Source organism: Rhinatrema bivittatum, chromosome 7 (genome assembly GCF_901001135.1).
Source record: "Rhinatrema bivittatum chromosome 7, aRhiBiv1.1, whole genome shotgun sequence".
Taxonomy (NCBI): domain Eukaryota; kingdom Metazoa; phylum Chordata; class Amphibia; order Gymnophiona; family Rhinatrematidae; genus Rhinatrema; species Rhinatrema bivittatum.
This window is the reverse complement of record NC_042621.1, coordinates 105,050,861-105,254,726: the sequence shown is the minus strand read 5'-3', so window position 1 is coordinate 105,254,726 and position 203,866 is coordinate 105,050,861. Positions and strand designations below refer to the sequence as shown.

At 45.8% G+C, this 203,866-nt stretch overlaps 2 protein-coding genes across 4 annotated transcripts; one reads left to right on the top strand and one right to left on the bottom strand.

Annotated features, from left to right (window-relative positions):
* Positions 1-545: 545 nt before the first annotated feature.
* On the top strand, positions 546-90,973 carry LOC115095338 (SNF-related serine/threonine-protein kinase-like). Of its 2 annotated transcripts, none has more exons than XM_029608868.1 (6): positions 546-927; positions 22,826-23,456; positions 78,701-78,842; positions 82,926-83,138; positions 85,693-85,830; positions 88,871-90,973. In XM_029608868.1, the coding sequence occupies exons 2-6, from the start codon at positions 22,868-22,870 to the stop codon at positions 90,108-90,110; spliced, it is 2,322 nt and encodes a 773-aa protein (XP_029464728.1). In that variant the 5' UTR covers positions 546-927; positions 22,826-22,867; the 3' UTR covers positions 90,111-90,973. The 2 variants fall into 2 exon arrangements, with proteins under 2 accessions (XP_029464728.1, XP_029464730.1); XM_029608870.1 differs by lacking the exon at positions 546-927 and adding an exon at positions 21,361-21,520.
* Positions 90,974-97,101: 6,128 nt separating this feature from the next.
* Positions 97,102-176,688, bottom strand: LOC115095337 (anoctamin-10-like). Of its 2 annotated transcripts, none has more exons than XM_029608866.1 (13): positions 176,548-176,688; positions 159,048-159,222; positions 150,653-150,826; positions 139,666-139,800; positions 134,494-134,613; positions 131,237-131,812; positions 129,648-129,703; positions 128,868-128,942; positions 124,630-124,803; positions 118,927-119,118; positions 112,247-112,384; positions 107,826-107,942; positions 97,102-98,831 (listed from the first exon to the last, which is right to left on the bottom strand). In XM_029608866.1, exons 2-13 carry the CDS (start codon positions 159,190-159,192, stop codon positions 98,586-98,588), a joined length of 2,148 nt encoding a protein of 715 aa, XP_029464726.1. In that variant the 5' UTR covers positions 159,193-159,222; positions 176,548-176,688; the 3' UTR covers positions 97,102-98,585. The 2 variants fall into 2 exon arrangements, with proteins under 2 accessions (XP_029464726.1, XP_029464727.1); XM_029608867.1 differs by lacking the exon at positions 97,102-98,831 and adding an exon at positions 105,612-107,013.
* Positions 176,689-203,866: the final 27,178 nt, after the last annotated feature.

Sequence of the window (203,866 nt, the reverse complement as noted above, 5' to 3'; positions counted from 1 at the left end):
AAACCCTTAAGGAAAGAGGACAAGGGCTATGATAAAGACATTTTTAACTACCTCCAAGGTTTCCATGCAGAGGACAGGGGCCTCTTTCAATGGAAAGGAGGCTCTGGAACAAAAGGTCATGGGATGTGGGTGAATGGAGGTAAACGCATGAATAATCTAAGGAAATATTTTGTTAGAGAGTGGATGCAGAGAAGGTGGAGAGAAGGACAGTATGCACATTTAAGAAGCATGGGATAAACACAGATGTGAATGGGCAAACCAGATAAGCAGTATAATCTATTTCTGCCATCATAGTTCTAAGACAGAAAGGACAGCTGGGAGTCTTTAAAAAGCCCTAAGAATGGGAAAAACAAGGAATTAAGAGAACTTGCTGCCAGATGCTGAGGAATATAGAAAACACACTGGAAAGAGAAAAGGAACGGGGGGGGGGGGCGGCTGGGTAAAAAGTGAAAACAGAGAAAAGAAAACGAAACAAGAAAATAATTTGAAAAAAAAAAAAAAAAGAACAGTAAATTCCGGGAGCCAGCAGAGCAAATCGTGCGCTGTGAACTTGCGCGCTCGTGCCTGTCTCTCCCCTGGCAGCTGTTCGGGGCAGAGCCGTCGTGCCCTTTAAGCAGCTGCAGCCCGAGAGTCTCTCCTGACGTCACTGGGAGAGAGAGAGAGACGGTGCAGAAGCAGGAGGCTCCTTCCAGCGCTGCAGCGCTCGAGTCTGCCAGTTCCGCGGGAGCCGCAGGCTCGTTCGCTCCCCCCCCCCCCCCCCAATCCGGATTACCGCGACCCGGCGCCCTCCAGCCCGGGGGGAGGGGACCGCTGGGCAGGCCGCCGGGAGCAGCGAGAAGCTGAGATCCTGCCGGGAAATCCGGCCGGCGCACAAGTTGAGCGGCAGAGGAGGGGAGACCAGGGCTGGAGAGTGCTGCAGTGCCCGGGGTAAGTTGGAGGCTTCCCTCCCCACCCCGCAGATGTGTCAACACGAGCTGAATTTCCGTCTGCGCCTTTCCTTAACCTCCCCCCCCCCCAAAAAAAATGGAAAAGGACAGTTAGGGTGGCACCCTACCGACTGTATCTGAGTGGTGGCAATGGGGAGAGGGTTGCTGGGGGATGAGGGGCGCGACACTTTATTTTGGGCTGTATATGTAGTTTGTCATCTGTTCTTGCAGAAGGTGCAGATCAGATCGTGAAGCGGTGGCTGGGGCTGTACGCCGAGTACAGGAAATGCGGTTTGGAAGGCTGGGCTCTGAATGAACTGGGAAATGGAGCCGAGAGCCAGGATGCCAGGCAGCGGGGGCTCCTGGCCCGAGTGCTGCCAGAGAAGGGTGTGCAGGCCCCTTTACATGCCTGTGATTGCTACAAATAATTTAAGTGACCGCGAATCCAAGGCGGGAAGAAGTCCCGTATGTGCTGCGCGGTATAAACACTGCTGTGTGCGGTGACTGGGGATACCCGGGTATAATACAGTTTCCTTTCCCTCCTTACTGTGAGCGTGTCCTGGGAGGGGGCAGGCACACACTCAGCGCTGCACAGAGGAAAGCGATCAGTGCTATATATGGGGGAGGACTGCTCTATAATGCTGTTTCTTCCATACTCTCTGATTATATAAGGTGGAGTTTATGATATAACACATTCTGTGCTGAAAGGCTTTCAGTCAGTACTTTCCCTGCTACAAATTGTTTCCCACAAAAAAAAGCTCTCATATAGCACTATCTGACAGAGGCTGTTTTCAGATATAAAGTCATCTCTGATACATATCTTTTTTTGTTAGAAAGTCATTTTGCTATAGTACTTTCTTTGATATCAGGCCCTCAACCTGATATAAGGCTGTCTGTGATATCCAGGATATCTCCTTTATGTGCACAGGTGAGCTCTTCTGTAATGCTGTCTATCAAGATTTGTTAATCACCTTTAAACAAAATAAAACAACCATAAATAAATATGATATAAGGATTCTCTTTTGTGTCCAGTCCAGCTCAGTATAACCCCCTGTAAAACAGCATCTCAGAGGCTCATCCTTTGGCATCCTAGAGCTACCTGTACAGAGGGGGCGCTGGGATATTTCAGTTGTGACTGACAGTGCAGTTCGTCAGGTCCTTCCAGAATACCAGGATTTGCTTCAGGGATTGCTGTGGGAAACTGAAATGCTAACTTTTGTCTGCTTTAATTTTTTTTGTTCAGAGTTTCTCTTAAATGATTTCATCTTCTTTGAAAATGCAAACAATGTGGCTTTAAACCTTTGAAGTATGGTTGTTTGCCCTCTGATTTTGTGCACTTCCACCTATAGGACATTGTGTTAATGCATATCTTTCCCATATGACTCTTATCAGGGAACCATCATGTACAGTCTCTCCATCAGGGAGCCATAAAATACAGCCTCTGTCCTTAGTCTACTCCAAAAAGTTTGCATCAGGGAGCTATCATACATGGCCTCTCTTCCCAACCATGTCTTATCAGGGAGCCATCATCTATAGCCTTCACCTTGCTCCTTCCAGTCTGACTTGGTTCTCATCAGGGAGTTATTATAGACCACCTTTCTCTTTATGCCTTTCAGCTGTAGGGATCATGCTATATTCTCAATGTTGTTTTCCAGATGTAGGGCAAGTATTGTAGTGATGTCCTGTGATCTGAAAAGAGCAACATATGGTACTCTCCATCATTCCTGCGGCAGTAGTAGGGATTTGTGCATGCAGTGCAGGGATTTCTTTGATTGTAGCTGATCCTGGCAGATACCACAGAAGCATCGTTCATTAATGCAATGGAACTCATTTGATCAGAATGCTGATCAGTTTCACTATTTAGTCCAAAACCTGCCAATGACGACTTCTGCTGGCTCACGAACCTTGACAGCGTCTTAGAAGATGCTGGGAATAGGAAAGCTAAAAATTGATGCAGGAAAGCAATCAGCAAATTCTGGGGTCTGACGACACTCTGCTAATACTGATTAAGTAGCAAGGCACTGAGTGTGTGTGTGTGTGTGTGTGTGTGGGTGCGTGTGTGTGTGGTGGGGGTGGGGCTGAGCTATCCTGGTTCAGACAAAATTATCCTATCAGAGGACAAGACAAGGTGCACAGAGAGAGAAACACTGTACAAATGTAGACATATAGGCAGATACACACTCATGAACAGACAGTAGAAATGCACACAGACAGGCAGAGCCAGATGTACTGTTAGACCAATAGTCACGTAGTCTCTCACACAGGCATACACAGGACACATACATAAAGGAAAAAAGACACTGCTGAAAAGAAATAGGTAAACAAACCTAGATATATATCTATAAAATGTTAGAGGGTTTTGCAAGGCTGCCTGTCTGGGTTCCTGGTTGAAGGCTCTGTGATACCATAAACTCTGCTGACCAATCAGCACGTATACTGGATGGCCGCTCCTGCTGATTGGTTGGTGAGACACCAGCAGTGCAGGCGTAGGAGCCAACTGTTCAGAACGACTGGGGGTGCTAAACCTAACCCAAATTACCACTCTCTGGACACAGTGAAGGAGTTTACTCAGTATTGGGGGGTGCTCAAGCTCCCATTGCACCCACAGAGCTGGCACCTAAGCAGGTAAGGTTCCTAACTATTAACACCAGTCAGGATCAGCACACGTTCCCCACAGACCCTGCTTTTCCAGCTTCTGGCAGATACAAACGCAAGCAAACATGCATACTTATGTACAAAACCTCATGCACATACAAACATACGCACATACCAACGTTCATGCAGGCAATATGCAACTTTTCAGAAGTCCAGATTTTCTGTACATACTCTCATCAAGTGGAAGAAAAGGCTAATGTATATTGGGAAGTTTTATTGCATTAAATCTTTTAAGAAATTATATAATTCCTTTTCTGAAGAAAAATCTTAATCACCTATGCAAAGAACTTGAGCACCCCCAGTATTGGGTAAACTCCTTCACTGTGTCCAGAGAGTGGTGATTTGGGTTAAGTTTAGCACTCCCAGTCGTCAGACCCCAGAATTTGCTGATTGCTTTCCTGCTCTTTTCAGTCACAGGACTAATATATATATATTTATTATTATTTTAGACACTTAATATTCTGTCTTATCTCAGGAATGACCTTCAAAGCAGATTATGACATAATTAAATAAATAATAGCATTTGAAACAACTTTACAATTAGAATCAAATTTATAGTTAGGACAGCATTGGGAACCCAGTGGTGTATAACTTATAGACCTTACTCGAAAGTTCAGGTAGTTAGGCCAGGAAATTGAGGGTCTCTGGCTGAAAAGCAGATTTTTTTTGCAGAGCTACCATGGCTCTCATTGCCATGGTAGGTAGATTTTGTAGAGACAATTACAGTAGTCTGCTTTTGCTAAATAGAAACTAATACACACAGATGCTCAATTTGCTGTTATTTGTGACTCCTGTCCCATTGTGTTCTAGTGAGAGTGGTAAGTGTTATTAATATTAAAAGCAGGACTGTCAGGATGAGAATGCATTGAGATGTTAGGTAGACTCCAGGAAATGTGTGCCATGTGTACTGCCTGGGAGCTGCTCTGTGTGCAGTATGCGTCGTGCTCTGTGCAGCCTGTGTGCCTCGCATATGAAGCACAGTATCACTTAGGGTGCAGAACGTATGGGTAGGTTGTGCCATGTGTGCAGCTTGTTTGTAGATCTTGGGGCAGACTGCATGCTTCCTTGTGTGCAGCCTGGGCTTCTGCAGGAGAGCGCAGAACACAGGGATGCACTGCAGCATATAAATAGCCCTGTACTTTTGTGAGCTGCAATAGGCACAGGAGGGGTGTACAGTAGATCTGAATTTTTTTTTAATGAGAACAAATTGTGTTACACAGTTCTCTTTCTGCTCTTTCCCTGATTGGTGCTGCCTTTCTCAGAATATTAAATTATTCATGAGTGAAATCATGCTGCCTCTTGACTGTGTCACTCTCTACAAAGGCCTAGTAAAATACACTAATTTGGGCTTCTACTCAACCCAGATACTGACCTGACAATAATCAGGGTAACTGGCACAACTTTACCCAGTCCTGTTTTGTCATCTTTTTTAACTCGAAGTACTCTGGATTTTGGAGTCCTGAATTTTTTATTTGAAAAAAAAATCTGACTGCAAATCCTAGAATGCTTTTGGTAAAATACAGAAATGCTCTGTATGGGATTCTCACAGATTTTTGGCTAAGATAAAAACATAGAACTGTGACAGCAGAAAAAGACTGGATGGCCTATCTAGGCTTCCATTCACACCAACTAATTCAGCTTACAATTCCTATCACTTCCTCAAAGCTCTCCTGGGTTTGCCCCCTGCTTTCTTAAAATCATATACCAGGGGTGGAAAATTCCTGTCCTCAAGTGCCACAAACAGGCCAGGTTTTCAGGATATCCACAATGAATATGCATGAGATACGTTTGCATTCAGTTGAGGCAATGCATGCAAATCTCCTTCATGCATATTCATTGTGAATGTCCTGAAAGGCTGGCCTGTTTGTGGCTCTCGAGGTCCAGCGTTGGCCACCCCTGTCATACACTGTCTCTTGTCTCCACCACCTCCACGGGGAGGCTGTTCCATGCATCCCCCACACTCTCTGTAAAGAAATATTTCCATAGGTTATTCCTGGGCCTGCCCCTTTCACCCTTATCCCATGACTCCACATTCTAGAGTATCCTTTACTTTTTGAAAGAGGTTCACTTCTCTTTTGGAGTGTGAAATGGACTTTGCAAAATGTGTCTTTGTTTTGTACATCATGTCCTTATTTGTGGCAAGGACAGGAGAAGAATGCACAAGATTCTCTCGCACAGGATGCTGGAAGGGATTGGCATAGGAATACAGGAATCCTCACCTCTTGGACCAGACAGCTCCTGGGGTATTTGCACAGGATACAAAGACTGTCACCCATGGGACTGAGTGGTTTAGGAGCATGAAGGCATAAGCCCAAAAAAAGGAGGGCCAAAGAAGCAGGAACCCGTCCAAGCATTAATTCCAGTGCTTTACAGGAGACCTGCCGTGATTTCAGACCATATTTAGATAGGTTGTGGAACTCCAATCAAACTAGCAATAAATTCTATTTTCAATACTTTCATATAGCCATCTAGCATGGAGGGAGGCATTTCGTGACCTCACTAGTGACATATGTTATAATGTAACCAGATACCAAGCCCATTGAAATAATACCAGTGGCTTTATTTTCATCGTTATTTCATATTGCTTCCTGTAACTATGCATGAACCATACATAACGGTAGAAAAGAAAAAGGCTGCTGTTTGGAGTACGTATGTAGAAGGACAAGTATCACTCCATTTAAAGAAGAGAGAGTTCATTTGGAACTAGCAGAAGTGAAAGTGGACAAGGTGATGGAGCTGGATGGGATGCATCCTGTAACTCTTGGTTAGTAAGCATGTGGTACATTCAAGTCACCCCCATGCAGAGAGTGATCATGAACTGGTTAGGGTTGTGGGGTACTGAGCATGTTCAATTCTTTGAGAGTGGTGTTGTGAGGGAGCTGCATGATGTGAAAACAAGTGCAGAGACTGGATAGTATCAGAAAATACCCAGCTCTCTGGTGGAACACCTCTGTGGCTCCTGGAGAGGACGATGCACCAAACCTTGTGGAGACTTCAGCTGGGAGAAGTCTCTATTGAAGAGCAGAGCTCTGCGAGTCCAAGTTCACTCCGGATGTGCAGGTTCTGAGGGGCCATGCCAATGGAAAGAATGATTCAAGTGATCTGAACATGAGACCTAAGAAAATGTTGATTGTACAACCGCAGTCTGTGGAACTCATGCTCTGCTGTGTAAATACAGTAAGTTGGTTTCGAAGGAAACTGACTGGTTTGGCCATTGCTTTATTAGGTCACACCAACTAGAAAGGACAGCAGCCTAGGAGCCTTCATGTGACCCTGGTGGCATGTTTACTGCTGAAAGGCAAGAGGAGAATGTTAGGCCATGATTGAAGGTGGATTACAGTTGTGGCACCCTGGCTACACTAGGGATATTAAGAGAGTTTAAAGAGGTTTTGGTAGCTCCACTAATGGTTTCGAGCAATCATTCTTTGCAAACAGGAAAGGTTCTAGATTGGAGAAGGGCAGATGTTGCATTTCAAAAAAGTGTAAATAGGGAGGAGAGTGCTAAATACAGGACCTTAGTAATGGGTGCATTGATGGAGTCAATGCTATGAAGATCTGCAACAAGAGTGGGCACTTGAGGGAGTTGAGAGAAGGATGCATGATCTAAGAAAGCTTGAGGAACAGTCAAATGCTTAGCAGCTAAACTTCAGGGCAAAGAAGTGTAGAGCCATGCGTCTGAGGTGCAGGAATGCAGGTGAGCAGTATGTGCTGGGGGTGATTTCCTGATATATGTCAAGCAGGAGAGCGACAACATGAACATCATATCTGATGTCTTATTCTAAATAGCATTCCACCTTGCGATGCTCCTTTTGACTTTGTATTTTAGGGGTGTAAGCTTTCAGTAGTGCAAAAAGTGCTCTTTCAATGCATCCTCATATTAAATCTTTTGTGGCTATTGCCTTTGCCAAGCTATGCCTACTGTGTCACCTAAAGCCTCTTTTAGACCCCAGTGATTTTCATAACAGTGCTGCAGACCCTTGTTATTTTCAGCTTTAGACTACTGTAACTCTTTGTACTCTGGTCTTCCTGCAAATTCTTTTAAGGACACTTCAGATTATTCAAAATTCCGCTGCCCATATATTAACAGGTTCAAACATTAGGAATCATATCGCTCCGGTTCTCTGTTCCCTTCACTGGCTTTCCATTCAGTAGTGGATCAGGTACAAATTTATTTAACACATTTCTAGCCCGCACAATCCCATGTACTTGATGGGTTACAACAAACATACACAATCATACATAGAGTGGAGACAGTTCCAAAGCAAATACATTTAAAAAGTAGTTTAGTTCAATCCTGTAGATTTACACTCCATCTTGGGCCCTAACTGGGTTCTCCGCATTCTCCACATCTCACTGACCACGTGAGTAGATGCTCTCAATAGCTGCTGCACTGTTATGGAATTCATTGCCTGTGTCTTTGCAAACTATGACCGATGCTTGAAAAGGCACTAAAACTCCATTATTTAGAGAGGCTTTTGAGTTGGTGGATTGAATTGGTTGGTCTTCTCTGGCCTATTGCATTGATATTATTGATGTTGACACTCTAAAGGTTTTCTTATGTTCTGCTGGTTGGGTTAATCACAGTAACACGATTGGCTCTGATTTTGGGCTCTGTTAGAAATATGTGCGCTAGTGTAACATCTGGTTTTTTTTTATATGTTTTGTATTGGCCAGGAATTTGTATGTATGTATGGTTTACAGCCCACTCCAAGTTTTGGAGGCTGTGGGTTATAACTCTTTTATAAAAATAAATAAACGTGTGAAAAATGAGTGGCCAGAGCCATGGGAATGCTGGGGTCCTATAAGGAGAGACAGGACCAGATGATAATACATTTGTACAGGTTGTGAGTGAGATCTCATTTGGAATATTGTATCCAGTTCTGTTGGCCGTATCTCTGAAAAGACAGGACCGAGGCAGTCCAAATGGTGCAAGTTCTGCATTCTTAAGCCCTATGAGATGAGACTTAAGAACCTAAATAAGGACCACTTAGAGGAGAGGAGAGAAAGAAGGGATATGGTGGAAATATTCAGATACGTCTAAGGCATGAATAATGCACAGAGGAGAAGAAATTCTAGTGCAAGATATCATGACAGGAGACTGAAAGGAGTTAAACTCAGAAGTAATATTAGAAACTATTTCTTCGCAGATAGGACAGTGGATGCAACAACAGCAGTCTCGAAGAAGACATGGGATAAACCTAGAAGATCCTTATTTGCAGAGACGTAAAGGGAAAACTGGACATCAAGTGAGGTCTATGATATTGCAACAGATAAGAAATTGGGCAAACTAGATGGGCTCATAGTCAGTGTCACTAAACATAATTGAAGCATAATGTGTGTCATTTATGACACCGATGGTAAAAAACCCAACCCTCTATATATCTGGTTTGTATGCTAAGGAGTAAGATCTGATGAAAATGTTGTCTTTGACTGCACAGTCTAGTTAATTTTCGTTTCCTTGCAATCTAAGGTGACGGTAGTTCTCAAGAAGAAAATCTGCATGGCGACTAGTGAGGCTCAGCTGGTATCAATGAAAGCAGTTAGCCAAGTTTCCAAGAGGGTTAATGGATGGCTGAAGGCCCGTGGGGACAGGCCAACACTGGTCTGGTTTGACCCTACTGCATCTATGAACTTGTAGACTTGGCCTTTCTTGGAGAAACCAGACTTGCAAATGCACTGGAGCCCCCCCCGGTGACCTTGTAAGAAGCTGCCCCCTTTTTGGTGGTCACTATTTCCAGCATTTGGTAGTGAGCCTTAAGCCAGGGGCATGGGCTGAGTTGCTGAACATCTGCTCACTCCTCTTTCCCTGCAGGAAGGCCTGCATCCCCAGCCCAGCCTCGCAGCCATGGCCCACCAGCCGCTGCTGCGCTTTTCATCTCCGGCTTGCAGTTTCATTAGGGAGAGTGCAGTGCGGTATTTCCATCCTGACAGTCTCTCGCTCTGTCTTTTTTTCTGCATTCACCTCTGTGATGGCTCGGCACTAATCTGTTTCTTTGCTCTCAGTCCAGCCTCTTTCAGATGGGGAGTTTAAGGGCAGGGGATGGCTTTAGCTCACATTACTGAGAAATACTGGACATGGCTTAAATATCCATCGATATTCTAATACGCGCTGAAGGACAAAAGGGAAGCCGGATAGATTTCAAGTAGGCTACGGGGGGACAGCGGCTGGGGACTGGTTTGCAGCTGACACTTTCAACCAGAGCTATCCAGATGGGCGGATAATAAATCAAAGATATAGATAACTTAAAGAAGTAACCATAGTCTTTCATCTAAATTAGGCAGGTTATTATTACTCTTTGTCTCTATATACAGAACCTTCAGGGATGACCACGAGTGATGTACATGTATAGGAAAATGTAAAAGGATAGGATAGGATTGGATAGGACTCAAAATAAATGCAGACGGGATCAACAGGCTGTAGGTCCCTGCCTGAAAGGGCTTCAGAGTGGCGAGTGTCTCCGGGGAGCATAGGAGGACCCAAGACCTTAGGGATTGTTTTTTCAAGCTATCTGCAGTGGGACAAAGACGGCATATGCCTACCCCCCCCCCCCACCCCCGTGGGCTCTGCACCAGTTCTCAAAGTGACAGGACGCCTGTACTTTCGCTTTGAAGCTTGCAGTGGGGTGCGAAGTGCGTGCGGCCGCGTGCGCCTGCTTTTCCTGCGGGTAGATTTCTGCTGGAAAAGCCTGCGTGGAGTTTTGGAAATGCCCATCATGCACGTGCATCCCCTCCCTCGCCTCCCCCAGCCTAAACATGCCCCCGGGAACGCCGTCTCTCGGCGCGGCCAAAAGTCTGCGCCCTGTGGCACAGTGCCAGACTTTTAGGTGCATTGAGGGTCTGCAGTATTCAGACAACTGATTAATATGGGTAAAACATTTTTTTTTTTACCCTCCATAAATCGCTTTTAAAATTGCTCTTGTAAAGTGTTTGGCAGGAAGAAAACACAAAAATCAGATTTGGGTTTTTGGTTTTTTTTAAGTTTTCTGGCTGAGCCCTGCAGCTTGCTATAAATGTAATTTACAAATTGTAAATAAAATGAGATGATGTTCTGGTACAGAGAGCTAGAGTTAAGATGACCTGTCCAAGGACACAGAACTGGGATTAGAATTGAGACAGACAGATAAAATGACCTGTCCAAGAGGGTATTTGAGCACATAAGAAAAACAGGATTACATCTCCATGCATGCAGTGGGGTAGAACCAGAACTGGGTCAGTCTGACATTTTTCACAAGTAGATATTTGACACTGCACTGAGAGGCATTTGGCGAGGGAACCCTGTATGGCATTGGGCAGGGGGTTGGTTAATGTCCGAGGTGGGAGTGGATACATTGGGTTGAGTTGTGGTCCGTTAAGGAATCGTCAGGGTCAAGGGAGAACCACAGGTGGGTAGCTGGCTAAAGTGAACTCAGAAGCACCATATTGAAGGGTCAGACAAAGTAGTCACTTCCTTATCTTCCTGCTAGAACAGTCCTTACTCATGGGATTTCCCCCTCTACAGCTGTTGGAGACAGAGGGCACACCTTTTTCCGTTGTGACATTATGACCAGCTGCAAGGGAGGGGTGGGGGTGGCCTTAGTAGTTGCCAGTAGTCTCTGTCTCCAGCAATTGCAGATTGGTGAGAACATGTCTCTAGCCAGCTCCCAGGGCCCTAGTTAGTCATTAGCCTGGGTGAGCCTACTGGCTCCTGGGGCAATGGTCTCTAGGGACTGCTCTACCCAGTAATAGCCTGCTCCTAGAAAGAAAGAAAAGAAATTATTTTTTCTTTAATTTTCTGGTAGAGCTTTTCTTGGGCTTACTCCCTAAGGGTCTGATTGAGCAGCCCTGGAAGGGGGTTCCCATTTCTTGGAATCAGGGAACCGGGGTCAGTAGCAGGGGATCAGGAGCTGGACTTCTTTGCCCTCCCCCTCCACCTTTTTCTCTTGCCTTGCTCTCTCCTTTGTGCTTTGCCAGCAGCATTAAATTAAAAAGAAAATAACTAACGAGGAGGAACCTCAGAGCAGAATGAAAGCAGGAGCCTTACTGCAGCATTCGAACTCCAAGGCAAGGCGCTGGGACCTGGAGATGATGAATAACGTTTTTCCCTGCAGTGAGTGGTGAACTAGGCCTGAGACTGCAGGAAGTGTAGTATGCATGTTCACTTCAGAGGTCCCATTGCAGCTTCCTTTTTGCAGCTGGCCCCTCCCATGGCATGTAATTTTGCCGCTTAGCAAGAAAATGAGGAAATGACATGAACAGAAGCCTCAGGTACACGACCTGTGGCACTAGGCAGCTCCCCATGGTAGCTGGCTCCCTCTGCTCCATGTGATAGGAACATGGAGCAGGCATTGCAGGAGGTTATAGCCATTAATTCCCCTGTCCCAGGAGGAACAGGAAGAATTAGCAGGGTACAGGTGCAGCCTCTGCAGCAATTTCAGGGTTGAGCACTTCAGATTTGGAAAACCACATCCCGCATGCATTCAGGCTCTCGGATCCCCTTCAGACATCATTGGTAGGGAAGCAGGACATGAAGTCTTGGCAGACCCAGACTCACAGGATCTGCAAGGGGGACCCCTCTCAGGCCAATAGGGGCATTTTCCTCTGAATTTGTACTCCTTATGGCCTTTTGCGCAAGCCAGGAATGGCACCACTACTGCCCTAGTTGGTTCTTCTCATGCTTCTGAAGATATGGATCCACCCTTAAGTGGCACAGGGAAGCCATGAAGATCCTAGGCGTCTCTGTCCTCACTGTTGCACAGGAGTCCTTGGAGGGCTCAATATCTGGGGAAGACTCTGAGCACTCTATCCATTAGACTATCCAGAGGAAGAGGAATGTACCTAGGGGAATGTACCTGCGAATAAGAGGAGTCCTCAATATTGAGGCTATTTCGTAGAGAAGAACGCTCTTCATTGATTACTAATGTGATTTCCTCTCTCAAGATTTCTGGCTCTAAGGGAGAAGGGGATCTGATTCTACAGGGAATCTGGAAGCCCCCCAAAGCCTTCCCTTTACACCCAGCTCTGAGACTTATAAAATCTACCTCCTGCCTCTAAAGGATAGAAATGCTCTACTCAGGATCCCTAGGGTAGACACTTTGGTTTCAGCAATTACCCACAAAATGACTATTTGAGTTGAAGACAGGATAGCCTTAAAGGATCCCCAGGATAGAAAAACCGAGGCAAGCCTTTTCTAATAATGCCATGTCCCTGCAAGCCTCTATTTGTGGCGGCTATGTAGCATGGGCAGTAGTGCGTTGGGTGCAACATCTCCCAGAATCTGAGGATAGAGCTGGGTACGGCTTTTGTAATGGATACCATGTATGACTTTATTAAAATGTAAACCCGAGCGGTGGCATCAGGCATGGCAGCCAGGAGGCTGGTGTAGCTCTGAAATTGGGAAGCAGATGCTGTGTCTTGAAAACTGCCCTTTGAAGAAGGCCTGCTTTTTGTGAAGGAGCTAGAAAAGCTAGTTAAGAACGTAGGAGAATCCAAGCCGCAAAGGCTCCCCAAATATAAGCCTCTGTTAGGCATGGAAGGCCCAAGACGCCAACGCTTCAGAGAATACTGAAAATTAAAAACAAGCAAATATACACCTCAGCAAGCCACTAAGGCCAAATCCCATTCCTTTCAAGGGGCAAGAAAAGCCAAGGGTGACTCCTCCACAGCTATAGGCTCAGGCTACCTGCCCCAATGATATTCAGAGGGTCCCTTCCTTGATAGTTCTGGTAGGTAGACACCTACAGCAATTCTATACGGAATGGACCCACATTACATCAGACCAGTGGTTTCTAGACATAATTCAAAGAGGGTACTCTCTAGAATTAGCAAACCCAGTCCCCCAAGCCTTTATTGCCTTTCCTTGTTTTTCTTCAGCCAAGAGAGAAGCAGCAATGGCCACATTGACAAAACTGCAAGATCTCCAAGCTGTGGTTCCACTTCCAGCAGTGGGTCAGGGGCGGAGTACAGACTCAATCTACTTTATGGTTCTCAAAAAGGATGACTCCTTGTGTCCTGTTTTAGACCTCAAAGGGTCAACAAGTGTCTCAGGATCAGGCCGGTGGAAGCACTAGGTGGCTGTCTAGGGTGCCACCGTCTGGAGCGATGACTGCATGACTTCTCCTTCTTCCCACCCATGTGGCCCGGAAGAGAAAGCGGTGGGTCCACACAGCTGGAAGAAGAAGAGGCCATACAGGAAAAAGAACAGTGCATTCCCTGGGTTTTTGCAAAAAGAAGCAGCATCGGTCCCAGGTTTGCGTGGCGTTCGAGCACAGGAGGAACAGATACAGTGACCCTTCTCCTCAATAGAAAACAGAGCAACATCAGCGCCCGTGACCTCAAGTAAGAGGGTGCTAAAAGAGGAGGCTGCCGCTGGACTTGTACTTCTACTGGGGAGGGGGGAGAAAGTGAATGAGTGAGAGCATGTGTGTGCCTATGCTTGCGACAGCATGTCTGTGTGAGAGCATGTCTGTGTGTATCTGTGAGAGCATGACTGTCAGTGACAGCATGTCTGTGTATCTGTGAGAGCATGTTTGTGTGTCTGAGTGCATGTCTGTGTGAAAGAGCATATCTGTGTGTGTGTATATGTGAGTGCGTGTGTGTGTGAGAGAATATGTCTGTGTGTATATGTGAGAGTATGTCTGTATGTGTGAAAGAGCATGTCTGTATGTGTGTTGCTGTGTCTGAGAGAACATATCTGTGTCCGTGTGTGTGAGACCATGTTCTATGATTGAGCATGTGTGTATATATGAGAGAGCGAGAGTGTGAGGATCAGCCTCTCACCTCTCCCCTGCTAATCCACGACAATCTCAGGGCAACTGGAAATGAAATATCTCAGATATGAACAGCCGGGGATTTTTTTATCCTTTTGAAGTTTTAAGTATTGGATGGTGTTTGAAATATTTTATTGGTCTTTGGAAAATGTATATGAGTTTAAAATTATTAGATGTTATTCTGTTTGTCAGCTGATGATTTATATTTCCTGATTTTATTGTTTGATGTTTTCTGAGGAATTGTAATATTTCTGTTTTTCCATCATTGCACTGCATAATAGTCTGGCCTATTGTGGTTAACTGTTCAGTTTTTGTCTGCATGTTTTTATTAATACTTTATGGTTACTTTATTCTGCATTTTTGTAAGGATCTGTTTGTATTTTGCATATGTGACTGAGTTGCCGTATTCTGCTAGTGTGGAGGTTCTGTGTAGGGACTTATAACAGTTTGGCTTTTTCTGTTTTCCTAATAGTCGGTGTATTGGCTTTTTAGGGCCTGGTGTAATAATTGCAGTTTTGCCTTTTCATAAGTAGGGTTGTTAGTGTTTGAGTGCTGGCAGTTATTATCTCTGATATGGGAGATGTACTATATTGAAATTGTAACTCAGTGTACTTGTGGCTTTCTGAGAGCTAAGTCCATACCCAGCACACATTACAATTGACCTAATACCAATTCCAAGGGTCTTTTTTTCATTTTTGCAGGGTTTTATAGCACTGCATGTAAATATAATATAAATAAATATATATAAGTGATATTTGTACCTTAGAAGACTGTAGTTAAATGTTCTTGTTCATGTAAAATTTATTATTATAAATGCATCATTTTTAATTGTGTGTGGCAAGGGTGTGACGTGGAGGGGGGGGGGGGGGGTGCAGGCTGTAGCGACCCTGCTCAGGATACCCCACTGTCGCATGGAGACACTTCACTCAGTCATTATGGTGGTAAAATGGGAGGATTCCTAGCACCCTTCAGTTTAGTGAAGGATAATTTTTCATATCCCAATACAAGATTCCAATCAAAATCTGCTGCGCTTCGGTGTACTGGATAAACATTTTCCATTTTAGGCCCCGCGTTTTAGTCTGGCGACTGCCCCAAGAACCTTCAACAAGGTGATGGTTGTGGTGGCTGGGGCACTAAGTAAATGGGGCATATTGGCCCACCCTTACCTAGACAACTGGCTTATCAGAGCCACGTCCTACCAGGAAAGCCAACTAGCCTCAAGTACGGTGCTATGGACCATGGAGCAACTATGCAAAAAGCAGTTTACATCCTACTTAATCCCTGGAATTCTTGGGAGCCATTTTTAATACAGTAGGGGGACAAAAGAGGATGGCCAAATTAATACCCCATGTAGAAACTTTCTGGTCTCAAAAAGCACCTTAATCCCATGGGCTAGTGCTCATATGCATCCATTGTGGCATTCCCTCCTGTCGCGGTGGTCTTCAGCGTTCCTAGACTACAAGTCTCACCTTCTCTTACCCCTGTCAATGAGGAAGACCTTAAGATGGTGGATGGAACCCTTTGATCTGTTGAAAGGCATGGACCTAGAACCTTCTCTCTTGATCACTATAACCACAGATGCCAGCACGAGTGGCTGGGGAGCCCATTGCCAGGGCCAACTGGCACAAGGGCAATGGTCAAGGAAATAATCGACATAGTCAGTAGACAGGTTAGAAACAAGAGCTGTCAGCTGAGCCCTGTGCTCTTTCCTGCCTCTGATAAAAGGGAGGCCAGACAGAATTTTATCAGACAATGCCACTGCAGTAGCATTTGTGAACAAGCAAGTGGGCTCATGCAGCCAGATGCTAGCGGCCGATGCAAGCATGTTATGCAGGTGGGCCAAAGGAAATCTGCACCTTCTATCTGCTTCCCACATTGTGGGAATTGAGAATGTGCAGATTGACTTCCTCAACAGAAATAGACTAGATCCTGGAGAGTGGGCATTTCATATAATAGGAAAACAACTGGCATTGGACTTGATGGCAATCCAAGCAATTACCAAGACAGCTTCTTCAGCCAGTGCAAGGAATCAGGCTGTAGTGGAATAGATGCCCTGATAAGACCTTGGTCAACATACATCCTCCTGTTTGTATTTCCACCCTGGCCTCTGAGAGGAAGAACTCTGGACAGAATAGAAGACCATCTGTCCTTGTAAATTCTGATAGTTCTGGATTGACTCAGGAGGCCCTGGTATGCGGACTTGTTGAGACATCTGGCTGGAACCCAGGTTTGTCTTCCCAGGGAGTACAGAGCCCAATCCTGATGGAAGACCATTCTCCATTTTGTCTTAAGGCTTGGCCTTTAAAAGGGCACACCTGCATAGGAAAGGCTGTTCCCCCCCCCCCCCCCATGTCATTGAAACTATGCTGAAAGCACAAAAACGTCTACTTCCCTAGCTTATATCAACATCTGGCACCTGTTTGAGGATTTCCATCAAATCTGTATGATCTTCCCCTGGAAAGCAGACATTGCCTGCATCTGGGATTTTATCCAGAAAGGACTAGACAAAGGGTTATCTCTTAGTTCTTTGAAGATACAGGTAGGAGCCATATTCTGCTACAGAGGGCCAATCAATGGGGTTGCAGGGATTAAGCATATTAGGCCCCCTTTTAGACCAGTGGTCCTATAATGGGAGCTTTATTTGGTCCTGAGGGCCCTAGCAGGACCCCCTTTCAAATCAATAAGACGAACATCTCTAAAGGATCTCTCTTCAGCCTTTTTGGTGGCTGTCTGCATAGACATATCTCAGAAAAACAGGGGACCCTTACTTTGTTTTTACACCAGACTCCGTCACCTTCCAGCTGAGCCCTATATATATATAGTTCAAAGATACACACGGAGAGTGAATTAGGGGATATCTCTGTCTCTCCAGTGCATTCTTAATTTTTGTTTTTAATTACCTCAGATATGTGTAAAGTAGTTGTCTCCTTGCTCTGACAGAAGATTACTGGCAGCTGCCTAAAGCCACACCTTCCTTATAGCTGGATATAATGTCACAAGGGAAGAAGGTGTGCCCTCTATCTCTGGCAGCTGTGGAGGGGAAATCCCACAATTAAGGACTGGTCTAGCAGGACTCAAGGAAAGGAAATTACCAGGGAAGATCAAATTTCAACTTAATGCAAACCAACAACGAAAGTTTGAAAGTCTAAATTTCAGTTGCTCAAAAAGCTAAAATGGAGTGCTCTCACCTATCATCGTCTCCATAATATTTCTTGAGGCGTAAAGTGAATACAGTAGAAATGAAGATCTTATTGGGGTGTGTGGGGCATGATGCGAGGTGAGTGACCCTCCAACTTCCCAACTCAGCCCAGCCATTGCAGTGATAGCCCTCACCTGGGGAGCCATAAAATATGATTCTTGCCAGCTACGATGTACCCTAAATTCAGACACTGGGTGCCAGCCCTGTGCAGAGACTCCCTCTCCTTAAGGCTTACAGCTGCTGCTTCTGCAGCATCCCCAGCTGGCCCATGGAGCAGAAGACCTGATTTGGGAATTGAGCCCAGATTCTCATCATGATAGGCACCAGACTGACCCCCCCCCCCTCCCACCCGTCTCCTTTCTAATGCCCGGAGCTGTATAGAAATGCTTGGACAAACCCTAAAACTCCTGGAAAGTAATCAGGTGTTTTGCAGTGATAATATCCAGGTCGCTGTGCAAGGGAGACACAACTAAAGCAGCACCTTGACTTGAATGAGTAACACAAGTCCTGCAAATGCAACAGGCAAGGGAGGTCCCTCTCCCTGATTTACAGTCTAATTTTGGGAATGGAGAGATGGAGGACATGCAGAAGATTGGATTCTTGCAGGAGCAGTAGGAGGGAAGACCGCGGTCAGCAGGAAAGATAGGGAGAAGAGTGTCTCAGTGAGGGGTGGAGAGGGGAGGGGGGGAGGGCGTTGATTGAGCCAATGGAGAAGGGGAGATCTGATGTATTGTTCATTGAAAAACTTCTGCTCCCCCCCCCTTTTTCCCTCCCCTCCTTAATGTAAATAGAGCATTAGGTTCTTAAGTGAGAATTATTTCAGGCTGAAGCTGTGTGCGCAGTTTGGTCATTTTATAATTTATGGCTTTGGGAAAGGGGGAGAAGGAAGATGGGGGGAGAGAGAGAAGGAGGTGGGCTTCTGCCTGCGTTCTGCTCTCGGCTCCTCTTTCTCCGCATCTCAGCTGCGCTGATCTTTGAAACCAAGGCCTAAAACATAAACATGGATTAAGCCACTCCCAGGCCATCTGCTTTTAGTGGATCCTGGCCTGACTCTCAGCTGCCAAAATACCAGGAAACAGAGGAATGTAAATAGAAGAGACGGATTCAGCGATCTGCCTTCCTTTAACTCTTAGTAAGGACTGGGAATGTAGCAACAGCTTTGAAAGCCTGTGCTGAGCCCTGGCCTCACCTGAGATTCTTTAGGAATCTCACACACACTTCCACTTTCCTGAAAACATCCCTTCTTTTCCTGTACACTTTAACTTCTTAAGCTGTGTAAATTGAGTGGCAAGAGGACAGCGTGGTCACTGTTCCCACACACAGTAGCACTGCTGTACAAAGGATTAGAGGCTAGAGGTAGGTCAGGCTGTTCACCTTTCTGCCTGGCTGCTGGCGTTTCACCAGTGGTTTATAAGTAGAGTTCTAGGTTTTCTGTTGTGTTTGGTTTTAAAGTTCCAGGATTTCTAGTATTTGTTGTTGGGGCTTCAGTAGAACATATTTTGCTCTTATATGCCTAGTGGTTAGAGCAGTGGGCTACGAACCAGGAGACCAGGGTTCAAGTCCCACTGTCGCTCCTTGTGACCTTGGGCAAGTCACTTTACCCTCCATTGCCTCAGGTCCAAACTTAGATTGTAAGCCTTCTGGGGATAGAGAAATACCTACAGTACCTGAATGTAAACCGGTGTGATGTCTCAGATCTAATGTCGGTATATAAAAATAATAAATAAATAAATAATGCAGCAACAGCCAAGGGCAGATCTCTCTCTAATGCTGCCACGTCCTCATGAATCAACCGGGACCCCTTCAGCTCTCTAGCTCGCTCCCTTTCTGCAGCTTCCTCCTCAAAGCTCCCCTCTTCTCTTATACCTGGGAATGTTAATCCTAGCTTGATCTGTCAGGTGAAGCAATGCATCGTGTATCACTGGGTCTTTTGTGTATCCTGTAAGTCAGTACTTCTCAACCTTTTTCTCAGTGTGACACATCTGACGGACAGCACTCACACGTGGGACACGCTGCTCATTACAATCCACGGTGGAAGTACAAAGTAAAGGCCAGATATTATTTTTATTGTTAAGAATGACACAAGGGAAAAATAAATACTCTGAATAGAAATTGCATAAATAGTAAATCTCCCTTACCAAAACAGCACCAATTTCCAGCACTCAAACAGTAACCACCTTACCTAAGAAAAGGCAACACTGAAAATATTACACCAGGCCTTAAAACTCCAGTACTACTCCTATTAGGAAAACAGAACAAACCAGGCTGCTATAGAGCCCTACACAGAAACTACACGCCAGCACCTCACCTGAATCACATGTTCTGACCCTCACCTAACCAAGAATAAAGAGACTATAAAGCATAAATAGAAACATGCAGACAAAAACTGAACTGGAAACCACCACAAGCCAGAGAGACTGTATGCAGTGCAACAAAGGAAAAAGATAAATATCACCAGTCCTCATAAAACAAATCAAGAAATATAAAATCAACTGCAGTACATCTAGGATTACCCAGAGTCTGCTTGTATCTTTTGCCCATAAGGGGGAACCTAGAGTTTTTGCCTGGCTCTCATTACACTGGCCTGCGAGGATGGGGGCAGAAAGGCATTACGCATCTGGGTCATCTGCTGGATGCTGAGGGCAACACGTTGAAAGAAATATATGGGCTGATGGGTGTACACTTATTTGGCTTTTTGCAAATTCGGCACTATATTCATTCCCTGGCACCCACCACCAAGCAACCTTCTCATTTTCTAGCCCTGGATACTTTCTTTCAACTTGAAGGTTGGCGACACCCCTCCTTATCGGCATACACACACACACACTCATTCACTTCTCTCCCTCTTCCATTCACACATGCACTGTCATTGTCTCTTCTCACCTCGATTCTCATAGCCTCAGGAGCCTCCTCTTTCCCCAGGCCTGCGGGACATGTGCTCCACTTCCTCCTCCAGTATTGTCGGCCCGCTCTGCCCTTGTTTTATTTTCCGGCACAAGGCCCGACACTGTTGCTCCTCCTCCTGCGTCTTCAGTTTCCCGCGGAGGAGGGCGACGCTCCTGCTCGTCTTTCTTGCCACACGGCATCGGGCTTCAAGTTTTCTTTCTGGGGGCACGGGTGCTGATGCTCCTCTTTCTTTGAGTGCGCGCTGCTTCAGGCCCTTTCTCTTCCGGCCTTCTGCAGCAGGGCATCCAGAGTTTTCAGGTATTGGCCCAGAGACCCTGCAATTTGTTCAGAATTCCGGAGTCTCCAGGTCAAATCTGGAGAGTTCCCAGGTATGAGCGCGAGGCAGACACCACAGTGGCGTTCTGAGAGGGGCATTTTCTTTTTTGCCGCCTCAAAATTCTGCCACCTGAAGCGACTGCCTCATTCTGCCTCATTCTAGAACCACCCCTGCTCTCTCTCTTACTTATACACACAGGCTCTTAATCATACATACACATGATCTCTCACACATACACATACAGGCTCTCAATCACTCACTTACATACACGCTATCTCTCTCTCTCTCTCTCACACACACACACACACACACACACACACACACACACGATCTCAAACACATACGCTTGCTCACTCACTCTCTCTCTCTCTCTCCCCAGCGAACTAGCGGCAGCAGCAGCCTCCTCCACTTCCATCCCTCATGGCCTCGAGAAAGGAGTCCCATCGGCTACGGGGGCTGATGTTGCTCCTCTTTTGCTCTGGGCCACGCTGCTCTTCTTCGGGCCGATGCTGCCTGCGCTAGCATGGTCTCTTCTTCCCGCGCACATGGGGGTCCGGGAAGAAGAGACCATGCTGGTGCCGTCGACTCCCGCTCTCCTGCCCTGTGCCGCCTGGACCTTCAGCATTTTAAGCCCGGGTGGAGGAAGAGTTCTTATTTTGCTGGGGCAGGGGGAGCAGCTGGGCCAGCGGGGGACCTGGAAGTGTGGCCACACAGCTGCATGTGCTTGGCGACGCACTGGTGAGCTGCGACACACCGATTGAGAACCGCTGCTGTAAGTGACTGTGTTGTAATCTGCGATACATTTGGATAAGATGTTTACTGTCTGTAAAACTGCATTTCATGTGTCAAATTTAAGAGAAGCTTAGTCACATAATCAGAATGGTGCATGTGAGATAAAAGAAATCCTTGAAAGAAGTTATTGGGGCTATGGTAGGATTATATATCAGTTTAGGAGGTCCATATATATGTTTATAGAAAGGACTATTGAAAAGAGATTAGAGCCAGTAGGTAGAGGTTAAATGGATCAAGGAGTAAAGAAACATATTTTTACAAACATGTATTAAGACTCTGGAACAGTCTTCGATCAGATCTAACTAGACCACAGAGATATTTAAAAATCAATTTGACATTCTTAGCTACTAATGTTATCAGTAGATACGGTGACCTACATAGGCTGAAATGGACAGCGTATTTGGATAAGATGGTGGGAGGAAGGCTGAATGTGATGGACAAACTCCTTTCTTCAATTTAAACACAATGGGACCCAAAACACTTCCTGCATGAAATACCCCATGGGATTTTTGAGGGCTATTGCAATGATGCGCTCTGTCTGCATGGAGCTCAATGTGGGATGCCAAGTGAAAGCACGACAAGCCAAGGGATGCACCTTTCAAAAGGCTGGCACTCTATTTTGTAGATTTTCAGTAGTGTAGAGATGACAAATTGGCTGTTGCCAACAGGCAGTACTGCCTGCTGTGCTATTTATGTATAACATTTATAAATCACTTTCCAGGTTTTACAGTAAAATCTTCCAAAGCGATGTACAACAGAGTTTAAAATAAAACACAAAATAAAAACAAAATAACAATGCATAAAATACCATTACAGAAAAACCCTCTAGAGACAAAGCATACATTCCTACTGCTGGCTCTAGATTAGAACAATCATAACTTATAACATGGAAATCATCAGCCGGGTCTTCAATTTATGGTGAAACTGCACTAAATTATTCTCTTCCCTGATGGACAAAGGAAGTTTGGGCATAGTCATAAAGAATGATCTGTTTTGCATTAACATGCCAAAAAACTCTTATTGGTGCAAGTTGAAGCTGATGGCATAATTTCAAAATTGAAACTCTTCCTGTTTAAATTGTTTTTTCTGGTTTGTTTTACATGGATCTTTGCAATTGATTATGCAACACACCTGTTGGATTATGCTATCATAGTCATACCTGTAGTTGCCGACCAGCTTTTGAGCCTCCAGCAATGGATGCTAACAATGGGGGAAAAAAGACATCATAAACATTTAACAACTAATGCTGACCCTTGATTTTCTTTTCTCTGTTTGCTCTTTCCAGCCTCCCAAATGAACACATACCTGTGACGGGCTCTCACGAGACATGGCGGGCACCAGAAGTTCTTATGAAGGGAAAATTGCTGGCCTGTATGACCTGGAGCGTACACTGGGCAAGGGCCACTTTGCTGTGGTCAAGCTGGCACGCCACGTTTTCACCGGGGAAAAGGTTGCTGTCAAGGTCATTGACAAAACCAAGCTGGACCAGGCAGCGGCAGGTCACCTGCTGCAGGAGGTGCGCTGCATGAAGCTGGTGCAGCACCCCAATGTGGTTCGTCTGTATGAAGTCATCGACACGCAGACCAAGCTGTACCTCATCTTGGAGCTGGGTGATGGGGGAGACATGTTTGACCACATCATGAAGCATGATGGCGGCCTGTCTGAGGCCCAGGCCAAGCATTACTTTGCCCAGATTGTCCATGCCATCTCCTATTGCCATAAGTTGCATGTGGTTCACCGGGACCTGAAGCCTGAGAATGTGGTCTTCTTTCGGGAACAGGGTGTGGTCAAACTGACAGACTTTGGCTTCAGTAATCGCTTTCAGCCGGGCACTATGCTGACTACAAGCTGCGGCTCTCTGGCGTACTCTGCACCTGAGATTCTCCTAGGGGACGAGTACGATGCCCCTGCTGTTGGTAAGGCAACACTATTTCTGCTCCCCCCCCCCCCCCCCCCAGTCCTTCCCCATCCATGGTGGGCAAGAAGGCAACTGCTTTTGTTCATTCCATCTTTCCCACTTCCCTTCATGTTCTTTGTAAGGGTAATCCAACAGTAATATCCTTCATAAATCTACAGTACATGTGCACACATGCATTTCTATAAGGGATGTGTGTTGGTATATTGATTAAAGGATTTTGAGGATATAATTTGTTTTAAAGATAACATTTGGAGGTTCATTTTGCTCTAGGTATAGTCCTGATTCGTTGTTTTCTGTGTTAAGATTGCTTACACACTTTGAAAATAATATTATATGGCCATCAACTGAGGAAAACTGGTAACCTAATTATGTTCTGTTGTCACCACTGGTCAATGGATTTCTGTGTCTCTGATGTTTGCTCATCATATGGCTACCTATTGGAAAAAAACTGATTGTCAAATAAAGTTTGTCAACAAGCCCCATACCATAAAGGACAGGCTGAGCCATTCCTGGTTTTACCTCATTTCCTTTATGGGCTTGCAGTCTTGCCTTTTGAAAAGAAATTAGAGCTAGAAATCTATAGATGTCGTGAGGCCCAGCCTGTTTTATGACACTGAGTTTGTTGCAACCCTGTTGTTCATCCCCTACTGACACTTTTCTGCCAAACTGCCAGGAACAGATCAATCAATCAGTTCCTCAGAATGACATCATCTGTCTCATCCTGATGACATCACTGGCTTTTTTATGCATCGATTTTCATACATCGTATTGTGATGTCATCAGTCAGTTTAGAGTCTGAGGGCATAATACAGTAATTTTATTTTCAGCACAGTCTGTTTCCTCTAAGGATCATAGCTCACTTCTGACTTATTTCTTTCCGGCCTGGAAGTTTCATCCTGCTCCTGTGGCTGTCCAGCTCAATCAGAACCAGTCTTGGTTGGGCTATAGCACCATGAGCTTTCATTTCTAACTACGTGTATTTCCCTCCCCCGCCCTTATTTTTTATCTCCCTCCCAACTCACATCAGCCAGTGCATCGACACTCCTTGGTCAGGGCCATAAGCTGCAGTTCCCTTAGGAGCTACTGAAAGATGACCAAGAGTTTTCCCCCTTCCCTGGGGCTATGAATGCTGCCTTTGCAGCATCCCCGTCTGGCTCAGGATTGAAACGTAGGTCTTTCATGTGTCAGAATGCATCCCTTTTCATTGGGCCAGCTGACTTCTGACTCATTTTAATTTGGTGATGTCACAGCAGAATATTCTGTTGTCTATACTATTACAGTCAATTGTTGAGTAACACCTGTGGTTACCATGCTACCTGCTTGTCAGATAGGGCTGTGCAGATACAGATACTCTCAGACTTACACTGCCGCACTTGCATTTAGTGTGCTGTTGCTGGAATGCATGGGGAGAGGCAGAAGGCGTGATAATACAGGTTTAGTCATGTATTTGAGGCCTGCACGTGTTATTGGCACAGACACTCAGAATCAGAGCACAGAGAGCTGCTGCATCACAGGAGACCAAGACAGATACAGTGTCTGTGTCCACCAGCAATGTGCACTTTACATGATAGCTGAGTACATAATGCACACGCATGCACACATATCCCATTTATAGACAACCTCCTACAAAAAATGGAGCTGCCTTTCTTTTAATTTTAAATACTGTTGTACCTGTGGATGCTCTGTAACATACTTACATTAGAATAGATATCTGGCTGTTGTTTGTTATCTAACTAGATAAGCAAATGAGTCTGATGTAACTGTCAATCAGTAAATTATACAATAACTCATACCTATCACTGGTCCTCTTGCTCCGTATGCCTAGCTGCTGTGTTGTTCATGCTCAAGAGCAGTAACCATCATAGTGCAGCTTTGGCCTGGAGTTGCTGACAAGGTAGTGGCAAAAGACAGCAGTAGGTATAGAAGAAGGGGATAACTCAACTATCACAGTATAAGGGGGATGGTAGTGCTTCTTTGTAGCTCAGTGGTATTATCACTGCCTTAGTTTGAATCCTATTATGATTTCTGATTAAAGGCAGGTTGTTTTATTGTGTTGACAAGTTTGTTTATTTTTTCATTTTACTGTTCTGTTTTTATTGTTTTATGTTCTTAATTTATGAATATTTCATTTGTAAATCCCCTGGTATTTAGGCAATTAAGAAATCCACAATAAAGATAAAATAGTTGCCTCTCCCAAAGGGGTTTCCTTTTCCTCCTGCTAGACCAGTCTCTGCACTTGGGATTTCCTTACTCCTCAGCTGCTGGAAATAGAGGGCCGGATTTTAAATGCCCTGCGCGCGTAAATCCAGCCGGATTTATGCGCGCAGGGCCCTCGCGCACCGGCGTGCCTATTTTGCATAGGCCGCCGGCGCGCGCAAGTCCCGGGGCTTCGTAAAAGGGGCGGGAGGGGGCATGTCCGGGGGCATGTCCGGGGCGTGTCCAGGGGTTTGGGGCGGGACTGGGGGCGTGGTGCTGGCCCGGGGGCATGGTCGAGGCCTCCGGACCAGGTCCCAGGTCGGGTGATGGCGCGCGCAGATTTACATCTGCTTTCAGCAGGCGTAAATCTGCCAACAAAAGGTAGGGGGGGTTTAGATAGGGCCAGCGGGGTGGGTTAGATAGGGGAAGGGAGGTGAAGGTGCGGGGGGGTGGAAAGAAAGTTCCCTCCGAGGCCGCTCCGATTTCGGAGCGGCCTTGGAGGGAACAGGCAGCGCGCGCCGGGCTCGGCGCGCGCAGGTTGCACAAATGTGCACCCCTTTGCATGCGCCGACCCCGGATTTTATAAGATACGCGCAGCTAAGCGTCTGGTGCGCGAACAAAAGTACGCGCTTGCGCAAATTTATAAAATTTGCCTCAGAGGGCACACCACTTTCATGACCTTATTGACAGCTATAAGATGGGAGTGGCCATAGGCCCTTGCCAGTAGTCTCTTTCTTCTGCAGCTGCAACAAGCTTAGATGGACTTTACAAACCTCCCAGAGGCAGGGTACGGCCCCAGAGCTATCCTAGCACCTGGAGCACCAGTCTCTCGGGGCTGATTTCTCCACTGGAGCTGCCTCCCAGGAAGAGCCCTGGTAGTAAGCAACCTAGAAATGGATCCCATCCTCCCAAGGAAGCTATGAATCCCTCCTAGTGGGGACCCCACTCTTTTGGGAATAGGGGATTCTAAAACACCTGGCCTTTAAAATAAAAGAAAAAAAAAGGGAACTTGAGGTTTCTGTCTTTCTCTCTCTAGTCGGAGGACAATTAAGGTAAAATTGTTCTTCCCTGATAATTTTCGTTCCTTGAGTCCTGCTGGACCAGTCCCTGGGAATACAGGGACCACAAGCAGAGCCGCCCAAGGTAATTTGGATCTCTTTCTCTTCCTCTTTTCTATATTTTCATTGTTCTCCCCTGAGAGGGGTCCTTGTCTAGTTGCTTTGACAGCAGGCTACTGGCAAGAGCCTATGGCCAGTCTCCTCTCATAGCCGAGAATGAGGTCATGAAAGGGGTGTGCCCTCTGTCTCCGGCATCTGAGGAGCAGGGAATTCCCAGGTGTAAGGCCTGGTCTGGCAGGACTCAAGGGACGAAAATGATCAGATAAGAACAATTTTGCCATAAATGGGGTAGAAGCAGTCTAGAGAAGAGCTTCTAAAAATGGTACGGAGTCTGCATTATAAGCTCAGTAGGGTAAGATTAAGGACCTAAATATAGGGCTTAACTTGTGGGAGAACCACCAGGAATGTAATTCCAGGACTTCTTTTCAGGCTTAAGAGGCAGCGCAGCAGGGGGTGTTCTGCTCCAGCCCCTCCCCTCCAGGCAGCTTGCAGGGAAGAGAAGGGGAGGGAGTGAACTTGGAGCACCCAGGAAATAGAACAGCCACTCTATTCCCCAGTGCCAGGATGAGACGTTTTTCTGTGATGGAGCCTAAGCTCTGGAACTCTTTGCTGGAGAATCTGTGCACAATTGATGATTTTGTGGGGTTTTTTTTTTTTTTACATAACATTTAAAAACTTACTCCAGGTTAAAAACCTGTTTAAATAAGTGCATTCTCATTGATGGCTGGCATGATACAAGGATCATTGAAGATGTTTATGTTTTTATCGTTTGTTTTTAATTATCTGTTGCATGTTATGATTGATTTGATATTTTTATGATGTTGTAACTTGCCTAGCATGATTGTTTCGCAGTAAGTGGGCTATAAGTAGTATTAAATAAATAAATAAGGGGAAGAGGTGATACTGAAGCAGACACTGCAGAGAAAAGAGGGAGGCAAAAGGGTTTGAATTAGCACAAGTTTGAAACTTGTTAGCAGTTGTGCCAATTGCCAAGGCTTCAGCCTTGGCTTTCATGAACGGCACTGCCGCTCACAATGTTCAGATTTTGTGCTAATTCAGCCCCCTTTTTTTTTTTGTGTCCATTAACGAGGGCTTAATTTCTGCCACGTTTTTCCTGCGACTTAAGATATTGGAGCAGAACCGGCAGTGTAAAGAAGTTCTAGCTCCCTTGAGAAAACAGAGCAGAGCCAGTAGGGCATGAATTATTCCCCCCGCCCTTGGAGGAAGCAGAGAGTGTTGGAGCTACTTACCCTAAGGCAAGTGTGGCCACACAACTTTGATTCAGGTGTGTACATGTGTGTGTGTGAGAGTGTGCTCACACCTGGTCCCTTGCACAGGTCATACCTTGCCCTGGCCTCGCCCATCTCACCCCCCCTCCCCACCCCTCCGGTCCACTTCGTTTTTTGTCTACAAGTTAAGCCCTGCCTAAATATGCATATCCTAGAGGGACATGTCAGAGACATTCAGATACCTCAAAGTGATGAATAACAAGATAGCAAGATGTTTTGGTGGAGCACAAGACGTAGATAAGGGGCCATGATATGAAACTGGAGTGCGGAATAGTCACAGAAGTCACCTAAGGGAATATTTGTTCGCAGAAAAGGTGGAGCAGGCATGGAACAGCCTCCCCAGTGGAGGTAATAAAAAAAAAAAAAAAAAAAAAAAAGTATTGCAATTCAATAAACCATGGGATAAGCCCAGAGGGTTCTTATCGGTGGGGAAGCAAGAATAAAGCTAGGGGTGAGGTAGAGTGTGGGGTATTGCAGACTAAAAGGTGCAATTATTATCTGCTGTCACATTGTATATTTCTGTCTTTTTTTTTTTTTTTTATGACCAGCTGGTATTCTGATATTCAGTTTATTTTGGGCATAACTCCTGATCCCAAGGTGAGGCTCTCTTCCATGCAGGCGTTATTAATATCATCTCATTAAGGCTTTATAAGTATTTACATAAAACATTAAAGTGTCTGGTGCTGGGCCTCAGGACCATTGCATGTCCCTAATGTCGGATAGAAAGCTCCTTCTCCAGCGATCAAGCACAGTGTGTGGCCTGGCTTCCTGCGCAAGGATAATCCCTAGTCCTAAAGCCCCCTTCACGCTTGGATTTTTAGATTTAATTACTTTCCAGATCCAAGCCCAAAGCCAGCCACGGCTGCATACAGCGGGATTTCCTGTGCTCCCTTGATGCTTCCCCTCCCCGCGGATCTCCATTAATGATAGTGCCAGAAGGGTGCGGTGCCGCCCAGCCCTGCTGCTGCTCTCCAGAGCTTATTACGTCACCGAGGAACGCGGCCGGGATAGAGCATGTGCGGCTGCTGACGCTGTAATTATGATGAGATGCAGGCTGACTCGGAGACGTGAACATTTTTTGTCCTGATTTTGTTTTGATTCCAAATAACTTGGGAGCGTTAATAGGAGAAAGTGGTGGGTGGAGCAAACACGCAAAACTGCCTGGCTCAGGGCTTTGCAAATAGGTCTGCCTCCCTTCTGCCTTGCAGCACACCCCCCCCCCCCCCCCGCTATGCCAATATGGGGCGCCATATGCAGCTTCTCCTAATGCCCCTTCCTGCTGTTTCCACTGACAAAATGCACCTTTCCTCCCTGCAGCCCTGGTGGGTCCCAGTGGTGTTTTCTACTTAGGAGTGAGCCAGCAGCAAGGCCATTCTTCGGCGGGGCAACTCGAGGCACCCACCTTGAGCCCCGCGCTCCACTGCAAGTAGAGCCGACAGCGAGGTTCCCTGTAAGATGGCGCAGGCATAGCCGTGCAGCAGATCCCCCCCAGGCGCAGGGTTGCTGTCGTACCCTTCTGCTTCTTCCAAAACGTGGGGAACTGTGAACAGAAGTCTTGCCACCCGCCCCAGATCGGCCGGAGGTCCTGACCCAGAAGGAGAGGGATGAGCCGTGCTGGAGACCTGGAGCTAGTGCTGGTAGGAGGGAGGCTTTAGGTGCATTTGCAGGGAGGAGGCAGGGTGAGAGAAAGAGGAGGGAGGGTTGACGTCGCTAGGTGTGGGAGTGGGGTTGGCAAGGGAGAGAAGGGTGGGAGGCAGATGCTGGGCACTGAGTGGAAAGCTGCCGGGTGGGGAGAGGAGAAGAGGATGGTAGAGGGCAGGAGAGAGAGAGAAGGGGACGCTGGGCAGGGATGGCGAGAGAAAAGGGTGATCATGGGCCGGGGGAGACAAAAAAAAAAAAAAGGGGATGGTCTGCTGGAGGAAGTAGTGTGGCGATTCCCCCACACCGCACGACTTGCAAGCTGCTCTGCACGGCTAAGATGTACATCTACACCCCCAAAAAAACCCCCCCAAGAATCACAGGGAGCATTGGACAGCAACCCTTCTATCTGGGCATGAAGGTCCCCCAACCCCAGCCCCAGCCCTGATGTGATCCCCCTTCTGCCCAGCAGCCGGAGTTGGAGAGCAGCACGTCTTGCCTGTGGCCGCTGTCCCCCTCTGCTGGCTCTGATCTGGACCATGCGGTGTCCCAGAGCCTCGCGGGTCTCATCTATGCTCTGTGCGGTTACAACTTCAGATGAAAGCCAGCGGAGCAGGAGGCAGCACCGGGCAGGAAGTCTTGCTCTCCTGCCAGCGGGGGGGTGGTCTCTCTTGCTGCTGTTGCCACCCGGTGTGTTGGTCACAGAGCTGCAAACATCCTTCCTGCTGCTCCTCCTTGTATGCAGGCCACCTGCAGTACTCAACACTTGCACGGCTTGCACTTTCTGTATGCGCTTCTCCTGCATCGCAAGATCACCATACAGGAAGTGCTAGCACCGCCAGTATTGAGCATGGTGAGGCCGGCAGCACACAAGGAGCAATCGGAGAACAAGCTTCTGTTTCTGCTGCTGATCGCACGGGCCACTGCATTTTTCCTTTGCCAGTGGGATGGGATCCACCACCGGCCACACGAGCCCCTGTATTCTTCCACCGCCAGTGGATGAGGTCCATTGGGGGCTACATAGGCTCTCGCTGCTCCCTTTGCTGGGCCTCCTTCCAGATTCTCAGCCTCCGCCCTCCCGGGAGTACCACCCAGTGCAATTGCACGGTTTGCAAACCCAGTAGTGCCAGGCTTGGCCCAGGGATAAGCATTGGCTTTTCCCAACTCTACCCGGTTAATAACGGTTTATGGCCTTTTTTTCCAGGAACTTGTCCAAACCTTTTTAAACTCAGCTACACTACCTGCCTTTACCTCATCCTTGGGCAATGAATTCCAGAACTTAATTGTGCATTGAGTGAAAAAGTATTATTTCTGATTCCTTTTAAATGTGCTACTTGGTAACTTCTTGGAGTGTTCCCTAGTCTTTATGAAACCATTAACAACTGATTCACATTTATCCATTCCACTCAACTCATTATTTTGTAGACCTCCATCATATCCCCCCTCAGCCGTCTCTTTTCCAAGTTGAACAGCCCTAACCTCTTTAGCCTTTCCTCATTAAAGAACCATTCCATTCCCTTTATCATAGTTTTCCAAGGATTTATTTTAATAACTCTTTATTTATAGACACAAAATATGAATAAAAACCACAGAAAAGATATGGTACATATACAAGTAGATAGATGATACATTTTCAAAAATAGTCATCCAAAATTACAAGATGATAGTAGAAGAAAATATTCAAATGTAATGAAATAATAAACATTTCAGTGAATCATATGTGTAAGCTTCTCCAATAAGAAAACCAAACAGAGGCAGGTGAACCACACCAATAATTATGAAAACAACAAGAGTGGTTCACAAAAAGCAAATTGTTAATAAAATAAAATAATATTAAAAAATGTGTGAAAAATATTACAAATGTAATATCAGTAATAGCATACTTGCAATAATAAACATAAAATTAGCACAATGATGGATCCAATATCCCTGACATGGCCGTGTTTCAACAAAATGTCTGCTTCAGGGGTGATTCTATATTTGTTCTTCCATATTCCCTCCTAGCTATGAGGAGAAGAGGCTGACCCACTGGACCATAAACAAGCTTAAAATTCACAAACCAGCTGTAAAAATTCCAAGGGACCCTAAGAGGCCCCAGAAATAGTAAAACTGAATATTCTGCCTTATTTATTTGCAAACAGAATTCACAGCTCACAGTGGACAGGTCTGCAGCACTGCACCATAGAATGAATCAGTATTGAATCAGGTTTTCAGGATATCCCCAATGAATATGCATGAGATAGATTTGCATGAACTGCCCCATTGTATGCAGATGTTTGGCCTGTTTGTGGCTTTAGAGAACCAGTGTTGGTCATTTCTGCCGTATGGCATCATATGCTTGTGATTTCTTATGAAGGGAAAAAAGACATCTTTTCCATAATGGCGCTATCAGCTACCACCACTTCTCAGTGAGCAAGCAGCGGAACAGATTTCCAATAATAGGCTATAGTGAGAAATGCAGTGCGTAACAGGTGAGTGAGGAGAATTTTAGAAGACGTAGGTTATATTGAAGCATCCCACTTAGGCCTGGATTCATCATTTCTCTATAAATATAGTGGAATGATGAGCCGCGACCAAAAAAAAACAAAGGGGGGGGGGGTGCGATCATGAGCAGGCAGCCGCATCGCGGCGGTGCGTTTTCGCCCGCTGTGGTTGCAGCAGCGCTGCACACTGTCGCCTCCGTAGCACCAAATGAAATAGCTGTAGCTATTTCCGGCACTAATGCGGGCGATAATGAGCGATACATTCTCGCCCGCAGCGCTGCAGGCCCCTAGTTTCCCTAAACTCCGCCCAAACACCTCCCCTTTCCCTAACGTAAATGTTCACATCGCGATGTGGTGGTTATCGTGGGCGTTATCGCGTGCAATAACGACCCCAACGCTCGCGATAACGGCCCATCGCAGTTTGATGAATGAACCCTGTTACTAAGCAAGCAGAGGGAAGCTGTTAATTCAGTTGGAGTTGCCAATAATTAACTGCACCTCATCTTGTATCTTCCCCCCCCAAATTCTGAAACTGTCCCACAGTCCCAGCACTCATGAAAATAAGAGGCAGATACAGCCCCTCCAACATAATGGACTCGATTCACTAAATCTGGCAAAGGTTAGGGGATATCTATGTGTTCTGTGTAACAGACAAAAAAGATAGTTCTCTGGATTTGTTACAGCGACACAATTTAAGGGTATTACTCCATATTTTTGTCCAATCATCCTCATCAAGAGTTGAGGATAAATCAGTGTTCCATTTCTCTATTAATGCAGGACTCATCTCTAAGACTTGTTTTTTTTACCACCCTACAGATTTAAATATAAACGAGAAATCATCTTATCACGATATCCAAAGGTGTTTGGTTTTTTTTTTTGTTCATTTGTCTTCGTGAATCAATTTTCTGGCAGTGCTCCAGCAGCAAGAGGCAGCCCTGGCTAATACGCAGCTACAGGATGCCATGCATGATGTGTGTGACAAAGGCAGATGGCTGGTCTTCCCGCCCTGCCAATTCCTTTCTCCTGCCACCTTTGTCTGCCCCAGATCCCACCTGTCCCTCTCACTAACCCTAACCTTCCTTCCTCTCGTCTTTCTCTTCTCTTTTCCCTTATTCCTGCTTTCCCCATTTTTCCAACTGGTCTGAGCCGGGATTGACTTCAGTGTTAAGATACTGTGTTTGTACTGATTTCCTGAATGGCATAGAAGTGAATGCAAATAAACAGAACAGTGTAGGATTAGCCTAAAGTCCCACAGGTGATGTGGTTGCATCTCAGACCTAAGGTGTGAATGAGGGAAAATTGTATAGGTATGCCAGAGTGTAAGATGTGACACTAAAATGGACTCCCTGACATTGTGGCTGGAGGGTAAGGTGATTGTGGCTGTGCCTGTAGTGGAATAAATAAATAAAAAAATTGATTTGATTTGTAACCCGCCTTTCAACTTCATAGCGGATTATCCGAGAAAGAAAGAGAAGACATGTCTGTGACTGCTTGAAGAATGAAGCTGAGGGAAATGTAGGATCTTGTTATGCAAAGACTGTAATAATTAGGAGTGTATCCTTGGTTATATGGAAGAGGGAGTGTATGTAGTGACAGGAAATGCCTTGGATTTTGTTATCATCTTGAAGTATAATATTTGAAAAGCCAGTGCTTTTGTATTTTTGGACTATGCCCAATCATGATTCTGTGCATTGGATGGTTATGTGTAATGGTAAGTTGAGTGATTTTGATTGTCATAGGTAAGATGGTGTGTATGTTATGTTTTTATGGTATTTTATTGTATGTATTTGTTTTTTGTTTTATTGTTATTGTTTTTATTTGTAACTCACCTACAGTGTCATAGCATGAAGCAGGAGAAAGGTTTGATAAACAAACTCCCCAAACAGTGTCCGTGAGCTGGGACTTTGCATACTGCTTCATGTGAATAGGACACCCGTGAGCCTGGGCTCTGTGTCCGTGCTCATTGTTGGAAGGCAGTGCTGCCCGCTGGTCTTGTTTCCTTTGATAGTTCTCAAAATTGCTTATCTACTGCTGCCTACATATCCCAGGGCTCGCTTCAGGATGAGCCTCACGCCTAGGAAACTATGATCAGAAGGGACAGTTACAGAGCACAGGGAACTGTGACTGTTGCATTTATTCAGTGCATTCGTGTTCGTAACCTTATTACTAAATCATCCCTCCTCCCCTCCCGATCCTTAAATCAGCAGCCTCACTAATCCATATGCACACAGGATTCTTTATTCAGTGGATAAAAAAAACAGATCTCTCTATCCCCTGCAACCCCCTTTCTGCTGTCTCTGGGATTGGTCCATTTTTGCCACTCTGGACCCTCTCCTGCCTGTTATTTGGATACAACCCACCCCCTCCTACTCTCCCACCCTCCCCCCTTCTATGTACACTCTTGTTATGTGGTCTGTGCCCTCTCTGGCGGTTGGGTCATTTAGACCGAGCTGTTCTCTTGTATTGTCTGATATAAAAGTATAATTTATAGATAATGGGGCCGATGCATTATTTGTGCGCAGAAAACGAACGCTCAGTGTTGCGCGCCCGTTTTCCTAACACGCACCCAGCCACCTCTCCTGGGCACGCGATGCCGAGGAGGCGCTAGGGATGCACACATTTTCCCCAGCGCTTTCTTTTTTGCCTGACCCCCAACTTAAAAATTGTCTCGCGTGCCCAGGAGAGGTAGCTGGGCGTGTGTTAGGAAAACGGGCTCTCAACACTGAGCACCCCGTTTTCTGCACGCAAATATTACATCGGCCCCAATGTTGCTAGTGGCATTTCTTACTGTAAAGCTGCTAAAGGATCTAACCATGAGAAGCATGAGAAGTGAAATAAGATCATTGACCTCTCTGTGCTCACGCGTGTACAGTGCTGTGAATGTGAATGATGTTATACTAACAATAAATGTAATGGTTTTTCATTTGGGTCTCATCAGGGAACCTTATAAGCAGCCTCTGGATTTTTTTTCCTGTTTCCTGAAGAGCTACTTGTGGTACTGCTCTGCCTGGAAAACAAGTGTCTTAGGGAAGAACAGTTACTGGATCCCACCCCTCCTTCTCAGTGAGGGCTCATTCAGCCTCGACCAGCCTGAGCATGGGGAACTGAACCCATTTTAGTAGTACAATGTACCTGTTGGGCTGCCCCCCTCCCCCCTTGCCTCTCTGTCCCTCCAGCTGTGACATGAGGAATGTAATTCTGCATGTCTTGGCACAATAAGAACATAAGAACATAAGAACTTGCCATGCTGGTTCAGACCAAAGGTCCATCAAGCCCAGCATCCTGTTTCCAACAGTGGCCAATCCAGGCCACAAGAACCTGGCAATTACCCAAACACTAAGAAGATCCCATGCTACTGATGCAATTAATAGCAGTAGATATTCCCAAAAGGGTAGATTTTAAATACTTGCGCGATCGCGTACTTTTGTTCGCGCACCAGGCGCGAACAAAAGTACGCTGGATTTTATAAGATACGCGCATCTTATAAAATCCAGGGTCGGCACGCACAAGGGGGTGCACATTTGTGCAACCTGCGCGCGCTGCCTGTTCCCTCCGAGGCCGCTCCAATTTCGGAGCGGCCTCGGAGGGAACTTTCCTTCTCCCTTCCCCTACCTAACTCACCCCCCCAGCCCTATCTAACCCCCCCCTACCTTTGTTGGCAAAGTTGCGCCTGCTTTCAGAAGGCGTAACTTTGCGCGCGTCGCCGGCAGCCCCGCTCCGTCCTCCGGTCCTGGGGGCTGGTCTGAAGGCCGGCGCCACGCCCCCGGGCCCGCCCCCAAAACGCCACGGCACGCCCCTGAAATGCCGCGTTGTTTCGGGAACGCCCCGGACACGCCCCCTCCCACCCCTTTTCGAAAGCCCCAGGACTTACGCGCGTCCCGGGGCTTTACGCGCGCCGGCGGCCTATGCAAAATAGGTGCGCCGGCGCGCGCAGGCCTTTTAAAATCCGCCCCTAAGTAAACTTGATTAATAGCCGTTAATGGACTTCTCCTTCAAGAACTTATCCAAACCTTTTTTGAACCCAGCTACACTAACTGCACTAACCACATCCTCTGGCAACAAATTCCAGAGCTTTATTGTGCGTTGAGTGAAAAAGAATTTTCTCCGATTAGTCTTAAATGTGCTACTTGCTAACTTTATGGAATGCCCCCTAGTCTTTCTATTATTCAAAAGTGTAAATAACCGATTCACGTTTACTCGTTCAAGACCTCTCATGATCTTAAAGACCTCTATCATATCCCTCCTCAGCCGTCTCTTCTCCAAGCTGAATAGCCCTAACCTCTTTAGTCTTTCCTCATAGGGGAGCTGTTCCATCCCCTTTATCATTTTGGTAGCCCTTCTCTGTACCTTTTCCATCGCAATTATATCTTTTTTGAGATGTGGCGACCAGAATTGTACACAGTATTCAAGGTGCGGTCTCACCATGGAGTGATTATAGAGGCATTAATGAAGGAGTCTGAACGCTTCAACCTGACAAAGGACTTCATGTACCAGAATTCCTTATGACATTTTCCATTCTATTAACCATTTCCTTCCTAATAATTCCTAACATTCTGTTTGCTTTTTTGACTGCCACAGCACACTGAGCCGATGATTTTAAAGTATTATCCATTATGATGCCTAGATCTTTTTCCTGGGTGGTAGCTCCTAATATGGAACCTAACATCGTGTAACTACAGCAAGGGTTATTTTTCCCTTATTTATATGCAACACCTTGCACTTGTCCACATTAAATTTCATCTGCCATTTGGGTGCCCAATCTTCCAGTCTCGCAAGGTCCTCCTGTAATGTATCACAGTCTGCTTGTGATTTAACTACTCTGAATAATTTTGTATCATCCGTAAATTTGATAACCTCACTCGTCGTATTCCTTTCCAGATCATTTATATATATATATTGAAAAGAACCTGTCCAAGTACAGATCCCTGAGGCACTCCACTGTTTACCCTTTTCCACTGAGAAAATTGACCATTTAATCCTACTCTGGACAACAAATCCCAGAATGCACTGAGACAAAAGTTAACAAGGCTGAGTTGATGACTTTCAGGATGGCCCTGCTGTGACATCACACAGTATTACTTGATGACAATGGCTGGGGATTCTCAAAGCTTGCATTGGCTTCAGGCTGTAAAGTAGAAATATAGCTCCAATATTTTTTAAAGTAAGTTATAAGAAAGAAAACAATTCTTTTTTTTTTTTAAATACTTACTTATGTTACAATTTGTAGTGTTTCCCCAGGATCTTAGTACTTCCACTTTTAAGCATGACCCTGGAGTCGCATTTAAAAGGACTGAGTTGGAGCGGGGGCAGTCTGTGTCCTTGAAGGTTCTTGGTAAAGTGTTTTCAGCACCTGGGGTTTAATTATTAATGCTCAAATATGGTGATGAATTGCTAATTTCTTTTCAAGTAGCTCTGACCAGCGCTTCTCCACTTGGTGAGATGCACTCTGTTTACATAAAGTAATTTAACATGGAGCCAGCATAGCCCTGTCCAGATGTTGTTGGGATCCCCAGAAGAGAGTCTGCAGTTTCCGTCAAGCGCTGGCTTGCAAGCTGGACTGATAGCTTAGGTGGCAAGTGCTATGCACTGCCATGCAGAAGGTCCCGGGTTAGATCCCTAACAGGCCGATACAGTACAGCACACTCTGAAGGAGTGCACTGTTAACCCGCATTTGGATGTGCGTTTTGGACGCGCTAGCTTTACCCCTTATTCAGTAAGGGGTAATAGCGCGTCCAAAACGCGCGTCCAACCCCCTGAACCTAATAGCGCCTGCAACATGCAAATGCATGTTGATGGCGCTATTAGGTATTCCTGCATGATACAGAAAGTAAAATGTGCAGCCAAGCCGCACATTTTACTTTCAGAAATTAGCGCCGACCCAAAGGTAGGCGCTAATTTCTCCGGGCACTGGGAAAGTGCACAGAAAAGCAGTAAAAACAGCTTTTCTGTGCACCCTCCAACTTAATATCATGACTTCTTTGTGGCATCCACCTTTTTGTTGTTTCCTCACAGGATCAGAAAGGAGCATGGCCCCCAGCTGAGGGACTGTGACTGGACTAGATAAGAAGGAAGGGGAGGAACAAGGGGGAGTTATAAAATAGAGGGAAAATTTGGGGTAGTTGCAAATGGTCATGGCACCAGGATCCCAGCTCTGGTTCTGACTGAGCTAGAAGTACAAAGGAGCAGGAGAAAACTGCCAGACTGGAAAAAAAAATGCCTTGTGGAGTTCCTGAACCTATGGTATTTCTTTTTTTTTTTTTTTTCTTTCTAATTTTATGGCTACAGTTGTTTTCCTTTATGAAGGTTAAAGGGACACCGTTCTCCCTCAGCAAGCATGTTGAACTGTCCACGTTATGAAGCAATTAAAGAGCTTTAAAAATGCATCGATATTTCTGGAGTCTCCTATTAAGGCAAGAAATCCAATGTTCAGGCCGGGCTGAGAGCAAGGAGGACAGGAGCTGTGCCAGCTCCCTAAGAATCGGTTTTGACCCCGATCAGTCATGCGTTACTGCAGCTTCCTTCCTACCTGACCGCCCAGAGCTGTGTGTGTGTGTGTGTGTGTGCTGTGCTCTGTCGCTTAGGCCTGCGAGCATTGCTGCCCTGTGCACGCTGCTAAAACGCCAGCTCTTTCTGTGGGCAGCGCCATGTACAGCGATGTTGTTTCCGTTGGGCGTTTTTTTTTTTTTTTCCTGTATATGGGGGCCATCATGAGCCGGGTGAACACATCGCTGCACGTGCGGCATCGTAAGACCTGCGCGGTACCGTATCTGGGGCTGTGCTAAGGCATGTGGGGCGTTATGTGCAGGGAGGCGCTGAGGTGCGGGCATATTATTGCGCTTGAGGTTGTGATAAGGTGGGCTTGCGTGGCTGGGCTTTGGCACGTGCCCACCATTACCGTGTCTGAGGCCGTGCTAAGGTGTTTACCCATTCCTGCATGCGGGGCGGGGCTGTTGTAATTCTAGCAGCGCTACTGATTGCGTGTGAGACCTTGGCTAAGTTACTTAATCGCCCTGTGCAGCGCAGAGTAACCCCAGCTCTGCCCATGGAGGGTGTGACCTTGAGCCAGGCACTTTACCTCCCTGGGCCTGAGTTTACCCTGCTGTCTCTGGGCAGCCCGGTTTCTGCAAGCCGTCATGCACAGGGTGGTTGGACATTTCACGAAGGCTTCCTTCTGGAGAGTGTGCAGAGATGCCAAATGACCTTTAGTGGCATTTTTTTTTTTTTTAAAGTAAAAATGATTTCATTTTATTGGCATGTTAAAATACCTTGCAACAGCAGTTTCCACTACTGCAAGCAAAATCACAGGGATAAGCAAATAATGAACTTTTGCCTGGCCAACAGCTCATATAACAAGCGATGATTCAATCTTCCTTTTAATGTTTTATTTGCATGGTGTCATAAAGAAAATATGGACTACCAACGTGCTCGCTAATGGGAAAATATTGGCTCCTCTTGAGGCAGCATTGCCTTTAGCAATACGAACTCGAGAAGCTGAAGATGTGGTGATGCTCAGCCTCGTAAGGTTGATGGACTAGGGCCTAGCTAAACTATCTGAGAGGTGGCAAAGGGACGACAGATTATCCTGTTCTTTAATGGTCTGCGCTTAGTTGTTTTTTGTTTTGTTATTATCATACTTACAGTTTGTGATTTTAGGTTATACACCGCTTTGAGTGTCTTTTTTTATTTGAACGCCAGGGAGGCGGTCAACCAACGTCGCAAATAAATACATAAATGCAGTCCTTGGTTGGTCACTGTTTTTGTGGCCCCTGTGCCAGGCCATGCTTCCCACTCGCCTGACCCTGCTTGCACCACTAGGTAATCCTGTTGCAAACTGAAGATGTCATAAATATTCGTAGCAGCATAAATCGGGCCAGTCTTCGAGCCGTCCGCAGTTTGTCAAGGACGGCGTGTATTCCCCCCTCCCGTGGGCTCTGCACCAGTTCTCAGAGCGTCAGGACGCGTTTTGCGTATTATGTAGCGTAAGGTCTGGCCAGGCTTTACTGCATATGCTGACTGTAATCCGCAGAGATTGGTGGATCAGCGGAATAGAAACTGTGGAAATAAATAAATGAATAAACACTTTCACTTTGAAGCTTGCAATGGGGTGGGAAGTGCGTGCGGTCGCGTGTGCGGGTGGATTTGTGCTGGGAAGGCCTGCGCGGAGTTTTGGAAATGGCCTTCCCGCGTGTGCATCCCCTCCCTCCCTCCCTCCAGCCTAAACTTGCCCCCGGCAACGCCGCCTCTGGGCGCTGCTGGACGTCTGCGCTCAGTGGAAGAGCGCTCAGGCTTTCGGCCGCCTTGCGGGTGGGGTGGTTTTTCAGATGGCCGATTCACTTGGGAAAAACGCTTTTTATCCGCATAAATCACTTTGGGAATGATCCTTCTGCTTTCTGTGTGACGGGGTGGGGGATAAGGAAATGCTACGCCAGCATCTACTGCCGAAGCACCAACCTTGTGACCTAAAAGATGGAAAGGTCTTTCTTTGGCTAGGTCACCCTGCACTGAGCAAAGAACTTCATTTTTACTTGCAATGTTAGCACCCCCCTCCCCCATTTAAACTCCACCTGCTCCCCCTCACTAACTTTATTCTCTCTTACCCGCTAATTTTTCTCTCTGTTATATAAACGCAGTAGGACTCGGCGGGAAATGCCTAACATGGAGGGAGATTGCATAATTAGTATGGCAGCAGGCGGAAAAGTGCATGGTCCCTGCTGGATATTGTTCCCAGATGAGACCAGAGCTGCCAGTTTAAGCTGTTTTCTGCGTGATCGTGTGGTAGCAGTGTCAGTTAGTGCCAATTCATCAGTGAGGAGCTGAGTCAGCCCTGGTCGTGCTGTGTGACATCCTCAGACTTGTAGCGTCGCTAAGCAGAACTACAAGTCCCTGGGTACCAGGAGTGGCTTAGCGTGTCCCTAATGACCTGGAGCCATTCGGACACCCTGTTTGCATGATCATGCAGTGAGCTGTTCAGTTTTTGCAGCCTGTGTTGAAGGTAGAGTAAAAAAAAAACTGAGTCCGGTTGCAGGTTTCGGATGTGCAGTGTCAGCAGAAGCTGTGCAAGGTGGTGAATGCTCTGTGTGAAATGTCATTGCACTGCACTGGCTGTGATGACAGCTTGTGTGACATTTCAACATGTTATAGCCAATATAACTTAACGCTCACTTCACTTCTCACGCCCCGGATCAGATTCTTTCTTGCTGGGAAGTGTATTCACCTAAACATGCACTGCATCCATGCGTCTCTGCTAGTCCCTCTTCCTTCCAAATAGGAATTCACATTCTGGATATTGTAATGAGGCACAATGTATGTTTTCTTCTCTTTTTCTCGATAGCTATATATAGTAATCCCTCATTATAACAGAGGCTTTACATCGGATCTTGATTCTAAACTGGTTTCTTACCTATCTGCCCTCCTCCTTCCCCTCCGCAAACTAAGTCACGTGTATCAGTGCTGGAACGAGAGTAGGGCAAATGGTGCATGTGTCACAGGCAGAGCACCCAAGAGAGCATTGCCACAGTCATCTATCTCGCTGGCTGCCCTGCAGGGTTCAGAGGAAGCACTGCGTGCAGCAGCATTTTGCCGCTGATTTATGGCTCCATGCAGCTGTCAGAAAGTTCAGGCCGTACAGTACCCGTGCTCCCATGCTTTTCTTGCCAGGAAATGCAGAAATAAACAGGCATCGCATGCCTGAAAGTGAATGAGAGCTGCTTGGAACCAGGAATGTGCAGGAGCATTGGAGAGAATGAGCAGTGGGGACCTGGGGGGGGGGGTGGGGGGGGGGGGGGGTGTGACGATCCAGGAAATTACAGACCGGTGAACCTGATGTTGGTACTAGGTAAAGTGATGGAAGTTATTGTTAAGAACAGAAGTACTGCACATATTGTTAAATGTGGCTTTAACAAAGGGAAGTCATGCCTTACTATTAGAATAATTTGAAGGTGTCAACAAGCATGTGGATAAGGTTGAGCCGGTTGATATAGTATATTTGGATTTAGTGCATATAGTGTGTCTGTGTGCTTGACTATATGTGTTTGTATGTCTGACTGACAGACAGGGCTTTGCAGACAGAGCAGATTGACTTTGCACCTTTCACTGTTCCAGGTACTACCTGGTGGCCAAACACAGACACAATGATGTGATTGACTGACACGATACAAGTCTTTTATACATATGCATATATATATTTAATTTAGCTCATGCCTTTTCATTCATAGCTCAAGGTGAGTTACACTCAGGTACAGTAAATAGGCTTACATTCTACTTTATGGGATTTGCTGGGTACTTGTGACCTGGATTGGCCACTGTTGGAGACAGGGTGCTGGGCTTGATGGATCTAGATCTGATCCAGCATAGCACTTCTTATTTAAGAGACATCACTCGCAGCATCTACTAAATTACATTTTGAAATGAAAGTTGGAAACTAATGTCTCTTGTGAGCAGAGCTGTTATAGGCAAGTAGTAATTAAAACAGAGAGAGAGAGAGAGAGAGGGAGGGTTAGAGAGAATTGTACAGCTGAAACAGCACCGGGCTGAGAGAGAGAGAACGAGCTGCTTCCTGAGTTATTGGGCATCGGTAAGAGATCTCCTCTTGATAAACCTCTTCAGCATCTTTGGGAAGATCAAAGTTATTCTTCCATACCACCTCCCAGACCGGCAGAGGAGATGCTTTCAGAATATCTGCCTTTATGAAACCCTGGCTCCTCCCCATCCTTCTGAAGTGGAAGTTGGAGGTTTCCAAACAGGGCTGAGCTCCCAAAGGGCAGGCGTTCATCCACTACAAAGCCTCTCGCATCCAGCTTCCTCCCTCTCTAACCCACACCATTCTTTATTATCTCATCTAAGCACTTTTTTTTTTCTTGTTCAGCCTTCCTTCTTCTCTTCCTCCATTCTAAAGTGTTTCTCTGTTCTTTTCAGAGCTGCCAGGCAACTCAGCCCTGCCCTGAGATTTTCCGATCTAAAGTCTGTGGTGCATTGTGGTACTTCTGCCAGCACTACAGGTACCACAATGCAGCAGGAGAGGCGTTGCACAGCTAGGACTGATCTGAGGTCTCCTCCTCCACCAACTATGCAGGAGGCACCTCCGTTTTATTTGCCTTCCTTGATCTTTCCTGGAGGGTTTAGGGATCTTTATGCCCACCTCAAATTATTTCTAAACTTGTAGTCCTGGTCTTTTTTTCCTATTGATGAAAAAAAAACAAAAAGCGGGCCTAAGTATGTATTAAAACCAAGAAACAACAAATGCGCAAATGGATCTAATTTCAGAAAAAAAAACCCAAACTTCTGGTTTTAGCTTGCAATTCCAACAAATAAATATTGTGGGACCCCTTCTGAAAAGGACACCTCAGCCCAGTTTTCTCGGAGCGAGGAGGCTCATGGTATAATCCCATCCCATAACTCAAGACTAGTCCAGACTTTATTTCATTTACAGAGAAACTTAAAAAATGGCCGGTGGCGTACGAAACAAAGTGCTAACCGGTGTATAGATGCAAAGATGAAAAGAAATAAAAATAACAAAACTTCCAATGGGCCATCTCAAGTGCCGCTGTTGTACACTCCCACCAGCAGGCTGGAGGCATCAGGTATGTCTGCTGTGGGAACACTGCTGCACACCGATTGACCTCTGGCACTATCACATCTCACATACCCGAGACTCGTATCACCACCACCTGGGATCTTGAGAGACGGGTCCCATGTATTGTATTTCAGAGCTTAAGCTCCTCTCTACATTAAGTAAAGTCGTTTGGATGATGCCGTAATATTTATTTATTGTAATTGCAAAATAAAACTTTGACTTTTTTTTTTTTAATTACAGATTCATTCAATGCAATTGCATTTTTGTTGTTTCTTTAATAGATACCTAGGTCTGCGGCTTGCTTTTTACATATTGTGATGTGGATTCGAGTATGCTTCTATTTCTTTCTTTCTTTATTTTTGCTATTGATAAAAAAAAAAAAATCCAAAACTTTCCATACCGCTTTGAGACCAGAGGCGTTTAAAAGAAACCGCATTGGCCCAGAGTCTAACAAGTCACCCGAGTTACTTGTAAGGGGTATTATGTAAGAAATATCATTTTGTTAAAATGTTATTTTTAGCTCTAAAGGATGTATTATTATTACTGCAAACTGCTGACAAAGCCTCTCAGCCCAGAGCAGGGATCAGCTTTAAACTGCTGCTGAGATTCCTCCCTCCTGCTCCTCCCTGCCCAACAGATAAAACAAGATGAGGTTTACTCAGTGGCAGGCCCAGCTCTGCCATTCCTGGAAATTCAAATGAGCCGCTGGATTCCAGGGCTTTGCTTCCTCCCGCTGGGAGTTCCATCGGCACAGACCATCTGTCTTGCCGGAAGATAAATGAAAATACCAAGAAAAGCAGAGCCAGGCACTGATTAATAAGGACTGAGCTGGGAGGAGCCAACCTCCGTGTTTGTTAGGCTGAGAGTCTGTTAGAGCAGACTTAAGGAGGATAAATTGTTAAAAAGCCATATGTAGGGATAAATACCAATTTAGCCGGCTCAGAGAACTGTCTCAAACTTGCCCTTCCTCTTTGCAGCTAAAAGAACATGTATCCTTTGGCAAGGCACAGACCTATAACTGCATCGAGAGGAGGTGCTCCCAGGGGCTTGTTTTAGGTCTGGCAGAGGAATATTCCGCATGCAGATTGCATTTTCAGATCTACTTATGCTGTTTTGTGTGGAGCAAGAACCCACAGAAAAAGCAGGGGGCTCGTGTCTTGCAGGTAACCACGGCAGGTGTCAAAAGGGAAAGCATGAAGGTGGCCAGTTTAACAATGATCCCCTATGAGTCATACAGCAGTATACGTAAGAAGTGGTCCGTCAAACCCCCAGCATCCTGTCTCTGACAAAGGTCTGTCCGGGTCAATAGCCAGTGCCTGGCAGATGCTAATGAGGAAGTCCATTTCCAAGTTTGCCTAGCTAATAATTGTTAATGGATCTCTTCTCCAGAAACGTGGCCAAACCCCTTTTAAAGCCAACCACACTATTAACCTTGACCACATCCTCCAGCAACAAATTCCACAGCTTAACCATGTGTTGACTGGAGAGAAGCAATTTTATAAGAGATTCTTATAGCTCTGAGATAAGAGAGTCTCCTACCTTTTTGTTTTGTACAGCACAGAGAGAGCCAGATTTCATTTCTGTTAGAAAAGGAGTGAGAGTGTCATGTAGTAGCCGTGGATAGGGTTGCCAGCTGGTTCAGGGTTTTTAAATCCATTACTTGGATAGAGAAGAGGGATCAATTGGGCAACCGTTTGGGGGAAGAGGGGGAGTCTTTTCAGAAGGGACGGGCTCCACTTTAAACAGGGTGGAACCAGGCTGCCGGCGCTAACCTTTTAAAAAGGAGATGGAGCAGCTTTTAAACTAGAACCAGGGGGAAAGCCCACAGTCACTCAGCAGTGCATGGTTTGGAGGAATGGATCTTTGAAGGCTACTTATGAAGCAATAGAGTTAGGGCATCCCAACAGAGAGGTTCCAGTAAACGCAAACGTAGTCCAGGTGCCTATATGTAAAAAGATTTCCAAATTATCCCTGTCAACTGAAAAGCAGGTTGTTAATACAAACAAAAAACACATTTCGAAATGTCTGTATGCCAATGCCAGAAGTCTTAAGTAAGATGGGAGAGTTAGAGTGTATAGAAGTGAATGAAGAGGTAGACATAACTTAGAGGCCTGGTGGGACAGTGCTATACCAGGGTACAAATTATATCACAATAACAGGGAGGGCCAATTTATGTCCAGGATGGCATAAAGTCCAACAGGATAAAGATACTGCACAGTAGAATCTTTACTGGTAGAAATCCCATGTGTGTTGGGGAAGATTATTGCGATAGGAGTATAAGTACCATCCACGTTGCCAAAATGATAAGCGGGTGATGAAATGCAAAGAGAAATCAGGGAAGCAAACCAATTTGGCAGTGCAGTAATAACGGGAGATTTCAATTACTCCAGTATTGACTGGGTAAATGTAACATCAGGATATGCTGGAAAGGTAAAGTTCTTGGATGGAATAAAAAGACTGCTTCATGGAGCAATTGGTTCAGGAACCGTTAAGAGAAAGTTAATTTAGATTTAATTCTTAGTGGAACACAGGATTTGATGAGAGAGGTAACAGTGGTGGGGCCACTTGGTAATAGTGATCATAACATGATCAAATTTGAATTAATAATTGTAAGGGGGACTAAACTTTCAAAAGGGAGACTTTGATAAAATGAGAAAGAAATAACAAAACTGAAAGGAATAGCTACAAAGGTTGAGTGTATATCAGGCATGGGTACTGTTTAAAAATAGCATCTTAGAACTGCAGTCCAGATGTATTCCACGCATTAAGAAAGGTGGCAGGAAGGCAAAATGATTACTGGTGTGGTTAAAAGGGGAGGTGAAAGAGGCTATTTTAGCCAAAACAACTTCCTTCAAAAATTGGAAGAAGGATCCATCTGAAGAAAATAGGAAAAAGCAGAAGCATTAGAAGTTAAATGTAAAACATTAATAAGACAGGCGAAGAGAGCATTTGAAAAGAAGTTGGACGTAGAGGAAAAAACTCATAATAACTAAAAACTTTAAAAAAATATATATCCGAAGCAGGAAGCCTGTGAGAGAGTGGCTTGGACCGTTAGATGACGGAGGGGTTAAAGAGGCATTTAGGATAGATAAGATCATTGCAGAAAGACTAGATGAATTCTTTACTTTCAGGCCGATACAGCACACTGTTAGCCTGCATTTGGCCGCACGTTTTCAACGTGCTATTTTTACCCCTTATGCATGTTGATGGCCCTATTAGTTATTCCCGCGCGATTCAGAAAGGCAGGCGTTAATTTCAGCTGGCACTGGGGAAGTGTACAGAAAAGCAGAAAAAACTGCTTTTCTGTACACCCTCCGACTTAATATCATAGCGATAAGTCAGAGGCCCCAAACTTAAAAAATAAATCAAAAATTAAAAAAAAAAAATTAAAAATCTGCCTGCGGGTCGGAAGACGGACGCTCAATTTAGCCGGCGTCCGTTTTCCGAATCCGTGGCTGTCAGCATGTAGAACAGACGCCGGTAAAATTGAGCGTCGGCTGTCAAACCCGCTGACAGCCGCCGCTTCTGTCAAAAAAGAGGCGCTTTTTCCACGAGCCCTAATTTACATATCTGGGCTTTCTGTATCGCGCGCCCAGAAGAGTGGCCTGTGCGTGCGTCGGGAGAGTGGGCACTCGCCGGCTTTCCCGCGCATTTTTCTGTATCGGTCTGTTTGGTATTTAGCAATGAGGATGTTGGGGAGATACATATTCTGGAAACAGTTTTCAAGGGTGATGATTCAGATGAACTGAACCAAATCACTGTGAACTCGGAAGATTGGTAGGCCTGATTGACAAACTAAAGAGTAGTAAATCACCTGGAACAGATGGTATACACCCCAAGGTTCTGAAGGAACTAAAAAATGAAATGTCACACCTATTACTAGTAAGTTGTAACCTATCATTAAAATCATCCATTGTACCTGAAGACTGGAGGGTGGCCAATGTAACTCCAATATTTAAAAAGGGCTCCAGTGTGATCCGGAAAACTACAGACCGGTGAACCTGACTTCAGTGCCAGGAAAAATCATGGAAACTATTTTAAAAAACAAAATCGTAGAGCATATGGAAAGACATGGTTTAATGGGACACAGCCAGCACAGATTTTCCCAAGGGAAGTCTTGCCTCACAAATCTGCTTCATTTTTTTGAAGGAGTTAATAAACATGTGGATAAAGGTGAGCTGGTAGATGTAGTGTATTTGGATTTTCAGAAGGCGTTTGACATTTCTAAGAAAATTCAAAAGTTATGGGATAGAAGGCAATGTCATTTTGTGTATTGCAAATTGGTTAAAAAAAAACAGGAAATAAAGAGGAGATTAAATGGTTTGTTTTCTCAGTGGAAAAAGGTAAACAGTGGAGTGCCTCAGGGATCTGAACTTGGACCAGTGCTTTTCAATATATATCTAAATGATCTGGAAAGGAATACTACGAGTGAGGTAATCAAATGTGCAGATACAAAATTATTCAGGGTAGTTAAATCAAAAGCGGATTGTGATAAATTGCAGGAGGAACTTGCAAGACTGGAAGACTGGGCATCCAAATGGCAGATGAAATTTAATGTGGACAAGTGCAAGGTGTTGCATATAGGGAAAAATAACCCTTGCTGTAGTTACGCAATGTTAGGTTCTATCTTAGGAGGTATCACCCAGGAAAAAGATCTAGGCATCATAGTGCATAATACTTTGAAATTGTCGGCTCAGTGTGCTGCAGCAGTCAAAAAAGCAAACAGAATGTTAGGAATTATTAGGTGAATAAAACGGAAAATGTGTGTAATTCTGGTCACCGCATCTCAAAAAAGATAAAGTTTCACTGGAGAATGTACAGAGGAGCGGATGATAAAGGGGATGGAAAGGCTCCCTATGAGGAAAGGTTAAAGAGGTTAGGGCTGTTCAGCTTGGAACAGAGACGGCTGAGGGGGGATATGATAGAGCAATGGTTCCCAAACTTGTCATGGAGGACTTCCAGCCAGTTGGGTTTTCAGGAAATTCACAATGAATATGTATGAAATAAATGTGCATGCATTGTCTCCATAGCGTGCAAATTTTATCTCATGCATATTCATTGTAGATATCCTGAAACCCCGACTAGTTGGGGATCCCCCAGGACAGTTTTGGGAACTTCTGTGATAGAGGTCTATAAAATTATGAAAGGATTTGAACAGGTAAATGTGAATTGGTTGTTTACTCTTTCAGATAATACAAGTACTAGGGGACATGCCATGAAGTTAGCAAGTAGCACATTTAAAACAAAGGTGTGCAAGTGTTGGATTGGGGAGGTGACATTGAATAGGGGACTCTGAGGAATTTCAAAAGGTTTCAGCTAGTTTAAACTTAAATCTACTCTGATTTAGTAATCTGTTTCTTCTCGTTCTTTATATTACTTTGGCAGTGCATGTAAAATTGTCATGCCAATAAAGTTATCTGAACCTAAATCTGAAATTTAAACTACAAGTCCATGGATGCCTGGAGGCAAAACCAGAAATGGCTCTGTCTAGCAGAGATGACCTTGGTCAGATGGCAGAACCTAACTCTACATCAGCCCTCTAGCACTTTATAATTATCATCAAAGAAAGTACTAGAGAGAGTCCAGCTAGCAAAATTGAAGAAAAATAACTAGGAAGCAGTTTCATTTCCTGGTTTCTGTGGTTTCTGCTTTGGCCATTAATTTTTATCTCCCTTTTTCTTAAAAGGTGATTGTTGGGGAGTGGAGGTAGTAGTGGGGGAGAGGAGGAAGAGAGAATCAGGAGTGTTTGTAAGGCATGAGCTTCAATTGAAAGTCTTGATCAGGGTGAGAGGTATTCAGTAATATCATTTGTGACCGGAGCTGCCCCTCCTCAGACAGTGCACGGACATTTCCTTCCCATACAATGCAGGGAAATCGGAACCCTTCAGGGGCAACCACAAGAATTAAGGATGGACTCAGACATTAAAATAGCTAAAAAAAAAGGCATAAAAACATGGCTATTCAAACAAGCCTTCCAAGAGTTTTAACTAATGATTGTATACCCCCTGTAATATAAATATTTAGTTGATTGTATTATCTCTGCTCTTACTGTTCTGCTTCTTTCCCTGTTTAAATTTTATGATTAGTTTACTATTTTATCTGTTATTAGTTTATTATGAAACTTTGTATTTTCTTATTTTCATTTTGGAAATGCAAATATTTTTAAATGAATATTTGTTAACTTATGTAAACCGATTTGATATGTTCTCATGAAGCATCGGTATATAAAAATAAATAAATAAAATAAAATAACTCCTCTCTATCCACTGCATGGGAATTATAACAATGCGGGAGCATTTCCTCCCCATCCAGTGCAGAGGAATTGAGGCACTGCAGGGGCATCTCCTCCTCATCCAGTGCAGGGGGGAATAGTGGCACTGCAGGGGCATCTCCTCCCCATCCAGTGCAGGGGAATAGTGGCACTGCAGGGGCATCTCCTCCCCATCCAGTGCAGGGGAATAGTGGCACTGCAGGGGCATCTCCTCCCCATCCAGTGCAGGGGAATAGTGGAACTGCAGGGGCATCTCCTCCCCATCCAGTGCAGGGGAATAGTGGCACTGCAGGGGCATCTCCTCCACATCCAGTGCAGGGGAATTGTGGCACTGCAGGAGCATCTCCTCCACATCCAGTGCAGGTAATTTGAAGAACTGCAGATTGCTCCTTTGCTTCTTCAGCCTTATATTCCCGCATTGACGTTAATGCTGGTTGGCAGCTTGACGTCAGTGCTTCTGGCCTTTCCAATGTTCATTTTTCTCTTTGCATGTTTCTTCTGCTCCTCTGCCTCTTCCTTGTGCATGCGCACTCTCCCTCTTTCTTCTTATTTATACTTATGCTTTTTTTTTTTTTTATATAATATCCTCCTTACTGCCTCATGGTGTCACATTTCTCCCCTCTCTCTCCATTCTTGCATTCTCTCTTCTCCTCATCCTATATACGGTGAGTTTTACTGTTTTCCCAGTCAGTGTAGACCGTCAGACCTGACTAGAACATCCCATTCTTGTAAGGTTTTCCACTCTAGCCAAGGCACCTGTGAAGTAATGTGCATTTTGATCAGTTACAATGGCAGTGTTTTCCATCTTGCCAGGCTATAAAATCACTTTGAAAAGGAGAGCATGGCACCAAACTTTGTCAGTGCCCCTTTCTTTTGTTAAAGGTACTCCACACAATTAAAGCTTTCCTTAGCACTGAGTTTGCCAGGACTCACATGGAAGAGGGGCTATATGAAAATCCAAGTGGCTAGAATCCAGATGTGCTTGCCCAAGGAGCATTTGAAGAGTCAGTATCACTTTCTCAATAACAATGAAAACGTGGATTGATTTGAAGCAGAGTTACCGAATGTGTTCTGGTCAATTTGGAATAGGCTGAGCCAGTCCTGGGTTTGCAACATTTTACCACCCTCCTATTACTAAATCCTTGTGGCAGCAAGTGTGCTAAAAATTAGTTTAAGTCAACAATACAATTAATCATGTCCTTGCTGTGAAAATTCAGACACTCGGGTCATCAGCATAGAGTCAGACCTGGTCTAAACTACCTGCAGAGCTACCAGTTCCGCCACTTTCTTGAAGATGACTTCATGTCATTCCTGTTTTGTTTTTTTTTTTAACATTTGCAGCCCACTGCATGATGGTATTTGTAGTCTTGCCTTTTCCATTTGAATTCAGTGCTGCCAATAACAGAATCCACCAGGAGGGGAATGTTGAAACAGAACAGAACAAATCTAAAGCTGTTTGTCCAAAAAGCAGGTCATGTAGCAGCGCTGCATCTAGCCCATTGCATATGAGAGCCAGGCCTGGGACAGCTGGAAGGATTCTCCAGTGGGAGCAGTGGGAAATCGGTCCTCATTTTGGCTGCTGTTCCCAAATGTGGCCTTTTGGGACCCATTGGTCAGCTGTAACTAAGTCACAGGGCCACCACATCATAAAATGGCTTAAAATCCCAGTAAACCACGCAATGATGGTGAATGCATCCTGCTGCTGGGGGGGTCTCTGTTCAGTGGGACAAGGAGCCAGAGGGTGGGGAAAGGGATTAAAGGGAGAATACTGGGAGAACATTTTGCATGAAAAAAGGGAAGATATTTTTCCCATCTTCCATACCTTCCATTTTTTTACTTCCCTCCCCAGATGGCATTCCTGGGGCGGGGGCTCTGGAGTCCTGTGCTTGAACGAGGACTGGAGGGTTGCCCCTTGTAAGTTAGCCGGGGCCGCTGCAGTAGTATCGGCTGCATTTCCCTCCAACCTGGGCTGGAATGCATCACCTTTGTGGCCATCACACTGGATCCACTGCACCCCAGTCTGTGGCCTGACAAAGATGGCAAGTTTTATTGTAGCATTTATATGGCGTTCTAAACCCAAGGTGCTTGTATAGTAACTACAGACAGGTACGGTGAAACCCTACTGGCAAGAGCTTGCAGCCTGAAACAGCAGGGTCTGAAGTGACTCGCTCAAGGTCAAAGCAAGTGGCCAAGGCAGCTGCAGGACCTGCATTCAGACTTCCTGGACTTTGTCCTGTATCAGCTTAACTGACAAGTTAAAAATGGAAACCAAAGTGAGCCAGCAGAGTAATAAAAGGAGCAGGTTTGCTTAATAAAAGTCAGATAATGTTTAGCTTTCAGGAGCTGGTACATCATCTCCTTTAAATGCACGGCCCAGTGTACCCCATGTGCAAAGTAATGCCCATATCTCCATATAGCGAAGGCCAAACGCATCGCTCTCAAAAACCAGTTTCATGAGCCACGCCCTGTCCTAGTGTATCCTCCAGCTGCCAGTCCAGCAGGGCTTGCCGAGTGGCTCCAAGTCATTTGGACAGGCTGAGTCAGTCCTGGTTTTACTCCATTACATTCCAGTTCTTCTTAGCAGGATGTAGATGCAGTGAGACAGAACTAGGGCTCACGATCAGACAGAAACAGTCAGCAGCCCTAGTGTGAAGACCTATCTGTGCCCTAATGAGAGGGAGGCCTAATTGGGTCCCATAGTGGCACCCCTTGCTGGCATCATACAAGCACTAAAGGGATTGTCGTCAAAGGAGGCGTCTTCTGTGGCTCTGTGTTTGCAAAGGACCCTAAACCAGCTGGTGGCACAATATTCCAGATGAAAGGGAAAGGGGGTAGAATGAAAACCAAATGCAAATGTGTCCGGTGAGCTCTGCACATCAAAGTCTCCTCATTACAATTCATTCTAAATGAGCCCTTTGCATTCCCATTTTCTCTTCGCAGAGTGCTCCGGGCTAGCTCACAGGTCGCATTCCTCTGTGGGTTTTGGAAGGCTGCACGGGAGGCCTGCTCTCTGGAACTAGTTTGGGCGGCTGTTTCCATAAACTCCAGTTACATAATGCCTGGAGCTGGGAGCAGACCTCAGCGTGGGATGGAATTTCTTCCCTGTGACCTGGGAGCGGGAGGGGCTGGCGGGAGTGCCTAGGCCTTGCTTGTGTTCCGGCCTCTCGCCCAGACTTCTGACGCTAGAGGAACAAGTTATGCAAGATGTCCTTTTCTTCCTGGACCTGATTCCTGCTACTCAAGTTGGCCCGCTTGGGAGTGCTCTGGAGGATGCACTGTACACGATAATAACTAGAGTAGGCTGTGCTAGTCGACAGGAAAGCTTACCGTAGCTATTGTCTGCTCTCCTATGATAGAGGTCTGACTGTACCTGACATCTGCTTCCCTGTGACTCGCTTTTAGTCCAGCCATGTGCTCTTGGATCTCTCTGAAGAGGACTGCAGCCAAATTCCTATTAACTTGACAGAACCTTAAAGTAGCAAAATATATAGTCTGAGCAAACTCAGACAAAAGGTTAGCGACCAGCAGTAAAAATGACAAAGAGGCTGATGTAGGGTGGCCAACTTTTCCATGGACCATGACTAGACACCCCACTAAACTTCATGCTTTGGGGGAGGGAATACAGACTACTGTCAGTTGTTCATCCACTCATTACTTGGCTTTCAAGCAACCCCTGAAAATATTTTGTTTCATAAAATGATGGATAATGTAACCCCAATATTTAAAAAGGGATCCAGGAGTGATGTGGGAAACTATAGACCAGTGAGCCTGACTTCAGTGCCAGGAAAAATTGTGGAAACTGTTATAAAGAATAAAATCACAAAACATTTAGACATGGTTTGATGGAACACAGCCAGCATGGATTTACCCAAGGGAAGTCTTGCCTCACAAATCTCCTACATTTTATTGAAGGGGTGAATAAACATGTGGACAAAGGTGAACTGGTAGATGTGGTGTTTTTGGATTTTTAGAAGGCGTTTGACAAAATCCCGCATGACAGCTTCTAGGAAAACTAAAAAGTCATGGGATAGGAGGTGATGTCCTTTTGTGGAGTGCCTCAGGGATCTGTACTTGAACTGGTACTTTTTAATCTAACTAGATAAACGACGCTTGACCGACGTGCCGCAAATGCGCAGTAGAGAGCAGCTCTACTGCACATGTGCGGGCGAGCAAGTCGGTCTTAGGCAGCGTAAAAAAAAAAACATGGCGGCGGTAGCGGCAGCGGGTGGCGGCGGCAGCGGCCAGTAGCGAGGGAGGGAGGCGAGAGAGGGAGGGAGGGACGGACTGAGTGGGAGGGAGGGAGTGGGAGGGACGGAGAGAGAGAGTGGGAGGGAGTGACTGAGTGAGAGGGAGGGACTGAGTGGGAGGGAGGGACTGAGTGGGAGGGAGGGATGAGTGGGTGAGTGTGTGGGAGAGAGGTAGGGGGTGGGGAAGAGTGAGGGGAGAGTGAGAATGAGGGAGAGGTGAGAGTCAGGGATGTGAGTAAGTGGAAGGGGGAGAGGGAGAATGAGGGAGAGGTGAGAGACAGGGCCGCAGCAGCGGCGGTGAAGACGGGCGGCAGCAGTGAGGGAGGAGAGAGAGAGGGAGGGACTGACTGAGAGAGGGAGGGACTGAGTGAGAGGGGAGGAGAGAGAGGGAGTGGGACTGAGTGAGAGGGAGTGGGACTGAGTGAGAGGGAGGGAGGGAGTGAGACTGAGTGAGAGGGGGAGGGAGGGAGTGGGACTGAGTGAGAGGGAGAGGGGGGACTGAGTGGGACTGAGGGAGGGAGTGGGACAGAGAGAGGGAGGGAGGGAGTGGGACTGAGGGAGAGGAGGGAGGGAGTGGGACTGAGTGAGAGTGAGTGGGAGGGAGGGACTGAGTGAGAGGAGAGGGAGGGTGGGGAGGAGTGGGTGAGTGTGAGGGAGGGAGATAGGGGGTGGTGAAGAGTGAGGGGAGAGAGAATGAGGGGGAGGTGAGAGACAGAGGGATGTAGCCCGTTTTAACGGGCTTAACGGCTTGTATATTTATAAATGATCTGGAAAGGGGTACGACGAGTGAGGTGATCAGATTTGTGAATGACACAAAATTATGCAGAGTAGTTAAATCTCAAGCAGGACCTTGTGAGACTGAAAGATTGGACTTCCGAATGGCAGATGAATTTTAATGTCGACAAGTGGAAAGTGATGCATATAGGGAAAAATAACCCTTGCTGTAGTTACACAATGTTTGGTTCTATCTTAGGAGTTATGACCCAGGAAAGAGATCTAGGCGTCATAGTGGATAATACATTGAAATCGTCGTCCTAGTGTGTTGTGGCGATCAAAAAAGCAAACAGAATGTTAGGAATTATTAGGAAGAGAATGGAAAATAAAATGGTGGATGTCATAATGCCTCTGTGTCGCTCCATGGTGAGATTGCAACTAGAATACTGTGTGCAATTCTGGACACCGCATCTCAAAAAGGATATAGTTGCACTGGAGAAAGTGCAGAGAAGGGCAACCAAAATGATAAGGGGCATAGAACAGCTGCCCTATGAGGAAAGGCTAAAGAAGTTAGGGTTGTTTAGTTTGGAGAAGAGACAACTGAGGGGGGATATGATAGAAGTCTACATAATCATGAAAGGACTTGAACAAGTTAATGTAAATCGGTTATTTACTCTCTCAGATAATGGAAGAACCAGGGGGCACTCCATGAAGTTAGCAAGTAGCTCATTTAAAACAAATTCAAGAAAATTCTTTTTCACTAAGCACATAGTTAAGCTCCGGAATTCATTGCCAGTTAGTGTAACTGAAAGCAGTTAGTGTCACTGGGTTTAAAAAAGGTTTGGATAAGTTCCTAGACCTAGAGGATAAATCCTTAAACTGCTTTGATGGTAATTAATAAGCAATAGTAGCTTGTGATCTATCTAATGTTTGGGTACTTGACAGCTACTTGAGGCCTGGATTGGCCACTGTTGGAAACAGGATGCTGGGCTTGATGGACCCTTGGTCTCACCGAGTATGGCATAACTTATGTTTTTATGTTCTTAGGCAACTCCAGTCCCGGAGTGCCTCAAACCGGTCAGGTTTTCAGGATATCCACGATGAATATGCATGAGATTCATTTGCACACACAATAGAGGCAGTGCAGTTAGCCTCACAAAAAGAAAACAGATGTCAGTGACAGGTAAGATCCAGCACGCTCCCACCCTGTAACCCCACTAGCAGGGAATGATCTCACAAGAGCTGTCAGGATCATGCACATTTCAATGTGGATATCCTGAAAACCAGATCTGTTAGTAGCACTTCTGGACTGGAGTTGCCCATCCTTCTTAAAGACTGACTGACTGATTTACTGACGAGGAGCTTTCGAAGACGAGAGTCCCCTTTGTCAGATGCACTTTGTGCTCAAAAGCTCATGCAAGGGTGGCTCCAGAAGGGTGAGCAAGGGTTTCCTAGCTGTTTTCAACCCCGCCCCCATCCCCCCCCCCAGTCTGGACAGACCACTTTGGTTGGAGGGAAAGAGACTTTGGGCCTCATTTTCTAAAGTATTGCAGGCCTGCGGTACTTTAGAAAAATGCGGTAATGAGGGGTGGGGGGCCGAAACGGGGGGGGGGGGGGCGGTCCTGCGCTAGCCGGCAACGATCGCACCTCCGCAGTGCGATCGCTGCCAACATCGCGCCCAATAGGCAGCGAAAAGGCCCTTAGCTTTTCGCTGTCCGCACCGTCCTCGCAGAGTCTGCCCCGCTGATGCCCCGACTCCTCCTCTTCCGAGACCGACTCTGCCCCGATGTAGGTAGAGCAGGCGTGCGCCACCTTCGCTGTTAGCGCCAGCCTGCAATATCCTTAGAAAATAAGGCCCCTTAATGTTCGCCCATCCTGCAATTCTCTCTGCCCTCTCTATGCCCCCACATACAAATCCCATGCCTCAATAATATGCTGCCAGCCTCTTTGCTATTTTTCCAGAAAGAAGGACGAATCTGTCTGGTGCTTTATCAGTTAGAGGGAAGTACTCTTTTGGATAAAGTGTTTTCATTGATTTTGCACTGTGTTTTTTTTGAAAGTATGGGAAAGATTTTGTGCTATGAAGATTTAATACAAGGGATTTTTGGTGCCTAATGATTATAATGGACACATTTAAAAAGCTTTTTCTCTTGTTTTTGGTTATTTAATTTAGAATTTGATTTTTTAACAAAAAATATATATCAGGGATCATTGCTTTTCTTCCCTTTTTTCTGATTTGATTTTTTCCTTGATCCAATTGATTACATCCTTTTATAATTTTTGTATTTTTCCAGACGGAACGGGAGTTGAGTGCATGTGAATGTTGGGGTTAGGGGAAGTGTAGTCCCAGCGTAGTGTTATCCGCTTTTTGGAAAGAGCTTTGGGGCCGATGCAATACTGTGCACTGCGGCTAGCGCACGGCTTAGCACGCGACTGGATGCGCATTTTGACATGTGTCCATAACCCCCGATGCAACACGGGGATTAGTGCGTCCAAGCCACCGTAAGAGCCAATAGTGCTCGTCACATGTAAATTACATGTAGATGAGGCTATTAGCTAATACCCACAATGCAAAACAAATTCTCGTGTGGCCAATGCACCCATTGCAGTGCAACAAATTTTACACCAGCCCGGGCTCGTTGATAAAATCAAAAATTCTGCTTTCTGTGATTCCTCCTATTAGTATCGTCGCTTTACTAAGTAGGAGGAACCACAGAAAGCAGATTCCAGTTAAAAAAATAAATAAATAAATCTCGTTTAAAAAAAAAAATAAATTCCTGGTGTTACAATATAAACGCACAAGATACACACGGTCCAGGCCGTGTATCTCGTGTGCATATATCGTACTGGCAGTGGGAGAAAACGGACGCTCGTATTTAGTGTCCGTTTTCCCAGCCCACGCTTGTCAGCCACCTCTCCTGTGCGCTCGATGCCAAGGATGCGCTAGGGACGCACAGTGTTCCTGAGCACCTCCTTTTTTTTAGGCGTGACCCCCTTATCTAAATATTGCATCGCACCCCTTATTTCTTCTCAGCAACTGCATTTTGCACCTAAGAGTTTGATGTACAGGGCGGTAGGTTCTTAAGTCACAAACAGAATTTTTCTCACCCAGAACTTCAGCCAGTGACTAGGTCTTGCAAAATATTTGAGAAAAAAGAGAGAATGCGTCCATAACCCCCGATGCAAAACGGGGGGGGGTTAGCGCGGCCAATCAAGCACAAAGCTAAATGCGTCCATCACATGTAAATTCATGTTGATGAGGCTATTAGCTATTCCCCCCCATGCAAAAAAAAAAAAAATGCGCATGATGTGCACATTTTTACTCTAAAAAATTAACGCCTGCTTTTCTGTAGCTCCTCCGACTTAATATTGTGGCGATATTAAGTCGGAGGAACCAAAAAAAAAAAAAAGTGTGCCGGCAGTCAGGTTAGGGAAACGGATGCTCGTAAAATTGAGCGTCCGTTTTCCTAAACCGCTGACAGCCACTTCTCCTGGGTGCCCGAGGAGGCGCTAAGGGCACAAACGTTTCCCTAGCGCCTTTTTACCGTGTCAGCCCATTTAAATATTAAATCGGGCGTCCGGGAGAGGTAGATGGGCATGCGTTAAGAGGGCAGGTGCTCATGATTGCCCGTTCAATGTGGGTTGATATTGCATCGGACTGTAAGAGCATAACCCTTTCCTCTCCCTCACTGCAAAGGCAACATCCTGCTGGGATGACGGTCACTCTCCCGAATCCCAACCCAGTAATCCTCCTCAGACACTTCAGGAGCATTATCCTTTTAAACTCCTCTTTCATGCATCATTCACCTTCATTGATTTCAGTGACCGTCTACTGCTGGGGGAATTCTGTGCAAAAACATTTAAAACTTCTGTGCAGACAAATGCAAAGTTCTGTGCACGTTATCAAAATACAATCTAATTGCTGTTTCCGAATGACACTTAATTTATAATATAATACAGAACATAGTTATTCAAAACAGCAAAAGTGTTTCAATTATTTGTACAGAATTTCCCCGGTCCAGGCCCCCCTCCACCTTTCTCTCCTTCCCTCCCAGATTGCTCTCCCTCACAGAATTCCACCCCCCCCCCCCCCCCCCCAGCATCAACCCCTAAATGCTCTCACCCTATCCAGGCTTGACCTCACATCTTTTTCTCCTTAACCTCCATTATCCCTCCTTCTCCAGCTCTTTCCCCAACCCAAACCTCATTCCTCCCCCAAGTCTTGAACCCGCCTCAGGTTTACTCACGCCCTCTCCTCAGTTCTCTCTCTCCAGCTCTTTCGTCGCAGTCTCAACCTTCTCCTAGTTCTCTCTCCCTAACATCAACCCCCCTATCCAGTTCTCTCTCCAACCCTTACCCCATTGCCCTCTCTCCTAGCCTTGACCCCCACCATTTATAGGTGCTGTCTTCCTTCGAAGCTCCACCCCACGTACTCACACACTCTCTCTCTCCCCACCCTATCGGTTCTCTCTCTCCAGGTTGAACCTCCCCCCCGGATCTCTCTTCCTCCAAGCCTGACGCCACCATTGGCTCACTTTCTCTCCCTTTTCCTATCCCTCCTCTTTCCCAGGTTCCACGCCACACTCTCTCACCAGTCTTCAACCCACTGCTCCTTCTCCTTCATCCTTCCTAGTCTACGTGTCCCGGAATGCTGCCATATTTTTGGGGGCCACACAGACCGACAGATGCAGCAGCCTCTTCCTTTCAGGGCTGCATGGATCGCTCCAGAGATTCCTTTTTTTGGAGCCTGCATAGTCTTCACACAGATTTTAAAATTCTGTGCAAACTGTGTGCTGCGCAGTTGCACAGAATCTCCCCAGGAGTCATTTAAACTGGCATCACCCTTTAAAATCTCTCTTTCCTACCTCATTCTCCTACATATACTTTGATATCTCTTCTATATATCAGAGAAATTTCCTTCATTATTGATGGAGGGGGTTGGAAGGCCTGTAAGAAGATGGGAGGTAGGAAGGAAGTGGAATGCTTTGTCCTCAAGATAGTTATATCCACACCAGCAGTTAGACTGCTTACCTTAAGCATTATGCTTCTCCTCATGCTAGAGATCTGGGGAATCTTTCTAGGGACTTGAATACTGATTGTGTTGAAAATGCCAGCAAAATAGAAGATGCAAGTAGTTAGAGATTCCCCAGGCTTGAAGGATATGCAGTATTAAAAATTGCACTCTTTACCTTGCCAATGGTATTTCTCTTTTAGTCTCCCCAGAAGTTAGAAATGTCTGACGTTTTTTAGTTATTTCTGTCCTCGTTTAGTCTGCATGATCCTGAGCTCCATGAGGTCATTCCCTGCTAGAAAGGTTGCAGGGTGTGAGAATGATGAATCTTACCTGTTACTGATATTAATTTTTCTGTGCTGCATGGATTGATAACAGCGTTTTCAGGCTGTAATAATGTGGGACGTGCTGCAAAGCAGGATTGAGGTGAACTGGTAGAGTTGTAGTTTCCGTGCTGGCATAGTAGGGGGTGCTGCATATTAGAATTGAGGTGTATTACCAGAGTCTTTTGTTTGGAGGGATAGAGATCATAGAATAGAGTAGAGGCTCTGGTGGTCACATTTATATCAATGGTTCTCAATCCAGTCCTCAGGACACACCTAACCAATCCTCAGGACACACCTAACCAATTAGGTTTTCAGGATATACACAATGAATATGAAAGATATGCATGCACTGCTTCTATTGAATGCAAAGCTACCTCATGCATATTCATTGTAGATATCCTGAAAACCTGACTGGCTAGGTGTATCCTGATGATTGAGATGAGAATCCCTGCTATATAACAGCATCATTTAGCCAGACCCAGTTATGAAACCTGTGCCTTGTTTTGGGCACCATACTATGACCTGATGCCAGTTTTGTTGCAAAGAGCAATTACCAATTCTCTGTATTTTTGAAGACAGCTTTTTTTTTTTTTTTACCACCAACCCTACCCCCAAAAAATTGATCCATTTTTTCCCAACCTCCTCCGTAAATTTTACGTTCCTGTAGTAATTGCATGTGGGGTATTGACAGTATTTATTTTGTTCTCTCTTGGCTTCCCACCATTGGGCTGTACGAAGCAGGTGGGGGTGGGGGGGCCGCAGCTTTCCTGTGTATAAAGCTCATGTTCTCTTTTAAACGCACTGAACATTTACTTCTGCCGTGGTGCAGAGTTACACAGGCATTCCTTTCCCACTCCCAACAGCTGCAGGAAAGGAGGGGTGGGGCGGAGATAGAGGACCCACTGCTAATTTTAGCCGCACACATCCGCTCTGGAATGAAAACTGAAACGCCTACAGCCAGGCCCGTGCGGCTGAGGAGCCTGCGAACCCACCGCTGCTTTCTCACAGCAGAAGCAGCACGCGAGGGCAGAGGGAGGGAGGGGGCCATCCTCCTGTTTACAGCTTTAGATAACTTTATTGGCAGGACAAAACCGGCAGCTAACATTCTATCGCCTTCCCTGGTCCTGTTACTTCTGTGATGGCTTTTATTGACCTTGTAGATACATATCATACTTTTTTATTCTGTATGTTATGTTTGTAAACCGCTACCATTTATGGAGAGGCGGCATAAAAATCTTTGTTTTTTTAATAATTTTTACACGGGTTGGTAAAGTTTAGCCAGAGCCTGAGACGTCTGATCGGTGCCAGGCGCTGCCTCCCAGCAGTGGAGGGAAAGCTCGTGGGGGCGGGGACGCCGTGCGATGCTCGGCTCGGGCACTTTCAGGAGCAGGATCTGCGTGTCCCCATTCCCCAGCGCAGCTCTGCCTGCTGTTACCTGGCTCTCTCTGTGTGGCAGGGGTTGAGGAATGCGAGGAGCAGAGTGAAAGTTAACCGCAGGAATAATGGGACTCTTGAGCAGCGGTTTCCAGCCACAGGACTGGGTGTACCTTGCAGGCGCTGGTGTAAGATTACTTTCGGGATGGGAAAAGGCTCGGCTCCCACGCCAGAAAGCATCAAAGGGCCAATGGGTCAAGTTAAAAGGAAACCCGAAAAAAAAAACAAACCAACAACTCGTCTGTTACATCAGAAGCGCTATTTATGGAAGACCAGCCAAATTGCACGTTTCAATCAAATGCAGCAGAGTCATCTGCGAAAGGAAATCCTGCTTATCATTAAACTAAGGAGGGGAGAAGAAGTTTAGGAGCCTGTGATGAAAAACATTTTAGCATGCAGCTCATAATCTTGGCAGGTCACAGCATTCATCTCCACCCCCCCCCCCCCCCCAACACACACACAATTTTCATCCTACACCTTTTGTTGCTTCATATCCAAACTTTATTAATCCACACATAACCAACAGCAATAAAATAAAATGTGAAGCATAAATCCTTAACCCCAACACTAACCTTCCTGTTAATGGAGAAACTAGGCCACAGCTTTATTATTATAAAGCAGCACTCACCGCCAAGGACACTTTAATGTATAATCACATAGTTCTTACTCTTATCGCCAGCATTCGCCTTGTAACCTCCCAGTATCAAGTTGGCAAGATATCTGGCACACTGGACATCCGGGCTGTGCCGTGCTGTCCATGCAATTTTATTACTGTATTCTCACGCTGGCCACAGTCCTGGCCTGGGTCTTTTTACTTATTTTGCCCCTTCCCCAGCCACCCGCTATTTGTGGTTTGGGTACTCAAGGCTATTATGACCAATCTAAAACTAATGCCCGCTCGTAGCCCAGGTGCCCCCGCCCCATTCTATGTCTTCCTTTTTGACTGGGTGAGTTGTCGCCCTTCCTGCTGGGATGACAAACCCTAAATCTTCCTTGCTCCTCTAGACTATTCAGCAAAGGTGAGGCAGGAGGGTCATTCAGAACTCTTGTTTCCTTCGCTCTCCCCTGCTCATGCCGCATTCAAAATGGTCGCCCCCTCCCTGTCCCTCACTGCATATTCCTTTTTCTTACTTATCCGCCCCTTTACCTGCTCTGACCAACTACGGTAGTACCTCTCAAGCTAATTCCCCGTCCCCCTTTGTACCTGCTTACTTCAGCCCTGTCCCCACCCTCTATTGTGCTGCTCTCCAGGGGTCCCATCGGGTGGATGAAATTGTGTGGGTGGGAAGTCTGAACTCGACGGGCCTGGTTATGCGCGCCTAACTACCCAGGGTGGCCATGGCATCTTTAAAAATGTAAGGTGCATGGTAAAATGGCACACCAAAGGCCACATTAAAAAAAAGTTGCAGACACAGCATGTCCCTGGTAGAAAAATGCATTTTATCCACAAAAAGCATATTGTCTATGTTCCTTCCTCAGGAAATCTTCCAAGATAAGTGGCCCTGGAAGTAAAAGGGCCATTAAGAGGGGAGTTTCCTTCACCCCACCCCAGAGTGAAGGCACCCAAGTGGCAACGCAATTCTGCCCCTCTCCGAGTGACCACCCTGCCCCCTGCCCTGAGGGGCAGCAGCTGTGCCCAGTGACTGATTCAGAATTTTGCCACCCCTAGGCACCGATGGCCTGAGATGTTTGTAACCCTAATGACAAATCCAGCACTGTCAACCCCTCTTACCTCCTTCCCCATCACCCCTCTGGAATACAGGGTTGCTTTCATACTGTACCTGGGCAGGAGGGGGGTGTCAGAGCCCTCCTGCCTGTATCACTGCTGAATGGCGCTCTGGTCAGGGCGCTTCACCACTCTTAGCGGCAGTGGTGCAGACAGGAAGCCCCGGATGACTTTCCTGCTCCTGGATAGTGGGGCCCTCTGGAATAGTAAGCCTTCATTTTAGAGGGGTAGCAGGGACATTGGCAGGGGACTCGGGGCTCTCCTCTTGGGGAAGTTTAGAGGGAGTTTGGGGGGGTGGTGTTAATTGGTGTGACGGGTTGTACTCTCACTGTGGAGAGGGTTCAGGGAGGAGGGTGCTGTCACTAGGAGTGTCAGAGGGATCTCACGGGGGATAGGTAATGCTGTCAGTGGCAGTGGAGGGAGGGGGTTATGCTGTCACTCAGGGGTAGGGGAAGAGGTGTCCCGTCCCCCCCGGCTAACCTGCCCTCAGGGTCAGCTCGAAGTTAACTAATGCCCTCCTTGATGGCAGCTTTGGCAGAGCACTCTCTCCTTCAGCAGTGCCAATGGCTCCTGCATTTATAGCCATCTTTTCTCCACCATCTGACCAGCACCAGGGCCTCCTCTGCCTTGCTCTCCCTTCCCCCTTCCCCCTGCCTACATTGCCCATTATTCCTCCCCTCCCACACACACTCCCCCTTTCCTGCCTAGCCGCAACACCAATTCTTTCTGCCCTTCCCTCCTCCACCCAGCAGGCTGTTTCTTCACCTAACACCTCTTTTCTGCACAACAAGTCTCTTGCCTGCAGGCATGATGTGGCTGGGTGGGGGAAGGAAGAGGCAGTGGTGCCCGCTTCCGCATGACGCTCCCTGCAGCTGCACAGGTCGCACACCCCAGAAGCCGGCCCTGCCTGCCCTTTCACTTCTGGCAGATTAGCCCTAGGGATTTCCTAAGGCAGCCGACCAAGGCAGGCATTAGCTTTTCCAGCATTATCGAGCCCTTGGAAAACAGCAGGTGTGGGGAACATCCCACACTATTTCCTTTGGGCATGGTAAAGCCTCATTTACATACAAGTAAGCACAGATTTTAGTACACATTAATATATGCTGGGAAAGCCATCTTAATTTGCATGGTGCACTATTTTTAGCATGCCCAGAAAATACCTTTTGTGTGCATGCTAAACTTTATTGCATAGGCCACTTATTTAATGCCTTGTTTCTGCATTTTCCCTCTGGAATTTTTTTTATTTTTTGTTGTGCTGTTGCTCTGTTGGCTTAATTGCCCTGACCCAATGCAGGCATTATGAAACGGCATCATTTGGCTGAATGCTATTTGGGGACAAGGATAATTCTTAACGGTACCCAAATGTCACTGGCTGTGCGCTACCCAGTGAAAAAGGCGTGAGCTACATACACAATCAATAACAAAAAAATAAATAAATAAAGCTGATCCTGGCATTCACAGAATTATAAGGACCCAGTCCCAAAGAGCTGACGTTCTGAGGGAGGCGGCCTGAGGCGCTGAGGTGCAAACAGTGAGTGCCGGAGAGGGGGAATGGCACCAGGCAGTAGGGGCTGGTCACTTGGCTGCTCCAGAAATTTGTGGGCAGAGCAAAGATCTACTGATCAGGGGCACTTGCAGACCGAGAGAGCTTTGGGATGCCGTCTGTATGAAAAGCACCAGGACTGGGCCTTAAAATGCTTCTGGGAAGCTGTGCCTGAAAGTGCTATAACAATAGAGTTTGTATGAAAGGCTCGCTGTACAGCAGTTTGGGAAAAACTGCACCGACCCAATGAGAAGGGGATAACGCTCATCCCGTTCCCAAGCCCATGCTTACTGCCCAGAGCAGCCTGACCTAGAGAAGATAAAAAAACAAACCATAAAATAAAATGCAAAGGACGTTCTCTATCCTTCCTGTGCCAGTTTGCTCAAATGACTCAAAGCTCCTTGTGGTTGAACTTTTCTTTTCTTGGCCTGCCCCTGTGCCTTGCAGGGAGCTCTCTCACACTGGGCAGGCTCACCGTGTGCTTTTTGGCTTTTATGCACAGCAGGAAGCAGTCCCGGTGCATGCTGGAACTTAACAGAGGGAAGAGAAACCACCCCCTCATCCCCCAATTCCCACCCCATGTACCAAAATACACAGGGATAGGCGTTAAGAGGCCTGACCCATGGCAGCAATTTTAAAAGTAACCAGCAGCCAAAAGCATCAACATAATTAAAATATCCAGCTTGAGTTTGATTATTTCATTTATCATCATTTTTTTGATGGGGGGGAGGAAGGAGTGAGGAGGATCAGGGCCTGGTTTGCCTTCCTCCACACCTGAGCTTTTAGCTTAGGTGGAATCTCACTAACATTGTGATGGGGATAGGGACAGGAAGGATGTGAGGTTGAGATGGCATGGGGCTTCATCCATGGCCACAAAGGGTTCTCCTCCCCCAGATTAGTGCCTGCCCACCCTTTGCCCTGTATAAAACAGCCATTGAGTGATGGCACACTGTGGGGAACCACAGATCGCAGCTCTGTTTGAGACACAGGGCACTGCGGTGCTGGTAGTCATCAGAAAACTCTGATGGCATCAGCGGTGAGCATGCAAAATGCAAATACATCATAATCAGCTAAGGGATAATCTCCAGGAAGGCATTTTTGGCAAAGATACTATTTAGTATTTCTTATAGCATTGTATAAGAGAATTCACACACTTACAGTTTCAGTTTCAGCACAGTGAGATTAGTTGAAGGTTACAGACCGGGCGGAGGTGAGGGGTCTGAAAACAATGCCAGGCAGCTCCTGCAATCTGTCGCCTCTGCTGGTCCATCAGGAAGCAGTTTTAGTCTTTTGCATATCTGTAACAGAAAGCAAGAGCTGAATAAGGGAGAACTGGCTATTTCCTGACCCAACATTGTTCTGAATAGAATTCATTCTTGGGCATTTCAAGTGGTGGAACAAATGACCAGAAAGGCACCAGTGCGGCCCTTCTCATGTCGGCAGCTTGCTATTTCTTCCATCTCCAGGCTCCCTCGTGGCACTGGGTGACTGGGCTAGTGCCGCAATGGTGGGAGTCACTCCTAGGGGTTTCCTTTCAGAGAGCATGAGCAGCACGGCAAGATAACGCAAGTCTCGGTTGGTGCCTCTGGCCGTCACCAAACATCCCACATTGTACCTTTATGTCTTGGCTTTTCTCAAGCTGGTTTCTTCTTTTCCAGTGTTTTTATATGGAGGGTTTATTGTGGACAAAGGCTGGATGTTTATCAGCTCAGGGAAAAAAAATGAGTGTGGAACTTATCTAGTCCTGCCCTGCACCCTGTTAAGGATACAATCAGCACTCCTGGAAATCTGCCTGTATCCTGGTGTGTTTTCTGAACTTTGTATCAGGGGTACCAGGGTAACGTACCTCAGGTCAAACTTTGGGAACAGAAGCCAGAATTCCTAAAGGAAACCACGCGGAGCAGCCAGAACAGTGGCAGGATAGACACTCAGGTCTATGCAGAGTACGCCATTAAGCAGGGAAGCTACCCGGATGATGGTATTCAGTGGTACATACATAGCTGGATAAAGCGTGCTGCTGGATATACCCGGATATCTTTAGGATAGGTTTGTTTTTTGAGCAGACTTATCCAGCTAACTTTGTCCAGACAAAGTCAAACCGTGTCCCAGAATTGCCCCCCCACCAGTGCTGTCGCTTTGCTGCCCTGGTCACGTTTTGCCCTGACAGAATGTAGCCAGGGAGCAGGGGAAAATACTCCGAGCTCAGATTTTGTCCGGGTGACTCTGAAAGTTACCCAGACAAGCCTTTTGAATGATGACCCCTCTGCGTCCAAGGAACACGAGACGAGGTGTAGGGCTTGTGTTCCATGACACAAATCTGTGTAGACAGATGTTTTAAATCCAAAATTTCCAGAGGGGGTGGTATAAAGTTTAGAAAATTTAGCTCTGATGCTCATATAAGATGAAAAGACCCAAATACTACCCAACACTTCCCCTTCCTTCTCCACCACCATCACCTGTCATGTGTGTGCACATGAATGCACAATCATATACACTTGTGCACAGCTTACATATACCTATGATCTGCACCCTCGCAATTATTCTGAGTGCACGGAGTCCCAAGAAGGCCCTACACAGACAGTGCAGGCACAGTTTACTCTATATACATTAATGCCCAGCTGAATATGCACACCAGGTGCAATGTACACACACACGGCATCGACGGGTGCATTTTGTACATTCACGTCTTGCCTACCCATGCATACATATAGCATGTGGACTGGCGCACACACACACACACACACACACACAGGTATACACGCACATTGGTGACATAAATGCGAACACAGGAATAATATCCAGAAAACGTTTGTTAGCAGACAAGTCTCTGAGTCTTGTTGAAACCAGCATTAATTAAATGAGGGTGGTGGCATCTCAGATCCCTCTGGGAACACAGGCCCCCTGCCCTGAGGCTCGGAGGTTGAGCCCTAGTTCAGAGACGGCAGGACACAGCCTTTTAGAATGGAAGGGGCTTACAGGAAGGCCGCGCGGTGAGATAAGGGAGCACAAGGCCTTTTTTTATTTTTTTTTCCTCCCCTCGCTTCATGATTTTGTACAGTCTATCAGCAACACGATGCCATCTCTCACAAAGCATTCTTTGCAGACAAATTCCTTCCTCTCCCGCCAGCTCCTTCCTCTGCCCCTGGCTTGGATACAGTTCCTGTCCTGGTTTGCGAATGACGTCTGCTGGAGTTCTTCTGCTTCCCCTCGGGCCCTGCATTTTGTTTCTGTTCGCACGCTAACCTCCATAGCCTGGTGAGGACCCTCTGGGATGTTGCACTGCCAGCTGGCTCCGTTTCTGCTCCTCAGTTGGATTTAGTCTCAGTTTTCCCCAGTTGCACGTACGGACTTATGGATCTGGTTTCCCTATGAAAAATAATAACGGCAGGGTCCATGAATGCAAAGGAGGACTGGATCAACCTGACCAGCACAGACGGAGCCAGCTAGCAAGCTAACTGAGACATCGGAAGAACCCCAAGCTGTGCGTAATGGTTCTAAAGTCCCTCACCAGCAGCCTCTCTCTCTCTCTCTCTGAGTGCCACCATGCCATGCAGGAAGTTCTGGCGAGCAATATCCAAAGCCCTATCTGTGGCTAACAACATGATTTTGTACCCAGGCGAGAGGGGGGCCTTCAATACTGCCCGGCCTCTCCTTGGATTCTGGAGGCATTCCTGGAGCAGAGAGAGGATCCGTTTGATTATTCCAACCCATCCGCAGGCTTTCAGATGGAAGGATTACACTGCAGAGAAAGCAAACGCAAGACTCTGCGGGGCAGTTTTTCTGGGAGCAATAATCAAAGCGAAAGCTCGTGTGGAGTTCTGCCTTGATTATTGCTGGAAATCCCATGGGTAAAAGTGCCCTCAGAATTTGCACCAATGTGAGCAGTTTTGATTATTGTCCCCTCCCGCCCTGGTGTGCACCCTGTTAAATATGAATGCATGCCTACGCACCCATGCACATGCAAATATACATGCATGACATCAAACATGCTCATATATGGATACATACAAAATCGTAAACATAGGTATGGCTGTATGTATTCATTCATAGCACACCGTCACACAGATGCACACCCAGCCACGTATTCAGAACACTGTTATACATTTCACGCTCGGGCAGGGCTACCCCCTCACAAGCGCAGGGGTAAGCAGGCAAGCAGATAGCGTGGGCAATGCACCTCGGTCCTGATCCGCAGCCCACATTGACTTCGCTTGCGCCGAACTGAATTATATAGCACAAGGACCAGGCACGGTTATTTATTTATTTAAAATCATTTCTTAATCGCCTAACTGGTAAAAAAAAAAAAAAAAAAAAACCTTCCAGCCCCAGCCAGAGAAGTTTGGGTTTTTTTCCCCTTCATATACCATATTAAAACTGTTTCTGTTTTGGTTTGTCTTTAGGCGCTGCTTACCTACCTTTTTCTAGGAACTGCTTGGGTGAAATAAAAGCTTGTTCTAGCAGGGTGTCTGAGCGGTGCCGCAGGTTTTCACAGCTTTTGCTGGAGAACTGTAGGTTTTGCTGAAGACTTGCTTGCGCTTCCTGGATAATGGAAACAGCAGGGGCTGAAGGTGGCAGAGTTTCCAGCAGAATGCTTTAGTTCGGGCATGGAGGAGAGAGAATGTAATGAACTAAGGTGACCCAACCATCTTGGGGGGAACATTTTGGGCCATGAGTTGTGAGGCAAAAGGGACATGTCTTACGACAAAGCTCGACAGATTCCAGGCAGCAGGTCACCATGGCAGCTGGAAATTATGCCGGGATTGTCCTGCTGTGGTGCGACCTTCAGCAGCTGTTCTCTGAGGCCGGGCACCACATGGATCTCGGAGAGTTTGGGTTGTGCGGTTCCTGAGCTCTCCCGCATTCTTGGAAAACTCGAGACCGAGAGAGCAGCAGGTGAATTCAGGCACCTGCATGGCTTCATTTCCCTGAGAGCCACGTGGTGCCTGACCGAAGAAGCTTTTTTGGGGCGCACCATATCAGCCAGTGGGCAGGTGTGGTTGAATCAAGCAGGCCTAGAGGCGACTGGGGTTGGCATGGGGAGCTGACTGGGGGAGGGAGTGGTTGGTTTATTTGCTGGGTATCTGGCTGGTGACTGATTGGGGGGAAAGGGGGGTGGCTGCTAGGGCTGATGGGAAGGAGAGGGGTGGCTGGCTGAGGTGGTGGGGGTTGAAACTATTGAGCACAAGGTTGAGGGGATTGAGAGAGAGTAGGAGACTGCTGGGCTTGAGGGTCGGGGAGAGTTGAGAGCAAAGGGGAAACGTGGGGACAAGAGTGAAGGGAGTTGGGGGGGGGGGGGGAGACCTGTGGGGATGAGGATGGGGAGGTATTTAAGAGATAAGGGGAGAGGGAAACTGCTGTGGATCATGGCAATAGGTGAAGCAATAGTGCAGTAATGGCCTGATTTGCTAAGCCTTTTACCCATAGACAGTAAACCAGGCCCTAAAGGAGCTGCAGCAGAGATCCAGTGGTGGAGGGGAGGACCCCCCACCAGTTCTTCAGTTTCGAGGGGGAGAGGGGCTCCTGATGGCTCTTAAGTTTTTGGATTGGTTCCTAGATCCAAGTAAAGGTATTAAATTGGATCCACTGCTTTTTAAGTCAGGAAAAAATATCTGGGCAGTACATACAAGGGCGAATCAGTAAATAAGGTGAATTTAAACTTTTGATGCTGTACTGAAATTCACCTTATTTATTGATTCCTCCTCTTTTATATAGGGAGGGCAAGTTTCAAAGCCATTTATGCGGATAAAGAGCGATTTATGTGCATAAATTGGCTGTCGGTAGATCTCACCGCCTCAGTATGGCTAAAAGTAGATGGGTCGTTCCAGAACTTGTGCATTTCTGCTTACAGGTGGAGGAGGTACTCCCAGGGCTGCGTTTCAGGTTGAGGGAGGAAATTAAGATGCGTAGAGAGTTTTGAAAATACAACGTGCATTAGTTCCAGGGGAGGAGGGGAAGGGTCGTATTCCAAATTTTGCTGAGCACTGATCCACTCGTTGCAGGGGTGGAGGACACAGGTTCTGGGGGGCGGGCTTAACCTATAGGGTCCTAAAGAGGATCATTCTTCAAAAGTAACAGTCCACACCAAGTGCTTTGATCCAAACAAAATAAACGTAATTTTAAAAGGAGTTACACATGTAAATGTAACATACTATCGTGGCGATTTTAAAAATCCATTTACACGCGTAATGTGCACCTCCACGTGAATATCCTATGGACAATTCAATGACATATATTGTAGCAATTTTCAAAAGCCCACTTACTCAGGTAAAGTACATTTGCATGTGTAAAACCCAATATTAAGTGTGTAAATGCTTTTTAAAATCAGGCCCATAGAATTTACCAAAAAAAAAAAAAAAGAAAAGTCCAGCAGTGCAAAAATAGGAAAGAGTCTGTATCTGCAAATAGTTTCCACGCTGTCCCAAGAACCAAAGCTAAGTCCCCGAATCACTCGGGCACTCAGGCAGGACTTTGGAGATCCTTCCTAGTTCTCCCAAAAGGTTTCTTCTCTCTTTGAAATCCTTTGGGCTTCAGGGAAATCCACCTCAAAGAAGGGCAGCAGCTTCGCCTGAGGGTGGTCCAAGCTCCTTAGCAGAACCGGAGCCCTGCTGAAACGCTGAACACCACTGGATCATCTCCACAGAATCCTCTTCGACCCTGGAGGTGGAAAAAAGAGGGAAACCAACCCTTTCCCATTCCCTGGTCCAGTGAGAGCTACAGCTCCTGGCGGCCCCCTCACCAGCCCTTTCATGTTGATGACTCAGAGCTCTCCCCTCATTGGGTCCCCTTTCATGTTGATGACTCAGAGCTCACCCCTCATTGGGTCCCCTTTCATGTTGATGACTCAGAGCTCTCCCCTCATTGGGTCCCCTTTCATGTTGATGACTCAGAGCTCTCCCCTCATTGGGTCCCCTTTCATGTTAATGACTCAGAGCTCTCCCCTCATTGGGTCCCCTTTCATGTTGATGACTCAGAGCTCACCCCTCATTGGGTCCCCTTTCATGTTGATGACTCAGAGCTCTCCCCTCATTGGGTCCCCTTTCATGTTGATGACTCAGAGCTCTCCCCTCATTGGGTCCCCTTTCATGTTGATGACTCAGAGCTCTCCCCTCATTGGGTCCCCTTTCATGTTGATGACTCAGAGCTCACCCCTCATTGGGTCCCCTTTCATGTTGATGACTCAGAGCTCACCCCTCATTGGGTCCCCTTTCATGTTGATGACTCAGAGCTCTCCCCTCATTGGGTCCCCTTTCATGTTGATGACTCAGAGCTCACCCCTCATTGGGTCCCCTTTCATGTTGATGACTCAGAGCTCACCCCTCATTGGGTCCCCTTTCATGTTGATTACTCAGAGCTCTCTCTCACTGGGTCCCCTTTCATGTTGATTACTCAGAGCTCTCCCCTCATTGGGTCCCCTTTCATAGACCTCTTCACTGATCCAGCTTTTATGGGAGGGACCTGCCTGCATCCATAAGAAACGTCCCTTACCAGCAGGTTCTTCTGTTGTAACATATAGCGCGAGGCCTAGTCAGTCCTGCATGTTTGTGTATTTGTGTTAGTTTGTATCCTGCCGTTTTAATTTGATAGGGATCGTGCACATTAGAGCCTGCTTCGGGTGGTCCAGTTGCCCAGGGAAACGGTATATACATTCTGGTGAGTAAAGTAAATAAGCAGCTTCCTCTCATCAGCCCAAGAGCTGGAGAAGGAGTGTTCTTAGTTCTCCTTATTGACCAGCAGGGTCCACCACGGCCGTCTTCTCTCCTTTCCCCTTCCCGTCCCGAGCCTGAGCTCAGCACTTCTATGATGATTCAGGCCGAGCCGGCCCCAATAGATAGGGGGATCATCCCTTGCGCTGCCTGAGGCACAGGGCCATGACAGCGAGGCCATATTTTAACCAAAATTTGGGACAATCCCTTCCAATCCAGAGCTCTCGAATACTGCTCAGCTCCACTCACCCTGTGTCCTGCGTGCCCCAACTTCCTCAGGACTCCCCTGATGGAACAGCAGCTTTTCAGGGACGGAGACACGTAAGAGGTAGCAGAATAAATACGCCCTGCTCAGCAGCAGGCCACAGCAGGGTCTCACTCGCTCAATAATGCAGATGGATGGAAGCATCCTGGGCTCTTTGTGTTGTGATACTCTAGTTTCCAAGTACAGTAACAGAGATACTTGGAATGGCTGAATTATACAAATATTTATTAAATAATACAGAATATTATGAGAATACACAGTATAAGAATGTCAGTGCAATAAAAAGACTTTAGCATGTTAATGATATGACCGGTAAAAGTAAAGAGCCCAGCTTTCAGTAGTCTGCGGAAATCACCAAACGTGCACATAAATAGATCTATAGAAATTTATGCTACTGTTTTATAAACTATATGGTGGGAGCTGCACAGTATATAAAATACCATGTGGTTTTGCCCCCAAAGTACAAACATACAGGGTAATTTTCAAAGGAAAATGTACATGTAGACAGGGCCAATGCAAGAGTGTTGGATGTCTTTGGCGAACCTTCAGTCATGTACTCCCCACCTTCAGCTTACTGATTGGTGGGAACTCAGTAGCACAAATTGTTACAACATTTGCTTTTGAATTGTCAAGTTTTACCCATGTTAAGTGCACTTAATGGGCTTTTGAAAATTGATGCAATAGTCTATTACATTTACATTTTCTTTTGAAAATTACCCTGATATGTTTCAGTACATGCATATATTTGTAATGCAGGAAGGCGTGCACTTTCTCTACCTATTTTATAGAATTATGCATTTATATTTTACATATCTTCTCTGCCACATATGCACATATTTAGGCTTATGCGCATGCATGCACGCATATCAATGAACTGAGCATGCGTACTTTAGTCCTGGGGGAATTCTGTGCTACTGCGGTGCGCAGAATTTGAGCAGAACTCCCCCCCTGCGCAGAAAATGGCAGAGGAGACCCCAGCATGCCGCGAACGGAGACAGAGCACACGAAGATGAAGGCCTCCCGTGTGCTGCGCTCTGCTTGCAGCAAAGATGATGGCCCCGGCACGTTGTTCACAGTGAAGATGAAGGCTCCCGTGTGCTGCAAACAGAGTGTGCTCCGCTCGTGGCGAAGATGAAAAGTGAATGTATGGGTGTGAGAAAGGAGAGGGGGAAGTGGAGGGGGTATGGGGTGAGAGAAGAGAGGGGAGGGGTGAGAGAGCAGGAGGGTGTGAGGAGAGGGGGGAGTGGAGGGGGTGTGGGGGAGGGGGGGGAGAGAAGAGAGGGGAGGGGTGAGAGCAGGAGGGTGTGAGAGAGAGCATGGGAGAAGAGAAAGTGGGGGGGGGGATGCTTGAGTGTGGGTGACAGAGCGAGGGAGCCTATATGAGGAGATTGTGAAAGAGTGTGTATGTGTGTGAGAGATTGGGAGCTCGTGTGTATAAAAAAGGGATCGTGTGTATGTGAGAGTGCTAGCCTGTGTGAAGGGATTGTGTGTGTGTGAGAGACAGAGCCTGTGTGAAGGGGTGCATGAGAGAGAGACATAGGTAGCCTGTGTGAGGATGTATGTGTGAGAGAGAAAGGGAGCTTGTGCGGGGGGTGTATGCAAGAGAGAGGGCCCTGTATGAGGGGATGTGTGTGTGCAAGAGAGAGTGAGGGAGCCTGTATATGAGTGTGTGTACTAGAGAGAGGGGAGCCTGTGTGAGGGGAAGTACTGAGAATGGGGTCAAACTCTGGGACTGGCAATAGAGTGGAAGAGGCTGAGCCTAGAGGTGGAGGGGAGAGATACTGGCAGGTAGAGGAGATGGGGCCTGAGAGGGCAAAGTGGCCAGGGGAGTAGGGAGAACGAGTGGAAGGGACATTCTTACAGTGAATTTCTAGGGAAATTCTGCTCAAAATATTTAAAATTCTGCATCTCTAAGTAATAACTTTTTTCTGTATTAATTTAAAGTGTAATTACTTAAAGACTGTCATGTAAATTGTGTTATTTTGACCAATATAAAATTTGCAGAATTTTAAGTTTTTGTGCGCAGAATTTTTAATTTTTCTGCGCAGAATTCCCCCAGGAGTAGTACTTTCTCCACCTATTTTAAAAATATAACTGTGTATTTTTCTGTGTGCAAATAAAATAGGGCTTACGTATGTTGGCTTTTACGCGTGTAAGTTGGTGCATTTTAAAACATGTGCATGAGTGAAATTACCAGCTTTACCAGTTAGACCACCAGTTCAAAGCTCATTGAGACCCTCCTTGTTCTTCAGAATGAACTCCCTTCAGTTCACCCAGACCTCCCACCCAACCACTAGTGCACAAGAAACACGTTTGTTATTACTTTTGCCAGATAATTAGCAGATGTAAGCTTACGTGAGTGCACAAATGTATGCATGTAAGTGTCTTTTAAAATATACAATTTTTCACGTAAGTGTTGGCACCGCCCTGGAACACCCCTATCCTGCCCCTTTTTTACACACATAATTGGCAAAAGCTGTGCATATGTTTGAAGTTTATAAACTATGGAATATGTATGTAGAGGTTACTTACATGCGTTATGTGCTAATTTTACGCATCTAACATTTTAAAAATTCTCCTTTCAGTGAGAAATATTCAATGTTTTTTGTTTATTTATTTATTTAAAGTCTCTTATATACCGATAGCCGTTTGCACATCGCATCGGTTCACAAAGAACAAAAAACTTTTGGGCTGCGCCCTTACATATAACCGATAACAATACAAATAACCGGGGGAGTAGGCAATGCAAATTAATAGATCAAATAAATAGAGAGAACTATAAATATAACGTACAATAACAACTATATACAAAGCATCAGTAGTCATAAAAGCAAAAGGCATAAATCGTTGGTCATAAGGCATTCCTTAGTCGTAGAGCATACTTAATCATAAACATCTGTTTACTCATGTAAAAATTTGTTTTGAATATTGCCCCATCATATATGAGTAAAAGTACGCAAGCTCTAGAGCAGAGGGTGTGCTATTTTCCTACAGAACAAAAGGGATGGAGTTAGGTTGGGGGAGTGAAATTACCACAGAGATTTCATTTTCTCTGCATGTAATGACAATGGCAATTTTATTTAATACACTGATTTTCTACAAAAATCAAAATGGTGTACATTAAAATAATAAACATCAAATTACAACTACAACTAAAAGCAAAATTAGATAAAATAAAAACAATAAAAACAAAATGCAATAAGACAATATACAATCAGATATGGTTCCCATAAAAGAGCATTAACATCAAACACCTGACCACATAACCAGGTCTTTTACCAGTATTTTGCACCTGAACATAAGAAATTACCATGCTGGGACAGACCAAGGGTCCATGAAGCCCAACATCCTGTTTTCAACAGAGGCCGAACCAGGCTACAAGAGCCTGGCCAGTACCCAAACACTAAGAAGATCCCATGCTACTGATGCCAGTAATAGCAGAGGCCATTCCCTAAGTCAACTTGATTAATAGCAGTTAATGGACTTCTCCTCCAAGAACTTATCCAAACCTTTTTTAAACACAGCTACACTAACTGCACTAACCACATCCTCTGGCAATAAATTCCAGAGCTTAATTGTGCATTGAGTGAAAAAGAATTTTCTCCGATTTGTCTTAAATGTGCTACTTGCTAACTTCATGGAATGCCCCCTAGTCCTTCTATTATCCAAAAGTGTGAATAATTGATTCACATTTACTCATTCAAGACCTCTCATGATTTTAAAGACCTCTATCATATCCCCCCTCAGCCGTCTCTTCTCCAAGCTGAACAGTCCTATTCTCTTTAGCCTTTCCTCATAGGGGAGATGTTCCATCCCCTTTATCATTTTGCTGGGCATTTTTGCAAAGGGAAACTCCGTGAGGGGTTTCCCTTTGAAAATGAGCTTTCAGTCAGACTGCAAGATACCCACAAAGTCTCATTCTTGCCTTCCCATTATCAAGAGCAAACAATTTATTTAAAAAATATTTTTTGTTATGGATATAAAAAAAATTCTGTGGAATCAGCTGTCATTGGCCACCAAAAACCACAGACAGGACTTGTTGTTTGCAATTCTCCATTAGTATAAGTCACATCAGCTGCTGAGGTTCTTCTCTGAGCAGTCAAAGAGGAGTCTGAGAGAGAGAGACAGACTCTTTATATGGCTTGCATAGCAGACAACTATTTACAATGTTCTCTTTCCCTAGCTTGATAGTATCCAGGTAGAGAGTGCATCAAGCTAGGGAGAGAGAACACTGTAGAAATCTCATCTTTGTGTGGCTTTCCTCACTCAAAAATCACGTCAAATCTTCACTGATGTGTACTGTGCTGTTCGTACGTCTCACTATGCATGTAGAACTGGCCCCAGAACCCTAGACCACCACCGAAACCTCACCTCGAGTTACTAGCTGGCCCCTCTATAGTGATATAAATAGTTGACTACTATATGTGCCACCCAGAGGATTTCTCTCTCTCTCTACTCCACTCCTCTCCCCTCTCTAAATATTATCGCAGGCATTAGAGCTCTAATGCCCGCCATAACAGCCTAACACATTTTGATGAATGACCCTGTTAGTAAGGCATGAGCTCATCACATTAGAGCCACCCAAACACCTTTTGCCGGTACTCTCTGGTCTATCTGTCTTGGTGCCTTACCGTATTTTGCCAATCAATGGAAGGATCTTTATTGGCTCCAGTGGTCAGGCCACACATTTGTTCAGATATTAGATTCCTCAGAGCTCTCCTACCGCTTTCCTCTGATTTTGTCATGTAAGCTGCTCTCACGTTTCCTTTTTTTTTTCCACTACCCCACCACCCCATCTAATTTCTTGCATATGTTTGCATTTCATTCCCTACCCAATGTGCAGAGGCCGTTAAGGAATGGGAATGAGGCTGACGATGAGGGGAGTTTCAAGCCGCAGTGATTTGTGCAAACTGCTCCCACCTGGCAGTGATGAGGAATTTTGTACTATGGTTTGACAGCAGGAATGTGCCGGAAGTGTCTGTTATCTGTTGATCATCTTCTGTCCGTCCCCCGTCCCCCCCCTGACTGTTTCAAAGAGAGAAATGTGCGGTCATTCTGTGAACAGCCCCTGCTCCTGTTACACGTCACAGGAGCGCCCTCTGGAATAAAATAAGGAGATTGTGTTTCTGAGGTGCACTGGTGTTCATTTCTGTATAGATTTGCCAACAAGCCCCATGTCATAAAGGACATGATGAACCAGTTCTCGTTATACCTCCGTTGCATCTATGCACCTATAGCCTTATCCTGCTGGGCATCTTTGGAACTGCAAGTTCATAGATGCAATGAGAGCCAAAGCAAAGCTGGCTCAGCCTGTGCAGATGGATCTGCTGGCAACCCTGTTAGGACAGGTTTGCACTTAGCCAGCGCCTTTGCTCTCAGTTGCATTCATGTGGAACCTTTTTGTATCCTGTCACGGGAACTGAGCGGGGGAACACGGAGAGAAAGCCAGAGCCCTGCTCGCTGCTTCTGTGCCAGGAGAAAGAGACGAGAAGCTTCACAATTTCTTCTTCATACTACTTTCCCGCTAATTTGAGTTAGGTGTTAAGGATTCATGGGGTTTGGAGGTCCTGTGGTCTGGATTATAATTAAGGTACCTTGGGGCAGCGTGAGCCGGGCGAGTGTGGATTGGGGCACCCAGCGGTGAGCCCCCGTTTTGGCTTCCCTTCCTGACTGCCCATTGTTTTCTTTTCTTCTGTCTCCCTGCAGATATCTGGAGCCTGGGGGTGATCCTCTACATGCTGATGTGTGGCCATCCTCCCTTCCAGGAAGCCAACGACAGTGAGACCCTCACCATGATACTGGACTGCCGCTATACTGTCCCCCCGCGCATGGCTCCAGAGTGCGCAGAGTACGTACGCGGCCCTTTCCTGCTCTTTCACTGGTTGATGGGGATGAAGTAAAGAGAAATGGAGCAATCTAATTGGTTGCTGGGGGGGGCTTCAGGGATTCTGGGGGTTCATGCAGGGAGTGGGGACAGAGCTGATGTTGGGGAGAAGTGAAGGAGACTGAACGCCTTGGCCTTTGGTGGAAAGAGGAAAGGAGAAGCATTGAAGAGATGGGGAGAGGGGGACAGAGGAGAAAGATTTTTCAGAAAGAAAGAGAGGATTTCATAGTTATGTAGTCATCCAGATTGTGCTCTTGTAATGGACTTGATTCCTGCTGTTAATGAATAAGGTGTTGATCCGAGGAGATGTTCTTTTTTTTTTTTTTTTTGATTGATGAGGACAATTTTTTCACTGGTAGACAAAAAAATGGCATCGTTTCATTTTTGTCTATTCTTGGATGACCTCTTAACAGTAGGTTGTCTGAGGTTAATTTGTGTTCATTTAGTTGTGCTGTTGGCTTTAATTTTTAATTCTTATCGCACACCACTTTGGGCACCCATGACTGGTCGGGTGGACAGGCGGTCTGTAAGCGACCTAAATAATATGCAGAGCTGTGAGAGTCAGAGGGGGAGACAGACAGACACACTTAGTCTTCATTAAGCCTCTCACACTGCCTTGTACAGGGAGAAGGATGAGGGAATACAAATAGGAGGAAAGCCACAGGCAACTGTTACTGAAGGCTCCTGGCATCATAGTCCTGGGGGGGGGGGGGGGGGGGGGGAAGGCAGGTTGGATTTGAATTGGGAGGCCAAAGGAAGCCACTGGGGCAACCAACTTTATAAGTTTTGTTAGAGTTTGTCCTTCCATAGGTTTATTACATTATTTTGCTACAGTTTGTATTTCACATAGTAGCCTATAGTCTTTGTGAGCAAAATATAACAGGTTTAAAGTACATAATACCACAGCAATAGTGAGTAGTAGTGGATCTAGTTTTTAGACATTCATGAGAAATCCTAATACATGAGCTCAAGGTGAGAGATGTGTGGAGAATTCATGGCCAGGCTCAAGCCCAGGGGGATCTTGGTTGGGTTAAATTTTGATGGAATTTTCAGATATTCATCAGGTTTGCTGGAGGAACTTGTTAAAATGTTTTCTAATGAGGAAATCCAGTTGAATCGGAAAAAGGGTCATTCCCTTGAAATTCCAGTGCTGATTTGAGGAATCTGCATCAGACTTTTCTAAACATTATTTTAAAGTTCTGACAGACAAATACATTTTCATGCAGCTTTGTCAAATTCATTTTGCATGCTTTTCAAAACATTTGTATACCCCTGCAGACTCCACTTTTTCACTGGCTGGGTGATCTTGGACAAGTCTCTTTCTCAGTTCCTTGAGCAAGTCACTTTATCTCCCTGTAACTTGGTCAGTAACTCTGTGTGATCTTGGGAGAGTCACTAGTTGGCTAGGTGCAAGTTAAATGGGGCAGAGAGGGGTAATATTAATCTATAGCATTCATAAGCTGCCTATACATTGAACCGGATTGTGAGGGTCCGGTTATGCGATCAGATAACTGGTCCCTTTATCTTTTGTCAAAATTGAATTACCCTTCTTTTGCTTGCCGACTCAGTGGCTACTCTCTCTCTCTAGAAAACCTATTTGTTCTAGGCGATTTTTAACATTCATGCGCACAGGTGTCCCTGGCAGTACAAGAATGAATTCCTAGCTGTAAATTCCTCATCGGGAATCAAACAGATGATTGACTTTTCTACCTATATAGGTGGGCACACGCATTATTTATCTATTATTTGTACCCGATTCCTGGCTATCCTGTGATCATATAAAGATTTATGTGCAAAGGAATTACACTGGATTGATCACTGTTTGATACAGTTCAGTTTAATTGTTATTCCTGTGGACCAAGTCTCTTATCAATGTATCAGAATTTGAGTCATGCTGTTTGCAGATCGAGTCACCATCAGAGGAGAGTGATGTGGAAGGGTTTGTTGACTCATTTAACTTCACATTATCCCAGGTTTATTAATCCTCAAAAGTTTGCTTTGTGGGTTCCCTGGTTTACAAAATAATATTTGGCTTTCAACAGGAAGATGCGTTGTGCCAAATGCTGCTGACATAGGTACTGTGTAAAGAGGACTGTCTTGAAGCAGAATAAAAGATTTCTTACTATGGCTAAAAAAAAATCTTTTATTACAGCCATACTCCAAGATTCCTTTAACCACCCATGAGAGCTTTTTCAAGTGGCTAAGCAATTAACCCGAAAAATCTGCCACGGGGAGACCCTTCTTGCTTGATAAACTGAGGAGTCTTGGCTGATTATTTCACCACCAAGATACTTTGGACTTGCTTTAACTCCCTTTTCATCTGACTACTACATCCTCACAAATTCCTTGTGAGAATTATTCTGAATCTCATTGATGCTCTTTTCATAAGCGAGTCTTTTCAGTGGCACTTCCGCTACAGACCAGATGAGAGCTCGATTTGAAAACCTATCTGCTGAGACAGGCTTTTCCTTCACCAGTCCAAGCTTAGCTTTGCTTATGCAGTTTGATTCCATGATCGCTTCTGCAGTAATTTTTTTTTACTTATGTTGCTTATTTGTTGTTGCAGTGTGATGGCCTGTGTGTCAAGACTACTGTTTTATGCGTATTTTAAATGTATATTTGATGATTTATGTTTTAGTTGTGATCCGCCTGAAGCATCAGTTGGTTGCATGAGGTGGAATCAAAAGTTTTTAAATAAGTAAACAAATATTTTTTTACCCATGTAATTTGTTTAATACTTAGGTGGAGACAGAGTGCCCATGTAACTTTGCACCTGCTGTTTGTATGTGTGAGGAAACAGGAGCAAACCTATGCCTGTACAATTGTATGCACTCAGTTTACTCCCAGGAATACCCCTTTTTAATGCAGCTATAAGTCAGTGCATGTTTTCAGTTGTCCTCAGGGGTTCAGTTTTCACCCCAGGGGATTTAGCCGACTTACAGGCTGATTCTGTAAGAAGCGTGGGAGAACGGGCGCCACATGTTGAGCGCCCGCTCTCCCAACGCACGCCCAGCCACCTCTCCTGGGTGCGTGATCCCGTATTTATTTGAGGGGTCATGCTAAAAGGAAGTGCTAGGGATGATTACGAAGTCCCTAGTGCCTCCTTGGCCCAGGAGAGGTGACTCTATCAGAGGATTCAGGAAACCGACGCTCAATTTTACGAGCGTCGATTTTTCGAAGCCGCTGACAGCCATCAGTTAGGAAAATGGACACCGTTAAAATTGAACATCCGTTCTCCTAACCGGACCGTCCGGCACATTTTTTTAAAATATATTTCTTGTATTACATTTTTAGTTCCTCTGATTTAATATCGCTAGGATATTAAGTCAGAGGTTGTACAGAAAAGCAGTATTTTCTGCTTTTCTGTACACTTTTTTTGGGCTGCTCAGAAATTAACGCAGGCGCATGACTGAGCGCGCTGTACAGAATCGGCACGTAACCTGGCGGTCACCGGGTTCGATCCCTTTGAAAACGGAACTCTTTGTTCCCATGTGCCTCACTTTTCTCTTCCTTTGCTTCCTTGAACCAGCTGAAAATCAGGCTTTTCTCTTTGTTTGATGTTCCCAGTTTAGAAGTGAAAAACACATTTCTCTCTTCCTGAGCTAGCCATGGTGGTGGCTGGCTCATATACTGTGCTGTGATGTCATTTGCGACATCATAGTAGGCAGGCTGATCCTGCTGCAGGTGATGTCATTTGTGCTCCTGCTGCTTATGACTCAGCCCTAAATAGCCTTGGTGGGGAAACAATGGCTGAGTCATGCATTGCACCATTTAAAAATGATGCAGGATGAGGAGCCCTTCTTCTCGTGTGTTCTTTTGCTATATTGCACAGTACACAGAGGCCAAAGTTTTCTTCTTGCACAAATGAACTGTGGAAAAAGAACTGCCTTCAAATGAGGGTTTAACTGTAGACAGAGTGGTGTGTTGGCAAGTCATTTATTGTGGATTTCTGGCCGTGTGTATGTGATGCCTGGAGGGCAAGTTCATGCCTGTTGTTTTTTTTCCCTTGTTGTAATGCCTGTCTTTCCTTCCCCATTCTCTCATCAGTTTGATCGCCCGGATGCTGCAGCGAGACCCCCTGCAACGTGCCTCCCTGGAGGAGATTGAGAGTCACCCCTGGCTCCAGGGTGTGGACCCCTCCCCGGCCAGCCGCTCCCTGCTTCCTCTGACGTCCTACAAGAGAGTCTCTGAGGAGGAGCATGAGACCATCATCCAGGCCATGACATGTGGGGGGATCGCAGACAGGGAAAGCATCCAGGAGTAAGTATTTTCCATTTACTAAAACCGTAGCACTCTATTTCCTACCCAATCTCTGCTAAACAAGGGAGACCCTGTGTGTACTAAAACTCAAGCTGTGCAGACGCCACTGTACATCCTGGAGAATACAGGATGTACAATACTGTATTGGTTAGACCAGTGGTAGAATGGAGTGTGGGGAAAAAACCCCAAAGAATTGCCCTATTAGAAAAATTGGATACTGTATTTTTGGTTTTAAAAGACAGGAAATAGAGAGTAGATTAAATGGTCAGTTTTCACAGTGGAAAAAGGTGAACAGTGCAGAGCCTCAGGGATCTGTACTTGGACCGGTGCTTTTCAATATATTTATTTATTTATAACTTTTCTATACCGAAGTTCAAATAACAGAGTTAATTATCACTCCGGTTTACATTGCAACCATAAAACAGTGACAAAGTTGTCTTACATAGAACAGGGGGAGAGAAAAACTTGGATACAGCTTAAGCATGGGGAGTAACGTGTCAAAACTGGTAAGAACTGATAAGAGTTGGCTTTTTGGGGTAACAAGGTATTCCGGGGGAGGGGGTAGGAATGAGGGATTGGAAGGGGGTTGGAAGGTGGGGGGGGGGGAGGGTAGCGGAGGGTTACCATAGATTTAATGAAACTAATATACATATATTAAATAGCTTAGGCAGCGGAAGAAAAAGTGCTTAGGCATCTGAGCTTAGGAAGAGCAGGTCCGTGGAGGATGAGGCAAGGACGAGTGTTATGGGAAGGCTTGTCTGAATAGTAGCGTCTTAAGTCTCTTCTTGAATGTAATTGGGCATTGTTCCAGCCTAAGGTCCGGTGGGAGCAGGTTCCGCTGTTTGGGGCCTGCGGTGGATCTGGAAAGGAATACGACGAGTGAGGTGATCAGATTTGTGGATGACACAAAATTATGCAGAGCAGTTAAATCACAAGCCGATTATGATGAATTGCAGGAGGACCTTCCAAGACTGGAAGACTGGGCTTCCAAATGGCAGATGACATTTAACATGGACAAATGCAAAGTGAAGCACATAGGGAAAAATAACCCTTGCTGTAGTTACACAATGTTAGGTTCTATCTTAGGAGTTACCACTCAGGAAAGAGATCTAGGCATCTTAGTGGATAACACATTGAAATCGTCAGCCTAGTGTGCTGTGGCAGTCAAAAAAACAAACAGAATGTTAGGAATTATTAGGAAGGGAATGGAAAATAATACAGAAAATGTCATAATGCCTCTGTATCGCTCCTTGGTGAGACCACACCTTGAATGCTGTGTACAATTCTGGTCGCCGCATCTCAAAAAAGATATAATTGTGATGGAGAAGGTACAAAGAAGGGCAACCAAAATGATAAGGGGAATGGAACAGCTCCCCTATGAGGAAAGGCTGAAGAAGTTAGGGCTGTTCAGTTTGGAGAGGGGGGATATGATAGAGGTCTATAGAAGTCTATAAAATCATGAAAGGACTTGAACAAGTTAATGTAAATCAGTTATTTACTCTCTCAGATAATAGAAGGACTAGGGGGCACTCCATGAAGTTAGCAAGTAGCTCATTTAAAACAAATCAAAGAAATTCTTTTTCACTCAGTGCATAATTAAGCTCTGAAATTCATTGTCAGAGGATGTGGTTACTGCAGTTAGTGTAACTGGGTTTAAAAAAGGATTGGATAAGTTCCTAGAGGAAAAAATCCATAAACTGCTTGAGATTTATTTAATGTTTGGGTACTTGCCAGGTACTTGTGGCTTGGATTGGCCACTGTTGGACACAGGATACTGGGCTTGATGGACCCTCGGTCTTACCCAGGATGGCATATTCTTATGTTCTTATGTACAGAGTTCTGCCTTGCAGAGAGTTCTGTTCTTTGTGTTTCTTGCCTGGCAGAATGGTGATTAGTCCTGGAGGTTATGCTGACTTGGGGGCCACCCGACTCATCCTGCAGCCGCACGGCACGTATCCTGTGAAGCCTGCAGGTTTTCAGGCTTTCTGTGGACCTAAACTACTTCTCCTGTTCTGGATAACATTCATTTATTGTAGCTTATTTACTCTCTCATTTTGCTGCAGTTTTTTTCATATGGAAACTTGCTGTTTCTAAGGGGGGGGGGTGTTTCCCCTTAAGGTTTTATTTTATTTTTCCCTTCAGTTTTCCACTAAAGTTAACAATCAGTCAGTACCTATAGTTTATGTCAGTGGTTCTGTAGCATATTGACTGTGTGCCTAATTCTCTTATATCTGAGTGTCTGTCCATTGATCTGTCTGTCCATCTCTCCATATTTCATGTTTTGGCTCCTCTCTTTTGATGCCCTTCTTCTGTCCGCTCTCATCATTGATCTGCTGTAGCAACCTATCAAATGAACACAAAGCATCTATGTAATCAAACTATAGAATCGATGCCTCTAGTCTGACAATCCATTTCTATTATCTGTCTTCATTGTTTCTGTAGGCAGCTTTCTGTCTCTATTATATGTCTGTCAATTGCTCTCCTGCTGGGATATATTTAAGCTATCCCATGATGTTGGAGAGAGAGAGACATTTCCCTTCCTTTTATTTTGCAGAGCACTGGAGGCCGACCAGTACAATCACATCACAGCCACCTACTTCCTGCTGGCCGAGAGGATCTTGAGAGAAAAGCAAGAGAAACAAAACCAGACCATCAATCTCGTCTACAGCTGGGCCGATCCCCTTGAAAGCAGGTACTGAAGGGCCTCCGTGTTTCATCAGGAAGTAGGGATGCACAGGGGAAAAATACAATTCTATTTTTTTTTTAATTCAGTTTCATTTTATTTGATGTTTATTTAAGTTTTTTTGTTTTTTTCTTTGTTTTTGTTTTTTTTTTTTGCAAACAAAATAAATATCAAAGGAAAATAAAAGCCCCTAGGAAACAGAATGAAAGGGGTCTGGGGTTACTCCTTGCCCTGGAATTATCTAAGACAGTTTGGGGGGATAAGAAGTCACAATGTCTCTGAGGTTCCTTGGCATCCGGCCAGCAATAATGAGACCGGGATTGAGTGTTTTTGAGAGAGCTCAAGGAGCAGTAGTAAAGGGGATGGAGCTGGGTCTCTGAGGGAGCTTAGTGAGCAGCAGAAGAGATCTCAGTCTGAGTAGCACTTGGGGACAAGAGATAAGAGATCTAGATTTGAGTGTTGGTGAGAAGTTGCTCAGGGTCTAGCAGTACAGGAGTTGGGCTTGGGTGTCTATGAATTTATGGACCAGCAATGAAGTATTGGGGATTTAGGTATCTCTGAGATCATTTGGGGACCAGAGGAACATGTTCTGGGTGGTCTGAGTGCTAGTGAGAGAGCTCAGGGTTCAGTCATAAAAGAGGCTGGGTACTTCAGCTAGCTCAGGGGCCAGAAGTAAAGGAGCTGGGGCTGAGTGTCAGTGAGAGAGCCCAGGGCTAAGAAATCTGGATTTAAAATGCTAGTGAGAGAGACAGTGATCAACGGTAAAGAGGGGTGGGAGGTGTGAAAGGTCTCTGAGATAGCTCAAGGACTAGCAGCAAAGGGGTTGGGACTCTCATCTCTGAGGTAACTCAGAGATCATCAGAAAAGGGGATAAATATTAATCCTGGGGGAATGCTGGGCTACTGGGGAGCTCAGAATTTGTGCAGAATTCCCCTCCTGGGCAGAATTTCCATTTTTTCACAGAATTTGGAGGGAGGCACAGCAGGCCTTAAGTGGAGCCTATCCCACTCATGGTGAAGATCTGGCAGGCCCGGAGTGCTGTGAGCAGAGCCCATCCCGTTCACAGTGAAGATTTGCCAGGCCTGACGAGAGAGAGCCTGTATGCAGAGGTGCATGTGTGACAGAGAGAGGGAGGCAATGTGCACGGGTGTGTGTGTGTTTGTGTGTATGTGTGAGAGAGAGGGAGTCTGTGTGAGGATGCATGGGTGTGTGTGAATGTGAGGAGACCTTGTGAAGGAATGTGTATATGAGTGAGAGAATGGGAGCTGATGTGTGTGTATGAGTGAGTGAGTGCATGTTTGTGAGAGAGGGAGCCTGTATGAAGGTAGGTGTGTCTGTGTGTGTGAGAGAGTCTGTGTGCAGGGGTGTGTGAGAGAGAGAAAAAGGTAGCTTGGGTGAGGATATGTGTGTGAAAAAGAAAGGGAGCCTGTGTGGGTGTGTTTGCAAAAGAGAGGGAGCCTATGTGGGGGTAAGTATGTGTGTAAGAGAGTGAGCCTATGTGGGGGTATGTGTGTTCGAAAGAGAGAGCCTGTGTGAGGGGACAGGTCTGTGCAAGAGAGAGATGGAGTCTGTGAGAAAGGGTGTTTATGTGTGAGAGAGGGAGCCTGTGTCAGAGGTCGGGTGAGAGTGTGAGCGGGAGTCTGTGTGAAGGGGTGTGTATGCAAGAGAGTTGGAGTCTGTATGAGAGGGAGTATGCGTGAGAGGGACAGAGGGAGCCAGTATGAGAGAGGAGAGGGCTGGGGAGTGAAGATAGAGTGGAAGGGGTGGAGGAGTTGGGGCCTGAGAAGGCAAAGTGAAAGGAGACTGGCCAGGGGAGTAGGGAAAGAGGTGAAAGAGACACTCCTACAGTGAACTTCTGGGGACATTCTGCTCAAAATATTTAAAACTCTGCATCTTTGAGTAATAACTTTTCTGTATTACATTTTACATTAATTACTCAAAGACTGTGATTTACACATTGTGTTATTTTGACCAATATACAGTATGCTGAATTTTGCAGAATTTTCAGTGTTTGTGCCTAGAATTCCCTCAGGAGTAGAGTATGGCTGTCCTTGGGATAGCTTGGGGCTAGTGGTAAGAGGCTTGGGTTTGAGTGTCCTTGGAAAAAGTGTTCAGGGATCAGCAGTAAAGATACTGCATATGGGGTTTTTCTGAGATAACTTGGGGACCAGTGTAAGAAGGCTGGGTTTAAGTGTTGGTGAGCTTTGAGAGCTTAGGTACTAACAGAAAAGGGTCTGAGGTTGGGGGTTTCTGAGAGTTATTTTTTAATTCCAGCGAGCAAACAAGCTTTTAACCGATTAAGTCCTGTGGTGTTAGTATTTTATCATTCATCCGTTTGATTTTTATTTTGATGATTGATTATTTTTATACCTTTCTTTAAATTCCAAATGATCTGTTGTTTGATGGGGTAGTCATTAAATAATGAACCTATATGGTTAGGTTCTCTGTTCTTTGTCATTTTATTCCTTTATGTTTTTAATTGTTTTATTTTATTAGATTACTTTTTTTTTTTAATTTTACTTTTTGTCATAATATTGTAAAGTAATTTTAGCCTGTATGGCCACCTTGAGCTTTTGGAAAAGGCAGAATATAAGTTATTTACAAATAAATAAATGAATGCATGTTCATTTGCTGCTTAAGGTGGAATTACTCCAATTGGTAGTCCCACTGTGCTGAATGATAACTTTATTGGGCGGGCAGGCCTGGCAGTCAGTCAACTGGTCTGATAATGCATATATGAGTATTAAACACTGCTGCACCCGAGAAAGGAAGGATGTCATCTTTGCATTAGGATTGCCAGCAAGCTCCATATCATAAGGAACGGACAAAACCACTCCCGGTTTTACCGTCTTGCATCTGTGCATTTCTAATTCCAATATCTCTAGGAAAAGCAGCCCGGCAGGTCTGCAGATTTAATGGGGGGAAAGCTGGGACTGGGGCAGCTTGTCCCTTATGACACGGGCTTGTTGGCAACCTTTACTCCAGTTATGCAAAAATCGTCCTTTGATCTGTAATTGCTATTGAAAGTCTCTTCTCTTCTCCTACTCAGATCCCCAGTGCCTGAAAGCCTTGCCGCGGGCACAAATACTGAAGTTCGTTCCACTCTTCTGGTGATGCCAGGTGAACTAGCAGCTTTCTCTGTCCTGCAGTGTGCTTCCAGGGCAGCCGCAGAAGATTCTGCAAAGAGCTCGCCGGAGGGCAGGAAGTTTGTTTCCCTGCCTCTGGTGGGCGAGGAGGATGCCCTGCCCGGTTCCCATGGCCCTGGCCAACCAACCAGAGTGCTCCTCAGGCCTTCTGTGGCGGAGGCTCCTGTTGCCAAAAGTGCCCCTGCCTTGCAGCGGATTTGTGAAGAGGAAGAGGAAGAGAATGAACAGGAAAAGGGCAAGGCCGACACAACAGGGGACTTAATTATCTCACAAAATCAAGGGCCGAGCAGAGACTTGCAGAGCGCCCGGGCTTCCCGTGACAGTGTCGTTAAGGTTCAGGATGGAGGCGCGAGGCAAGGAGCTTCTGAACACGTTGCTGAGGCAAAGTGTAATCTGGAGGCTGCAGGAGGTCAGGCCAATCAAAACAAAGTAGGGCCCAGTCACAAAGAAGCAACCAGCAAAACCTCAGACGCAGAAAGAACAAGTATCCGAAAGCCGAGTGACATCAGGGTGAGGGACACCAAAATGAGCATCGGCAAGGATGCTCTCGGCAAGCAGGTGTCCTGCGGGACTGTGGAGAAAGGAGGAGGCGGCAAGAAGTTCAGACGTTGCTGTGCAGAGGCGGAGAACGTGGTGGCGGTCCTGGAAGAATGTGAATTGGAGAACGGCTCGGGAAGAGAAGACAACAACAATACAACCAAGCTGGTAGAGAATGCTGTAGAGAAGCTTTCGAAATCGGGGAGCCACCTCCAGCACACTAAAAGCAAAGCTAGCGTCATTGACTGTGTGATGGGCCACGGTGTCCAGGGCAGGGAGGATATCCAAGGAAACTCAGCGGACGCATCAGCGCTAGAAGAGAGATCTAGAACGTCAAGAGGAACCTCAGAAACAGGAGCCTCCAAGAGGCCAAAGTACCCTGCGGACAAAATCGACAAAGGTTTTCATGAAGGTGGCATGACGGGAATTGAGAGCACTGTGGACCCTGTCATTAAGTTGGACCCTGCTAAAAATAAGAGCGGCAACCTGAAGGACAGGATCTTGCAGTTTCCTCTATGTGAGAAGGCATTAGCATTTCGGATCAAACCAAGTTCCAAGGAGAACCTTCTGTCCCTTGGGCAGTTTAACTGCTGCCATGTCATATAAATGTACAGAATAGCTATAATGCAAATGGCAAATTGTTCATGAGGGAATCCCCCCCATGTACAGTGGGCTTTGGTATAAGCTGAAGGACCTTCGGAAAAATCATACTTCTCAAACACTGTATGACGCAGTGTCCGTGGGCACACAGACCGAAACAGGGCTTGCCTGTCTTAAGCTATAATTTAATACTTCTTAACTGACTTGTTACCTCGTGCAAGTCCAGATAAGGAGATTGTAAGACGAGTGAAGTGACACAAGTAGCTCTACTAGCCCCAGAGTTGTGCCGGGTAATGCTCAGATACCATACCTGGTACCTCTGCAGAACGCATTTGGTTATTATAAAGCACCTACAAGTTTCTTATTCAATGTTTATAATATTCTAGGTGGGGCAGGAAAGGTGAAGCCGGGGTTGCCTCCCCCTCTGTGCACCGTGGAAGCACCAGATTGCCATTTCCCTGTGCTAAGCCTTCTCATGCATGTAACCATGTCAAGCATGTGCCCAGCAGCTGATCGGTTATCCATCACCCGATGTGTTCCAAGGACAGTGCCAGAATGCACTTTGTTACGGATTAAAGGAACCATGGCTTTGCTCTTGAAGTTTAATACGTCCTGTATGCCGTGCTCAGGACATCTAAATTCTGCTTCTCTTGCTTCTGCCACTGAGAATGTTCCGCAGTCATCATATCTAGGGCTTAGATTTTGGTGGTTCCTCTGACTAATCTACAAACATGATTCCTGAATGTGCACTTTGGGGTAGATTTTCAAACCCCGGGGCGCGCGTAAAATTCCGGGGTTTACGCGCGTGGCCGGGCCATACGCGCGCCGGGCCGATTTTCAAACAGCCCAGCCAAGGGCGTAAACCCCGGGACGCGTGTAAGTGCTGGGGCTTGAAAAAGGGGTGGTCCGGGGGCGGGGCTAGAGGCGCCCAGCAGCCATTTGCCGCTGTGCCAGCACGCGCAACGTGCTCCTGCTCCGAGGCAGGAGCAAAAGGTAAAATAAGAAAATTTGGGGTAGTTGGGATAGGGGGAAAGCAGGATAAGGGGAAGGGAGGTTATGCTAGGGGATTTGGAAGTTCCCTCCCAGTCCGCTCCTTAATTGGAGCGGACTGGGAGGGAACTGGGGAAGGCCCTGATGCGTCACCACGTGTATTTGCTAAAGTTGCCCTCCCCCTTGTGTGCGCCGACCCGGAATTTTATAACATGCGCACGCTGCATGTTATAAAATCGTGCACTCATGTGTGCGCACCAGGTAGCGTGCGCACATGGACGCGTGCGCATAAGTTTTGAAAATCTGCCCCAATAAGCACATGTATCACTGGGGCATGTAACAATGAGAACATTTTATTTATAAACACCCAGTGTCATGGGGTTATAACTCTGCAATAACAAGTTTCCTCTCGGCCAGTGGTTCCCAGTTCTGCTCACTATGGCCTCCAAACAGGACAGGTGTTGAGGGTAATTAATGTACATTAACCTGGTTCTTTTACACCAAGTGTGTGACACTATATCTCATGCATATTCGGGCCAGATCTCCCGAAAACCAGACCATGAAGACTGGCATTGAGAATCAATGCTCAGGGCTGAAGCAGAAAAGTGCTGGGAAGCTATCTCCATCCACTGGTTAGATTTCTCTCTTCCCCTTTCTTTTTTCTATATGCATATTTATTGCAGTGTGTATATCCGGAATACCAAGCTTAGAAGGAGCACTTCCCCAGTTGATGCCATGGGCATCAGTTCCTCTGGGGCAGGGCCCAATAGCTGCCATGTGGGGATTGGAGTTTGATTGCCAGACACAGTTTCTGCTTCATGGGCCAGAGATTTTGCAATGGCAGAGTTCATGGGGAAGGCGCCTCCTGGCACAACGGTGACACCTAACATCCAGGCCCGGGGTGCACGTGTGATGGGCTCTGTAGGAGGCCGAGGTGTGTGATTCCTGGCTGAGGATTGTAATTGCAGTGGTGGGGCTGGCTAGGAATGGGGCTGGGTTGAAAAATGGAAAAATAGTCTGGATGTGAATCGAAGGAGTGGCATGTTGGTTAGAACAATGGGCTGAGTACCGGGGGAGCCAGGATTCGTATTCCACTTCTCCCAACAGTCAGTCTTTGTGATCTTGGGCAAGTCACTTTATTTCCTGTTGCCTCAGGTAAGCTCTTTGGGCAGGGACTTATCATACCCACATACTTATCATTATTGTACAGTGCTGCACATAGCCAGAAGCTCTATAATAACAAGTATTATTAATGAAGGCTCTTGGTGCCATAGTCTAGCAGAGGCCAGTTACAATTACACTAGAAGGCCAAAGGAGGAGGAAATTTTGTGCCAGAAAGCTTAAAAAAAAATTTAATTCCTTATGTTACCCACATATAGTACAGGTGCAGAATGTATTATTCACATGTTCAGTATTTCTTTAGTACATAATGCAATTTGCATTTCATTTTCACCTCATGCTAAGAGGATTTTAATCAGAAAAGTAAGCAGATAATGCCTGGAAACCTCATAGAAGCTAAACACAGGTCTTCTTTACAAAGCATTTATTATCACAGAAAATTTGCTGTAAGACCGGTGATTTGTCTTGTAGCCCCTTTTTATGTACAGGACCCTTGAGTGCTGTGATGACCCAGGGCTTGATCTAAAGCTTTTGGGATGTTTTATGTAGTGAGGGATAGGGGGCGGGCATGTGCGGTCACCTCCAGAGATGATCCTGACTAGATGGGGCAAGGCCTGCATGGGATTCTATCTCCTGAGGCTCTGTATAAAGAGTGCACGGAGGGAGGTTCATAGAAGTCATATAGGGGCTAATTATCTTAGATGCAACTGGATTGAATCATGTCTATCAGCAAGAGTCATTACTGCATACTTTCCTGATCCATAATCAGCATTATGGATCTATATAAGAGAGGCTCAAATCCAGGCCTTCATGTTTAAGTTTGAGATGAAAGATCCATTTGAAATGGAACCCTTTCCCATTTGGATGATAAAACCCATTCTTCTTTTATTCCATCTTCTCATCAAAATGAGTTTTCTTGGGGACGGCTGGTGGCTTGGTGGCAAGTGCTGTACATTGTCATGCTGAGGAGCTGGGGCTCTATCTTCTGTTCCTCAAACCGGCCAGGGTTGGGGAAGCTGCAGAGGCAGTGTTCATAGGCAATGAAGGTGAGGAGTGGATGTAGAGGGAGTCCCAACCAACACTTAAGGGTGACACCTTGTGGCCAGACTTAAGGTCCACATTGGCTGAGTTCCAAAGGACACTTCAGTTGTTGTGGCCCCTGGCCAAGGACTGTTGCAAAAGCTGAGAAGAGGATATAAAAATAATGCTGAGCTGGCAAACCAAAGGCGCAGGATGAAATTGCTGGGACATAAAGAGGGATTCTTCCAGCAGAATGACTATATATGTCATATAGGGTGGCTAGGCAGTGAATATATATGCATAGTTCTCAAGAGTTGTTATAGAGCATCATTCTTGCTCTTTATATACCACAGGTTAATAGACTTTGTGCACAGTATCTGTTATTGTGTAATAATTTTACTATATGCAAGCTTGGTCAAGAAAATCTTAAGACAGTGTACTGAGGCATGTGGTTCTTTCAGCCCCTTCTGTATGATAATGCATGGTGGCACCTGTTAACCTATGATTTCACATTTGTAGGTGCTTTATAAACTTTTAAAAAAAAGTTGTCTGACCATGAGGAAAGAGTTTCCATTATTTCTCACGATGGAATGGTCCAATTGTCATTCCATTCCACGTAGCTGCACTAAGTTACACACCTAGTGAAAGGGGTGTGTCACATAACTTGAGTGACCTGACTGAATGAATGACTCCCGGTGTCATGGCAACTAAATTAGAAACATGCAATCCACTTGGCTAAATGTTGGTCCATGTTCTAATAATCGCTCAAACCAAAAATATGACTCTTCCTTCGTTGGCTTGTAATAGCAATAAAATTATATCAGGTGTTAGCATAGGTTGTAAATTGCTTTGATATGAGAGGTTGTTTGCATGGCCTTAGGTCTGTGATGTGCCAAGTCCATTCTGAGATACTGTATAAGTCATGGAAATGTTCCCATTGCTGAGATGTCAGTCATACTGTAAATGTGAGCTCAGGGAGATATGATATGCTTTTGTATATTACTGCAGTGTCCCTTTGAAGGAATGACAGCTTTATTATACTGATATATGATTGCTTATCTGGATAGATAGTATCGTCCTATGCATCTGGTCTTCTGAAAGTTATCAGGGACAGGAGCCTCCATTTTAGGTTTTATAACTTCAAGTGACTTATATAGAGTAGGATGAGAGACCAGAGAGACCAACCTTATATTCAACCTTATTCAGCTGTCCCTCTAGTTGTCTAGCAGTCCTGCAATGGTGATCCAGAGCAAGGTGAAAGAAACACTGTTGCAACTAAATTGTCTCTAGTCCAACACCTAAAATGATCTCTCTCTGAATCGGCACCTTCCTATTCCAGCTCAATGAGAATGCGACCCAAGAAGGCTATAGTGCCCTGTGTTTCCATCTACAGCTACTTAAGAACCTAAGATGTGCCAGGTTGTGTCAGACCAAAGGTCCATCAGACCCTGTCTCTGACAGTTGCCAGTCCAGATCCCTAGGAAGTACCCGACAGATCCCAATGAGTAGTTCCATTCCATTTTGCTCACTCGCAGGGATAAGTAGTGGCTTTCCCAAGTTTTTGTCCTCCTCTGTACTTTCTCTAGTCTTTCAAAATCTTTCAAATGCAGGGTCTGAAATTTTGTTCTGTGGGCTATGGAACTGTACTTCACACTCCAGTTGTTATAGTTCCTCTTCTATAATACAAAGTTCTTGTAGTCCTAGTGGCTGTATTGTGGATTATTTGTAGACTGTGATATATTTTTATTAGGTCAATATAAGAATAATCATTGAGCTTATAGGCTTATAAGAACATAAGAAATGCCATACTAGGTGAGACCAAACCCAACATACAGTCTCTGACAGTGGCCAATGCAAGTCACAAGCAGGCAGCAGGATCCCAAAGAATAGATCCAATCCTCCTTGCTCATAACCAGGGTTAAGCAGTGGCTTTCCCAGGTCTGGATGGCTAATAAAAGTTTATTGACTTTTCCTCCAGGAACTTGTCTAAACCCTTTTTGAACCCAGCTACGCAGCTTTCACCACATCCTCTGGCAACAAATTCCATAGTTTAGCTGTGCGCTGAGTAAAAATAATTTCTGTGATTTGTTTTAAATGTGCTATTAGCTTCCTGGAATGTCCCCTAGTCCCAGCCCTATTTGAAAAGGTAAATAGCCATGCCCTGTATACCCATTCCACCCCGCTCATGATTTTGCAAACTTCTTTCACATCTTCTCTCAACTGTCTCTTCCTTAGACTGAAGAGCCCTAACCTGTTTAGCCTCACCTCATGGGGGATCCTTTCCATCCCTCTCGTCATCTTGGTCACCCTTCTCTGTACTTTTTTCTAGTTCCATTATATCTTTTTTGAGATGAGCGACCAGAGTTGCACCATAATACTCAAGGTGCAGTTGCACCATGGATTGATACGGAGGCATTATGATACTCTCTGTTTTATTTTCTCTTCCTTTCCTTATAATAGCTAACATTCCATTTGCTTTTGTGACTGCCACCACACACTGTGCTGAGGATTTCAAAGTATTGTTCACAATGATTCCGAGATCCTTTTCCTGGGTAATGATGCCAAATATGGAGCCCAGCATCATGTGCCTATAGTTTACATTTTTCTTCCCTATGTGCATCACCTTGCACTTGTCCACATTAAATTTCATCTGCATTTGGATACCCAATCCCCCAGTCTCATGAGGCCCTCTTGCAGTTCCTTGTAATTGGCTAGTGATCGGACAACTTTGAACGATTTTGTGTCATCTGCAGATTTGAGCACCGTGCTCATAACTCTCTTTTCTAGATCATTTAGAAATATCTAAAAGGCACCGGTCCCAGTACAGGCTCCTTCTGCAGATGTGGCTGCATGGCTGAAAAGGAAGCACATGCATAATTAGGGAATGTTATGGGGCAAGAATTCCCACAGTTGAAGTGTTCAAGAGGTGTCAAGCGAAGCCCAGATGAGCATCAATTAGTATCAGTTAGCAGACATGTTGGCACAGGAGGTGTCAGAAATACTGCAAGCAAGCTGTTAGAGTAACACCTCATCAGAACGTTGAGCAGAAAATGTAAAATCAAGTATAATGAGCTATGAATCCCGTGGCCTGATTTTGTATTTCCATGTTCTTTGTTGTATGCTTTTTAAATTTGCTTTTAAGGGTCAATGTAAATATCTCCTATTTGGGAGAAACATTGCCCCATAGGAGTTGGATATTTTATTGATAAGGATTCATCCTGGGTGGCGTGCATATATGTTTGTAAGTCTTCCATTTCTTCTTATTGCAGGACCAGAGCTGCAGACATATATGCACATAAACTACTGTCCCCACAGCATACCAAAATGTACTGAAGTACACAGATCATTCACCTGCACTTACAGTACTATAAGAAATGTCCCAACAAATAGTATGTGGGTCGCACCAAACAAGCCCTCCGGACTAGGATGAAGCACCCATGATGCACTCTATCTGACCCAAACACGTCTCTGGGACAGTATTTCTCTCAGCTAGGATCCTCAGTCTCTCATTTTCCTGTATTTGTTCCTTAAAGGTAACATTAAAACCATGCACGTAAATATATTGATCTGCAAGATAAAAAAAGATCCGAATCAAGACATTGGATTCTTGGCTCATTATAGTCGCTTTTAACAACCACTTGCATTCCTGCTAAGCTGCTACATAGGAATGTTAATGCTACTTGATGTTAATCCAGTTTCTATTTTAAGCCTCCTGAATACACTTACTGGGGGGAAGTCTCCTACCAAAACAGTTTTGAGAAATAAATGCTTTCTAGGAAAGAAAAAAAAATACTTTTAGCCTTGCTTTCACATCTGAAGAAGGGACCTACATAGTTTCAAAAGCTCATCTGCTAAATCATCTGTTGACTTTTTTTTAATGTTGGTCCAATAAAAAGTATTGCAGTCTACAAAGAACCCAGTCCTACTTCTGCTAAAGAAAGCAGCACTCTCACCCATCCAGCTACCTGTGGCTCTGCGTGACTGACCAGCAGGAAAGTCATGCATGACCATTCTCCTTGCTCCCCAGCCTTGCACTCCCCTTGGTGTCTCTTTTATGACAGCCACTGAACCTTGACCACCATTCTGACTTCTGCACCGTACACCATGCCGGTCCTTCTCCATTCTGTTGCTTCCTAATGATTCCCCTGATCCACTATTGCTAACAATTTCTGATATGTGCCAATCATGCCTCCATCTTCCAGGTGGTAGATAATGCCCACCAGTGCAGCACAGGCTGACAGTGCAATGTAAATGCACAGAGCATTGCATTTTGTTGTCTATGGACCAAGGTGAGCATTTGGCTTGCTAACTGGAATCTTTTTTTTGTTGTTGTTGCATTGAACTACATAATATTTTGAGATCAAGGGAAACCTAACAGATTTTTAAAAGAATATTAACATGAATGAACACTGTAGTTACTTGCTGGGTAGACTGGATGGACCATTTGGGTCTTTAATCTGCCGTCATTTACTATGTTACTTGTCATATGAGACTGTAATATTGGAAATATCTGTTTAAAAAAAAGATAGTAGTATTAGTGGGAGCTTAGCTTTTGATATTGCTGCAGGTATGAAATTCATTTGGTGACATTACTGCTGTCACATATGCAGAGCGGCATGCCTGCAGTGGCAGCCTACGTCCAGTTCCAACTGTTACTGTATCATCAGAATCCATTACAAGCACCACTTTAAAAAGTACAAAGGACTGATGTTATTTTTTAACACATTACCAAATCTACAGCTTCCCATGATAAGTAATTACAAGATTTACAGAATAATTATTTACCAAAAATATAGGTACTGCCGTGCTCCCCTTACCCATTAGTGTTCAGATTCTAACCTCCAGCACTTTCCAGATCTTTGCTTTGGAGTCTCCACAAAGTTGCATTTTTTTTTTTGATTAATACAAAATCTTGACCTATAAAGAGTCTATTGGAATAGTACATTTGCCATACTAACAGTTCACTTTGTATAACTTGATGACTCAGCCTTGGGATACAGGTCATTTTTGCAACAAAACTAGATGAAGAAGGGGATCGGCACAGGAATACAGGGCCTTTCACCTCTAGGACTAGATGGCTCAGGGAATCGGCGCTTGTACATTTGTTTGGATACTTTCCTGCATGTGTGACCAATTATAGCTAATCGGATTGCTCAGTTCATGTCTTGCATTCTACACCTCGATGGATGACCCAAAATTAAAAAATCATTGCCTGCTTTGAGTTCCATTCCTCCAGGGCTAGAGAGCCTGGGATACCAAACCTATCGGTTAAATGTAAGCTGCAATCCAATAGTATGTACTGTACATAATATACCTTATGCTATTCCCAGATATACCCCATTAGCAATATGCCTATTTATTTATTACTGTAGCTCTTTTTCTTGCTGGCAAGAAATGAACAGTGACACGAGTTGTACCTTGATTCTGGGTGCTGTACACTGACGGATTGAGGAGAACCCAAATAAAGAATGATCTTGGTTTCATCCTTTTTGTACATTGTTTATTTTCTTCCATCACTAGGCAGGACAGTGGCTGGTTCAGCTTTGAGAGGCATGGAAGCACAACAGCCTTGCAGTCACGTACTTTGGCAAAAATGGCCTGAAAAAAAATAAATCATGATTTGCTACTGTAAACCCCACCCACAACCCATGAAGTCACCATTGGGTGGGGTTTATTAGATTGCAGTCTGACATCAGATTGAAGACAGGTGACCACCTCATAAGGGGCACGCTGAGCCGGTCCTGCTTTTCCCACATGCCATTATGGATTTTATAGTTTCAATTTATCTAACAAAAGCCCTAGGTGCAACGGCATAAAATCAAGATGGAGCCGACCTGTCCTTTACCTATCTGATCATCTTAATTTAAAAAAAGGTACGATGGCAGACTGTGCTATATTCCCTCAGCTTTGTCAGGATTTTTAAAATTCAGTCTTGGATTGTGATCTAAAGAGTAATTGGATAATGGATAGGATATACATTAATGACTCTTTGTCCCCTTTCTGCTCGTTACATTTTTTTGTTATGTTACAAAGTATTCTGGGAGTTTCTCCATGTGCCACTCTTTCAACTAGGAGCTGGAAAATCGGAACTGGATCACATGTTCTTGATGACTTAGAGCAAGGTGGTTTCGCTACCCAGAGTGATTGTCTTGCTGGTGTGCCAGTAGGAGCTGTCTGCCTCCCGCCAAGGGCCTACACATCACCTTTATGGTGTCAAAAAGCTTAAATTTCTGCTAAAACAATCCTGTCTGTATATAACCATGCTTCAGCAGGAGGTAGGTCCACGCAGTAAAGTTTGGGCACTTAAATGATGATGGTAGGGCTAGCCCTGATCCCTTCTGCTTCCTTTTCTAGCCTTCAGCAGCTGGAGGCCTGATGTACTTGTGAGTTCCTCCAGAAAGTATACACCATATAGGTACAGATCACTGTTAAACAAGATTACCGCATGTCTGCAGGGAGTGGCTGTTTTTTTTTTACATTTTCTGCTTGCAGGGCTTTGCAGATCCAATTTCTTAAGAAACAAAGAACTATAAGTCCATGCATGCAACAGATGGAAACGTGGACTAACTCAGTCTTTCCTTCTAGCTATGGTGCTGAATGCCAGCCCTAGCATTAAAGGAGCTTCTAGTTAGCAACACACTGATGGACAGTTTAAGTTCCAAAGCAAGATTCATAATTTGTTGTGCTACGAAGAATTAAGTCGAACTCAAAATTTTATCTGAGATTGGTGGACCCTTGGCTGACTTGGTTTTTCCATCACTGTCCTACATTTTCCCATTGGCCAAGACAGCTCTATAGCAGTTGCTCCTAAACCTGTCCTCATCACTCCGTAGCTAGGTTTTCTGGACATCCACAACGAATATGCATTCATTGGAAACTTAATATATGCAAATTTATCTTGTGCATATTTATTATTGATATCTTGGAAATGCAATTGGTGTGGAGTCAAGAAGTCAGATTTGGGAACCACCGCTATACTTGACTGACACAGAATGGGGAGGGAAGCTTCAGCTATGGCAGGTAAATGCACACACATGCACACACAAGCACACACACACACACCAAAACTGGACATATCTTGAGACTGGCACCTTCTGAGAGATGCCATCAGGTTGTAGAGAAAGCATGCATGCACTTTTATTCCTGTTTTCCAAGCATGTAACAGGGTGAAAGCAGAACTGGATCAGCCCATTGACATGGAACCATGTGGCAATTTTAAACTGTAATTGTGAAGAAACTCCCACAACTTTCCTGTTGACAGTATTCAAGAGGGGAATCATTTCCTGAGAGCATCGTACAGTCCTTATATATGATTACACCATTATAACTGTGGGGAATCCCTTCTGTAACTGCTTAGAGTTTGTATTAGATGCGCAGCACTAGCAGACATAAAACCTAGAGCTACCGAATGGCTTTTGGCCAGTCTTTTTTTTTTTTTTTTTTAATTTTTTTAAATTTTACATTCCAGAGCATTGTGGTATCTGCAGTCCTTGCTTCCATCATTTAAAATCAGTGCCATAATAATGTATCTGGATAGAGTTGTCAGAAATCTAGGACTGCCCAAAAATGTCCTGTAATCTCATCCTATAACATCTGAAATATGGCAAGGGCAGTACTTGAATAGCAAGAGGTCTATTACTCAGATGGCTTGTCAGGCTACGTTCAGGATGTAGCCAGATAAACTGTGCTTGTAGCCATTTCCGCTGCAATCATCAGCTTGACTTACGGTGTTAAGATATCCAGATAAGAACTTTCTGGGGCAGGCCAGGCTTAGCCAGATAACTCCAATATTCAGAGTAATTGGGTAAGTTAACTGAATAAGTCTGCTCATGTCCTGAGGCTGCCCTAAAGTTATCCAGGTAACTTTGAATCTAACTGGGAATATTCAGCTGCACCACTGAACAATATCCTGTCTAAATTACCTGGATAACTTATCCACACTGCCCATGGCTGAATCTGGACCTCTGAATCTCTAAGGAACCCGGAATCGAAATTCATTCTGAATGAGTTCTGTAGCAGGCTCTCTTCCCTCTGATCCCATGTCCAAGATTAGTGTTAGGGAGCAATCTTCCCTGTGACTCAGGATCCCATCATGATGTGAGGTGGGGGCACCCTTCTCTGTAACGGCCGATACAGTAAAACCCGTGGGAGAGCGGGCGAGCGCACAGGTCACTCTCCTGTGCACGCGATTCACTAAATTAATTTCTTTAAATTAGGCCTGGCGGTAAAAAGAGGCGCTAGGGACACTAGCGCATCCCTAGCGCCTCTTATTTGACAGGAGCGGCGGCTGTCAGCGGGTTTGACAGCCGACGCTTAATTTTGCCGGCGTCGGTTCTCAAACCCGCTGACAGCCACGGGCTCGGAAACCGGACGCCGGCAAAATTGAGCGTCCGGTTTTCAAGCCGCGGGCCGATTTCAATTTTTTTTTTTTAACTTTTCGTAACTTTCGGGACCTCCGACTTAATATCGCTATGATATTAAGTCGGAGGGTGTACAGAAAAGCAGTTTTTACTGCTTTTCTGTGCACTTCCCCGGTGCCGGCAGAAATTAACGCCGACCTTTGGGTAGGCGCAAATTTCTAAAAGTAAAATGTGTGGCTTGGCTGCACATTTTACTTACTGAATCGTGTGGGAATACCTAATAGGGCCATCAACATGCATTTGCATGTTGCGGGCGCTATTACGTTCGGGGGGGTTGGACGTGCGTTTTGGGCGCGCTATTACCCCTTACTGAATAAGGGGTAAAGCTAGCGCATCGAAAATGCACGTCCAAATGCCGGCTAACAGAGTGCTCCGTTGGAGGGCACTGTACTGTATCGGCCTGTAAGTTAGTACTGAGGCAAAGTTCCTGCACAGTGCTAGGGCAGAAGTAGATCCTTAGAAGCTGGTTTTCAGTGTGTATGGAATATGCACCGGACATACTGGCACATATTTGATCTTAGAACCAATTACTTTATGTATTCTAACTAAGCCCGAGATCCACATGTTTACAACTGTTGAGAACCACAGCTGCCAAACCTCTATTAAGGAATGTTATGCCCTCTAAGTCAGTACTGAGCCAGCGTTGTGTTAGCAAGCACCAAGCTGATTCTGGCTGGGCCGGTGCAAGGGGATTAGGTGCACTAGGTGGACTTTCAATCTTGCACCCTTCCCAATGATGGCAGCTCTGGTATAACATCCTCCTCTCCTCACTCAGCATCCACCTTTTACTGCCTTCTCACCAGGTCCTGCATCCCGCTCCCTTTCTCCTAGCATCCCTTCTTTTTCTGTCCAGTATTTCTACTTTCCTTACCTAGTTTCTTCCTCTTTCTCTCCTTCACTTCCTACCCAGCAACTCAACATTACCCCACACTCCTTTTTTTTTTTTGCAATCCCCAGCATCCTCTCTCTCTCTCTCCATCTTCTACCTACCCAGAATCCTCTCTTTTTCTGCACCCTAGCTTCACCTGAACACCCTCGCTCCACAACTCTCCTACCATCCAGCTTCCTCTCTGTCTCCACCTCCTTTATCTTCCCTTCTCTTCCCTTTATAAGTGGGTAGGCAGCACCTGGAGGTATTTGCTCCCCTCCCCGTCCCAAATTCTGGTGCCTTAAGTGACCATCTTGTTCACCTAGGGGTAGATTTTCAGAGCCCTGCTCGCCTAAATCCGCCCAAAACCGGGCGGATTTAGGCGAGCAGGGCCCTGCGCGCCGGGAAGCCTATTTTACATAGGCCTCCCGGCGCGCGCAGAGCCCCGGGACTCGCGTAAGTCCCGGGGTTCTCGGAGGGGGGGCGTGTCGGGGGCGTGTCGGGGGGCGGGCCCGGTCGTCGCGGCGTTCCGGGGGCGTGTCGGCAGCGTTTTGGGGGCGGGTACGGGGCGTGGCTACGGCCCGGGGGCGTGGCCGCGCCCTCCGTACCCGCCCCCAGGTCGCGGCCCGGCGCGCAGGAGGCCCGCTGGCGCGCGGGGATTTACGCCTCCCTCCGGGAGGCGTAAATCCCCCGACAAAGGTAGGATGGGGGTTTAGACAGGGCCGGGCGGGTGGGTTAGGTAGGGGAAGGGAGGGGAAGGTGAGGGGAGGGCAAAGGAAAGTTCCCTTCTAGGCCGCTCCGATTTCGGAGCGGCCTAGGAGGGAACGGGGGTAGGCTGCGCGGCTCGGCGCGCGCAGGCTATACGAAATCGATAGCCTTGCGCGCGCCGATCCAGGATTTTAGCCGATACGCGCGACTACGCGCGTATCTACTAAAATCCAGCGTACTTTTGTTTGCGCCTGGAGCGCAAACAAAAGTAGGCTGTTCGCGCTCGTCTGAAAATCTACCCCCTAATGGAAGAACTGGCCCTATTTGTTACGCTTGGGCTCCGGTCAGGAGTCGTGAACACCACCCAGCAGGGTGGCTCCAGGTGGAGAGAGACAGGAATGGCTAGAAACAGTGTCTGGTTCCAGGCTGGGTCAGGGCAGGCAGCAAGTAGCAGTGTCTCGGTTCAGGCTGGGTCAGGGCAGGCGGCAAGTAGCAGTGTCTGGGTTCAGGCTGGGTCAGGGCAGGCGGCAAGTAGCAGTGTCTGGGTCTAGGCTGGGTCAGGGCAGGCGGCAAGTAGCAGTGTCTGGGTTCAGGCTGGGTCAGGGCAAGGCAGGTCAGAAGGCCCGTAGGCCACACACAGTAAGCAAGGCAAGGCAGAGAAGGCCCATAGGCCACACACCGTAAGCAGGGCAAGGCAGGTCAGAAGGCCCGTAGGCCACACACACACACACAGAAGGCCCGTAGGCCACACACCGTAGTCAGGGCAAGGCAGGTCAGAAGGCCCGTAGGCCACACACACACACACACACAGAAGGCCCGTAGGCCACACACCGTAAGCAGAGCAGGCAGGTCAGAAGGCCCGTAGGCCACACATACACAGAAGGCCCGTAGGCCACACACCGTAAGCAGAGCAGGCAGGTCAGAAGGCCCGTAGGCCACACATACACAGAAGGCCCGTAGGCCACACACCGTAAGCAGAGCAGGCAGGTCAGAAGGCCCGTAGGCCACGCAAGGCAAGGCAAGAAAAAGGCCCGAAGGCCGCGCAGGGCAAGGCAAGGAAAGGCCCGAAGGCCGCGCAGGGCAAAGCAAGGAAAGGCCCGAAGGCCGCGCAAGGCTAGAGCAGGGAGCCCAGGAGAGCTCGATGCCGAAGCACCGAGGGAACTGTCAGGCAGGGTTATAAGGGCCAACCCAGAACATAGAGTGGACAGGGGAGATGGCCTGGGCCTGTCAGGAGAGCCAGCACTAGAGGGACCCCTGGTGGTGAGGCGGTTGCACTGCAGCCAAAACTGTAACACTATTTTCTTGGGTTGTCTTATAGATAAGCCTGAGTAGCTCAAATGGTAACGCATGAGACCTTTAATCTGTGGGTCATGGGATCAAACCCATGTTGGGAGAGAATGATATATCCCTGGAGGAAAGGAGGAGCAGGGTGATATGATACAGACTTTCAGATACTTGAAAGGTTTTAATAATCCAAAGACAACAACAAACCTTTTCCCATTGGAAAAAAATCAGCAGAACCAGGGGTCATGATTTAAAACTCCAGGGAGGAAGACTCAGAACCAATGTCAGGAAGTATTTCTTCACAGAAAGGGTGGTGCATGCCTGGAATGCCCTTCCGGAGGAAGTGGTGAAGACCAAAACTGAAGGAATTTAAAGGGGCGTGGGATAAACACTGTGGATCCATAAAGTCTAGAGGATGTGAATGAAGAGAATTGGATGGGGGTAGCTTGCGCGAATGACGACTACTACCTGGTGATTAATACCCTTATTCAATAAACATACTCACTGTTAATGTGACTCCAACATTGCTCTATGCTTCAACGGCAAGAGGAAATGTGGGACAAAGGATTTGCATGCACGAATAAGCTTGGGAGTAGCTTGCTTGTTGCAGCTGTTACTACCCCAAACCAAATAAGGCTGATACTTCACTTTCAATGCATATCCAGCATAGCTCTCTGCTTCAATGGCAGGGGGAATGAAGAAAAGAGGATTTATATTCAGACAACAACCAACAATGACTAAATTGCATAGTCTGGGTAAACAAATAAGCGTGGGAGTGGCTTGCTTGTTGTGGTGGTTACTACCCCGAACCAATTAAGCCTGATTCTTCACTTTGAATACATATACAGCGCAGCTCACTGCTTCAACTGCAGGGGGAATGAAGAAAAGAGGATTTATATTCAGACAACAACCAACAAGGACTAAATTGCACAGGCTGGGGAAACAAGCATGGGAGTAGCTTGCTTATTACGGTGGTTACTACCCCTAACCAATTAGGCTTGATACTTCACTTTAATGCAGCTCCAGCACTGCTCTCTACATCAATGGCAGGGGAGGAAGGAAATTAGAACCAAAAAGTTACCAATAAGGGCCCTGAACTCAGCAGTCAGAGTAACAGATAAGTATGAGAAAAATAAGTGTGAAAGCTTGCTGGGCAGACTGGAATGGCCGTTTGGTCTTCTTCTGTCGTCATTTCTATGTTTCTATATGGAATCAAACTTCAAGGTGTCATTATTAAAAGTCCCAGAGAACCTTTCATCATGGGTGACGTTACATTGCAAGACACGTATAAGAAGAATCTAGCACCGATTGAAATGTTCATATCCCTTCTTAAAGAACTGATTCTGTTTCTGAAAGAACTATACACATGAGTTACTGAACAAATGAAGGTTGGAGTCATTAAGCCTCTGCTCATCTTGCTGCAGACTGGAGTCAGTGTTGTTCTTGCTCTAGCTCACTACAGTAAATAAGTCAAGTTTATTCATTAGCACACTCAGTGAATTTACTGCCCGAAATCATCTAATTGTTTATCAATGTATTGATCACAGAGCAAAAAGGCCTTTACCATAACTAAACTCTTTCCAGGATCAGATTCCTTATAAAGACCCAACAAACATAATGCTGAAATACAAGAGTTTTGGAGATCTGACATACCCCTTCTTCACGTGTGAAGAAACACACGTGTGCCCCATCACAGCTGTATGCCTTGCACATATGCAGTGTGTGCTGTGCATATGCTGAGCAGAGACAGAATAAATAATGGCAGATAAAGACCAAAATGATCTAATCCAGTCTGCCCAGTTGAGATTCATCCTCTATGGGGAGATGCACATGCAAATTCCCATATGAAACCCAGCACCAAGTGCCCACTCCCCCACCCCCACCCTATCTCTTGCCTGACTTCTGCTAGCAGTGCTCTCCATATCCCTGGCACACATGCCTGAAATCCATTAGCGCGATGGCCTCCACCATGTCTGCTGGTAGGGCATTCTAGGCCTTGCTCTTCTTAACATTCATTCTTACAAGTTCAATAACCCAAGCCCTCGGTTCTGGATTATTACCAAGTTTTGTAATAATCCCTTCAGCTGCCAAAGATAGTGAGGCTGTTGTGAAAAATCCAACCTCCCCATGCTCACTGACATTTGGGTTATAACCATGGTTCCTCCATGCTGATTCCCTCAGCCTTCTTGGAAGCCCGATGCTGTTGTATCACTGCTGTTTAGAGTTGTAACCTCTGCTCCATTCAGAAGCGCGCACACACACACTCATACACTGTACACAAACAGTGCACTCATTAAACAAACACACTGTACACCAATTACACATAAGTTCTTTTGAGGAGGATTGTGGGATATCATTTAAAACCTCCTCAATCCTCAGATACGGAGACTCGGAACATCTTGAGGGGAAAGGAACTCCTGCTCCAGCCACTCCCAGACAATCTCTTCCCAGCAGACTTTGCTTCTCTTCCTCAGGATATCGAAAGGGCTTTTTTAATTTCCTAATATCAAATAATAAACCCAGGGTTAATCAGATCAAATCAGGAATACATGAACTATTGCTGAATTAATATATTCTGACTCCATTTTATATATATATATACATACACATACACACACACACACACACACACACACACACACTCTCTCTCTCTGCATGGGACTCAACCATGATCTCAGAGCTGGGAGGATGAGCATTCGGTGGCAATCTCTGAGCTGGGAAAATGGACTCAGCCGTGGTCTCTTAGGTAAGGGAGCACAGGCTCAGTTATGATCTCTGACATGGGGGCGAGCATTCAGGCACAAGCTAGGATCTGACTGGATTATCTGAGCAGGCCATGGACACTCAGGCATGTGCTGGAAGTGCAAGTACTTGGCATGGCCTCTGAGCTGGCAGCGGGTGCTTGGCCAAGATCTCCGAGCTGGATGTGAGTGCTCAGCAGCAATCAATAAGGATACTTACCCTGAACGGTGTCAGGAATTTTAACTCCCAGGTAGAGGAGATACAGTATTATTGAAATATGCACAAATTATCACATTTTGGTGATGCAGAGTAGTTATAGGTGGGCTTTGCCAAGCAATCAAGGGGCAACAATTAGTGTCATGGGCAGGGTTATATAACCAAGTGAGCTCTCTGGGGCAGTCAGATTTCACTAATATTAGAACTTCTGGTGTGATATTTCACAAAATCCCCCATTATTAGAGATTAAGTAGGACTTAGTTGTGTGTATGGAGGTAGTAAAGTGAGTGCCTGGGCAGGGGGAAAGAGACCGCCTCTCTTATATTAGTGATGTGATTAGATTCTTTTTCTCACCGCCTGCTTCAGAGCCTCCCATGAGCGATGCTCCAGCTGCAGGACCTTCAACCTCAGCCACTGGGGCTGGTCTGGAATAGCAAAGGCCATGATAATTTTCAGTGTGATAAGGATGTGCTGAGGGAAAAGCAAAAATAACCTCATTAATTAATGACAAGAATAGGAAGCAGAGCCAGGAAAGATTTGGGGGCCAGGCCTGTAGTCATGTGGTCACAGACTTGAGTTCCATTCTTGGGTCACACTCTCAGATTTAGAGGGCTGGATCCTGCTGAAGTAGAATTCACAGCCCATGGGGTAGCCCAGGTGAACCAATAACCTCTCTTAAAGTACCATTTGATGGCCAAAAATCCAACCCCACTGAACATAGTTCTTGGGCACAGAGGTTAGGGGTGCTGCACTGCTTGAACCTATGCAAAGCAAGGGATGGAGGAGATACCACATGCTCTGGTGCCATCCCGAGGAAGATCAGCCCTCTTAGTCCATTAAGCTTTTTTCCATTGCTGTAGCTTTTCTCAACCTCGCTAGATCTCTGCAATTCTCTCACTCACTGTTGGTGAAGCCTCTTCTCCAGCTTCAGATCCACACTTCTCCCTTTACGCTGTTTACTAGAACTTCAATCTGCAGCCTCCAGATGTAGCTATTGGTGCATGCTCTTCTGGACAGAAAGAATGTACAATCATGGACCTCAACTGAGAGAGTATGAGGGAGGAAGCAAGATAATAGAATTCCTCCACTTCTGCTGTGGATCAGGCCTTCAAAATTGTGACAACATGGGAAAGACAACTAAACCCTTTTGGAGACACTGCCCAGAGCCTTCATTAAAGCAGAAGCTAAACCAGAACATGCTTCTTTATAAATCAAATGTTGCAAATCCACAGCATCCTCTACTAGCTGCAGGAGATGAGGGGCACTCCTGCTGCCAGCAGTTGGAGAGCAGAAAAGAAGGCATTCAGCAGCCAGGCAGGGTAATAATGGCAGGATGGCAGCACAGTGTCACTCCCGTCACGCACCAGGCTCAGGCAGGTTGGATTTATGCACCCAGACCCTAGGAAATTTCAGCCCACGCTCAGTCGCTGAAGACTGCCTGCCCTCTGTGATCAATGTTAACAGAGCCTGGACAGAGGACTCAGAGAGTTGTGTTGTGCCCCTGCAGTGCCACCTCCCGTCCTGTAACAAGAAACTGAAGGGAGAAGGCATTCAGGCAATTTAGAGCAGGACACAAAGCCAAGAGGACTCACTGCTGCTCTCCTTCTTCACCTCTGGTTTCTAATCATGGCCCTTCACTTGACCCCTCCACCTCACCTAGGTACTCCTCCATTTAAAATCCATGTTAATGAAGGCATTAGCTAGCTAGGACTCTGTAATGTAGAGAGGCGTAACCGGTGTTTTCTTAATGTTGGAAATTTAACTCCTGCTCGGAGCTGGTGGAGTAAAGTTTCTGGGGCTAGTGGTACTTCTACAGCAGCGATTCTTAACCCCGTCCTTGGGGATACTCCTGCTCAGTCAGGGTTTCAGGATATCCACCACAAATATGCATTAGACAGATTTGCATGCATTGACTGGCTAAGTTGTGGCCCAAGGACAGGGCTGAGAACCTCTGATCTACAGGGCTGAACCTGCAGTTCGTAAGGCCCAAATGGGGTCCTATGGCCAGGATTTATATGCAAAAAACATGTTTTCTGCACCTGTGCAAACCAAACAGCAGGTGTTATTGTGTGCAGGTAGATTTAGTGCAATCATTTTTAAAGCAGAATTATGCATGTACATCCACTTTAACAACTCATTGTGCATAAACCAAGCCTGCCTTGGGGAACTCACAGCCAGTTGGGTGTTCAAGGTATCTGCAATGAATATGCATAAGACAAATTTGCATATATTGAGTCTCCATGGAAAACAAATTTATCTAATGCATATTCATTGCGGATATCCTGAAAATCCGACTGGCTGTGGGGTCCTCAGGACAGTTTTAGGAAGTCCTGGCATAAACCATGCTCTATGTACATTTGTGAATGCACATTTTTAGGTTAACATGCTTTTTAAAAGTCCCAATGCATTAGCACAGTGTTTCCCAACCCTCTCCTGAAGGTACACCAAACCAGTTGGTTTTACAGGCTTGCCACAATCAATCTACACAAGATAGATTTGCATATCCAGGGTCTCCAATGGATGCAAATCTATCTCATGCATATTCATTATGGCTACCCTGGAAACCCAACTGGTTAAGTGTGCTTCCAGGAGAGTGCACTCTTTTTAACATGCAAATAAAGAAAATGTGCACTGAAGTTCAGTACATATCTTTTACTCAAGTCTTATTACACCAAGGCTATTCTGTGCTGTGCAGGCAGCGATTTAGTTTTCTGTCACTCCTAGGAGAGGAGGCTCGATGACAGAGAACAGAATGCTCTGCTTTATGTGCATTTACGGCTGCAGTACCCAAAGGAATGTTAACTGTTAGACTGTAAATTTAAAAGAAAATCAGTTTCCAGATATGTTTCTATGCAATTTAGTTTAATGCTTATTGGTGGTGTCCAATTTTCAGAGTTTTGCTTCCCTCTGAAGTTTACTCTTGGCCAATTTTTCTAGCCCAACTGACTTCATCTCTCCTATGTCTGACTGGTCTGGTCTGTTCTCTAGAGGTTAAAACTTAGAGAGAGGGAAGCATGGTACTAGCAATCTATTCCTCACAAAGAAGAAACATGTTTTCAAAAGTCAATTATATATTAATTATGAGAGACCCCCTACTGTCAAACTTAGCAAGCTTTGAACTTGTCAATGTCCTCCGACACGGTCCCGTGTTTCACCTGAAGGCTGTGGTGGGAGGGACGGAGCATACAGTGAATCAAAAACCAAAACAAAATGATACAAATCAATCAAAGAGGACATATACATGGGATACAACAGGCGGTAAAAAATGCTACAGAAGCAAATGGAAAAACAAATGCAATTGCTTGGCGTATCCACTTTCCCCTTTCTATCAGAAATTTTACATATCCCCTGACGGGTCATGGATATCCTTTTGCCATTCGACGTCATGCCTTTCTGTCGGGGTGATATATGTCATCATGTGCCTCTGACCCAAACTGTACGTAGACAAAACCTCATGGACTTTGAAAACCCGCATTTTTGAACACAGATCGTGCATTTGCTCAGTCCATGAGGAGGCACCACTGGTATAGCCCTGGATTGATGTATCTCACTCCCCCTCAAAGCATTTTGCGACTGACCTGCTGATCCTCTTACCGATTTTGATGTAGAACATTTACGGCGCGAGCAAAAGTGGATTTTTAACCTTCAATGACTGTTTCCTAAGGGGCTAAGCATGGAAACCGAGCGGCCTCATTTCTTGGGATCATATTCCCTCCTGCCGCCCCTCTCCCCTGATTGCTCCAGTGTGGTTCAGCATGTCTTGCTACACAACCTGATGTTTCGACAGCCTTGCTATACTTTGCTTGTTCTTTGGTTGGATATGTCTAGTCACATGACTTGTCTTTGATTGGTTGGTCGGTCTTCTCCGGCACGAAAAACTGTCTATGACTGATTTAAAAGTCTCTGTATTGTCATCCTCTGTAAGAGCTCCTACACCTGACTGATTGGTGCATTTATGGTTTGTATTTACTGTGACTATCTGGTTTTTTGAATTGTTGATAGCCCTCGCCTTTACAATTGCATTTGCTTTCACATTTGCTTACGTTGCATTATTTTTTTTTACCACTTGTTGTATCCCATACATATGACCTCTTTGATTGATTTGTATCATTTTGTATTTATTTTTGAATCTCTGTATACTCCGACTCTCCTGATGCAGCCTTCAGGCGAAATATGGGACCAGGTCAGGGGGCATCGACACTTTCAAAGCTTACTAAGTTTGACAGTAGGAGTCTCTCATAATAAATATACAATTGACTTTTGAAAATGTTTTTCTTCTTTGTGAGAACAAGAATGCTTCCTTCTCTTTAATTTGTGATATTTCAAGCGTGGCTTCTCCGCCCTAATAATACTGGATGCCTGTACTCTAGAGATGACATATCTGCATTTTTATGATGGGGATGTTAAGCAGAAAGGAAGGGTGATACTCAACAATATACAGACAGAGCAGGTACAATCCTTCCAGTGATACTTTGATGACACACAGCAGTGCCACTATTTTTTGGTAACACTGACATTACAGACAGAGCACTAGCAAAGGGTTGTCAGTGATACTATGATGTCTTAGGCACTGCTATAGTGACATAGTATTCAGTGATACACTGACATCACCAGCATCAGAGCAGTGACAGCTGTGTATCTTGTGATGCTCTAATGTAAAAGAAGATCCTTCTTTAGAAAAAAAGCAAAAGGGTTAACTAGGGCTGGAGCTGGAAAGAGCGTACTGCAGTAACACATGGAGGGAAACATCACACAGATATTGTTACCCTACTGACCTCCAAGCCAACAGCACACAGGAGGGACTGGTCTGGAGTCAACCCAAGGTCTCGACATAGCTCTTTTACCTCCGGGGAAATGCTAATGATGAAGCAATTGGTACCAATTGCAAAGAAACCTAGCATCTCAAAGGCAACCTGCGGGAAGAAAGCAGACAAGGCTCAGACTGGGTTCCAGGCTGCAGCCCCACCCCCTTTGTGATGTCATTCAGTGGGGATGACATCTTAGAACCCACTGCTGGAGGAGAAAAGGAGCCATCCATTTGCAGGAGGCACAGACTGGGTGAGATGTTCCATTTGACCTCCATCTACAGCTGAGAGACCATTGCTTCCTGGCTGTTTGCGCTGGACCCACTTCCTTTCTGGAGACATGCCCCTCTCATGTTGTCATCCAATGGGGACTACAGCTTAGGGCCTTCTGCCAGAGTTGGGATGCTGTGGGTGAGATGATTCTTCAGGACCAACCAAGTGGGAATGGGAGGGTCTGGGTGTATTTTTTTGGGTAGTGGGTTTTGGTGGGATTGTTTTTAAAACATATAATAAATCAAGCCCAGAAAAAGTTTTCTGTTTCTTGGGTCAGCCGGGACTAGGGATGCTGCAGAGGTAGTGTTCATAGCACTTGGAGTGGAGGGAGTCATACTCATTGTGCAATGGTGACACCTAGTGGCTGAATTTAGGGCCCATGACTGCCCTGTGGTGTGGGACCTAGGCTCAGTCCTATTGCTATAATGACTGGATTACAGGATGTTGGGAGGAGATACACCATTAGGGAAAAAAAATCCCCAAGTAGTTATGAATGAAGGATCACGGCACCAGATCCCAGAGGGAGCAGGAGGAAACTTTCAGGTTTAAAAAAAAACAACTCTCCGTGTGTTTTGTGCATTTAGGGTTTTAAAGGTGGAAATGTTTTTCCTTCTCCCCGATGCCCCTCCTCCTCCCGGACTCCACCCTGATAGTGACACGCTCACTCCCAACCTCCAACGCTGTTTCTCATCACCCCCTCTTCCCAGCTCCATTCTACAGCGCCAAACGGCAACATTTCTTCCGCTTCACTGCCAGCGACGTTCCTCTAATGCCAGTGTAACCCTCATTCTCTTCGTCTGTCTCCCACCCTTCCCTGTCATGCTCCTTTGCTCACTCGAGCAACCCCCCCAGGACATTTATCCTCACTTTCCCAACAACGACGCTCTTCCCCACTCCCACCTACGAGACCCAAAAATGTGGCACACTGATGCCATGGTCGAGGATTATTGGCATCAGGGAATAGGGGTGGGGGGTGGGGAGAAGGGGATTCACTGGCACCAGAATAAATGGTAGGGAAGGGGAAGGATTTTGTCATCAGGAGGGACGGCAAGGATGGAGAAAGAGGAGCACTGGCACCAGAATGCCAGTGAGAGAGGAGAAGGAGCATCACTACTCAGAGGATCTTCCAAGGAGGAGGTGGTGGCAGGTGAGGAGGAACAGCAGAGGTGGTACAGTAGGTGTGGAATAAAAGCAGTACAGAATGGGTGTGGGGCAAAGATGACCCAGGTGAGGGGGTAAGCTGAAGGTGTCACAGTGAGAAGGATGAGGCATGGATCGTCACCAGAGGAGGTGTCGGGGGCACGGAGGTAGAGGCATCACCAAAGGAGGAGAGGTAGTGCAGGGTAAGGAAGTCGTGGGCATCTTGGGGGAGGAACAGGACGAGGAATTGGAAGTAACATGGGGAGAAGGGTGAGCCCGAAGATGTGGAAGTGTAACGAGGGGCAGAATTTAGGGGAACACTGGGCAAGGCAGATGGAGAAAGTGGGGCACAGGACATGAGTGGGAGGGGTAGAGGAGTGGGGCTTTCGGGAGTGGCAGGACGGTGGGAAGGATGGAGAGAGATTATGCTGCTTGCCAACGGCTTGGGAGAGAGAAATGGCAGAGATCAGGCAGCAGCGGATGCGAGAGAAGGCGCTTGGTAGCAGTAGGTGTGGGAGGGAAGAGATGGGCCTCTCGGTGACAGTGGTGATGAAGGAGGAAGGGATACGGGGGGGTAGATTGGGAGGGACAGCAGCAAGGTTTTCTGTAGTGGCAGGAGAGCAGAAGTGCTGAGAGGAAGGGGAGTAGCACTTGCAGGTAACACAGAGATAGATTCAGGAGTAATCTAAAAAAATATTTCTTTATACAGAGGGTAGTGGATGCATGTGTTAGGGAGCGCTAGGAGAGCGGTCCCATTTCTGAGGAGATTGTGTGCCCTTGGACCTCGGCACAGCCCCAGAGGACTCCAAGGCAGAACCGAGGCTGGTGAGACATGTCGAGCCTGGGCTGAGACCAGGAAGCCAAGCCCCTGCTGACCTGCACAGCCTCAGTGACTACTCCAAGCCCTTTCGGATCTGCTGCTGGGAACAGAAAAGGCAGCAGGCCGGACAGAAGATGAGGGCAGACGAAGGCTCTGGAACATGAAGACAGTAACAGGAAGCTTGAGACATGAAGACACAGATGAGAAGCTTGAGCATGAAGACTCAGGATCAAGGTTCAGGAACAAAGTCTAGTACTGGGTTGAGGCTGCGATGCAGCGCGCCCTACCCAGCCCACCACAGGGTGGACCCACGGGACTGGTCGCGGACCACGCTTGAGTGCTGTTAGAGATCTGCTAGGGAGTTAGCAATCTCTTATGCTTCGACTCCTAAGAGGGGAGGAGTTAGCAATCTTGCTAGGAAAGCTCTGAGTTAGAGCTAGGAGTAGCAATCTGTTGTATAGTAGCTCCTGAAGGAGATGGAGTTAGCAGGCTGTTATGAATCTGTTGTTGAAGACTCCTGGTAGGAAAGGAGTAGCCATCTGCTACCAGCGGAGTGCTTGGAGAGGACCCTCAGCTGTAGAGGAATGTAAATAGGTGAATCCTTGGGCCGATGGCAGATGACAGTGCCCCCAGGAGGATATCATGAGAGGGACTACCGGCTAGACTTCAGTATGGAGACAGACACAGAATTCTTTTATTAGACAGGTTAGTAGAACCACCAGAGGTGGCAGTAGTGAGCTGATGTGCCCAGCAGGGCTGAAGTCCCTCAGGTACTTGAACAGCGATCCCAGGGTTGCTGAGCTGTAGAGAAACTGTAGATTAGTGAGTAGACAGGGAATGCTGTGTTCATAGCCAGAACTAGATGACAAAACTCACATAAGGTCTTAAGGAAGCTCAGTAGCTGGAAAGGGCTAGGCCCTCGAGGAACAAGTACCTGGTTCCAGGGAAAGCTCTGAGAGAGCGCTGGTAACTCACAATGTCCGTATCTGCGATCGCTTCCAGGCAGTAGAGAATCTTCAGAGTGTTCAGGAACATGGGCCCTCGAGGTGCGAGTACCGGTTCCTATCGGCAATCTGAAATAGAGAAAAGAGAGCGAGGCCCCCGAGGAGCGGGTACCCCTGGTAAGTCCGAGGAGGCAGAGTAACTTAGGTAGCGAAACCCTTTGCTAACTTGATCTGTTAGCAATTTCTGAGACCTTTTATATTGGAAGCGGATGATGTCAGTTCAGGGGGACGCCCCCGAGGTTCGCGCCCTTGCTGGTACATCATTCGGAGCGTGCACGTCCTACGTCATCAGGAACATGGCGGATCCACAGCGCCGTGCCATTCCAGGGATGCTGGAGGAAGACAGCAAGAAGATGCTGCGGCAGCAAACCGTCCATCAGACCCGGAGGGAGTCGCCACAGTGGTAAGGAGGGCGGAGTGAGGGTGTCGAGCAGCGATGGATGCAACAAGGGTGAAGCAGACTCCAGACGAATACATGAAAGATGAAGCCGGAACATGGCGAAGATTCAGTAGAAGCCTGCACCGAGAAGCGCCCTACACAGCCACCCATGGCTGGTCACAGACCACGTTGGAATGGAGCAGGTTCAGTCAGAGTCTTAGGCATGGACAGAGCAGCCACAAGAACATCCGAGGGCCGAGATGAGATTCAGGATAGGGGACCAAGATGAGACTTGGTTTCAGGCATGAGACAGGGGATCAAGACGAGGCTTGGCTTCAAGCATGAGACACGGGACCAAGACGAGACATGGCTTCAGGCGAGGATGACCCTCCAGAGGATTGCGCTGCAGACGAGAAGGCAGGCTCATGCCACGAGGTGATGAGACACAACATGGCATGCCAGAAGAGGTAGCAATGAGGAACCATGGGTCCAGGAAGCAGAAGCGGAGACGAGGCATCAGGAAGAAACATCAGGAAGACCACGAAAAATCAGGAAGACCACGAAACATCAGGACAAGATGAGAGATAATCCAGAAGAGACCAGGAACATGAAGAACAACAAGGGATCCCACGAAGAACAGGAAATACCAGCAGGAGTGAAGCCGAGAAGTCCATAGGAGAGACTAACTCCTTGCATAGGCCACTAAGGACTGGAAGCTGGGCCCTTAAATATGGCTTAAGATCAGGAAACTCCCAAGGCGGAGTCCAGGTGGGGCCCGGGGCATTTCCTGCCGCGGGCCCTTTAAATCTCTGAAAGAGGCGCGGCCCGCACCTTAGGAACAGGAAGCAGGAAGTTGTGCAGGCCCTTGGCCAGCGGCCCTGCACAGACGCTGGCGACGGAGGAGCAGGGCCGGGCTGAGGAGCAGGCCCCGACACCAGAGGCTGGAGGCGGCTCCCTGCCTCAGAAGGCAGGCTGGGAAGTGGCTCCATGCTGCAAGGGAGCCCGAGGACTGCGGTCTCCGGGCCGCAAGAAGGATGAAGTTGTCGGCGGCACTCCCTGCCACTAGAAGCCACGAAGTCCGCGGCGAAGAGCAATGACTGCGGCTCCTGCCATGAAGATCGTCGGCGGCTCCGTGCCGCGAAGGTAAGCGCCTGCTTGCGGCTAGCTCCGCGAGCAGGAGTGCAACAGCATGGAACAACTCCTGTGGAGGTGGTGGAGACAAGGACAGTATCTGAATTCAAGAAGGCCTGGGATAAACAAAGGGGATCTCTGCGGGAGCAGTAGGGGCTGCCCAGCTGAACTAATTGGTGTGGATGGGCAGACTAGATAGGCTGTATTGTCTTTTTCTGCTAACACATTTTTATGTAATTAAATCTTTAGGAGAACTAGTCCACCATCTAATGTTTGCACCCAACAGAGGACCACTGCTTAGGCAAGAGAACTTTCTAGAACATTCATTCTGCAAAACGATAAAGGAGTAGTTGCACCACCTATAGACAAAAAGTCCCAATCCTCCCACATCCATGCAACTTAATGGAGAATAAACAAGGTGGGGAAACTGAGGGGGAGGGGGAGGAAGATACATAAGAACATAAGAACATGCCATACTGGGTCAGACCAAGGGTCCATCAAGGCCAGCATCCTGTTTCCAACAGTGGCCAATCCAGGCCATAAGAACCTGGCAAGTACCCAAACATTAGATAGATCACAAGCTACTATAGATTATTAATTACAGTCATAGCAGTTTATGGATTGATCCTCTAGGAACTTATGCAAAATGGTTTTTTTTAATCCCAGTTACACTAACTGCTGATAATTCCTTAGTAAAATTTTATATTGTGTATTGAATAAACTAGAAGAAATAAAGTTTAAGTATATTTTCAATTCTGACACCAGATTTCCCTTGGTACTGCATATTTCATTATTTCTTCCCAATTTTTTTATTTAATACATATAAAAATGGGAGGCGGGCTTTTTTTTTTTTTTTTTTTTAAATGCTGTCTTTGTGTTCATTTCTGTGACTGTGACTGCGACCGTGTTTTTCACTGTGATGTTATCAAAGGATGCAAGTTTCCCAGCTTTTGAACACTTGCCGGTGTCTATGTGAGACGAGCTGCATGTATGAGTCGGTCTAGTTCTTTTTCACTGCTTTTTTTGGGTCCTGTCTGTGTTGTGAAATTTAACACAACTAATGAAGTCGATATTCAAAGGGTTTGTCCTACTAACTTCGGGAGTAAGCCAGATAAAACCTGAGATTTGAATATTTTACCCCCATTCTCCCCACCACTCCCTGGCTAAATTTTGTCCAGTACAAAACGGACCTGGGTTAGAGAGGCAGCCTGGGAGGGGGGGTGGCATTTCTGGGCACAGATTCGCTTTGTCCTGGCAGGCGCTGATAGCGGTGCTGCCCGGACACAGTTAGCCAGGTCAGTCTAAGACAGATATTTGCCTGATCAAAGTTATCCAGATAACTTTATCCGGGTATACTCAGGGGTGAACTTCTCTGGGTAAGTTCTGTTGAATTTCCGATTAATGTTAGCCAGATAACTTTCCTGCTTGCCAGCGTACTCGGTAAGGATCCATTTGCTGAAACTGCTTGGGCATCTGCCTCGTCGTTCCTGGTCGGGCTGGCTATTTTTCGTTTTTGTCACAATGCACATCAGAGAGGAGATTCATCATTTCACCATGTATTTCTCCAATGAGCTTTCGGGGCATCACGCCAGTGAGCAAGCACTTGCTTCCTGTTTTGTTTCCTGGCTAGGAATGTTCCTCCGTTGTGAAGGAGGCAAGCCACGCTCCCCAGACACAAGCTCCATAAAAAATAAACTCATGCAAACATCCCCCCCCCCCGTTCCAAATCCAAATATTGCAAAGCAGGTCACAAAGAGCCTGCCCTTACAGCACGCCAGGTTGCAATAGTGAAATGTCGGAGGCCAGAACATGCAGGGAAAGCAAACTGCCTATGGTGTTTTCCCCAGTTACCAACAGCCATGCTTTTTACCAACTGGTTTTCAGCACGCTTGGAAATTCTTACCTGCCAGATACCGATGTTTGCTGCAGGGCAAGGGAAAGGCTTCTGAAAGAGCTGGCAAAGCTTGAAGGCGTCCGTCCGGATCTCGGTGATGTTATTGACGATCAGGAGGGCAGCCGTGAGCGGGTACACACAGGAGAAGAGGCTGGCATAGCCAAACTGGACAAAGAGCTCCATGTAGTCATCAAACAAGCCCTAGCACCATGAGAAGAAGGGATCTCTGGTCAGGCACGGCTAGAAACCAGCTCAGCTCACAGACCTCCCCTGTTTATGGACTTCTTCTCTGTTGGCCAAATATGTCACTATTTCCCATGATCTCCATCCTAAAATGCACTGATGGAAAATGGATTTACAGAAGAAACGTAAAAATTACAAAGGAATCAATCTCAAATGCATATGTTACAGATACAACCAATTTTCTCTTCACATTTTAAAACCAATAGATGTGGCCCCCATGTACCAATCAGTATAAAAACTGAATTCAGTACACACACATACAATCCACTCATATTGCACACATACCACACTACTGTCCTTCACCTCTGTTATAACATCACCCAAACATATAACCAGATCCAATATGCTTCGCTTGTCTGGAGCTTCTTCAGGGGAAAATTACAAATGTTCTTATAGCTCCTTTTGTATATGTGCTGCGACTGTCCCTAGGAATACCAATAGGATGTACACTTAATTAAATAATCCCCTCAGTTATACCTACAGCTTACTTATATTTTGTTTTAGGAGCTAATACATGCTATACAGCTGGTCAGCAGATTGTACATCGCAGGGAAAGAGCGCACTTGCCGTCAACCTGTGTTGTAGTGTTATACAGAAGATAGAACTACATCGTTGTAAAGAAGCACCAGAGGGGCGAAGCATAGCGGATCTGGTTATATGTTGGGGTGATGTTATAACAGAGGTGAAGGACAGTAGTGTGGTATGTGTGCGATACGAGTGGATTGTATGTGTGTGTAGGCTGAATTCAGTTTTTATACTGATTGGTACATGGGGGCTGCGTCTATTGGTTTTAAAATGCGAAGAGAAAATTGGTTGTATTTGCAACATCTTTATGACACTTTTTTGAAATATTGTTAATAAATATGCATTTGATATTGATTCCTTTGTAATTTTTACATATAATAATGTTGGAATCTTAGTGTACCTTCAATGAGTATTTTACCATGTGATTTACGGAAGAAATACCACACTGAGTCTGATCAATGGCCCATCTAGCCCTGCATCAGAAGTAGGCAGCAGGTGTTTAGAGGAGAGCATGTGTAGAATGGCTCATTCATGTCATAGCCTTCCAGCAATCATAGGTAGGAATGCATTGAACCTGTGATTTCAGCTCTGACTTGATGTGTTCAGTATTCTTTAACTGATTCATCCTGTTTCTGTTCTGAAACCATATATATACTACTGGCCTTTGCAATCCCCTCTGACAAATTCCACAAATTAACCACATATTAGGGAGATCAAGTCATTCTCAACCTTCTCTCATCAAATCTCCTATCTTAAAAATTGGATCCAGGTGGCCTGGGAAGCTGGGGCAGAGCACTACCCTGTGATATAGTCTTATGCTGGTCCAAGAAAAGAGGTTACAGCCTTGCAAAGAACCCACATCGTCCTTGCAAAAGTGATCCCTGGGGTGGAGGATGGCATATTTTCAAATACCAAAAACTGAGTGGAGTGAGGGTGATCCGAGTGCAGCTGTTCTGTTGTTGCTGTTGATTTTCTGTTTCTAATAACAATAAGACTAATATCTATGCAAGCTTCACATATAAACCTACAGCTCTAGGGGGAAATCATTTCTGTCTGGCTCATTCTAATCTCATTAGATTACATTAAAAAAAACGATGAGAGATCTCTAGTTATTATGCAATTTAAAACATTTATATGAATCACTAATAATTTAGGTTTGCATAATAGTTTTTATCCAAAACAGGATCACAATATGCTTTACAGTTTTTAGTATTTCAAAAACATGCACACAGCCACCTCTGGATGGGGGGGCCTGGAAAACAGGCTTCTGGCGGCTGCACTCGCTGTTTGCTCCCAAAGGTAGAGGGTATTAATACTCTCATAGTCATATAAACTGAGACACAGGGAGATACAGTGACTGCTCAAAGTCACAGTGAGAATCAGTGACAGGGCTGGGATTGGAACTGAGGCACTGGGAGATACAGTGACTGCTCAAAGTCACAGAGAGAATCAGTGACAGGGCTGGGATTGGAACTGAGACACAGGGAGATACAGTGTCTGCTCAAAGTCACAGAGAGAATCAGTGGCAGGGCTGGGATTGGAACTGAGACACAGGGAGATACAATGACTGCTCAAAGTCTCAGAGAGAATCAGTGACAGGGCTGAGATTGGAACTGAGACACAGGGAGATTCAGTGACTGCTCAAAGTCACAGAGAGAATCAGTGACAGGGCTGGGATTAGAACTGAGACACAGGAAGATACAGTGTCTGCTCAAAGTCACAGAGGGAATCAGTGGCAGGGCTAGGATTGGAAATGAGGCACTGGGAGATACAGTGACTGCTCAAAGTCACAGAGAGAATCAGTGACAGGGCTGGGATTGGAACTGAGACACAGGGAGATTCAGTGACTGCTCAAAGTCACAGAGAGAATCAGTGACAGGGCTGAGATTGGAACTGAGACACAGGGAGATTCAGTGACTGCTCAAAGTCACAGAGAGAATCAGTGACAGGGCTGGGATTGGAACTGAGGCACTGGGAGATAGTTACTTTTCCAAGGTCAGAAAGAGTGTAATCCATGGGGAGGGAAAGTGTGAGCGAGAGACCCTGGGTATGCAGTAGAGCATAGCTTTCCCTCTGCTTCTCCACTGTTTTACACTCCCAGTGTTGCTCACTGTGATAACTGCTGGGTGACCCCATTTTTCCTTCTCTTTTTCTTTTCCATCAGCATTATTCTAAATTCTGTTTCCCATGTGACTGCATTAAATAGTCCTAGATCCTATGACTTTCAAAATGTGCTGTACAAGGGGTATTATGTGGTATGAGTGACAGCAGGACCTTTAAATGTGAATGGAAGCGTGTGTGTGTGTGTGTGTGTGTGTGGTGGGGGGAGGTGATTCTTCTAGTCCTGCCCCCATGGGTATCCAATTCCCTAATCTATCTGTCTCTTTCATATAACCCTCTCTCTTTCCTCCCCGCACTACTTCTTCATTCCCGTCTTTTTATCCCTCCTTCCTCATGTCTGTCTCCAGGGGCAGTTCAAGACTACCTGCGCCCCCTCCCTCCCAGCGCGGCCTGGCACAGGTAAAAATCAGCAAAAAAGCAAAAAGTGGGGATCCCCTTTGGCGTTCAGCCCTTTTGGCTATTTAAATGCTAGGGAAAGGGAGGATGCGGGGTCAGCATTCCCAGAGGAGCTAATGATATTTCTAGGAAGCTGGCAGGAACCCTACCACCTGCCTCCCAGCCTTCCCCTGGCATTTGCCCCCTATGGAAGTTGGAGATGGCTGAATGATGCGGCTGTATGTGCGACTCTCAGGGCTGGTGCAAGGGTATTAGGTGCCCTAAGTGAACCTTACAGCCTTGCGCAAAACCCCTGCCCCCAGCCCTCGGCCCTCCCCATACACAATTAAAAATTATGCATTTATAATAACAGATTTTACATGAAACAGGACAAAGTTAGAACGCCTTATGTCCGCTGATTTTGTACTGTGCACTCATGTATATAGTTATAGTTACAGTTCTATTGCTTTGCATCTACCCATAAAAGTACAATCTCTGAGGTAAAAACATAACATAATATTAGAGATGTGCATCGGGTGCCCGATTGTTTCCGCTTTCGGTTTCGTGTAGCCGCAGGAAAAGTTCTTCATATCCCCACGGATCGGCATTTTATTTTTTCGTATAGAATCGTTTTCGGTTTAGCGCGCATTAACGGGAGTTAGCGCGCACTAACTCCTATTAGTGCGAGCTAACACAAACCCATTACCGCACACCCTGATCCCTCAGATTTAATTATTTACGATTCCCCACCCTTCCGACCCCCCCATAACTTGCCTAAAGTCCCTGGTGGTCCAGCGGGGGTCCCAGGAGCAATCTCCTGCTCTCAGGTCGTCGGCTGCCAGTAAACAAAATGGTGCCGGTGGCCCTTTGCCCTTACCATGTGACAGGGGCTATCGGTGCCATTGGCTGGTCCCTGTCACATGGAAGGAGCAATGGCCGGCCAGCACCATCTTAAAAAATAGCTCGGGCCATCCATTGCTCCTAATAGCGATATTAAGTCGGAGGTCCTGAAGGGTATAAAAAGTAAAAAAAAAAAATTTAAATTGGGCCAGCGGCTGTCGGGCCGAAAACCGGACGTTCAATTTTGCCGGCGTCCGGTTTCCGAGCCCGTGGCTGTCAGCGGGCTCGAGAACCGACGCTGGCAAAATTGAGCGTCGGCTGTCAAAGCCGCCGCTCTGGGCTAAAAGGAGGCGCTAGGGACGCGCTAGTGTCCCTAGCGCCTCCTTTTCCCTGTTTCTGTCGCACCACCTAATTTGAATACTGAATCGCACGCGCCGCTCTCCCTCGGACTTTACTGAATCGGCCTGTTAGTAAGCAAAACTTGTTGGTTCAGAGATGACATCATTCACATTATAGGACCCAATCAGATTCCCGTGTGCATGCTGCTTATTCAAACATGGGCGCCTCCAGTGAGAAGACAGGAGTTCGAGAAGCCCATCCTGAAGGAATTTCAAAGTGACTACAATCCATTTTAATTAACATAGAAAAGGGGGAAGGGGTGAGACATTGTTTCAGTGTGAAGTGCTAGTTATCACAGTGTATAGTTCCTTTGGAAAATATTGAAAATGCTAATAAAGAAAGTTAAAAAAAAAAAAATTAACATAGAAAATCTCCCACTTTGTTACCCTTTGTACCTTTGAAGTTACGTAGTCACATATTTGCTTTTGGGGAAAGAGGCTGAAATCCTTGGTGCTCCCTGGTTAGAATGGCTTTGGCTCAGGATCTTTTTTTCATCCTTCATCGCTCTTTGTCCCTGCTTTTTCCTGCTAGGCTGGAAGCAGACCAGAAGCCCCATGAAGTGGAACTTTCTACCACCTGGCTGACAGCGCTCTCCAAGCTGTAATCTAGGAGAAGGGAGGGGGGGGGGGGGAAAGCACTCTGCCTCTGTAGCTAATTCTGGAGCAACGAAAAACAAAATGAATTTCCCGGGTTCCAAATATGGCGATGGGGCTGAGAATCACTGGAGGATGCTTTTTCATGGTGCATACAGAGTGTTTCTTAACAAAATTTGGAAAACCCTAAGCGATTTCTTTCCTCTATGGCCTCACTGAACACTTCATAAACAGCAGAAGTATGAGGTAAACCGTAGATATCCCACAATATGGAGATCAATTAGCTTTTATTTTATATTCTTATTATGTCATAAAAGATGGTGTTCCAGTTTGATAAATCAGAAAGTTCGGCGATATTTCAAAATTGTGTATAACAGTATATACAGACTCGCCCCCAGCTTAGAGGTATAAACACAATCTTGAAATACTGCTGAAAAACTAATTGATCTCCACATTGTCAGATATCTGCAGTTGTACCTCACCCTCCTGCTGTTTATGGATTACACTCCTTAGAGCGAGGTGACTATTTATCCACTTTTGACTTTTTTTTTTTTGGCTCACTGACCCCTTGCCATGCTTTTGTTTCTCTATCTTGCCAGAGGGTGGCGTTTCTCACCGGATATGCTGGCAGGTCTCCTTCAGAAACAAAGCTGTCCACAACAGGCGCATCTCTGGATTTCCTCTGGCGGGCAGCTCCTGACCGCAGCTGGAGTTTATGCAGGAGGAGTGGCAGCAGGAACTCATTGGTCTGGTTGATCACCTGCGACACGATGAGCAGGGAGGCCAGTCTCTATGGACAGAGAGGCAGCAACCCATCAGTACGAAAGCTGCCCCCCACCTCTCCTCCCCTGCATATAGAGACAGAATCAGATCCAAAGAGTGAAAACAGACCCCCAAAGAGACAGAGAGAGAGAGAGAGTTAGTGGCTTGTCAGGTCCAAAGTGTGAAAGCGAACCTCCGGGTACAGCACCAGAAACCCCTCTCTGAATCACTCACACTTCCCTGCAGTTCAATTCTCATTTAAATTTCCTGCTACTGAATTTGCAGTTAGAGATGTCTGAGTGCAAATTGTAGGCCGCCAGCTGTGCAAATTTACAAAGAATTTCTACTTTTGCAAATGTTTGACAGGACCTGAATTAAATGGACATAGTTGTCAGAAAATGATGCCTTTTCAAAACCTATTTTTGATCCATTTTTTAAACTGTGAGTTTTGCCATTTTCCACTCAACAACTTGCATATTAAAGTCTACAGGGAATATTTTGGTGCATATCTCCACTTTATGGAACATTTGTAGAGATACCCAAGAAATTCAACATTCACACCATGCAGCTTCCTGTTAGCAACATATTTTACTTGCGCTTCAAACGTACTTGTTTATGTGATTTCAAAATTTAATGTCAAATGCATTTCAAATATATCTGTGAGAGTTACATGAAGCACGCACTATGATTGTATCATGCTGGTTGTGCGAAAGATGCCATTGGTGACATCATATTCAATAAGGACCAATCAGGATCCTGTGTTTGTCAGGTGACTTGTGACGTTTCTGAACATGGTTGGTTACTGCAGTCTGCTACAGAATGTGTGCAAGATGCATGAAATCACACACACATTTCTGCAGGACAGCACATTAAAACTTTACAAAATTAACAACCCAAGGCAGAGGCAAATGTAAACAACAAACTTCCAGTAGAAATCCTTGGGCAAAAATTATATTTGTCACCTCTGACTAATTTGATTAGATGTGAAAGGTTAATTTTTCATATCTTTGCTGATGATGTACGCCCGATTTTATAACATGCGCATGCAGGCCCGGCGCACATGTTATAAAATCAGGGGTCGGCACGCGCAAGGGGGTGCATACTAGTGCACCTTTCGCGTGCCGAGCCCTCGGGGAGACCAGCTGGCTTTCCCCATTCCCTCCGAAATCGAAGCGGCCTCGGAGGGAACTTTCCTTCCCCCCCCCCCACCCACCTTCCCCTTCCTTCCCCTACCTGTCCCGCTCCCCAGCCTGAAAAAAAACACCCCTGTACCTTTATCTCACAAGTTACGCCTGCCAGAAGCCCCGTAACTTACACGCGTCCCGGGGCTTTATGCGCGCCGCCGGACCTTTTGAAAATAGGCCCGGCGCACGTAACCCATCGAAAATCTGCCCCAATATGATTCCTTTTATTTGATCTTTCATAATCAAAGGCACCCCATCCAGAAGCAAGCTGAGGTCAATCCAAACCAAATCTACTATTCTGATTTGGCTGTAGATCAGAACTTGTGAGATAAAGGTACAGGGGTGTTTTTTTTCAGGCTGGGGAGCGGGACAGGTAGGGGAAGGAAGGGGAAGGTGGGTGGGGGGGGGAAGGAAAGTTCCCTCCGAGGCCGCTTCGATTTCGGAGGGAATGGGGAAAGCCAGCTGGTCTCCCCGAGGGCTCGGCACGCGAAAGGTGCACTAGTATGCACCCCCTTGCGCGTGCCGACCCCTGATTTTATAACATGTGCGCCGGGCCTGCATGCGCATGTTATAAAATCGGGCGTACATTTGTAAATGTACGCCACGCTTGTAGTGTTCAGGCCTCATTATGACTTCTCATATTTCAGCTGTGGATCATTCATCTTTTTTTAATCTTCATATGGTTTGCCAATTAAGTACATTTCTGGATGGACATTTGTCAGGCATTTATCATGTCAAGGCTAGACTATGGTAACAGCTTATGCTTACAGCTTCCAAAAAAAGGTCACACATAAATTACAGCAGGTTCAAAATACTGCAGCCACAGTTTTATCTGGCTGCAGGCTACGTGATCGTGTTCGCTCAGTTCTAAATAAACTGCACGGAGTTTAGAATAATTTTTAAGACTCTTTGGTTGGCCTTTAATGCCCTTGATGAACGAGGTCCCAGTTATTTGAGTGAGGGTTTGCTTAGATATGTTCCTTGTTGCGCCCTCACATCAGCCTGGCATTCAAAACAGGGGACCCTTTGCAGGTGCCAGGTGGGTGCCTGCCTGGGAGGGGGGTGAAGGTGCAATTTATTGGCATCTTAGCGGGGAAGGCAGGAGGAGGACTGGAGGCTTTGGCCTGGCGGCACTATTGTTTTTGGTGTTAAAAAAACATTTCTGGGGGTTGCGATGGTTTCATGGCCAGTGTGTGTGTGTGTGTGTATGAAGAGGATGTGTGTGTGTCAGAGCAACTTTTGGTGGTGATGGTGGTGGGGAATCAGTCCAGGAGGCCTGCGACAGATTGTTTTTCATTTGTTTTACAGCAGCACTGCTTACCCATATATCTTTGAAAATATCTGGGTAAGTATCTAGTTACCCGCCACACAAGGCCTACGCTGAAGCAGACCTAAAGTTATGTGGCTAACCTAGCCATATATACCAGATATTCGGCTATGTTAGCCGGATAACTCAACCCCTTCCTGGAATGCCCCCGGAATGCCTCTCCTGCCCCCTCCACAGTCCCCATACTCACCATCATTCACTCCCTCTCACCACTCATCCTCCTCTGTTCCCACCCCACTCACTCTCATTCCCTCTCTCTCCCCACAATCCCCACTCACCTCCTTCATTCCCTCCCCCCACTCACCCTCTTTCTCTCCCCCGATGATCCTCACTTACCTTCCTTCGCTCCCTCCCCCCACTCATTCATTCATTGGCATCAGTGGAACGGTGGATTCCTCCCCCCCCTCCCGTTCAGAGAAGCCTCATTGGTGGCAGGTAGGATGGCGCATTATTTTTCTTCTGTGCCCTCTTCCCACTGCCGGGATCCACCTCACTCACCCTCTATGTCGGGAAAGAGAAGGAGGACCACAGCCTTGCAATACCTCAGGCCACATCCTCCTCCTCCTCCGTTGCCAGAGCCTGAGTCACACTTTGAACTACGTGGATTTTTGGAGTTCTAAAACTATGCATGTGGACTTTGTTGGAAAAAGTATCTGCAGAAAAAGGAGGTGCAAATCTCTGCGAGTACTTTTTCCTTAGGCAATTTTCAAAGATATTTGCGAGTCCCTTTCCTTTGAAAACTGGTGCAAAGTGTGCAGGTAAAGGGCACCCGTGACTTTTGCAGCTATGTGAGCAGTATGACCATTGCCTCCTGCATGTGCTCCACTTAGCTGTGCAATCTAATATTCAGAACAGGGTTCTTACAACATCCAAGACCGATTTCAGCTTTGTCCTGTGGCCTGTATGCAGAACTCTGTGCACAACAACGTTATTTTACAGGCGCACACATCTGTGCATGTCTGAAAAATTCCCTCCATGCACTTAACTGCCAGAGTAAGATTCAGTTTGACCAGGCTCCAGACGCAGGCCGCTCACTTCAGTGCTGTTACCTACTGGCATACATGACCACAGACTGCTGTGACTAATGCCTGGGGGACTTCAGTTTGCAATATACGGCAGTGACACTGAATGAGCAGAGATGGGATGTGCTCAGCGGATCAGTACGATCTGGGCCCGACTCAGTGCGGCTCATGTCACGAGGAGGCAGCAGCCTGCTTGCTGCATTATGTCTGTGGTTAAGCCCATGCCTGTTTTCGCCCTGTGTCTGCAACACAACAGCACCAGGTCAATTTATAGGCCACAGGTGGAGGAAAGATAATCCTCTGCTGGAATTGAGAAGGTACCAAAGGTTCGGCCTCAGAGGAAGCTTTCATTCCATCCTTTGTGCAGCAAAGTGACAGCAATCAGCCAGGGTCATTTCTGGCTGGAGAGGACATGGATCTGGGTGAATGTGTACGGGTTTGTTGCAGAAAGTGAACGAAAGGGGACCGAAAAAAAAAAAAGAGATAAAATTGAACCCCCACTCCCCCCCCCTTGTCACATGCTAGCAGGATGGGATGGATACGCTGGAAGGTGACTCACCTTTTGGAGCAGCTGCAGGTCCTGCATGTAGAAGGTGATATAAAACAACCCAGAAAAGCAGTTAATAAACCGAAACTGGGAGGGAAGAGAGAAAGAAGGCAGGATCAGCTTAGCTGTAGACTCTGTGACCTTTCTCCTCATGTCCTGTTTCTCATAAATCCCTCCTGGGCTCGCAGTGCTCTCTGTGCTAGTCTGTGCCATTACCCTTTCCTTTCCCCAGCGTCATCATGACATCTGTCTACAGATGTTCCTGGGCCACGGCCAGCACCCGGCATACCAGCTGTTCCAGCTGCAGGGGTTCTGAAGACTTTTTTTTTTCTCCAGCAAGGCCTTGACATGCCGTGTCACAAAGTCCTTCAGCTCTGTGTGACTATATAAGCGTCCCAGAACAGTCCGTCCGCATATCCAAGGGCAGTATCCCCAGAAAAAAATAACTTGGGGGGGAGCTCGCTCATATTTTACTTTTCTCTCCGTTAAAGTTTTCCACAGCACTGTGAGATGCTGTACAGCGCCTTCTGCTTATTGCTCAGTAAAAGAGCCAGGTTTTGCATGCAGACCCCGTTGCGTTCACCCGCTCACACGCTTCCTCATAGTTCTGCCAACAAAGCTCTGTCTTGACCTGCAGTACCTCCCACTGCTTCCGCTCTCAATCTCTGCTCCCCCCCCACCCCCCTTCCCGACAGCTCCGCTAATGCACCTCAGTCCTGACAATCTAAGACTAGAGCTAGCCCCACATTACACCCTTGACATTGCTGCAGGCAGAAAACTCTTCGTACTCACCACCAGCACTTTAATGGTTAACTGGTTTTGGAAAGTTGATTGCGTTCTGTGATTTTCTGCAAAAAAAAGCAAGGGAATAGAAGGCAAGGAAATAATTCTGGAGGACCCGTGGCGACGTCGTAGCAGTGGCACCCGCTTCCTCCTCTGCCAGGTGACATTTAATGCACGCTGACACTGGTGACCACTCAGTGGGAGTAGGGGATGCGGGGGAGGGGGTAAAGGAGGAAGCTATGGATGAAGGAAGGGGGGGATAAGAATTTTCCTATAATGTGGCAGCTGGGAGGGGTGGTAGTGGGTGATCAATAGACAAGGAATTAAATTCATAGGAAAGCAAAGATGTTTACAAGATAACTGGCCTCAGGTACAAACTTAGGCCCAGAGGCACTAAGCCATGAAGTTTTTCTGTGGGAGGGGGTCCTACTATCGTGGGGGGATTTCACCGCGATAGTGGGTCCCCTCACCTAAAAAAGCATTGCGGCTGTATGGCGCGTTCTTTTGTCTTATGGTCAAACACCGTGGGACAAAAGAATGTGGCGAGCGGCCCTTTAATGCGATGGCAGCCCCACCCTCACGGGGCCGCCATCACCTTAAAAAAAAAATCCCGGAAAAGATGGGAGGTTGAGCAGGAGTCAGTGCTGACACCTGGCTCCACCCGGGGCCGCCACTCGAGGCAGCCCGATTTCCCCCCCAAAGTGTAAAAATGATAAAAATGCACCCATGCTGCGATGGCCCCATCCATCAAATACAAATGTTGAACCGCTCCCTGCCCGCCTTCCCATCCCCCCCAGTCCATCAAATATCAAAAGAGCATCAACCCCTCTTTCTGATCCCCCACAAGTCCATCGAATAAAATTGATGATCTGGTCCCAGCTCCCCTTCCCAAACCCCCACCCCCCTTCTCCCCAAAAGATTAATTAGAAAAGGAGGGTCCCAGGTCCCGGGCCCCTCCCCAACTTCAGACACCCTCCCCCCATCCCAACCCCCTCAAACCTTAAAAAGGATTCCACAAAGGGGCCAGGTGCAGCTTTGCACCCGGTCCGGTCAGCATCATTTTTCAAGGTCAAGTCGGCACCATTATGGAAAATGGCACCGACCGGGCCGGGTGCGAGAATGACCCAGGCCCCTATGTGGGATTCTTTTTAATGTTCGGTGGGGTACTGGAGGGGAGTCGAGGATGGGGGCAGGGTGGCCGATTTAAGTCTGTCAATGACATTTTTCACTGTAGTGTGGTGAAAATTAATGAGTTTTGCTGGAGCACGTCAAGCAATCCATGTTCTAAGCATGCAGAAAACTCAAATAGAGATGTGCTATCATTTGAAACAACATTGTCGATGTTGTTTTCCGTCATTTTATAAAAGGAAACAACAAAAACACCCACAAAAATGCATTTTGTTTTTCGTTTTTAGTGTGTACTAATTTGAATACGTGCACACTAAAAACGAAACAAATTTAAAAAGAAAAAAATTATAAAAAACAAAACAAGAAAACCAAAAAATAAACACAAGGAAAATAAAGCAAAACAAAATTTGTTGCCATTCACACCCTTTACTCAAATGCTATAAGAAGTGCAAAGATGGGATTCTACTTACCCCACTCTGTGAGGATGATGGCCACCCGCTTGTAGATGACATTCAAAAGCTCGATGTACAGGGTGTACATGCAGCTTGGCAGATAAAAACAAATTGTAGCCAGCCTACTGCTGCCACTGCTCCGCTTGTAAGAGTTCTGGACCCAGTGCTCCCAGTACAGGTACATGATCATCCCGTCAATGGCCAGTCCCAGGAACATGCAGATGGCTGGGGTGGACACCAACATTATCCACAGCTTGCGCTTCCAGCTGGGGTAATATGGCTCCCACCTTCCAGTGATGGGATTCAGTGATGGAGGGCCCAAGTAGCGGGCTCGAGGTGCTTCGAAGCGGCTCTTCAGCTGGAGGGTACCCCAAGTGTAGGCCTTCGCGGCACAGTGGCGCTTCCAGAACTCCATGGTAACAGTGGACCAGAGGACACTGAATACGGCAAACAGGAGATATTTGTCCAGGAAAGACGAGGTCAAGCAATGATAGACAGCACCCAGGATGGCCATGGGCACTAGGGAGATTGTAAAGAAGCCAAGAAAGCTGAAGTACAGGGCCACCGAGTCCCCAAAGTAAGCACGGATTGCATCTGCCAGCAATGAAAAGAGATAAAAGAAAGGGTCTTCCAGTGTGTATTCACCAGGGCTTCCATCAGTGGACTTTCTACGGTGCATGTTTGCTAGCGTTCTTCTACAAATATAATTCTACACAAAGATTTCAATGTACACATTTTAAGAAAGGTCTTGGGCCTTTCACATTGCCCCAGTACAGAATAGGTACAGCTCAGGCAGTAGTAATGCAAGCTTTCTCACCCGTACTGCCTCATCACTTTACAGTTACAGCACAAGCAACACTGGTGCCGGCTTCCCTCACATACCTTCCCGCCACAGAACAATGCACACCCCTAGTAAATTGGCACAAATTTAAAACTTGTGATCAATAGAGTTAATTGTCAAGGCTTCAACCCTTGCAACTGTCCATCTTCATATGCAATCATAATTCATTCAATCACCTTAGAAAAAAAAGCCAGCATCCCACTTGCTTTATAAAAAAAAAAAGTGTTTCTCTTACAGTCACCCCAACCTACCTGGACAATCACATCCACCTACAAACCTGTTCCTTTATTGATATTTAAATTTCCCAAGGAAACTCCTTGATGGCCAGTCATTTCTGATCCAACCATAATGTAGGTAAATGAGAGATATACTCTCCACTTGATACCCTTTTTTTCTAAGATGACTGAATCATGAATCCATATAAAAGATGCAGAAATGGACAGAAGCCTTGATGATTGTCACTGCTGCTCACAAGTTTAAAACTTGTGCAAAGTCAACCCCTTTTTTGTGTCTGACATATTTTATGAAACTCTCAGATACGTAGCACTTAGTACCAATTATGATATTTTTAGTTTATTGGGATGTGAACTCCTGTCCACTAATGAACTGAGGCCACCGACTCAATTCACATGGACCATTGAATGTTCATGACATCTGGTTACAGATATGACAGGCCTCCTAAACAGAACCTTTTTCATCATTGTAGAGTCCCCTGGAAAGGATTCTGGGTGGGGGAGTTCTCTTGACTTTGTTTTTGTTAATGGTTTGATAATGGTGTGCTGTGATAAATTACTGATGAGATAATTCTAAGGAATAGTCACTAGGTGGTATCGTAGATGGTACAAGTACACTATGCATGTACAATTGAGTGTCTATGAGAAGAGTGGTAGCTGAATTCTAAGTTGTGTGTTTCCTTTAAGGGATTTAGAAAAGAGGTCCTCTAGGGAGAGTGGTATGGGTCTATATAATCCTGAATTTGAAGTTTGGTGGGAGGAGTTGGAGAGAGTACAAGAATCTTCCTGAGTGTAGAATTGTCCATAAGCAGAGAGCTCTGCAGAGGTTTTCCCCATAAAGGCGCAAGGCCCAAGGTTGGAAGGTGTTTCTGCTCACGGGGTTATAGCCAGAGGACCTGTTGTGGGTAGTGGGAAAGGGGAAGAAATATTTGGTCCCACCATTGTGGAGGACCTGGAAGCAGGGAGATCCTGCCTGGGGAATCCGGGGAACCCATGGCAAGTCCTCAAAGAGAGTTTTGAGTAGCTTCAAGAGAATACTGGAAGACCTCAAGGTGATAAGAGAAACTGATGGCCATGAGAGAGAAAGGAATTCTGCAGCCACATGTATGTTAAAGTGGAGGCGGTATTCAAGGACAAGAATTCAAGGAGGAATAATGGGATGGGTGGAAGGGAAAGGAAGTCTATGACTTTTGGGATTGCAAATGTTTGTACTGTTAAAGGGTTGAGCAATAGGTTTTTCTGTTTGGAACTTGGTGCTGCTGTAGCCTGTCTGCAGAAGCTTGTAACTCCTGATTTAATCAGTGCATCTTAAGATCACATACTGGCATCCCCAGAAAATAAAAGTTGTTTGAATATATCCTGGAGTGAGTCCCTATCTTATCTACAAGTGTGAGATTCTGGGAAATACCATTGGAGGAGCAGTTAGAGGGGTTCATAGAGGGGAAGCCTAAGTAGTTGGGCCCAGTGTCCAGCTCAGGGGGAAAAAAAAAAATCACGCTTGCCTCTAGTCCCTGGTCCACTACATCATCTGCTTGATTCACTATTTAGTGAACCCTACCAAGAGACTAGTGCTGGGCTTCCAAACTGGCAGCAGACTCTCTCACATTTTATGTGCCTTCCTGGGAAGGGATACACTGAGCTAGGGCAGATAATGGATCTAGAGATCTGGAAGTGAAAGGCTCTTCACTGAAGTGCCTAAGGACTGCGACACCCACGCCTCCATCTCACCCAGTCTGAATGTTTATTTATTTATTTACTTACAATCTTTTCTATACCGTCGTTTAGTTAAGTACCATCACAACGGTTTACAGGGAGGCACAAATATTTAAGTTTGTATATACTATTCTAACAAGAGTGCCCATAATGTTTCAGTTACAAGTTTTCATAAAATAAGGTATATGATAAGTGACATGGATCAGGTCCATTTATATGAATAATAGTGTTATAAATACACGTATTGTGCTTTAAACAGAGTTTCTCTAACATTAGTGGTAAAGTTTGATAAAAATAGAAATGCATTTACGCGTCTTGGTGACTTTATGCTGTGTGTTGATGTTAATCGCCTGTTCATTTATCTTTCTTATTCTCCATTCTCGCTGTAAAATGCTTTTTTGAACAGCCATATTTTTAAACTTTTTTTGAATAGTTACTTCCCAACCAATTAGAAAGCAGGAGGGGTGGCCTCAAACTAATGCACTCACCTATAGGCTGGCCTGTCCTGTGAATCTGTAAGTACCATGCCTGTGTGAGGGGCAACAGGTCCTCCTCCACATGTAAGGGGTAGACCTTCTCAATAATACCCCATTCCTGAAGGCACTGCACTAAAAGCAGAAAGGGAAAGAATACATTACTATGATTATATTGTGCACAGCATTCACATCTGCAAGAAAACCATGTAATCCAATTGGCTACAAAGGATTTTAAAAGTGCCATTTCCTCTTCTCCCCACAAAACAGCAGAAGATAGCCTTTTTAGAAGTTACTATTTTGCACCATGAGCTGCTCAATAATAATTCTAAAATTAGCAGAAAATTGCTGCTTTAAAATAGCTATCACTAAACAGCCTACAGGTACTTCCTATTTCCCTTTAGTATGTTCCTATTAGGATGAAGAAATGTGAAGTAGATGCTACACAATCATAATATTCTTTGAAAGCAGGCACTGTAAACTCTGTGATACAGAGGGATTTATCTAATCCAGACCTTGTGTTTTAAAGGGAAGGTACCTTCTGAACAATTATGCATATTGTGCTCCTTGTCAGGCCGATACAGTACAGTGCACTCCGGTGGAGCGCACTGTTAACCGGCTTTTGGACGCGCGTTTTCGACGCGCTAGCTTTACCCCTTATTCAGTAAGGGGTAATAGCGCATCGAAAACGTGCATCCAAACACTCCCCCCACCCGAGACTAATAGCTCCCGCAACATGCAAATGCATGTTGATGGCCCTATTAGTCATTCCCACGCGATACAGTAAGTAAAATGTGCAGCCAAGCCGCACATTTTACTTTAAGAAATTAGCGCCTACCCAAAGGCTCATGGGTTGAAAACCGGACGCTCAATTTTGCTGGCGTCCGGTTTCCGAACCCATGGCTGTCAGCGGGTTTGAGAACCGACGCCGGCAAAATTAAGCGTCAGCTGTCAAATTCGCTGACAGCCGCTGTTCCTGTCCAAAAAGAGGCGCTAGGGATGCGCTAGTGTCCCTAGCGCCTCTTTTTACCGCGGGTCCTAATTTAAATAAATTAACTTACTGAATCACGCACACAGGAGAGTGGCCTGTGCGCGCACCAGGAGAGCGGGTGCTTGCCTGCTCTCCCGTGATTTTTACTGTTTCGGCCCTTATGTTAGCAAAAGATGCAAACAGAAGCTGTTTTTAATTTTACTGTTACTTTTAGGTCCACATTCAGTTGCTAGTCGACTAGTAAAGTTAGTTGGATAAACGTCTCCGACTAACTATGCCAGGATATTAGCGGCATCTGCCTTGATGTAGTTTTCAGTTTAATTTGCATGTTTCTATTTAGATTTTATGGTCTCTTTATTCTGCTTTCGGTGAGGGTCTGCCTATATTCTGCATGTGTAATCAAGGTGAGCTAGTTTGCAGTTTCTACTGTAACCTGGCTTATTCTGTTTTCCTCAAACATCACAGAGGAGCAAATACTGCACTCCAACTACAATATCCAATACAATGGCTCTCCTTGCCTGAAATGCTGCCAAGACGCTAAGATTTAAAGCTTTGAATACCACAAAGAAATTACTGTTCCCCCCCGACGCAGCCGCGTTTGGCGAAACATGGGTCCGTGTCGGGGGACTCCGTGTTGAAAAACTCTTGGGTCTCTTAAGCAATGGAGTTGCCGATTTAATGAATTAAACATTTGTGTATACAAATTTTGAAGTTTGGGACTGACTTTATATCTCTGCATCTCCTTGGTGACTTGGTTATTCTGTTTTCCTAACAGGAGGTGTTCTGGTGTTTTAGGGCCTGGTGCAATATGTGTGGTGTTGCCTTTTCATAAGTAGTTTTGCTACTCTTTGAGTGCTGGCATTTAATGCTATTTTGGTATGGGAGGTTTACAATATTGTAATTGTAATTCCATTTACTCATGGCTTTCTACGGGCCAGACCCACAACAGGCCTAATAATATATGGGGTCCAAGTGTATTTTTTGCAGGGTTTTCTGATTGGCACCACAGCAATGCATGTAAATAAAATATACATTTTGTAAGTAATATTTTTACCTCAGAAGACTGTACTTTGCCCTTTTTCATGCAAATCTATTATAAATGCATAACTATTTTATTGTTTTAATTGTTTCGTCAGTGATTGTGAATATGTTTTTAGATACTGCAGAATACAAGTGCTGCAAAATAAATAAATAACTAACTTTAAAATTATGTGTGTGGGAATTGTGCAATCGGAGGGGAGGAGAGGACCAACAGGCTGTAAGCTTCACCTAGGGTACTTAATACCTTTGCACCAGGCCTGTCTTTAGGTCATTTATAAATATGTTAAAAAGCAGTGGTCCCAATATAGATTCATGGGGAATGCCACTATTCACCTTTCCATGACAAAACAACAGCTGCAAGGTATTACAGGGAAAATATTAATCATGAACCAAAACAAAATCACAAAAGAAGCTTCCAGTTGACACTTTGGCACCAAAAGGTAAGAATGTCGAGAGAGATGAATGATTAAAATGTAATACAGCTGGTAGTGTTTTTGTGCTAGGAGACAAGATAAGTACTTTTTTGAGGAGTGTTACTGTAATATAAGACATGACAAGTGACTTTTATTTGCAAAAACAAAAATCTAAAAATAACAAATTGGCCTATGATTAATATAAGGCAACTGAAGGTATGCTGACATACCAGGAGTGCCTATTATGATGGCCACAAGAAATGTTTGCAAATATTATTAAAAGATATTTCTTTTTGGTACACTGTTCACCTTTGACAATTGAGAAAATTGACCATTTAGCCCTACTCTCTGTTTTCTATCTTTTAACCAGTTCTCAATCCATAATAAAACATTGCCTCCTATCCCATGACTTTTTAATTTCCTCAAGAGTCTCTCAAGAGGTACTTTGTCAAATGCTTTCTGAAAATCCAGATATACTATACCCATTGATCATCTTTATCTATGTGTGTATTCACGTCTTCAAATAAAAGTAGCAGATTGGTGAGGTAAGGCTTCCCCTGGCTAAATCCATTTTGGCTTTGTCCCATTAAGCTACCTCTATCTATATGTTCAGCAGTTTTGTTCTTTATAATAGTTTCAACTATTTTCCTGGCACTGACGTCAAGTTCACCATCTCTACTTTCCTAGATCACCCATGGATTCCTTTTTAAAATCTGGAGTTATGTTGGCCACTCTCCAATCTTCAGGTACTATAGCTGATTTTAATGATAGGTTACAGATTACTATTACTGTAATAGGCTGCAATTTCAATTTTTCACTCTGAGATGTATATCATTTGGTCCAGATGATATACTATTCTTTAGTGTGCCAATTTGCCCTATTATATCTTACAGGTTCACAGCAATTTGCTTCAATTCCTCTGAATCATCATGTTAAATATCACTTTTGGCATGAATATATGCCTTACATCTTCCTCAGTTACGACCAAAGCAAAGAATTAATTTAGTCTTTCTGCTACAGTCTTATCCTCTCTTAATGCCCCTTTTACCACTTGATCAACTAACTCCCTCGCAGGCTTTTTGCTTCGAATGTACCTGAAAAAGTTTTTATTGTGAGTTTTTGCTTTTCAAATTCTGTGTTTGCCTTCTTTATCTATGCTTTGCATCTAGCTTGCCAATGCTTATAAGGTTTCCTGTTTTATTCATTCAGATCTCTTTTCCAGTTTTTGAAAGATGATCTTTTGGCTAGAATAGTCTCTCTTACCTTATCTTTTAACCTTGCCAGCAGTCTTTTGGCCTTCCTTCCACCTGTTTTTAATGTGTGGAGTACATCTGGTCTGGGCTTCCAAGCTGGTATTTTTAAACAGAGTCCATGCCTCTGCAATTGCTTCTTTCATTTTTTTCCTAACCATGTTCCTCATTTTATCAGTCAACCTTTTGAAAGTTAAATGCTATTGTAGTAGATTTCCTTAGTGTCCTTCCTCCAGTTATCAAGTCAAATTTGATCATGTTATTATCACTATTGCCAAGTGTCCCCCAACACTAAATCATGTGTTCTACTAAGGATTAGGTCTAAAATAGCTCCCTATTTTGTCAGTTCTTATGCCAGCTGCTCCATGAAGCAGTCATTTATTTCATCTAGAAACTTTATCTCCTTAGCATGTCCCGATGTGACATTCACCTAGTCAATACTAGTGTAATTGAAATCACCCATTATTACTGTGTTGCCAATTTTGTTGGCTTCCCTTATCTCTGTTAGCATTTCATCATCTGTCTGTTCATTCTGGCCAGGTGGATGGAAGTTTACCTCCACTGCTATTCTATTCCCCTTCTCGCATGGAATTTCTCTCCATAAGGATTCTATGGTGCATTTTGTTTCCTGCAGAACTTTTATCCTGTTTGACTCAATGACTTCTCTTCTCCCATCAACAGCATTCTCCATTCACTCATTCCCCAGCAGCATCCAACCCTTTATCCCTCTGCTCTCCACCAGCCCACCTCTGGACTCCAGTACAGGCAGCGCTTCTTCTTCATCCCTCCTTTGGGCCTTCAGCAATCGGCAGTGCCACCCAGTCACAGTGGCTTCTCTAACAGAAGAAGGTACTTCAACCCTGCATGCAATACACATGCAACTGCTGTGCTCTGCTGTTCTTACCTATCTGTACTTCTATGCCTTTGAGGGCTCTGGGAGCAGCAGGAACACTGGGCTGTATAGTGTAAAGCTTAGGGTAGATACCCATACACCTCTCCTGCTTTTGTTGTGGGCTGGCACTCACTGACACTCACCAGTAGAGCATATGTGCCACTGCTGCAATGCTGCACCCAAATTATGTCGCTGTAGTAGGCGACGGCCTAGTTGGCCTAATGGTCATATTGGCCTTGGTCACATATTTAAAAGTGTTTGGCTAGCTTTTGAAGTTATCTAGACAAAACGTGGCATTTAAAAATTCCTCCCCGTTTACTGACTAAATTTTAGTTGGGTAAAAAGAGGCGGGGATAAACTTTAACCAGTAAGCGCCAATATTCAGAAATAGCCAAGTAAGTCTGCTTGGCCAAAATAGCTGTCCTACCATTACCCACCGAATATCAACCTCATTAAGTTGTATTATAGGGAAGAACCAGAGTGATCTGTTAATTCGTTTCTAGCTGAGTGTGTGTCCCCGGTGCTCAGCCACTGACAGTGAGACTCCTCTTGCTCACAGTGCCTATGGCCTGGACATGTGACTGTTGCAATGAACGTTACCAATGGGTTGTCCTGGGTAGAGTCTCCGCTCAGGGTAGCCAGGGACAGGTGTCTCTTGTAGCACTTTGGCACTGTCTGTGGCATATTTCACCAGGAGCTGGCGCTCAGCCAGTGTCAGGAATGCCTCTGGTTTATCTGTAAATAGAAGGCGTTATTTTGCATAGTTATCAATGCAATGTCCTATAGGTAGGTATGCCATGGCACTTTCCTCTTCAGACATATAACAAATGTAATGCTTTATAATGTGTCTATGCTTTTTACAATACTATTATATGATACTAAATTCCAGGTTATTTGGGTGAAAATAACATATTGGGCCTTGGTGTTGGAACCAAACCCCCATTTATAAGGCTGTACTTATGGGACAATCAACTTACAGCGCCGTTTTCAGGAACCAATTGTGTTTTAAGTCTGAGGACTTCCTCCCCCTGCATCCACCCCTGCCTCCTCACCTTCTCCCCCAGCACCCACCCCTATCTCTTCTCCCTCTCGCTTGCCTCTTATTCTCTTTCCCAAGCATCCTCTCTCCTGTCCTTACCTCCTCCCCCAACATCTGCCCCCCCCTGCCTCCTTCCCTCAACATCCTCTCCCTGCCACTTACTTCCCCCATCCTCAGCATCCACCCCGTCTCTTAAACTGCCCCCCCCCATCCCCAGTATCCTCTCCTTTGTCTCTTAACCCTCTCCCCAATCCCCAGCATCTGCCTCCTGCCTTTCTCTTCCTCTCTCCCAACATCTGCCTCTTACCTTTCCCCACTCCAACCACCGCATATGCCTCTTCCTCCCACCTTCCACCTGTTTAGCGGCACAGCTGCTGCCACTGTTCATCCCCAGCTGCGCTAACCCTGCAAAGTATGCTGATCGTGTGATGCCCAGGAAGTGGTGTCCCATGAGCTTTGAACTTGCTGGCAGGGTTGGCACAGAGGGGAAAGAGAACAGTGACAGCAGCATCATGGGCTCCCTCCTGCCTGTACATCCCGATCTCCTGCTGGAGCCAGTTCTGGGCTGGGTCTTCATGGCACAGGATACGGCATTGCACGGCTACTTAACTAACCCTGCTTGCCTGAATATGCACCATCCGCACGGCACGGTGCTAGTGGAGACCCCCCCAGGCTGGTGATGCCTCTTGCCGCATGGTGTCCTTAGGCAATCATTCTGCTCACCCTACAACCCAAACACCGGCCCTGCTTGCCCGCCACTGCTCTGCCAATAGTACTGTGCTCCAATCAATGGAGAGGAACCTGAAGGAGAGGAGGGAGAAATGGAGAGGAACCTGGGAGGGCGGCAACAGAGAGGAAGGGGAGACGGAGGGGAGGAGAGCTGGAGAAGAATCCAAGGGGAAGGAGAGAAAGCAAGAGCAAGGGGAGAGGAAGAGCATCCTGGCAGGGGAGAAGGAGATTCATTTAAGGGGGATCAGAAATGGCAAGGTAGATCCATAGGGACACAGAAATGAGAGGGTGCAGGGGGAAAGGAAGCTGTGCATGAGTGTATGGGGATGGGGAGTGGAGAGTGGAGAGGAACCAGGAAGGATCGGAAATAAAAGAGAGGGAGAGGGAAGAAGAGGGCAGAAGAGGGCAGAAGAGGGGGGAAAGAGTAAGGGGATGACGATGCACCGCATCTTCTGCGTCCCCCTTTTTTTCTGTCCATGTATGAAATTCAATCTCATTTTTCTTCCTGTGTAGGTATAGCCAAATTGAAAACAGGACAACTGTGCATCCTGTTCATGCGTAAGTAGAAGATAGTAGAGTTTCTTAAAAATCCCTCCGGATGTCCCCTAGAAAAACAGGACACATGGCCACCCTAGTGGTGGGCGTCAGCTGAAAAGAAGAAACTTGCCTTCACTGCCACGGTGTTTTCAACATCCCTGTGCAAAGGAATATTATGGGGCTTTTGCAGACCACATTCACATGTTCATTATTCACGGTTTACCTAGGCAAATCATCCAGGCATTTTCAGCACAGCAAAGGCTGTCCATTGTCCAATGGTGGGAAGCTTATCTGGCTGCAGGGTTGCATTTATCCATAAAAACCTCCCTAAGTGGAGGAAATTTGAGAACGTAAAGCATTTTTCAGTAAACAGTGCTCCACTTGAAGGGGAAGTGTAGGTCACATAATATTGCAAGGGAACGAGCAGTCACCTATTCCCAACATCCTCATTTTGTCTAGTTTCAGAAAATATAAAATATGTCAGGATGACCTAATGTTCTGATTCTGTTTTCATAGGAGAAACAGACGTGGGCGACAGACAGCCTGGACACAACCCTATTACCTACCTTCTCACGCCTGTATGCATTCAGCATCCAAGCAACAAGGCAGCCTCAAAAAATGCTGATTTCAGAAACAAATGAAACATTTTCTGTCTTAAAGTTTCCTTACACACAATCCATCTTGAAGTAAAATAAAAGAATGGAGGAGGAACCTAATGGTTAGAGCAGAGAGCTGAGAACACAGGGAAGCCAGGTTTGAGACCCAGCATTTCCCGTTGATGCTTCCTGTGACCTTCATCCCCTATTGCCTCAGACTGTGAGCTCTCTGGGGCAGGGACCTACCTACTGCACATGAATTTGTAACTTGTCTTGATTCCGGGTTTGGAAAGATGAGGAATTAAATCCACGTTCCAAATACAAATAGTGGTTTTTCAGTAAGAGCCCTCCAGTTCAACAGGGATTATAGATTAAAAAAAAAAAAATCTCTGCAGGAGATTCAAAGATTTGGAGGCCCCAAGACTTAGGTTAGCCTTCTCATCTCCGTCTGGTTAATAAGTCTCAACAGTCTCTTCTCTGCAGGCATTTTCAACCTTTGTAAAACTACAACCCAAATGACGCTAGCTGATCAAGATCTGGGGCAAAAACATAAAAATCAGCTGACTGGAGCCATTTTGAAAATGGCAGCGTCTGGCCCACAACCCTGGAGGCCGCTCAGGTCCCCACTGGATCACCAAGACTAGCTCAGTAAGGACCAGGGGTGGGAGCGTGCTCCAGGGGAAAGGATTTTTTTTTTTTTACATAAAGGGGAAGGGTTTGGGGGAGGGGGCTGGGCTAGCAGCTGGGGGGGGGGGGGTTTTCTGGGATTTGTTAAAGCTTTTTTTTTTCCACTTTGGCCACCTCATGGGTTTCTTCTGGCCCCGGGATTTGGGCGATACTGGAGGAGGGGAGATTCTTTGGGGGTCACTCAGGCCCTTTAAGATGACAGCCTCAGATTCTTTCACATGTTGTGGTATCTTTCCTGGTGGTACTGCCAGAAAAAAATCCTGCATGGTTTTTAAAAACCCCAGCCAGCTTCATGACTGTCTGGGGCCCACTGCTATTTTTTTTTATTTTTTTTTGTGGAAGTAGTAGCTGAACATTGAAGTATCCTGTCACAAGTTGTCTTCCTAAAGTAAAGTAAATGGATGTGTAGGAGGAGGCATCTCTTTGTCTGTCCATCGCATTTGTATTGGATGATTTCATTCGTTTTGTGTGAATTTTTGTTTTAAAATTATGAATGTTATTTTTGTAAACCGTTCTGATCTTGATATGGAACGACAGTATATAAAATGTCCAAATAAATAAATACAATGCCACAATTGCTATGGGAATTTTAAAACCTGTTAGCTCGGTGATGAGAAGCAAGTTCAGCATTTTCAAATGAAGCCTCTGGGACAATTGGGCAAAAGAAATTGGAGGAGTTCTTGATACTGTGCTGTTGATACGTTGCCTCCTTATGTGCACCAGCTACCTGAATAGAATCGTTCACCACACATCTCCATTCAGCCTGTCTTATGCAGCTTCTTCCCAGCTATCTAGGCTGCTCTTTGCTTTCTTCAAGTTTCTTTTCAAAATGTCCTTTTGACCTCCTCTGTCACATTTCCTTTTAGGGTTGTGCCAAAAAATGCAATCAATGAGGCCATTTTTGGTTTGTTCTGAATGGAACAAACCAAAAAACTGCCTCCGATGAAAATATGCAAACATTTTGGGGTATTTTCATATTCATTGCGTTAAAAAGTAAAGGGCCCAGAGCAGCTCAGTGCTGCAGCCCTGGGTTGGGACCAGCAACTTGGCCTAGCCCAGAGGTCTGCTGGAGCAGGCTGGGGCCAGGCCCTTCACAAGTTGCAGGGCCAGGGAGCTCCTATTTCAGCCCTTTCTTACCACCTTCCTGGATCCAGCATTGAAATAGGCAGGAGCAATATTACCCAGTCACTCCCGCCCAAGTCTCGGCGTTTTAAAAATGGCACCATCTGCTTGGGGACAGCACCAAAGTGACGTCACTTCGGCATCTTCCAGCGGTGCGACCGGCACTATTTTGACGGGTAATGCTCCTGCCCGCTTCAATGCTGGATCCAGGAAGGAGGCAAGAGGAGGCTGGGGTGAGAGCTCCTCAGTCTCGCCACTTGTGAAGGACCTGGTCCTGGCCTGCTCTGGGCAGGCCCCAGCACTAGACCCTGGGCCTGGCTTGGGCTAGGCCTAAGTGACGGGCCCAGCCTGTGGCTAGGCCTTGGAGCTGGGCCTGGGCCAGGTTAGGGCCTGACTTGCAGCAGTTTTGTGCCCCTGGAAGGCCAGCCAAGGCTGCCACTAATATTTTAAAAGATTTGAAAGATACTTAATGTAGCAAGATTTATTATACACTGGCAAATAATATCAAAACTATTCAAAAGATAAAATTGGCAAATTTGGAAAAATTGGCACAATAATAAATATATATATATTTATCACCTGTCCTAGTCAATCATTCCTCATTCACACCCCTTCTAAACTCTCTATAGTGTTATGCTTATATACTGAATACAGATATCTCCATAAAAAATTGTCAAAATATGTACAGAGTACTAGTAATGAAACAATAAATCACTTGCAACAGAGCTGGGCTTAGTGAATTGTAAATGAGTCACATGGATGACACCTTAACCACAGAAAGGATTGTTTCACAGGAGTGTTGTCCCAATGAGGGTTCTGTATTGTGTGTAGTCTCTGTTATACTTCTGCTTTATCCTGTGTTCTTTCTGTCCCTACAAAGGCCTCTGTTTCGCCGTGGAAAAGGCTCCTTCAGGGAAAAATATGGTTCAGAACTATTCTTGCGATGAAACCATGAACTGTATTTAGTGAAGAGAAATTGATCTCTTGTTGTTGATTCTACTTTATCTGTCGATTTTGCCAATTCAGTCTCAAGACTTCAGCTGTTGTTAATTAACAGCTTGCTAAACGCAGCATAATCCCCTGTGGTGGTGAATGAGGAATGATTGACTAGGACAGGTGATACATATATATGTATATCTGTTATTGTGCCAATTTTATCTTTTGAATAGTTTTGATATTATTTGCCAGTGTATAATAAAGCTTGCTACATTAAGTATCTTTCAAATCTTTTAACATATTAGTGGTATTACTTACCCTTTTTTAGGGTTCTCTGATGGACATACCATTTAGGTACCCACATATCATTTTTATTTAAAGCCTAGATCCAATATACTATATATATATTACAGATGTGCTTCAAGTAAAGATTTCGCGTCGGCCTTCGATTCAGGGCCCCCTGCGGGAATTTGGTTTTCCCATGGTTCGGGTTTTTTTTTTTCGGGGGCCCCAATTTTTGGGTTAGCGCACACTAACTCAAAAATGAATTTTTCCCGAAATTTCGGAAAAAATGCAATCGTTTTTCAGTTCTCCTGAACCATTCCGAATTAGGCAATTTCGTTGACATTGCCTAATTCGGGAAAAAGGATTGCACATCTCTAATATATATATATATATATAGTATATAAAAGTAAAATATATATTATTTTTTATTGATTTGTTTAAAAAAAATTTTTATTTGGCAAATGAACTGAACCGAAAAAACATTAAGGGATTGATTTTAAAAGGAGGATGTGCGCAGTTCCCGGCACAAGCACACGGACACGCCAATTTTATCACAAGCGAGCGCTTCTACACGCATGTTATAAAATCAGATGGCTGCATGCACATGCGGGCCAGATTTTAAAATCCACATGCGCATGTGCGAGCAGTCCGCACAGGGGGGGCAAATTTTACCTATGTGCGGCGACGCAAATGGGCCTCCCCCAGTTCCCTAATCCCATGCTTAATCTTCCTTCCCCTTCCCCTCTCCACCCCGACTCCTAACACCTACCTAGCTACCCCAATTATTTTTATTTTTCTACTTACTGTTCCTCTGGCTGGTTACCAGCTCCCTCTTCCCCGGGACAGCGTATAATAGCACACGTGGCCAGGCCCGTTTTAAAATACACGCGGCACGCAGAAGGCCCGGCCATGCGCATAAACCCCATATTTTACGCGCAAAGGCCTTTGAAAATGTTGGCATAAATGAAGAGAATAAAAACAAATTCCCCCTCAAAACAAAAAAATCAAGCCAAACCGAAAATTGTATTTATTTATTTAAAATCGTTTCTATACCGTCGCTAAGACATATACCATCGCAACGGTTTACATGTAGGCACATAAATTAATGTAGGTGAGGGTGTATGGCCGTATCTCCTTTTTACCTTCCTAAGATTCACCATAGAGAGGAATCTTTGAGATACTCAGGCATATGGACAACCTGACCTGTGCATCTGAGCTATGCAGCTATTATAAGCATCTCAACACTGGACATGCCAGCTCTTCACAATACCTCTGTGTTTGGAATGTGATTTTGACAGTTAATTCCTGAAAGCTGCTGGAAGTGTCTCAGTTTCAGGCTTGTTAGCTTTTTAACGTGTCACCTATATAGGGTTACTGTTTCTATGAAATGCAGAAGTGCAGTCAGCATTACAGCGTGGTAGACCTTCAACTCAGCTGCTGTAGTGATGCTGTGCTGATACCACAGCCGTTAAGATAACCTTCAAATGCTCTGGATGCTGACGCAATGCAATATGCAACATCTTTATAAGGGGTCTTATTATTACTAGAAAAACTATGCTTCCCAAATATATAAAAGTATTGACCAACGAAACCTTCAGGTATTGCATCATTACCTACAGTATTTATTGCTAGTATTTATCAAAATTTGCTACTGTCAGAAAGCAATTGGTTATCTCGAGGATGTCCATACGTGAATGAACCAAGAGACGTTCTCGGATGCATTCTTCACTCACCTTGGAACTGGCGCATAGTCCAGCTAGGTTAAATGACTTTACATTTGTTAGCCCTGGCTGGGACGGATCCTTTACTTGGAACTCAGGGGCACAAAGAAAGAAAAGTAGAGATGGACCCTTTCTGCACCCCACTGCTCCAAGTCTCTATTCAGCTCCTTCTCCCTACCCGCTCGCTTCAGTCTGAGTCCAAGAGTTCCAGTATGTGGGGACGAACCACAGCGCTTATACCCTGCTTCTCAGCCCTGTTTCCATCCTTAGTTCACAGCGCCAAGCTTTATACGGTCTCCACATCCAGTAAAAACATATTGCAGTTTCCAGTTTCTTTACTGATAGTTTGGTTAGATGTTTGGATATTACTTACAACTTAGGTTCGTTTTCTTCCTCAAACTCAATAAATAAGAAACAGCAGACAGACAGAATAAACTTGTGACTCCGCTTCTTAATAAAGTCTCTGCATCTGGTGTAAGCTTTGTATTTACACAGAATTACTCCTGGCATTCAATTCCTAACTTTCCTCATCTGTACAGATTAAAGCAGTTTTACTCTTCTTTCTTACCTTTTTGCTCTTCCCACTGGAGGTGGTCAGAATATTCAATACTGTCCCAATATTTAATCAGAACTTACAGAATTAAAACTCTTCCAGAAATCCTCTTTGAATACGTTTTACTCCTTACGCAGCTCCTGGAGGGTACTTTACTCTCCCAGGTATTTTCCTGAAGTCCTTCTGCTCCTTGGGCAACTCCAGGTGGGCACTTCTCACACCTTTAAGTAACCTCCCCACAATAGCAACAACGATCTTGCTACCTTCATGTTGTTTCTCCGCTCAGTGCACTTTCCTGGGATCCCTTGCTCTCGATGGAATCTGCAACTCCACTTATCTTTCTGGATGAAAAGGACTTCTCCCTTCCCAGGCACCATGGGCTATCAGCTCCAAGAGGAAAAATATTAATTGAATCCAAAATCGTGAAAACGTACGCATGAAGCGGGAAGGGTGGAAGAAACCTTCATTGCCTCCAACATAAGAGATAGCGCAAAACAGTTCATGCAGAAATATCCTTCCTCTGCAGCAGGTCACTGTCACTATGTATGGTTGTTAGGAGACATAGCCCAAGCAGGGTCTTCCTTACGCCTCATCCAGCCTTCAATCCAGGGATGCCCCAACCCACTTCAACAAGGGGGGTGGGCTCTCACAGGGAATCCTCACAAGAGAGTCCAAACCAATCTTCATAGGTAGAAAAACGAGTCAACCGGTGGCTGACCCCGAAATGGGAACCTCCTTACTCCTTTCCCATAAATTAGAAGGCAGGAGACAGAATTCAAACTAAAATCCATGAGGACGATAAACAGCTACCTGTTTGTCGTCCTCATGGATTTACCTGTTCCCACATGGGGGAGCAAAACCCAAACTTCTCTCTCTTATTGCTATACAGAGCCTCCTCAGTTTAAATGGGACACTCCATTAGTAAGGGGAAACCAACGGTCCCTTGCGCGTTCGTTCCAGAAGCAACGGAGACTCCTAAACTAAGGAGTAAGTAAGCACACCAGCTAAGAAAATGGTAAAGAGTGTGGGAGCAAGGGTGCAGCCTTGTCTCAGGCCATGACATATATCAAACGAGTCAACGTTTCTTGGCACGGCAGCTCTACCAGTCACCCCCATCCTGAAATTCTCGCATCACATTGACAATTGCTGTGGAGAGCCATAAAGCCTAAGCAGCCTCCGTTACATTTATCAATCCAAAGTACCGAAGGCCTTCGATAAGTTCTCTCCACCTTCCCCTGCCCTTTGCAGGCCCTCTGCGCCTCTCCACCCCTCCCTGGAGGCCCCCGCCATCCTTCTCTCGCTTTCCCAGTCTTCCTTTCTGCTTGTCTAGCCCTGATCCTTCCTATCTATATTCCCTACCTCTAAGCACATAATCCTCCTTGCTCCTCTGCAGAGCTCCCCGCTTTTGACCCGTTACTTTCTTTTTCTTCTTTCCTTCACTGATCCTAGCCCTCTCAAACCCGATGAGCATCACAGCAGTAACAGTGTGATCCTGCATGCTCCATCCATTTCTACTGCTCCTTCTCTCTCACGGCCCAATCAGCTCTCCCAGCTTCCTAGTCGGTATGAGGACACATTTGCTGCAGGAGCAGCAACACTGGCCTTGACTTGTGCTGTGCATCAACAGGGCCAGACAGTTGCCTCTTCTTAACTCAAATTATGAACTGCATGGGGGATTCTGTTGGCTGGAAAGACTTTCTTTAAGCCCTAATTACTATTTTCGCTGTACTTTTTGCTTCCAGCTTTCCTGTGCACAGAAACAGCAACCAATCCGGAAGAGATGAGCCACAGCCATTGCTCGCAGCTTCGTTTCTGTTTGGGCTTGGTAGAGGTTCTCCTCCCTTAGCAAGCTTACACAGCAGCAATAAATAATTCTATAGTTGGTAACGCCGCACCTCCCTGGATCACCTCCTGCCTGCCCCCAAAGCGCCTCCCCCACACACTTACCTGGCAAAGTTCTAGCCGGATAACTAGTTATGCGGCTAGAATTTAGCTGGATAAGTGGCTGAATATGCCAGTTTTGCCATTTAGATGGATAATTTTTAACTTATTGGTCTAAATGGCTTTTGAATATTGACCTAAAAAAGGATGCATGTAAATACTTTCTCTGCCCCAAAATTAGATTACTGTAATTCACTGTTTTTAGGTCTACCAGCAAATGTGACAAGAGCACTGCAACTATTACAGAACTCAGTAGCTAGACTCCTAACAGGAACTAAAAGATCTGATCAAATTACACCAAAACTGAAAGACCTCCATTGTTAAATACAGGGCACAGCATAAAGTTCTATCGCTAATTCATAAAACCCTCTATTTATTTATTTATTATTTTTATATACCAACATTCAATCTCAATTGAGATATCACACCGGTTTACATTCAAATACTGTAGGTATTTTTCTATCCCCAGAGGGGGATATCATCTTAAATAATGAAAAGATAGGATGGTTAACCTCTACACTACATTTTCATATCCCATACCTTCTCCAAAAATTGGTCATTTAAATAACGTCAGATGAAGGGCTATTTCCATTGCAGGGCCCCAGCTGTGGAACTCTCTACCCCAGGAACTAAGGTTGGAATCTGACATTAAAATATTTTAAAAAGGGTATTAAAACATGGCTATTCAATCAAGCCTTCCAAGAACTTTAACCTAAGGATTATACTCAACTTTAATACAAGCACTTAGTTAATTATTTTATCTCTGCTCTTACTGTTCTGCCTCTTTATTGTTTAAATTTTGTCTATTTATTTTATTATTTTATTTGTTTTAGTAGTTTATTATGAAACTCTGTATTTTCTTCTCTCCTTTTAATTTTGGAAACGCAAATATTTTTAAATGAATATTTGTTAACTATTGTAAACCGATATGATATGTTCTCATGAAACTTCAGTATATAAAAACTAAATAATAATAATAATAATACCACAGAAGAAAGGAATTGTACACGCAAGATCAAGTTTTGTGCTTATATTTCCCTGCCTGCAGTTGATTTTCTAAAGGTGATTTACTCACAAAATCCAGGGTTTATGTACATAAATCCTTTTGAAAATTACCCCCAGAATCGCAAACTTTATTTTATCCCTTATTTTCTTTTTTTTTCTTGAGGGATTTTAGATCAAAATTGCCAAAATCCCATTCACAGGCACAGACCATGTTTACTCGGGATTTCACAAAGTTCTGGGTTGCCTTTCTGCACTTGCAGATTATGATCACAGAACCTCTGCCTCTATCTGATTATGATCCCAGATGAACAGAATGAAAAATTAAAATGGCGTTCTAGTGAGGCCTGGCAGGTGGCTGTCTCTGGTTCCATGGTGTACAGTACTCATGATCATTGTTTTTCTTCTACCCTCTGGTGACTGTTTTCCCATTTCTCACCTGAGTTGGGGAAGCTTGCTTTGTTGATACAGGAGAATGCCATCATGGTCCCATCACTAGAAGGTTTTGCCAGCCCCAGGACTTCTGTGGCTTGCAGGAGAGAGTGAGGGGTTGCAGAAAGGAGGATCAGCGTGCCATCATCATCTTCACCTGAGTGTACCAGGAGGCAGGCACCTGTGGAAACAGCATCTAGTTATCCCGGGCATGTATTGTAAAAACACAATAGCAACAAAGAGAGAGAGAGAGAGACCTATAATAGTTCAGCTGCTGACACCCACTACACTGTTTAAGTACATTTGTTGGGGAGAAGCTCTCTGTCTCAAACATAGGCTTTGATACTGGGAATAAATTGTTCATGAGGAAGAAGCTTCCTGCCTCTGAGGCCTGGCTCCAGTACTGGCAATCGTGTATTAATGAAGGACAGACTCCGTGCCACAAACGCGTGTGCACACTCCGTGCATGACTTTGAGATTCTGGGAACGGATTATGTGGTCCAGTTAGGTGGATGAACTTGCCAAGAGCTGAACTGTAATCCCGTTGTGATGTGCATATGTCTGAGAACCAATGATGTTTTGCTGTATGCTGTTATTTTAACAGGTGGGTATCCCTCACTCTACTCAGTACACAGATGTCTTGGTGGTAAGGAGGAAGAGGGTCGTCATTGGTAATGTGCCTTAAACCTCCAGGAAGCTTGTATCAATGCCCTGCTGAATTAATTCAAACTTTAATTTATTAAAATTTATAACTCACACTTGTCTCAGTGTGAGATGAAGACAATCGTCAACATACATAAAATCCAAAATCAATATGCAATGTTAAATAAACAATAAAAAGAATATCATAGAACCAGTCCTTATCTGCTGAACTAATTGTGCTCAGGATATTAATGCCTAGACAGAATGTTCTTCAAATATCATCTTAAATAAATTTGTTTTCAGGGCCTTTTGAAAGGATTTGCCACATTAGGTGGCCCAAATCTGCTCCAGTAATGAGCTCCACAATATTGGACCTGCAGCTGAAAATGCTGTGTGCCTCATAATATCCAAATGTGCTAACTTTATTGATGGAACTTCAACAAAGCACTTTCCTTTGGATCTCAACGATTGAGAAGGCTTGTTCACTCGGAGGCTAGCTTGTCTTGGATCCTCCATATGATGGGCAACCAATGTAACACATGTAATACTGGAGTTATATGATCCTGCAATCGTGGGCCCATTAAATTCATGCTACCGTGTTCTGTATAAATTGAAGTGGATGCAGCACATTTGCTGGAAGCCCAACATACAGAGAATTACAGTCGTCCAGCCCAACCAAAATCAAGGCCTGTAGGACAGTGCAGAAATCTTATGACTCTAACAATGAATACAATCTTCTTACCATACACAGTTTGAAAAAAAGAGCATTTAACCATTGCTTTAGCTATGGCACTAGTGATAGACCAGGATCAATGACCACCCCCAAGCTATACACTTATCGGCTCCCTGGAATAATGTTGGAAACATACTTTTACACTAAACAGTATGCTTCCAGTGACATTGTAAACATAGGACTACAACCTTAAAAGTGTCAGGCCAGGAGGATGAGTATGGGACCAAGAACTGTATATCACTGGCATAAACTCTATAGTTTATGCCGGGACAGGAAATGTTAAACAGAGTTGCTGACACAGCAAAGCCCTGGGTACACCAGTTGTCACTTTGTGGTGGCCTAGTGCAGTAGTCCCCAACCCTGTCCTGGGGGCCTACCAGCCAGTTGGGTTTTCAGGATATCCACAATGAATATGCATGAGAGAAAATTTGCATGTTATGGAGGCAGTACATGCAAATTTTCTCTCATGCATATTCATTGTGGATATCTTGAAAACCCGACTGGCTGGTGGGCCCCCAGGACAGGGTTGGGGACCACTGGCCTAGAAAATAGGAGCAATAATACTACAATTCATAATTGAAATAGGCTTGTGACTGTTTCGTTAAATGAGGACTAAGTGTTCATCTCTGTTGATTTTGTTTTACTGAACAGTTTCAAATGTGCGGCCCTTCCCATTGCTACCTCAGTTGTATGGATTCCTACAGACCCCTCTTCACATACATATATGTACACACATTTTATTAGGCTGGAGAAGATAGATTCAAGAGTAATGTAAGGATGCATTTCTTCACAGAAAAGTGGTGGGCATAATAGTATTGGACCTCAAGAAAGCATGGGACAAGCTGAGAGTGGTGGGGAAGGAAGGGTAATTCTGGAGATCAAGCAACATTTGCAGTATTAGAACTACAGAAATATATTGGCAGAAAAGACCATATGGACTATCTAGTCTGCCCATCAGCCCAACAAATTTAGCTTTACAATTCTCATCACTCCCTCAGAGATCCTCTGAATTTATCCCATGCTTTCTTGAATTAAGATACCATTTTTGTCTCTAACATCTCCACTGAGAGACCATTCCATGCATCCACTACCCTCTCTGTAAAAAAATATTTCCTATGATTACTCATGAGTCTACTCCCTTATACCCTCATCTCATGACCTAGAGCCTCTTTTCCATTGAAAGAGGCTCACCTACCATGCATGGAAATCTTTGAGATATTTAAATGTCTCTATTAAATCTCCCCTATCTCGCTTTTCCTCTAAGGTATACATGTTTAGTTGTTTAAGTGTATCCCCATATGCTTTAGAACAAATACCACTCACCATATTAGTAGCCACCCCCTGGACTGACTCCATCCTGTTTATATCCTTGTGAAGGTGCAGTCTCCAGAATTGTACACAGTATTCCAAATGAGCTCTCACCAGGGACCTATACAAGGCAACATCACCTCCCTTTTTCTGCTGACCATCCTTCTCCCTATGCAGCCAAGCATTTTTCTGGCTTTTACCGTTGCTTTATCCACCTGTTTGGCCACCTTAAGATCATCAGATACAATTACTTGCTTAGAAGAATTTCATCCCAATACTGTACTTTTCCCCTGGGTTTTTGCATCCTAAATGCATTACTCTGCATCTTTTAGCTGTCAGACCACTCCTCAAGCTTTACTAGATCCCTTCTCATGTTTTCCATGCCTTCCTGGCTGTCTACCCTATTGTAGATTTTGGTATCACCGGCACAAAAAGACAACCCTTTCCCACCAATCCTCTCATGTTGCTCACAAAAATGTTGAATTGTAGTATGTATGAAAAATGAGCAGATTAGATAGGCTTTGAGGTCTTTATCTGTCATGTCCCCTGTTTTGTCTATATAAACAAGCACATTTGTAGACATATATACTTACATTCATATACATGACACACTTCTAAAACACACACACACACACATATGTATCTATTTATATATATATATATATATATATATATACATACACCTACATTCAGACACACACAGATGCTTTACAAACACAAATACACCTATAGACACAGATAAGAACATAAGAATTTGCCATACTGGGTCAGACCAAGGGTCCATCAAGCCCAGCATCCTATTTCCAACAGTGGCCAATCCAGGCTACAAGTACCTGTCAAGTACCCAAGCACTAAGTAGATCCCATGCTACTAATAGCAGTGGAAATTTCCTAAGTCAACTTGATTAATAGCAATTAATGAACTTCTCCTCCAAGAATGTATCCAAATATTTTTTTAAACCCAGCTACACTAACTGCACTAACCACAACCTCTGGCAGCAAATTCCAGAGCTTAATTGTACGTTGAGTGAAAAAGAATTTTCTCTAATTAGTTTTAAATGTGCTACTTGCTAACTTCATGGAGTGCCCCCTAGTCTTTCTATTATCCGAAAGAATAAATAACCGATTCACATTTACCCGTTCTAGACCTCTCATGATCTTAAAGACCTCTATCATATCCTCTCTCAGTCACATCTCCTCCAAGCTGAACAGCCCTAACCTCTTTAGTCTTTCCCCATAGGGGGACTGTTCCATCCCCTTTATCATTTTGGTTGCCCTTCTCTGTACCTTCTCTACTGCAACTATATTTTTTTTTTAGATGCGGCGACCAGAATTGTAAACCGTGCTCAAGTTACGGTCTCACCATGGAGCGATACAGAGGCATTATGACATTTTCCGTTTTATTCACCATTCCCTTTCTAATAATTCCCAACATTCTGTTTGCTTTTTTGACTGCCACAGCACACTGAACCGATGATTTCTTTTTTTTTTTATAATTTAATTTTTATTGAACTTTTCATATTTTTACAGGATACAGTAAGACAGTATACAAAGGATATTGCAATCGTTTCTTATTATCCAACAACCAAGGATTCAACAAACTCCTTCTTTATACTAATACCTAAACATAAGGAAAAAACTTTGAGACATTACAGGTATTTCTCTTAGAGCAGAGATTTAGGTAATCCTAGAAACAACCTAGTTATCTCGTCATCTTCTAATTTTCTTTTTCCCAGAAACGATTTCAATGTATTATCCACTATGAAGCCTAGATCTTTTTCCCTGGTGGTAGCACCTACTATGAAACCTAACATCGTGTAACTACAGCATAGGTTATTTTTTCCTATATCCATCACCTTGCACTTATCCACATTAAATTTCATCTGCCATTTGGATGCCCAATCTTCCAGTCTTGCAAGTTCCTCCTACAATTTATCAAGAGATACTTCTGATTTGACTACTCTGAATAATTTTGTATCATCTGCAAATCTGATTACCTCACTCGTCGTATGCCTTTCTAGATCATTTATAAATATATTGAAAAACATTGGTCCAAGTACAGATCCTGGCAATCCACTGTTTACCTTTTTCCACTGAGAAAATTGACCATTTAAATCCTACTCTCTGTTTCCTGTCTTTTAACCAGTTTGTAATCCATGAAAGGACATCGCCTCCTATCCCATGATTTTTTAGTTTTCTTAGAAGCCTCTCATGAGGGACTTTGTCAAACGCCTTCTGAAAATCCAAATACACTACATCTACTGGCTCACCTTTATCCACATGTTTATTAACCCCTTCAAAAAAATGAAGCAGATTTGTTAGGCAGACTTCCCTTGGTTAAATCCATGCTGGCTGTGTTCCATTAAACCATGTCTTTCTGTATGTTCTGTGAATTTGATCTTTTGAATAGTTTCCACTATTTTTCCTGGCATTGAAGTTAGGCTCACTTGTCTATAGTTTCCTGGATCACCCCTGGAGCCCTTTTTAAATATTGAGGTTACATTGGCCATCCTCTAGTCTTCAGGTACAATGGACGATTTTAATGATAGGTTACAAATTTTAACTAATAGACCTGAAATTTCATTTTTGAGTTCCGTCAGAACCCTGTGGTGCATACTGTCCGGTTCAGGTGATTTGCTACTCTTTAGTTTGTCAATCTACCTTTAACCCCTTGGTCATCTAATGGTCCAACCGACTCCCTCATAGGTTTCTTGCTTCGGATATATTTTTTAAAAGTTTTTATTATGAGTTTTTGCCTCTAAGGCCAACTTCATTTGAAATTCTCTCTTAGCCTGCCTTATCAATGTTTTACACTTAACTTGACAATGCTTATGCTTTTTCCTATTTTCTTCAGATGGATCTTTCTTCCAATTTTTGAAGGATGTATTTTTTGGCTAAAATAGCCTCTTTCACCTCACCTTTTAACCATGCCAGCAATCATTTTGCCTTCCTTCCACCTTTCTTAATGCATGGACTACATCAGTACTGCGTTTCTAAGATTATATTTTTAAACAATTTCCATGCCTGCTGTACACTTTTAACCTTTACAGCTGCACCTTTCATTTTTTTCTAACTATTTTCCTCATTTTATCAAAGTTTCCCTTTTGAAAACTTACTGTTAGAGCTGTAGATTTACATATTGTCCCCCTTCCAGTCATTAGTTCAACTTTGATCGTGTTATGATCACTATTGCCAAGTGGCTCCATCACCTTTACCTCTCTCATCAAATCCTGCGTTCCACTAAAAATTAAATCTAAAACAGCTCCCTTTCTTGTTGGTTCCTGAACCAATTGCTCCATGAAGCAGTCGTTTATTCCATCCAGGAACTTTATGTCTCTAGCAGGTCCTGATGTTACATTTATCCAGTCAATATTGGGGTCATTTAATGCTTTCCATTCCTCTGATGTACTAATATTCTCCATTGCACAACAAAGTATATACGGGCGGATTTTAAAAGCCCTGCTCGCGTAAATCTGCCCAGATTTACGCGAGCAGGGCCTTGCGCGCCGGCACGCCTATTTTGCATAGGCCGCCGGCGCGCGCAGAGCCCCGGGACGCGCGTAGGTCCCGGGTTTTTTGAAGGGGGCGTGTCGGGGGCGGGACATTTCGGGGGCGGGACGTGGCATTTCGGGGGCGGGACCGGGGGCGTGGCACCGGCCCGGGGGCGTGGTCCAGGCCTCCGGACCAGCCCCCGGGTCGGAAGACGGTGCGCCAGCAGTCCGCTGGCACACATAGATTTACGTCTGCTTCTCGCAGGCGTAAATCTAGGGACAAAGGTAAGGGGGGGTTTAGATAGGGCCGGGGGGGTGGGTTAGGTAGGGGAAGGGAGGGGAAGGTGAAAGGAAGTTTCGGAGCGGCCTCGGAGGGAACGGAGGCAGGCTGCGCGGCTCGGCGCGCGCAGGCTGCCCAAAATCGGCAGCCTTGCGCGTGCCGATCCAGGATTTTAGAGGATACGCGCGGCTATGCGCATATCTTATAAAATCCAGTGTACTTTTGTTTGCGCCTGCTGCGCAAACAAAAGTACGCAATCGCACTTTTTAAAAAAATCTACCCCATAGCGTCGTTGATGTTTTTGTATTTTAGTGATGTCAGATGAGATTCGGGTAAGCGTCGGCTTCAGTTCCTCTGTTCCTGTGAAGAGACGTTCGAGACGCCGTGTCCATTTTGAGATGGTAGCCTCAGACATTGAGAAAAGTACTTTCTACCTTCTATGATTGATTTTTACATCATTATAAAAATGTCATATTGCCTTTCTTAGGTTAAGACTCTCTGGATAATGTTGTTCGCTTGCCCCTGATGAAGCATTTTGCGAAACACTGGCTGTGTTGGGCTATTCTTTGAAATAATATTAAAGAGTCTATCTGTCACACGCTCTGAGGATCAGGGACATTTATTTTTACAAAAATGAAAAAAGTATAAAGAAGAAGATTGAAATAAAAATAAAAATAGCAACAATTTTTTGAAGGTGAAGGATTAATAGACCGGTTGGTTTCTGTTGAGTTACACAACGTCAGGCTTGCTGATACCTTCATTTAGGCTTTTTGTATTAAAAAGATTTTTTGGTTCCCTTCGATACTACAGTTGACTATTTTGGGTAACTGCTTTTGACTCCCTATTATTAAGTTGTGGGTCATTTAAATCTCCCATTAAATCTCCATTGCACTGCCAAATTGGTTAGCTTCCCTGATTTCTCTTAGAATTTAATCATCTGTCTGACCATTTTGGCTAGGTGGACGGTAGTATACTCCTATCACTATACTCTTACCTGACACACATGGGATTTCTACCCATATAGATTCTACTGAGCATTTAATTAGTATGATCTTTATCCAGCTGGACTCTATATCCTGCTGAACATAAAATGCCACACCCCCACCAAGTTGATCCTCCCTATCATTGCAATATAATTTGTACCCTGATATAGCACTGTCCCATTGGTTATCTTCCTTCCACCAGGTCTCAGAGAAGCCAATTATGTCAATCTCATCATTCACTGCTATACACTCTAACTCTCCCATCTTACTTTTTAAACTTCTGGCATTGGCATAAAGACATTTCAAAGTGTGTTTTTTGTTTGTATTAACAACCTGCTTTTCAGTTGGGATAATTTGGAAATCTTTAGCTCAGGTGATTTTTTTACATATAGGCACATGGACTATGTTCGCTTCAATTGGAACCTCTCTGTTAGGATGCCCTAACTTTCCTATTTTATTAGTATCCTTCAAAGATTCATTCCTCCGAACCATGCACTGCTAAGTGACTGTTGGCTTTCCCCCTTGTTCTAGTTTAGAAGCTGCTCCATCTCCTTTTTAAAGGTTAGCGCCAGCAGTCTGGTTCCACCCTGGTTAAGATGGAGCCCGTCCTTTCAGAAAAGTCTCCCCCTCCCCCAAAGGTTTCCTCAGTTCTTTACAAAACCGAATCCCTGTTCCCTGTTCCCCGGAGCTCTGCCTGCCTCTGGGGACCTGCACGTGGAACAGGAAGCATTTCAGAGAATGCCACCCTTGGAGGTTCTGGATTTCAGCTTCCTACCTAAAATCCTAAATTTGGCTTCCAGAAGCTCCCTCCCACATTTCCTATATCGATGGTGCCCACATGCACGGCATTAGCCGGCTCCTCCCCAGCACTGTCTATAATCCTACAGACATTAACTCTCACCAATGCCAGAAAGATGAGATTTTGTGGAAAGTGGGCACATTCCCTCCCCCCATCCCTGTGCTTACCACCATCCTTTTTGCGCCCCTCCAGCTTAGACATGAGCCATCTCTTGGTTTCAACCTTGGTAGGGTAACTCAGCTGTATGGCCACCAGTGACTGAATGGAAGGGGTATGGCAGCACTGGCAGGATACTGGTGTCCAGGAGCTCATGGCCGTTCTTCAGCTGTGGACTGTGATGGCCTGTAGAGGGGAGGAAGACAAGGAGAGGAAAGTCATTTGCACTATCCTTCCACCATCTCAAAGGCAGCCCATGACATTGCACCCGCAGCACTCCTCACACATGGGGTAGATTTTAAAAGGAGCGATCGCGGCGTACATGCGCGCGCACTACCCAGCACGCACACATGTACGCCCGATTTTATAACTTGCACGCACATGCACGCCCAAGTTATAAAATCGGGGGTCAGCGCATGCAAGGGGGTGCACAATTGTGCACCTTGCACGCGCCGAGCCGCGCTGCCTTCCCCGTTCCCTACCCCCCACCCCACCTACCCTTCCCTTCCCCTACCTCCCCCGCCCTTTCCCCCCTACCTTTTTTTTTTGGGGGGGGGTCTTGTTTTAAAACTTATTTCAGCCCAGGGCTGAAGTAAGTTGCGCACGCCGGCCAACTGCCGGTGCGCGATCCCTGGCACAGCGGCAAATATGAGCAGAGACCTGAAGCTGTGCACTGCTGTGAAAGTTGACTCTTGCATTGTTGACAATCATTGATTGTATATTGGATGAGAATCTAACCTCTAAGTTCTAATTACGACTGTGGATTGTTGAAGCCCCTGAGGCAGTGGCTTTTGAACCGCGAAACTCGGCCTGAGTCGGGCGAATTGTGAACAAGTCTCTGTTTGAATAAACAATTGAAAAAGATCCAGGCATCTATTTTTGTGTTTATCCTAACGGCTATCATAGATCGCCTTCCTCTTTGCTTTCTTGGACCAATTTACTATATGTGCCTATATGTAAACCGTTGTGACGGTATTCTACTAAACGACAGTATAGAAAAGATTTTAAATAAATAAATAAATAAATAAATAAATAAATAAATAATGCCCCCTAGATGTATCATTTTGCTATAAAATTGCGAAAAATAGTGCCCGTAATAAAAAAGGGGTGTGGTTAGGGTAATTTTCCTGATACTTTTGTTGGGTTTTGAATGTTTATATCAATTGTGAACCAGACAACCTGAGCAACAATGGTACTTTTAGCTAAAAGTACCATTGTACTCTGCAAAACCTTGTCTCTCCACTTCCACTCACAGGAACGGACAGGCACAGGCACACATACACATAGGCACACACACACAGGCTTCCACCCCCACACACATACATATATACATGCTCCCCACTCCAAAACACAAATACACATACACACAGGGCTCTTCTTCAGACACCACCAGACCCCTTCTTCATCTGATGTGGGATAGGGACCACGGCAGCCCTCTCCTTTCTTTGGCTGCTGCAGAATGGGATCCCGTGGCAGCCCTCTCCTTCTTTTGCCACCGTGGGATAGGATTCGTGGCAGCCATCCTGCAGGCTTCTTCAGCCGTTACGAGACTCCATCCTGTGGTAGCCGGCAACAAGAGATGTCTAATATACTGTCAGTGTAGTTTATAGAGAAGTTCTCTCAGTTTCTATATGCTTTCTGTTAATTACCTAATTAATTACAACAATATATATCATTGTCACTTTTGTTCGATTTAAAAAAATGTATATCTGTTTTTGGACCAGACAAACTGAGCAACGCTAAGCTCTTTTAGCTAGTATATATACATAGTGGCTTGCAAAAGTATTCAGCTCCCTAAAAAGTAAGCAGATTTGTGTGGATTACAAATGACACTTGCACAGCTTGTTCCAGACAGTATGTTTGTTGCAAACCAGTATGCCCTTAAAGTACATTTTCAAAGTCACAATTCATTATGGGGTAGATTTTAAGAGGCGCGCGAACAGCCTACTTTTGCTTGCGCATCAGACTCAAGCAAAAGTACGCTGGATTTTAGTGGATACGCGCGGAGCCGCGCGTATCCACTAAAATCCTGGATCGGCGCGCGCAAGGCTATCGATTTTGTATAGCCTGCGCGCGCCGAGCCGCGCTGCCTCCCCCCGTTCCCTCCAAGGCCGCTCCGAAATCGGAGTGGCCTCGGAGGGAACTTTCCTTTGCCCTCCCCTCACCTTACCCTCCCTTCCCCTACCTAACCCACCCACCCGGCCCTGTCTACACCCCCCCCTTACCGTTGTCGGGGGATTTACGCCTCCCGGAGGGAGACGTAAATCCCCGCGCGCCAGCGGGCCTGCTGCGCGCCGGGCCGCGACCTGGGGGCGGGTACGGAGGGCGCGGCCACGCCCCCGGGCCATAGCCACGCCCCGTACCCGCCCCCAAAACGCGGCCGACACGCCCCCGAAACGCCGCGTCGACCGGGCCCGCTCCCCGACACGCCCCCGACACGCCCCCCTCCGAAAACCCCGGGACGTACGCGAGTCCCGGGGTCTGCGCGCGCCGGTAGGCCTATGTAAAATAGGCTTACCGGCGCGCAGGGCCCTGCTCGCCTAAATCCGCCCGGTTTTGGGCGGATTTAGGCGAGCAGGGCGCTGAAAATCCGCCCCTATTTCTCTGCATTTTTTGTATAATTAAATTAAAAACTGAAAAATGCTGCTTGTATAAATATTCAATCCCTTCAGACTAGTTCTTGGTAGAAACATCTTTTGCTACAATAAAAGCTTTAAGTCTGTTGGGGTAAGTTTCTACCAGCTTTGCACACTGTTTGGGAGTGATTTTCACCTATTTTCCAGGCAAATTTGGTCCAGGTTGTTCAGGTTGGTTGGATGATGCTTATAGATTCAATTTTCAAATAGTGCCACAGATTCTCGATTGGACTGAGATCTGGACTTTGAAATGGCCATTGTAGAACATTCACCTTTTTAAGAACATAAGAAATTGCCATACTGGGTCAGACCAAGTGTCCATCAAGCCCAGCATACTGTTTCCAACAGAGGCCAAACCAGGCCACAAGAACCTGGAAAGTACCCAAACACTAAGAAGATCCCTATGCTACTGATGCAATTAATAGCAGTGGCTATTCTCTAAGTAAACTTGATTAATAGCAGTTAATGGACTTCTCCTCCAAGAACTTATCCAAACCTTCTTTAAACCCAGCTACACTAACTGCACTAACCACATCCTCTGGCAGCAAATTCCAGAGCTTAATTGAGCATTGAATGAAAAAGAATTGTCTCCGATTAGTCTTAAATGTGCTACTTGCTAACTTCATGGAATGCCCCCTAGGCATTCTATTATCCGAAAGTGTAAATAACTGATTCACATCTACTTGTTCAAGACCTCTCATGATCTTAAAGACCTCTATCATATCCCCTCTCCGCCGTCTCTTCTCCAAGCTGAACAGCCCTAACCTCTTCAGCCTTTCCTCATAGGGAAGCTGTTCCATCCCCTTTATCATTTTGGTTGCCCTTCTCTGTACCTTCTCCATTGCAACTATATCTTTTTTGAAATGCGGCGACCAGAATTGTACACAGTATTCCAGGTGCGGTCTCACCATGGAGCAATATAGAGGCATTATGACATTTTCCGTTTTATTAACCTTTCCCTCCCTAATAATTCCTAACTTTCTGTTTGCTTTTTTGACTGCTGCAGCACACTGAGCTGACGATTTTAAAGTATTATCCACTATGATGCCTAGATCTTTTTCCTGGGTGGTAGCTCCTAATATGGAACCTAACATCGTGTAACTACAGCAAGGGTTATTTTTTCCTATATGCAACATCTTGCACTTGTCCACATTAAATTTCATCTGCCATTTGGATTTCCAATCTTCCAGTCTTGCAAGGTCCTCCTGTAATGTATCACAATCTGCTTGTGATTTTACTTCTCTGAATAATTTTCTATTGTCCGCAAATTTTATAACCTCACTCGTCATATTCCTTTCCAGATCATTTATATATATATTTAAAAGCACTGGTCCAAGTACAGATCCCTGAGGCACTCCACTGTTTACCCTTTTCCACTGAGAAAACTGACCATTTAATCCTACTCTCTGTTTCCTGTCTTTCAACCAGTTTGTAATCCATGAAAGGACATCGCCTCCTATCCCATGACTTTTTAGTTTTCTTAGAAGCGTCTCATGAGGGACTTTGTCAAATGCCTTCTGAAAATCCAAATACACTAACATCTACTGGTTCACCTTATCCACATGTTTATTAACCCCTTCAAAAAAATGAAGCAGATTTGTTAGGCAAGACTTCCCTTGGGTAAATCCAAGGTTCAACCACTCCTGTGCTGTGCTGCTTTGGTCTTGTGCTTGGGATCATTGCCCTGCTAAAAGGTGAACCTTCTTCCAAGTTTTACTTTTTTTAGCAGACTGTAGCAGATTGCCTTGCAGTACCTCCCTGTATGTTGCACCATCCATCCGTCCTTTAATTTTAGCAAGATGCCCAGTCCCAATGAGGAAATGCATCCCCACAACCTGATGATGCTATCCCTATACTTTTCTATAGGGATGGTGTTTGCTGATGATTGGGCATCGTTATGTTTGCGCCACACATAGGGGTGGATTTTAAAAGGGCCGCGCGCGTAAATCCTTCCGGATTTACGTGCGCAGGGCCCTCGTGCGCCAGTGCGCCTATTTTGCATAGGCCGCCGGCGCGCATAAAGCCCCGGGACGCGCGTAAGTCCCGGGGCTTTCGAAAAGGGGAGGGAGGGAGCGTGTCCGGGGCGTTCCCGAAACGACGCAGCGTTTCGGGGGCGGGCCCGGGGGCGTGGCGCCGGCCCCGGGGCGTGGTCGAGGTCTCCGGACCAGCCCCCGGGACCGGAGGACAGAGCGGGGCTGCCGGCGACGCGCGCAAAATTAAGCCTGCTTTCAGCAGGCGTAACTTTGCCGACAAAGGTAAGGGGGGGTTTAGATAGGGCTGGGGGGGGGGGGGGGGTTAGGTAGGGGAAGGGAGGGGAAGGTGGGGGGAGGGCGAAGAAAAGTTCCCTCCGAGGCCGCTCCGACATCGGAGCGGCCTCGGAGGGAACATGCAGCTTGCGCTGGGCTCGGCGCACGCAGGTTGCACAAATGTGCACCCCCTTGCGCGCGCCAATCCCGGATTTTATAAGATACGCGCGGCTACGCGCGTATCTTATAAAGGTAGGTGTGATCTTGTCAAATTTGTTTTTATTACTCAACAGTTATGTACTGCAGTATTTTGTACAAGCTGCAGTCACTGGTTCAGTTTGATGGGCATTCCAATGAACAGCAAGTTGCAGTAGTTCAGGCAGAAGATCACAGAGACCTGGATAATTGCTGCAAAGGCCGAATGGTCAAGAAGAGGCCATGGATGTTATAGTTGGTGTAGTTTGAAGAAAGCTGCTTTAGTCACTGCACAGACTTTGGCTTTGATTGTGAAGTTTGAGTCTAGAAAAAAAATCTAGGCTCCGAACTTGATGGCTGAAGGGGAGAGCTAGCTTGCTAAGCATTACCTTGGTGCCCAGGTGGGTATGGTCTGTTTTTACAATCCACAGTACTCATTCTTTTGGGGTTGAGTTTCAACTTGTTTAGACTTAGACAGAGAATCCATTTGCTCCCCCCATCCCATTGCAGCAAGCCAGTGTTCATGCCCAGAATGATAAGAAGATACTACAGCAGTAGGAGCACAATGTCCACGACATTTCTTGATTCCATAGCACATTAGGAGAAATCAGCAAGCAGGACTCTGGTCCTACTTGTTGCCTCTGGATCTATCTAGCTCTTTGGGCATGATGAAGCCATTGCTTCTTGCAAATCGTACCTTACCACTATCTATAGCATACCTACTCCTCCTTTCCTTCTATTGTAAGCACACACACACAAGTATAAGTGATCTGAAGTCTTTGGAGAAAAGAGAGGAGGAAGTGACGTCATCGTAACAGATGGCTGCTTGAGCCACGAGCTCCTCTCCTAGCCTACAACTTTAGCTAATTTTAGGAGCTATTTGCATCTCTCCTTCCACCCAGAGATACGTTGAGATCCCGAGATTGCATTTGCAAAGGCTACGAAGTGAAAATCTGTTGACTTTAACTATTTTTCCTATCGAAAAACCTGAAGAGCGGGAGGCCGAGGCAGACAATCATGGAGTGGGTACGGAGCAGTCCGAGGAAACAAACAACCCTGATGACGCCTTCAAAATCACCTCGGAGGAGGCCCCGACCCGCACAGAAATTCGCGACTGGTTCTGTAGCCTCAGACAAGATTTGAAAAATTACAAAAAAGAAATTCATGAAATGTTGGAAGAATTCCATGAAGAAATTACATTGCTTGGGCACAGAGTGGACGAAATTGATATGAGAGTGGACACTCAGTCTGAGGCAAAAGCAACTGCAAGATGTATGCTCTGAGCTACAGGAAGAAAACGCCGCCATGAGAGCTAAGCTCGCGGACTTGGAAAACAGAGCCAGGAGGGGGAACCTCTGATTCAGAGGTTTTTCTGAAACACCGGATAATGTGGACTGTTTCTCCGTAATTAGCTGTTTTTGCAAATTCCTTCTAGACTCCAGCAATGCAAACAAGGAAGGATCAACTCCAGACATTAAGCTGGATAGGGCGCACAGAGTCCTGAGATTGGTGAACACTAACCAAATGCGCGATATTATAGTATGCTTTCATGACTATTCCCTGAAAGAAAAAGTAGCTGCAGCGGCCAGGAAACAAATAAGATGGTCATGGGAAAACCAAGAAATATCAGTGTATGCAGACTTGTCCCAGGCTACTCTAGAAAATTGATTGGATTTGAGGAAGGTGACCACATTTCTGCGGAGAGAGAACATAAAATATAGATGGTTGCACCCTTTTGGATTAAGTTTTACATGGGATGGGGTATCTTCCCGACTACGATCTGTTGCTGAAGCAGCTTTAATATTGAAAGATCGGGGATTTTCTACATCAGCATCACAGACCACTGGATCTAAAAAATTCATACCTAAAAACCAGCACCCAAGATGGCAGAGGGTAAGCGCCAGAAACAGCAGACTGAAAAAAAACTCGGATACACAAAGGAAAAATACTGAAGTACCCTGAACCAGCAGTTCTTCGCACTCAGAGTTGGGACTTCGCTCAATCTTCTAACATCAAGGGCGTCTCGAGAGAATTGGCTTTCTTAATAGTTATAATTTCTGATATTTTTCAAAAGAATTGGAAGGAAAGATTTTAGCATGTTATGATACTTAGGGCAATTATGTATGTAGCTCCCATTATGGCCTCCTATTGAAGTAGCTATACCATGGCTGGAGGGAGCCTCCATGTTTTATGATATTATTTTCCTCCATAGGGATGGGAGCTCTGGATCTGTGGGGAGGTTAGAGGAGATCTATAATCTATTATGGGGGGGGGGGGGGAGGTTTATGGGGTACTTATAAGAAAGGGTCAATGCACATTTCAACTATGCATATTTTTGATTTGACAGCTGGCTTTGGGTACCTGGCGATATGTACAACAGGTATTGATTGGAAAAGTGTTTAGCACTTGTTCTGATTATTAGGTTAATGATGAGTTGCCTGATTTTCTTTTATCTCTCTCCCCGTTATACCCCCATGTTGGGGATCAAGATGGTATGTGTTCCTCAGTTCTATTTGAAGTATATTTCTCTACTCTGTACAAAATGGAGAAGGAGTTTGGGACCAGAGCACTAAAGAGTAGGGATATGCAATTGTTTTTCCCGAATTAGGCAATGTCAATGAAATTGCCTAATTTGGAATGGTTTGGGAGAACTGAAAAACGATTGAATTTTTTCCGAAATTTCAGAAAAAATTCATTTTTGATTTAGTGTGCACTAACTCCCGATTGTGCGCACTAACCCAAAAATCAGGGCCCCCGAAAAAAAAACCCGAAGCGCGGGAAAAACGAAATTCCCGTGGGGAGGTCCCGAAATGAAACCCGACACAAAATTTTTACCCAAAGCACATCCCTAAGAGGCAGAAGCAGACCTTTACGATTCCCCATGGCTTCTTTTCAAATAGTCTCCCTTAATGTCAAGGGTTTAAACTCTCCTTTTAAGAGACACCTATTTTTTAAAGAAATGGGGAACCTGAAAGCGGATATCATATTTGTCCAAGAGTCTCATTTAAAAAGTTGGTACAAATCTTTACTAAAATCTAGTATGTACCCTAAACAGTTTTTCACTCCCAGTTCTAAAACATCCAACTACACTGGGGTATGTATATTCTTTTCGCAACACTTTGTGTTTGAGTGTCAATTATGTATTCGAGATCCATTGGGAAGATATCTCTTGCTACTAATATTGGTGGATGGTGTGGAATACACACTAGTAAATATATATGCCCCAAACAAAGACCAGGTAGTATCTTTAGATGCATTGCACCAGGTATTACTCTTACACAGCAGAGGTAAACTGATTATTGGGGGCAATTTCAATTTAGTTAGGACTCCCTCGCTTGATGCTTCCAGGGGTAGTGTCTCGACCGCCCCTTATCACAAAGCTAAATTAAAAGAGCTGATGGAAAACTGGCAACTGATAGATGTATGGAGAGCACACTTCCCATCATCACGATCTTATACCTTTTATTCTCCCTCACATACTTCCCATTCAAGAACAGATTTCCTCTCAGATAAAGCCCTCTTTAATAACATCACTAAATCTGCTATATCCCCAGCAGCGTCGACCGATCACACGGCAGTTTGGTTAGATATCACATTTGAACAACATGATAAAGGGGTTCACTTTTGGCGATTAAACGATTCCCTGTTGTCAGATGTAGGGTTTAATGACTATCTCATAACTAATATTAAAGATTACCTAGAGAGGAATGACACCGGAGATATATCCCCACCTATAGTCTGGGATTCTCTAAAAGCATATGTACAAGGCCTTTTAATATCTAGAGCCATGTATATTAAGAAATGAAGCACCCAGGAATCCCAGGCTCTGCATGAGGTAATCTCGAACCTATCCCGTAAGCATCAAGCTACAGGTTCCCAGAAAGTGGTACTACAACTATCCTGGGCCAGAGAATACCTCATGCGGCTGGAATCCATAAAGATGGTTCATATGATGGAACTTGCGAAACAAGATTATTTCGAGGGGGGGCAACAAGGCCGGGAAAAATCTAGCGAACAAATTGAAGAAAACCCTATATCAGAATACAATTGCCAAAATTAAGGATGAAGGGGGTGCCATTCTTATGAATAACATGGATATCCACAAAAGATTCCTCCAATTTTACACTAGTCTCTATGCATCAGAGTCTAATATCACTCAGGGCTTGATAGATAGTTATCTTGAGATGGTCCCATTACCTACTTTATCTGATGGTGCGAAGGGTGAATTAGATGAGAAAATTACGACCGTGGAGATATTAAATATTATAAAAACACTTAAGATGGGAAAATCGCCAGGTCCAGATGGACTCACAGCGAAATTTTATAAACAATTTGGCCCATACATTATAACTTATTTACAAAAAGTATTCAATTATTTGAGAAATGGAGAATCTCTATCTCACAACGCTAACAGTATTGTTAAAGCCGGGTTGAGACCCTGCAATATGTGGGTCATATAGTCCTTTTTCATTGATAAATACAGACCTCAAAATACTACCAAAAATCTTAGCAGGGCGGGTAAATAAGTATATCATAACTCTTATCCATCCAGATCAAGCAGGATTTATACCGGGGAGACTAGCAGGGGACAACATTCGTAAACTAATAGATATTATGTGGTGGGCCCATAGGAACAATGAAGAATCCATTTTCTTATCCATTGATGCTGAAAAGGCCTTTGATATGGTGCACTGGCCTTTCCTTTTTCGAGTACTGGCAAAGATGGGTTTTGGGTCTTACTTTTGTACATGGTTAGCCAGATTATACCAAAAACCCAGAGCCTGTCTCAAAATCAATGGAGGTTATTCAGATTATTTTCCAGTGGGTAGAGGGATTAGACAGGGCTGCCCCCTTTCTCCCATTGTGTTCACTCTATTTTTAGAACCATTGGCTATTACTATCCGCAACAACTGGTTTATCTGGTTTTACGTTCAGCAACAATTCATTTAAACTCTCCCTCTTTGCTGATGACATAATGTTTACAATTACAAACCCCCATGATTCCTTGTTAGCAAGAGAACATGATTTACGTTCTTTTAGCAAGGTCTCAGGGTTTAAGGTGAATTGGGAGAAATCTGAAATCCTCAACATTACATGTAAAACAGAATTTGTTCAGATGCTAAGGGAAACACAACCCGTTTCCACTGGGCTAATAGTAAGATTAAATATTTGGGGATCTATCTCTCGGCCCACCCAAAAGATCTATTTGCTCTGAATGACTCACCCTTATTATACAAGCATTGCTAGACCTGGAAAAATGGTGCAACCTTCCGATCTCATGGCTAGGTCGCATAGTGACGATAAAAATGAATTTCCTGCCCAGGCTGCTCTATCTGTTCCACTCTCTGACTATTTCCATCCCTAACAATATATTGAATAACTGGCAAAAAAGGGTTTTTAGTTTTATTTGGAAAAGGTGTCCTCCCAGGGTTAGTAGGTCTACCCTTTACCAAACTAACAGGCCGATACAGTAAGGAGCAGTAGGAAGAGGTGCGTTACGGCCGGGCGCACCCGCGTTTGCCGCACGCACAGTTCGGATCACCTACCGCTCGATACTGTATTGAAATAGCTTGCAAATGCAAGCCGCGTCCAAGAAGCGTCCGTGAAGCGTTAGGCCCGCACAATCCATTTTACTGTATAGAGCGCTATACAGCACCTATACAGTATCATGACGTTTGAAATGACAGGTACCAGGGGGGATTGCGAGTCCTCTCTCCCCCCTCCCGAAGCAAGGCAGGGTGAAAATTAAAACAAAGTGAATAAAGTGTAATAAAAGTAAACTTACTGCATGTGAATTTTCTTTGAACAGTCCTCTCTCTCTCTCCTCCTCCCGAGGCGCGTACTGCGGCTCCCCTGCCTCCCGGGGGCAGCCGGCGGCGAAAGCGGCTTCAAGCAGCCCCCGCCGGCGGTGAATGAATGCGCGCCTGTGCGTGCAATTTTGGTGCTCAAGGTGTGACGTCACGACGTTTGGCGTCACGGCGTGTGACGTCGGCGTTCGCTAATGCACTGCCTTGAGCGCCCAAATTGCATTCATTCACCTTCGCCGGCGGGGGCTGCTGGAAGCCGCTTTGGCTCCCCTGCCCCCGCCGGCAAAGGTGAATGAATGCACGCCTGTGTGTGCAATTTGGGCGCTCAAGGCAGTGCATTAGCGAATGCTGACGTCACACGCCGTGATGTCAAACGTCGTGACGTCACGCCTTGAGCGCCAAAATTGCACGCACAGGTGTACACAGGCGTGCATTCATTCATCGCCGGCGGGGGCTGCTGGAAGCTGCTTTCGCCGCCGGCTCCCTCCACCTGGATGAATGCACGCCAGCATGCCCGCCGGCTCCTGCCTGGGTGAATGCACGCCTGCACGCCCGCCGGCTCCCGCCTGGGTGAGTGCACGCCCGCCAGCTCCCGCCTGGCCGAATGCACGCCCGCCGGCTCCCGCCTGGATGAATGCATGCCCGCCGGCTCCCGCCTGGGTGAGTGCACGCCCGCTGGCTCCCGCCTGGCCGAATGCACGCCCGCCGGCTCCCGCCTGGATGAATGCACACCTACTCGCCTGCCGGCTCTCGCCTGGCTGAGTGCACGCCCGCCGGCTCCCGCCTGGATGAAAGCACGCCCGCCGGCGCGTACGAGTGTGCATTCATTCACTCACCTTCGCCGGCGGGCGTGCATTCATCCACCTTCGCCGGCAGGGGCTGCTGGAAGCCGCTTTCGCCGCCGGCTGCCCCCGGGAGGCAGGAGAGCGCCTCGGGAGGAGGGGAGAGAGGACTGTTCAAAGAAAATTCACATGCAGTAAGTTTACTTTTATTACACTTTATTTACTTGTGTTTTGCCGATTTTCGCCCTGCGCCTTGCTTCGGGAGGGGGGGATTTTGACCGGAGCCTGCCTATTGCTGTCACACCACACTAACGCCAGGGTAAGGATCCCAGGGGGTGAGGGGGGTCTTTTGCCCATGAATTTCGTGTCTCTGACCTGATGCTCCATACTAACGCAGGGGTAAGGGTAGGCGGTAAGTTAGCAGGTTAAACGCGCGGCAAAACTACAGGTTAAAAAGGAGATAATCGGGGCGCACATTGCTGTATGGGAGGGAATAGCTAATCGGAGCATTTACATCTCATATACATGCTGCGGGCAGAAAGGGTTACCGGTTGATTTAAAGAAGCGGTAAGGATGAGTTTAAAGGGGTAGTGAATCGCGGGTTGGACTTACGCGGCCAAATTGTGAGTTAGAAGCAGGTTAGAAGCAGGGTAACCACGGCCGCGCTTTACTGTATCGGCCTGTAAGTTGGAAGGTGGGTTGGGAGTACCCAACTTAATATGGTACTATGTAGCAGCCCAGATGAGACCCCTGATTTTATGGCATCATGTAGAAGATGTTAAACATTGGGTAATAATAGAGCAATCACAAATGTCTGAGATGCCTTTAGCAGCCACACCGTGGCAAGCTAGGAAGACATGGACGGCTTGTCCTCAAATGCTTCCAACTACGCGACATACCTTGAGCCTATGGGAAAAGTGGAAGGTGAAACTTGTGGGTAACAAAGCTTGCTATCATTTAACTAACCTGTTTCATAACTGCATCTTTTTCCCTAGCAGCTGTGCCCTTTCCTTAGTTTACAGCATGGAAATCTCGAGGTATATGCTGCTTTGAGCATATTTGGGTGGTGATAATATTTTATCTTTTGAATCTCTATATTCGACACATCAACTACCAAGTTCAGAGTTCCTAGCAAATCAACAAGTATATCACTTCTGTAAGAGCAGTAATATAAAAGATAATTTATGCATGGGCAAATCTCTGTTCGAGGGTTTTTGCTCTACCCTGTTTAACTTTAAGGGACTCATTTCAAAAGTCTACAAGTTGTTGAATTTGAGACTTAAAAGTACCCCAACCCACATTAGCACACGGGGTAGGGATCTCTCTAGAGAGATCTCCTCTGAAGAACGGCTAGAGGTTTATGAGCAAATAGGCAGAGCTTCTATTTCCTCCCTGTTGGTTGAAAATGGCTATAAGCTTCTTTACAGATGGTATCTATCCCCTGACAGACTATTGAAAATGCTACCCAAGTTTGATGGAATGAGTTGGAGGGGCTGTAAAACCTTAGGTACATTTGCACATATGTGGTGGACAGGGGAATGTATTGCCCCCTTATGGAGGCAGATTGAAGACACGCTTTCCAATATATCATCCGATGCAGTGCGTCTACGGATGGAGACAGCGCTTTTAAATAATACAGGAATTGGCAATCAACTCTAGCTTTCATTCCCTTATTATCCAGGCATGCATAGCAACCAGGCTCGAGACTGCCAAAGCTTGGAAGCAGGCCCACAGAACAACGCTAGTGAATGTTTTAATGAGGCTTGATAACGTTTGCACTATGAGCAAATCGACAGCAGAAAAACACCAAAGTTTGAAATGCTTTCATTCCATCTGTGACCCTTACCTTAACTGACGTAAATCTCCTGATGGTCACCTATGACATACTAAGGAACATTACTTGGAAGCTGACGCCATCCTGTTTTTAGGAAGCGTGTAACGAGGGATGAGTATGCTATTGTTTTCTTGGCGGCTGGGCAATAGAGAATAACACTTTTGTCAAGCAGACGTTCTTTTTTAGCTTTTGTTTTACCTGTTTATCTATTCTGAAATTCTGTACGAAGCATTAGTGTGATGTGCAAAGGGGGGTGGGAAGGGGAGGGAATGGATAGAATAATGTAAGGTTAGGGTAAGTATCAAAATGGTGGTTATATCTCTAATGCCTGTCTGCTCATTATGTTTGTATGATTTATGAAGATCACCAATAAAAACGTTTGTTTAAAAAAAAAAAAGTCTTTGGCGAAAAAAGAAACTGCACCAACTAGTATTGTTGTGAAACTGAAAGGATCCTGGAGGAGAGGAGGGGAAAAAGTGAAGGAACCTGAGAATGCAGTGATAGTGAGGAATCTGGAAAAGAGGGAGAAAAGCTAAAGGAAAGAGAGAGAGAGAGATAAAGAGATCTGAAAGAGAAGAGGAGCTGAAGGGGACTTTAGCATAGGAATAGAGCTCCTCCTTGGGTAGAGGAGAGGAGAAAATGGAACGGGAAAAGGGAGATGGAGAGGTATCCAAGGGAGAAAAGGGGAGCTAGAAAGAAATGGCAAGTGATAGGTTGAGAGGAACCTAGAAGGAGCAGCAGGGAGGAGGAAAGGGAAGAGCAGGTCCGGCACTACCAGGTCTGCACATCGTGCAATTACACAGGGTGGCAATGGAAGGGGCTCACTAAAAACAAATAAGAGGCTTAGGAGGCCATCAGTGGACGCCATCCCACCGGCATCCGAAAAAAGAAGAAAGGCCCTGGAAGCTATCAGAGGATCCCATCCCACCAGCAACCGAATAAAGAGGAGGACCCCAGCAGGAGGAAACCCATTTTCCTGCTTCTCTACAGTGCAAGCCACACGTAGAAGAATGAGCTTGATCTTCTACTCCAGATGGGGAGCCTGCCAGCCTGGGCTGTGTGTGTGTGTGTATATCTGTGACTGGGAGCCTGCCTAGATGGGGGGATGAATGTGAGAATGGGAACCTACCTGGGGAGGGGGGTTATGAATGGGAGCCTGCCTGCGGGGGGAGGTGGGGGGCTGTGGAGTATGAATGGGCACCTGCCTGTGTGTGTGAATGTAAATGGGAGCCTGCCTGGGATAGGTGTATGTGTGAATGGGAGCCTGCTAGGGATGGTGTGTGCATGTGTGTGAGTGAATGGGAGCCTGCCTGGGAGATAAGTGTGTGAATGGAAGCCTGCCTGCAATATGTATGTGTGTGTGTGAAGAAAGTTTGTGCTGCTTCATTAATCCAAGACCAGCTCAGGTAGCCTGGAAATCAAAAGTTTTCAGGTATGAAGAGTGGGCAATTTTTCCATCCTTGTTTTAATTATTGGGTGTTTGATGTGTCTGCCATTTTGAAATACTTTACTGCTGTTTGGAAAATGTTTTAAATTTTGTATGAGCTCTTAATTATTGGATATTATTCTGTTCATCAGTTCATTGGAGATTTTTTATTAGTATGGTTTTACTAATATGATTTATTTATATTCCTCAATTTTATTGTTTGATGAATGATTTTGAGGATTGATGTTTCTGTTTTTCCATTGCTGCAATGCATAGAGTCTGGCTTGTTGCAGTTTCCCAGTTTGGTTTCTGTTACATGTTTCTTTTATACTTTATGGTCTCTTTTTTCTGTATTTGATGAGGGTCTGTCTGTGTTCTACATGTGTAACCTAGGTAGGGTATTTTGCTAGCAGATAGTATCTATGTAGGGATTTATAGCAGCCTAGTTTGTTCTGTTTTCCCATAGAAGATGTATTGGTGTTTTAGGGCCTGAGGTAATATTTGCAGTTTTGCTTTTTCATGGATTGGGTTGTTCCTGTTTGACTACTGGCAATTAGTACTGTTTTGTTATGGGAAGTTTACTATATCATTATTGTCATTCAATTTACTTAAGACTTTCTGAGGGCCAATCCTATCATATGGGTTCCAAGTGTCTTTTTTTTTTTTTTTTTGGCAGTGCATGTAATTCTGTACAACATAATGGTGCCAGCTACAGGGCCAGCAAGCATCATTTTACATACTGCTGGGTGGGGCAGGAGCAGCTTGGGATTACTTCTGCCCAATTTTAGCGTTTTGGACCTGCTGATGGGATAAGATAGATTCAAAGGGTATGTCAATTTTGAAAGTTTATATTGCTGGAGGGTGCATGTTTTGTTTTGTTTTTTGGTGGGGAAGGAGGGCCTGGATCAGAGTGTGAGACTAACAGTTTCTACTGTGCTTTGGTTATTAGGAAAAACAATAAAAAATCTGGGTTTAAAAAACCCCCCAAAGAAACAGATTGAGGTGGGAGGGGGTAACACAGTAATTGTTCACAGAGGGCAGCAAAAATGCCTGTACTGGTCTTGGGGGAGAAAAAACAGAAGGGAAGATGAGAGAGTGCGAGGTGGAAAGGAGTGGGGGGGGGGGGGATGATGATGCATTATACAATCTGCATCCCCTTTTTCAAAAATCCTAGTGTGTTACAAAAAAATTAAGCTGAATTTTGTTTTCCGTGTATGGTTAGCTTGAAAAACAAGATAACTGTGTGTTCTGTTCTTAAGCAGGACATAAGACAGTTTCTTAAAAAAAAGAACTCTCCTGTATAAAGTATGAGCCCTGGTCAGCCTGGTCAGTGTGTATTGGGAAGCTCGTGCTGCTGTCTGTTCTATGGCAGAGCAGTGAGGGCATGGCGCAAGCATAGGGCTGGATTTTAAAAGGGTTATGCGTCGCCGGGCCTATTTTAAAAAGGCCCGGCGACGCGCGTAAAGCCCCAGGACGCATGTAAGTCCTGGGGCTTTACAAAAAGAGCGATCCGGGAGCGGAGTGAGGTGGTACAGGGGCGGGGCCAGAGGCCTCCGACAGAGCGGCCATTGTCACTGTGTCGGAGGATCGCTTGCCGGCAGGCTGATGGCGCATGCAACTTGCGCCTGCCCAGAGGCAGGCGCAAAAGGTAAAATAACAATTTTGGGGGGGTTAGAGTAGGGCTAGGGGGAGGAACGGTTAGGGGAAGGGGTGGGAAGGTCAGGTTAGGGGGAAGGGAACGGGGAAGGAAGCGCGGCTCAGCGCGCACACAGGTGCACCCCCCTAGCGCGCGCGACCCCTGATTTTATAACTTGAACGCGCCTGCGTGTTCAAGTTATAAAATCGCGTGTACATGTGCGCGCGCCGGGTAGCGCGCGCACATGTACGCCGCACGCGCTCCTTTTAAAATCTACCCCTAAGCTTGTACTGCTACCAATGGAGCTGTACTGCTGAACCTGTTTATTCGGGGGGGGGGGGGGAGGAAAGCTTGCAGTGCACTGCTATCAGTAGTGATATATTTTCTGGTGGGGAAGCGGAGGAAAGCTTGCATTTCTTCAAATGCAGTGCTCGACCTATGGTGAAGCAGCGAGTGTGTATGAGAGGAGGAAAGCGCTGTGTCTGGTTTGCGTCAGGGCAGCAAGCACGCGTGAGGGAGGAAGGCTTGCACTGCTGCTGCTGCTGTAGATGAGGCAGAGTGAGTGTGTGGTAGGTTTGAGCTGCTGCCGCCCATGCTGTCCCTGTTCTGTGGCGGGGCCGTGTGCGAGGGCTGTTGCCAATACTGTATCTGTCCTTGAATAGTTTTCAGCTATGGGACACCGCCCCCCAAACAAAAAAACAAACCCGTGGCTAGATTTTTATCAATATGTAGCCGGACAACCAGTAAATTGCAACGCGACTTCTTTCAACCAGTCTTAGTGCTGTTTGCTCTGCAGTAAACCCTCACAGAAATATATTACATTAAACAAACTAGGCAGACCATGCATTTTTTTCTCTCCATGTTCTCTATAGCCTGATTTATGTCTTCGCCCAAGTTGTGTGCCTGAATAATATTAGCAAGGTCAGTCTGATTAGACAGGAAGAAATACCTTGGTTCCGAGACATTTCACCAAGCAGGGGAGCTCCTGGACACGAGATGCCCCTGTAAGTAGTGATCACTTGCATGGATAAGGTGCCCGGTTTTCTCTTTCTTGTTGCCTTTCAAGGGTGAGGGGTGTGTCACAGGCAGACAGAATGCCTGCACTTACAGGTGGAGCAAGTTTTCTATAGAATGTGCTCACAGTTTCTCAAAGTCAATGCGGGGAATTCGGCTTTCTGGGTCCTAGAGCCTGCCGTTTTTCTGAACAGATCATGCATTACTTCAGTTGTGTGACACATGAAAACATGGGCACAACTTTCCCTTTCGGGGCTTGCAGAGCGCTATGAGAGATCTTCAGCAATTTTCACTATAGACTTGCAGGTCGTGCTGGATTTTCAGGTGTTCAATCCCTTAGAAGTGCTTGCGGGATTAAAGATAAGACATCACCACCAGAGCTGAGTGGATTCAAATTTTCAGATGAGGGTATTAAGTACCTGGGCATTTGCATGCCAGTCGATTTGTCTTGACTTTATACAGACAATTCTTCGATGATGGAGAAACTAACGGTAGACATCTCAGCGGCCTTTGACACCATCAGCCACCATCAGCCATCAGCCACCACCACCTCCTGACACGGCTAGAAAGCATCGGCATCTCAGGAATAGCTCTTGCTTGGTTCAAATCCTATCTCTCTAACAGAAAGTTCTCTGTGAAAATTGGAAACAACCTATCTGCCTCATACCCCCTACAACAAGGAGTCCCGCAAGGCTCATCACTCTCATCTACCCTATTCAACATTTACCTCACTCCCCTCTGCCACCTCCTCACTGACCTTAAACTCAAATTCTACCTTTATGCTGATGATGTACAGATTCATCATTCCCATTCACAACTCCATATCTGATGCCCTCGAGCACTGGGAAAAGTGCCTTGCAGCCATCAACGCCTCCTCACCAACCTTCAGCTTGCTCTCAACACCAACAAAACGGAACTCCTTCACATCTCCTCGCACCCCCCCTGACCTCCTACCTAACGACCCTAAACTTAACCTCCTCACAGCTCAACCCTCCGTTAGAGACCTCGGAGTCCTTCTTGATCCCAACCTAAGTATGAAACCTCACCATCAACTCCATCCTCAAAACTGGCTCTTCAAGCTAAATGTACTAAGAAACTCAGACCCCTGCTCTATGCCACATGACCTCCGCACAGTGATCCACGCTACCCTCACCTCCAAACTAGATTACTGTAATGCCCTCCTCTTAGGGCTCCCATTGTCTTCTATCAAACCCCTTCAACTTCTGCAAAATGCTACTGCAAGACTCATTACAAACACACACGCAAACATGGACCATATTACACCCCATCCTCAAGGATTTACATTGGCTCCCCATAATGTCCCGTATACACTACAAAACTCTGACCATAATTCACAAGTCCATTTACACCCACAATTCCAACTGGCTCGACCTCCCTTTCACTGCCCCCCTGTCCACCCGAGCCACCAGATCTACCAACAAAGGCACCCTACATGTTCAATCCTTGAAACTGGCACATCTCTCCTCCACCCGAGACCGTGCCATCTCTATTGCCGGGCCCGTTCTCTGGAATACACTACCTGTCCACATGCGACTTGAACCCTGTGCATTTAAATTCAAAAAAGAAATTAAAAACTCTCCTGTTCAACCATGCTTACACAGAATAACTCCTTCCACTCCCCCTCGCAGTCCCCTTTCAGGTGACCTCCTTATATTAAGGAGACTTTCATTGTAAATTGTTTTGGTTATTACCTTCTTGTTCTCCTATCCTTCCTACTGCCTTTCTGTTCTTCCCCCGCCCAGTTACATTCCCCTGTTGCAATGTATTTTCCAATCTTTTCAGTTACTATGTGAACCGGTATGATGTCCCCACAAATACCAGTATATAAAGTTTCTAAATAAATAAATAAATAAATAAATAAATAAATAGATTTGAATAGATGGATATCCCTTTCTTTGTTTTGGATGGATAGGCTTAATATTATTAAAATGGTTGTTCTTTCTTGTTTTATTTATAAATTTCTTCACTTATAATGCGATATCCCTCTTAATACAATCAGTGGTCTTCAGAGTATGATTTCAAATTTCATATGGCAAAACAGGATGTTTACAATTAAATATTCAGAATTGTTAAAACACAAAGAGCATGGTGAGGTGATCTACCAGCCTTTCAACTTTATTATTGGGTGGCTAGATTGGCATGGGTGAGGAGATGGCTGGATGCAGACCTGATCCAAGCATGGCTTTCTAGGGTGGAGGTGAAGGAGAGGGGATTCAGCTTTGCCATGGTAGTACAGCTTGCCTTGGATCCTAATCCAAGTAGGCGGTTAGGTAGGGGACATCCTATAATTGCCCTCCCATTGAGGATTTGGAAAGTGATATGTAACAGATTGGATTGTCAATTGAATAGATTCACCTGTATTACTTCGATAATAAATAATCCCAGGTTATCAAAGGCCACCTTTGTGCTTGATGTTCAGACATGGAGCAAGGTAGTACTAAAGTTTCTGGAGCATTTATTCCAGGAGCAGCAGTTTCATTCATTCCAGGGCCTGATGATAAAGTTCTTGATCCCTTGAAACACACATTTTTTGTTCTTACAATTGCGAAAAGACACTGAGGAATTAATAAAGGAGGGTAGTGTTATTGAAAAGGGAGACAATCTGGAGGAGTTATTGAGCAGTCTTGAGACCGAAGAACATATTGTGTCCAAATTTTACATGCAATTTAGAGATGATCTGGGGGAAAATGAAACATCTTTGATACCAATTCGTAAATGAAATATGGATTTACAGGAGAATCTAGATCCTAGGGCCTGCAAACAGATATGGAAAGCTTCTAGGAAAATATCAATATGTGGGAAAAGCAGATAATTGTTGAACAAATTGTTGTGGAGTCTCAGTTTAGTGGACCCTTGGGCCGACCTGTCAGAGACTGGGAGAAGGTGTTCAGTGTCTCTAGTAATCCACAGGTCGGGAGGCAGATGTCAGGCAAGACGTGGATGGTGCTCTTCACCCTGGAAGCTGGTGCTCCCCCGGGAGGAGCCCGAAGGGGCCCAGCCGCCGGGACTTAGGCGAGTAGACTGGAGAGCTGGATGGGAACTGGAACCAGACAAGAACAGCGAACAACGCAGTAGCAAGGAACGGGAACTGGAACCAGGCAGGAACTGTAGCAGGGCTCGGATACTGGAACCAGGCAGGAACTGCAGCAGGGCTCGGGTACTGGAACCAGGCAGGAACTGCAGCAGGGCTCGGGTACTGGAACCAGGCAGGAACTGTAGCAAGCAAGTAGGATCTAGGCAGGTACTGTAGCGAGCAGGCAGGAACGGAGCGAGTTCCAAGCGACCCACTCCGGGGCATGGAGCAACTGGGAACCGGATGGTAAACCCGTCTGCAAGGCAAGGACTGAGTGTCCGCGGCGGCTTCTCAAGGCTGCTGCATCTGATGTCAGGAGTTGGGCGGAGCCACGACTGGCGGAAGGAAACGGCCTAGATAAGCGCCCAAGTACGCGAGCGCGCGCGCCTAGAGGCAGGGCATCCACGGGAGGCTTCCTGGCGGCACGAATCCCCGCGGGCCGCTGCCGAACAGGCCGCAAACCAGGCAGCAGAAGCGGGAACAGGTCCAGGAACACGGAGGTAAGGGTCTGGTCACGCTGCTCGCGGCCAGAACCGTAACAAAATTGCATAGGAGCTACCGTATCCCAGAGGATAGGCTCGGATACTGGAACCAGACAGGAAACTGTAGCAGGGCTCCGAGCCTATCTTCTAACCCTTCAGTATTCGTCTGTCTCCAGCAGGTGCAGCATCTCCCCTGTCTTTATGGTCTCTATTTCCTCTGCTCGCCGTATTTCCGAGCTTCAGGCGCTGTCCTGTCGGGAGCCCTTCTTGCGTTTCCTCGGATTCCGGGGTTTCTCCCAGGACGGTTCCTTCCTTCTTGCCTAAGGTTGTCTCCGCTTTTCATGTGGGATAAAGGTGAACCGGTAGATGTAGTGTCTTTGGATTTTCAGAAAGCGTTTGACAAAGTTCCCTCATGAGAGGCTTCTACGAAAACTAAAAAGTCATGGGATAGGAGGCGATGTCCTTTCGTAGATTACAAACTGGCTAAAAGACAGGAAACAGAGAGTAGGATTAAATGGTCAATTTTCTCAGTGAAAAAGGGTAAACAGTGGAGTGCTCAGGGATCTGTACTTGGACCGGTGCTTTTCAATATATATATAAATGATCTGGAAGGAATACGACGAGTGAGGTTATCAAATTTGCAGATGATACAAAATTATTCAGAGTAGTTAAATCACAAGCAGACTGTGATACATTACAGGAGGACCTTGCAAGACTGGAAGATTGGGCATCCAAATGGCAGATGACATTTAATGTGGACAAGTGCAAGGTGTTGCATATAGGGAAAAATAACCCTTGCTGTAGTTACACGATGTTAGGTTCCATATTAGGAGTTACCACTCAGGAAAAAGATCTAGGCATCATAGTGGATAATACTTTAAAATTGTCAGCTCAGTGTGCTGCAGCAGTCAAAAAAGCAAATAGAATGTTAGGAATTATTAGGAAGGGAATGGTTAATAGAACGGAAAATGTCATAATGCCTCTATATCACTCCATGGTGAGACCACACCTTGAATACTGTGTACAATTCTGGTCGCCACATCTCAAAAAAGATATAGTTGCGATGGAGAAGGTACAGAGAAGGGCAACCAAAATGATAAAGGGGATGGAACAGCTTCCCTATGAGGAAAGGCTGAAGAGGTTAGGGCTGTTCAGCTTGGAGAAGAGACGGTTGAGGGGGGATATGATAGAGGTCTTTAAGATCATGAGAGGTCTTGAACGAGTAGATGTGACTCGGTTATTTTCACTTTCGAATAATAGAAGGACTAGGGGGCATTCCATGAAGTTAGCAAGTAGCACATTTAAGACTAATCGGGAGAAAATCTTTTTCACTCAACGCACAATAAGCTCTGGAATTTGTTGCCAGAAGATGTGGTTAGTGCAGTTAGTGTAGCTGGGTCAAAAAGGTTTGGATAAGTTCTTGGAGGAGAAGTCCATTAATGGCTATTAATCAATTTTACTTAGGGAGCAGCCACTGCTATTAAATGCATCAGTAGCATGGGATCTTCTTAGTGTTTGGGTAATTGCCAGGTTCTTGTGGCCTGGTTTTGGCCTCTGTTGGAAACAGGATGCTGGGCTTGATGGACCCTTGGTCTGACCCAGCATGGCAATTTCTTATGTTCTTAGTGCTTTTCTCTAAATTCCAGTAGGCTATGTTGGAGGCAGTGTGATCTAGCAGGCAGCTTACACATAGGTAGTGGGTTTGCACTGAGATCCACAATTTTTGAGGATTGTAGACAAGATATACCCCTGAAGCCTGTGTTGCATCTTCTAGGGTGCTGGAAAGGTTGGAGAGGTTTATCCCTATCTAAGAAGTTGGTCTGTCAGCTATTACATGCAGCTCATTTGACAATTGCACAGATATGGAAAAGATCACCAAATATTACTCTATGGGAAAAAAAGGTTGCAGAAATTGTGTCAATGCAACTGACTTTTGCTTTGAAAGGACAAAATAATGCTAATGATTTGATGTGGTCCCCTTACTGGTCCTGGAGAACAGCAAGTATAGCTAGGGATAATGGTGGAGAGAGACAGACATTATATTATATTGCATATGATCTTATTTATTTATTTATTTATTTAGTTTAAAATCTGCAGCCATGTTCAAATTATCTTTCGTATAAGGGATTCCTGTTGTATATGCTTTGCTTGGATACTGAATTTTTTGGTGCCTAATTAAAATAACATGTTATAAAAAAAAATCAATATATTAGAAACACACAGTCACAGTTTGAGTTCATGTCTCATTTGCTATACTATTAATTTTTAAAAATAAAGGTTGCTTTGCAATTGTTAAAAAAAAAGGTGCGGACACGTAAAATTCCAGAGACTCCAATCAAGAACAGTTTGAAAATGTCCGAGATACCAGACAAATGCAGCCTGAAGTGGATGGATATAATTGCCAGGGACTCGAGCAAAACACAAAACACAGGGACTGAAAATACAGGACTTTCAATTTACTACACCCTGCATGGAAACATGACTTTAGTAAAGAATGAGTCCTTGACGTCCCCTCTGCCCTCTTGCCTCTCATTTCTCTCAGAACAAGGAGTGAGTTCAATGCTCGGTTGAGAGTCTGATACTGCCTATAGATGTCATACACCTTGTGAGACTGCTTTCTATTTCTGAATGAGGAACAGAAGACAAAAAAAAAACAAACCACAAAAACTGGTGTGGCCTGAATTACTGGTTGCTCCAGGAGTGAAGGGCAGGGATGAAGGAGGACATCCTTTTACTCTCTGATATCTTGGGCCTTGTCCTCTCTTACCAAGCCTACATTCCGATTCAGATAACTTTATTGGCATGAAAATATGTTGCCAATGTAATATGTAGGGAAGGTGTAGGAGATGTTAGAATTTTTTACCCCTGTACGCAACAAAATATGAATTCTGATCACAATATGGGCACATAGGTAAATTCCGGCTAAGGGATACACAGAGGCAATAAACTTTGACCTGGAGAAGCAATTCATGGTTGATCTATTGTTCTGCTAGCAAGTTGTGTACCAAGGCCCTCCTCCAAAGTCTGACTGCCTTTTTCCATAAACAAAATGAGGAACGTTTGACCGAAACTTTTGACCGAAAACAATCCTCTCAGGGACAGGTCTCAAAATCTGCCTGGACACAAGAAATAACCAGTCCAAGAAGGAGGGTTTATCAGAAAGGGGGGCTCACAGATGAACTCCAGAACAGCCCAAATCTGTTTGGAGATGAAAATAGCCTATCCAGAGGGCGAGATCATCAGACAGGTTGACTCACAGAAAAACACTGACACATCAAGACAGCTCACTGGTCAAGGGATTACCAGACTGGACCAGACTTTACTCCAGAGTAGCAGGAGCTGTAACCCCCTCCCCCCCGATGGGAGAGGGGGACAGCACTTGGAAATGAAGACATGACCCTGTTTCGTGCTGTGATTGACTATGCATAAACTGTTGCTTATTCGTGTCCTGACTGTTAAAAGCTGCAACAGAGAGAGAGACTCAGGGCAGCAGCTGGAGAGAGAGACTCATTAACACCTGAAGATGATGCCTGAGCCATGGCTGCCTGAACCTCCCTATGGCCAGCAGACCCGCTTCAGGCTTCCCGAGGAATCCCCACATAAGAGAAGGTCCTGCCTGCTGCATCGTGACAGGGACAACAGAGACTTCAACCTGTGCTGCCATCTTAGTGACGTTCTCCATAAGCCACAGCATCTCTGACAGATCTGCAAACTGAACCACTATAAGGGTGAGAACTGATGGTAATCTTTTACAGTCATGGGAGTTAGTTAATTATGTTTATTAATTAACATACTTGAAGCAAGTTGAAGTCTTCGATATGTTTTTGTTCATTAATGCTGCAGAGCTTTACTCAGTATAAGCCTATGCTGTGTTAAGAACTGTCAGCCCCAGCACCACTGGATGTGCAAACCGTGCAGTTGCATAGGGTGGCAAACCCTGGTGGGGCAGCGTCAGGAGCAGAGAGATGTCCATTTTGCCATTGGTGGACACAATCCCACTTGTGGCAGAAGAAGCAGAAACTCCGTGGTGCCGCCGCTGGATCTGATCCCACCAGCGCAGAAGAAGCAGAAGACCCCTGGTGCCATTGGTGGACTCGATCCCACCAGTGGCAGAAGAAGCAGGAGATCACAGCAAAAGAGGAAGCCCATTTGGCAGCTCCTCCTCATGTGCTGTCCCCGTGGTATTAAACCCTAGCACTTCCTGTATTCTCGTCTCGCAATGCATCAGATGAGAATACACGAGGTGCTAGCACCATGAGGGTTGAATTACTTTGGGGCCAGCACATGAAGAAGAGCTGCAAATCAGCTGCTTTCCACAAAGAAGAAGGTACAGGCTGGCAGCAGCAGTGGAGGAGGAGTGACTCAAGGACCCTGACTGCTTGGTGTGCATGTGTGTGTGAGTGAATGGGAGGCTGCCTATGATGGGTGGAGTGTGTGTGTGTGACTGGGAGGCTGTCTGTGATGGGTGTGTGTATGTGACTGGAAGGCTGTCTGTGATGGGCGTGTGTGTCTGTGTTTGACTGGGAGGCTGCCTATGATGGGGGTGTGTGTGTGCGTGCGCGTGTGAGAGAGAGAGAGAATGGAAGCTGCAGGTGGATTCCAACTTGCTAGCAGCTGAAATGAAGATGAGGGCCTGATGTTTCTGGTAGATCCCAATCAAAGAAAAGCTGGAGACACCTGTGGGTTTGTCTGAGAGGGAGTGTATGTGTGTATGAGCGTATATATATATATTTTTATTTATTTATTTATTTATTTATTTATAGCTTTTATATACCGACATTAGTGTACAACATCATACCGGTTTACATTGGAACAGCCAGATGGAAAATACAAAAAACAGAAGCGGGGACAGGGAAGAGGGAGACAACAAGATTTAAGGCAAGGCAGAGTGGAAAAATATAACACAACTAACAAAGTAATACGTTAGGGTATAAGGAGAAAAACTTGTACCAAGGTATATACAATATAATATACAATAACGAATCAACTTATATACAGTATTATATGCAAGTTTGAAGGTCGAGGCTCATGTAAGAATCGTAAACAGGGGTAGATAAATGGGTTGCCTGGGGGGGGGGGCAGGGTCTAATCCGGGTAAGCCTGTCTAAAGAGCCATGTCTTAGTTCTTCTTGAATTTGGAGGTGCAGGGTTCCAGTCGCAGTGTTGTAGGGAGTGAGTTCCAGTGCTTAGGGCCAGCAATGGAAATAGCACGATCTCTTGTGGTGGTGAGATGAGCCTTTTTGAGAGAGGGTACCTGGAGGGTACCTTTATTAATGGTCCTCGTTGGGCGATTGGAGTGTGTGAGGTGGAATGGTTCGTCAAGCCAATTGGCGTTATGGCAGTGTATGGATTTATGTATGATAGATAAGGTTTTATAAAGGATACATGAGGGGATGGGGAGCCAGTGGAGGTCTTTGAGAATAGGGGTTATATGGGAGGATTTCCGTGTGTTGGTGATGACTCTAGCTACTGCATTCTGGAACATTTGTAGGGGCTTTATGGTGGAGTAGGGGAGCCCAAGCAGGAGGGAATTACAGTAATCTAGCTTGGAGGAAAGGGTGGCCTGAATGTCAGAATTTTATCACTCAAGAATTGCGTCAATTGCAGAGGGTCAAAAAGGAATTATTTTGATATTTCATCATACATTTACAGGAGAACTTGAGGAAGAAATTACCCCCCACTTGTTGAACCCTGGAACGCATGAGAAGAAATTGTTTACGTTTTTTCCGAGTCTGTTTAGAGACATCAGGAAACACCTTCACTTTCAGATGTAAGAATGTTTCAAACCTAAGTCGAAAAAATAATTTTAGTAGCCAGTCTTTGTCAGGTTCAAGGACGAAAGTAGCTATGAGCGTAGCAGGGACAGCCAATTCTGAATCTGAAGTTTCGAGCAAAGCAGATGCATCCAATATAGCACATCAGAGGGTTCCAAAGGCACTTGTGCATCTCCTTGTACTCCATCTGAATTCCTCTTAAAAGGTAGCAAATAAAATATTTTTGATTCTGGAGGAATGGCGTTCTCAGGAACATGGAGGAATCTCAATAAGATACCTCCTAACATCTCTCTTGGAGACACCAAAAGCAATTTTGTGTAATAATGGCCTCTTGAGTAGTTTTAAACAACATTTATATATGATCGAACAGATACAAGTTGTTGATCCAAATCTGTTGTGGTATTTGTTAGGGCCTAAATTTGCCTTTCCAAACCAGTACAGTTCTGGACTAGAGGAGATAGTTGCTGGGATATTGAATTTCCAAGGTCTACAATGGCATCCCAAATTGCTTCCAAGGAAAACAAAGAAGGTCTCCTTACCAAAAAAGATGGCTGAGGAAGTAATTGAAACTCACTCAGTTCACTGCCATCAGAATCCCCGTCTCTCTCTGGTCTACCACCTCCAACCCGGTAGTCCTGAAACATTCACAGGACTCGTCATTGCAGAACATTCCGCTCCAGTCCCCATGGGTGTCATCAGCCCAACTGCTTCATCTGCCAAAGCACTTAGTGGCTCTCGGGAGGTTCTAACAGTGGCAGGATTGCCAGGCAGCATTCTCTGTGCTGGGCTCAACAGTGACAATGAGCCTGGGAGAGAAGAGAGCTCAAATTCCCCTCCCTTGTTCTCCAATGGCTGAGTCCCCAGCGTGGACCAGTTGCTGACCACGTGGGCATCCATCAGGCCCATTAGAGGAGGTTTTGGGTGGACTGCGGGGATAGATCTAGACTTAGGCTTCCTCTTGCGACCTACACCAAGTAAAAAAAGAAGCAAGAATGAAAAAATAAGGCAATCAGCCCTGTTGCGCAGGTGGTGGACCCTTGGCCCAAGTGGGGTTGACGCAACCCGTAGGGCACGATGGAAATGGAGAAGGAGTTGCTTGTCCAGGATGTTACTCGCAGACTCCGAGGAGTTCTCCTCGGGGCTGTAACCTTCCCAAGAGAGAAGGTACTCCCAACGGTGGTCTCTTCTCCAGCAGTCGAGGACTTCTTGTACTTGATACGTAGTATCAATTTCTGTGGTAAGCTGGGAAGGTTCAAGAGCCTTATGAGAAGGCCACAAAAGTACCACCGGTTTGAGCAGAGATACGTGGAAGGAATTATGTATCCCTAAGGTCGGTGGTAACCAGAGCTGGTACGTAACCGGCCCAATCCACCAAGCAACAGAATGGGCCAATAAACCTTGGAAATCTCTCCTCTGTGAGGGGAGTTTAAGTCAAATGTAACGGGTGCTTAGCCAGATCTTTTGGCCTGGCTGGAACTCTGGAGCCGGACGACGGTGGGCATCAACAGATTTCTTGGCATGAGCCGCAGCCTGGCGGAGGCGTTGGTTCGTCTGGGTACAAAGTGCTTGGAAGGCGTCTCCTGTAGCCTGGGCTGCCGGCAAGGGCACTAACAGTGGAATTGGCAGCGAAAGCCGTGTTGTCTGCCGTACACAATGGAGAAAGGAGAAACTCCAATAGCTGCTGCAATATGGGAATTGTGAGAAACTTCCGCCCAGGGTAGTAACTCCGCCCAGATGTCCTGCTGATTGTTTGAGTAGGCGCGAAGGAAGTTCTTAAGTGAGCAGTTTGTGCACTCGGCCTGGCCATTGGCCTGAGGGTGGTAAGCTGCAGTTAAATTAATGGTAATTCCAAACTTCTTATATAAGGAGCGCCAGTAACGAGCAACAAACTGGGGGCCTCTGTCTGAGACAATATCTGTGGGCAGGCAATGGAAACGAAATACATGCTGAAAGAAGAGATGTGCTAGTTCTGGGGCCAATGGTAAGGCAGGCAAAGGAACAAAGTGGACCATTTTGGAGAATCGATCCACGATGACCCAGATGACCATATTCCCCTTGGACGGTGGGAGGTCCACAACAAAGTCTGTGGATAAATGAGTCCATGGCTCTTCTGGGGCAGGCAGTGGCAGGAGAAGACCGCAAGGTTGGCCTACTGGTGGCTTCTGCTTAGCACAGGTTGGACATGAGTCTACATAGGCATGAGTATCAGGAACTGTAGTGGGCCACCAGTAGCATTGTTGGAGTAAGCATAGTGTTCGGGCGCGTCCTGGATGGCCAACTAGCTTGGAGTCTTGCGCCAAATGTAGGACCCTTTCTCAGAGCCGACGAGGTATAACAGTCTTTCCGGCTGGGACCATGATGATGGCTGACAGGCAGATACAGGCAGGGTCTATGATGTGATTCGACTCATCTTGAACATCATCAGGGTCAAAGGAACGAGAGAGAACGTCCGCTCAGAGGTTCTTCTCCGCCAGATGGTAATGGAGCTCGAAATTGAAGCGCGAATAAATAGTGCCCAGCGGGCCTAGCGAGCATTGAGACGCTGGGCATGTCTGAGGTGCTTGAGGTTCTTATGATCAGTAAAGACGGTAAACTTAAACTGAGTGCCCTCCAACCAGGGACGCCACTCTTCGAGGGCGAGCTTAATAAACAATAACTCCCTGTCCCGTATGCTATAGTTTTGCTCAGCATGGGAGAACTTATGGGAGTATAACGAGCATGGATGGAGGACTCCTCAGGTAGAATACTGGCTCAGAACCGCCCAGCCCCTATAGCCAAGGTGTCCACCTCTACAACGAAGGGGTGGTTTGGATCTGGATGGCGCAAACAAGGGCCAGCAAGGAAGGCGTTCTTGAGGTCTTGGAAGGCAGCTAGGGCTTCTGAGGACCAGTTCTTCATGTTGCTGCCTTTCTGAGTCATAGCCATGAGGGGCACTGCCAACTGGGAGTAGTTCGCTATGAAGTGATGATAATAATTGGTGAATCCAAGGAACCTTCTTGAGGCACTGTTCACGACAAGCTGGGCTCCACTCGATGAGCTGTAACATTCCCCATTCAAAATGGGGAGAGTGGCATTGAAACCATGGTAATCCCAAAACCACTGGATGGATGGACTTCTCCAAACCAAAGAGTTCAACCTCCTCTTCGTGTAGGGCTCCAGTGAGAAGATGTATGGGTGCCATCACTTAGGAAATCCTTCCAGGTAGCGGTTTGCCATGGATAGAGGCGATGCGTAACGGTGTCTCGATGGTAGAGTGGAGATGCCTAGGAGGTGTACCAGGTCTTTTAGAATAAAGCTCCCACCTGCTCCCGAATCAGTTAGAGCCAAGGTTGGGAAAGAGCGAGAGTCCCAAATCAGGGTGACTGGCAGAGACAATTGAGGAGCTGGAGTAGTAGTGCCCAAGTTCAGGACCCCCACTGAACTTAGGCCCGGGAGTTTCCTGGATGGACAGGACAAGGCAGGAGGCGGTGGCTGGAAGCCCCGCAATATAGGCACAGACCCAAATGCCTCCGTCTGAGGTGTGCCTCTGGAGTAAAGCACCCTAGACCCAGCTGCATGGGTTCTTCCATCTTGGTAGATGGTGGGACTCTGCTGGTCGCGGGCCCTGCTGCAGGTGGAGAACGGGAACGCTCCGCAGCAAGATGTCCGGGTGTCCGAACTTCACGGTGACACTCCTGGAGGAGGTGGTCGATATGGCCTGCCAGAGTAATAAGATCCTCTAAAGTGGGGGGGGGGGGGGGGGGGGGTAACTCGCAGGCTGTGAGTTACTCCTTCAATTGAGATGAGAGACCATCCAAGTATATGGCTCGAAGGCAATCCTCTTGCTAAGCCAATTCTGTGGCATGGGTCCAGAATTCGATAGTGTAATCATTAAGAGTCTGCTGACCTTGCTGCAGATGTAGAAGACTGGTACTAGCTACAGCCTGCCTCCCTGGATCGTCGAATGTCCAATGGAAAGTCACGAAATGTGATAGCTCTTGAAGAAGAGAGTCCGAATGTTCCCACAAGGGAGAAGCCCATGCCAGCGCCTTGCCTTCCAAACAAGAGAGAATGAAGGTAACCTTCATGAGTTCATCCTGGAAGATGGAAGGCTTTAGAGCAAATTGCATATAGCACTGATTAATAAACCCTCTGCAGAGTCAAGAGTTCCCGTTGAAGCGGGGTGGAGTGGGTAGGGCCAACAGAGCCCTAGAGGGCGAGGATGAAGATGGTGAGCTGGCTGATGCGGGCATCGGTGCTGTAGTTCCAGCATGGGTATCCAGTCGAGCGTTGAGACGCTCGACGGAGGAGGCCAGTGCCTCTAGGAATGGCTGCTGTTCCTGGATCTCCAGAGCCAGACCCGGAATGGCCTAGAGGGCAGAAGGCTCTGCCGAGTCCATGGCCTTAGCAACCTGTTGCGCTGGTGGTGGACCCTTGGCCCGAGGTGGGGTTGATGCAACCCGTAGGGCAAGCCCTACAGGTCCCCACCGTCAGAAGGCGGCGCTGACCAGGAGACGGAGGCCGACTGGAGCTTCGCCAATACCAGCCCTCGTTCCCTGCAGGTTGAGCCCTTGGGTGCCAGGGCCGGCTGGACTTAGGCGGGCCTCCGTGTGATGACTCCCAGTAGATGAGACACAAGGGTTGCCAGAGATTCGTGTGCCAACAGGAAAAGGGCAAAAACAGGGGCGTCCAGGTAGAAGAAGGCCGAAGCCTAAGAGGCCAAGTCTAGGGAGATACCGAAGGCATAGTCATAGATAGGCTGGAGTCAAGGCAGGCGGCAGAGCAAGAGAAGGTACAGAGTCCAATGGAGCAAGGGTCAAAGCCAGAAGGCAATCTTGAGAGTAGTCCAACGTAGCGAGGGTCAAAGTCAGAGGGTCAGTCCAGACCATAGTCAACGTAGCAAGGGTCAAAGCCAGAGGGTCAGTCCAGAGCGTAGTCAACATAGCAAGGATCAAAGCCAGAGGGGCAGTCTAATGAGATAAGGAAGGAACCAAGGTACTGGTCAGGTACAGGAATCAGGAACGGAGTCAGGATCAGGAACCAGGAACAAAGTCAGGCTCAGGAACCAGGAACGATGGGCAATGAGCACACGAACAAACGTGGAGACCTGTTGCCAAAACAAGGAACTAGTGGCAGGCCCTGCCTTATATACTAGGGCCCGATGATGTCATCATCCGGGGCCACGGGCTAGTTTCCCGCCAAGGTCCCTTTAAGAGTACGGGAGGTGCGCGCACACGCGCCTAAGCCAAGGCCCACAGGAGGCCTGTCGATGGGTCCGGGATCAGTGCTGCAAGAGTGAGTAGTGTTGGGTCCATCGCTGTCCGACGTCTCTGCTCCGCCCACCTTACCTCATTGGTGACTCTCTTCGGGGTTGATGGAAGGCTAGCTGCTGTGGCGTCTCCTGGCCGTACTCCTCCGGGTTTCCCGGACCGGCTTGACGCTGCAAGCCGCCATGTTGACCAGATGCCTAAGGGTACGCGGCCCGACTATGTACCGCGTTGGCGCGAACCTCAGGGGCGTCCCCCTGAGATAACGTCATCAGCTCCAGATATTTAAGGTCTCAGTTTTCGCTAACAAGACGAGTTAGCAAGGGTTCGCTTCCTCCAGGTCGCTGTGGATGGGATTCGCTCTCCGCAAACCTAGCTACTCTGCCTCCTTGGACTTCACTAGAGGTACCCGCTCCTCAGGGGCCTCGCCTTCTCTTTTTCATTTCAGGTCGCAGTCCGGAACTGGTACTCGCTCCTCGAGGGCCCACGTCCCGGACCAGCTCCTGAATACCACTTCTGCTAAGAAGTCATCGCTGCTTACAACATCAGTGAGTTTCCATCTATCTCTCAGAGCTTTCCCTGGGACCAGGTACTCGCTCCTCGAGGGCCTACTGCATTCCAACTCCTGGGCTGTCTCAAGAGACTATGGTGTGAGTGTTATCATCAAGGACTTGTTCCAGAACTCTGCATATCCTATCTACTCACTTTCTTAGTTTCCCTACAGCTCAGCCACCTTGGGATCGCGGTTCCAATACCTGAGGGACTACAGCCCAGCCGGGCACTTCCATCTCACTACTGCCACCTTTAGTGGTTTAATATACTGCTTACTAAGAAGTCTTTGTTGCTTATAACATCAGTGAGTTTCTATCTCTCAGAGCTTTCCCTGGAACCAGATACTCGCTCCTCGAGGGCCTAATGCATACCAACCCTTGGGCTGCCTCAAGAGACTATTGTGTGAGTGTTACCATCAAAGACTTGTTCCTGAACTCTACATGTCTTGCCTACTCACCATCTTAGTTTCTCTACAGCTCAGCCACCTTGGGATCGCTGTTCTAGTACCTGAGGGATTACAGCCCAGCCGGGCGCTTCCAGCTCGCTACTGCCACTCTGGTGGTTTAATATATTGTCTAATAAAAGAACTAGTGTGTGTCTGTCTCTTACACTAAGTCTGACCAGTGGTACCTCTCGGGATCTCCCCCGAGGGCATGGTCACCTGCCACTGGTCCAAGGATCCACCCACAACTATTCTAAATAATAACAGATTGCTATATCCAACAACTCCGTTATTTACAGATTGCTATCTCTCAGCTTTAACAATAGAGCTCTAATAACAGAATGCTAATTACCAGCTCTAACAACAGAGCTTTAACAACAGATTGCTAACTCCCAGCTTCAACAACAGAGCTTTAACAACAGATTGCTAACTCCAAGGATCCGGCTTGTCTCCAGGGTTCCGGCTTAACTCCAAGGATCCGGCTTGTTTCCAGGGTTCCGGCTTAACTCCTTGGTTCTGGCTTGACTCCAGGGTTTCGGCTTACTACATGGATCCAGCACAACTCAATGCTTTGCAGGCTATACCGGGCCTAGCCCAGCGCATTGCGGAACAACAGGACGCCTTGGAAAAACTTACTTCAGCTTTTCATCAGCTACACACACAGAAGTTTCAAAGTACTTCTTCTAACCATGAAGGTCAGTTACAGGAAGTAACTTTAAAGACTGCTGTACCACATGCGGCTCCAATCCGCTTCTCTGGAGAAATACAGAAGATCCGGGGCTTTTTAAACCAGTGCTAAATGCACTTTACCTTACACCATCTTTATTTCCTACTGCTCTCTCCAAGACTATCTACATCCTTTCCTACTTGGATGGTAGGGCCTTGTCTTGGGCATCTACCTTGTGGGAACACAAGGACCCTATTTTGCAGGACATAGAAGGATTTATGGACTTATTTAAATCCGTTTTCAATGACCCTGCTCGAACTTCTGTAGCCGGTTTGGTTTGGTGAAATTGAAGCAAGGCAACAGATCATTGGCTGAATTTGCCATAGAATTTAAAACTCTTGCAGCAGAACTTGCTGGGACCCCAAATGTCTCAAGACTCTCTTTTGCAGAGGCCTGGATACCCATTTAAAAGATGAGTTGGCTGCTCGCGAAACACCTGACTCGCTGGACGAATTAATAGCCTTGGCCACTCGGATTGATCACCGGCTCCGGGACAAGGTGAAGGAACTCTGGCCTAAGATGTTATTTGGGTTGAATCAGGCTAGCTCTATACCTGCACCTCGAAAGGTTCCAGTAATTTCTGCTGCTGATAAAGATGAACCAATGCAACTTGGTCATGGACATTTGACTTCTAAAGAGAGAAGATTTCGGAAGAAGTGCGGCCTTTGCATGTACTGTGGTCAGCCTGGCCATGATGTCTCTACATGCTCTATTCGTCCGGGAAATGGATGGGCCTGAGTCCTGCAGGAGGACTGTTCTTGAACCGTGCCACGTCTTCTCCTCCGCATTCTCTCCCAGTCTCTTTGACCTACGGACTGGGTTCAGTTCAGACTCCTGCCCTGGTGGACTTAGGGGTAGGAAGCAACTTTATCCTCAAACCTCTGGTGGAATATCTGAGGAGTCCTCTCACCAATTCAGAAGATCCACTATTGCATTACAACTGGAAGTGGGTTTTGGACGGTTCTCAACACCGCCACTTCACATCCCCAGCAGCCCTACCCATTGCTGCTGATATTCATACGCCTTTAATGTTCACCTTGGCTCGAAGGCGCTCTACATTAAATAACCATATTCACGGATTATATACCTCAGAGTATCTCTGTTTCGCTTTTCCTTTCGGAGGATGTGCCTGATGAGCCACAGCACATATTGACCCGAAGAAGATACTCTTGGTAACTACCGAGTCCGTATCCACTGGCATCGCCATCAATTCTCATCCAGCAATATGTACTGGATTGTCATCATTTGAAGTGGTTTTTGGATGTTCTCTAACACCGCCACTTCCACTGAAGCATTCAGTGACGTCCCCAGCAGCTCAAGCCACTGCTGATGATTTCCATAGACTGTGGCTTCAGACCAAGAACATGCTAATTAAGCGAGTGACCGTGCTAAGAAGTACTACGATGTGCACCTTGCACAAGCTTCAGTCTTCAAGCCAGGAGACAAGGTCTGGTTGTCATCCCAGCACCTCAGACTCAATCTGCTCTCCTCTCGGGTTGCTCCTCGCAACGTGGGTCCATACCCAGTTCTTCAACATATTGGCGAAGTCACCTACCGTCTGAAGCTATCACCTGGTCTTATTATCAATTATGCATTCCACGTTTCATTTTTGAAACCATCCATACTCAGCGAATTGTCTTCCAATTCAAGTTTCACCTGTCATCTCTGCAGAAGACGACTTAGAGATCAAAATCAAAGAGATACTGGATGTTTGTAAAGAGGCAAGATTTTGAATACCTTTTGAGATGGGAAGGTTCTGGCCCTGAAGTACACTCTTGGGAGCCTCAGACCAATATCTTGGATAATGAGATGCTTCGTCGATTCCATCTTGTGCATCCTTCAGAACCCAAGCCTGGTACCCGAAGAGGAGATTGCCCTTTGAAGGGGGGTACTGTTGTGTCCGTCGCTGTCTGATGTCTCTGCTCCACCCACCTTAGCTCATTGGCGACTCCCTTCGGGGTTGATGGAAGGCTAGCTGCTGTGGCGTCTCCTGGCTGTCCTCCTCCGGCGTTCCCGGATCGGCTCGAAGCTGCAAGCCGTCATGCTGACCAGATTCCTAAGGGCGCACGTGCGGCCCGACTATGTACTGGCGTTGGTGCGAACCTCAGGGGCGTCCCCCTGAGTTGACGTCATCAGCTCCAGATATTTAAGGTCTCAGTATTTGCTAACAAGATGAGTTAGCAAGGGTTCGTTTCCTCTAGGTAGCTGCGGATGGGATTCGCTCTTCGCAAACCTAGCTATTCTGCCTCCTCGGACTTCACTAGAGGTATCCACTCCTCAGGGGCCTCGCCTTCTATTTTTCATTTCAGGTCGCAGTCCGGAACCGGTACTCGATCCTCGAGGGCCCACGTCCTGGACCAGCTCCTGAATACCACTTCTGCTAAGAAGTCATCGCTGCTTACAACATTAGTGAGTTTCCATCTATCTCTTAGAGCTTTCCCTGGGACCAGGTACTCGCTCCTCAAGGGCCTACTGCATTCCAACTCCTGGGCTGTCTCAAGAGACTATGGTGTGAGGGTTATCATCAAGGACTTGTTCCAGAACTCTGCATATCCTATCTACTCACTTTCTTAGTTTCTCTACAGCTCAGCCACCTTGGGATCACTGTTCCAATACCTGAGGGACTACAGCCCAGCCGGGCGCTTCCATCTTACTACTGCCACCTTTGGTGGTTTAATATACTGCTTACTAAGAAGTCTTTGTTGCTTATAACATCAGTGAGTTTCTATCTATCTCTCAGAGCTTTCCCTGGAACCAGGTACTTGCTCCTCGAGGGCCTAATGCATACCAACCCCTGGGCTGCCTCAAGAGACTATTGTGTGAGTGTTACCATCAAAGACTTGTTCCTGAACTCTGCATGTCTACAGCTCAGCCACCTTGGGATCTACAAGCCCAGCCGGGCGCTTCCAGCTCACTACTGCCACCTCTGGTGGTTTAATATATTGTCTAATAAAAGAACTAGTATGTGTCTATCTCCTACACTAAGCCTAACCAGTGGTCCCTCTTGGGATCTCCCCCGAGGGCGTGGTCACCTGCCACTGGTCCAAGGATCCACCCACAACTATTCTAAATAATAACAGATTGCTATATCCAACAACTCCGTTATTTACAGATTGCTATCTCTCAGCTTTAAAAACAGAGCTCTAATAACAGAATGCTAATTCCCAGCTCTAACAACAGATTTAGCAACAGATTGTTAATTCCCAGCTTCAACAACAGAGCTTTAACAACAAGTAGGCCCAGACGTAGGCCTACCGTGGACAGGACACACAATAGGCCCAAGGGAGATCCAAATGCTGCCGTCTACTGATTGGCATTCTTGGATCGTAAAATTGTATTTTGCACATACCTTTTCCCCACACAACTCAAAGGAGAAATTTAGTCTTCCCTGCTAAATTCCATTTCTTGAGTCCTACCAGACCAGTCCAGACATAGGTTTATGCTCCCCTACCTGCAGATGGAGACAAAAAAAACCCAATAGGTTTGCTGATTTTACTCTATATGGTGTCCTGTGCTGATCTCAGCTTCAGGCCCGGCACCACCAGATGTACAAACGTGCAATTGCACAGAGTGGTACACCTGATGGGGCAGCATAGGAAGAAGGGAGAAGCCCATTTTGCCACCAGTGGATCCGATCCCACCGACAACAGAAGAAGCAGTAGGCCTATGGTGCTGCTGGTGGACCCGATCCTACTGATAGCAGAAGAAGCAGAAAGCCCGTGGTGCCACCAGTGGATTCTCATCTCATGCGATGAGAATACAGGAAGTGCTAGCACTGCAAGGGTTGAATTACCTCAGGGCCAGCACATAAAGAGGAGCTGCAGAATGGCTGCTCTACACAAAGAAGATGATACAGGCTGGCAGCAACAGCAGAGGAGGAATGACTCATGGACCCTGACTGCCTGATCTGCATGTGTGTGCGTGTGAATGGGTGGCTGTTTGTGATGGATGTGTGTGTGTGTGTGTGTGTATGTGTGACTGGGAAGCTGCCCGTGATGGGGATATGTGGGTGTGTATGAATGGGATCCTGCCTGGGTTGCATACGTGTATGTGATGGGGAGCCTGCCTGGGTTGCATACGTGTATGTGATGGGGAGCCTGCCTGGGATGGGTGTGTGTGAATGGGAGCCTGCCTGGAATGGGTGTGTATGTGTGCGCACACATGCATGCAAGGGAGCCTTCCTGGGATGGGCAGAAGGTGTGTATGTGAGAATGGGAGCCTGCCAGGGATTTGGGTGGATGTGAATGGGAGCCTGCCTGGGTGTGTGTATGTTTGTGAGAGAGAAAGAATGGGAGCTGGAAATGGATTTCAACCTGCCAGCAGCTGAAATGAACATAAGAACATAAGAAATTGCCATGCTGGGTCAGACCAAGGGTCCATCAAGCCCAGCATCCTGTTTCCAACAAAGGCCAAACCAGGCGACAAGAACCTGGCAAATACCCAAACATAGCAATTATTCTCTTTAACATTATTTCATTCCAATTTATATTTATCAGAAACCACATAATCTCAAATTGTTTAAAACTTCTTGGTAAATTGGTTTGCTTCTAGAGCATTCAGGCTAGAATTTAAATGTAATCAAATTGTGATCAGTCCAAGGCACCAACTTTACTAGAAGATCAGTAACCATATTTCAGGTGACATAATATCTGAATGAGTAACTGATCTAAAACATGCATGGGAACTTGCAATAATGAAGACAAGTGTAAAGGTTTGAAAACCAAAGAATATATCTTTAGGCCTGCTATCAGTATAGATAGATATTCAAATCACCCAAGATTTAGAATGTATCTGAATGCATGGATAGTTTGTCATGAAATCTGCAATTAAAGAAAGATCAATGCTCAGTAAGACTGGCAGACATTAAAGTAAAGCAAAAATCCAGGTATTTAACTTTACAACTAAACTCTCACTAGTGCCTCCTAATTCCAAAGAGAGAAGATTCAGCGAAATGCAATCTTGATATAATAAAACCACTTTCCCACCCTGTCTGTTCATTCTTGCTTTCTGTAAAACCTGTAGGGCAAGGTAAATGCAAGGGGGATATATTTATATGGGAGTGCCAACTTTCAGCAAGGAATAACATATCTGGTTTCAGATCTAATAATAAATGCTAGATACTATGCAAGGTTGATGGGCATTGCTTAAATAAGAGAAAATACCTGCATATATCACAACAGGCTTATTGATGGACTTCAGACCCTGAAAACTCACCAGCCTTCCTCATTTTGGTTTGTTGTGGGTGACAGATTTGCGGGTCTTTGTGACATGTCCCGGTGTGCTATGATGGTTGTTCTGGGCCTCCTCTTTGTTCAGCTATTTGTCTTGGATCCTGTGGCTGTATTTTGTGTGAAACAGCACTGCCCTCCAGTGGCTATAATTCTGGTTTACAGATGCACAGTTTAATACAAATAGTAGCACATTAAAATCAGTAATACTTTTATCAACTTTAGGTTCCAAGGAAATGATTGTATTAAGGATAAGGAATCACTGGCTTTTCTCCTTGTTTTTCAAAGCTATTTTCAAGAAAGAAGGGTAAACCTTTTCTTAGAAGTGGCATTTATCTTGCAGGACACACAAAAATAATGTATATGTATTGTCTCTGGGACTAGCTTCACTGGTAGGTCCTCTGCCTTCCTTTATCCCCAAGGAGTGGGTCCTTTCTATGGGGAGAAGCTGATGCTTATGGCCCAGACGGTGGAGTGAAATCCCTCAGCAGTGTGTGTCTGTAAATCTGTTTTGTGCTGTGGTGCTGCAGAACTGGGACAGATGAAGAAAACACAGGTCTCAGTGTTCAAATAATAATTTTACTGATTTTTTTTTTGTAAAAGTCTAATAAATGTCCAGTCTTCAAAATTATGAAATTACAGCTGTATGTCCTATTTTCCTCTGTGTAGGTGTCTATAGCTCAGGTTCTTCTGGTGACTCCTAACACTCCTGCAGTGAGCGTGTCAGAGGCCCAGCGTCTGGGGGAAAAACCCTACTCTGAGGGGTCCCCTTAATACAAAACAATCCCACCTCATTCACCCAGCCTGCACCTTTGTCCCAGAAGATGAGGATCTTCAGATTTCTTCATCTTCTTCCTTATAGTTAGTTAATGGACCTCTCAGAAGGAGGGGGTCTGATGGTAAAGCTCGGAGTTGTGCTTTCCCAGCCCAGCTCCAGGCAAAGAGGGGTGGACAAAGAAACCTCCTGCCAAACCAATAATAGCTGAAATCTCTCATGGCCAAAACTCTTCTATGCAGTGGAGTCACTGTCCTGCAGATCTGTCTCTCTCCTAGAGTTCAGGGGACCTGCCATCTCTAAAATGACCAGGTTTCCACCTCAGTGATCTTCTCTTGACAAATAGCAAAAATCATAAAGAAAGCCTCTTACTCGAGCTAGAGGCAGATCCAGACTGGTGGGAAAGGCTCAGAAAGAAAGTAACCTCCAAAAATATGTACTCAGTGAGAGGGTAGGCTTCAGTCTGAAACAAAACTACTAGAGCTCCTCGCTCCTCCAAACTGAACTCAAACGCCTCACCTCTTTCTGTCTTGGTCCCTACTTATAGGCGAGGCCCACCTACTCAAGCAGCCTCTAGTGGAGGAGCTGAATTGTGGTATCCCTGCAAGCTGGCCCGTGGGCTACTGGGGACATCTAGTGGCTAACCCATAAAGGGGCCACTGAAGGAAATAGTCTAGTGGTTAGAGCAGCAGGTTAAGAGCCAGGGAAGCCAGGGAAGCCAGGGTATATGGAAATACCTCGAGTACCTGAATGCAATCCTCTCATCCTATACTATTTAAACTATGGAATTCAGTTCAACACGATCCTTAAAAAAAAGATATGCAGGTGAAGGAAACAGTATAAGAAAGGTCAATAAGCTAATAAAAGGGTACATGGTTGCTGAAAGATTTCCCAAACTTGGGAAGATATTTTAGAAAAAGACTAATCTCCCACACCCCTATCGCTTGATCTGTGCTTATTTATCCCATCTTTACTTTTCTCCCACCTGTTGTCCTGCCTCTTCCTCTTCTGCACCTCTCTTGCTTTGCCCCTTTCTCTCCCATGCCTCTGTTCCTCATCCCTCCCTGTCCTGACACTTTCTCCTCCTGTTGTGGGACAAGCTACATATGTTCACTAATAGACTTACCTGGTTAGATTGGCCTGTTTGACAACTACCCTCCCTCAGTCCAGCTAAAAGCATGTGCGGGCTTATGCAGCACAAATGGATTAAAAACGGGTGTTTCTGCGGGTGTGTTTAGATCGGTGGTAAGCAACATTTACAATTGTGTGCATGATGTTTTGTTCCCCATTCGCTGCTTGCACTAATAGCAGGCACAAAGCATGTGGGTGCTTTTAATGTGCTTTCTTTATGATACCTAATTTTCAAAGGGAATCAACCCAGCCAGTTTGCTTTTCAAAACTTAGCTACAAAGTAGGTGCCCTAAAAGTGCCCATGTGCTTTTAAATTAAACAGACTGTTGCAGATTGTCTCCTGCATGTATAACAAGTGATATTTGGAGTGTGGCAGTGCTTTGTGTTTGTTTATTAGGAGTGTGCAAGGAAAAAAAAATGTTCCTTCCATGTTATTTTACATACATTAATCATTTGATCAACATGTTCAAAGAACTTACAATGATTGTAACTTCCATAAATCCTGTTACATACTTATTTTAAAATTATAAAACAATGGTCACCCTCAAAATTACTCATATAGATGTTTTATAAATCACTATTAATGTTGTTCTTATTAAAACATTCCAAATTACCATAATAGATCACAGTTGGGAGGTCAGGAAGAGGTACTGTTATTCCCTGGCACTCAGCTAAGGAGGGGCAGCAGTGACCTGACATAACCGGGCAGCCTGGACACCCGTGGTTCTATCCTGCCCCCGCCCATCCAAGCTGGACACACAACATTACAAACACACAAGGAAAACATGAGTCATAAGTGGGATGCAAATGGCCGCAGCCATTTATTAGAGTACCCTAACAGAGGAGTCTAATTTAGGAGATGAAATTTTGTACTAAGTTATCTCGCCCTAGCTTGATGGAACCCTGTTATAGAGTCCATCAAGTTAGGGTGAGGGAACATAGTAGAAATGTCATCTTTGTGAGGCTTTCCGCACTCCAAATGAAAACAAATCTTCACCGAGGTGAGTGCTGTTTGTACGTCTCACTCTGCATGACAAACTGGCCCTTAAACCCTAAACCACCACCAACACCTCAACTCAAGCTATTAGATGACCCTCCTATAGGCATATAAATACTTGACGACTATGAAGGCCTTATAGATAGTCTCTCTCTCTTTCTCAGTTGAGCTGTGAAGTAGGAAGGGGTGCAAAATGTTTACCACACCACACCACACAATAATACCTATGCAAAGAGCTAAGTTACCCATGGTGCAGTAATTCTAAAATTACCCTAAATACACCCCTTTTTCTTATTGCGGGCGTTATCCATGCGTAATCGCATTTTGTTGAATCTAGGGGAAAGATGGCCTCCATTCCCACCACGAGACTATTTTTAGAATAACAGTACATGAAGAAGGCATAAGGAATATCACATTGAGCATGTACAAATGTACATAGAGAGCATGGCACTATGTAGAATGCAGCATCATCATGTTTGCTACGTTAATGACGCAGGTTACCTGATGTGTGAACAACATGAGGATCAGGGCGCATCTAGAGAAGAGAGAGCAGAGTCTGTCTAGCAGTGCAGCGAGTGGTTTGAGTGGAGAAAAGCGTTTTTCTTCTAAACTGTACTGTGCTACCATCTACACAAAGCCTATTATAGGATCGCTGAAGCATTTGAACATGTGTGTGACCCCTGCTGCAGGACCGCTGAAGAAACATGTGTGTTTGCTGTTCAGCTAGACCAATTTGGGATGGGAGGCACCAGTAGGTGCCACGTACCAAAGGCCTCATTGCCATCTATCTCGCTGTGGTGAAATCTAATGGCAGGTATAGTATGGGAGAATAGATTCGAAAACCCTAATGCATACCATGACCGAGGTCTTGTCTGGTGGACTCAAAAACACCATTCCCCAGATAAGTTATGATTGTGGTGGCTGCCACATGAGCCAATGCTGACTTCCTGTAATCCTGGCTTGTGAAGGTTGCCAAGGACACCTGTTCATGTGAGAGTGTACAGATTCTGCCTCACTATCATTGGACCTTCCCATTATTAGGGGTCTATCACCATTGTCTGGCAGAACGACTATCCCAATTGATCCATCAGGGCTCATAATCCAGATCCTTAGGCAGTGTTTTCAATGTTACCAAAAGAGAACAGTCTAGCTCTAGAGAGTTTTCAACTATGGTGCTTGGAGATGCAGTAGTGCCCACTTTTACTACTGCTTTTGGTCTGCCTGTTTCCCAACCTGGGGGAACTGAAAGAGCAGTTTCCCCTGTCCTTCCGGGGCAATTGGAGGTGTTGAGGAACCAGAAACCAGCTTTTGATTTGGGCCCAGAATGGAGCCCCATGGAGGGTGAGGTCACTGCCTTTTGTGCCCACTAATTCCTGATTCACCTATCGCTAAGGGAATTTGTTGATCTCCAGTATAATTTTCTATACTATGTTCCCTTGGGAGGGTCTGTAGCTTGCTGCATAGAGTTTATGAGTCTGAACTGGAGCAGATTTAGCATGTTCTGCCCTGCATCTTGCCTGGAGTGGCCCAGCAGTAGACTGAGGCCTTGGAAAAATTGGGTCCAAGAATTATCATTGTCAGCAGCTGGAGGGAATTCTCCTAGTCTCTGCCAGGATCCACACTTAATAGCCCTTGCCCCTACTACCTTCCAGGAGTATTTGACCTGGCCAAGGAACCTGAAACTTCTTTTGACGTTAGTGAGGGGAGTGGGAGTCAGCTCCCGAGGAGAATTTTACCCTAGTAGAGGAAGAGGACTACTGAAATCCTTGAGATTGGGATCTGTGGCTGAGTCATCATTGTCAGAGGTAGATTTTTCTACAATTCCTTTTCCAGAATCTTGGAAAAGTGGACATTGGATAAGCCCAGGTAACTTACCTGTGGGAAAAACTTAACTGCCTGTCACAAGTGGACTGGCTTGTGGTTGAAAAGATGCACCAACTATTTGGGGCTCATTACCTATAAGTGCCCCTCAATATTAAGTACTTTTGTCGAAAGATGGCGAGACCAATGGCTCAGGGGCCAAACACTGGATCAACATTTGAAGGACAAGATGTATGCAGGGTGTTGCGATCCCCCCTGCTGCTGCGCTGCAGGAGGTCTCTTACCTTCCTCCAGAGGCCGCTCTGAAGCCAGGGCCTCGCCTGCGCATCATCCAGGACTTGCTCCAGGGCCTGAGAGGCCTAGCTGCTCCTGAGGCATGCCGGTGGCTTGCAGCCTCAGTGTTTGGACTTCCTGTTGGGCGACGCCCTTCCCTAGGGGCTGGCCCGCAGCTCTCTACCCTAGTTATAGGACCAGCGGTGGGCGGTCCTGGCAAGCTCCTCCCAGGGAGTTGCCTTCTACCTCCAGTATTTAAGGACTTTCTGTTCACTGTGTCTTCGCCTTGGATCTGAGCATTTCAGTTGCCTGTAACCTAGCCGATCCAGGTCCTCCATGTTTGATGGCGCCTTGTCCTGTCTCTGCTTGATGTTCCTGATGTCCAGTGTCTCTGCCTTGATGCCTGTCTCTGACCCTGCCTAGATGTTTGTTCCTGTGCCTGCCAGCTGTAAGGGCTTCGGATGTGAGTTTCCCAGCATCGGAGTCCTGTTCGCCTGGGTCTTCCCCGCGCCCTCCTTCTCGGCGTGGTCCGCGACCAGCCTCCCAGGGCTGCGTAGGGCGCGTCTGGGACAGGGTGGTCCGTGACTCAGTCCCACGGGCGGGCTGAGTAGGGCGCCCTGATGGACAGTGCAATGTTCCCGTCCAGCCTTGTCTCCAGTGTCTGCTTCAGCCCTTGCCTGGATGTCTTCCTGTCTCTGCCTTGACCTGGTTC

Coding starts and splice junctions, on each gene's coding strand:
- LOC115095338 (XM_029608868.1), top strand. CDS start 22,868: ATGGCGGGCACCAGAAGTTCTTATGAAGGGAAAATTGCTGGCCTGTAT. Junction 83,139..85,692: donor GACAGGGAAAGCATCCAGGA/GTAAGTATTTTC, acceptor TTTATTTTGCAG/AGCACTGGAGGCCGACCAGT. Junction 85,831..88,870: donor GCCGATCCCCTTGAAAGCAG/GTACTGAAGGGC, acceptor TCTCCTACTCAG/ATCCCCAGTGCCTGAAAGCC.
- LOC115095337 (XM_029608866.1), bottom strand. CDS start 159,192: ATGAGCTCCTGGACACCAGTATCCTGCCAGTGCTGCCATACCCCTTCC. Junction 131,813..134,493: donor CAGGACAGGCCAGCCTATAG/GTGAGTGCATTA, acceptor CATTGCTGGCAG/ATGCAATCCGTGCTTACTTT. Junction 128,943..129,647: donor TAACCATTAAAGTGCTGGTG/GTGAGTACGAAG, acceptor CTTCCCTCCCAG/TTTCGGTTTATTAACTGCTT.